At 45.4% G+C, this 274,105-nt stretch overlaps 10 protein-coding genes and 2 long non-coding RNA genes across 29 annotated transcripts in view; 8 read left to right on the forward strand and 4 right to left on the reverse strand.

The window, feature by feature from the left end:
- Nucleotides 1-12,223, reverse strand: part of MAP4K3 (mitogen-activated protein kinase kinase kinase kinase 3) — a 76,616-nt gene extending 64,393 nt beyond the window's left edge. For 5 of the 7 annotated variants that reach the window (XM_027664545.1, XM_027664549.1, XM_027664547.1 and 2 more), the window contains exons 1-3: nt 12,005-12,135; nt 3,228-3,285; nt 282-372 (exon numbers count right to left, since the gene is read on the reverse strand). In XM_027664545.1, coding sequence (XP_027520346.1) covers nt 282-372; nt 3,228-3,285; nt 12,005-12,115 — 260 coding nt within the window. In that variant the 5' untranslated portion in view covers nt 12,116-12,135. Of the gene's footprint in view, nt 1-281; nt 373-3,227; nt 3,286-12,004 lie in introns of those variants that run through there. The other 2 variants (XM_027664548.1, XM_027664550.1) reach the window with 2 other exon arrangements.
- Nucleotides 12,224-30,361: 18,138 nt separating this feature from the next.
- LOC113957283 lies at nt 30,362-32,510 on the forward strand. Of its 2 annotated transcripts, XR_003531113.1 has the most exons (4): nt 30,362-30,565; nt 30,925-31,247; nt 31,973-32,120; nt 32,409-32,510. It is a non-coding gene; the product is annotated as an uncharacterized LOC113957283 (long non-coding RNA). The 2 variants fall into 2 exon arrangements; XR_003531112.1 differs by lacking the exons at nt 30,362-30,565; nt 30,925-31,247 and having other exon boundaries at nt 31,623-32,120.
- Nucleotides 32,511-38,291: 5,781 nt separating this feature from the next.
- ACSS1 (acyl-CoA synthetase short chain family member 1) lies at nt 38,292-71,707 on the reverse strand. Of its 3 annotated transcripts, XM_027664600.1 has the most exons (15): nt 71,547-71,704; nt 71,337-71,354; nt 68,097-68,193; nt 60,668-60,867; nt 59,077-59,252; nt 56,434-56,586; nt 54,635-54,782; nt 54,197-54,334; nt 53,539-53,631; nt 46,763-46,875; nt 45,692-45,818; nt 43,895-44,022; nt 42,340-42,403; nt 41,660-41,778; nt 38,292-39,913 (listed from the first exon to the last, which is right to left on the reverse strand). In XM_027664600.1, exons 1-15 carry the CDS (start codon nt 71,629-71,631, stop codon nt 39,740-39,742), a joined length of 1,833 nt encoding a protein of 610 aa, XP_027520401.1. In that variant the 5' UTR covers nt 71,632-71,704; the 3' UTR covers nt 38,292-39,739. The 3 variants fall into 3 exon arrangements, with proteins under 3 accessions (XP_027520401.1, XP_027520400.1, XP_027520402.1); XM_027664599.1 differs by having other exon boundaries at nt 71,337-71,707; XM_027664601.1 differs by lacking the exons at nt 71,337-71,354; nt 71,547-71,704 and adding an exon at nt 70,504-70,648.
- Nucleotides 71,708-78,106: 6,399 nt separating this feature from the next.
- On the forward strand, nt 78,107-183,402 carry TTBK1 (tau tubulin kinase 1). 5 transcript variants are annotated; one of them, XM_027664568.1, is made up of 15 exons: nt 78,107-78,276; nt 93,377-93,535; nt 101,065-101,212; nt 113,828-113,901; nt 116,540-116,680; nt 117,937-118,041; nt 131,422-131,487; nt 133,139-133,231; nt 133,941-134,066; nt 138,512-138,666; nt 139,576-139,795; nt 144,392-144,567; nt 147,414-147,972; nt 177,932-179,523; nt 179,828-183,402. In XM_027664568.1, the coding sequence occupies exons 2-15, from the start codon at nt 93,428-93,430 to the stop codon at nt 180,252-180,254; spliced, it is 3,990 nt and encodes a 1,329-aa protein (XP_027520369.1). In that variant the 5' UTR covers nt 78,107-78,276; nt 93,377-93,427; the 3' UTR covers nt 180,255-183,402. The 5 variants fall into 5 exon arrangements, with proteins under 5 accessions (XP_027520369.1, XP_027520368.1, XP_027520370.1 ...); XM_027664567.1 differs by lacking the exon at nt 78,107-78,276 and adding an exon at nt 78,574-78,659; XM_027664569.1 differs by lacking the exon at nt 78,107-78,276 and adding an exon at nt 93,133-93,244.
- Nucleotides 183,403-188,069: 4,667 nt separating this feature from the next.
- Nucleotides 188,070-191,704, reverse strand: LOC113957314. Its single transcript, XR_003531121.1, has 3 exons — nt 191,659-191,704; nt 191,345-191,489; nt 188,070-188,640 (listed from the first exon to the last, which is right to left on the reverse strand). It is a non-coding gene; the product is annotated as an uncharacterized LOC113957314 (long non-coding RNA).
- Nucleotides 191,705-193,694: 1,990 nt separating this feature from the next.
- Nucleotides 193,695-210,949, forward strand: SLC22A7 (solute carrier family 22 member 7). The gene is made up of 10 exons (XM_027664564.1): nt 193,695-194,196; nt 196,670-196,773; nt 201,186-201,340; nt 202,738-202,906; nt 205,897-206,014; nt 207,997-208,106; nt 208,194-208,408; nt 208,885-208,993; nt 210,381-210,587; nt 210,773-210,949. Exons 1-10 carry the CDS (start codon nt 193,819-193,821, stop codon nt 210,834-210,836), a joined length of 1,629 nt encoding a protein of 542 aa, XP_027520365.1. The 5' UTR covers nt 193,695-193,818; the 3' UTR covers nt 210,837-210,949.
- Nucleotides 210,950-211,612: 663 nt separating this feature from the next.
- On the forward strand, nt 211,613-227,619 carry TTL (tubulin tyrosine ligase). The gene is made up of 7 exons (XM_027664566.1): nt 211,613-211,983; nt 215,981-216,059; nt 217,752-217,984; nt 220,285-220,420; nt 220,513-220,782; nt 221,726-221,869; nt 223,711-227,619. The coding sequence occupies exons 1-7, from the start codon at nt 211,827-211,829 to the stop codon at nt 223,826-223,828; spliced, it is 1,137 nt and encodes a 378-aa protein (XP_027520367.1). The 5' UTR covers nt 211,613-211,826; the 3' UTR covers nt 223,829-227,619.
- A 567-nt stretch (nt 227,620-228,186) lies between these two features.
- Nucleotides 228,187-247,410, forward strand: POLR1B (RNA polymerase I subunit B). Its single transcript, XM_027664624.1, has 15 exons — nt 228,187-228,321; nt 228,396-228,563; nt 230,632-230,778; nt 231,606-231,738; nt 232,790-232,926; nt 234,519-234,742; nt 236,335-236,506; nt 238,480-238,651; nt 239,442-239,723; nt 240,294-240,427; nt 240,858-241,028; nt 241,643-241,799; nt 243,138-243,334; nt 243,729-243,982; nt 246,125-247,410. The coding sequence occupies exons 3-15, from the start codon at nt 230,659-230,661 to the stop codon at nt 247,002-247,004; spliced, it is 3,033 nt and encodes a 1,010-aa protein (XP_027520425.1). The 5' UTR covers nt 228,187-228,321; nt 228,396-228,563; nt 230,632-230,658; the 3' UTR covers nt 247,005-247,410.
- An 835-nt stretch (nt 247,411-248,245) lies between these two features.
- On the forward strand, nt 248,246-250,565 carry PTCRA (pre T cell antigen receptor alpha). Of its 4 annotated transcripts, XM_027664636.1 has the most exons (5): nt 248,246-248,370; nt 248,526-248,837; nt 249,079-249,120; nt 249,436-249,573; nt 250,328-250,565. In XM_027664636.1, exons 1-4 carry the CDS (start codon nt 248,319-248,321, stop codon nt 249,543-249,545), a joined length of 516 nt encoding a protein of 171 aa, XP_027520437.1. In that variant the 5' UTR covers nt 248,246-248,318; the 3' UTR covers nt 249,546-249,573; nt 250,328-250,565. The 4 variants fall into 4 exon arrangements, with proteins under 4 accessions (XP_027520437.1, XP_027520436.1, XP_027520435.1 ...); XM_027664634.1 differs by having other exon boundaries at nt 248,261-248,837; XM_027664635.1 differs by lacking the exons at nt 249,436-249,573; nt 250,328-250,565 and having other exon boundaries at nt 249,079-249,340.
- On the forward strand, nt 249,972-253,573 carry CNPY3 (canopy FGF signaling regulator 3). Of its 2 annotated transcripts, XM_027664629.1 has the most exons (7): nt 250,692-251,505; nt 251,617-251,672; nt 251,815-251,938; nt 252,060-252,156; nt 252,562-252,684; nt 252,856-252,973; nt 253,085-253,573. In XM_027664629.1, exons 1-7 carry the CDS (start codon nt 251,399-251,401, stop codon nt 253,291-253,293), a joined length of 834 nt encoding a protein of 277 aa, XP_027520430.1. In that variant the 5' UTR covers nt 250,692-251,398; the 3' UTR covers nt 253,294-253,573. The 2 variants fall into 2 exon arrangements, with proteins under 2 accessions (XP_027520429.1, XP_027520430.1); XM_027664628.1 differs by lacking the exons at nt 250,692-251,505; nt 251,617-251,672 and adding an exon at nt 249,972-250,116.
- Nucleotides 253,574-253,863: 290 nt separating this feature from the next.
- On the forward strand, nt 253,864-256,199 carry GNMT (glycine N-methyltransferase). The gene is made up of 6 exons (XM_027664632.1): nt 253,864-254,180; nt 254,341-254,468; nt 254,823-254,936; nt 255,413-255,555; nt 255,680-255,801; nt 255,893-256,199. Exons 1-6 carry the CDS (start codon nt 253,975-253,977, stop codon nt 256,062-256,064), a joined length of 885 nt encoding a protein of 294 aa, XP_027520433.1. The 5' UTR covers nt 253,864-253,974; the 3' UTR covers nt 256,065-256,199.
- A 1,357-nt stretch (nt 256,200-257,556) lies between these two features.
- PEX6 (peroxisomal biogenesis factor 6) overlaps nt 257,557-274,105 on the reverse strand; it is a gene marked incomplete at its 5' end in the record, with an annotated part of 34,682 nt that continues 18,133 nt past the window's right edge. Inside the window, 17 exons of the mRNA XM_027664615.1 lie at nt 257,557-258,186; nt 258,503-258,642; nt 260,085-260,162; nt 260,775-260,891; nt 262,218-262,326; nt 262,771-262,832; nt 262,926-263,131; nt 265,444-265,576; nt 265,682-265,758; nt 266,142-266,334; nt 266,922-267,130; nt 271,145-271,256; nt 271,341-271,477; nt 271,673-271,775; nt 272,835-272,918; nt 273,640-273,800; nt 273,877-274,102. Of these exons, the coding sequence (XP_027520416.1) occupies nt 258,050-258,186; nt 258,503-258,642; nt 260,085-260,162; nt 260,775-260,891; nt 262,218-262,326; nt 262,771-262,832; nt 262,926-263,131; nt 265,444-265,576; nt 265,682-265,758; nt 266,142-266,334; nt 266,922-267,130; nt 271,145-271,256; nt 271,341-271,477; nt 271,673-271,775; nt 272,835-272,918; nt 273,640-273,800; nt 273,877-274,102 (2,284 nt within the window). The remainder of the gene's footprint in view (nt 258,187-258,502; nt 258,643-260,084; nt 260,163-260,774; nt 260,892-262,217; nt 262,327-262,770; nt 262,833-262,925; nt 263,132-265,443; nt 265,577-265,681; nt 265,759-266,141; nt 266,335-266,921; nt 267,131-271,144; nt 271,257-271,340; nt 271,478-271,672; nt 271,776-272,834; nt 272,919-273,639; nt 273,801-273,876; nt 274,103-274,105) is intronic.

Genomic DNA, 274,105 nt, shown 5'->3' on the forward strand with positions numbered 1-274,105 from the left:
CTCTTCATACTTCTCCTTAATTTTCCACTTACATATTATAGGTGTCAACTCATTTGCAAGGAAACATGACTACGTGATCACTGAATGCTTTTGCAAAGAGAAAAATTATTTATAGACATACACTGTAATAAACAGAACAGATTTTAAGGTAAATGAAAAAAAATATAAAATTGGATAATACTTTTTTGGTAAATTGTGTTTTGCCTAAGTCACCTTTTAGACCTGTCCTTTACAAGGAGAGAGGCACACATTTTTAAGTGAGCAAAAGAAACAAACTGTACCTGAGATAGCTGCCAAAATAAGCAACAATGTTCGGATGTTTACAGTCTTTCATCATAATGATTTCCTGCTGCACAACAGCAAAATCTTCTCCTGAAAAGCAGAAGGACGAGTACTTTCATTGGCCTCGGTTATACTCACATCTTAACTCAACTTTCAGAACATGTTTATAAAACAAACATTCTGAGTAATTAAGACTATCTGCAATTTTCATAGATCTATAAATTAGCTGTAAATCAGTATTTACTAGCAATAAGTAACTATATTCTCCTGGGACAGATGGACCTCATGTCTGTTGACACCCGTTATAATATTGCCCATAGCTCTTTCTAAAGTCCTTATTCTCCCTGAGACCCCCCTGTGTGCATCTGCATATGCCCTGCCAATAGCCTGGGTTCTTAAAAACAACAAAACTTTGCTATTTTTGGCCATATGCCCAATACCCATTAGCTCATCTTCCTGAGCAAAAAAACCCAGTCTCTAGTAGGCTGCTGCTGCAACTTTTCAGCAGACTCAGCGAGAATGTAAATTTATGGCCTGTGCATAACTTACACCCAGATAAAACACTGACATAGGTGCAGCATTTACCTGTCTCACTATTTGGTACCATGGCTGTCCTGGTCGTTCTATAGAAGTTTCTTACTGGATGTGTATATTGAGAAAATCATGTATGAAACTGAAAACACAACTGAGACGATTTTATTTTGGTGGTGTTATTTCATATGTAACTTAAAGAAGGCAAGAAAACCATCAAAAGTAAGAGAATGATGGTAACAGATATTTAACAATCTTCCTTATTTTAATTTTTTTTTAAATAAATGCATGTCACGTGTTCTTTGTAGTTCAGTCTCTTACACTGGGACTCCTCTGAAATTTCTTTAGCCATAAGGGCAAATTAGAGCTAGTCTGGTATGTTATTTTGAAATAAGTTCTTCTGAAGTTTCTTTAGTTAGACACATATAGTAGACAAAATCCAACTCATTTTTACCAGCCTCAAGGCCTTTATCGGTGGAACAAGCCTGGAGGCCTAAAATAACCATTTAACTCCATGAATAACTCGAGACACTTAAACAAGTTGAAAAAACAGGAACATTCAAAGTCTGTTACAATTCTCCTTTTAGCACTTTCTATAGTGCACCTGAGCATAACTTAAACTGGAAACCAAAGTGATTGTCTAAAAACCTGAATACAGACACTAAGCTCCTATGTATCTTCACAGTCCAAAAATCAATTCTCAAATATGACTGTTAATAAATTTCAAAAGAAAAACAATAAATTCCAACAGAACTGGTCAATCTATGACCTAAGAAAATATGTTTTAAGTTTCTCCCAGTATATTAACATACCCATGACCTATCAACTGGGTTATTTATAACCAGAAAGGTGATGTTCCTGTGTATTTTATTTAACTGATAGCAAATTTCAAATCCTAAGCTGAAAGTTAACATCTATGTGTATTGTTGATGGCTTGCTATGTCCTGGCTAGACTTTTAAACACACAGACACTAAAGAACAGAGAAATTATTTTCACATACAGACAGGTATCTCTGTGAAAGGATGTGATTCCCTCAGTACTTGACCAGTGTTTTCATTGCATTCAAAATGAAAGCAGCATAAAGCCTTGACACTCTCCCCCAGTCTGCAAAACTTCCAAAGTAAGCCAGTGCCATGGTTCTAGAACGTGGTCACTGCCTGTCTGAAGTTCTCAGTCAAGCCTCCATCACAACCGACAGTGTCAACTACAGAGAGAAACCAAGCTTAGTGAGCAAACAGAGGCAGCTACAGCACGTTCTCTGTGCACCACTCAGGTGTCCAAAGGCTGCCAAAAATATTTAACTGCAAGGAGCCAGTTGTTCACCCCCTCACCACAGCATGAGGGCAAATTACCCCACTGCAGCACACCCCTGGGCTCTGCCCACAGCTCAGGGAATGCACACAGTATGATTCTCATGCTCGGCTTAGCTGGACTGATAACCCATGTCAGGCAAAGCCAAGGACTCCAGCAAATGGGAACTGACACAAAAAAACAAAGAAGGAGAACTAGACAAGAGCATCTGAGACCACACTCTTCAGTTTGAGTAATAGAGGTGTGATGAATATACACTTTTTGAGCCACCTAATAACAAACATAGTGTCCGTACTGAACTTTTAAATGTGCATGCACTGCAAAAACACTTCTAATCAATTCCAGAATTTTAAGAAAAGGGAAAAAAACTGTACCTTCTTTCCCTTCTTGCCTACATACACCTTAAGGATCAAAACATGTAATTAAAATACCACACACACACACACACACAGAGTATTAAATCTGGAAATGGAACACTGAAAGTCAGAAGTTGAACAAAAAGTCTGGATATTTTACTCCCCAGATTACTGTCCTCCTGTTCAACATGCTTGTTATTAACAGAACAGCACTTCCAGGCTGAGAACTGATCGGGAGGGCACATGTACTTTGTGAAATCACAACAGAAGCAGAGTTCAAGCATAAATCTAGAAGACAGTGAAGTCCTAATCATAGTCTCCAAATTTCCGGAAATGTACTCAACTCCCAGATACTAATGTTCAGCTATTATTTCATCCTTCTTTTTATTTTTCTTCCTCTACCCTTTTTCCCCAATGAGTTTTTTTCTGCCTTGCTGTCTTGCACATTTCTTTTGTTCTAGAGGTTTTTGTACCACATGGATTAAAAACTTATTACTTAAGACAGAAAAACCCACAACTCTCACTGAAATTTCAATCAGCTTTCATTTTACTGTTCTTCAGTTACATTTTTCCTCTCACATCTTGCTTGCCATGATTGCTATTTTTTTAGAACAGTGTATTCCTACAGCAAAATGCAACAATTACTCCTTCTTTGAATAAGTGGACTACATTGATTTTGTATGATTGTTATCTTAAGCACAAAAATATTTAGTTTTTGTGGTGCATTACAATTAAGAGACACTTACCTGGTTCTAGTTTTATTACTTTAATTGCTGCTAGCTCACCCGTGTTGACATTTCGAGCCTATAAAAACAACAAAAAAAGGAATATTTAGAGAGCAGAACACAGCAACCAGCTCTGCATTCTCAGCTTGATGTTCTCTGACAACACGTAGTCAAAGAGCAGCTGAGAAACACAAGGGTTGAACAAAGAGAAACCACTTGTTGGGGAACACTAGACAGCAAATTTGTACTGAGAGCTGAAGCTTTAGTCTGCTCAGGAAATTACAATGCCACACAACACTCCTAAGTTATGCAAGTCCTTGACCATGCTGTGCTTCCGTATTAAAATCCATAAACAAACCAACCACTGAGAGACTGACTGGAAAGCAGGTCTGACACTCACGGGTCTCACAGCAGGCAACTGAGGCCCAAGGGGTATCAAGGGCTGTGCCCTGCAGTATGTGACCTCTTCCAAGACTCCCACCAGAGCAGTGTAACACTTCCTGAGGATTTCACTACATGCCCCTTGGTCCTTACTCTCTGCCAGTAACAGCATCTTCTCCTTGATGCAAGGGTGCAAAAAGGCAAGCCAGCAACTAAGGAGTTAGGAAGTATTCCCCTCAAAGCGTTTCCCTTGGATATAAAGCAGCTCTGAGGCCAACTGCAGCAGCAATGACTCAGGATCTTCACTGCATTTTGTACGGGGCTCTGTCCTGCTAAGGCCTCCTTTTCTACTGAGCAACCAAGGAAGTTATATTTTTAAAAAGCTATTAAGAAGCAACATAAATTATTATAATTATGATTTCCCTTCTACAACTGTTGCATTTGACTTCTAATTGAAAACCGAGAAGCCATTTGCCCTGTGCTTGCAGATACTTCTGTGGCCCTGCACCCAGCCATGAGGAGCAGGCAGCAGAGCTGCTTCCCAGCACTCAAGCAGCAGCTCCTGAAGGACGCCCAGTTACAGCCTCTTCTCTCCCCAAGGGAGGCTTGTTACCCGTAGCTGCACTGTGCTGGACCACCTCTGCACAGAATGCCATGCCCCCTCTAGCCCTTACACAGGGCACACAGGGGGACACCAGGTCTGCTTTTCCAAAGGCCAGAATTACAGAACTTACAGATGTAGCTTTTAAGCTGCTAATGGTTTCATTTAAGTCATTTTAGGAACTCAAGAACTCACACCCTTTACTGACTGGCCATGAGACTCACCAAACACCTTTAAGGTACTGATTCTTTACATGGCAGCTTGAGACGTTGTTGTGGAACCACAAATAGAAGGAAAAATACCCCTAAGACTATAAAAAGTAACCAAATAAATGCAGTGAGTATTCCTGTGTTTAGAGATCTACTCAGCTCATTCCTAGCACAGCTGATCTCAAACCTCTCACTATTCTTTGGTGCAGCAATGCTTTGCTGCAATACTGGGAAGTACCAGAATTTCCAATAATTTGCAGGCTGAGGGTTAGTGATAGATTCTGAGACCAATGAGAATACTGTAAAAGCCAAAGAGTAGTCCCAACCTGATTGACGGCGGAAAAAACAGTTAAAAAATAAATTTTGTCTGGCAGCCTTCCCTGTAAGTCATAATTTGCCCACCCCACCGATGGCAGCAATGTCTCCATTAATCATTGGTGGAAAAAAGACATTAAGAAAAGGAATTCCTTTTATCTGTACCAGAGAATCAAGGCAACACATACGAAAGTGGCACCATTGAAGCATGAGCTAGGATTTTTACTCCTCATTTCTTTTCTGAACACATAGCATGAAACAAACACACAGGCAAAATGTTCATGAATCAAACAAACATCAGAATTTTTTAACCTCCGAGATAAACAAGAAAAACTACCGAAACCTTAACAAAGACCTGTGATCCTCAGGGAGTCTTGTTAATACTTACAGTCTTGCTTCAGGGCAACTTGTACTAATAAGATAATCAATGAGACACAACTGTAGCGGATACAAATGGAGAGATCCTGATCTTACACATCCTGAGCACAGCTGCAACATGCAAGTCAGGATGGAAAAATTTCACAGGCCTCAGGGACATTGCCACGAATTTTTTTGTTTTTATTTACTTTTAACAATACTGTATCCAACTGTCAGTAATTTGTTTCTGTGACTATGGCTCCATAGGTCACTACGTTCTGTGGCAAAAAAAGCAAGATAGAAGGTGAGTATGAGTTAGTGACAATTTCAATCTAAATTTGATTAAAGCATGTAAGATACTCATCACAAGTCTTACGTGGTGGTGGTGCTCAAAAGAAACTATCAGTAGCAGACAGGCAAATCTATAGATACATCAGAAGCAGGACACGTACAATGCCAACCAAAGAAACAGTCCAAGCAGCTGGCAGCCTTGTCAAATCTGCACTCCCCAACACCTCAGGGCTGATTCAGCACCCTCCCATTGCAAAGGAAGTTCATCTTCAACGTCATGTTTTCAAAAACTCTTCAAAGTGTCGTCAAGGAAGAAAAATTGTTGTGTCTTTTCACCTTCAGATTAAGCATTTCTTTATTTCTTCAAGCACCAGCAGCAGTGGGACTCTTTGGTCAGCTGGTGATTCTCTGGATCAGTATCTGCTTGAGCTTATGAAAGCCAAAGAGGAGGAACAAAACCTGATTTAATGCAGGTCACCAACACTAGGCTACCCACTGCTTCAGGGCGTAGATTAAGAATACAGGACTCCAAGTCAAGAATCCGATTAAATTATAACTTTGCGTCCTGTTCCATTTGTGTTATCAGCACTGAAGGTGTTGTCAAGAGCAGGAATATGAATGGCCTTTGTTAATCTGAGTATATAAAAATATTATGCTAATTGTAGGCACACAAGGGTTCCTTGTAAAGGCTAAGAATGAGAATGAGGTGCCTGTGACAGGTTTTACTAGATCTCAAATACCTTTGAAATCATCAGTTGTGAAACAATTACTCATCTGAGCTCACACGAATGAGTGACTGAGAATGACTGAAGTACATCGGGTTTTCAACACCTCTTGGAGTTGGCTCCAACTCTGAATTTGAGGGTGCTTGCGTACATACCACACAGCACCTCAGGATGTGGAAGATGCTGCCTTGGGTTTTTATATAGGAAAAATCACACCAATCGTTTATGGGGTTTGAGACTGGAGAATCAATAAGTAGCAGGTGGATGAAGAACAATTTCAAACAAGTACTTTTGAGCCTAAAAACGCAATCAAAATTTTGAAGAGGCTCACATAAGAAAACCCATATTCATTTTTTGCTTCCACTTGCACTGTAAGTGCTCTAACTCCCAGCCTTTGTGATACTGAGGTTTACAGCATCCATCCCTGTTTCCAGGAGCAGGACCCTTCAACCACTTCCTTCAAATGCATATTTCACTATCTCAATGGGAATGCATTACCCAGGCTTTCTAGAGGCAAAGATTAGCCCACAATGCCTGCATCTACATGCAGGTACTTTATTAAATGTGTAGACCATTTATATACAACGTGTGCTCTAAAAAATGACAGAAGAATCCTAATTCTATCAGCAGCTGAAAGAACTATACTCTTCCAGAGATCTAGATTGCCATCTGGGGAGAAGTTTCAAAAATTCTACCAACTGTGAAGTCAACTGAAGAGGCACTGCACAATTAAACAGGAAATAATTACTAGTATCTCTGTAACAACAGCAGAATGACAGATAAAAATGTTATATAAAAAACTGCCACCAAGTAGAAATAAAAGCTAAAAAAAAAGTCAGGCTTTATTGTAACTCTATTTGCAAAAATTAATTAACAAAAATGCTTCAGAATCGTAAAGACCTTACTAATCTGAAATGGAGAACCAAAGAGCAACGGAGTGAGGCAGTACTCTGATGTGCTCTAACTGGGAAAAACCAGTCAGGCAAAAGATGTGCAAATGGTGTGTGCCTGAGCAGGAGAGGAAAGAAAAAGAGGAGGAAGGATAGTATTTAGCACTGCCCCTGATATATTCCACTTCATAAGAAGCAGACATCTGTGCAGCTGAACAAGTAGAGATGTAAAATCCGAGGAGACAAATCTCTTGACAAGTTTATAACTGTCCTTCAAAGGGAAACTGATAATATAAAGCATATAATGCTTCAACAAAAACTAAGTCAAAAAGCAAAGTAAGACAGCAACAACAAGGGTTTCTGGTTTTGACCACTTCCTGTGTGAACTGTTGAACAAAATGATTTCTAAACAAGTTACTACTTCATGGGATAACTGGTTCCAGGGTACAAACAGGTTTCCTGAGCCTGATTAGCTCTGCTCTTCAGGAAAACACACCCAAGCAACTCCCCAGTCCTCTTGCTTCCAGCCCTACACTCCTTCTCTTCAGCCTCTCTCAAACCCTCAGAACTCCCCTGCCTAAAAATAGTTAGCTTCCAACATTCTGGTAGAAAGTGCAATACCACAACACAGCAGAGTGATAGTTTTAGAAAGCAAAGCTTTGATAAAGCTGATGTTAAACAAAAGGATCTGAAACTAAGAAAAACAAAAATCTCTGTGCAAGGCACAGACTATTGGTTAAGGAAACCACAGTCCCAGAAAGTAGGCCTTGTAGTACTTATTCAGTGTAGTAAAAATGGGATGGCAAAACATCCACCTCCCTCTCTGTCTACCTGACAAGTTTCAAAAGCCAATTAACGCTGAATAGACAGAGCCTTCAAAACAGATATTTACTCCTAACAAAGTCATAAAAAGCTTCAAAAGCTGTAATGTCAATCAGGAAGAAAGGAAGACCAAAACGTCTATCAAAAAGCACACAACTGAAAGGCACAGCTTCAATATTTCAGAAGCAGCAAACTGCAGAAGAATCACCTCTGGATCACTCCAGGAAAGAGGACCAAGGGCACACACATGCAGAGAAGAGATTTGTGTCTAGGACGCTGCAAAATAGAAGTTCATTAAGATTCAGGTTCATCTGACCTGGACACGTTCTCTTCCAGCAACACACAGAAGCTCTATCAGCAACCAGACACTCTGAAACACGGATGGCAGCAGAAAGCAGTAACAGTCACCAGGTGTTTCCCAGACATACCCACAGAATCTTAAGTTTTCATCATGAAGCAGTTGAGCTGGTGGGTACATGACTTCCCTCACCAAAACCAACTTTCCTGCCAAAGGGCTGGGAAATGGAAAAATCAGGCTTTTCTTTTTTAAAAATAAGACCCCAAGCAAAGTGCAACCCACTGAGTTCTGTGTCTTCATTTGTTATCTGGTCGAAGTCATAAATGCCAACAAGAACTGAAATAAGGCAGACGTGGTATAACCCTTGCAGGAACAACAATCTCACTAATTATCACAGCTGTCTGAATTTCATTAAAGGGGAAAGTAAAAGAAGAGCCTTTCTTTTAGTAAGGTGCTGAATATCTTTGGAAGGGTCCACCCGCACAAGATGAATGACCTCTGAGATGGCAAATAAAGTTCAACCTTTATTAAACCAAAGCAATATCTTTTTTTTCAAGATATGCTGTGATATAAATTTACCACATGAACAAAAGCAGTGGACCTACAATCACTTCCAAACTCTGTGCAATTGTTACCAAAACCAAAGGTATTGGAACGGGGACAAAGAGGAAACATCATAATATGGTGCCTGTCAGAAAACCCTGTGCAGCACTTGTAATCCAAAAGAATGTCACAACTTACAGAGAGCTTGGAACTAAGAATGGCAACTTTTAAGAGACAGAAAAGCCTTCTTAAATGAGAGAAGGATAAATGCAGAACAAACAAAATTAAGCAGCTACCTCACTAAAGTCTAGGAATATTTCCTGCAATGGAGCACGACTGGACAGTATCCCTGTTTCACAGCCAATAAATCATAACTCTTCTTTCACACTTCGGTGACCACCTTTCACAATTAAATTCTTTGGAACAGTGAAATACAGAAGCACAAAAGACAAAAATGACCTGCACAGCAATATAATTAAAGGGATACATGAAGAACTAAGCAATTCAGATAACACTTCACCTCCTACAACGAATTTGCACCAGTGCTAATTAGAATATATACATACTGTTGACTGTGAATATTTGATAGAGAGCTAATGGCATGAAACAAGTTATCCATTACCTTTCTTGTGATAAATCAATTATCATTTGCTCCAAGGCTCTCTGAAAGCTGAACTTCGGTGGGAGTGCAGATAATTGTAAAAATATTGGCTCGAGCCAAAAATCCCACACTGGTATGTGAGTGTAAGAGCAGGACTCAGGGCAGCAAGATTGTATCCATCTGACCCAAACCCTCCTTTTCTTCCAATCTCTGCAGCTCAGTCCACACCACCAGCTCTTATGTCAAATTCAATAAGCTTCAGAATAGAGACTCTGCTTCCCTTCTTTTTAATAATTAATTTTTTTAAAAACAAAACAAACATTGAAACCATGTCCTGTTATAGCTCGGTTCAACTAAAACGGAGTAAGGGAAGTAGATGCCAGTCTGGTCTGCATTCAGCTCCTCAATGCTTTGCCAGGAAAGCAGGTTACAGAAGAGTCAGTATTTAGCAAGACTGTCAGCTTATTAGCAATAATCCCTATCTGCTAACAGCAGAAACACCTCCCTTCACAGCTCTCCCTGCTAAGGGGGGAAAACCACAAATTACAGCCTGAAGATACCCAAGTATGTCGAGTGCTTGGAAGCACTCTGCTGAAATCCCACCACTGATGAGCTCCATCATCTCATGGCTGATTTCAACTTCACACAATTATTTCATCAACCACAAAGTTCACCTACAGGTGACAGGATGAAGGCAAATGAAAGAAGCTTTACAAAACCTCAAATACAAGATAAAGCCTAAGTTCACATGTGGATGACAGTTCAGACTATATTACTACTTCTTTGCCACATTAAAAGTAACCAGCTTTCATTGTTATTTTTGGGCTACTTTCATGCTCCACCTTGAAGACACCCTGGGCAAGACCTTGCCTCAAAATGAAACAGGCAATAATCCACACAGGAAAAAAGTACCTCTCATTTTCCCTACACTGTCCACAACCTAATCAGAAAGCACTTACCTCCCATCTAGAAGAAATAATTATAATACCAGCCTAGTGTGTCCTGGTATATCACCTAGTCCTGGTATATCATCACCTATCTCGGCTGCCACAGGCAGATTGCAAACATTAACAAATCCACTCTGAGGGGGGGGAGAGAACTTCTGTGCCTCAAAGGAAGAAGAACCACAAGCAGTGCCAAACACTGGCCACTCATAGAGCACCAAACTGAAGGCTACTGCAATGTAAGTATGATAATCATCAAGAAAACCTTCACAAATCTTAACAGGCTTCAGATACACATTCAGATACATATTGCATATGTAAGTGTATTGCAGACTCTATGGTTAGACGTAACACCCTTAAAGTTAAACCATAAAGATTTGGTTAATTCATATCCATCAAAATCACATAGAGAGCACGGAAAAAATCTGATTGACAAGGTATCAGACAATGTCACAGTTAAAAACTGCACAGAAAGAGACACGCACATAAAGGCACACAGAAGAACAGTTTGCAGAAAAACAAAAACCCAGAGCACAAGGCAAGTAGGCTTGGACAAGTAAAACATCAGCACAGTACACAAACACACCAAGAGAGCTGGCAAGGTGGGGCAAGCAACACAAAACCCCCTTTCAATTAAACAATTAATAAAGCAGGGTGTTAGCGCAGTAACAAGAGGATTTAGTCTGAAACTTCCATAACATTTAAGCGAAATGAGATTAAACGAAAATCACCCCAACCCAAACAAGACTTCATTCTAGGCACATTCACCTGGAGTGAAAGGCAGCACCAGCACCAGTTCTGTGCACCTCAAATCGTGGAATGGCTCTACACGTTTCCCTACAGTCCTGCCTACCAGCACAAGTATCCTTAGACACACGTGTACACCCACTGATGACAAAAACAGGCCAGAAGACGCTTGGAAAGCACACGGTTCAAGCAATGCTTCCACCAGGCTGCACATGACAAACTTCCCTCTGCTCCAAGAGCAGTCAGGAGCAGGTAACAACCAGGGTCATCCTACCCCAGGGAGAGACTGTCACATCCCAACAGGCAAGGGTTCAACTGGATACACAAATAAGAACATACACTGCAAAGTGGGGAAAAATGTCAAAGTACATTATAAAGTCCCCTAAACCCCAAGCTTGTGTTCAGCTACTTTTGCCTTAGCTTTGATTTTCCTACGTTTGCTTAAGTTAGGACAGAACCCTGAAAGACTGACCCTAACCACACCAGTTTGCCCTCGGACCGCCCAGCCTCACGTTTCACACTGACACAAGCACAACACAACCGGTATCGCACCCAAGATAGCGGCGGGAGCAGCAGCCGGGACGGAGGGCCCTGTTCGCCCTCGGGCACACGACTTCAAGTGGCATTTGGGGCTGGAACCGAGCGAGCAAACTTCCCACACCCCTGCGGCCCCCGGCCCCCTCCGGAAGGTACCAGACCCCCAAGCTCCGCCCGAGCCGGCACCAGCAGCAGCGGCCAGGGCCGGCACACAGGAGCAGCGGCCAGAGCGGCTGCGGGGCGGCTCCAGGGCCGCCGGAACAGCGCCAGTCCCGCACACACCCGCATCTGCCCGGCTGGGACGCGGCCGGGCGGGGGCAGCGGCGGCCGGGCCGGGGTGTGGGGCAGACCCCGACGGGGGGGGGCGGCCTCGCTGCCCTGGGGAGGGCCAGGGGACGCCGCTGCGCGACGGAACTCCCCCCTCCCCAGATTTTGAAGGAGGAGGCCGGCCAGGCTGCGTGACAGCGGAACCCGCCGCAGTGGGGACAGAGGGGGACAGAGGCGATCCCCCCCGCCGGGCCGCGGCGCTGCGCCCACCTTGTAGACGTCGCCGTAGGTGCCGCTGCCGATGCGTTGGATGAGCTCGAAGTCCTCCTGAGGGTTGCGCCGGGACAGGTCGCACACCCTCCCGCCCCCGCCGCCGCTCATGGTGCCGTCGGACGCCCCGCTCGGCCGCGACCCCCCGGGCCCGGGGCCGGGGGAGGAGGCGCGGAGCGAACGCGACGACACCGAGCGCTCACCGCCCCCCCGCCGCCCGCCCCGACAACATGGCGCCCGCCGCCGCACCGCGCACGCGCGGGACAGCGCCCGCCCCCTCCACCCCTCCCTTCTCCGGAGACACCCCCGCGCCTGCGCGCCAGGAGCAGGGCCAGGTGGGACGTTCTGCGCGTGCGCGGGGCCCGCGAGGGCATCGCCGGCGGGGGGAGCGGGGCCGCGGGTTCGGGACCGGCCGGCGCTGACCTCGGCCCGGGAAACCAGCACATCCTCCCCCAGGGCAGCGCCGCCTTCCTCCGCAGCCGCGGTCCTGGGATGGGAGCCGCGGTCCGTGTGCAGACCCCGCGGGCGCAGCGCCGAGGACCCGCCAATGCCCCAGACCCCGTACCCGCTGCCGGAGCCCAGGGACACCGCGGTGCTGTCCCCGTGCACCAGGGACCCACCGCCTCCCTGGCCCTGGTGTCCATCCCCGGCTCTCCAGCTTGGGACGCGGCGTTTGCCCGCGCCTGGGTGCGTGGGAGCCCAGGGCTCCACGTCCCGGTGCACAAAACTGGGAAGCCACTTGTGAAGTAAGATCCAACACGCAGGTGTACCCCTGAAATGCCAGGCAGGGTAAGGATTGCAGGAAAACTTGTTTCCAGAGTCGTGAACGCTGGACTTAAAAGAACATTAATCCTATTCAAACACTAGGCCTGAGGAAAGATGCGCCCCCTGCTCTTCTCAGGACTTGTATAATTTCTGGGCCCCCCTCTGCAGGGCTTCCACGTGTCTGCGGACTTACCTTTTTCTCGTGTCAAGGAGCGTTTCTCTTGAATGCAGGAGGAGAAAACATCTAAAACTCTCTCTGGGGAAAGACACGTCTTCTAGGCAGGAAAACTTTCTTAAGCGAAAAGCCCTAATATCCTTGAAGTAAAATATTCCGGAAAGGGTCTTCTACCCTTACACCACAGTAATCCTAGCAGTGTCCAGTTGCCCACACCCTCCAGTGGTGGATCCTATGGGAAATCCTGGGGCCCTTGCTGGCTCCTGGGAGGTGTCTGCCTTTCCCCAGTGGGACATGGGAAGCACACATTATGGATGTCCCCACATCTGCACTGTGCTGTGCATCTGCCAGTCCCCTGCACACTGGCACAGCCTCTGCACACCCATCCAATGCACTCTGGTTGGGCAACATCTTCCTCTCATCTGTGGGACAGCTTCCTCTTATTTCGTAACTTTCTGGAGCATTGTGCACACCCCCATGAGATGCAGCGTGTGCCCTCTCTCGTCTTATACTAATGCTACCAGTGTATAGACTTTCAGTCCCACCTTGCACACAGGTTTCCAGCACAGAGGAGGCATGTGGGTTCCTGCTCCATCCCCGTCTGTGCTCCCCACCCTCTCTGTACAGGGAACAAGCACCAGTCAGCTGTGGGAACCCTTCTCTCCAGATGCACGGCTCCTGAAGTTATGTGGTGAGTGGGTCCTGGAGCACTTCTTGGGCTCTGTGCCAGTGAACCAGCCACAGCTTTTCCCGCCTCATTTCTGCTGCCAGTGACTGATGGGTGAAACAAACAGAGTGGGGTGAGGGGGGAGCTCTGGGCACGAAAATGCACCATCTGCTTGCTGCCCCTGCCAGCATGCCAAAGATGTTGTTGTGGAGTCTTTCCTCTCCCCTGAGAAGGAAAGAGGGGAGCATTGGCACATTGTCCTGTATTGGGACAGGGGGCTGGGCATTGCCCCATTTCAATGCGTGATTATCAGAGCAGAAAAGGAGTTGAGGAGCTTGAGCTCTGGGAGGGGATGCCTGTGAAATTGCATGTTGTTGGTCGGTGTGTTTGTCCCTCCACGCACCCTGGGCCATGCATTCCTGTCCTTGGCTTTGTTTTTATGACCTTTGCTCTCACAAGCAAAATGGTCTCAAACCTGCCAGATTCAGATTGAGATTCAGGCGTCAGTAATGTTTTCTGGCACGTGACTGAGGTTTTTGGGGCGTACTTTGCTGCTTTCTGCTGTGGAAGCACCGGCACAGGCAACAGGCACAGATTAGCTGGATAGAGTTCCTACAGATGCTCCAAGAGCCAATCCAGGGGGACTGGGCTCTGTGACAAGTTTAGGAGTAGCAGCAGCTCTGAGTGAGTTATAGAAGGAAATGCCAGAGAATTAGAGCTGTTCGGAAAGGCTAACAGACATCCTGCTGGGGAGAGCCGATAACCTTGTTGTCCTACTGCTCTTGCCTCTTCATTTCTATCTCATTAGAGGGGAACTGGGTTATAGTTGTTCCCATATTATGTTCTTGCCAGGTTCTGCTTTGATAGAAATGGTTATGAATGAAGCAAGCAGGATTTTTTTCCCCCTTAAATCTTGCTTTCTATCCATGGCATCTGCCCACTCATCCTCTGCTCTTCTAAAAACACCCTGGGAACGTCTGTGTCCCTTCTCTTTGGTAAGGAGAGAGACAGATGGAGCTGTGAGATGTGCCTTCCACTACCTTCAGAAACAGGTCAGATCAAATTAGTGTCAGGCATAATTTGCTTTCCCAAAGCCTTGAGAAGACTTCTCTTGCTTTCTTTTTTTTCCTCCTATTCCTTAGCCATGGCTATGGTAGGACAGTCAAGCCATATGCTGCAAAGAGGCAGACTGGGCTCCTCTTCAACACCGCTCAGGAAGGTCAAATTAATTCAATAAAACTGCATTTGGGTGTTAAACGTTGTTGTAAGAGTTCAGTCAATGCCAACTACTTTAAGAGTTCTGGTTCCTTCAGGGATCACAAGCCCCAGCTGCAGTCAGTGACACCCCACAGGAACAAAAAATATCCTGCTGAGGCTGAATACCTTGTTGTTTCCAGCTGTGCTTATGACATCCTGTTGCTAAGGTTCCTGTTGCTGCTGCTACTTAGATCCAAAATGCCACTTTGTGCTCTACAACCCTAAATCCTGGCCACTGCTTGAAGTGGGAGCTCTGGTTCTTCAGCCACCACGTGTTGGCAGACTGCACATGGCTCCAGGTGACACCAATGGAATTTGTCACAGTTGGAGACCTCTTCCCACCTCTCTGGCATCTTTCTGTGCCAGACTAAATGGCAAGGTGCTGCATATGCTGGCGCTGTGGAGGGAAGGTGGCCTGTCCCTTTCACTTACGGGATTGGAGCTGCTGTGAGAGGGAAGGTGTCCTTACAGGTGCCTGTTTGAGCCAGGTGGGATCAGACATGGAGGCAGAAAAGTTCTTTCCGGAATGCTGAAGGCTGCCTTGGTCAAGGTAAGGACTGCACTTTTTGTCAGTCCCAGGGCAGGTTGGTTGTGCCCCAAAAGAAGTGTATGAAGGAAAGAATAAATTTAGAGGGCCCGGTTGGCTCCAGATGTGGGAGGTCCACGTACACAAGCCCTATACTGCTATACTCCTGATATCCAGAGGAAAGCCTCACACTTTCAGGAGTGACTCTAAGACTGTAATAAAGCAACAGTACAGCCTGGACATTTTTCCCCTCCCCTCAAACATGAGGCTTTTAGGTTGTACTTCACAGAAAAAAAGAAAATAAAACTTTCCAGTGTGATGTCAACAACTGAAGACTTGGCTTCTATGCTCTCTTCCACTTTTAACAGTTCCCCAAAGAAGCTGTCCGTTCCCCAGCCCCTCTTGACTTCAGACAGCATCTCCTTGGTACCACTTCCTTGCAGCATCTCATGTCTGCTCCTGTCTGTTCTGGAACAGCTTTTTGCTGTTTGCTTCCCATTCAGCTGAGCAAGCTCAGCTCCACCTTCTGAAGCACCCAGTACCCTTGCTCAAGGAGGGACACCCACGCAGGATGAGACCCTTTGCACTGTATGCCTGGTTTATTTGTAAGCAGCTGCACAGCCTTTTAAGAGCCTTTTAGAGGAGCCACCTCTATGGTATCACACTGAAGACCAACGTGCCAGCAGTGACAGCTCATGCTGGCATTTGCTCTGCAAAGAACACGGAAGGCAAAAATGGCTTTTTTTAGCTAACTGGTGCCCCAGGGCAGCAATGGCTGCAGGGGCAAGGGAGGGCACATCTCCGTGGCATTTGCCAGATGGTGCCCCTTTGGGGATACCAGTTGGTGGTGCAGCATGTGGCAACTGGAATCCAGCCAGATCCCTGCACCACTTTTTCCTTTCTTTGTTAACCCTGCTCCACTCTTGCAAAAACAAAGCCTGCGTGAGGTCTACCCTGACTCCTGCCTCCTTCCCTCTCTGCTGCAAGTTCCATATTTCAGCCAGCACTGCCACTGACCAGCACAGGCTGCATGAGGGAAGTTAGCAATAGCCAGTTTCCAGCAGTTAGAATTCCTGCCCATGATTTTGCATTAGTCGGAGCATTGTTTCTTCTGCTTCAGCACAGGCTTTTTCTAGGAAGGATTTTCTTGGAGGAGAAGCATGAGCATACTCAGAGGTATATGAGTATGAGAGGAAACACACAGATAGTCTTTGTCCAGAAGCCCAGTAGCAAGCATTTCCCTGTTTTTACATCTCTGTGGAAATACTCATATATGTCTTTCAGAGAGAAGCAGTATCCTTTTGGAAGGGGCAAGGGGGAGGGAAGAAATCAGGCTCCCATGTAATAAATAATGTTTTATGAGTGCTGCTGGCCATTGGTGCATTGGCCATTGGTGCATTGGCCGTTGGTGCTGGTGGATCCAGGACATGAGTACTGCAAGAAGCTGAGTAGAGCTGATTGCTCAGAGAAGAAAGAGTGGGCATGAGCTGAGCAGATAGTAAAAGGATGGGGACCAGGAGGGCAGGTGACAGGGACTAGCTGCAGGGGGTAATTCCTAGCACTGGGAGGGAAGACTGGTGCTGGGTTTGGTTATGTGGTGTGGGAGTGCCTCTTTCTCTCCATCTGGTGTGGCTCAGAGAGGCACTGCTGTCAGGTACCACTTTTCCCAGCCAGTACACTTGCACAACCATCCCTTCAACCTGATGAAGATGATGATCCACCAGGATGAATGGTGTCTGCTTCTGTCTCAGTTTAATGAGACTGAAGTGTTTCGCTAAGGAGGATGAGTTACAAGGAAGACCAAGCTCCTCCCTCTAAGCAACTAAATCCAAAAATAAGAGGCTCCAATTGAGGAAATATGGAGAAAGAAAAGATAACAGCCCTTTAGTAAAGGATATATGTGTATAGGCAGAACAACAAAAGAACACAAAAACAACTAAACACTAATCCTGTACCCAAAGTCCCCCTTCAAGAAAACCCCAGTTCAGTACTTTCTGCCTTTTGGCGCAATTCTAGCCAGGGCCAGCAGGGGGCGCTGTTGGATCACTGGCGGAGCAGAGCCTGCAGTTTCTCTCTGGTGGCCGGCAGGGGGCGCTGTTGGGCTCTGGCGGTCGCCGCGTGAGGGCCCCGGAGCGCGGGAGGAGCCGAAATGGAGATTCCCCCACACCGAGAAGGGGAAGGGGAAAAGGGGGTTCCTCCTATGGACTCACATTGTCGGCAGCTGGCTCTGGCTGGGATTCCCCCCCCCCCTTCATCGATGGGTACAAGCTACTGCCAGCATGGGAAAGGAGGAGGGAAGGGGCAGCCTCTTCCCTCAAAGGTTCCTCCACAGATGGCCCTGGCTTCTCTGATAAAATCCAAGCAGGTCCGAGCCATGGGCAGAACAGGGCACTGGAGAAGAGAGGCAGACCGGGGCCAAAGGCAGCCAGATGAGTTTCAAAATCTAACAAAATGAGTTTTGGAGCCCCTCCACACACACATACTTTCCCTGAGTCAGGGCAAAGGTAAAGTGAGGATGCCGTTTCCCAAGGAGAAAAAAACCAACTTACCTCCCACCCACAATCTTCTGAGGTCCATTAGCTTGGAATGTGAGGCTGCCGCCAGTTCTTTTGTGTGTGTGAATCACTCTAGCCAAAAAACCACCCTGCCCCTCCCTTGTTCAACAACTTACTTTCATGGTGGTGCAGGGGGGAAAAGAATTTCAAGCTTTTTTTTCTAGAACAAGTAAACCTATGGCTTGTTCGTGACTTCATAGGTGTTCAGCATGGCCTGTCCCTCCCTGGTAAGGCCTGTGGCTCAAGCTGTCCCTTTCTTATGAAAAATGCAGCAATGAGACACTAGTTTGCAGAGGAGGGGGCTGAGGATGCACCTCACTTTTACTTGCAGGATGCTACAGTCAGCCCAGGGAAGTGAGTACACCATGCACAAGGGGCTTTAGACTTGTTGAATGTAATCTGCTCTTCGATACCTTTCACAGGCAGATCACCCTTCCCCTTGCCTCTCCAAGGGTCTGCAGATTCCAGCTTGAAAACCCACATTCTGATTTCACTGGGAAAGGTCCAGCAGGAGCCCTGTCAGAAACTGAGAGCAGAAGCCATGTGCGAAACAATGATGGCAGAACCTGTCTGCGTGGAAACTCCCCAGAATTTAGAAACTGGAGCATTTCTGTCCATCAAAACGACTTTAAATTTAAACTCTACAAGGAAATAGAGAACAAAGAGTGTATCACTGCACAAAACCATGCTGCACCCACATCCTGAAGGTCATATGGCTGAAGCCGTATGATTATATGGTTCAAGTGATAGTGGGAAGTTTATAGTACAACTACAAAACTGCTAATTTGTAACAGTGTTGCTACAGCATCGCTTTCTACTTACAGGGACACACTCATAGGTCTGGGGTTACTCCTACTGTAGGTCTGCCTGGCATGGGCCAGCTGCCCTTATGGCTATTTCTAGGTGTCCCTCCACTTCCTCCTGCTTGTTTGGGCAACATACACTCTTAATTTCTTGTGTTTGGTGGAAACAGACTTGAGAAGGATCACGGCTGGATTCCTGGGCATGGCTGCAGCTGCTGTTCTTTGCAGGTGCATTTTGGCCATGGTCAACTTCTTTTGGGAGCAAAGCCTCACCCAGCACGTTGCTCTTCCTGACCGTGGTGGTTTGTTTCTCCCACCGCTCCTCTGGGCCACTACACAATCTCAGGAATTCCCATTAGGCTTTGGCCTTTGTGTAATGAGTTGGACTGTCAACGTCTCTCAGACCATGCCAGGATGGTAAATGTGGCAAATGTGGGAGCTGCACTGACTCTACCAGGAGCTCCTGCTCGGCCACCAGAGAGCAACTGCAGGCTCTGCTCCACCAGTGATCCAACAGCGCCCCCTGCTGGCCCTGGCTAGAATTGCGCCAAAAGGCAGAAAGTACTGAACTGGGTTTTTCTTGAAGGGGGACTTTGGGTACAGGATTAGTGTTTAGTTGTTTTTGTGTTCTTTTGTTGTTCTGCCTATACACATATATCCTTTACTAAAGGGCTGTTATCTTTTCTTTCTCCATATTTCCTCAATTGGAGCCTCTTATTTTTGGATTTACAGTTGCTTAGAGGGAGGAGCTTGATCTTCCTCATAACTCATCCTCCTTAGCAAAACACTTCAATCTCATTAAACTGAGACAGTCAGATACAGAACATAAAACTGAGAAGAGAAGGGAGATATGAGAGAAGGTTGGTTGAAGGACAAAGCTATGGGAGAAGAAAGAAGGGGAGGTGAGAGTGAAGGTTGGTGGAACACAAGAGTATTGCCTTAAAGCAATAACCATCAATTAAAAGACAGCAGGAAAAGTCAGTGCTAAATTAGGCTAAGAATCACAACCATACCAAGCAGAATAAAACCCAAAAGATCAATTAATTGATCTGGGAACAATCAATATGCCGAGAAGTAATGGTAGGAGAAACCAGCATCAGCACTAAGCACAGCTGTGTGGCCAGCCTTCCCTGTGTTTCTGTGCTTCACTTTGCCACTGAGCACAGAGCAGTGTTTTTTAGCAAACAGTAGGTTCTGTTGGAGTCATCTCATACCTGTTTATGTGCTTGTCTTTCCATACACAGATCAACACAGAAATACTCCCTCCAGATAGTTTATACCTCTAATACAACATCAAGAAGTTTTATCTTGTTCTACCTTGGGTGAAGGGCACACATAGCCACAGGTGACACTAAACTGGGAGGGGGGCTACCCTAAGGAATGGCAGAGCTTCTGCCCAGAGGGGCCCCAGTCAACTTGAGAAGTAGCACCTTGTGGTGTTCAAGGAGGAGATGAGCAGAGCCCTGCACAAGGGATGACAAAACTCTGCTCATTCAGCTAGGCTGGAATATTCAAGCAGGGTGACAGCCTTTCTGAGAAGGACTTGGGGTTTCACCAGACAACGGGCCAACCATTATCCAGAAGTATGTTACTATCACAGATAAGATAAATGGGCTGCACTAAAAGCCACACCAGAGCCATAAGAGTGATTTCTACTCACTCTGTTCAGAGCTGGTGAGGCCTTACCAGGATTCATCTCCAGTGTTATGTCTCCAGTTCAGGAGAGGAGCCAGCTGAGACTAGAAATGGTTAGAGGCCTGGAGCACAGAACCTCTGAGGCAAGAGAGCTGGATTTGGGTAGTCTGGTGAAAAGGAGGCAGAGGAGGCATCTACCAGGAGCCTGTGACTGCTGGGAAGGCAGTGACAGACATGATTAAAAAACTCCTGCAGCATCAGGCAATGCAATGAGGGACGACACAACCACAGATTGCAGCTTGAGTGGCTCACACATGAGGAAAGCTTCTCCCCCAGGAAGGTGGTGTCCCCTGGGACATGTACCCAGAGAAGCAGGGATCTTCATCCTTGGTGGTTTCTTGCACAGTGCTCCTAATTTCCAGTAACAGAGACCTTCTGTGTTTGTATATGAGAGCCCCAGTGGATGTGATGTAGCATTGACAATAGGCCTGCTCCAACAGGAAAGCTGAGGGCCACCACAAGCCCCTTTCCACAGGCATGACAACTGCACTGGAAAGAGACCTCAGCATTGTGTAATGTTGTGGAAGGTCCACAATTAGTTCTCAACAATTTCAAGTTTTAGTCTCTTGAAATACAATTAGCCTTATGATTAAAGTCTCTTCCCTTACCCATTCAAAGCACCTTGCCAGAATCAAGAAAAAACAAACAAACAAAAGAAAGAAACAAAACCCCCAAACAGCCCAAACCCCGAACACACCACTAATTGTATTTCCATACTAATCACAATGCACGAGTCCATCTGAGCTTGCCAAGTTGCAGATGCTTGTCCAAAATAGCATCTGAAAGAAATCTGTAGTCATTTTCTATAAAAATACTTCACTGTCAACAGCAATGGGAAAGCCTTGAATTAGACTACTCCACCTCTTAGCCCACAAATACCTTTTTTACAGACTAAAAGAACTGCTAAGAACTCTCTCTTTTTGGTAGAATTTTTCCATTTGTTTCTTTGCTGGTAGACATGATCCTTAATTGTTCATCCACTGGGCAAGTTTTTCTGTCTTTTTGCTAGAAATAAGTCTCTTCACCTGAAAAAGCTAAAGCACATGCAAATGCTGCAAAGAATTAACACAGAAAACAGTTTATTTTTCACTCCAGGAGATCTCAATAACGACATTTCAAACTCTTCAGAAATAAGCTTTAAAGTAATGCTGCAAGGCACATGAAAAAAAATACATCCAGATCTCAAAAAGAGATGGAAACTTCTTCAGACAAAATATGCTTCTAAAAATATTGCTGAAGGTGAAAATCCATTTACATTTAATATTACCACATTTGTTTTTGCAGTTAGAATCATAGAATCATTTAGTTTGGAAGGGAGCTATAAGATCATCCAGCCCAACCACTAACCTAACACTGCCAAGTCCACTGCTAAAACACATCCCTAAGTGCTACATCTATACATCTTTTAAAAACCTCCATGGATGGTGACTCAATGACTTCCTTGGGCTGCCTGTTTCAGTGCTTGACAAGCCTTTTGAGGAAGTCTTTCTCTCCCAAAGAAACTCCTCTCAATATCAACAGGCTTTGACTAAACAAAGATTTGAGAACTCTTGTCTCACCTCGTGTCGTCATTACAATATTTTATAATAAAGAGGTCTGAAACATTAATAGGCATCTTCCACCTCTCCTAAAAAATAGGGAGAGAAAGGCAGTACCTTAGGACATCCAAAGAAAGTGAGGTGAGCTAACAAATAGTATAGGATTTGTTCTGATCAGCAGGGTTCCACCGGATCACTGCCATACTGCTTTTCAAGTGTGTCAGGATTTTAAGTTCACTTCAGCACAGTGCAAGAAAGCCACCAATTCCCAGCAGTAGAGATCTTCCTATATCTGTATATGAAAGCATCCATCTTTTCAGAGGTGCCACCTGGCACCAGAGACTCAAAATGTGTCTGTCTGCCTCTGAGAAAGGATTCTTCAATGCCATTCTCCAAAGAGGAAGAATTCCCACCAACATTCAGGGCTTTTGCAGTGGCAGTTTCACCTGTGCCATCAGGAAATGGCATTAGGAGAGTGATTTTCAGCACACTTGATAATGCCATCTGTGCACTTAGGGAGATCTTGGCTCAGCAACAATACAATAGTCCTCCAACACGAATAGTCTGGCAACTGCAGGAAAAATAAAGGTAAGGTGTTCATCGCGCTTGGCATTCATTTTTCTGTGCAGAACTCAACACCGCTGACACTTCAGATGCCAATTGCAATTAATAAAGCACCTAAACATGTCAAGCGTCACGGCTCAACTCAGTGACCCATATCTCCAAATGCAATTTAGATTCCCTAACTTTATAACTTCCTAAATGGGATAAGTGGGCCCTAACCTAATTCCCAAACATTTCTAACCTTCAGGAGTTCTTTTCATCAGGTTAGCAAAGAATATGGATCCAGTTTTTTCTCTCTTGGTATTCTTCCAAGGATTGAAGGCAATATCACTTTCAAACCCCATTTTTGGTTTGCATGAACCTCCCACCAGTCTGCAAAAGAACAGAATCCCAGGGCAGAAAGAACTTCTCAGGTTGAAAAGGCAATTTTGAAGCTAGTTTTTCCCTTCAGAAAATTTAAAAGATCTGTCCTTTCCTTGTTTCACTGATCTTTAACAGCTTTCAAACTCGGGAAAGAGAGGAAAATTAACCATTGTTTGTAATCCATATTTCCAGGAAAGAGAGGAAAATTAACCATTGTTTGCAATCCATTTTTCTTGGTGTATGAGGAAGCATTACACTTGGCTTTGGCTTTGAAAGAGGGGAAAAAAAAAGACTACCCTGGCTCAGTTCACAGCAAGTGGATTGAACAGTCTTACTGGTGGTGCTCTCATGGTAATGTTCCCTTCCTCATCTCTACCTGCCCAACAGAGCAAATAGGACCAGAAGACAAGGACAGCCAAAGGGAGGGATGATCAGTGTACACTGATGTCAGGTTCTCGTGCTGTCCTGTGGAGCTACCTCACTGTCATCATTTTCCCACCACATTCCTGCACTGGGTGAGTGAGATCAACACTAGCTGAAGACCAATCCTACAGAAAGGGCTTGTTTTCAGCCAAGAGATTTAATAAAAGAGCAGATGGTTTGAAATGCCCATTTGAAGCAGCTCGGGACTAGCTTGGCTCAACTATGCCACAAAATGGCAGGATGAGAGCTGAAAGGAAACATCTAAAAGCAGACCAATATATGCTAACAAATTTTCTGGTCTGAGATCCTTCCCACCAAGTCAGGCTGGTGAAAGCTTGGTGGTGAATCTGAAAGGAAGGTCTATGATTTTAGACAAGTAGACCTCAACTGAGAAAGTTTATTGCTTTATTTGCCTGGCCATGCTTTAAGCTTGTCTAGGTCTTCCTCTCCTCTTTCTTCTTTCTGTCACTATCGTGCCTTGTAAAGAATATTTTCACTGTGACCCACACAACAAGCTCATTCTTTGTCAGCTTGTGCTGCCATCTGCACTTCCACAGCTTACAAGACAAGCCACAACAACCTCTAAGGGACAAGTAAAGGACTCAGACTTCCACAACCTGCACAGGATCAGAGTACAGAGATGAAGAATGTTTGGAATAGAGCAAACCCAAAGCTGACTGAAAGCTTTGGATCATCATGACATTTACACTAAATCCTAAGCATGTCAAAGGCCACTTTTACCTCTCCATTTCCTGGACAATATCTGGTGTATAAGCTGTGTGTCTTTTGAGATTTTCAACTTCCTCCCAACAGAATATCTGAAATCACAGAGTCAAAGTTTTCTGAAGGCAATGGCAATGCTGCAAAATAGAGGCATGTCTTTACCTCTGACTATCTGAAAAATGAACAGCAGCTATGCCCCCGTTCACCTTACAAAACCACCTGCCAGCTCTTTCATGGGTTATGCAGCCAAATTCATGCTCCAGTCCTTATCCTCATGAACAGCACTACAAAGCCACCAATCCAATGCAGACTGGAAAGTGAAACATGCATGAGAGCATGGTTTACTTTGCAGATTGGTGCTGTAAGATTAAGACTCCCCTAACAGTGCACCACATGGTTGTAAATTCATTATGCTTCTCAACACATAGCACATCTTTGCAAGCAAATTGCAAAAGAAGAGCTAATCTTACAAGCACTTCACTTAGCGCAAATGTTCATATACACACATACAAATGGCAAGGAACCACATGTTAAATTCCTCTTCATCCCCTTTTTCTCCCCCCAAGAATCAGGTTACAGCCAGAATCACTTGGATTCTGTCAGACCTAATGTCTTTGAAGCATTTTTCTGGAGTTTCCGCATCCTGGGAACAGTCAATTCTCTTTACAATGGTGCAGCACTGCACCTTTGTGATGATGAAGACCTGTCACATATCAGGCTGTGGTGGTCTGAGCATAGCCAGCATGTGAAAGGGCAAGATCATGGGTTCTCCGTCCCCCAGGGTTCTCAAAACTGACTGGAGAAGGCTCTAAGCAACCCAGTGCAACTTTGGAGTTAGCCCCACTCCCAGCAGATGACAGGACTAAAGACCTCCAGCAGTTTCTTCTCACCTAAACCCTGCTGTGATTCTATGCCGGCTTCTCCAGAACTATCTAGAGATGTTTCTTGGACCATCCTTGGACCAACACTTGCAGAACAACATTTTCATCTACAAATGGAAGGGCAAATAATCTACAGCTCATCTCAAAACATGCAAAAATAACAGCTTCTGATGACTGACAGAGACACCAACTATTTGTTTCATGTTAGAAAAGCTTGACATTAAAGCAACTTCCATTATCCTAGAAGCCAAGGCCAATCACACCTTTTAAGTAAGAATTAAAGCTACATATATTGTTATTAATTAGAAAAAATATTTCTTACCGTTCCTGTAAAAAAATAAATATTGCAAGGTAACAAAAAATAAATATGTATACTTCATCACCCATATGCAGGGGAAAACACCCAGCTTTTATCTGTCATGAATTTCCTGTAGGACTAATTTAGACTCAGGCTTTGAGGTCCAGAATAAGTTCATAAAATTATTAACTTCTCCCCAGACTAGCTCATGAACTAAGAGCAAACAGATTCTCTCTTCCAGGAAAAATGCATTGTCATTTAAAATACTCCTACACCAACATAGCAACAATTCAACACTGAGCTTTATGAGCTCAGTGGGCACATTTGAGTTACAAGCAACATTTTATCAGGATTTCCCTGGGCTATGTTGCTGTTAGACAGAAAAAACCCTCTCACATGGCATGTACTCTTTGTGTTACTCACAAGTTTGCCATTAAGGCCTAAGATGAACTGAAAGCCTCCATCAAGACAGTCTGAGATTAATTAAACCCCATGAAAGATAAGACGCGAACTGGGATTACATATCCCACTATGCCTAGCCCTAGATCTAACCACTTTACCAGAGTATCTCACTGAGAACTACAAGCACGAACTCTTAAAATTGTAAATTTGGGTGCCCCAAACTCATATAGAGGAGCCTATTCTCAAATTCCTAACCCCTAATCCACCCAACCATCCCTCACCAAGACAGACTCTACATTGCCATCACCCACTCTCCTTAGATCATAACGGTGAAAATAAGAGCCTCCACTTAGTACAGACAATAGAAACAACCCTTGTCATGGAAGAGATTTGTATCATTAGGGAAAGGTGAAACAGTAATGAAAACCCCAAGCAATAAAGAGCAAAGATAAAACACTTGTACCTCTTGCATCATGATTAACAACAACAACAAAGTAAAATTACTTTGATCTTGCTATCTCAAAACCCAAAAGAGCTGTTTACAAGCAACTATCACTGAGTGAACCCATCTCTATTGCAAAAGAATGGAATGAGTGGGTGAAAAGCAGATCGGTCTGGGTGACAGAGTGAACTGTCTAAGTTCTCCCTTAATTTTCCTCCACAGACATTCAATCTAGCCACCACGTAACTCAAGTTACACACACATGTAACTCCCTCTCATGCCAGCAGCCGGGAGATGGGAATGTGCTCAGTAAGTTTTTGAAAACAAATGTTGAAGTGCATGCACATCTTTAAGAAGAAATGGCAAACACCAGTGTGGGAAGAGCTGTTTTTTCCCCCTCGTCCTGCCCTGCTTAGTGTTAGACACAGAATTCCTATCTGCACTGATTTGCAGCTGGTGTTTTAAAATGTACCGAAGGGGAATGGGAGAGTTTAATTCCTCAGCCTCTATACTAGGAGATGCTACTGCTGTCCCAGTTTAATCTGTTGCCCCACAAGGTCGTTAAAATATCATTTGGAGCCCTCATCTTTCAGCAATGTATAACTTCAGCTGAATGACCAATGATAACTTCAGCTTATTTACATGCTGAGTTTTATGTGAATTTGATTTTGAAGTAACTGGTTTGAATGCAAACAAGCCTACGAACTAAAATAAAGCTTTTGCTTAAAATTAAGTAGTGCTTTTATTTTTTCCAATTTATGATGATGTCTGATAAAAAATGACATCGATTCATCTTATTAAGTACAGATGCAAGTTGGCAGATACAGATTCCTTTTGTGTCTGTTGTTGTGGGTTGAGCGTTACAAGCTTGTGTATGGTGCTTCTCTTAGCTTGCCTGGGAATTTCAAGGAAAGGAAGTCTCTCCATTTCTCCCTTCTCTTCTGCTTCTCTTTACGCAAAAGTTGAGAGATCCACTTCAGCCCGAGACATGTTTGTTCTTTGCTCTGCCTTATGACAGCTCCTTTGCTCTTATGTCCAGCAAGATGGGCAAAGCTAATGCATTACCTCTTTTTGTGCCTGCATTCTGGGACTGGAAAAATAAAAATTGATTTTAAGTGTAAAAATACAGAATTAACACTTGATTTGCCTATATTTTATAGCATTTCCCCCCAAAGCTTCTCTTAGAAGTCAATACCAAACAAAAATTTAGTGTAATCATGGGATACAGCCGATGGGGTACTGCACAGGAAATAAATGTTGTGTTAATTTGATTTAATGGGAACAAGACTCTAGTGGAAATGGGATGCATGACTAAAGTAACAGTAGTGATAATTTTGCTTACAGAAAGTTATTTGCCATGAGTAGTAAGAATGTTTCCTTAAATTACATTTGCCATAGCTCACAAAAACCTTTCCAGAAGCACACTTTTTGCCTCCTGTGGAGTGAAAGCTGTTTTGAGTGTAAAACCTCTCCAATGTGTGGATGAAGAGCATACTGCACTGTCTGTACATAACTGTTTTCTGCTGGGGAAGTTCTCTAATATTAGAAGGAAATACTTTGAGAGTGCTTTTACGTTTTTGATATTTTGGAAAATCCTAACCAGTGGTTTTTTAAGTCTGAAAAGCTTTTTTCAAAAAAATCTGTTCTTTTTGTATATAAAAATGTAAGCAATAACAATTATGGGAAAAATATGTCATGCCCCATCATGGGAATAGGGATACCTTTTGAAGAAAAAACAGAACTTGCCAAACTGGATTGGTACTCCAGCTGCTTTTTTGGAGGGGGATGTGTGTAGTTGTCATATTCCCATTAAGTCACCATACCATCCAGCTTTCTCATCAGAACACCATTCAGTGATGTAGACAAATGTTTCAGGTAATTTTCCTTTTGTACCTCGAGGAAGTTTGTTCCTCTGCATCTGAACAGGTATAGGGAAAGACACAATCCGTTTGTGGTCACAGGCAGAGTGTCTTTTCCACTTTTGCATATCAAGTTGCAGATGCTTGGTGGAGCAGGTTATTTACAGGCTGACTGTTACTGTATACTGTCGGCTCTACATGTTCACAAGGAACAGCTCTCCTTGCTGTTGGAAAAGCACATTTTTCCACTGCAACCATTTCTTTCTTTGCTTACCCTCTGCATAAAGGATTGCAAGAGGGCAATGGTTCAAGGAGCCCATGTACTCTTCAGCTCCTTCCTCACCCTCAGCTGAAGAAAGGAAAGCTACCCATGCAGCTTTAAAAAGGCACTGAAAGAGAGTAGATTTACATTAGATATTAGGGAAAAAATTCTTTACTGACAGTGGTGAGGCACTGGAACAGGTTGCCCAGAGAATTTGTGGATGCCTTATCCCTGGGAGCATTCATGGCCAAGGTGAATGGAGTTCTGAGCAACCTGGTTTAGTGAAAGGTGTCCCTGCCTATGGCAGGGGGATTGGAACTAGATAATCTTTAAGGTCCCTTCCAACCCAAAACATTCAATGATTCCATGATTCTATATAACATTTACCATTCTCCATCTCTGGCAAAAAGAGAAACCTGACGAAGTTTTCCATTCCAGTCTTGCAGACAGCAGCCTGCAAGACTGTTGTCCTGGTTTAATGAGACAGAAGTCTTTGCTGAGGAGGGCAAGTTATGAGGAAGACTAAACTCCTCCCTCTGAGCAGTTGTAAATCCGAAATTAAGAGGCTCCAGTCGAGAAAATGTGGAGAAAGAAAAAATAACAGCCCTTTATTAAGGAATATATACGTATAGGTAACACAACAAAAGAAAAAAAACCCCACGATAATCCCGCTCCCAAATTACCACCAAACCCAGTTCAGGCGCAATCCTAACCACGGCCGGCAGGGGGCGCTGTTGGACCCCGGAGGGCGGGGGCTGCGGTTGCTCTCTGTGGCCGGCAGGGGGCGCTGTTGGGCTCTGGCGCGAGGGAGGAGCCGGACGGGAAGGGGGGGATTCCTCCTGTGGGATCGCGCTGTCAAAGGCTCTGGCTGAAACTCCCTCTCCTTGTCAAGGGGTGCAAGCTGCCGCCCGGCACGGAGAAGGAGGAAGTGAGGGGAAGAGCAGCCTTTCCCCTCAGAAATTCCTCTGCAGATGGTACCGGCTTCTCCCATGAAATCCGAGGCAAGTCCGGGCCGTGGGCAGAACGGGGCGTGAGGGAACGGAGGCGAACCGGGGGCCAAAGGCAGCCGGATGACTTGGCCGAAAACAAAATGAACCCCGGAGCTCTTTCTCTACAAACACACCCTCCCTGAGTAAGAGCAAAAGTAAAGTGCCGCCTCCCGAAGGAAAAAAGACCCCTCACCTGCCCCTACAGTCTTCTGAAGACATCAGCTTGGAACGTGGGACTGTCAGCCAGTCCTGTGTGTGTCTCAGTCCGGTCATCTTCTCCCCCCTCCCTCGCTCAACACCTTTCTTTCACAGTGGTAAAGGGAAAAAATGCCAAGCAGGGTTTTTTTTTTTTTTTTCTTTAAAACAAGATAACCTATGACAACTGTCAGAGGATGAAAAGAGATGATATCAGTGACACGATTTACATTTTCTACTTCAAAATCGAACACTCCATTCGTGTAAACTCTCCCGCAGCGGTCAGGGAATTCTTCCCATTGAAATGCTTCATCTCACCCAATGAAGAAAGAAACCCACAAAGCAGCACTTTGATTCATTTATTTATTATTTTATAGATATTCCACAGACTACTGATTTATCGCTTATTTCCAAGCCAGCCTCGCGCGCGGAGCGGCGGCTCCTCCGTTGGGCTCGCGGGGGGAGCCGGACGGGCGGCCGCGCGCTCCGGCGGCGGCGCAGCAGCAGCAGCGACTCTCCCGATCGGGTTTCCGCTCGCGCTCGGCTTTCCACTCGCTCTCCCTCTCGGTCTCGCACTCCCTCCCTTCCCTTCCCCTCCCCTCCGCTCCGTCTCTCCGCCTTTCCCGCCCTCTCCCGGCACGGCTCGTCCCGCCGCCCCTCGCCGGGGCCATCCCTTCGCCGGGGCCATCCCCTCGCCGCCCGTGCCCGGCCCGCCGCGGTCTCGCCTCCGCGGGGTTTTCGCCCTACGGGCTGTGGGCTGCTGGGCGGGACGCCGCAGGAGCACCGTCTTTTGGCTCCGCCTGGCCCGGGTCCTGGCCCGGCCCCGGCTGCGGCTCCTCCCGGAGCTGCTCCCGCGGCCCCGCCCGGGGTCGCTCCGTCGCCGCTCCCGGCCAGCCCCGCTGCCGCCCAGATCCCGCCGCCTCCTTTGCGGTCTCCCCGGCCCGAGCTCCGCCGCTCGGCAGCTCGGCCGCCGGCCCCGAGCCGCCCGTGTCCGGTGCAGCAGATCGGGAAGCAGAGCCCCGGGAGGTTGGGGCCCTCGGGCGGAACGCGGGGAGCGCAATGTCTCCCGCACGGCCGGAGAAGCATCCCCTGGAGCAGCTTTACCGGGAGGGCCCGCTGCTGGGGAGCGGCGGCTGCGGCAGCGTTTACTCGGGGACACGCCTCGCGGAAGGCGCCCCGGTAAGAGGCGGGGAGGGGTCGGAGGAGGGAGGAGGGCGGCGAGCTCAGCCCGGCGCTCCTTGGCTTGCAGGTGGCCATCGAACGCGTGTCTTGGGATCGCATCTGAGAGTGGGTCAGGCTGATGAATGAGTGGGGCCAGAGGAAGAAGCCGGGGCGTGCCGGACGGGGATGCAGCGAGGCCCGGGAGGGTGGAAGCTGAGACGCTGCTGGGGGAGCGGGCGACGGATCAGCGGGAGCCGCGGAGCATCCCGAGCTGGGGAAGGTCCAACAGCGGTGGAGCTGGGCAGGAGGCCAGCGGGGCATCGCCTGGGCCGGGAGTGGGCAGCATCCACCTGATGAGCTCTGCTTGTGTTCCATAGGAACACCAGAGTACAGCCCACCAGAGTGGATCCTCTTCCACTGCTACCGTGGCCATTCAACAACAATCTGGTCCCTGGGCATCCTGCTCTATGAGGTGGTCTGCAGGGACCTTTCTACAATGATGAGGACATTGTCCGGGGCCAGCTTTTCTTCCCATCCACATGTCTCATGGCATTAAGAAGCCAAGAAAAGCAGACGGTTTCCCTGTGACTGTAGCAGAGTAGGGAGCATAGCTGATGAGATGCTTCCGCCGGTGCTGGGGGAAATTGTGAAGGAAGTGGCTGAGCGCTCTCCATCATATTTGAGAAGTCTTGGCAGTCTGGTGAAGTTCCCACACACTGGAAAAGGGGAAACATCCCCCCTGCAGCTTAATGGCATCGTGGTCCTCCTGCAAACTGGGGCACAACTGTGGTGTCCCGGAACATGACATCAAGCTGGAGAATGTCCTCGTGGGATATGGGCACCAGTGGAGTGAAGCTGATTGGCTTTGTTTGCAGCACCTTCCTTGAGGACACACTCTGCAGCCAGATGAAAAAAGATGAAAGATGAAAAAAACCCGGTGGGGGCTGGGGGGATGCTCCCGGTCTAAGGCATTGAGGGCTCAGCCTGGCTGGGCACTAGAGGTTCCCTGCTTTGCTGGGGTTGAGGAGAGTGGGATTAATTTTTCAGCTGGCTGCCAAGTAGCTTTTTGGTGGGGGAGAGGGTGGATGTTATGGAATGGGAACCATGCCGGCTCCTGGCCTTGGTGACAGCCTGTACCAGCCACCCTGGCCCGGGCTGGGGAAGCCAGCCTGACAAAAACATGGCAAGGTGGCAGAGGACAGAGTTCTGCACCCATGTGCCAGCCGTTTTCATTTGCAGGCCCTTAAGGAAGGGCTGGGGCTGGGAAAGTCGGGGGTTTTCCCTGCCTATGGGGAGCTTTATTCCTTGCGTGGAGTAGTCAAACCTTCCCCAGCCCTGTGATACATTGATAACATTTTATGTTATTCTTATTTCCAAGTCTTGGTTTTAATTTACTTTCGTGCAACTGTTATTTGTTTTTTAAAGGAAGATTCTACCACGTGCCTGGACCAGACTGGGAAGTGCTGGGGCTGTGGAGTGGATCCACTGCCAGTGCTACCCTGGCCATGACCCTTCAAGACAGACAAGAACATCATCTGGGATCAGCTTCTCTTCCAGCAGTGGGCCTCTTGAGGTGGGTACCCAGCTTCATGGCATGGGTGGCAGAACGGGTTTTGGAAGATGGCAGTGGGCACACGAGCATTCTGCTCTTGCAGAATCAGCTGAGGAGGTTGATCTCCTGTAGTTAGCTGGAGGAGGTGGCTGGCACATCCTGCCATTCTGCTCTCCTCCAAAACAGAGAACGGACTGGGAGGTTTGGGCTCTGGGCACACCCAGTGGCATGGCGTGGGCACTGCGTAGTGGGACAGGGTGGACAGGAGCCTTCTCCCACTGTCTGTGGGTTTCTGGTTTCTCTCCCCAGGGGCCCAGCACCTCATCACATTGAAACAGCATCATCAGCCTGCAAATTTGGGAGGCAGGGGGCTGTTTATTTGCTGTCAAAAATAAACCTTTTTTTTTGTAATCAGAGTGTTTCTTTCATCCTTTTCCAAGCTTTTGGTCCCTGGGTAATCTTTTTGTGTCCTTGTTCACCTGCTTTATTGCCACTGGGAGGGGGTTAAGCAACCTGAAAAATGAAACAACAGCTCCTGTTTGAAACTGCAGCAGCCACTTGAGTGACCTCGAACTGCCACCCAGGCACTCATGCATTCAAAAGGCGAGAAGCTTGGAGGGATGGAGTTCTTGCCCCACTGCAAAAGCTGTGAGGAAATCAGAAGCAGCTCAAGCCCTGCCTAAAGTGTTTCATCTTCCTCCACTCCCAGAATGGGCAGGCAGAGCTGGGCTCCTGCAAGGTTCAAGTTTGAGTGCTTTATGCTCCCTGTCTCCCTGTGCTTCCTGACTGGAATAGGGCTGCTGAAGGAAGGAAGGGAATCTCAGGAGACAGGAGAGTCTTTTCTCCCCTCCCCTTTCTCTCCTCAGGAGCCCCTCTGAAAGGTACATGCCTACACTGGGTTTACATCTGACCCCTTCCCCTGCATGCCTTCAGTGGTGGGGATGGATTTTGTGGAACAGGCTCTGGCTGGGACTGGTGCTGGGGGAGCCAGCCCGACAAACACAAACACCCGTGGAGGGTAGCAGAGAGGGGGTTGCTGCCAATTCCTCAAGTTTTCCTTCAAAACTACTTTTTTACTATTTTTACTATTTCAGCACTTTCTCTGGGTCCCTTTGGGCGAGTAACCATCACAAACCCTCAAACCTTTCAGGTACTACCAAAGCAGAACTTTTTAATGCTCTTTTCTCCTTGTGATTGTATAATCTTGTAAAGACTCTGAAAGCAAACTGATGCCGTAGGCAAAAGATGGACACTGGAATCATACAGCAATTTCAGTATGTGTTTGTATCTGCTTATCTCAGCCTTCGGGTGAGCACAGCGAGGTCAAGCCCTGGCGCCCTCAAGGTGGCGCCAGGAAACCGCCAGGGCGGGAGAGGGAGTGACGGGAGGGAGAAGGTGGATTTCACTGGAGCTGCGGGCAAAATCTTCTCCGGGGGGACGTGAAGGCAGAGAGCCACTGGGGATCTCTGGGGCGCGGGTGGCAAATCCCTCGCTGGCTCCCGGAGCCGGTTTCAGGGCTGTGAGCTGGCAGAGGTGCCGAGCTCTGCTGTGGGAGCTTGTCCTCTCAAACTCTTGTGAGGCCATTGTACCAATTAACCCAAAAGCGAGCGTGACACCCATGCCCCTATCTCTGTCAGCCCTCAGGCTCCCAGAACATCACCTTTGCTCCTCTCTTGGCCTTCTGGGAAACACGACGTGCTGAGATTTTTTTGTCTTCTTTGCCTTGCCCCAGAGCAGCAGTGTTACAGAAAGGACCCTGGGTGTCAGTGCTGAGATCAGATCCACGGCTTTGTTAACTCTGCAAAAAACACTCTTTATCAAGAGCAGCTCAACAGACAAGGGCTCGCTGGAAGAGGGGACTGCCCCTGCTGTGCACTGCCAAGGAAATGGGAAAGGCTATTTGGCATCTTGCCTGGTAACAAAATATGTGGGCGTTCCACGGAGAGGTTCTAGGCCAGCAAAGGGAGGTATGGCCTTTTCTCTCTGGTCGGGTTGAATTCAGGCAAAAGGCTCAGCAGCTGCAAGAGAGCTTAGCAGCACAGTTCCCTTAAGACATCTGCTTTCCTGAACAACCAGCTTAGCCCAGAACCTTACTACTACTATTGCACAACCTCTTCTAACTCTGCCATGGGGCCGCTATCATTCCTGGGAGTGCAGAAGTCTGAGGCACAGAAAAGCAAAATGACATCCCCAAAGCCCTATAGGTAGAAAAACAAATTTAATTGAGTCTTCTGCATGACAGGTGCAGGATGAGCAGTAAAAAGCATTGGGTCTCTACTTTCCCAGCCTCAAGATATCGAAAAGCCAAAGTAAGCTTTTGTCACTGGAAATACAGGGAGTCCAACAGCTATAGAGGAATAGAAGCAAGAGTAAAAATGATCTGGCACAGCAGATTTTATTACAAATGTTTGTAGGCTGCTAATTTTTTCACAGCTGTGACCATTTCCACCCCAAAAGGTGGTTATGTCCCCAAATCCTTCTATCCAGGAAAAAACAGGGCTGGGCTTACTGCCATGAAAAATATGCTTCGCCTCTAGACTCAGCCAGAAGACAATTCTCTGTCCAGAACTGTTTTCAATGCGAAAAAGGATAACCTATTCCTGCTTAAAAACAGAAACTTGTTGCTGAAATAAATTTCTGTGGCTTTAACTGGCCACAGAGACAGCCCTTGTATATAATTGTGTTAGGCCAGAAAAGTCTCATTTTTACCAGTAAATTCTCAGTAAATAAATCAGGGTAGCTGCAGTATCAAGACACAAACTGAAGAGATGGATACCTGCTTTTCTGTCTAGACCTTTCTGTGACTTGCCAGAGGGTTGCAAGAGCTAAGAGTGGCATTGGAACCTTTCCAGAACCAGCTGCTGGAGGTAGCAGGAGAAGTGGGTAATGCGGTCCCTGCGTTACAGCTAAAGTGTTATCAATGTGGTATGCACCGAGTGAAACACAGTCTTCCTCACTTCTTAGTGAACCAGACACCCTGCAGAGGATGTGTTCCTGGCACTTACAAATGATCCATGCCACCTGCAAAGACATTTTTTCTCATGTGCTGTGCTCTGGAACAGCTATGCACTTCCTACACAACGCTGTTTCTCATGTTCCCCACACGCACCCTGTTCTCACTCCTTTTCACTTGTGCAAGGTATGCACGAAGCAAGGAGATTAGTAGTTGAACTATCCATATCAGCTAATGGTAATTTATTGTTCCCAATAATTGTTCTCTGTTTGGATCACACAGGAAAAAGTGTAGAGCAGTAGGACCTCAGGATTCACAAAAAACACGCAGCTTACTGACGCTGAAATGCTAGTTCTTCAACTTTGACTTGTTTTGCAGGGGCAGTTTTCTAATAAACTCATTTTCTGTGAGCAACTGTTTAGAGAAAAGAAGCAAAGCACACCAGCAATTTGGATCACAAGATGACTCACTCTGATCTCAAACTCCTTTGCCTTTCTCTGAAAGTTCAAAGAACTGAGAAAGTCACAGACTTCTTAGGTGATGGACGGCCCAACACCTATGATGCAAAGCCAACCCATCACATCTATTTCCTTCAATGAAAATATGAATACAGAGATCATTGAAGAAACTAGTTTTGGTCAAGGACAATAAATGTATTTCAAGCATGATTACAAGTAAACAAAATTCAATTAAAGACAACATTGGACTGGGGAAACAAAAGCAAGCACATTTGCCCTTTGCAATAAACTGCAACAGGTAAAATTGACTCTGGATCACTTTTGATGAAGCTAAAAAGGCAATCTGACAAATAACCCATACATCACTCATGGTCACATAAAGGTTTCATCAAGAATTCAACAACTCTGCTTTTCTAAATGAAGCAATTGTCCCCGAGTTTGTCCCACAATCCCACAGATATCTGTCTCCTTCACTGATTAGTGAAGATCAGCTCTTACGACTGCAGGTCTGGGGTCCTTGGCTAGCATTTCAAGCACTGAGGAAACCAGTGCTAGTTCTGTGGGCTGAATCCCTCCCTGAACCACAAGCCTGAGGAGGGGGGCATGAGACTGCAGCATGCAAAGTAGAAAGCACCGTCAGCACACACCAGCGCTGTTGTTTGTGAAAATGCAAAGCTCAACTCAGGCATACATGCAGTGAAGAGGAAACTGCCACATTTAACAGAGATCATGAGTAAAAAGAAGAAATGGGGACTCCTTTGGATGGAATATTTAATCTCTGGAAAGAAAATTTAAAATTTAAATTTTAATTTAATCTTTCTATGAGTAGCCTACCCAGTGAAGCCCAGTATCCTTCTTTTCGAAAATGCTAGTTCCAAGCCCTGCCTAGTTCTGTTTCTACCAGACTCAGGGTGCTATTATGTGAGCTGAGCATGGGCTGTTAGCTCCAAGACCCAATGCTGGTACACTTGCAGAAGTGCAGTTTTACCAGACTGAGGCTGCCCAGCACAAGCTGTGTCCACTGCAGAACACCATATTGGGCAGCACAACAGAACCACGTGCTCTCTGAATACCGAGGGGGTCTCTGAGCAGATGGACATCCCAAGGACCACAGCTCAGCTGTGGAAATGAGGCTTGGATGGAAAGGAACTCAAAGATCATCTAGTTACAATCCCCCTGCCATTGGCCAAAACACCTTTCACTAGACCAGACTGCTTCAAGACCCATCCAGCCTGCCCTTCAACACTTTAAATGATGGGGCATCTTCAACTCCCTGTCTGCACCATAGCTGGCACAGCTACGTATTTATTTGGGTTCTGCAGCTGCCTGGTCAGACTGTAACCTCCCTGGCAGACATGGTCCCTAAGTGCACGCAAGGTGGATGCAGGTGAGGGAGTGCACCTATCTCCTGTTTTCCCTCAGCAGAGGAACTGGATGACAAACGTCTCAATGCACCAAAGCACACTGCTCCTCACACAGCTAGTGTTTGTAAAACAGTTCAGATGAATCAAAGCATGTGTCTCTGACCACTGGGTCACACCTTGGCATGGAAATTTCAGGTCAACAAGGCAAGAAAATTCTATGTTCATAACATAGGAAATGCTTTCTTGACTAAAAGTGTGTAATCTTGTTCAGAAGTAATTTTTCTTCCTCCACACTGTATTTCAGACTGCATGGAGACAACTTGTTTAAACAAGGGAGTCTACCTTTTCTGTCAAATACATTTAACTCTTGTCTGCTTCCTACTTGAAAATCACTTAAGGGCATGGGTTGTGGGTTTTTTTTCTTTTGCAATGGCAATTAAGTAGTGTCTATCTCCTATCCAGTCAACTCTATCAAACCTTCTGATCTTCAACTTCCCAGAAAGTCCACAGGGTGTCTACTTACCTTACATAAAAATGGATTGCAGTCAGAAGGATGGGATATTTAACAAAGCATGGTATTCCCTACTGTATTACCCAGTCCCTAGAGACATTTAAAATAATTTTTTTAAAAAAGCAAATTCAACTAGTGTCCTTGAAGGAACTCTGGGATCTAAGACAACATACCTGTCTTCAAGAACACATCATCCTTCGAGCAGCCTGCTTCCCCATGTGGTAGCAGAATGTCTGCTGGCCAAAAAAACTGACCACTCCCTTCCCAGTCCTACCTGCCTTTCCTGCCTCCAGTTAGGTGCATAAATTGTCTTTCCAGTACAGAGTCCCACTGGAAGCATCAGTGTTGCTCATATTAAATTCAGGAATAAGTCACCCCTGTAAAACTAGGGCAAAAATTGGCAATTCTGCCAGTGCTGAGGGGGTTGGTAGGCTAAAACAAAGAGCTCCGTGAAACTAAGCAGACTGTCATCTCAGAAAGACAGAGGCAGAACTGCAAGGTTTGATGGAGTGGCCACAGCCACAGCACTGAAATGGTGGTTGGCAGCCTCTTGCCTTAGGGAGATCAAGATGGAGAAGTTCTGCCAGAGCCCTTGTGGCACACACTCCCAGGATCAGCACTGTGCATGCTATGCTGGTGTACACCTTGAGCTTTTGCATCAGGGAGAGAGGGAAGGGAGCCTCTACCATGCTTCTCTGATATGCTCTGTGGTCCCTCCAATCACCACGAACCCATCAGCCCGTTTAAACCTAATTTAGGAGTGGCGGAAATACCAAACACATTTGGCACCTACAGGTTTTTCCATGACCTTCAGTGGCATAGTAGAGGAACTAGCAAGTTCTTCTGAACAGCCCAAATATGGAGCGCTTCAACTGAGATGTGTTTATGATAAAACAAGTCCAGAAATAAAACACTGACTTTATTAGCTGCAATTCTGAAAGCATATGAAAAGACAGACTTTTCTTCCATGCTATTCTGAGGCTGCTGGTCTGGAATGCTAGTATCGCTTTCCAAAAGGCATCTAAAGAGGCACTTTTTTTTTTGTGGACTGTGCAGTTTGTGGGTACCCACATGGCACTTAACTCTTTGGAAAATCAGCATGGCAGTATGCAGAAGAGGCAGACGTGGTAGGGCCCACTTGAAACAATAAGACTTGTCATAACTTCCAACAGGAGAATGAACCTACCTCAGCCTGTCTTTGTTGGAGCAAACAAGATTACAAGGCATTTTGGAGTGGGCTAAAATAACTATTTCTTGGTCAGAAATTACAAAGCCTGGCAAGCCACAATGAACCCTCCAGCACAACTCCTTCAGCTTCAAACCTCACCTGAGCGCTTCAGGATTTAATTTCCCAGTGCTTCTCTCACAGACAGAGAACAAACAGCACCCCTTTTCATAGCAACTTCAAGAAACAAAGACACTTGCACAAATCACAGACTGGAAACAAAGATCTACCATTTGCAGACCACCACTACTAATATGCAGAAGTGAACCACGATGGACAACACTGAGTCATTGCTGATGAGAAAGAGGACAGTTATTTTATAAGGTCGGTTGGCGATCTCGATTTCTCAAGGCACAATAAGAACATGTGGCACCAAGTCTCTCCTACATAACTGGTAATGCGCTGAGGACATGTTGGAAGTCCAGTAGTAGGCTTTGTGGCTCAGCTTTGCAAGGGCATGTGCTAGTACTGGGTTTACCTAGGTGCAACACGAAGGGACACAGACTCACCATCTCTGGCAAATCCCAAGACACATGGTGGTAGGAACAAATTCATATGAGGAAAGCCAAAGGAGGTATTAGAATAACTGGGTAAAGTCAAGGAAGAATTATCAGATTAGCCATGTCCTTCTCATTTCTCCAATAATGCACATGAAACATCTCCTAGAATATGCAGCATTGCTGAAAAGGTACTACAGTTGCAGTGAAATACAGCTGCCTGAACTCAGATATCCAAGCTGAAGGAAAAATTGAAGAAATGTACTCCAGGTTTTCTTTTAAAACAGCAAGAACTATTGTATAAAAAACATTTCCCTGTACAGTAATATTACAATGAGAAACATTAACATCTGCATTTTTCTTCAGCTAGTATTAAATTTCATCATAGCTAATGGAAACCAGCAACGGCTGCTCTACAACAGCCCTAAAAGCAATGAAAAGGAGCTCACTGACTGTGTGAAAGTGCAGACTGGTCCTAGCCCTGTGCATCTCAAAGTATGTGGTGGAGTGGAAAATCTTGTTCCTCTAGAAGGAAACAGGTTTTAAAAAAACACAAAGAGAGAAGTATGTCATTTGCCTGGTTGTCTGAGACCTTCCACATTTCTGAAGGAGACAGATCCCAGGGATGCCTGTTATGAGGAACTCTTCTCCTTGTATTTCTGGTAAGCATCCAATATTTCCTTAACAACACTTGGATCATCAAGTGTGGTGACATCTCCCATATTGTTTGATTGTTCAGTGACTACTTTCCTCAGCAGCCTTCTCATGATCTTCCCTGATCGGGTTTTAGGGAGACGTTTCACCACCTGCAAAGAAGGGAAAAGACACACCTGTAATAGAACCTAAGTCCTGCTGGAAACTACAAGGAAATTTGGCTGAACTGTCCTAAGCATGGCACACTATTTCATGGCCACAGCTCCTTTGAGGCTCCTGGGAAAAATACCATTGATCACACTAGTTTATGTCCAAGGAAAGAAGTGTAACTAGCATCAATTCCTCATGCTATAAATTTTAATTCTTACTTTCAGTGGACTTTGTTCCCCATTGCCATGTATGTCCAGGCTGGATGCTGCAGAACACACAGCTCTTTCGGGAATCAGATCCTGAATAAGCTGTTAACTATTGAAAACTCAGGCACTAATGGTGACACAGATCTCAACACCTTACCAGAGCACACAGATATATGTATTCCCCTTTACAGGGCAGGAATATAAAGCATACAATTCTGCGCACCAGCTACAGGGTCTCCTACTCAGGGGATAACTCCTGTCTGCTGATGTTTTTCTCTGCCTGGTTATATCTGTCAGCCTACACACCTTCCTTCATAATCAGAACAATGTTAAATGCCTTGGCTACGCCTCGTGCACTGGACTTAGTAGCAGATTCAAAGGCTTTAGCATAAATCTGAACCTGGTGAAGAGTTCTCAGGCACTGAACAGAGACACTAGCAGGTCTCATATTTTACTACATGATCAGGCCAGTAGGCCACAAAACTCTAAAGCATTAACTAACATGCAAAGTAAGAGTTACAGGACTTCTCTGCAGGACTACCCTAAACACAGGGAAACAGAGGCATTTCCTTACAACCATGCAAGTTCTAGAAGCTTCTCCAATCCACTGATGGTACATTGGACTGTACCCCATGAGCCACCCTTGCCTGCTCCTGTTATATTCTTTCCTGTGCCTTGGTGTCCACCTTACAAGCATGTGGCTAAAGCAGAACCCCTCAAAGAAGTGGTGTCACTGCCTCCAAGCAGAATGAAAAGGATGCAGGCAGGCCTTGGGGGACAGCTAAGAGGCAGCTTTGTAAACTCTCCCCTACCACACAAAGGGAGCTGCTGAGAGATGAGGAGGCTTGAAACTGAGCCTGGAGCTTATCAGTGCTTCCAGTGCCAGGCTGAACAGCTTCCTGTTATCCAACAGAAAACAGCCAGTGCTTTGAGATCTGAGGCTGATGCTAATTATCAATGCAAACTAGCTGGGTAGTGGGAAGTGTCACTGCCTCTCAGTGACACTGAAGGTTGTGGCGTTTGGTTCATTGCACAGGGCCACAGAGAGCAGTGCTGCATTGCTTCAGCTGAGGGAGAGAGCTGCACAGAGCAGCAACACTGCTGCACGGTGAACAGGGACATCAAGCGCATACTGAAACACATGGTAGCCCTGGAGTTTTCCTCTGCAAGAGCTCCCCAAGCATAGTGCTCTCAACACTCTCTGTGCATACCATTTAAGGGGTTGTTCAGCACTCCAGGAGTGCTCTAACAAGGGAAGCTCTAACACACAGTCTTTACCATCCCCACTGAGAAGCTGCTCTCAGGCTGAAGCAGCTGTGAAATCCTAGCCACCTCTAGGTCACTGCCAATACTCAGGCATGGAGAAAACAGCACAGGCAGACCACTGCACCTGTCCTCCCCTCCCTAGGATCCCTCCAGCTAGTTCTGTTTTCCTGCTTCTTTGTCCTGCCAGAAAACTGCAGCAGCACTGCAGGCAGGAAGGTAAGGCTTGCTCAGTGTGACCATTCCTGTTCCTTGTACCAGTTTCAGTCTCCCACTCACCAGAATGTGGTCAGGCACAGCATATTTTGCTATCTTGGAAGCCACTATGGTTTTGAGCTCTTCTTTGACACGGTCTACGTGAGCCACCTGCTCCTTTAGCACTACGAAAGCAAAGGCACCTGGAAGACAAATGAGCAGAAGTCACACACCTCACATTAGATACTGGGTGGCAAGACCAGAGATGCTCATTTGAATGCCAAGGCAGGTTTCAAACCATTCCTATGCACAAAGTAGGGACTGACAAGAAAACCACAGATCCTGTTTACAAAAGTGAGTCAGACCCCAACCCTCAAATGATGGCCCAAGCCTTTTCTTGGCATCTCTGGATCAGACTGATCTCAGTGACAACGACAAGTCAACAAAAGTATCATTGTGATCAAGAGCTGGCCAACACAAATCAGCTATTTCCCATTCTGTTCAAAGGACATCTCTAAGCACAGTCCTTTAAAAGGAAGCTCTACCATATACATAAACACTATGTGCTCAAACAGTTTAGGGAATAATATCTGCACCCAGTTTAGGAAATTTTTCATGGCTGTCTTTGCCTCTTGGGGCTGAAATATGAGTCAGGCTAAGGACAACTGCCCTCCCATTCCCTAAGCATCTCCTAACAAACACTTAGGTTAGAATTTAAGGGAAGTGTATGCAGATGTTGTTTCAGGACACTGCTTTTCACATACCTTCTCCTTTGATCTTATGTGGATACCCAATCACAGCTGTCTCAGGGACCTCAGGGTGATCAGCCTTCACAAAAAGTGAAAAAAAATACACAGATCATAAAGTCCTACAGAGTTTGCTCCAGTAGCTGTAGGAATAAAACATCTTGCCATACCTTGCTCTCCCCTTGACAGATCCTGCTGAAAGCACAACAGGAAAACTGGATGCTGACTTTCTACTGCATAGCCATGTATCAGGGAGTAGCCCTGTACTAGCCCAGCTTTTATACACACAAATACTCTTACATCCACTGCTAAGGCCACTGCACATCAAACTGAATTTGCAACAGCTGGAAACCTGCTTTCTCCTTCTTCGTGTGTGACTCTGGTCCCAGGTGGTGACTATCCACAGCGAAATCACAAGCAAAAGCAGTTTCTGCAATGCTCAGTGCTACAGGAAACTGTGGACAGCAGAGCAAAATTGAAGCTGCCAACATCACAGTCCACATTTTACTGGTGTTTATAAGTGCCCAAAGTCTATCACAAGGCAGAAATCAGACTGCTTCACCCTCCCAGAAGAGAGAAAGTTGCTTTGCAATTGCATTTTTATTCTTATGCTACACTGCAATGATTTCTTCTATTGCACTTAAGGGTTCATGTTAACGTTCTTCTACAGTAAGACGACAGTTTGGGTGCACAGACCAGAAGAAATCACAAAGCTGAATCTCACATCAAAGAATGGATTATGTTATCTTAAATTAGATTAAAATATGAAAGGAAACATCATACAGCAATCTAAGCATACAAATATATTTGCATATACACATGCATACACATCCATACATTGTGAGAGGAACTGGATCCTATAGCTGTGATCAGAAACCCACACAGACAAAAGAATTACTTTTGGAGTAGGAGAAAGTAGAATCTGGTGTTCCATGCAAACACAGCTCAGGTTTATCAGATGTTACATTTAAGTGACATTTGCAGGCAACACACATAATATAGAAATAAATATTTAGGTCAAGCTTTAAAGATAAATGCTCTGAGGACTTTTTGTTTTCAATTCTCTAAGCTAATATTATTTTCTCTCAAAATGACAGGTAAGTTTTGCAGCTGACATAAATCAAGGTTGCTTTATGTTTAACACTTCTGAATTCTCGGGCATATTCAGCTAATTTGGATGAGCAAGAACCACAGGTTTGGGAAGGAGAAGTCAGCTGTTAGCAGAGGAGAAGGAACAAATGGGAGAGAGATTTCTGGAGGGTCCATCAGCATCCAAAACAACTGCAACAGTACAACACCACTGAGAGGAAACACAGCCCTGACAGTTCGACTGCAGGGACTGCTCACAGTGTGACTCCTGTCTCACTTGCTCATTTGTTGTCCCCTAAATAAAAGGGAGCTGTTTCCTCTTGCACACTTGCTATGCTTTGTCCATCAAGCTGTGTGTATGCAGGGGCAGGGGTTTGAAGGCAAGAGACCTTGAATTTGTTTAAATTCACAAAGCTGCTTTGAAAGGGTCACTGTACCCCACAGATATGCCCTGTCAAGGGACCTCTACCTGCTTGGAACTTACCATTGCATCTTCTATCTCTGCTGTTCCAAGCCTGTGCCCACTGATGTTAATGACATCATCCATGCGCCCTGTTATCTGGTAATAGCCTTGCTTGGTCCTGTAAGCACCATCCCCTGTGAAGTAGTAACCTACAGCAAAGACACATAGGTAGTCAGCAGCAGGAAGTGTGCCAGCCTATTGTTTTGGGCTCTGGTGCAGAACAGGCTATGCTCCAGGACAGCAAGTAGGGCAGGTTGGATCGTGCAGCTCACAGGCCCTCCTAAGCTTACAGCAGTGTGACCTGCTTCACACCATTTCCCACTTCCATCTGCCATCCCTGACCTTAGTCTGCTCTACCTGGTCTGTGCTGGCTCCTATAAGCACCTGAATAGCACCAAGACAGTGGATCTCAGATCTCTGCCAAGATGGACAAAAATCACTGTAGGCAATCAGCAGCAACATGTGGCTGATAGTAAAACCAAGTCCAGCAACACAACACAGTGATGCATAGTTGGATTTACAGAACCAAGGCTCTCTGATCTCCCTAGGCTTTATATGCCTACAGCTGCACAGCAACTGTGTGCTCAGGCCTGGTACATACAGCACTAAGTTAAAACCACTTCTAATGCCATTTGCCATCATGCCACAGGTGATTTGTCAAACTCAGGTCTGCTGCTAGCTACACGTCAGGACTCATAGAAAACTACAAATGCTCAGCTGAAAGGGAGCAGTTCTGTTACATTTTGTACATGGGAACACTGCCAGTGTTTTTAATAATTTACACTGGGATGGATGAAAAGCCATTTTTCCTCCTGGCTAACAAAGATTCAGATTCCAGATAAGAGTCCCTCTCCAGCATATAAGCGTAGAATAAACACTGTTATTAGATTAGCTAAAAATAAAATCCAAACCCACCCCATGATAAACCTGGTGTTCAGAGGGTCTAAAACATTTGATGGAAACTGAAAAAGACCCAGCATTTCCTGGAAACTCCAGTGTCACTGAGGACACATCTGGATTGTGTTGGCTTTTCACCAAAGCTATGTCTGCATCTGAATTGTTCCAGTGACACATCTGAGCAGCAGCAAGTAGCTAGTGCTGTGAAATCTGAAGGTGATTCTTGCAAGATGTGTTACTGGCCAATTCATGGATTTTCAGTCATGTCATCTGCCCTTCCAGATCAATTAAACAACCGTCTACTAAATATCAACAAGACATCAGATGCAAATATGTATTGAGCAATATGGGACTATGGGATCATTCAATTTCTTGTACCAATTTCCCATTTTCTTGTACCAATTTCTTGTACCAATCCAGCCCATTTTGTACAATTTTCAGGATTGTCTCTCTAGTTATTGCCTACCCCTTTTGAATCCCTTTCAGTTGTTCTCCTGAGTGAAGACAGTGGTCTTTCTTGTTCAATCTCCTAAAAAAAAAGTTTCCCTGCCACTTCTAATTACTTCCAGATGCAACTTGACCACATTTCAAAAATGCAGCCTGTGACAGCAGGTGTGAGATTGTGATGCAGGAGGTATTTTCCCATCAAATATGCCTATTTCCAAGTGGGACACAAAGCTCCAAAGAAAAGTACTTGGACTTCAAAGCTTGGGCATTAAAGTTTTCTAAAAAATGCATGCCCTTTTGACAGCTATAAAGGTCAACACTACCTAAAATCATCAGTGCATGCTTGCAACATGTGACACATACCCCAAGCCACCATGATCTGGATAGTACAGAAATATGAGAAAGTACTGGTGAAAATATTCAGTGTGCTTATACTGCAGTGCAAACTGCCTTCGCCCTTGGCAGTTTCCTTACCTGGGTAGGCTCTGAAATAGACATCAACAAATCGCTGGTGATCTCCATAGATTGTTCTCGCCATGCCAGGCCACGGCTGGGCAATGCAGAGCGCACCGGACACGTCATTGCCCTCTATAACCTTTCCCTGCAGGTTTGAGCACAGAAAGGATGATCAGGTGAACAAAATAGGAACAGTAAGGGCTTCTGTGTCATTGATCTGGCAAGAGTCACCCTGTTGCTCAATGCAGACTGCCAGTGTAAGGCCACAGATGGAGAAAATTAATCCACTCATGGAGCTGTTATGCATTGCACTGTCTGTATCGTGCCTTCCTCACCCCTTGAGGCCAGCAGCACAACAGATAAGACTAAAAGAAAAGTTAGTCTTGTGATTTTCCACAGGGCAATTCCAGCAAAGATGTGCCAAGCAGCCAGAGGATGCCTGGGATGAGGCTAGCTGAGAAATACCTGGACCTCTGCCTTCCACTTTCACTTTTGGTAATTGCCACGTTCCGTTACCAAACCGTATGTGGAAGAAAACACATGCTTTATTATTTAACAGAGCTCTGGAGTGCAGATGGGGATCATCCACACAGCTTCACAGACTAGCACCAGTTTTCTCACAGACATGCAGGGCCTCATGCCTTGCATTTCCTTTGGAAAACTCCAGCGGTCCCGTTGGCTGTTCCAGTCTTGCCACGTCACTGCACTGCACGCACTGCTCCAACTGTTCAGCTCCGTGGTTCCCAGGAGCTGTGAGTCCTCTGATTTCTCTCATAAATGGAGGCAGCATCTCTTAACTGGAAGTAGTGCAAGACCATAAAAGTGGTGCTGAAAATGTAAACAACTCTTCTAGACATTTGCTGAGATCTTGCAATGCCCAGCTGCCAAATCTGTATGGACAAATCTGTATGGACAAATCTGTATGGACAAATCTGTATGCTCTCTCTCTATAAATTGCTCATCTATTCTACCATTTTAATGGAGAAACAAGCATCCTTCTGGATCCTGTTCCTTTGCCATCTGAAAGGTGATTAAGGCAGAAACACATACCAGCTTCTCTTTTGGGCACCCAGCACAGCTTCAACTCACATTCTCATCCATCAGCACAGGCACAATCCCAAAGAAAGGTCTCATAGCCATAGCTGGAACGATCTCAGCTTTCTCCTCTGAAGGCCGTGGGGCAATGCAGATGCCACCAGTTTCTGGAAGACCAATGATATACAAATGAACCAAATATATATAGTCCATCCAATGCTGGATGAAAGCAAATTCCAGCTCTTCTTAGGTCGAGAAGCAAACAGAGAAGCAACTTTGCAAGCAAAAGCCACTTGGAAGGAATTACGCAACACCAAGAAGCACAGCAATCTGGAAGCAGCACAACCCTGCAGTGAGCTGTAACTCACCCAGCCCCATTTCCTACACCAGAAGTGATTTTACAGGGACAGCATAAGCACGTCAGGGGATTTATCTCCCACTGGTGCTTCTACAGCTGTCTAAGGTTAGCATGAAAAGCATTTCAGAAGTCTGAATTACTATTATTACAGAGTAGGAGATTAGCCCATCCCTTACACTTAAGTTGAGCTTATCTTCTAGTCAAAATTGAACCTTTCAATCACCCTTTTTCATTCCTGCTGGGATGAACATTAAATCAGATCCCAACCTTAGTGAGATCTTTTCTATTCTAAAACTAATTCAGAAACACAAGAGAGAAACAAAACCACAGAAGGCTTTTAAAAATACAGCTCAATAAATAAAGGTATGTTCTGCCACATGAAGAGTGCATTCCTCTACCAGCTTTGCTGAGGTTGTGAAAATTGAAACCAGGGGTTGGAAAGGCTGAATTTGACCCCAAACTTGGATCCAGCTGCCCTGATGTAGATATGAGGAAGGTTCTCTGAGGGTCTCTAAACTTTAGACATGCAGCAAATAGTTTCACATATGGCTTATGCATAGAATTATTCCTCATTTCACTGAGAGGCATGCATCCACTTCATGTTTCTGTTTATTTTGAAAAGAGGCACTTGTATTTTTTCAGGAAAAAGCACGGCAGACACCTGCTGTTCTCTGTTTGTACAGAAAAAAACTGCATCAGAACAGGAACCTTGATTAAACTGAAGGTTGCTCTTCCTAAGCTAGTACTGATCCCGAATACAACACTGCAAGCTATGCTTCAACATGGGGTTTGCCATATCCTACACATCCTGCAGCCAGCTGCACATAAAGTCACGTTCCAAAGGGATCTGTAAGGTAGCAAGGGTGCTTTAAAAATTATCTGCAAGGTGAAGACCTATTTTAAATTGTTCTAAAAGTACTAGTTTTAGCCACTGACATATGACAGCTATCAAGGCTTCTAGGTCCTACCCTGTTCTTATGAAGCCTGTCTCTTCAGAGGCAGAGCTGGTAGAGAAATGCCATGCTTCCACATCACCTGTGCCCACACTGTGAACACAGTGCCAATCCACCTGGACTTCAGGCAAGGCCAGCAGAGTCTGAGCAGGAGATGGGGTGCATTCAAACAGACCACTGATAAATCCCACCTGGTAGCAGAGTGGAGCATGTGCTGTCTGCCACCACAGATAGACTGGACTGACCACTTGGGGGTTTCAGAAGCACCAGCCCAGTCTAAACTGCTGTAAGATCATGCCAACAACAAAAGCTTGGTTCTGTATGTTAGAGAGTCTCTTGATTCTGTAGAACTTGAAGTCAGTAACAATAAGGTTGAATGCTTGTGGATCAGACTCAGGGGAAAGGCCAACAAGGCTGACATCCTGGTGGGAATCTATAACAGACCACCCAACCAGGATGATGAGGGTGAGGATTTATTCTCTAAGAAGCTGGCAGATGTCTCAAAATTGCCATCCCTTGTTCTCGTGGGTGACTTTAACCTGCCAGATGTCTGCTGGGAACTTCACACAGTGGAGAAGAGGCAGCCTAGGATATTCCTAGAGTGTATGGAAGATAATTTCCTGCTCCGGCTGGTAAATGAGCCTACCAGGGGTGGGGCCCCGCTAGACCTGCTGTTCTCAAACAGAGAGGGGCTGGTGGGAGATGTGGTGGTCAGAGGCCATCTGGGGCACAGTGACCATGAAATTATAGAGTTTTCAGTACTCAGGGATGCAAGGAGGGCATCAATAAAACCTCCATGCTGGACTTCCAGAGGAAAGATTTTGGCCTATTCAGAAGACTGGTTCAGAGTGTACCCTGGGAAACAACTCTTCAAAACAAAGGGGTCCAGGAGAGATGGACATGTTTCAAGAAGGAAGTCTTGAAAGCACAGGAGTAGGCTGTCCCAGTCTGCCAAAAGGCAAGCCAGCAGGGAAGATGACTGATCTGGTTGAACAGGGAGATTTTGAAAGAAATTAGGGTAAAAAAGAGAGCTTACTGACTATGGAAAAAAGGGCTGGCTACTCATGAAGAGTTTAGGAATATAGTTTGGTCATGTAGAAAGAAAATTAGAGAGACAGAGGCACAATTTGAACTTAATCTTTCCATTCTGTGAAGGATAACAAAAAGTCCTTCCACAAATACATCAATAGCAAAAGGAGGGGCAAGGAAAACCTCCATTCTTTATTGGATATTGGGAATATAGTTATATTATAGTTATATTGGGCGGGAATATAGTTATCAAAGATGAGGAAAAGGCTGAGGTATTTAACACCTTCTTTACCTCAGTTTTCAACAGTAAGACAGGTTGTCCTCAGGACAGCTGGCTTCTGGAGCTTGTAGAAAGAGATAAGAATCTGAATAGCCCTTCTGTAATCCAGGAGGAAACAGTTAGTGACCTGCTGAGCCACAAGTCTATGGGACCGGATGGGATCCACCCAAGGGTGGTGGGGAGCTGGCAGAAGAGCTTGCCAAGCTGATCTCCATCATTTACCAACAGTCCTGGCTCACTGGGGAGGTCCCACATGATGGGAAGTTGGCAAATGTTACGCCCATCCACAAAAAGGGCTGCAAGGATGACCCGGGAAACTACAGGCCTGTCAGCCTGACCTCAGTGCCTGGCAAGGTTATGGAGCAGACTATCCTAAGTGCAATCACACAACACCTACAGGATGGACAAGGGACCAGACCCAGCCAGTACGGGTTTAGCAAGGGCAGGTCCTGTCTAACCAACCTGATCTCCTTTTATGATCAGGTGACCCGCCTGGTGGATGAGGGGAAGGCTGTGGATGTGTCTATCTGGACTTCAGCAAAGCCTTTGACACCATCTCCCACAGCACACTCCTGGAAAAGCTGGCAGCTCACGGCTTGGACAGTGGCACTTTGTGCTGGGTTAGGAACTGGCTGGAGGGCTGGGCCCAGAGAGTGGTGGTGAACGGTGCTGCATCCAGTTGTCAGCCGGTCACTGGTGGTGTCCTCCAGGGATCAGTGTTGGGCCCAGTCCTGTTCCATATCTTTATTGATGATTTAGATGAGGGGATTGAGTGAACCATTAGAAAATTTGCGGATGAAGCTAAGTTGGGAGGGAGTGTCAAGGCAGGAGGGCTCTGCAGAGGGACCTGGACAGACTGGAGAGTTGGGCTGATTCCAACGGGATGAGGTTCAACAAGGCCAAGGGCCGGGTCCTGCACTTTGGCCACAACAACCCCCTGCAGCGCTACAGGCTGGCACAGAGTGGCTGGAGAGCAGCCAGGCAGAAAGGGACCTGGGAGTTTGGATTGACAGGAAGCTGAACATGAGCCAACAGTGTGCCCAGGTGGCCAAGAAGGCCAATGGCATCCTGGCCTGTATCAGGAACACTGTGGCCAACAGGTCCAGGGAAGTGATTCTTCCCCTGTACTCAGCACTGGTGAGGCCACAGCTCGAGTGCTGTGTCCAGTTCTGGGGCCCTCAGTTCAGGAAGGATATTGAGGTGCTGGAGCAGGTCCAGAGAAGACCAACAAGGCTGGTGAAGGGACTGCAGCACAGGTCCTATGAGGAGAGGCTGAGGGAGCTGGGGTTGTTCAGCCTGGAGAAGAGGAGGCGCAGAGGAGACCTCATCACTCTCTACAACTCCCTGAAAAGAGGTTGTAGCCAGGTGGGGGTTGGTCTCTTCTCCCAGGCAACTATCAGTAAGACAAGAGGGCATGGTCTCAAGCTGTGCCAGGGGAGGTTTAGGTTAGACATTAGGAAGAAATTCTTTACAGAGAGGGTAATCAGGCATTGGAATGGGCTGCCCAGGGAGGTGGTGGATTCTCCATCCCTGGAGGTTTTTAAGATGAGACTGGATGTGGCACTTAGCGGTCTAGTAACCATGGCAGTAGTGGATCAAAGGCTGGACTTGATGATCTCAGAGGCCCCTTCCGACCCAGCTGATTCTATGATTCTATTTTATGATTCTATGATTCTATGATTTGAGGGCCTATTCAGAGGTGTCTTTCAAAACCAGCTTTTGTTCATGGCTGTATTTTTTTATAAAACCAGTGACAAAAGCGAAAACACCTACTGTCTCTTCTGCACTGTAAAGAACTACACCTAAAACTCAAACACAGCTCTGATTCTGTTTTATTACTGTCAATCACAACACAGCACTAACATGTTAACAATAAGAGCCAGAGGAATTATTCATCTGTCTCATCTGCACACACTACACTATTTAAATTGCTTCTCATAACTGCTATCTCACTCATTTGCTCATTCAAAGACTTTCAAGCGGATTCTTGAATCACCATTAGCTGATCTATATGCCTACCAGGCTTTCTTAGCTGGCAACAGGTTGCTGCTTCAGAGAACATCATAGTGTAGAAGACACTGCATAGAGCAGCACAATTAACACGATACACTGATGATGTATCTGACAGGTGACACTGCAGGACCACAACTACCATCCATCAAACTGTTCCCATGATCTCTTTCCACACTCATTTTAACTTCAAATGGCATACATAATCTTTCCAAGATTAATTTGGTTTCCTTTTTATTAAAAGCATCAACTGTGGAGCACGATTGATTCTACTTTCAAACAAAATCAATTTCATGAATATTCATCATTACATTATGCTTCCAGGAGCTGGTAAATGTTTACCTGAAAAACTATGCCTGGTTCAAGGTAAGACCAAGCAGTCTGCACTAACAGACTGTCCAGTGAATATTTTTTAACCTCTCACCTGATACTTGTTGCTCCAAAACCCCAGGAAAAATAGAGTTAAATACAAGATCTAACCCTGTACTTTGAAGGAAACAAGACACAGCACGCACACTGCATGCTCCAGTTAACAAACAAACCAAAAAATGTTAGGGCAAAAATGGATTCTTCTCAACTACATCAATGTACAGTAATCAACTGCTTCTCTATGGTGTTTTCTTTCAGAGCAGTGATGAGGAAAGCACATGATGAGGAAAGACCTAGCCAATAATCCTTCCTTCTGCTGAGCAGTTAGGGACCAAGATGATTTAAGAGATCATCAATTGAAGTATATAGTAGTTAACGTTGCTGCTCTGAATTCTGAGGTGGTTTTATTTCAAAACTGAAAATAAAAGAGAGGCTGCAAGTCTGTCTGGATTAAATGGAACTTCGTTGTGTGCCAGAAGAAAATTCATCACATTGAGACAGAGAGCCTGCTAGCAGGAATAAGGATGAAATCAGGAGCAGCTTGACTGGAAAGGGAATGAATATTCTGCTCAATGGCAGTTTCAGAGTAGGGATGACTATTTTTCAGCAGAGGCAGAATGCCAGCAGCTGTGCTGCTGTCTCCATGGCAAATTGGATCTCACAATTTGAGAAGGACATATTGCAAGACACCTTTAGCAACTCCTGAATGCTGGTGCCCAGAAAAGACTGGGTACTGAGGAAGGAGCTGGGAAGGGGCTGCAGGACTCCAGCAAGTGGAAAGCCCCACCAGGCAACACAAACCAAGCTGGAGTACAGCACATAGCCTCTCTCCTCTGCTGGCCAGTGAGACCAGGAGGCAGAGACTAGCTCTGCTCCAACTGGGCTGGGATCTACGACAGCCAGTCACTCTGTCCAGCAGGTTGTAGCCTTAACTGATACACAGAGGTAGGTCAAGCATGTTACCAAAACAGAAGTGCATCCTTTTTGAAGCATCAAAGGTTCAGGGCCAAAGCAACTACAGCATACCAGTTCACTCTCTGGAGAAGGTGCCCCCCAGCAGCCCTGCTGGGTGACAGCCACTGTGTTCTAGCCACCTGATGGGCAGCCAGCAAACCTCCACTCACTCCTTTCCAATATGCTTGAGTAGTTGCACAAGGCCCCTTTGACTACACAGCTCAGTTTTCTATCCTCCTCTGACCATTCCCAGGAAGGAAAACAAAGCACACCTAAGCACAGATACGGTGTTTTAAATGCCTTTGCATGACAAGACCATAACAGGGTCAGTACAGTTGGAATAGGGCCCAGCCCTGGGACGTGTGTGTTGCGTCGGCGCAGGCCCGGACAGCCTCGGGCGCTGGGGCCCAGCCCCAGGCGTGGAAAGGAGCGAGAGAATGGGAGCATCGCCTGTGCGGATAGTGCCATCGTGGGAGATGAGAGGTGAGCCCCGGAACACACAGAAGAGAAGGACAACTCTAAACCCGGGCAGATGGAGCTCGTCAGCCCTGTAAGGGCTGACTACTGCCAGCTTTGCCCAGAAATTCAATCTCTGCCTCATGTTTCTAGCACCAATTGGTATTTTCCAGCATTCGAAATATCAAGGAATGTTTAGAGGGGAAAGGAAAACCAAAACTTCAACATTGCTATTGTTTTTATATGTTGTTACATTGCTATTATGTGCTGAAACTCCCCAATGACTATCAAAAGCTGATCAAAATGCCAGAAAGGCTTTTTTGAAAGACTTGTTGGATCAAACTGAAATGTATTAACGCTTCTCTAACCACCACCAACCTGCTGATGATCAGGGTGCCCACTCCCCAGGGATGCCTTTTACCTGTCTGCCACCACGTGTCCACGAGGGTGCAGCGTCCTTCTCCCACCACCTGGTAGAACCACTGCCAAGCTTCCTTGTTGATGGGCTCTCCCACTAGACCAAAACAAGAAAGTGGCCTGAGACTCAGGAAGTTGCAGGCAGTTAATTCTCCCTCTTGGTGCACAACAAGCTGAATGCATGATCTCCAAGGAGAATGCTTACAGCATTTTTGCTGGGATGCATAAAGGACTCATGTAACTGAGAACTTTTTCCAGGAAGACCAAGAGGCAAGTAAAGAATATCACTTAAAGTTACTAATCAATGTAGGTCATGTTTAAGAACCTCCTGAATTGTAAAGGAAATTATGCAGGAAAATGCTGCTGGGCCCAGCTATGTCAGTAAAATTCAAAGTGAGGTAATTTACCATTGGATACATCTTTTTAGCAAAGAATGTGATCCTGCAAACTAAGCTAGGAAACAGGCAGTCACACAGATTCAATGGCCCCAAAGTTAGTTTGCTGCTTTTTCTGATGAGAAAATATTTGAAAAGCCAGACAGAGCCTGCTTTATCATCTTCTTTTTAACCATATCCCATGTGGTCAGCTGAACTTCTCTGGCCCCTTTATTTCACCAGCTAGAACCTCTTGCCTTTTTCAGATGAAGATTCTACGTCCCTTACCTGAACCCAAAGTCTTCAAAGAAGATCTGTCATACTTCTTCACCCACTCCTCTCCATAATTCAGCAGTAAGCGTATAGCCGTAGGTGCTGCATAAAACTGATTAATTTTCAACCTTTGTACCACCTCCCAGTAACGACCTGGAAAATCGCAAACAGGCTTTTTATCCATCTAGCACTGACATACCCCTACAAATGCTCAGCTGAAAGGGTAACAGGCAAAGATGAAGCTGTGACTACTGTGAGTACAGAGCAAAAGCAATAACAATTTCACCCCCCACCCCCCTCCCGGATGCACAGATGTTCCTGAGTGTTGTAGACACATGTTCCAAAGAAATGGAGCTTACCTCTCCTGAGTGGGCAGGTCATGCTGGATAGGTTTCTAAACCTCCTTTGTCACATTGCCATGTCCAGCCAAACCTTTTCCCATCACTTCCTCACCTGGGTCAGGGTACAGTGGAGTGCTTTCAAAGAGGACAGAGGTGGCTCCATTGCAGAGTGGTCCATACACAACATAGCTATGTCCTGTGATCCAGCCAATGTCAGCCACACAGCCAAAAACATCGCCTTGCTGGTAGTCAAATACATACTGCAAAGATAAATGTAAGGTCAGCTGACTTTCTGTTGGTAGGTGCAAAGAGCTTAAAGGTAAGGTGCTGGACTGGACATCCAAATGGGAGAGAGTGCACAGGGCAAGTGGAGCCAAGCATGCAGGACACAGCAGCACAAAGACCAATCCACAGTGAGGAAGCAAGTCAGAGGGACCAGTACCAGGACTTATTGGCTTCTGTCTACTTTTTCAAAAATACATAAAGCATGGCTATACCAGCAGCTGATCAGCTGGAACAACAAAGCTATAACCAAAGCCCAGAGCCCTGGATACCTAAGCTTGCCTAATCCAGGCAGTGCACGTTGGAGAGCTGACTCTGAGTCTCAGGGAAACTGCAGACTTCAGGGTCTCAGACCCCTCACCAATATCAACAGATTTCCATGAGAGAGCTGGAGGAACTGACAGGTGCCCATAAAACATCTTCTGAGAAATATTCTTAGCTGCTCAGCTTCTCTATATCAGTGCATTGCTTTCCAGATGCTACCCTCTCCCAGCTCATCAAATTCAAGATAAAGATCTTGAAGATCTCATTATCTCGTCTTGGTTATGGAAAACACTTCACACTGTAAACCTAACTAACACCTCAACTGTATGGTGAAGAGATCCTGACTCACACAGCAAAGTCGGCTTTATGGATTAGAACTAAAAGAAAAACTCATGAGTGTGTGAAAAGAGTGTCATATGTGAGTGTGCAAAGGTCACAGAGATCACACAGGTCAGCTGATCCCTCTACCTAGGATAACCAGTTCTCAACTTACTTTTCCAGGTGCCTTTTCTTCTCAGGCACTCTGCAGGTGGAGAAAATGCCCCAGAGTGCAGGATCTGTCTTCAGGACTAAGAAAGAGATGCCTTGGAGATTACGCTGTCACTTAAAAAAGCTGATGTAACAAATGCCCTTCATATGCAGAGAAGTCTGACACTTGAACATTTAAATCTTCTAAAAATTCAACTGTGTCAGCTTAAAGAAAGAAAACCTCCACCTGAACTGCTGTGATTACAAACAGGGTGATACCACTAAAGTCAGATGAAGATTTTTCCCTAGAGTCTTCTCCTCATTTCACTGTTGCCTTTTCATATGCAGAGCTCAGACCAGAAGCATCAAAAAGAAGTGCCTTGACTCTTTTCTTTTTCAAGAGAAAGGAGGTTAAAACATTTTGCCTAGATCACCCAGAAAAGCAGTGCAGAGGTGCAACCACTAGAGTAGACATGCAATTTTTGTTCTTCAGACAAGTGCTATGCAAAGAGGTTGTTTTAGGAAATAAAAAAGGCTAGCACCCCACTGCAAAATACTACAGTAATATCCACATTACCAATGCCAGTAAGATACTTATCAGGATCTTCTCAGCTGCAAATTCTGGGCAGCCAACGCTGGCACATTTCAAATGCAAAAGCAGCATTGCAATTTCCTTCCTTTCATAAGCCTAAGGTTCAGGTTTGCATAATATCCTATTCCCCAGGAACAAATCCTGAAGATTAATTACACAGTTTCAGGTATTTTTCAGTTTGTTTACACCCAGTAAGCCAATTGGGCAGCAAACAGAGAACACAGCACTCCTCAACAATCCAAGTCTCTCTCGTTAGCACAGTTGGAAGGTAAGTGAACTTTTCCCAGAGGATGCATCTGAGTTACCTTGTGCGTGAGAGCAGCGTACAGCAGGTATCCAGCCTGGGTGTGAACGATTCCTTTGGGTTTCCCAGTGCTGCCTGAGGTATACAGCATGAAAAGCATGTCTTCACTGTCCATGCTCTCCGGAGTACATACAGAAGCTGCCTTGGTCATCTCCTGAGGAATAAAAGGTAGTAATGACAGAAAGATTTAGCTATATGGAGCCAACCATTACTCCCTCTGTAAGCATGTCAGCAGTGTTCAGAGACAAGAACCACCACTGCTGTTGTCCCCTCACAAATGTCCATGGATACATCATGGGTTATATGGGCTCACTGTGGATGCATAGTGTGTAACCTTTCCACCAGCACCTTTGCTAGGCACAAAAGTCAAGAAGAACTGGCCAGATAAAATAACACTTCAGGAAAAAAATAGTGTGTCATAGCTGCTTACATTTCAAGCCTTTGCAAGCTGCTGGTAGAAAACCAAAGTGTGACTGCAAACATGAAACACACTTGACAGCAGCAGCAAGGTTGACTGGGTACATTTAGGACCTTTCTTTTCCTCTTAAAACTGCAGTGCTACAGTTAAACTGTGCATGCATTTCCCTTCCCTGGCCCCAGCAGTGGATGATTGTCCTGTCCATCTGATCCTCAAATTCTAATTTCTTCTACCCAGGAGGAGAGTGCTTTACTCTCCTGCAAACTTTTGGTCTAGCTTGTGTGCTCAGTCCAACAGAGGAAGGGGAAATAATGTGCTTTGAAAGAGGTACTTGTGCTCACTGGACATTTTAGCAGTAGAGGGCTTGTCTACCCAGGCTGTAGATTTTTCAGGATGAGACTGAACATTTTTCTTATCCATGTACAAACTTGCAATAATCAGTGTGTGTTCCAAATGCTCAACATATGGCTGTAAAAAACCCACAGCTTCCTTGTGTCTCTTGAGCCCTGTACTGTACTAGATGAATGATTCCTGCAAGGGTTATTAGGTGGCTCCTTGTAGGAATTTCTAGGTACTGCCTTTTTACGAGTATACACTGTAAACATACTGTATTTACAAGTGAATACTACTATCGGCAGGTCCAGTCTGACAAAAAAAGCTTAATAAAATATAGCTGATAGTCTGGTGTTACTCTTAGCCTCAGAGTTATTCAGTCTGACAAACAAAGCTTAATAAAATGTAGCTCACAGTAGGTGTAATTCTTAGCCTCTGAGTTACAGCATTGCTGCTCATGTCAGGTATTTATTGCGTCATTTCTGTACTGCCAATTCGGGCTGACTTGCCAGTTTTTGAAACAAAGATGGAGTCCTCATATGCTCCATTATAACATGAGCTTAAATTTTGCAGTAAGGCATTGCACAAGAGCTGGAAAGCACAAGTGCTGTAAAGATCAGTAACGACAGAGTTAACAGCATTAACTGTTTCATTCTTGTTTCGTTTCAGACCCTACAACTGACAATGTACTGAGCTCAGCTCTTGGATCACTAAAGCACCTCAGGCTGTTGGCAGACTAAGGAAAATAATCAAAATGTCCTTTGTGGAGTAGGGAGTAAGACAATTTCTGAATAAAACCTGCTTTCTCTGTTTAACTTAGAGTAGTAGTTGCTCCTATCTCATGTGACCAGCACAGACCCTTGAGCAATTATCTGGCCTGCAGATGGATGATTTCCAGGCATTATTAGAACGAATAGTTTCTGTTAACTGCTGCTGGAAAACTGATACAACTACTTCTACTAAACACATAAAAATAACAGCTGCTTTCTTTGCCAGGAAGCACAGGTTCTAAATATTCCCAAGCCATCACTGTCCTCCCATTGTGGAGCAACACTGTTCGCAGGCTGTATTAAGCCTCTCTAGTAACTTGATTATTTCTGCACTGCCTTTCAACAGTGCCCATGCAAACCATAAGAGAGTGTCTGAACACAGTATAACAACAACAGCAACAATGGTCTCAGTGCCCTCTGGGTCGCAGGAAACACTCATTCCTTAAATCTCAGCACTGTCTGCAAGATTACTAAAATGGAGCAGCATAATCCCTGCCTGTGCTGATATAAACCAGATGTGGATTGAGCTGCTTCGACTCACAGTCCTAACAGACTGTAATATGGGCAATCCCTTTGAGGATGAAGATCCAGATGATATAAGAAGCAGAACTCAAGTCCAAAAGGCACAGATGGAGAGAAAGATTATCCTAGCCAACATTCAGGCCTAAAAGAAGTTATCCGGAGCGCCAGCGAGTGCCTGTGGCAGCACAGGAGGAGCAGCACACACTGAAAACCTGCTCCAGAGGCAGCATAAAGGCCAGACATCACTGTCAGGCTGGAACAGCTACACTAGAGTGCCAAGCTGCTTCATAGGCTTTTAAGCTCAGCACACACAACGCAAGGAAACTGCCATGGAGACTGCCTCATCTTTCCCGGCTGCCAATTCCTAGTGCAGCCCACAGCAGATCAAAGATCAAAGCCAAATACCACAGTGTGGATGATCTACACATTCAAGAAGAGTGTTACACGTGTTCTGAACAGCCCCGCATCAGGTTTCTCAGAGAGGCCTGTGGCAGCTGGTCCCTACATTTATTAGTTCACCATATTTCTCTTCCCAGGCACAGTAAACATCACATACTTCAAGAAACATCAGGAATACAGGCAAGGTTTACCAACAACATACCTCTTCAAGGGGAATATCACAGTCACCCATCCGGACTTTGTTATCTGTCCTCTGAGCCACAAAGACATGTTTGATGCTTGGACAGTTCTTCACAGCTTCATCCACAGTCCTCTTCAGCTCTGTGATTCGGCCTCCCCTGACTCCCTGGTTGTAGGTGATAACTGCTTTGCATCCAGCTAAGAAGAAAAAGAATTAGCAGACATACCAGCCTGCCTTTCAGGCTAGTGTGCACACCCTACTTTCATTACTTTTGGGGATGATGTACAGGACAACATGTGTGTCAAATACTTGGAATCATTATCAATTAAAACCAGTCAGTGTCACTGATGAAAAAACTTTAAAACCTGAGACACACATAGATTAGGGGCAGCTGGAACCTCCATAGGTTATCTAGTCCATCTCCCCCACCCCAAGACAAGGTCCATTCCAGCTAAAACACTTCTGACAACTATCTGTTCTGTCTTCCTAAAATGCTCTAATGGCATCTATTCTACCCTCTCCCCACCAGTCCACTCTAATGCCTATCATGAGTATGAGAAAGTCTTTCCCAACATCTACCCTAAGTCTCCCTCACTGTAATTTAAATCCTCAGTTCCTGCCTAGCAAAGCTGACATGCAGAGCAGCTTCCTCCCAGTTACCTGTGTTACAATGAATGATATTGCTTTAGGCTGACAGCTCACACTGAAACCAAGGCAAGACTTCCTATGATCTGTGTGAACAAGCACCTTTGCCCCTCTCTCTGAGGCTCCAGGTAAGCATCCATTACAAACTGACATGGACAGCACAAAGCTCAGCAGCCTCTTGAAGGTGTCACCCTGCTCTGAGATACCTGCAGCCTTATGAAACTCCTCTGTACTACCCGGAAGCCACAGCACACAGCAGCAATCTGGCAGAACACTTCAAATTGCACCACTAAACGTTATTACAGAGCTGTAGCTGTAGAGAAATGGCTCTTTAGTCCATCACCTCCACACAAGTGGCCAAATATGAGGGATATGTATTTGCTCTCTATAGATTAACTCCACTAAAAAGAGGAAAAGCCATGAAAATTTCTGTAAGACTTTTTCCCTCAGACTAGCCATAAAGAAAGTGATGTGACTGCTATGGGACATGAGCCACTTGCTATTTAGCTCTTCTGTCACTACTTTAAGCATTACTTTTTACCTAATCACACAAGTGCTGAGGGCTGAGAACAGCTCTGTCTGCTGGTACAAGGGCTCACAGAGCAGATGCAGGCTGCCAACACTTCCAGGATCATACATAAATCACAGGATTACTATTGGGAATGCAGAATTAGTACTGTGCAAGAGTATCAAAGAAACACTGCAATTACACTGCAAAAGAACAAAGCAGGCCCCATCCCTAAGCTCTGGTTTTCCTTCCAGCTTCATTGCTGGCTGGCAGTAACCCAGTGCACACTGAATGTTAAGCAATTTATAAAGTATTTTAAGGCCAGAGGATACTACATCTCTCCCTAAGGAAAAGGCTCTTCAATGCACTCTACGGAGGAGAGTAAACTCAACAGAGAATTGGGATATGTCTTGGACCACTGTCCCAGAGGAGTTTGTTACCCAGTCTGCATCTACTTACAGTCCACGATTCTCCCAGCCAAGGACTCTGCGCTGAATCCGGCAAAGACCACACTGTGAACAGCACCAATTCTGGCACAAGCCAGCATGGATGCCACCGACAAGGGAGACACGGGCATATAGATGGCCACCTTGTCCCCTTTCTGTATCCCGTATTTCTTCAGGGTGTTGGCAAGACGGCAAGTCAGATCCAGAAGTTCCCTGCAGGCACAGAAGCAACACTGTCATGTGACCACACAACCTGTTTTACACGGGGGAACAAAGAAAAGATGAACTTTTCTTTGTGTATGAGTGAGGTATCACATCACCTCTGGATCTCATCTCAGCAGTACTGGGCACATCAGATTTTGCATTTTAAAGAATGGTGGCCTGGGGCATGGTGAGAGTCAGACTGCTCCTGCCACTTCGGTGAGGAGAAAAAAGGGCAGAGAGCGGTGCTGGCTGCAGAAGGATGAGTGAGAGAGAGACGCAGGCGTTGCCTGGAGCTGCCAGGCTGTGATGTGGGTAGAGCAGCCAGCAAGCCAGCGGCTGACCTGCTGCCTCCAGAAGTCAGTGTCCATTTTAGCCATCCTTGATACCTTTTTTACCCACGAGGCTCAGTCAGAAGCTACTGGGAACAAATGTGGGATAAACACAAGGTGAAATGGAAGCGTTGCCTAAAGACTCTCAGAACTTTTTAAGTTGGGCAGTTGCTGGAAGTGCTCCGAAACTGGTAGATACTCTTTAAATTGCAAGGGTAAACAATGCATTTGCATGCATAAGGAAGAAAAGAAGTCCTGAGACATCAGTGTGAGGGGCAGATTTTACAAGACTTTCATCAAAGCTGGATCACCTGCAGCCCAACTTCCTCTGTTGTCACTTAACCCTGCCATGGCACAGAGCACAACAGCCTTGCAGAACAGAAGCACTGCTCCGAATAAAACTGCAGCCACTTTTGCACAGAGAAACTCGGGAACACCAAGAACAGGAACAAAGGCTCTTTTCATGGGGCTCACCCCTGCAACAAGCTGTCTTAACAGCAAAAACGTTCCTCTAAGGAATGAAAAAGCAGTTTGTGGGCAAAGGCTTGCACGTACACTTATTCTGCACAGGGGATAAGATGACTGCAGGTACACCTGGGTCCAAGATGCTGTCATGAACTGAACAGCTCTGTATGCCTCCAGTGGAAAGGCTTCAGGAACAAGAGCTACTGTACCAGGTGAGGAGTGGTCTCATGCCAAAGGAGGTGACCCTAGGAAGGGCAGCAGAACAGTCCTTCTGTACGAATCATCAGCTCAGAGGAGACCGGCAGAGTCCGCCCGGAATGAAAATTGTCCTCTGGGTTCACAAACTCCCTGAGTACTGAGGCCCAGAGGACAGAGATATCTTCTACTCCCTAGGAAACTCATCTTACACCTGTCACCTGTGAACCCTTAGGGGCTGTAAGCTATGCCCACAGGAACCCCCATAACTGTTAATAAAGAAATTAGTTTTGGCAGTTTGCATTCCATAATGAGCTGTAAAGCATGAATCTATATCTTATGTGTCCTCTTCTCACGGAACCGACCATAGCTGTGAAAAAACAAAGAAACAAAACCAATTTTCAGCTGGTGGCTAAGCTGCAAATAAAATGAAAAGTTGTTCCTTGCTCATCAAAAATTGTTTTGTTTCTTTTTTTAAACCATTGCAAGCTGGAAATAGGGAAAGCCCAAGAGCTCCTCTTAGGAAATGTCATATCAAAACTTGGCATCTTCCATAGGATAAAACTCCATCTGCACTGTGAGGGCATGAAGAAACACAGTCATTGAGAAAGTATGACGATAGATGCAGTGATGGCTGGAGGGACACCACTTCCCTCCCATCTTTTAGAAGACAAGGAAAACGAGCCTCAAATCCAAGGCACAGCACCTCATATTATTTATTTTAATACTATTCCCGTAGGATCAAGTAAATAGTCCATTTCTGGACAGGCACTCAGAGAAGTGGCCAGACATGCTCAAGTGCCTGTTCTCTGGCAGTAGCTGGCAACAGCTGCCACTGCAGAGAGACCACAATCCTGCAGAAATCGGGTATGGAGTGGCTGCACCACAGACTGAATTTCCCCCTAATCCCTTATGGTTAGAGATCAGCCTAAACTCTAAAGCGCAACATTCAATTACCTCTTCCCAAGCCCCTCGTGATCATGCATGTTCCTACTGTCTACATAAGTGCACAGTCTGTTAGATTTATTATTTTGCTTACTCTTACTGAGTTCATGAACTCTGTGCAATTATGATTTCCCACCCCATGTTTGGTTTGGTGCCTTGTCCTAAAAGGTCCCATTTTCTGGCCTGGAATTTATCTGAGGCTGCATTAGAGAAAAATCTCAATGTGGATATATAGTAAAGAGTCAAAACAAAACTAAACTGCTCAACTGCAGAGTGCAGGAAGTGAAACAAGCTCCAGGCAGGCAGTTGTCAGAAAGTAAAATAAAAACTACTTATCTGCAATGGAAAACACTTGAGTGCTTTCAGAGCTGCAGCCTCTTTCTCCCGAGCAAAAATGCCAGAGTATCTCTGGCTACGATGTGTTTTCTGAGCAACTGCATGGCTCACTTGCTTATTCAGGACTCAGTGACCATGATGGCAAAAGCTCTTACTGTTTTTTATGATTAACTCAAATTGAACATTGGCTTTATGAGAGTGTATGAGCAAGTTAACAGACAATACACAGCAGTCTTTACCCACAGATCTATTCACTTTGCCTTCTCTGTACTCTGAAATGCCAAGATAGGAAGGCCTTGAAGGTCCCTTGGCAGTGCAGCACATGGGGGAATAGGCACAAAGGGTGAAGCCAAGAACTCCAACAAAGAAATCCACTAGTCCCTGAGCATCAGGTGTGTCTTCTGGCTCCTGCAGCAGCAACTCAGGCTTCCCCTCCAGTTCAAGAAAGGGAGTTAGCAGAAATGCTGTGTCAGGAATCCTTCCCTTGACTCCTTCAAACACACTTTGCTATCTAACAGACAGGCAATTAGTACATGCCAGCATGTTACACATTGCCAGTTCTTAACCCAGACACATCTTGGGAAGGAACAAGCACCCTGCAGAGTTGCTGCCCCACAGAACTGTGCAGCATTTGAGACAAATGCCCAGCCTTCCTGCAGACATCCTGAACCCAAGGCAAGGGGAAACCCCTTGCAACCTTTTTCAGGTGAGAAAGTGAAAAATCCATGAACTGCCTTGAACAGGGAAAGCCGAAAGCCTGGGCAGGATTTACTTGCAACTTCAACTTAAGAAACCAGTACTGCAAAGATGGAAAAGAGTTTGCTGTCAATGGTTACGTACCAGCATGGCTTCCAACTGCAGTATTCACTGTGATCTCTCATACAAGTGCAACTATTTCAGCTCAGGTTGAGGAATCCATTCGCTTTTTAAAGGCATAACTGTCATGTGGATCATGAAGATGTCCAACTCCTTCTGTTCCACCTACCTAAGACCCTAATTTCTGGCCCTTCAGTTTTCCTCTCCCTACTTTCTATTTTGCATCTTGAACATTCCCTCTGGCCACAACATTTGCTGCACCAGAGTGAACTCCTTTGTAAATTAAAACCCTTCTGTTGAGACCCAGTTTTCAACCCTTTTGAAAAATATTTTAGCTAATGCATACTGCTGTCCACTTCACACAGCTCCCATTGATTTTGCAATGGTAGCATATACTGGCTCACAGGTGGATAAACTGTAGAGACCTAGGTAAACTAGGGAACACCAGAGAGAATAAATAACCCCATGTCAGACAGGCGGAGGTCTGGCATAACTTTAGCTTCTGTCTTTAACATTCCCACTTGTTGAACTTTAGGAGGCTGCAACACAACAGCTCCAGCCACCAGTTCTGCCTGCTTATATAAGGCACAGTCCCCTTTAAAACCCAGGCTCAGCAACGCACTGGGGAATTCCTCTGCAAGGTTTCAAAGCCCCTGGGCCCTGACAATATCCACCAAGAAGGACAAAACACTCCCAGTCTGGCTGGACCCTTCTGCCAATAAATTCAGCTCTCAGTTCATAGCAGCACAGTCCTGCTGCTTAGCCACTTCCCTACCACTGGGGTTTTGGTGGTTTAGCCTCCGGAGAGCCAGACATCTTGACAACTGATTGGCATGCTTTGTCCTCACTTTGCTGACTGCAGCCACCAAATCCCAGGAGGGTTGTATTCCCTGTTGTCACAAAGCAGTAAAAAAGCAAGTCTTCTGCCTTCACATTCAAAATTGGAGATAATTTGAAAGTTAACTAAATTTCCACTTTATAGAAATGAAATCCAGAAGGAGGAAAAAGCAAGAGGGGCCAGGGAATTTTTTTTCCTGAAAGGCTTGAGTTGCATCAGCTAGAGAGACTGGACAAAACTCAGCAGTGAAAAAGATCATCACAACTGAGCTTGTAAGGGCAGCACTCATGCTAAAATGAAATGTTTCACCTATGGCTTTGTGTACTTTTGGCAATCAGGAGATGTTTGGATTCTTCTCTGAGCACAGCGCACTTGAACTCTGCTGCACAAGTACAACTCACCTTGCTGACAAGTGTGCACAGGGATGTAGGCTGATTCATGGCACAGCCCAGCTGCTCTTTGCCCACTGCAACTAAGGCAGTTAGTGGGGCAGCAGAGGCAAATGGAGGCTCTTATTTCTTCCAAAGATGACCAAGTTGGGACAGCACTTTCCAGTGCAGCTGTGTTTCTTGACAATGCACAGAGGAGGTCCCACTGATGGAGGCTTTCCCCTTCCTCAGGGAGAAGAGAGCCTGTTCCAGCCCTTTTCCTGTATAGCCACGTTCTTCCTTTGCAGGCTGTGATGGGAACAGGGCCAGCACTCAGCTGTTTTCTTGCCCCTGACAACTACCCAGAGAAGGGAGAGCATCCATGCCAGCAGCTGCACCTTTCCTTGTGTCACACAGGGCTTATCTATAAGTAGAAGCAGCTCAAAGCAGCAGGCTTTGCAAAGCAGATAATGTAAAAAAAATGGTGCCTTGCACTCCTCTGCATGTAAGCCCTGGACAGCACTCTCCCAGCTGAGGTTCCATGACCTTACTCAAAGCTGGTCCGTAAGCAGTGCCCAAATTAAAGGCTTTAACTTCCTAGAGTGCTACTGTAACACTACTATCCCATTAACAGCACATTCAGATCCTAAGGAAAGGAGCCTATCTCCTCTGCCAAAGACAGATGTCCAGCATCCCTCTCATTTCCTCTTTACGCTGAGGCTGGTGTGCAGAGACCACCCTGCTACAGAAGCCTCACAGAGGGACTACTCCACCAGCAACTCAACTTCTGGGCCATCTCCTTCTCTCATATGCTTTTCCTCACAAAATTCCTAGCTCAAATAAAGCACTACTGCAAAAAGTTTTCAACTAAGCTCAGCAGCAAAGGGAGGTAAGTGCCAACACACCTTGGAGAAACCTTACTGCACCATTTAAAACCTGGACAATGCAGCTCAATGATCACAGAAAATGCAAAATTTTTTACTCTCTTCTTGTGTACATATCCATACAGCATCACTGTTCTCAACAATACTATTCCTGGCTTAATGAGATAAGCAGAGAACCAAGTGACCTGTTTTATCGAGTGGTAGGACCAAAGTCTCTCGAGAAACCGAAATGCAGTCACATCTCACCCAGAGTATCAGGAAGAAACAGGAACATGGCTCTCAAACACAGGAAGAAGTTTGAAAACAGAAGTTGTCAACTTGTCTTTCACTTGGATGTTCTACTCTCTGGTACTAGTTACTGTATCTTTGTAACACTGCACAAAGGGGTTTAGACATGGGTTACTTGTCTTCACATTTTCAGGCTGAAAATATACTTTCTTCCAAATGCGTTTTATCGTGGCCAGGAAAAAATCCAGTTCTGTTGCTGTTAAGAAAGGCCTTTCTATATCTCCAGAGATCCCAAGAAGATGGTTTGAGTGACTGGAGCAGCTCAGCCCATTTCAAGTAGCACAGCCCAAGGGAGAGGCTAGAGTTGCCTTGAAGGAGGCTGTGCTATCTGTTGGGCTGCTCTCCTTATCTGAGCACAGCTTTCACCTCTGAACCACCCCAAGTTTGCATGCCTGATGCATAAGGAGAGAGGTAAAAGTACATATACCTGGGAGAAAAACATATCGTACATAAACAATTAAAGGGAAAAACCTTTGGTCCTTTTTTTACCATCAGAATGGCAAAAGCAAGACTCGAAGCATTTAGCCAAGATACCCAGTTCGTTACAACACATTTATATCATAGCATGCCTAAACATTCTCTCAAATAACAATACCAAGATTAAAACCAATGCACTCTTTCAATGCAGCTTTATATCAGGTAGTGTTTATTTCTGTTGCATGAAGCACTAACCTCTCATAATTATTTGTACAGCCACTCCTTCCTGCTGACTAGCTTCTTCACTCCAATGAATTATGCTTCCAGGTGCTTTAATAAAGTCTGGAGGTAAACCAGACCACCAGAACCTATTCAGACTCAAGGACCTCTAGGAGTCCCAACAAGCTCCAGAAAACATTCTTTAAAAGTCTGATGCCAGGACTTTCTACGTCTCCTTTGCTTTCTGAACCAGGACATCACACACCTGGCTCCCTGAGATTCAGCAGATCAAACTTTTGGCTCCTTAAAACATGCTCTGAGAAACATACATTCTGGGAAAGCTTTAATTCTCAGTAGAGAGAGACAGATGACGTAAAAGGCATTTTTGTAGGCAGGACTGTCTCCTAAATGAGGCCACATAGCAAGGAGAAGAGAAATATGCTTGAAAACTGCCATATTCTAACAAACCCTACAATCTATAGCAGCAATTGCAAGTCAGTGTCACTCAGAGCAGCTCAAGGTTGCTCTAAACTGCACTAAGGATGGAGAAGAGGAACATGGGGAGCTTAAAATCCCCTCCAGCCAGGGCTCAGTATCATGCTCTTGACCATCAACACGTTTGCACCAAGTCATTTGCTGCTGTGCTGAAACCAAAAGCTGCTCACAGAAATTTTCCCATGAACACCTCTAACAAGCAAAACTGGCAGGTTTTTTTCCAGCAATAGTTAAAAAAACCCCAAGCCTTTCTCTTCTAAAAGCCCCCACATAGAGAAAGAGGGAACCTACAGGATGGCCTGACCAGCATCATCACCAGATGATGTGCTAGATCTCAGTCTGAAATTTTCAGTAGCTGCCACTAACTTACATCCACTGTACCTCTGACCCTGTACTACATACAGGTGTCTAAAATCAGGGAACCCTCCCCACGAAGAACCCAAAGGAAGAATATAATTTCTCAGTGGCAACACGGCTTCGTTTTTCAGGAGCTATTTCATCATGATACAACAACCTCAAATGCTGTGGTCCCATGTCCTATGTGCTGGGAGTACCTTGGAAGAAAGCAGAGTTTCACAAAGGTCCCACTTCCCACTCCCCCACACTGCCAGGCGTCATAAAGCATCTTGAGAAGGTGCCATACCTGTAAGTGACGTGCACTGCAGTGCCAGGCTCATCTCTCTCCCAAATCAAAGCCACTCTGTTCGGAGACTTTTCAACGTGTTGATCCAAGCAATTTACTGTAAAAAAACCCAAAGGTTTAAACAAAGCCTGATCACATGCAAGGTGCTCTGTAAACTTAACTTAGTCAAGAGTAACAGCAAGCTAGTGCAAGAAGAAACATCAGTTGTTAGCTCAGTAGGCACACATTCATGTAAAACAGCATTTGCAGCTCTAGTAAAGCTGTACAACAAATACTACACTTAATTGGCACAGCTGCCTTAGAGATGGCAACCCCATGAGAGGCCATCGCTGATTCAGCTCAGCTTAGCTCCACTGGCTAAGCTTAAGCCAGCCCAAGTCTTCCGTCTGCTCCCAGTAGCACAAAGACAAGACACCCTTCTGATGTTTGTGCTCCCCAGAGCAGCATTTCACTACATAAATATGACAGACTGTCTTCCCCAGCTTTCACGTTTAGCACTGCACCATTTGGATTTTCTAATAAACCTCAGGTGAAACATTTTTTTCCAGGGTATAAGAGAAGAGCTGAATCGCAGCTAAATGAAAATATCTAAAACTGTAGGATCTAGGGCAAACTCTGAGTACAAGCATCTACAAATTACCAGACACCTGAGAAAGATTAACATGTTTCAAGCTACGTACTACACCTATTAAAATGCAAAGACATAAAATTGCCTTTTAAAGGCACATCTCTCCCCCTCAACAACTAGAGGTAGAGGACTTAGGGAGAGCAATCAACCTGAAGAAATTTAGAGAATCCACACAAGAAATCCGTCTGCACGTTCAGTAGCAAGTTGCTTGATGGTTAGAGAGCATCCTTGTAAAGTATTAATTCCAAGCCTATATGATACTTGCTTATTGCATTGTAATCTTTCAAAGGCAGTTACTTTATTTCAATAGATAACTACTAAAAAGCAGTCAGGGACACTGCCACATAATTCAGAGAAAACTCTTCTAAAAATTGCTGAGTTTCAGACCATATTTCCTGGAAATATTAATACTGGTCGGAAAGGATTTCATTTTTCCAGATAAATTAAGTGCCACAAAAGCTGTGTACTGCAGCCAGGGAGTCAGCTTTGGCTTTTTTGTAATCGCACCACCACATGGAGGGTAGGAATGAGCCCATAAAGGTGCACAGAGAAAGAAATCTCTCAGAATTCAACACATTTCATTACAAGTCCAAGTGTCAACCTCAGAAATTTGCAAATGCATTCTTCTGCCACTTAAAGTCTTTTATTTTTAATGTAAAATCCTGCAGCAATACTGTAAAGGAGATAAAGCAACTTCTTAACCCATCCTACTACAAGAGGACGAAAGCTCCAGTGGGCAATGCTTTAAGCAGTTACACACTGGTTTCCTCTACTCCCCATCCATAGCTAATTGGATCTGATGCAGCTTGGTTCACAACACACTGCAACTCCCACCACCAAGCTCCTTGCAGCAACACCCTCACATATTGCACCACACTACAGTAAATCACATTAAGGGGTATTCATTGCCCAAGCAGCATTTCTTACTCGTAAGCAGCCACACTGGCCTTCAGAAGGAATTTCTGCTGCAGAAATCCCCAGCTGAGCCAAGTGAGAGCTTTAGCTCTGTGCTCAGTAAGAACCAGCAGGTGAACCAGAGCCAAATGCTATTATTTGCTTCCTGATCTTAGGCTTACAAGAACCTTTTGCTCATTTTACAAAATAGAATTTAGTGGCCTTCCCCTCACTATTATATCCTTGTGGTTTTTCCATATGTTGCTTCCTTGACAACACTCAGAAACAATTCATTTCAATAAGACATGCTCCCAAGACGGTGTTCTGGCTGGAAATGCAGTAGTTTGCCAGATTATTCTCCTGCCCAGGAGTTACAGTGCAATAAATCCAGAAGCACTGAAGCTCACAGGTCCCCCAAATCCTATCGCAAGGTCCCTCCAAAAAGGTATCAGATGACTTGGTTGCACATGGTTCAGCTGTGCTGGGAGGTGGGCACACAAGATGTTCTGGACTGTTACCATGTTTCTGTAGCCAGTGTTTAAACTGAGACAAAGGCAGTCTCCTAACAGTCACTTGGCTGTGCCCGAGTACCATCTTCATCATGCTTGAAAAGAAAACCAGGAATAGCAAACCTGTTTAATCCTGTGCATCTGTTTCAAAGGTCTATGATTTCTTTTTACATGTGCAAAGAAAACTATGTGGCATTTAGTGCCTGCTGAAGAACTAGACCCAAGCCATGATCTAAAATCTGCATTTCAGAGATCCGACATAGGATCCAGAAGAGGGTGTTGATCCCACTCCACAGAGGAAAGAAACAGATCTCTGTAAGTCTCTGCTCAGACAAGACCTTTCTTTCAAGAGGAATTAATGAAGACAAAAGCCTGCCTAAAATCCTCTGACTGCTGGGTGCCAGAAGCAGGGCTGTACACACATCTCCATAAACTTGGGATCCACTGCTGGGAATCATCTCCTGGGAGGAGATGCTCCCATATGTTCTGGAAGACCTGAGGAGGGTTTCCTCTTTTACTGTGAAAAAAAGGTGTCCAGAGATGTCACCGTTACTGCACTACTGAACCGGTAGTGCTGATTCAAGCACTCTCACAGGAACGGGAAATGAAGGTCAGAAACGAACGTCCCTGTTAAAAGACTTCACCACTGAGTTGTACCCTAGGTGGGACTGGGGCTCATTCCCACTGGGCATGGCCACGGTACAGAAGAGACTTCAAGTCAGATACGGCCAGGATGAAAGTCAAGGGCAGTGAGGACAGTCATGGAGAATTTTACTCTTGCTTCACATTAAGTGGTGAAGTCGGAAGAAAATAACAAGATCCTCGTTCTAAAGAATAAAACCCTTGCTACTTCTGCCTCAAAATACTGGGATTCGCACCATTCGCCACCTGTGGATCATCTTAAGCCACCACGGGAAGCCGAAGCCGGCACAGCCGAACCTGGGGCATTTCTGCCGGCACGGCAACAGGGGTGCGGCCGGACCTCCGCCGACCGGAGGGCAAGAGGCTTAACCGGGTTTAATCCCGGCTTCGGATTTTCTCCCCGCTTCCAGCATTTCGCAACTCCCTGCTGGTTTCTTCCCAGCGCTGCCCAACCGAACTCCTCGTCTTCCCCCCCAGAAGAGGGGCGCTGGCGAACCCCGGCCCTTGGGACGGCTCCCGGGCAGCCCGACGGCGGCAGCGGGCGGTGCCGCGGGGCGGACGCCTTACCCGAGACGTTGAGGCGGCCCCCGAGGAACCAGCGGGCTGTGCCGGCGGGCCGGCCGGGCTGGCAGGCCGTGTGGAAAGGGCTGTCCCAGCGCAGCCACCCCTGCGCCAAGTCCGCCCAGAACCCGGCGGGGTCGCGGGCCGCCTGCTCCTGCCAGGCCCTGTACCCTCCGGGTGGCAGCGCACCGGGAGCTCCCGCCTCGCTGCAGCGGCGCCGGGCCGCGACCAGGACCCGTCCCAGAGGGTGCGGGGGGCTGAGGGTGCGCAGCGCCCGCGCTCGGGCGGCCGCCAGCGCCATGGGCTCAGCCCTGCGCCGCCGTCGGGGCCGCGCCGCGCCCGGCACCGGAACAGCCCCGGCCCGCCGGGAGGGGCGCGAGACCGCCTGAGGGGAGGGGCTGCCCCGGCCGGGCGGCCCTCGGAGCGCCTCACCCGGGAACACCCGCACCGCCGGACACCCCGCACTCTGGGACACCCGCACCGCCAGAGACCCCGCACTGCCGGGAGTGCCCTGCACCCGGGGACACCCCGCACCGCCGGACACCCCGCACCGCCGGACACCCCGCACTGCCGGACACCCCGCACCTGGGGACACCCCGCACCCGGGGACACCTTGTAGGCACATGGGCCCTCATACACCACCAAACACACGGCTGTCACACTCCTGCCCCCTCTTTGCTCAAAATGAGGTGACTCTTAAGTGGGTTCACTTTTTGCTTGGCAGCCCTGCGAGCACCGTCGTTACCACAACGTGGAACTCCTAGTTTTGGTTATCATTCCTTCCTCCATATTAGCGTAAGGACCAGGTTTAACCCGTATTTTGTGATGGAAACCCTCAACAATGAGTAGCGAGGTTTTAGAGCAGGTAACACAGAGCTTATTCTCTCTGCATAGCAGGGACATGCCCTTTGCTGGCTTGAAGAAGCTAATTCTTTTAGGCAGTTTGGTCCAGTCTCCCAGTATGGAGTTTGAAAACTCCTATTAGAGGGGCAAGGTCTGGGCATCCTTTAGAAGTGCCAAACCTCCTGAGCACCAACTCTGCTCACTCCCAGAGTTTGGGTAGACAAAACATGTCATCTTCAAGATTAAAAACTTGAAATTACTCTATATGCCACAAAGCTTTTTCTGGCAGTGGTAGAGACAAATAGTGTTTTCTATGACTGTTTCCCCCCCCGTTCTAGAAATATCTAGATACTTTACCAGGTATAATACAGATTTTATCAGGATTTGTATTTCTGGCACTTCTACACTTTTCATCTGTGTTTTATACGTAACAAACAAGAATAAATGCACTCTTCCTCGTAAAGCTGGCATTAGCGCATTGCTTCTGAAGTTCGATATTCCTTCCTTGTGTTTTGAACACCAGTTTGGCTTTCCGCAAGCCTTAAGTTCCAAGCAGCAGCACGTGTGCCACCTGGTGCCAGACAGGAGCATGGAGAGCACTTCAGCTCTCACTTCGTTTGCCTAAGGATTACTCAAAAGTTTTCTGTCAAAAACGACTTACAGGCAAATCCCACTCCTTTCAGGATTTCAGAGGAAAGCTTTTCACAAAACAAGCGAGTTGTCGAAAAAATAAAGCATGAATTTAAATTCTTTGGCCTTAAACCCTAGCTGCTTCATTTGCAGACCTTGAAATCCTCTGGGAATGGTGCCCTTCTCTGGTTTTCTTCCACATAAGGCTGATTTTCCTTTTCCACTACCAAGTTTTATTTTGCTGATGATTCACCATAACATCCCCGACCCTCAAATTTTGACTTTTTCCTCAAAGCAAGCCATGGCCAGCAGCAACACAAATCCAGCCTGGAGGCCACCTGATCACCCCTTTCAGCTGGGATGCTGAGCAGAACAAGCACAACCCCAAATCTCCTTTCTTGTCTCCAAAAGAGCTGAGGAGAGGGGAAAAGCATCCTTGAGATTTTGCAATGCCTACTTATCCTAGCTATGGCTTTCTGGCAGTGAAAGCTGGCATCAGGCTGTTGACTTTTTTTGAGAACCAAAGAGTGCTACAGCAGTTCTCATTCTTAAGTTTGTAGCTTGAGCATGCCAGGAAAGGCTGGTGCTGGATAAAACACAGGTTATAGAATTGCTTCCTGTGCTCATTGTGTCTACATTCTTAGGGCCCTCCTGGCATTATGGAGTCCGAACATCAATGGTGGTGGTACCAGCTCTGGAGAAGTCCAGTTACTGTTATCTGAAAATGCCACCTGCTACAGCAGCTCCCAAAGGCTTGTGGCTGCCAGGGCAGAAGTCATTCCCTGCTGCAGCCAGGTCCCCTGGCACAATCTCCCAGACCAGCCAGGCAACCCCACTGCCCTGTAAAACATTTTTAGCAGATAACAGGGTCACCTGCTGAATAGCTGCAGCTATTGTATTAAGGGTTTTCTGTGCTGGTATCATGGCAGGCACTGATGAACAAAGTTAGTAGTGTTTTGAGTAGGGGGTGAGTTTGGCTACCAACTATCTGTGGGCTCATGTTGCATTTATCCCACACAACACCTCTTGCACTCTCTGGTATGACAGTCTGGAGAGCACCAGCCCTGTGCCACTGGGCAGAGAGAGAATTTCAGGGATTTCTGCTTGTGCCCCTCTGCCAGGCACAGCTATGGGCATGCACACTGATGCTCTCTGACCATTTTGCTTTGCCTTTCTATATTTTTAATCAATTTCTCTCTATTTGACAAGAGTTATGTTTCTCAATTGCTCATCCCCCTATTTTTCCCTTAATGACTTAAAAAGAATAAAAAGGTAATGAAATCCATGACTGCCACTTGGTAATCACTGTTGTGGTCCTAATTGTTCTTTCCAGTAGTCTTCCCACATGGTATGCACACAGTTGATATCTGACTCCACAAAGAAAGTCAGGGTCAGGCAAAAACACCACTATAGAGCTATGTACACAGAGGTCTGTGTTAGAAATCCTCCCAAGTCACAATTAACCAAGATTTTAATAAAATCTTTTGATCATTTTTAGCTACATTTGTGCCTGAAGATGAAATTGGACGTGTTCCCATGTTCCAGCAGGTTTCTGAACCCATTAAGCTCCATCTGCATAAGAGAAGATTCAGAGGGAGGAAAACCAGGGATGAAATAAAGCTAAAATGCAGTTGTTCGGGTATGACTTTAACTCAGTGGCACAGATCAGCATGGAGCTTGGGTCCAAAGCAGCAGGAACCAGAGCAGGTTTGAAGGAGGAGAGTACTTGAACTAGTCTGGTATGTGAATGTTTGCCAGATCTGCTCACGTCTGGCCAACTCTAACATTATTGCACCATCTAGAAAACATCTAACTCACAAGATTGAGCATTGTTTCCCTTAAACTGTCTTCAAGGTTTGCATTTGCTGTACACAGTATAAACAACACTTAAAAGTGTTAAAAAATAATGAACAAAAATGCCTTTCTTCCCCAAGAATGTTTCAAGATGCACGCTATAAATTCATGATAGAGTTGGTGGAGACCCAGTGCTCAGCTGAGCACAGAGGCAGATGCAGCACGTGGTGCCTCTCAGGACCAAGGTGCAGAACCAGCCCTGTGCCAAGAAGCAGGAGAGTGCAAGTACCTGCAGCAAGTACCAGCAAGGTCTGGCTGCAGTGCATGGCACAGGGCATGGCTGCCACACACACAGTGGTGCTGCATGGTGCAGGAGCACCCCGCAGTGTTGGTCACAGAGGTGTCTGATGCTACTCCAGCCTGTCTGCCCAGAATCCACAGACATCATTTCATGTTTAACAACAGAGAACTGATGCCTGAGTGGCACTGCTTAGAGCCCAATACCTAGAGCAGTGTTGGCCTCCTTCTCCTCAGGAGACTCCTTGCCACCAATGGGATGATATGGTGGTCAGTAGCAAGAGATCATTGCTTTTGCTGAATATGCTTCCCTGCTAATGTTTATAGTCTCCATTGTACCTTTCATTTGTCTGGTCAGGCCATCAGCTGTCCCATTTGCAACAGTCTTCTGCTCAAGTTTGGATTTCAAACCAAGGGGATTCAGTGCTGTTGCTGATACTGATCAACCCTGAACTTCCCTCCCCATTGGCTCCTGCACCAGAAGTCTGCACTGGTTTTGCTATGTGCTTTGTTCCAAAAAGTCCTTGTTGATGAATCATCACATTACACTGGCTTCCTCTTGGGCAATACTTGGGCTGCCCAACCTGAGGGTGGACTGAAGGCTCCAGCATCAAACCTTTCCATCCCCTCCAGCTTGGTACTGACGTTCTGGGCTCAGTGTTCACATATGTCAGAGACCCTCTCATGGAGGGCTGGTGGAAACGATTGAAGAGGTTAGGAAACCTCCAGTTATCACTTGACCTTCACTTCAGCTCATAAACTGGCATTGCCTTCTCATTTCAATTAAGATCAGAGACACAGGTTGCAACATAAATGTGATTGAAAGAAAAAACACTTTCCAAGGAGAGGGGTGGAGGGACACAGGTAGCGTAGAGTGAAGTCTCTTCACCCCTGGAGGTCTTCCAAACAGGCCTGGACAAGTCCCTGTCCTAATTCTGAAGTTAGCTCTGCCACCAAGGCAAGGCTTTCTCCAGCCAGGGCCTAGGTAGATGCAGTGGTGGCAGAAAGGTTCAACCAAAAGCTCAAGTCACAGGCAAGTTTGTGGTGATGAGAGAGGTGTGAGATCAAGCCAAGCAGTCAATTAGTGGATCAGGTCCAGTGATGGTAGCCTGGCTCAGACACTTAGTGATTCCTAGACAGAGCTATAATGACAAGACAGTTTCAAGATCAATCCAGGATGTCTATCCACAGGTCCAGATCCATGGACAGGTACAGATATGGCTGAGCTGGAGATCAGTACAGCATTTCTCAGGCAGGGACTGAAGACTAAAGTGAAATGGAGCTCATGAGCCCACTGGGTAGGGTGTGGGCAGAGCTCTTGGTGAGGCTGGTAGGGGCCATTAAGGCTTATTAGTGCCCTCAGGACCATGATAATCTCTTTCAATCCAACTCTGCTACTGGGTGTGTTCTTGGTGCTCCATCAGCATAGAGGTCTGAAGGGCACCAAGAAGCATGTAAGATGGCCTTTTGGGGAAGACAGCTCCTGTAACTCCTTTTGTTTTGCCTGCTTCCCTTGCTTCTCAAACCCAGGAGCATGAGCCAGTGCTTGGGAATACAAGTGATGGGGTCTTGACTTGCAGCACAAGGAGCTCACATGGCAACTGCCAATTATCTCTCAATCATACACCTGGAGTGACAGGCACCTGGGCATGAGGGTGCAGCTGCCAGTGAAGGGTTGTGTTACACCCTGGGACCTGGAGGATGAGCTGCTACGGGGTGGAGACCATGGAGAACATCATGGGGCCCTGGTAGCCCTGTTCTCCCAGGTCTGAGTGGCTGGGGTTGGCCATAGTTGTGGTGGATCTGCCTTTGCTCAAGCACGCCCACAGATATGTCAATCTTAACCACATATCCCCTCGGTTACCACCCTGGCCACAAGGGACTGCTTTGGTGGGGGGAAGAGTCCTGGCTAGAAGATATGTCCTACAAGGTACTGGGGAGCACTGCAGCCCTGTGGAAGCTGGTGTGACATCTCATGCATGAGATCAGATGGGAACTTTCATCTGCGGATCACCATCGGGTTGGATCACTCTGGTGGGGGCAGGGAAAAAACACTGCTATGTTGCAAGTCTTCAGAGAGGGGCTAGGAGCAGTGTCCCTTGCAGTGTGTTTTGTGCATGGGCAGTGCACATCCACAATTTGGGGCATAGGTATGAGGTCCAGTTGGGCATATAGATGATTTGCCATGCACATATGGCTTGAAAGGGAATAAGAAAGCACAGCCATGCACAGGGCACAGCATATGCTTCAAGTACACCATGAGTGGCAGTGAGCTGGAGCATGGAGAATGGCACATCTCTGGAGCAGGGTGCACCTCTGGAGCTGTGCATCTCAAGGTGGGGGAACAGGGATAGGAATACTGCTCGGCTGCATGCAGGGAGAGGCTCACTTGTGGGAGCCATTTCTCTGTGTGGTGCAGTTTTGGTAGCAGTACTGCTGGACCCAGCTGTGAGCTGCTGGGCCTGTTCCCAGCCCTGGTAGGGCAAGGTCTGGCCCAGTGCAGATGGGGAACACTGCTGATCCTGATGGTGCAGTGTCCGGGCCAATGCTGGTAGTGCTGGTCCTGGTCCCAGTACTGTGTCCAGCCCAGACCATGGTGGTCCTGCTATTTGTGATGCACTGTAGTGCACCAGTCCCTTGCTGGCCCTGGCCTCAGAGCACTGGGGTAAAAAACTGCAGACCAGCGCTGCTAGGGCTGACTCCACGAGTCTCAGTGCAATGCAGTCCAGCCCCAGGGAGATATGCTGACTCTGGTCTTGGTCCCAAAAGTGCAGTCACCCGGCCCTGTGCAGACAGTGCCAGTGCTGGTCCCAGTCCCCAGGCAGTGCAGTGTCCAGGGGCACGCTGGTGATGCCAGTGCTGATCCCAGCAGTGCAGAGATGAGCACTAGTCTTCGTCCCGGCAGGGCCCGTTATCTCGCCGGCGGTGCCGGTGCCGTTCCTGATTCTAGGGCGGGGCAGCGCCGTGCCGGTCCCGTTCCCGGTCCCAGGGCTGGGCACAGCCCCGTACCACAGCGGTGCGCTGCCCAGCACCCGGCGTCCAGGCGCGCTGCAGTGCCCAGCCCCTTGTGCCGCCAGCGCCGTGCCCGGTGCCGGCTGCCGGAGGCGGCGGGGCGGGCCCGGGGCGGGCCCGGCCGGGCGGGGGCGGCCCGCGGGTGATGTCAGGCTGATGCTGTCGGTGCGGCGCGCGGTGCATTGTGGGCGAATCCCGCCGCCCGCCGCGGCTCCGAGGGGGAGGATGCGCCCGGGGCCGGCCCGTCCCACAGCCGCAGCCGCAGCGCACCGGGCCGGCGGCACCGCGCCCGACGAGCCGCACTGAGGGGCGCGGGGCATGGGCTGCCTGCGCCGGCCGCAGCGGAAGGCGCCGGCGGCGGCGGGGCCAGGTGAGCCGGGCCGAGCCGGGCCGCAGCAGGCACGGGCGTGGGGAAGAGGGAGGGAGGGCCCGTCCCGCCGGCGGCCGGGGAGCTGCGGGGCCGAGACCGCACCGGGCCGGGCCGCGCCGCGGCTGCGCGCGGGGCACTGTGGGAGATGTAGTTCATCGCCCCACCCGGCGTCTCCTGGCAAACAGAGAGGGTCCCGCATGCGGGACTCGCGTTCCCAGCGTGCCCGCGGAGCGGGCCAGAAGCGGAGTGACGGGCCGGTGCCGCCAATGAGAAGGCGGGCAGGGCGGGGCGAACCATCTGTCGAGAGGGGCAGTGTGCCGGCAGCTGCAGTGCAGGGGCGGACGTGGCCACCTCCTCGGCGGGGGGAGGCGGGATGGCCCGAGGTGAGGGCAGGGCGGGGTCCGGGGCGGTGGCCGCCCCTCACCGCTGTCCCTCACTGCCGTCCCTCACCGCTGTCCCTCACCGCCGCCCCCTGCCCGGGTCAGAGGTCCCGCGGTGCCCGTGGGTCCCACGGTGGGGGCGGGCCGTGGCCTCGCTGTGCCGTGCGGGGCCGGAGCGGGGGCGCCCCGCGCACTGAGAGGCTCTGCCGGGGGGAGCGGCCCCGCCGGATGGTGCCGGGCGGGGGTCGACTTCGAGGGCACCCGCGGCCTTCTGCCGGGCCGGGCTCCAGGGAAACCCACGGAGGATGTCAGCGACCTCGGGAGGGGGGGGGGCCACGTGCCGCCCGAGGCTTGGCACAGCATCCTTCCCGGGGCCACCGGGTGCCTGTTCAGCTGCGTGTGGAAAGCCAGACCGTTCCGTAGAGGTCTCTGGGGACGGAGCGTTTCCATCGCGTTACGCTGGGATAACTCCCTGGTGCTCAGGGTTGAGGCAGGAGGATGAGTTTCTTCTCTCTCGCGGTGCTCTTGTGTGTAATCTCCGTGTCTCCTGCAGCTTTGGGGCTCGAAGGCTCCTGCCATTGTGTCCTTACTGCTCGTGGTGCCCAAGTTGGCATTGCTGAATGTGTCCCTAGTCATTCTGCTTTCCCTGCATTCTGGGAGAGGAGGTATCCGGTAGCCTGCGTCGGACCCACTGAGAACTCTCAAGATGAACACCATGACCTTGAAGCGCATCTTGTATTTAACCGGGAACCAGAATGCTGTGTGAAGCGATGGAGTGACATTGCCGCTCCGACAGTGTTGCTGAGCTATTTGCATGCCAAATTCAAGGCCCACTGTGGTTTCTGGGGGGGGGTAGGGACTTCCAAACCTGTTGGTATCATGTTTCTGAACAGTCCAAACCAGCTCTGTATTAATATGCTTTTCCTATTTTTTTGAATTTCCTTAGGCTTGCAAGGAGGGAGTACAGACAATTTGATTGATAGAAGGAAAAGCTTTCTAATTTTACCATTTCATGTGGATTTCTTTACATTCCTTTTACTGTCTCTGAAAATGCTGCCTTTTAGCAACAAACTTCTCTGAGTCACAACAGAGATTTTGAGCCCAAGGACCTCATGTTGTGTGTGCAACAGGATGTGCTAGAGCTCCCACAGCATTAATGCTTGTAAGTGCTGTGCCTGTAGAGGTGCTCTGACTAAAGAGCATCAGGACTGTCTCACTAGTAGTTACTCACCACATTTCAGTGTGTCACCTTCTTTTGAGACCCGCTCTCAGTATACGAGAGGTAGAATAGGAACAACGTGTTAATGTTTTGGCTTTTTTTCCTTTGTGTGCCAGTGATCATCCAGCTCATAAGGAGCATCCTCATGCTGATGTATGTGGGATTAGAAATTTTGGAGATGCAATGCTCATGGATGGTGTATGTGGTGTCCACTGCTGGTACTTTTCTATTCTGTGTGCTTTTATGTGCTTTATGATAATCTCATTCCTTAAAGAATAGGCAAAATTCCTCTTCTCTGACTGGCAAAGAAAAACACTGGAATTCCCTTGTAGGACACTTTTATCAGGGATCAGTCTTGGGGACACCTGCCTAGCCTTTTTTTCTTGGAATAGTCATCAAGAGGAAAGTCAGATCCCCATCAATGCTCTTGGTCCTCCAGAAAGGAGTGTCTGTGGTGTTAAGAAATCTATTTCATCAGCCTGCAGGGTTGATGCTAATGAAGTGGTGCTGGTGGCCGATGTGTGAATTTCCTTCCTCTTTCCTCTCAACTCCAACCCCGATGTTTATTAGTGAAGGCAAGTGTATCTCTACACTGTAAAAGGCAGCGCAGAGCTCTTCTCCAGTGGAAGCAATTGTTACATGTGCAGGGCCCAGAAAAACACTTTGGGAATGGCTCTTTGTCCCGGGGAGCTCCCAGATGAGATTTGTTTGCCGGAGCTCCACAGTGACCTTTCAGTAACATCGATTCACTCTGGAAACAGAGCAGGGGACAGAAAATAGGGCCATATAGGGCAATAAGGGCTTTTAAAGTCCTCAAGGGCTTTGTAAACTGTTCCCTCGTTTTTAAGGGTGTGTTGGCTTTCTTGGTATCTTCCACTTTGAACACTGGAAGGCACAGCCCAATATTTGCTGGAGGGATTGTAGAAGCACTTGCTAAAAGGCTGTTTTAGCTCTGCTAGTTTACTGAACAAGATACAGAATGGACATGACTAGTGCTTCCCTCCTTCTGTCAAAAATAACCAAAAAGTGGGTATTCCTCTGAAACTTTATGAAATCCCCTTACATGACATCGTGGGACACTGTCCAATTGGAATACATGTTATGATTGCTTTGGGAGGGAGGAATAAGGAAGACCAGATATGAGGCCTCCCTCCCTAGGGCAGAAAAAGAATGGGAGAATCTGTTGAATATTTATTGAAGCACTAAGGAGGAGAGGTGGGAGGTGAGGGAAATGGGATTTTTACACATGTGTCTGAACCCCAGTTGAGATTCCCTTGCCTGTAGGAGTCTCCCCAGCCACAAACTGGACAGTGGCAGACCTTCTTGTTCTTCAGGCCAGCTCTTGGTCTTCTCCCCAACAGTGCCCACATACAGCCTGTGTATCACACGGTTGAGACCCATGACACATATCCCAGAAAATATGGAAAATAATAAAGCAATAACAATGTGACTTGGAACTCAATGTGTCAATAGTTTTTTTCACATAACCTCTTCTGGTTTTTTGGAGACCGGCAAATACAGCAATAGACTTGATGGGGAAAAATAAAACTGCTACAGTAGCTTTTTTCATCTGTTTCACAATCTCTTAATCCCTTTTTGGTCTTACCCAGTTCTGCACTGTTTTCCATTAGGCCTTCTCCACTACTCCAGAGCTGCATACATGGGAAAGGATCTTTTCTGTAGCTGAGAAGGAAAATGTTGACAGCGTGATGGACTGCAGATCTAATCAAATAAGCTGTGTTTGGAAACGCTTTCCTTTTGGTGTCAGGCTGCGTCATCTTTAATTTGGTGAACAATATGAAAGGAACAAACTGCGGATCATGGGCTGACACGAGCCGGATAGGTACAATGGGGAGCAGAGAGAATGCCTGTGGGTGCAGCTTTCCTCTTTGAAGAAATGGGGCATCCTAGCCTTATGAAAGAGATCTAGTGTCAGCCACAACAGATGGAAGTGGACTCCTCACTGTCTGTGCAACAGTGGATGTTCTGAGGCTCGAGGTCAGCCCGGAGGGAGGCTGTGTTGAAAGTTTCAGTGGCCTACTGGCTGGGTCTGAAAACACTGCAGAAGGATAAGGAGACATTGATGTCTAGTGAAAAGGTTTTGATTATAGGATCATAGATTCAACTGCTCAGGCCAAAACTCTGGATTGCTCCAGTCCTTTCCCTACCAGTGGCCAAGAGATGATGCTTAAGGAAAGGCTAAGAAGACACGTACAGCATGTTTGCCCTAGTTACACCCTTCTTGGTGTTGCAGTCTGCAGTTTTTCAGCCTTTTTATTTGTTGGCCTGAATAATTTTCTATGTACACAAGCTGTGTCATTCCACTGGTAACAGCACTGTTGAGAAGCCTAGCTCTGCACTCCTGTGTGTTTTCCTCTCTTTTAGCTACTTATTAGTTCTAGAGAAACTTTATATTAATCATGGGACATCTTAATTTTCAAGCCCTTTGTTTTCATACCACACACCTGTCCAAAAACATTGTTATTAGTGAGATGGACATATCTATGTGCTTGTTGAGTCTTCCTAGAAGCACTTAGCCTTTTCTTATAGGTCTGTAAATCAGGACTTCTCCCCTCTGCCAGCCACTCAGTTTACTTTTTAATTTTCAGTTTTCTGTTGTGGAAGACTCTGATTTTCCAGATCCTCTGCAGAGGTCTTTAAAATAAACAGCAAGCAAAAATCCTTGGCATCTTCTTTCTTATCTTTTATCTAATCAATCTTTCTTGTCTGTCCATTATGGGCAGGTTTTTAGATTGACTAACCAGGAACCTGAAGTTGTGGTTTGTAAGATTTGTCAGGGAAGGAATGTAGGTGATGTGGTGTAACAGTGCTATCATTGATTCTCAGTTTTTATTCATTAGTGTCTAAAATGTGACTTTTGGTTTTGTTGTTGTTTTTTGCTTTTAGTAAAGTTTGAAGTACCTAAAGCATGCCTTCTTAAAGGTACCCTACCTTGGTCTGAAAAGAGCAAGAGATCTAGAATTCACCATCTCCCTTGTTCTAGGTCCTGTCCTTAAAGAAAACACTCATGAATAACTAATTTGCAGTTGTCAGGCTGCAGCTTCTGGCAGAAGATGAGCTAGAATGGCAGAGCCCTTCAGTTTCTTAAATTTTCATCATAGGGAAATACTTCTACACTGCATTCCCTGCCTTTTCAGTGTTTCTTTTGGCTAAGATACATTCATTTTAAAGAGTTTAGTTTTCAGGTGGCTGGAAGACACCTTTCAGCCTTTTTCTGAGCTCCATGATTTTTAGTGACCATGAGGCATGGATGCTGGCCCCTTATTGGGCTTTACTGTCTCTCACCAGTAGACAAGGACAAAATTGCCTTGCTTTTTTTTCTGCTTCTCTCTGCAGCAATGCTCTGCTCTGTATGCATGACCTGTATGACTTATTCATAGATGTCTGAACATGAGTTTGGTTGTATTAAGAAGCTTTTTGTTGAAGATGCACTTTTTCCTTCTGTTGTTCTTCATGCCCATAAAGAATCAGGAGTGGTTGCTTCTCAAGCAGAGATGAGGTTTATGGGGCTTTGTCTATTAAGCTAACAGGACAAAAAAGAAAATGTAAAAGGTGGAAATGCAAAGGGCAGGTAGTCAAGTAGTTTCTCACTCTTGTGACAGTTGATCTGAGGGAAATGACAGGAGGCATTTGGTTTCTAGGGCTCAGGGCTATCTGGCATGTGTAGGTCCTGAAGCATATTTTCAAATCTGGTGGCAACTCAGAAGCTGGTATTTCTAGTGTGCTTGTTGCTTCTTTTGCAAAACAGATTTTCTTTAACCTTGCTACCTGTGTTTCTGATTGGGATGAAATTATATATGTTTTTCCCCCCTCCAAACATCCCAGGCTGGACTTGAACCAGTAATTGTTCTATCTGTGGAGTATTTATTATTAGAAGCATCCAGCAGTAGCCAACTTACTCTGGCAAGCTGAGGACAGAATGCACAATTACTCACTGCAGGTTGAGATAGGTTTGAAAAATTGCTATGACCATTGGCCAACAAAATTTAGTTTTCCACTACTTTATTACAGTTATGAGTTGAAAATTATTTTCACATTGAAATACGGCATAAGATTTATTATGTTTTTTCAAAGAAACAAATTCTGAGCATATGTGTTCCGTAATATGTAAAAACCTGGCATAACACTGTCAAATTAAGTATCAAAGCACAAATATGGTTTATTACAATGGATCTATCCTGAAGAGCACATTTTAAAGTTTTGTTGGGAGTTTTTTTGGGATGTTTTTTGTTTGCTTATTTACTCTGGGGGATTTTGTTGCTTGATAGATTTTTTTTTTCCATGACACAACAAACTGGTGTAAAATCTAATTGCGGAATGAGAGGACACATACCGAGGTCATAGAACTGCTTAACTCAACAGATAAAAAAACTTATGGAGGGGAAGTGATTATTTGCATGTTCTGGGAGTGTGTAAGCGGATACTGACTGTTGTGAACATCATTGACACATGTGGAAATGGCTTATATAGAGGCAGTCCAGACTAGCTTGTAGAACTCTCCCATAATCTTAGTAACACCCCTTCTCCTTGAAAACTGAATCACACAATGGTACAGAAAGAAATTAAACAGACCATGCTTGCATTTACAAGAGTTTTTCTAGGATGTTCTGGCATAGAGAGAAGCAGGTGAAGGCCATTATCTGTCTTGATATTATTGTTCTTTTTCTTAATATTGTCTTTAAATATTAACTACAAAGGGAACAAATTCCTCTAGAAAGTAGATTGTCAAATAACAATGAAATTTGAACTTCCTATCTAAAACCAAGTTTTATGCCTCTGGGAACTTTTGTCTTTGAGAAAAAAAGCTCAGGGAACCATTGAGTATGGTTGAGAATGCACTGGGATTTCCCAAGGGTAGAAGAAAAAGCAAACCAGATGTGGTGGTATCACCTTTTGGCAAGTCATCAGTGTTGAGGAACACACCTAGTGCAGGCATTTTGTTCTGTAGCTGCAGTGCGAGCTGCAGGCTGTACCTGGCGTGAGGGGAAATGACAGGAGCCCCCGGCAAGGGGCCGTGGATTGGCATCAACCCTTTGCCTGACAAAGGGCACGGGGACTGGCTGTGCCAGCCAGGGGGTGGCTGGTCACCCAGAGACTGACTCTGCAGGAGCCAGTGAACAGCAAGAGACTAAATATCACCATTGAAACAGGTGCACAGACTATGATGGTACAGTATCCCAGGGATTCCTTTGTTGGAGGTCCTTCCTCAGAGGCCCCAGCTTGAGCTGTTGTGGCATCGCTGCACCAAGAGTTTTCAAAGGAAAATAAGTTAACATCTATATGGACTCTTGGTATGCCTTCGGACTACCAAAAGCAAGAGTCTTATGGAAAGAATGGGGATTTTTAACGTTAGCAAGGGAAGAGAGTATGTAATGGAGAGGAAATATGCAATTTGCTAGAATTGCAGTTACCTGCAGAAATTGCTGTAATGCATTGTCCAGCCCACACCAGAGGCACTACAGGAGTCAGTAGAAATTGCCCTTGGTGGTGCAGCTGCAAATGCTGCAGCCAGGCAGCCTCTGGGACAATGTGCTGTTGTGGCTCTGGCAGTGACCAGAGGGAATGGACAAATTTGACAGACTGCAGGACTGTGTATGAGAAGGACTGCTCAACTGAAGAAACAAGACAGTGGGAAAAGTTGGAAGCAGCCCAAAATGATGATGGAATAGGGACAATTGGGTGAAAACTGATTCTGCCCAAGAAATATTTAATAACTGTAGCTTGGTGGTTTCATGATAAAGCCAACGGGAGGGACAGAGGCAATAGCTAACCAAATACAAAAGGTATGGGTGGCTTCAGGAATTTATGCAGCACCATAAAAAGAATCACAAACTCTCTTTGGAAGGCGTTTAGCTGTGCCAGGGACATACAACCCAGTGAAGTCCAGCTTATTGGATAGATGTGAATGCTTGACACAGTATGTTTTATATATGCAGAAAGGGTTCAAAAAGCAGGGTAAGTATGGTCAGTGGTATCAAACCACACCACCTGAAACACAGGTACATGGTATGCAGCCTGAAAGTGAAGTGTTAATTAAGGCATTCTCTTGAAAATCCAAATTAGAACCTAAATGGGAAGGGCCATGTACTCTTTTACTGTGCTCCTAGTTTGCTGTTAAAGATGTAGGTAAGGAAAATTGAATACACCATTCTCACATCAAACGAGTAGTGATGATCAACCAGTCGATAAATGACTGACGTCTGAGAATCCTTCATGATTTTCTGTTGGGACTAATTTAAGTATTTGTGCATGGGAATCTATAACCTTGTACTCTGCCCTTAGGCAATCTTGTTAGTTTTAATTCTGTTAAGTTTGTTACTTGTAATAATGTAGAAGGGCAGTGGTTAAATGCCTCAAAAGTTTTTCCTTTTTCCTCTCACTATATTGGTAGATATGCTTAATTAAAAGAAAGGGAGGACTGTTGAGGAACACAACAAAACAAGTAGCTGGTGTGCAGCTTCAGTGTGAGCTGCAGATTGTGCCCAGGGTGGAGGTAAATGTCTGGAGCCCCAAGCTCCAAATTGGTGCCGACCCTTTGCCAAACAAAGGGCAGCACTGGGTGGCTGGTTCATCTAGAAACTCTGTAGAATTCAGATAAGACATGACAAGACCTCAGACCAAATATCACCATTGACCAAAAGGGCATGAAGAACACAAGAGGAACACAGCCTGTAAGGGTACAAAAGCCCAGTGGTGTGAGTGGCCAGAGTGGCTCCTGAATGGTCAGACAGGAAAGTTTCCTTAGCCAGCTGTCTGCAAACTAAAAAAGGGTGAGACTGAAGATCAGAGAATGAAACTGTAGAAATGCAAGCGGCAGAGGAAGGTTGGACCTGGTCCCCTGACCATGCTCCAACTAGGGGGAAGAGTTCCTTACAAAAATGGGAAAATGGTTACAGAAGGGCTGTAGAGGGATGTTTTGAGTGACTAACAGTTGGCATGATTTGTCATGTTTTTGTCAGTCCCAGGAAATCTCTTCTGTGTAATAACAAACAGTCTCTGCTGTGATCAGCACTGGGCTTGAAAACTGAAAAAAAATTTGTCCCATTTAGTCTTATTTAGTCTGATACAACATATCAGTGCAGCAAGTGGCAGTTGCCCCACTTATGCTAGTTTTTGTTATGAAAGTGCTTGGTAATATGAAGTCTGTATGGCAAATCTGTGGCGTGAATTTTCCCAGCAAAGTCTTCCAGAATTTGAATCAAATTGCCAAATCTCTAATCAGGAACTTACTGTTATGTTTCTAAACTCTAAATAGCTTTTGGACAAGTTTATTTAATCCTTTTTAGTTATGGTGACTGCATGTATCATAAAATGTTTTGAATAGGTACGATGAGCACCGTTTTCTCTGGAATGGAGGTTTAAAATTATTGATTTCAGGCTGTGGGCTTTTTGATAACCTAATATAATAGGTTATAACAAGACCATTGAGCAACAGATGTTATCAGTTTGCTGTATGCCTGAGTTTTTTCAAGATAAAATACTGTTCTCCAAGGAAGGTTACTGTTGACCTTAGCTATGAAAAGTGACTTGAAATGACCATGTTTGATGAAAGATGAATAACAGGCTTCTCACAAAAGCACCCTTTGGAGAGAAGGGAGAGGACTTGCTTGAGAGGGACATTTTGCATTACCTAAGGATCAATTGGTCCAGGATTGGTACGCTTTGGTCCAGGATCAGGTAATGAAAACCTACCTCTGTGTGGTCTTTCTGGTGGTGTCAGGTGTAGATTGAGTCTGATATCATAAGTATAACCTCTGTTTAGTTTTAGCTGTTATTCAGATGCATTTGTTTTGGCTACCAGCAGACTAATCAAGCTTTGCAAGTAGTGATCTATATTGATTTTGCAGGTACATATACTTAAGCTGCAGTTAAATGTTTATTGTAAGCAAACCATAATATTTGCCTGTTAAATCAGTGGAGGTTAAGTTGGTTATGATATTAGAAGGATTTCCTTATGTTGCATTTCATGTTCTGCTTGTTTCAAAACTTGGAGCAACTCCGTGAAAGATATTGGTGGAAGGTAATAGTCTTTACTCTCAAATTTTCCTGCCTCCCTTTTTTTTACCTTTACTGCTGAGATGTATTTGGAGAGGATTAGGATCACGTGAACTGCTGGTAGTGTAGGTGTGCTTATCTGGTGTGCATTCCTAATGATTTGTTGTCACAATTAGCTGTGCTGTTTCTCCCTGTAGATAGGTGGGTTTGGCACAGAAATTACTGGTGTGTCTGACTGCTCTGTAATGTATGTGAATCTCTGGCAGTATGTTATTGTGTTTTTGGGGAATTTGTTTTCCTCAGGTCCTATGCTGTTACTTTCGCTGTGCAGGCAATAATACATTCAGCTGGCTGTGCAACTGGCTAGTCATAATAATGCTGTCAAGGTGCATCCGTTATCATATTTAATGTATTTTATATATGTTCTGTTCAGTGCAGCCTCGTGTTAGCACAGAATCTGGACCTGTCCTGATTGCAGCTTTTTTTTTGTTTTTGTTTTTCCTACATCACTCCTTAATGGTCATAAACCTTTCAAAGATGAAAAACAGTCCCAGCATCTTGCAAGAAAACACTTTCAGGTGTTTTGTTTTTTACAGAAATGAAATGCTGTTAATAGCAAGCCCAGAATTTCTAAGGCTGATTGCCTTTGCATAGCTATGAGAAGAATATGTCACAGAGGAGACTTCAAGGTGCAGCTGCTAGGAGTTGAGCCTGCTCTCTAAGCAGGGTCTGCTACAGCAGGGGCAGGCAATGAAGGAAGATATGTGTCTTCAAGCAACAATTCAGAATCTTACAAGTTCTTGTTGTCAGAGCTACCCTAACACTGTATGAGTTGTTTTTCATTGCTGTTTCAAGTTCAGCAGGAGATACGGTATATTCCAGGGCTGAGGGGCTGTTAGTCCAGTGCACATTATTTGTTTTAATCAACTTCTTTCCTGTACTGTCATATGCATTCCTACCCTAATGACAGAATGCTAGTGCATGGTACAACTTATTTATACAAAGATTTAAGGGTTTTTTTGCTTGCTTCAATGTGAGTGATTTCATATTTATAGTTGATATTGTGCGTTAGAGCAGATGACATTGGAAAAGCAGTGAGGGACCCTGGGTACATGCACTTATTGCTGCCATTAACTAAGCCCCAGTGCTGCTGAGTAGTGGCACTTGGAAACTCCAGTGTTTTTTTTTCCTTACTTCTAAGCACTCTCAATTCTACTTGTTATGTTCTCATCTTATTCATCACCCCATCTGTTTCGTTTTGGCTTAATGCCAGCAAAGTTCATGTTGGGAACACCTAAATTATGCTTAAATTCTATTTACAACTATTTTTTTGTGGTTTCTTCCACACAGGTATTGGACAGGGAGATTGATATGATTTCTAGACTGCAGTTTACTGGGGTTACTTCTTTTGGTTTTGCAGATGTCCAGTTTGTCTCACCCAAAAAAGCTGTAGTTTTCATCAACTTCCTATAGCACCATTGGGATCTGCTCTTAGGGTGGATCATGCTCCTAAGGTGGTTATGGTGGGTTATGGGTTACAGCTGTCTAAGTAAATTCCGCTTGTTCTGATGATTCTAATTTGTAGACTTTCAGAGGTAAGGATGTGTCCTGAAATAAAGTGAGATATTGTAACTCCTCCACAGTGAGATTAATTCATTAAGATTATCCAGGACCTTTAGTTAGGTGGTGAGAGACAGACTTCCATAGCTTTGTTCTGCTTTTAAATAACCACCTCACATCTGATGAGTTTTCAACTTGATGTTTGTGTGAGTTTGGCTGTATTTTGAGCACTCCTCAAGACTGAAGTAAGCTAACGTAGGAAAGATCTCATGTATTAATTAGGAATTTCCACAGGGCATGCTTGTTGTTTCTAATTTTAGTTTTAAAAGTGCTGTAATCCTGTAAAATTAGGAAATATTTTTTTCCAATAAAGCTGTTTAAAATTTTGCTTGCATGAAAGAAAACCTTGTGAGATAGGTAATTAGGTTATGTGTATTTACTTTTTGGTCTCTGACCTCCTTGAAGGGATAAAAAAGACATATGTATTGTATATACACTCCTTCTGCTGAAAGTACCTCGTCAAAACACAAGCCTGACCGTTCTGAGTCATACCACAGGTCCATCTAAGGCCGGTATCCTGACCTAAGTTGGCCAAGAATGGATATCTAAGACAGAGAATAAGAGCAGGGAAAGCATATAAAGTGACTCCTCAGAATGCTCTTACAACCTTCAGTGAATTGGTGAACATGGTTTTTTGGATTTTTTTATTGTATAGGCCAAGACTAAATTTATAAAACTGTAAAGATTCTCCCTAATTGGCTCAGAGAGAGAGCAGTATGCAAGAGCTGATTTCACACTTCTTCATGCTGAGGTTGGCCAGGAGAAAGGATTTGGTCCTGCTGTTGTCACGGTTTCTTTCTCACAACCGCTTTCATTTCTGCTTCACTTGCTATTTCTAGGAAGGCAGTTTTACAGTGTCTTAGAGTTGCTCAACTCTCTTGCATGTCTTCATGGGACAGGAATGCAAAAATTTCTTGACATCCTGTGCTTTTGCTACAGGAAAAGGCAATCTGAAAGTTCTTGTTTTCACAGTCGCTATATTTTAAATTATGTCTCTTTGCATTCAGTGGTTGACACATTTTAAAGGTAAGAAGAGTGGTGCAGATATGTAAAAGTTCATATGCTTTGGTCCAGCTTTGCTGAATTTGAAGAGAGATATAATCCTTCCATCTCTCCTCTAGTTCCCTGTAACACCACTTAACATTTAATATGTAGAAATGATGCTCTCTGCCATGTATTCTGGAAGAGAGGTAGTGCCTTATCATTCCCCCACTGACCATCCCTTGCCACTTCCCTTCTATTGGCAAATTCAACTCTAACACAGAGCTGGCTACAGGCTCTGATGCCGGTCAAACAATATTTACACTATATTTTATTGATTTGAAAGGCATTACAATAATGCATAAATTAAAAGCACAATTTAAATATACTGATGGTTTCCACACAAAGGTGACTTCATCCCTTCTTTTGCCCTTTCTTAGTGATGCTTCTGGAGTTTTAGGTTAATGTGTTACACCTTGCTATGGATGTAGGTAATGCTTCAGTGTTGCTCTGGTAAACCCTTTGCCTGTAGGTCTGGGCATGTTTCTGCAGTATTAGTACTGCCTCAGGAACAAGTTTTGATTCATGCTGCTTTGTGCTGCTACTGTGATGTAAAACAGCTTGAAATTCGTCTTGGGCTGTAATTAAATTGGCATTTTGTTTGGCTGCATCACTCTGGCTATACCAGAGCATATCTGCAAACTTAGTTCTGTAATTCCACATTGCCAAATGGCTGCTATTCATGGTACTGCCTGGGAAAATTCTGTTCTGTTTCAAAGCCAGTGAAGATACATGTTATCCTGTTAAATAACAATCATGTTATCTTTGTACACATATATTAAAACATTGGTAAAGGAAACTGGAATAGTGCACCAGGGAAAGCAGTTGAACCTTGCCTAGCTTTGAGTGCTCGTGGACTTTCATGCTCTGTCTCTTCTCTAAAATTATTCCTTGGGATTACTTTCCACCCCAAGTCGCTAGACTGGATTTCTTATTATGCACATGCATCCCTAAAGTGATGTGAAGAGACCTTCAAGGTTAGGGAGGGGATACTTGCCTCTGTGCCTTTGTGTTAATATTGGGAGTTTTTATGTTTTTATAATGTTGAAAGTTTGGGGCAGTCTATAATTAAATTACTTTTCTTTAAATACCAGATGAAAAGCCAGCCTTAGAGGAGATTTTTGCAGGGATTCTCTCTTCTGTGCATCCTGCAGTGATGTGCAGAAAGGTCGGGTGCACAGTGTATGCAGAGCACACTGCTAGCTTAGGGAAGATCATTTCAGATGTTCTGGTGAACATAAAAGAGCCTGGGAATGGTATTTGACTTGGTCATTAGGAAGAAGAAGCACAAATTTTGTGCTGCCAAACACAGCATGTATTTTCTCTTTCCAGTTTCTTATTTCAATACCTGGTGATTGAAAGGGCAGCTGCCCCACACAGATGCAGGACTCTTTCACTGAGAATTTGGAACATTTTGCACTACCTTTCTTCTGAATTTCTTTAATATTCAGATTTTTCCTATTTCTCCTATATAATTTTGATTATCCTTTAGCAGATGTTGGATTTCATGAACATTTCTCAGCAGCCCTTTTACTGAGTTAGTCTGCTGCTATTTTTTTCCATGTAGTTATCTTCTATATCTAGAATGAAATCTTCTTTTGTGAAGATTTGTATAAGATCTCTTTGAGATCTTTTGTTCATGTTTTGTTTGATCATTGTTTATGTCTTTGCACTTCTGTCTGCTGCTTCCTTTTGCATACTACATGCTGGTCACTTTCTAGCTTTCCCTCTGAGTCCTTTTATTGTAGGGAATGAGTTCTTTTCTCTACTTGAGCTCAAAATTACCTGGTGACTTTTTCAATTTTTTTAGGCCCAAAGAAGTGTAAGGGTTGAATGACCAGCTTTAGTACTTTTTTAAAATTTGGTATTTCTGTTGTTAATCTAATTTAAGTCTGCAACCAGAGTGCTACAGTAACACTCATTTTTAGGAAGGAAGATATTTCCTATTTTGGGGGAAGGACAATAGAATTGCCAAGATCTATGCTTAGTAAAAGATCCAGCCTACTTCTAAAGCCAGTAAAATATCTTTATTAGTCCTTTTTCAATTCATTTTCTTCCCAGGAAAGCAGAGTTAATGTGTTTTGGAAAGTCATTTTTATAGAAGATACATAACCAAAAAACTTAAAAGAAAATTAATTTCAGCATAGGCTAGCTGGAGCTCCATATAAAAGCAGGAAAAAAGGGCATGAGGTAGGAGAGAAACACCGTAGGCACAAGTTATTTCTCTGTATTTTAATTTGATCATCTTTAGCACCATGTGTATGCTATGAGGAGGACTAATATATACGTGGCTTCAGCTTTTTCTAACAATCCCCATCTTCTATGCTTGGCTGTTCATTACAGTAATGTGTCTGTAATCCTGGCTCTGTAAAGGCCTTCTACCCTATTCAGATGCTTTTAGGCTTATTGAATGCAATACCTGGCAAACCTTTCCGATTTGTGTTGGATGTCATCCAATGAAAACCATAAAAACTGCCCAGGTAGCAGCTGCTCTGCTAAAGCAAGACCTTTTTGCCTGGTAGCAATAACAGCCCTTGCAGCATTTTGGTATTAGGTTCTCTAAGCATTGTTGACTGTCAGGCCCAAGAGCACTGGACTGCTGATAACTGTCACCCTTTTAGTGTGTGCTGCTGACTTGAAGCATAGTTGTGTCTGTCAGCTTGGGCGTGGAGTGAGCTCAGGTGTTTGCAAGGTGAGTTCGCTTTCTTTCCTGAGACTGGTTCTCTTTCAGTAATATGCAAAACCTGTGGAAATGTAGCATGTACTTATATTGTGACCTCTAATAATTTTGTCATTTGTTCCCCCTACCCCTTTTTTTCCCCAGATAAATGGCTCATTTAAATTGGGAGCTACTGAAATACTCTCTGGCTGGCAAATGCAGTGCCTAGCAGCAGTCATCAAGGACGAACCAAACATGAGTGGTGGAGGGGAACAGGTCGACATTCTTCCGGCCAATTACGTGGTCAAAGATCGTTGGAAAGTGGTGAGTAGCTCCAGCTTTGTGCTTCCTTAATGGCTCAAACAGACCTCCTCCTCCTCCTGTAGTAGTACAGTAACTTGTCTACTTAATCCTGGCCTCTGGCAAGCAACAGTGGAGTGGTATGATTCGACATGTTAGCAAGATACTGCAAGAAGGTTGATATCACTCTAGTGGTTTTTAGACTGTCTGATATTTTCAGAACACTAAACTTGCCAAGGATTTTTAGGTAGGATTGAACTGTTGCAGCAGGCTGAGTAATTTTGTAGTGAGAACTTAGATTTTGAGTTACTGTGCCAAAGAATACTGCAGACAAGTCTATAAATAAAATGCATTACAATAAAATAATGTAAGTCCAAATGTGTAGGGTCGGAATGTCAGCTACTTCAAAAGTCAGAAATTCCATGATTAACTAGCTGGTACAACATCTGTGTAAATTTATTAGGATACTTTTAAAAATTATATTGTTGTTAAGAGTTTTATTTCTTCATGGGACAACTGTCTATCTGTTGTGCAAGCTGGATGGGCTTGGCTTTTAAGGCGCTGAAAAAAAATTTAAATCCCATGTGTGCCATTGTCTCCATTTTTAACCTGGAATACCAGCACTGCCTGAATCCCTAATCTCACAGCAGAAGCCTCGCTACTTTGAAGTACAAGGGATTTGTAGTAGTAGCACTAAGTTGTTCTCTGTGCTGACTAGCTGTGGTACAGTGGCCCTGTGAGTTTTGCAGTGGAATGTGAAGAGCAGAGGACTAAAAAAATTCAGGACTCTGAATTCACTTCAGTTCCAGGCTGTGGATAGGTTATTTTCACCAGCCTACATTGGACAGTACACTATCCTTTCATTAGACTTAATGTAGTTGACCTGCACAGTTCAACCTTGCTCTGTTCTTTTTGCTCTCCCATTTCCTGCCTCTCTTCACTTTGCTTCCTGCTTTCTCCACAGCCTTCACTTTTCTGTCTGACCTATTCCTGAACAGCCTATTTATATTTAAGCAATTCAAACTGCTCTTCATTGTCCTTGCTTCTTGAGAGGAGATGGAGAATCTCAATTTTCTCTGTGATTAGACACCAAAATGGAGACAACCTCTATCCCCATACCAAAGCTTTCTGGCAAAGCTTTCTTGCTGTACTCTTGCAGCTCTAGTCTGGAGCACATATACTCATTTTAGAAGGATGATACCTGTGCGGGTGAACTGACATATAGAACTTGAAACATGCTCTGTGCTTACCAACATCTCAGAAAATACAGGTTGCAACTTTTGTCTGTCCCTCCCTGCACAAATGGAAATTTCCCCAGAGCCTACAATTTGGTCAGATTGGTTCACGTTTTTTGCAAAGCTGAATTTAGACACTCTCCTGATGCCTTTGCTTTAAGAGCATGCTGGCAAACACTCATTCTTCCTCAACATGAGGAAGAACTTCTTTACACTGAGGAAGGCAGAGCACTGAACAGGCTGCCCAGGGAAGTTGTGGAGTCTCCCTCTCTAGACGCCTTCAAAACCCACCTGGACACATTCCTGTGTAACCTGCTCTAAATGACCCTGCCTTGGCAGGGGGGTTGGACTAAGTGATCTCCAGAGGTCTCTTCCAACCCTAACAATTCTGTGATTCTGTGATTCTCTGTTTTCCTTTACCCTAGCTAGCTTTGGCTTGTACCATTGCCTATTCATCAAACTTTGAGTTTCTCCTTCATAGACAGATGTGCTAAAACTTGTGTAAATGATGGCAGTATTTTTGAAACTCGGTCTAAACAAAGTAACTTTGTTCTTGGAAACAGCAGAACACTTAAAAGCACCAAAAGCTACAAGTAATGTCTAAAATATGCTAAGTTATGCTCACAGGGGAACATTTCATACTAATTTTAAAGTTGGTAGAGGCCCTAAATGTGGGGTTCAGTGCTTCACTGTTGCCTGAATCTGTGACTGGGGACATCTAGAAGGCCTACCCACTAATTCTGCCTTAGAAAAGATAAAAATGTGTAGCTGTATTGTCAATAACTATATCAAACTAGAGGAATAGCCTTTTATGTTTTGTAGTATTGGCTCACAGTAGCCTTCAATACTGCAGTAAGGTCATTGCCCCACTTGAAGGCTCTGAGAAATGACATGCCTTGCTAAAGGCTGTAAATAGCAATGAGAAATTCTTATTACCATCTCTGAGTAGAGCTGGGAATTTGGCCTTGTGCTAGCTGAGCTGAGCACTGTCAACCTTCATTGAACAGTCATTCCCACCCCCAAAGAAGTGCAAGGTGCACATTCCTTTTAGGCAGGCCTTCTGTGCTGTCCCCTTGCTGTGCTTGATGTTAGTGTGGGACCAGTCAGAACCACAAGCTGTGTGGGGCTCGAAGTAATCTGGAAAAGCTATGAAAATACCTCTTTTGGCCCAAGGAAAGGGATAGGGTAGGATCAAGCGACAGAAGAAAAAGGGATTGCACCTTAAAGTGAGCATACAGCTGTAACATTGCATCATAGACCTCTCTAAATCTAACCCACAGTGTGCAAGCTGTATGGTCCAAGCTTTGCTGGGGGTGATGGATCCTGCTGAAGTAGGTGTGTGGCATATTTATGTGGTGCTGGGGTGCAGCTGCCAGAAGGTTTTTTGTGTAATTTGTCCTCCCATTGTGATTGTCTCTGACTGGGCATCTGCTTGAACCTTGTACCCCTTAGTACTGATATACTCCCAGTATTGAGCCAATTTCTAATTTTAGTTTGGTGTAATGTATTCGTTGAATTCCTTTCCTCCTCTCTTCCTATATGCTGGTTGACAAAGCTTTGACAAATGAAGATGTTAATTCTCTGCAGTTGGCCTCTTGGTTGTTCATTTTCCTGTCACTTGAAGTCAGTAAAATTTGGCTGTCTGACAGCAGTAAGATTTTTGTTCTTATTTATGAAAAAAGACATGGACAAGCAGTGCTTATGGTTTTTATCAAAACTTTTGGACTTAGAAGAAGTATTCTTTTGAGTCATCATTTGTTACTTGCAGATATTTTTGATGCTTTCACTGGATGAAATTTAGACAGTACTGGGACCACACGACTTTTACTGAGTCCCGGAGGGTGACTTGATCCACATGTGCCCTGAATGGTGTGAAGAGCTTTGTTCAGGGGAGGGAACAAAGACGAACATAACTTGTGATTGCTTTGAACTAGGGATAAATGTGGATGCCTTAAAGCTGAATTGATGTATCTCTTTGTTTCACCTAAATGCTTTTTATTGGGGATTCACAACTGAGACTTATTAGCAAGACAGAGTTGGCAGCTTCTGCACTGAGCTTTGAATATAAGTGTTGACTCATGTACATGTTCTTTTGCTAGGTGCAATCTATGCTTTGTTTTCTTTAAGGTTTCTGAGGTTCTTGAACTGAAGCTCTCCTGTTTACTTTGGAAACCTTGCTGGAAGTCTCACACACTTTTGTGAACTCTTTACTTTGTCTGGCTCACAAGGGCCATTTATGATTCCAAGAGGGAATTTGGGACAAGGAATGTTCTTTTTTCAGTCTTGGGGCCTGTTTTGGTCTCACTCTGAATTGCTTTAAGTGGGCTTTGAGAGGTTTTCAGATGTTTTAGAATGTGGCTGGTTGGCTTCTTGATTACCTTCTCAGTTCATGGCTCAGTCACATGCCTGTTATACATGAGTTCATTTCCCTGGAGATCAGATCCAGTCCTTTTGAGCAAGTTGAGTGGACTCTTGAGAGTTTGATGAATGTAGGTCAACTCAACTCGTCCTCACCTGTTAAGGCAGATGAGGCCTTCTAGCCTTTTCAGAATCAAGGAGCCTATTGAGTTGGGCTACAGGAGTTGCAGGCTTGACTATGCAAGTGCTCCTAAAAGGCAGTAACAGTAGTCATTGTTTGACCTTATCAAACATTTGAAGCCTATGGATTTGAAGCCTTGACCCTGGCTGAGTTCACTATAGATCACTGGCTTTTTGTTTGGTCCTTTGCTTTAGGTTCAGAGCACATATTCTTGTTCCTTGACCCTGCCACTGATCCTGAGACTGAACCACTCCTGCCTTGGTTATCCTGGGAAGGTCTGGTCTTTATGTAATATCCTTGGAAGGCAGACTTTGTTTAGAGCAGTGGTGTCATATATGCTTCTGAAATAAAAGATTAAATTTGTAATTCAAGGCTATTTTTGGTTGGAGTTGTGTGTTGCCTTGGTTTTTTGAACTGTCTCTCTGAGAATACTGATTTCTGCTTAGTGAGAAGGCTGTGTGTTGTTGTTGTTGGATTTTTATAGGCTCTGGAGGATTGTGCTACTAGAGGCTTTTTCAGGATAAATCCAAAATATTTCATAATATTTAAAGGAGACTTCAAAGGGAGCCATCTGTGTCCTGTGTAACTACTGATTGTCTATGTGCGAGTCCAAACCTGTGTTTGATCAGATGAACTGTTCACTTGACCTCACAGCCTGTAATGGAAACCTGGCCACTCGACTCATGCACAAGGGCTTGTGCATTTAGGTAGAATGAGTCCTGCTGTTTTTGTCAGCCTGTATCCCAGTCTTAACAGTAAATGGGCTGGTGGAAGGTAGGAAACAATGAGAACAGAATATTCCTGGGGCAGTGAGGCTTAACATAGGCTGATGACTCGTGATTGCAACTTAGGTCATTCTAGTTAGATGTTTCATTCTCTTTTTTGACTTTGTGTTTGTGGTATCATTATTGGTTTTGGGTTTTTTGAGTGGTATATTCCCATCTCTTCTCTGTGTCCAGCAGAAGGCTGTGCTGTGTTCACCTTAGTGATCTCCCACAGAATACCCAAGCAATGAGGAAGTGCTTGTGTCATAAACCCCTGACCTCAGCCAAGACCTTGAGTTGCAACAACTTCCTTTGCAACAAAGAAAAGGAAGTGGCTGCTGGTGGCCTCTGGATGTTGCTGAAAAATGAAGAAGGATGGCAGTGCTGGTAATGTTGAATAGAACCATTTGATGTGCTGGGAAAAGTATGCCTGAGAATAATTTCCATGAGAGGGTAAAAAAGGACGCGAGGAAGCAAAGGCAGCTTTGACAGCATTCCATTGGCTGGAATGTGTGTATAAAATCAGTTTGCTGATTCAGCAGAAGCTCCAATCTTGATCTGGTATCATCTCACATTTGTTTCTCCATAGACTTTTACGTTTCTTCCGATTAGGCTGTTTTCCCAGGTGTGCAGTCTCAATATTGTACTTTTCTTCCTGAACCTGCTTCTCTGATGCACACATTCTTTTGCTTTTTCGGAGGTAGTAGTCCTAGTCTGTCCTTAGTTTTTCCAGACTCCTGATCATTCTTTTACTCCTGAAATGAATGACTTCTAACTCAGTGAGAGCCTCTAGCAGCAAGGTGTTCAATATTTTCATTGTATGTGACTAGACCTTCCTACAGATCCTGATAGTGCCACTATCCTAATCATATTACTGTGTTGTTCCATTTATATTGTAGTACTTTTGCATTTTGACAACTGTGTTGGACATCAGAGCTGTCCCTTTTAGGGCCAATGAATGGAAAAAGATCATTATGTGTGTCTATGCTGGCTCAGCAATTTTTCTCCCCAGATCCATTTCTTGAATTATGTACCCACTGAGATGTTTGGGTAGCCTGTATTTCTTCTCCATCCCAGCTATGCTGTGCTGTATTTATTACTGTTGACTTTTGCTTGTTATGTTACCCATGTTCCAACTGAGAGTTTTTCAGTCTTTCTCAAAGTCCTTCCAGATCCCAACTAAACTTTTTGCCTTCTGTAGCTTTTCACTGTCCCTTTCCCATTCTCTTGTGCCATTAATACATCAGGCAACAGAACATCTTGTGTACTGAATCCTGAGGTATTAGCTGGCATACTGTTGCTTTGCCAAATGTAGTATTGTTTCGATAGAAAGATTTTTAATAGCCAGCTAACTTAGTGTGAATTTCCAAGTAGAAATAGGGCTGCACTGTAATTATTTATGAATAATATGTGGTGACCTAGTTATTGGGCTGTATGCATATGCCTTTTTAGCCCAGTGGAAGGTTGTGAGGAAAAATGTCAAAAAGAAGAATGACTCTGGATAGCAGCTTTTGTAGGGTTATCAAGAAATAGCTTCAGGGACGATAGCCAGGCTCTTAATACAGAAAATATTTCCTTCTTCATGTGGAACTGTTTTTCTTGACCTGCAAGCCAGAAAAGCAAATGATTTTGGGTCACCTTAGGAAGAAAAAACCCTTCCCTGGGTAGGCAGGACCCTTTGTTCAGCAAACTGGACAGAGGCACAGAACAGGCCTTCTGTGGTACAGAAGACACTAATATATCATCTAAACCTCATTAAACATTATGTAAGATCCATGTTTGTGTGACTGAAACGTCTTTTTCTCTTGAAGTGTTATTGCTGCTGTTGGAAAGAAGCAGCACTCAGGGCTTCCAGAGCAGTTGCTAACACAGAGGGAACACAAAATGCTGAAGGGAAGGGCTGCAGCTAGGTTCAGTGAACAAGTGCTAAGCAGATCAAGGGAACCCTGATCTATCTTTGCTGTAAACTTGAATTTCTTCCTGGGCAGCACAGTATGCTTTAAATGTATCCAAGAGAAACAAATATAAAATAATTTTCCTGGCACTTACACATTGACACTTGCAACACATTAGAAGTCTGTCTTATACATGCTCATATATAAATATATGCACATATGCTGTCAAGTCTCAGCAGAAGGAGGATCAAGGAATCACCTTCCAGGAAAGGCAGAGGATCCTGATTTGCTCTCTTGAGTGGGAGGCTACTCTAGAACAGGCAGATGATCTATCTCTAGTAGGTACATATCAAATATGCTGGAACTTAGACTTCTTTAGCTTTGAGTTTGTCAGCTGAAATAGTGAAATCCTATTGTGAAACAGTCTTTAATTTTGCTCAGAGATACAAAAAGCATAATTTTGTTGGGCTTCAAACTAAAAATTAAATAAATAGAGCAAGAGAATAAGAAACAATGAAGCTCTACGGGTGGCTTTTATGCAACTGTTTTGAGGTAATGCAGTTGACAGTTCACTGAAATGTGACAATGAAGCAACTTCACTGTCAGAGAAGGTCAAGTATCTTCTAAAATATTCCTGTGGATGTTTTGTTCTGTGTTTAAAATCCTTTGAATGACATGTAAACTTCATTTAACTTATTTCTTAGTTCCAACTACCATGGTTATGTTTTACTGCAGAAATGTATTTGTTGAGAGGGAATGACAGTTTTTATCTAACATGGTGTGAATAGTGATTCTGCTACATCCTTGAAATGTCTTTCCTTGAATTTTGGCAGGAACATTATAGAGATAATAGGCATTATCCTTTGCTTTTAAATGTATCACATGTCATTAGTTGCTAGGCTTGTTCTTTGTTGTTACAGCAAAGAATTTATACATAGCACAGTCAAGTGGGTAGCTGGACTTTTGCCTAGCTGTGCAGTGAAGGGATTCAGCCACAGCACAGATTGGGAACTGAGCTGGTTCTCTCTACACAGTTAAGAAGCTAGTGCCTGGCTTTGTGGGAGCCAGTTTGATGTTCTCTGTCATGTACATTGTACCAAATCTCTTTGTACTTTTCTAGTTGAAGAAGATTGGTGGTGGTGGCTTTGGGGAGATCTATGAGGCGATGGATTTGCTGACCCGTGAGAATGTGGCCTTGAAGGTAGAATCAGCCCAGCAGCCCAAGCAAGTTCTCAAGATGGAAGTGGCTGTCCTGAAAAAGCTGCAAGGTAAGGCAGAAAGGCCTTTGGAAGGCTAAGTTACTGTGCATGTTAACAACTAGAATCTGAAGTTGCAAATGGTTTTTATAATTTTCTCTTCAGCTTTCATCTATATGTAATGTTATGTTAAGTCATTCAAGCTCACTCCAGTCAGTTCCAACAACAGGGACTACTTTTGTCTGCCAGGCTATAAGAACAATGAGTAGACTTCAACTGCATTACTAGTACACTGGTCTCTGCAATCTAGTGATACTGATTAGAAAATAAGAAATAGAGGAAGCAGCATCTAACTAGGAAATGAGGTTAGCTGATTGCCTCACAGAGGACCAGGAGCACTCTAAGCGTGATGGAGTCTCCAAGGAAAATGGTTGACTAGTAGATGAGTGCAAAAAGTGGATAAGACAAAGTATAGGGAAACTGACAATTAGCTAATTTTTCATTAGCTCACTGTTTTGAGGGCAAAGTGTAAAGTGATGTGTCTATTCTTAATTTTTCCTAACATAACTTTATGTTGGTTTGGATGTGGAAGTTAGCCTTGGGGCCATCAATTTCTATAGCTGAACCTGGCAAAGCTTATAAGCAGATTTCAAACTGACTGGGAAGCAGCAAAATGGGAGCCTTCCTTGGCTCATATCCAGCCCTGCTGCCATTGAAGATACTACACTGAAGAAGGACTTGCTTTATATCAGGGTGCTGTTTTCTGTTTGGTGAGATGAAACTATAATAAATAGGGCTAAAAGTTAAAACTTCATTTGCTGATCTTTAAAGTCTAGGGTGAAAGAAACCAGCCAGTATCCCAAAGGCTCTTGCAATTGTGATGAGATGCATTTTAACACCAAAGGGTGCAAGGGAGCTGTCTTGCTGGAGTTGTTCCTTGGCTGAAGGAAGAGTAAAGGGGTCTTCTACTAAAAACTGATTGCTATGGGAGGATGTAAACAAGGAATTTCCCAATCTACCTTTGAGGGACTGAGAACTGCTGTTTGCTGAAGTGCATTTTGCATAATTTCCTTGTTAAGGCAAGGCCAGCTATAGACAGGAACAGTTTCTATGTTGTAGTATAATATGCTTCTGAAGTTCCTTTTTGCAGGGTTCCCACTTGGTCTGAGGAATCCCCTTCTGTTGAAGCAGGGAGGAGGAACCCTATCACTAGGGCTCATGCTTCAGAGATAGTGTTGTGGCCTTATGTTTGTGTCTATACCTCTTCTCTTGTACAAAATCTCCAGAGATATGATTGAATTAGAGGGTGAGACTGTTGCAGGTCTTGTGAGACGGGTTACTTAATATTTGTGACAGATTGCCTCTAGGTAAAAGTCACTGAATTATTTTTGAAGGTCAAATTGTTTTCCACATTTCAGATCATCTAAGAGGAGGACTGATAGATAGGCCTCTTTTTAATACACTGTGTTGTAATAGATGCAGCTGATCTGTGTAAAGGAGAAATCAACCCAGGTCATTAGAGGAATCTTGCTGTTGATATATGAAAGGCTTGGATACACAAGCTCCCAAAGAACAGCAAAGCAGGTGTTTGAGGTCTGAAAACAGTGGAGTGAGGGCAAGCCAAGGCAGTGATTGAGATTTTTTTAATTTGGTTGTACACTTGGAATGCTCTGAATTGAGTTGAAGGTATGACTGTGCAGAATGATAGATATTATGGTGCCAAGAGATAATGCTATCATGCTAGTTAGTGTCAATATGTATTATAGCCAGGGCAGAGAATGCTTGAAAAGTGTGACCTGAAATCACCAAGTGAGGACTAGCATCAGAAACCATGCAAGGCATTGACTAATACATGTGTACTGCCAGTGTTTATTTCTGGAAAATAGTTGAGAATACCAAATGCTTGAAAAAACACCCACATTTGTACACAGCATGATGCTGTAATTGGGAAGAGGGAGTGGTGGTGTGTGGAATTAGGACAAGTCCCCTGGCAAAGCAGTTAGTAAATATTAAGGGACAGAAAAGACCAAAGAAGCAGATTTGGCTACGCATCACCTATCCTGCATTTAAGAATGACACATTACTTAAACCATATTCTTACAAATCAAGCTGTTCTGTGAAGAATCTAGCTTTTTTTGGGTTCAAGGTTAATCCCCAAATGGTTTACAGAAATAAATGATAAAGTTAAAATAAGAAATTGGGTTGAGAGCGTTGGGAATCGTGTATTGTGTATGTTTTCACTGAGTGTTGCAAAGAGGTGAGAAACATTTCAGAAAGGGAGATGCTTCCTTTATCCAACAGTTGGTGGATGGGGGAAGTTGGTGGTATTACCACAGGTGATATAGTCATTTCATGGGTTTCTAGATGAAAAGCAAGGGAACAGTGTTGTCTAAAATTCCTCTGTATTTCTCTAGTAGAACTGAACATTGCAGTCCCTCTTAAATAGTAACCTTTATTGTTTTCTATTTAGGTGTCACAGCAACCTTAAAGAGCTGCTGCTCTTTTCAGAGCTTGTAATCAGTCTAGCAAGTTGCTAGAGCTTGGCAGAGTTTGGGATAGAGATGATTGGCCATTAGCCCATACTGCAGACCTACCTCAGGACCTGGTTTGGGTACAGCCTGACTTGTCAGTGCGGTAGCTCCTGATCGGTGTGGAGTGCAGGCTGTTGCCAACAGTTAGGCTTTCTGGGACACTTTGTGGAATAGCCACATAAGGAACACAGGTGCAGGTAGGCCCCTCATAGTGTCCTGTCTGCACTAGCAGTCCACACAGAAAAACTGGGGAACTAAGCAGATAATGACTCCTGAAGAGAATCTCTATTCCTTCTAATAAACGCTGTGTGTAGTTTTCTGCTCTGAGGGTGGTCAAATGCTGGCACAGGTTACCTAGAGAGATGGTTGTGTCTCTGTCCTTGGAGATATTGAAAACTCACCTGCATGTGGCCCTGGACAAGATGCTCTAGCTGTCTCTGCTTGGACAAGGGGGTGGGCTAGATGATCTCAAGAGGTCCCTTCCAAAACAAATGATTCTGAGATACTTGTGCTTGGCCATGTGAGATCACGTGTAGTCATGTGATCTTAAATGTCTCTTAAATGCTCTGTAGTGTCATTCTGTTCTGCTCATACTTGATTTGATTTTTCTAGCTGTATGTTGCTTTTTCTTTCAGTGTTTAGATATTATTATGTTTCCCAAAGGCAAAATTCTTTCTGACTTGCACTGTTAATTGCAAGGATCACAGGTCATCTTCTGGCTAAAATTCCAAATCTGTTTACTGTCTTGAGTGTGGGAAACATCAGCAATGGTGCCCTTTTATGCTTTGGGTAAAACACAATTGAGAAGTCAGCTTAGAAAGTTTCTTGCTCAAGCATCTGATGAGCTGAAGTTTTCAGTTGTCCTGTTGTGCCTTTACCCAAGAAGTTTTTAGCAAAGCTTTTGTCTTTTTCTTGTGTTCCATGGACTGTGTTAGTCAAATCAAAAGCTTTTGGTCCCACACAGTTGCTGTAGAATATTTCCTTGTTCAGGCTGGACTTGCACTCTCTCTGGTGCTACTCTATCTGGCCAATTCTAATCAGAGCACCACAAGATGGCATTTTTATTTTCATCCTTGTCAAGCACTGTTTGGCTTACGTTTGTCTTCTGACAGGGGCTTGGCACTGTTGAATCAAAGCTGTTTTCTCTGTGTTGGTGAGCTTGCTCGGGGAACAGGGAAGTTGCATTCTCTTTGGTGCCATTAGGAATGTTGAACTCAGTATCACAATGTGTACTACTGTCCTTGCTGCTGAAGGAGGCCTGCACCCTCCCCAGCACCTGATTGTACTGATATCCTCATTGCAACACAAGCAGATGGGATCACCCATGATGCCAGGCCCCTTCCATGAAAACAAGTCTTTCTTTCCAAATCTTCACCACGTGGTGGCATTAAGGCAACTACAGCTTATGAACTTGGATCTCTCTTTTACTTGAGATTGCACCATGTGTTTACCCGCTGTCTGCTGTAGGTGAAGTCCTCTGCCGTTTATCAACAGCAGCCTGAGCAACCCTTTTGGCCTAACTACAGGAGTTGCTTGTCACTGCTGTCAGACATGGTTATCTTTGGCCTATCTGTCCCTTCTGTGGGTGGAATATGCAGGACTAAGTTTACCTGGAGGATCAGAAAATATTCCTTCCTTGAAGAAGGCTGCTCTGCAGTTCCCAGCTACCAGGTGTCGTGAAGAGTCCAAGGAACCACATTAGAGAATAGACTTTTGCAGTCATAGGTCCTTATATACATGCAAGTATGGAAATTATGGGAAAAATTAATGGTGGAAAGCACTAAGAAATGTGTGCCTGTAGTTGGTAAGCGTAGGGATAATAAAGTAAAAACAGGAAAAAAGAAAAGATATATTGGGGATTTTACACTATAAACTTCATGTATTTGGGAAATTTTGCTTTGGGTTAGTTTTAGTCTGTCCCCCTGTCTGAGGCACCATTTGTTGGTTTGCTTTAGGATTTGGAGACTATTTGGTGTACACTTGAAATGAAACTTCTGGGTCCATTTGCTCAGAAAACCTTACATGACCCAAAGCCACTCTTCGAACGCTGGCACACGGTAGTTTTGATGATTGAAGGCAGTATGGGGACTTGCTGTAAAACCTCATTGCTCTTATAAACTAGGACTCTGAGGTTCCTGTTCTCTGGAATCATGAGGAGAAAAAATGGGATGATTTCCTATGATTGAACATATGGAAGGAAGAGTACTGTCACTTCTAGATGAACAGATGTTTTTCCATCCCTTCAATGCTTTGCTAACCCTTTGAAATACTGATTTATTCTATTTCCTTTGAAATAGAAATGGACAGAAACCTACTCTCTCTGTGACTTTTTTCCTCACCCTGGGTTTGCTGTGGAGCAACATTCAGCTAGCCAAGGAGCATCTGTGGAGTACTATCTGGACTGAGTTTCCCATCTATGACATCTTTGAGGTTAATCAAAACGTCACATCTCTGTTAGAACAGCACTGGCATAGTTTTGCGATGCTTGGCTTGGGCTGTCTCAGTCTGCTTTTCTAATAGCAGCCTTAACTGCAGAAATTGTAAACCAGTATCCCTGATTAAATCCAGTGGGCTGCTGCAGAGAGGGGTATGAGGAAGCTATCTTACGTGCCAAACCAGGTATTGTGTCCTCTCTAGTTGCTCAGCTCAGGCTGTGTGAGGCTCAGAAGCAGATGCTTTGAATTCAAAAATATTTTCCCTGTCCTTACCTACTTCTTGATAGGTCTCTCTGGGAGCACTCTGGGGGCTTGTAATACCAGGACAGTGCAGCACATTCTATGCCTTCTGGTCCACAGGCTCTCCAAAATACGGATGTAGCCACAGCATTTGTTTTCCTATGCTAGGATTCTCTTTGGAGAAGCCTGGCAGATTGTAATTTAAAATGGCCCAATTATTCTGGTGCTGTGCACTGTTTTCAGTTCATCTGCAGTGGCAGTGTTGCCCTGGTGTGAGGCTACAAGGCCCCATATACTTGCTTTTGACCTCGCTCAGCAGCCAGATATTGCTGAGCTCTCTTCAGTGTGTTGTTTTCTTTCTAAATGCCTTCTTTTCAGTATAACCAATCTCATTGCGTAGGGCTCTGATTATTTTTATCCTGCAGTGCAGAGATCTTCTGCATATTGAGTAGCTGTGCAAGATGCAGCCTGGTCACAGGCACTGTAGCTTTTGAGTACCTGATTTTATTACAGCAGATAGTGAAACAAGTCGGTGTTGCTTGTTCCCTCTTTATTGCCAGGGGTTGGACAGGTAGGAGTTTCCTAGCAAAATAATGGAAGAAAAAGGATCTTGCTTGTTTTTTCTTATTTGCCAGTCCTAGGTTTTTTTCTTTCTTTTTGCATATGTGAGAGTTTTGTGTTAAAGTGGTGCCTTTAACCCTCTGTAATTCAGTTTCTATTACTTTTTATGGACACGGTTTATATGTTTCTACAGTCTTTTGCTAGATTGATGTAACCAAGATATCTGTAAAGACTACAAAGCAGAGTAAATTACCCTTAGCAGGCATTTAGGCTATCACAGGATGGCAGATTCAAGATGTAGCCTGGTCCTCTGTACCCAGCACTGCATTTTTCCATGTGGAAGAGTGTTTGAATAATATGTGGCATTCGGGCCACATGTTTTCTGTGTCAACCATGGTAGTATGGGATGGGGGAAGGTCATGGGATGGATGAAAAAGGATTTAAAGCACACTTTTTTGGGGGCTATGTTGAATTCTTGCTCCTGCACTATTGTCCCTTTACCTGTGTGGGATCTATCATCAGTTACTCATCTTAAAGTTGTTAGTGGTCTTGGGAAACAACTGGAGGAAATTATGCCATGCAAGGTCAGGCAGTTTTACCTTTTACCATTTGATTGGAAGATGATGACCAGCCTTTTAGGTTTTGCATCCATTAGTTCATTCATTTATTACAGAAGCACTAGCAAGGTTAACCCAATTGATTAAATTCTAGCTGATTACTATTGAATAATGTAGTTATTTAAGCCTCACTTCCAGATAGAATTTATTTTCTTTCATGTTAAAAACTCCTTTGTCCAGCTGAGTTGACAAGTCCCTGAAGTCAGCTTGTTTGTCTGGCCAGAGATGAAACTTGCTAACTCCAAAGGAAAAGAACTGTATGCGAGTCAGCTTTGCCAAGCTACAGACACCATTTCCAAGTAAAGTTAGAAGATGATTAAAATAACTCACATTTCACTTTCTAGTCCTGCTGGATCTTTTTCTTTACAGTATTTGTGCAGAAGTGGATTCAATATCCCCACAATACAAAATTTGTGATAAGCTGACACTGACATTGACAGGAAAATAAAGAAGAGAATACTGTAAAATGTGTATTATAATGTAGAGAATTGAGAAACAGCTGCAGCTTTCCAAATGCCAGTGAGAGCAATTTTATAGCTACATGTCCACAGCTATATAATAGTGACTCCAGCAGTACCAAGTTATGTCACTAAGCACTTGGGCTCTTTCTAGGCAGTTATCTGTGGGGTTGAGCTTCTGGATCGCTGTGCCATGGTGGTTATTTTTGGCCAACAGTATTCCCCTGATTTTGATATTTCATGTATTACCTGAATAAAACAAAACTTGATTGATGATTCTGGAATTCAGCTGCATTTATGATTAGAGAGGTCAGAGGTTGCTGCTAATGTGAGAGGCAAGCCTTAAAAAAAAAGTGAATGCGACACAAATAGATCCAGAGGAAAATTTTGGCTGGCAGGGGGGATCTTTGGTCTTTAGTACAACCTCCTGCTCCAAGCAGAAAAGAAATAGATCTGGTCGCTCTGGACTTTTTCTGGTGAAGTTTTGGATAATCTCCAAAGATGGAGATCCTACAGGCTCTCTGGGTCCCTGTTCCAGGGTTTGACCACCCTCATGGGGGAAAAAGAAATCACACCTAGTGGAAACTTCCTATGTTGCAGCTCATGTCCAGTGCCTCTCTGTGTGCCTCTGTTCTGGGTTAAATTCACCTGGCAACTAAGTACCTCAGAGGTGCTTGCTCACCACTCCCCTGCTTCGGTGGGATGGGGAGGAGAAGTGGAAAAATGTAAAACCTGTGGGGTGACATGGGAGCAGTTTACTAATTGAAATATAGCAATAATAGTAGTAGTGGAAAGAGAGATAACAAAAGAAAAAGAGGAATAAAACCCAAGAAAAACAAGAGATGCACCACCTTCTGACCAATGCCCAGCCCATTCCCAAGCAGCAATATGTGACTCCTGGCCAACTCCCTCCAGTTTATATACTGGACATGACATTCTGTGGTATGGAACATACCTTTGGCCTGTCCGGGTCAGCTGTCTCGTCTGTGCTCCCTCCTGCCTTGTGCATCAGAGCAGGGACACTGAAAAGTTCTGGACTTAGGGTAGGCACTACTGAGCAACATCCAAAACATCCCTGTGTTATCAACATTATTCTCATCCTAAATACAAAAGCACTGCACCAGCTACTAGGAATGAAATGAACTCTATCCCAGCTGACACCAGGACAGCCTCTGAGAAAAAGTCAGACTCCATCTTATCAGCACTCTTCTGTTTGGTGGCTCCAACCAGCAGATGGTTTCCTTTCTATTGCCTTCCTAAAGGCTGAACAAACCCAATGCTCTGATACTTTTTGTTAATATTACATTCTCCTTTCCCTGCCACCATCCTGGTGGGCACTGCTGAATTCCTGCTGTTATGTCGGTGTTGGTCTTGTGCAGGAGAAAATGCAGGAAGTGGTAAGGTAACAGTAATGAGTAACAATTGCACTGAGATTTATGATAATCCATGCAGTAGAAGTTACTGTAGTGTTTTGGATGGACTGTTAGGAATGAGACAGCTAATCACTGGAAATGAATCACAAAATTTTAGCATAAAATAAAAAGATTAAAATTTTTAATTCCTTTGTAGAGAAGAGCGGTTACTGCTTGTCTGCAGGTGAAAACACAGGAAATATGGAGTCTGTAAAAAAAAAAAAACCAACTTCAAATTGCAATGATAATGTCACATATTTCTTTCCTAGTATTTATTTTATTAGTTTCATTGCTATATTGAAAATACGTGAAGAATATCTAAGAACTTAAAGGAGTAGAAGATTGGAATGCATATTGGTGTCCAGCAGTTTAAAATTCATCCATGTGAAAAAATAGACTCAAAAAAGGATCATAATTTAGTTTTCTTAAGTTCTGTGTAATGAAAGTTTTTCATGTAATGAAAGTTTTAAAGTATTAAAATGGGACTTTTAATCATATCTCTACAAGGTGATGAGTATCTATCATAGGGTGGAAGGGTTTTCCAAATACTTGAAGTTATTTTTATACATGAGAACATAATTATCAACTGTAATTTTTAAGTTTCTTCAGAACAAGGATAGTGAAGATCATTTCGGTGACTGAAATATTTGTAATTTTTACCCAATATTATGTGGGAGATTATTATGTTCACTGTAGTTAAAAGACAGCTGTAGAAAGAATATTTTCCTATGGCTGAACATTAAAATTTTGCCTTAACTAAATGCCTGTGAAACAAAACACTCTGAAACTTTTCTCAAGTCAGCATCAGGCGGACTTATTCCTCCAGTGTTAGTTAACAGGACAAAACTCTTTATAATCTGTTGCTCTGTTCTTTACTTTGTTGGAAGATATTTGTACGGTTTAAGAAATAAACAAATACAGATATAGAGCATATTTTCTGTGGTATAGCTTCTTATCCTCTGTAATATCAGGGTGGCTGTTGAGCATAATAGTCTAGCAAAGGAGCAAGTGTCATCTAGCAGTTAGTGCAGTAAAATAGTTATGAGGCTTCCCATACTAGGCATACGTTGAAAAAACTTTTTTTTCACCCTTTTCTCTCTTTTCTGGGTTAAAATATGCTTTGATGCTCTCTGTGCTATGATCTCCATGCTTGAAGAGGGCGTGTATGAGAAGAGGGGGCTATTTCCTGCTGCCTTAAAGGGAGATATGACAGTTCCATCATCCTGGCTGCACAGGAGGTTATTAACACGATTGTTCTTGTGCGCTTCAGTGTTCTGATCAGCCTCAGGACTGATCTGCAGGAATCCCTAAGTCACACCTGACTGTCAGCCTCCATCTGCTACTTCAGCATGGCATGAACTGTTCCAAGAGAGCAAACAGTTGTAATCTGCTGCCTCCTTTAGATGAAAGATGGGTAAAAGCTTCCAGAATCCAAAGGGTTTGATGCTGTAAGCATTTATCCCATCCATATGACCAGCTGCCTCTATATGCACGACTTCTAAATATGGCCTGCTTTCTCTACACTTTGTTATATTCTTTTTATTTCATGCAGAAATTGGCACAGTTTTCCCTCACCTCCTTTCTTCTTATTTTCCTGGTGTTGGTTGTGTTGCAGAATAGTGCATGGGAGAGCTGTTCCAGAGAGAGCCTGAATTCCCAAGACCAACAGGTCAGATCTGAGCCCATTTTAGTCTGGAAAGGAGGATTCAGTATAAAATCAAGTCAGTTTGGGATGCAGGTCATCCAGAACTGTCAGTCAATTAATCATTTTCAAAAATTATAGTAAGTGGAAACATGTTGCCATCCTAAACATGCAAACAATTCTCAAAGATAATAAACTAAAAACTTAAATGCTTTTTCTTTTGGTAAAATTGTGTGATCTAGAAAACAATAGTACTATGGAGGAAACTGATTAGAAAAACATAGAACAAACCCACAAAAAACCAAAACCAAAAGGTCTCAGAAATACACTTGAAATCACAAGAGGAAGTATCAAATTAGCAAGGATGTGTATTGTGTCATATAATTGGACACTATCATTTCTGTTTTGCTGAAATTAGTGATTTAGATGGCCAGGTTCTACCTGTCAGAGGTGGTGTTGTCTGTAGTTTTACAGCAATAAAAAGCACATGGTGTCCTGCCTATCAGTGCTCTGCAGTCATCTGAAACAATAAAAGGGTGTAAAAAAATTACTATTTTACCCTTTTTACCACACAATAGCTTGCACTGTAACTAGAAACAGTTATCGTTTTGGCTGATGCCTCAATATCCATCTCCTGGTGCTCTGAAAGGCAAACAAAGCCAAGTGGGACTCACAGTGTCTGTAAGTAAGCCAGGCTGGTCTGTGCAAATCTGAGAATCATGTCTGGGTTGAGTGTGGGCTTGCACTGACCTGCCCATCCTGCCTGAAACCTGTGTAGATGGCCAGTTTGCTGAAGCACAGTAGTAACATGAACTCCTAAAGAAATATAACTCATTCTTTCTGAGGTTATTCAGATATGTTTACTTTGTAGCCACAAATCTGGCTTGGAGGGTCACATCAGCAAGCAGCATATTGGGACCCACGGCAGGAAGATATGTGGGATAGTTGAGTCTTGGAAATGCCCAGGGCAGGAATTGTGGTATTTCCACACAGTGTCTCAAGGAGTTCCCTCAGAAAACCAAAAACCCGTATGACAAAATCAACACTGAATTCACAATGAAGGTACCAGTAGTAGGAAACCAGTGGCACCCAGTACCCATGGGCACACACAGGCCATGGGCTTGTTATGTGAGAAACGAGGATCAGGGAAGAGCATGCAGGCTGCCCTGACACATACTGAAGAGGGTACTCTCCTAATCTCTCAATATCTTTTCCTGAAATATGGTGGTTTGTGATGTTCCTTGATGGTTTCAGCATGGTCTTGCACATGCAGTCCTGAAACTGGATAATGTCCATGCCAGAGACATGAAGGCTCTGCAAACACTTAACCTTCCTGCTCATCTAACCAGATGTTGGTGGATATTAGGATTGGTTGGTTTGTTTGTTTTAAGCCTGTTCTTCTGAAGGGATTAAGGAGTAGCTGGAGTCTCTGTCCCTCCAGTTTTGGTTGCCAGCAGCTCTGTTATCTCCCTGTGGTAGCAGAGAGAGTGTGGGTGTTCTGTTGTGGGATGCTGGTGGGCCCTGGAGGGCAGAATCTTGATGCTCTTACCAGGATTCCTGGGATGAAGCTCCATATTCCACTGCTGTATCTATTACTCTGGTCAAAGCTCTGGTTCTCGTGTGAGAAAGCTGCTTCTTTGTCTCCTGCTGCCCTCCATATCCCTATTCTGTCATATCTTGCTGTCCCCAGCAGCTTCTGATGCCCCAGACCTATGGTGCAATGACAGCAATAGCAGGGCCCTGAGGGCAGTGCAGTTACTGATTACTGTAGGTGTTCATGTTTTTCCTTTTTTTATTTTAAATTGGGAAATATCAAACAATAAGCTTTGGTTTAAAAATCACCATTGCTCAAGTGCTACAGAGACATATAGGGCAAAGCTATGCAGTGATTCTCACCCCCTTCCCTGCTTGGAAACCTCACCAGGAACCAAGTGTTCACCATTGTGGTGTGCATCAACTTTTGCTCTGTTATCAGTAGTCTGCTTTTAGGGGAACACATGCCTCATATTTCCCCTTCTGATAATCCAGAGAGCAAACCATCACAAATCCATTACAGGTCAGGGTCTGAAACCACAGCCTCTGCTCCCTCCTTGAGGACTAGCTGCGTATTGTGAGGTGGCTGATTTAGTTTGATTTTGCCTGAATAGATGTAGTATGTACTTCTAACACCATGCCAGAACTTGACACAGAATTACTTATATTATTTCCTTCTGTTGTTATGGAATTGGATTTTTTCCATGGGCATCTTTCTTTTCCAGATGTCTCTGACTATTAAAATCAGGGTTTGTCCACGTTGAAGTAACATTAGATTAGCTGTTTCAGGGTAAGCAGTGCTAATAGGCAGGTGTAGTGGTGGTGTGTACAAGTCAACATTTACTGAATAAAGCTGAGCTGTGCTACCAGTGAACCTGTGAAACCACGTGGTCATGTGTGTTACCCACACTTTAGTTCAGGGATGGTGGTAGCTGTGGTGTTGTTGCGTATGCGTGGTAGTGGTATAAACTGGAGTTTGTCACACTCTCACTTGTGGCCTGTGTCAGTCTGAGGATTTGAGGAACCCTGACACTGATTTCCACTCATGGCCATGTCACAGGCAGCTTTCTTGTTGAATGTCAGTATTCTACTGAGCTATGAGACTGGGAAGGAGAAACATAATCAGTCTGTTCTGCAAAACTCCTTGTGTGATACCACTTTATGGTTACCGGACCTGGGTCAGAAACCATTTTTCTAAAAATCATGATCACAGGGTTGTTGTCTTAGTTCCATTCTGTATGTTTCTGGTTTTTTTCAGGGAAGGATCATGTTTGCAGATTTATTGGCTGTGGAAGAAACGAAAAATTCAATTATGTGGTTATGCAGCTTCAGGTGAGTTCTGTTCTTCCCCTCTCCCTTCTGTCCCATAGAGATGGCATCACAGCGAAGGATTTGCAATGAGAGAATAAGGCCAAACACCGGTCTAAAGACTTTGTTGTACACAGAAAAAGAGTGGAATGGGAGACAAGGAGAAGGGGTGGTGTTGCTGTGACATCCATCAGAATGGCTCCAGTTGACAAGATGTACTAAAATATTTCGTAGCTCTGCTTTTCTATTTGAGATGGCTTTCTGACAACTTTCTGGGAAAAGCAGTCCATTCAGAATGCTCACAGGAGCAACCCAGAGTATTGTGCAGCAGTGGCAGCTGTTTGAAATATTTCCTGCTGAGCACTGTGATGCAGCATTCAAAATACGTGTCTTGTATCAGAGCACTGAGTGCGGTGAGAGCCAGTGGTGTCACACGAACAGCACAGTTTCTCTATGAAAGGCCATGATCTCTGTCTCCCCTGTCTCTCCCAAGAACAGCAGTACCTTGGCTTTTGCTGTGGAAGTGTTTACTCCTGCTTGAACACTGCTGATATAAAATCAGTATGGGTGAATACTTGGGTAACTACCACATGGTGACTCTACTGCTAGATAGTAGAGAAAGTAAAACAGATACCAGCAGACCCCAGTACTTCTTTAAAATAAACTTCCAATTTTTTTGAAGTATAGTTCTGCTTTGCAAGGCATATAAAACTCATAAAAGCACTAAATTCCTGGTGCTTGGGTTTGTCTTTTATGCATCATTGGCATCCCAACTGCAGTTATGGATAGAAAAAGTCCTTTTGCTCTCTAAACAATCCTGGCCATTAGTACTGCTGCAGTGTGAGTGCGAATATGATTCTTGAAAGGGCTAATCTGGAGCTCATGGAAGAAAAAGGTTTCTAACCCCCCAGTCCTGTCCTTAATAAGCATGATGAAGGGGACTTTACCTTGGCAAAAAACTTCTCTGCATGAATTCTTTTACTTTCTAATGTAGCTGAGCACGTAGAGTAGATAGAGCTAAAAATAATTTCATTGCTTGCAAATGAAGACATTGATACATAAAGCATTAGCTAGTTTTGCACTCTTACCCTTCAGGCTAAAATTCTTCTTCAGCTTCAAGGCCTGCTGAGACCTGGTTTGTTGTGTGTCCCTCTGACTGCTGTGTACTGCAGTTCTCCCTTTCTTTTCAGTCATTGAGACTGAGGCTTCCACTCTAAGCTTTGCAATTCCCTGCATCTGCTCTATTTCATAGCCAGCCTGATGGTGTTTATTTGGAAAATAATGCTCATTTTCTGTCTTTTCCTGGTAGTTGTATTGGATATTCACATGCCTTGGGTTGTTTCTGGAGAGCAGATGTCTAAGACCATCTCGCATAAACCAGCTGGGGAAATTTATGGCACATTTCAGTGTGCAGCTCTGAAAAAAATCTTCCTTGCTTTCTATGTTACCATTGGTTAAGAGAGCTGGTCTCCAGGGAACAGCTTTACAGTGGAAAGATCTGTTGTCAATTCAATAACCTGGATGTTTCAGGATAGCAATGACAAAACTCTGCTGGCTCTAGTAAACTGTCACAGAAATTTAAGAAGTTAAGCACTAAAGAAGTGACTTAGTCTTATTTCGTTCACGTTAAGGAGCAAACCTGGGCCAGCTGCTGTGGCTTGGTTGTACCTATTAGCTGACCTGTGTCAGGTTGTTCAAGAGTCCAGAGCCCTGAAGTGAAACATGGGTCAAACCACTTTGAGAGACTAGTGCTTCAAGAGCCAATTGCAGTTAGCACCTTAATGTCTCTAAATAACTTGAGAACTGGAAATGGAGGGATGAATAGATGGCATTTCACTGCTTTGAAGAGCAATCTGTGTTTTCTCATCAGATGTTTGGAATCTTTTATATATATTCTGTTGGGAATTTTGTTTGAACTCATCTATTATCACTAGAACACTGGGATTTTTCTTGCATTTACACTGTCCTTTTTTCCTTTTTTTTTTCTTTTGCTGGATTGTCTTCATTTCCATGCATAGCTGGTAGCCTTTTTGGTTTTCCCTAGAAATTTATTTAAGTGGAGGTAAATTAGCAATTTCTTTTAATAAGTATAAAGTCTCTGGAAAAATCCTCCTCTCCTGATTTTGGGTATGATTCTCTTCATAAGACAACTTTCCCCATTGTGATGTTGCCATAACAATGCTGGCTTGAGCTTGGACCAGACAGTGTGTGCTAGGGAGTTTCTGATGAAACTGCTTCTGTGAGCTGTAATAGATAGTGGCTTCATGCCTTGCTTACCAAATTTGTACTGCTTTAATCTTTAAAAGGCTCAGGGAACAGTCAAAGGTTGTTCTTAAATCAGCTTCTGCATAGTCTGAGTTTAACAATAAGGAGATGCTGGTCTCACGCAGTCTGAGGCACTGCTGTCCATGCCATGCCTATTTCACAAATAGTACATCAGCTGATTCCCCAAGATAACCGTCTGGTATGTACTTATCAGCAAATACATCACTTAAAAGATAAAATGAAGTACTGGAAGATCTTATACAAGAAATAAAGCAGATGTAAGGTGAGCACCTGACTGAGTAGCATATCTGCTTTTTTGGGGTTGCATGTTAGCACTTGAAGCTGTGAAATGCTGTGTTTTCATGTGATGGTTTAGGTATTTTATTGATTGTTTCAGGGCCGAAATCTTGCAGATCTCAGAAGGAGTCAGCCTCGAGGGACGTTCACGCTGAGCACAACGCTGCGATTAGGCAAACAGATTCTAGAATCAATAGAAGCCATTCACTCTGTGGGATTCCTGCATCGTGACATCAAGCCTGTATGTTGTTTTGAAAATTTTCCTTTTGGTTGTATGTCTGTTCTGCTTGAGTCAATAAAGACAGTCTGAGTATGGGCAGATCTCAGCAGATACATTTAGGTCTCCTTGCACACTGCCACTGACACATTTGCTATTTTCTATAAATACAAAATAGTAATATAGTATTGTGCTTCCTTTAAGTGCATAGCAAACTAGCTTGTATTGGCAGAGGCTGCTCCATGGTGGGTTGGTAGCTGTCAGTCATACTTGTACCACTCAATATCCTGTGATGAAGCAATCTAGTTCTGAATAGTCATTTGGAGCCCAACGAATTATTACTGTTAAAGGAGTTCAGAAAGGAAGTCTTGCTCTGTGACTTGAATAAATGCTATTTCATGCATTTGACATAGCTAAATCATCCTCTTAATCCTTTCTGAGCAATTGCCAGAAAATTGAAGCACAGTTTCTAGTGTCAGAAACACACTCACGGTGTTGGTCATCTGCCTAAGTGAAGGACACTAATTCCAAGTTTCTCTGTAGAAGCCAGTCCTTTTCCTACAGCTCTTCACTGCTTGACCTCAACAATTCTTGCTACACCATACCCAAGACTGCCTTCCTTCCAGCAGACTCATTTGCTCCTTTTAAAATCAGCTGCTTTTAAATGATCAAATTCAGCTGAAAATCAGTCACTGATGTGATTGGCCACAAATCCTTTAGCAGCCATCCATTATGGTAAAGGATAGAACTTAAGGATGGAGGTTAAAAAAAGGAGCTGCTCCATATGCTTGTATTGGTTTATTTACTAAGAAGCAAACCCAGTGGTTTTTAGATGCCTGAATATTCAGATAGATTCAGGCAATGCAATACTGTGGATGATGATTCTGGGAGTTAGGGCAGAATAATGCATGCTAGAAGCTGAACCATGAACAGAAGTATTTGTCTACAGTAACTCCAGACTGTTATGCAAGTGATGGAGCTCTCACTGCAGAGCTAGTGGTGTTAAGTGTAGCTCTTTCTCAGAGCAGCTGAAACTTAGCAAAGCTAACATGAATTTTAGTTATTTTGAGACTCCACAGACTCTTATCTGCAAAGTGAACTTCTTAACAAGGCGACGATTCTCTAATCGTGATTTTTAAGGTGCATCTTAAAATTAATCTCTTTGACTTGTTTTCATCAGAGGCATGTGGAGCTATATGACAAAGTTTTGTTAACAAATGGCCAGTCTTACCGAAGTTGCTGGTATTAATTTGATTTTTTTTCTTTCCTTCTTTGTCTAGTCCAATTTTGCCATGGGCCGTTTACCTTCAACATACAGAAAGTGCTACATGTTAGACTTTGGTCTGGCCCGTCAGTATACCAACACCACTGGGGAAGTCCGGCCAGTAAGTAAATTTCAAGGAATTTTTTTCCATTTCTGCAACTGATTAGGCATGGAAAGGTTTTGTGGTTCTATTTGTTTTGTGGTTGTTAAGTTTGGTCATTATATTTGGACTGCATTTTCTGCAAGGTGAGAAGCAGCAGGTGATTTCAGCTGAGTTGAGGATCTAAGAAGGGATGCCTGCTTTTGTCTTAAGAGGGATGTGGCTTTTTTTTTTTTTCTTTTATTTCATTTAGGATGATCAGGTTTGCCACAGGCTTGCAATACTTACTGAGTAAAATATGGACTGACAAAGAGAGTGAGCCCTATGCTGGCCATGTAACTTATGTAGCCCCAGGGGACTGGTCTAGTCCAGTTCTCTGTGTTCTGGGGAAATAGGTTGGTGTATTCTTAAAACTTTTTATAAAAAAAGTGTTAGAAGTTAAAGGCTGACCTGATCTCTGAGGCTGAGCTTACTGTAAATTGCAGCCTCTATGCTGTTCTCACCCTTGCCTGGTTTTGATTTTGTATGTATTGCCCCTGTCCAGATTTCCTAGCAGGAGTATTTCAGTGTGCCTGCTTGGAGTGAAGGTAAGGGCAGGGAGCATAACTTGTGCCATGTAACATGGGTGTTATCATTAGTCCTTTTACCAGCACTGTGTCATCTGGTGTCACTCATAAAAATATGTAAAGCTTCAAGATGGTCTAGGTATCTGTCAGAGAATTCCTAGATTTCTTTCAGAACACAGTGCAAGCAGAGAGGCTCAAACAATCTCTGTTTATCATCCTGGACTTATACCTTTTGGTCTGCATACCTTTTCCACCTGCAAGATAATTGTTATTCTGGAAAATGTTGACAATGTGTGAGCTAAATACAGAGGCTCTGTAGTGTAGGGGATGGTTGGCAGTGGGAAGAAAGCAAAGGAGCAGATTTTGTGTCTTTAGTAGATGAACATACCTGGGGGATTTTTCTTTTATTTTCTTTTCAGTTGGACCGTGCAAGCGTTTATGTTTTACCTGTAGATGGGAGCAGCTCCAAGGGTTGTGCCTGCATCTTATCCTTAAAAAGACACACACTATGTACTACTGGTCTTCCATGTCAGTGCTGTTTAGTTTGGGGATAACCCTTCTCCATATTGCCCTTTACAAAATGTAGCCCCACTCCTTCCCTTTTTCTGCAGTCAGAATTCAAGCCCATTATGTATTAAAACTGGCATTTGGTTTTCTGCAAAATGTCTTAATTGCTTCAGTGAAACAGCTATGGTTTATGTCTGTATTTCAAGTCCATTGTTTGAATACTGTTCTTTCTTTACAATTAAAGAAACTAATTTTTTCAGATGTATCTTCTTTTGAATCCTCTATTTTTTTTTCCTTTCTCACTCTAATTTAAAATTACTTCACTTTTGTTTTCCTCCCAGGCCCTGTTTTTGGAAACAACTCTACATCCAGCTTTGGCATTTTCCAGGGCAAAAGATTCTTTATCAGTGTCTTGCAAACTGTGTCCTGCTTGGGTTGGTGTGGGTGAGGGGGGGGCTTTGTCAAAATGCAGGACTTGGAGAAGGTTGTTTGTAATTCTGGTCAATTTGGTCGTTGTTACTTGCTTGCCACAGATGGATCTCATAGAAGGGTGAATGACATATAATCTTTTCCTAAAAAGATACATGCAATCCCCAGAGTGTTGGGGGTATGCTCTACCGAAAGGGGTAAAATGTCTCAGTTTGTTTGGGATGTAGGAGGATCTTACAGGGTACAGTCTCATATATCTGATATACTTATTCTCCCATGCCACACTTCAGGAGGTGGGGCTTTTTGACAGAAATGATACAATAAAACCCACATAAATATTCACTTCAATGCCATTTAACTTTATAAAATAGTCACCAGGCTGTTTAGTCCTTTTGTGTCCCTGCTGCCTGCAGACCAAGACGTTTGTCTAGAGTAGCAGATTGTGATTGCTGCCCAAGTAATGCACTGAGGATTAGGAAGGAGATGAAGCTGAAGGGTGGTATGAAGGCAAGTGAAATGAGAAGTTTTTTGTGGGGTTTTTGTGTTTGTTTGGTTGTTTTTTTAAAATATAAATTATTTCACCAAAGAGATTATTTCAATCCAGTAAAGTAGATTCTTCTTTCTCCATTCTCTTTCTGTTCCTTTATCCGTGAAAAATACAATTTCCAGAGTTATAACATGATCGTTTATAACAATAGCCTAGTTTTTTGGGGATTTGGTTCTGAGGTACAATACACAACATAGGTGAGGGAAGGGGCTCACTTTCTTATTGTCTGAAAGCATGTCTCAATTTTGCTTTCAGTCATATTCAATTATTAACAGACATTTTCTGCTCAAGTAGGTTCTATGCAGTTTCTTACAGTTTCAGAAGCATTGTCATACTTTATGAATAGTTCCATAAAAACTATTAGCTGTTTTCATATCCTCTGAAATTCATAGCCTCAGTCTTACTTATCACCTTTTCAGAAAGACTCTGAATTACTTTCTGATCATGAGCCAGGCCTCTAGCATTTGTTTTTTGAGTTTGGGGATTTTTTTAACTTATGACTTGCCTTACAATTTTTGGTCACTTTTCTATTTTGAAAATGGGAAAAGATAGTGATTCTGTGGAGCAAAATCCTCTAGAAATCTGTGCTGGCACTGGTTTTCTGTATTTATTTTAGGTGCAATTAACTGATGCCAAACAGCATTAATTCTTGTTTTAATGTAAAGGCAAAAAGCTGTTTAGTAGACAGATAGCATAGTCTGTCCCTAAAAAGGTCTCATTCTGATTTTCTAGAGATTGATTAAAGCTTACTACTCTGCATGGTCTTCATTGAGCATTAGTTTCTCCATCCTCAGCTGTTACCAGTCTGGCTTCCCAGGCCTTCTTTTAAGGGCTATCACAGTAGCTTTTACCTAGACAGCTGTTATTCTACTGAGCTTCTGACAAGTACTGTTATACTATTGTATCACTGTGCACTACAGTGGTGTTGATTTGTATGTTGGTAGAGAGGACAGCTACTTGACAGTTCAACTTGATTGCTCAGCATTTATGAAGTTATGGGCCACTTGGTGAAATTAAATCCAAATTTATTCTGAATCTGAATTTATCCTGTGCTTCTAGGAAAACAAAACTGATCTACCTTATGTGGGATGCTAATATTAGCACAAATGCTACTCCTTGGAGAAAAGCTATTGCCGCACAGATTTGCTTTCATGGGAACGGTCTCAGCCTCTACCACTTGCCCATTGCCAGATGTTGCAAAGTCTCCTGGATAAGTCTGTAGAAACTTACATTGCTCTATAAAGACAGAAGATGGTTGGGGCCAGAAGGTATGTAAGGAAGCATCAGCAACATTTTTTCCCTCTGTTAGCAATCAGGGAAGCTCAGCTGTTCTCGACAGTCTCCTTGGTTGATATTTCGCTGTGAGTTGTGGAAGTCAGTCTTTGATAGTTACTCCTTTGGACACACAGAGCAGATGTGCAGCAGTCATGCAGCCATTTGGTGCCCATTGTGTGCTGGGAACTGCTTAGGGTCTGGCTGAAGGCTGTTACTTTGCCTACCGTGAGCGTTTCTGGCATTTGGATCAGAGTCAACATGCTGGCTAGCAAAGGGGACTCTGGCTATTGTGAAAAATGGGACAGACTGCTAATGCAAAAAAAAACCCCTAATCTTTCCAGTGGGTTTTCTTTTCAAACGCTTGCAAGGACAAATAAATGAAGGAAAAGACAGGCAACTTGCCAAAACTGCTAGAGGAGATGCTGATTTCTTTACTGCTCTTCCTTTGCCCTCCAAGCCCCATTCTCTCCTGTTTAGAAGATGGCAAATTGTGATTAAGATCTGTCATCTGTATTCAGCAGGGTCTGTTTGACCTGAAATTTTTCATTTTTTTGAGGGAACACTGTCAGTGATAAATTCACACAGTATTCCTGGTCCATTAAGCTTGGACCATCTTTTGGTGTTCAAGACTTGTATATTTTCTGACAAAAGACAATGGAAAAATTACTTAGTTACAATAAATAGGGCCATGTCCAGGGCTGTGAGTCTCCTGACATCCCTTTTCTAGGGAATATGTCTTAATTTTGTGCACAGCTGTAAAGCTTCAATGAGAGGGATTCCAATATGCCTGCTCCCATTCTGGCTGTGGCTTAAATACATGGTGTTTGTGGTATTCTGCTGTCAAGTAAGAACACAGAAACTCCTGTAGGAGAGGAAGTTTTCGAACCTTAGACTTCGAAACGTTGGGTGAGTGATCTAATGCTGGAGAGAGGAATCACACACAGATTCACAGAACAGGTAAAGCTGGAAGAGAGCACAGTGGGTCATCTCTTTAGACAGGGTCATCCTAGAGCACATTACACAGGATTGCGTCCAGATGGTTCTTGAATATCTCCAGTGAGGGAGACTCCACAATCTCTCAAGACAATCTGTTCCAGCGCTTGGTCCACCTGCACAGTAAGGAAGCTCTTCCTCATATTCAGCTGGAATTTCAGGTGCATCGGTTTCTGCCCTTTGCCTCCTGTCCTTGCTCGGTACCACCGAGAAGAGCCTGGCTCCATCCTCTTGACACCCTCCCCTCAGATACTGATATCTTTTAAAAATTAATATTTCACATGCCAGAGTAAACACTACATGTATCCTACCTGTAGGATATCCAGAATTGTCTTCTTTAGGACTGGAGGGAGGTTACCAGAGATGAATAGAGCCAGGGATGCTATTATTATGGTCCATATGGAATAGGATGATGAAAACTACACAACCTTTTTTAGTGCCTTTATACAAATCTAGATGAGATAACAGTTGATGATGTGTAAGATACCAACCATCCAGTTTCAAAGAGGGTAGATCTAATCAGTATTTAGAAGACAGTAATGACAAACTTGCGTGAAGAGGGATTGAAAAGATTGTGTTTATAACATGCACAAGAAGATGAATGAAAGGAATTTTATGAAAGTCTGTAAAATACTAGTTAATACATTAATAGTAGTTAATAGCTTATGGATGCAGGGGATGCTCTTCTGAGAAACAAGTCTAGTTTTCTCTTCCTGATTTCTTCCCATTCCCTTACTCCCCTCTGCCCCATAAAGTCCATTTTGTGGAGAATCCCAAGACCTTCCATAACAAATTTGATACCACAGGATGCAGAGATCTTTTTCTAGGGATTTAGCTATTATTTCCCCTAGATGCAACCTTCTTCCATGGTTCAGACAGAGACATGAGCAATCTTATTCATTCTGATGTCCTGGTTGTATGACTCACCTTTGCCATGAAAGCAGTGTAAGCAGTCAGTGTCAATGCACATCTTAGGACAATAGAACGGAGCAACTGGGGAATGAATTGAAAAAACTGTGGGTTTTTTTTTTAATTTGCAGAAGTAGCTTTTATAGAAAGCACACAAGTTAAATTTTTCATCTTGCATTGATTTTTATAGCAAAGAGCTGGACTAGCAAATGTCTTTGATATCGAGAGCTAAGGCTGAGAAGAATATTTGAACTTGAAGGGGGAAATAAACATAAACCTTGCTATGCAAATGATGAACAACGTATGCTTATATAATGGAGATGTTCTGAGTCACAAAGGTCTTCTGTAGGAAGGTCAGGTTTTGGACAATTCCTTGATCATTACTGGTCTTTGCTTGGGTCTGCTAGTTTTGTCACTGACATGCAGTACAGAAAGCATTATACCTTTCCTCTGTCTGTGACACCCTGCCTTCAGAAATGTGTTCCCTGTGGCTCCACATATATTCATTGAAAATGTTCAAGGCTTTAGCAGCTTGATGTTAATTATTTGATAATAGAGGAGAGGCTATTTTTTTCTTGAAGTCTCTCTCCCATTGCAGGATATGGCACTGGAATGTTCTGCTCAGCAAGCACTTTATTTTAGCTTAGTCAGCTGCAGCTGATTAGATCTCGATCTCCTCGTGGCTCAGACTGCACTGCAGTAGTTTTCAGTACCTTGCTGAAGAGACTGTACATGTGCGAGGGCGGATCTGTGAGTCAGTGGGCAGAGAGAAGATGTTGTAGGCAGGACAGTGCATAGCCTGTTTAGAAGAGCATGAGGGAGGCTGCAGAAATGTGATGGCTAATTGAGAAAAAGGGTATTTATTTTCAAAATGTCTGTGCATAGTGTATAAAATAAACTTACCTGCAGCGAGCAAGGTATTAGAAGAAGAGATTATGATATATTTTTCTACTAGGTAGTTTTCCCCCCACTGGAAAATGAGACAAAGGATAGTAACTTCTACATCCTGATACCCCAAATATTCAAACATAGAAGCCCAGTAGTTTTATACTTACTTTGTACTTGAAATATATATAAATCCATAGTATTATGTAGGAGATGAATGTTTTACAGTAGAATAACAGATTTATGGAGCTGTAGTACTATATTAGCTTGGAAGGGGATATAATTTTTGTCTCAAACTTTGTGTTAGAAAAAGATAGTCACAGGAAAGGCTGAAAGCACAGCATAGTCACATTTGTTCACAGAGAGATGAAAAGGAAAAAGAATGGACCTCAGTCTTAAAAAATATTGCACATTTAATATATTATAAAAATGCAGTTTCTGTGGGAATGGATTAGTTATAAAAAGGATCAACATGAAAATTTTGTTAAGGTTCTCGTTACTTTCATTGTTGGAGTAGCAAATTTGAACTTGAGAAGGGAGATCATGTTCTGGTTTAAAACATCACAGCTACAGAAAGCAAGTGCAGTGGAAATTAGATGTATGAAAAGCAGACTAGCTGATGGATTTGAAAATCTTTTAGCATGCAGGGATTTTTGTATCCTGTTACAACTACCTACTTCTCTGCTTTCCTCTCCTGGAAGCCCTGGTTCAGTGAGGGTGACCTCAGATCATCTACCTGAGGTTATTGTTGGTTTTATTTTACGTAGCACTCTCTAGTTAGAGCTCTTGTGCTAAAGAAGTGAGGAAAAAGGAAGGACAACTCGGGCTCAAATCCTATATATGCCTACAGGGGACTTAGATCCCATTTTCCATTTCTGAGTGCCTTTACTGCCAAGCTGGGGGGGGTGGGGGTGTTACATTTCATCTGAATGTGTCATTCCTTCTGGTCGATGCCATTCCACAGGAAGCTCTGATTATTCTTCCCAATGGAGAACACAGAGAGGAACTTTAAAACTATTACTGTGGCTGGTGGTGAGGAAACAGGGGCTTTGCTCCCTGGGCATGGGAATGTTGAGTTGGATTGCAGGTCAAGTCTCCTCTCCATCAGATAAGTGCTGCCAGGTCATACACTTGCCCTCTCTTGGTAATAATTATTCAGTTATTCTGGACAAAAGATATCCTTTCTAACCTGTATGTTCGTAAACTTGCATCTCAAAGGACCCTGTGGCTTAGGGATGAGGGTGTACTCTGGAAGGAGGGAGGTGTGATTTTCACATCTATTCAAGGGATGGGGAGATTTAAACTTAAGTCTGCTGCATGTCAGTGATTGCCACAACTGTCTTTTGTCTTCTTCATTTTGATAGGAAAGGACCATCATCTCCATCTGACTCCAGGAAAGCTTTAGGAGCTGTAAATCCCAAATGAGATGTGACTAACACTCTACAATGGTCTCCAAAGCATTTCCATTTCAGCAATTCCCCTGTCCTGTGACAGCACATTAAAAATTTATCTTTCTTACTTAGCACTCCCCATGCTTTCTGTGGAGATATTCTGTGCTACTGATTCCCCTATGGGACCTTGCATGTAAGAAAGAAGTGCAGTTCTGAGGCCAAAATTCTCTTGTTAAAAATCATGATAACTGAATAATAGGATTACAACTGAAATAAGCTTTTTATTGAAATAAAAAAAAAAGCTCATTCTTATCCTTGTTTCTAATGTGATAAAGGCATTCTTATCCTCAGCACAAATTCAGGTGCAGGAATTGCGTGATGAGTGGTTGGTGCATACTATTTAGAAAGACAAAATTATCTTTGTCTTTAGTTATGCTAAAATCCATTGGAAGTTTTGAACTCTCCTAAAGTAAAATAGGAACTGTGGCATTTTAACTCATCTCCTTAGGGTCTTTTGCTTTGGAAAGAATAGTAGGAGACTTAAATAGCTTTCTCAAAACTAAATTTCATGCAAAATTTATGGAATTGTTAGAATTTGCAGATTTTTAGGAAAGAGGAATAGTAAGACTCAAATAGGAACCTCCATTGTGTCGATTGCTTTTGTTTAGTTGATTTCTGTTGGAATACATATCTGTCAGCTGAGGTCTTTCCTCAGTTCACTGAATTGAGTTTTAAGGTTATATAATATATTATAATATTACCTCTTGCCTCTGATCAGGATGGCCCTCAGATTCCATACTGTGCCATTCTCAGATAGAATGACAGCTCATGTGACCTACAAGCAGCACTGACTTTCATCCTGCTCTTTCTCAAACCCCCATTCTGCATCCCCCCACAGACAGTGGAGACCCTGCTGTTTCTAGGTGGAGCACTGCAGAAGTCATCAGGGAAGGGAACATGCCTGAACTTGGCAGCTGTGAAGCCTGTAAAGTTGACAAGCCAGTGATTGTATGGATATTGATGGTGAGAAAGCAAGGTGGTGGTTGCAGAAAAAAACCTAATACCTTGGGTGAGAATCCATGACAATTCAAATGGGGAAGGGGACATAGCTGTTCAGTTTTAGAAACCTGTGCACTAACATTAGAACTTGCTCTAGATGAAAAGGGCAAGAGATAAAAAAGAGCAAATCCCCTTGCTGGTTTTTAGATCAGTTTGTTTGGGGGAGGAAGGGGAGGTGTGTACATCAGATATTTTTAGAAAGGAAAATCACGGTAGAACCATACAGCTAACCTGCAAAGGCTTGTATGCATTTCTGATCTCACCTTTGTTTTGACGCTATTAGGTGTGATATGTGAGCAGGGGGAAGGTAGTCTCTAGAGGGACCCCTCTCACCACTTACAGGGCGCTCACAAACCACACAGGCTCACTCAATGCTTGGTGTCTAAATTCAACTAAATACGGTGTGGGCCAACAGCCCTGGGAAGGGTGCTGGGAGATGACAAGAGCTAAACAAGATGCAGGTTTCTGTTGGGATACAATATTGAATTGTTTTTTAATTAATTTCTGTTTTGTTTTGTTTTGTTTTTTCTCATTTTGTTGTTTTTTTATCATGTTTTTCTTTGGGTTTCTCTCTGTTTTACAGTTCTTTTGGGCTCTTCTTTTGAGGCTGTGTTTGATGCGTTGGCTTCCCATCCGCTGCTCGTAACCATCTCTGCTATGAGTTGTGAGTGAGCCATCACCATGCTTCTGGGTTTTCATTTTGTTTTGTGCTTTTGTTATATACGGAAGTCCAAATTACACCTTGTTTTCCTTTTTTTCCTCATGATATGCTTGTTTTTCAGCAGGATCGTGACAGCTACCTAAATGTGGTGCAAAGGCCTAGAACAATTGGGATTCTGTCTGAGGGGCTGGCAGATATTTGGGTGGTACCAGAGACTGTGATTTTGTCACTTCTGTGGTTTCAGAGGCAAGGGGAGGGGAATTCTCTCATCTTACATTTCTGGGTCCAGCTTCCTCTGTTCATTTCTGACTCCCCATTGTGATAAAATATGTTTCTATCATTAATAATTCTACAAAGTGGTGCTGTTTAAATTAGCAAATCAAAACACATATAAGAAGTGCAGATTTTGTTCCCAACAGAAGAGGTGGAGATGCGTGTCCCTGCATTTCCCCCGTGAGCCTAACTGGAGAAGCAGAAGATTCCTAGAAGTCACAGAGATTCTTCCTTTTCATTCAGTTAAAACTTTCTGTCACTTTTCCTGCTTATCACAACCTTTCCAACAAGTTATTTCAATCCAAGATGTATCTCCAAATGCCTTCCATGATCTGTGGCATTTTCTCTCTCCCCTTACCACCTTCTCGTCGATCTGTGCTAACTTTCTTTTCATGTTCTTACTGCTGAAAATCCTTTTCCTGGTTCCAGGAGAGATGAGTTAATGATTCTAGATGACAGCAGTCTTGCCAGGGGCAAAGGTGGTGGATCTCATGAGGTGTTTGCACAGGCTTCCAGAAAGTAGCAGAAGAACCAGTGGTCATGTTCCATGAGAGTACCACGGTTTTAAGAAACAGCAGAAGGAAAGTACTGGCATACAAATACAAGTTTTTGGGAAGGAAGTTGAAAACTGGGACATTCAGAATATCAGTCTAGGGACCAGTGAGGCGAAAGGAAAAATTCTAATCTCTATGAATGAACATGGTATAAGGAGCTGGGGTTCAGATTAGTAAGGAAATACAAGCACTCCTCAAATAAAGGGAGTGTACTGGAAAGACAGACTTCATATGAATCACAAGGGAGACACTGTTGGCACTTGAAATACAAATGATGATGAGTGTTTGACCTGGAGAATGATGAAAAGCTGATGGGTGGAAAAGAGCACAGCTTGGAACAGTGCATCCACTTCATATAGGATTTTGTTACCTAGTTCTTTCTTTGTGAGGTAGTCTACATTGCTAATGTAGTGAAAGGAACACAGAGTATAGTTTTTGCTCTGTGGTAGTGATCTAAGACATTCTCCCAAGCTAAAACTCGTTTTAAATCAAGCTTCTAATGTAATATACTTCATATCTGTGACATCTCCCCAACAGCACTGTGTAATAAAGTACTTCAGCTTTGTGGTAGACACAGCATGAATGCGAGAAGATATATACTTTATAACATTTTTGATAGTAATACTAATGAGTAAAAAAATAAAAATAAATCATGCATAGTTGAAAATTGTATTTCAACTTGCTACCTTATCATATATTCATCATTTTTGGGATTCAAATCAGTTGAGTTTTATAGGATGCCATGGTCTGAAACTCCTAACTGTAACAATTTCTATTATGTGTCAAATGTGGATTGGTCTGGACAACAAGGATGTTTTATCCAGGCTCTTTTCCACCACTGGACAATGTTGTGGTGGGATGAAATTTATTAACTGGAAGAAATGAAGTGTGTAAAGAAATCATCTGGAAAATTAATCTTGGTGAATTCAGAACAAAAGTCAATAACAGTATACAGCATGTGCTACAACAAATGCTCAGGCAGGAGCTGTTTGGGTGAAAAACAAGGTATCTCCACAGCCTGGGAAATATTTGATTGAAGTGATTAGTGACACAGTCAAAAGGTATGACTAATTACCTTATGACTGGCAGAGCAATCAAACATGGTTACAAGAGGTGCAGCCTTTATGAGAAAAAGATGCTGTTACACAGTTAGCATCTACCTGTTTTGTTCAAAGGACTCTAAAGGTCCTGTCAAAGCAATTGCAAAGTCTTACTTAGTTGCAGTACCCTTCACTGGGGTACTACATGAAAGAGGACTAGAGAGAGAGAGCCCTTAGGGTTCAGCAGCAGGACTGGCTTGGGGAGCACCCAGTCATGTTGGCTGTGGGACAGATGCACAGTTAAAAAATGGCTGGGCTTTTGGTTTGGAAACTGCCTAGCATTGGTTTCAGAACAGATCTAATTAAAGACTACAAAGATAGCCTGTCTGCCAGAAATAGTAAGTATTGATCTAAAATGATTTTCAGAGACATTGCCAACTGTACTGAAACCAGCACACGTGGTATTTGCTTCAGGACATACACAGTTGAAGACACTGAAATCAGGAAAGAACATGAAAGACAACTTCCATGGACTGCAAACATTGAATAATATTTGTTGTGAAAACATTATGGATTTCATGTTAGAATTGTTCACAACACACTCTTTCATGTCTCATGAAAAGTTTCAAAGCACCCTAGCTTCCATTCATAATAGAAAAGAGGAATGTCCTCTTGCTTTTGAGTATGTAGAGAAAATTTATGGTGACAACTGGTTCAACAGATGTATTCCAGTGACCAGTATTCTGCTTTTCGGAACTCACATCAGTGAATTCACTGGAATTCTGAAAATATTTTGCAGTCATTTGTCAGTGAAAATCCTAAATTGCATGCTCTGAGAGAAATGAGGTAGAGGAACAGCAATACAATATCTCTGCTATTACCTGCTGCTAAATAAGTATCTTATAGCTCAGGCTGGTGTACTGCAAGATTAAATGCTGCATTAAGTGCATGGGATGTGCATAGAGGTTCTCCTTGTGGAGTATTTGATTAGTGTAAAGGAGTTGTAAGATAGACTTGCAGCTTTTTTTGCATGGAGTCACTGTAACTTAAGAGCTGCATTGTACACCATACAGGTGTACATGTTCATGGCATGGTGTTGATGAACTTGCTTAACAAACATTTGAAGTTTTATTCTTTCTGAGAATGTTTAAATTCAGAGCAACTTCCCTGTACCCAAAAGGAAGCAACTGAATTGTACGTATTTAAAGTGGCAGAAGGGTGCCCTGGAACAAAAGTACAGAGTTTTAGGCGCAGTTTTGAAAGCATAGGCACAGCTTAAAGAACAAACCTGAATCAACTGACCTGCATGGGACAAGTTACTCAATTAGACTTGTTATTAATGTGCTCAATTTTCTTAGGATCTTCATTATGAGTATGTTTAGTTTTTTGCCCAAGCTTAGCCTTAAGACGCAAGAAGTGTGGGCCTGAACCTGGTTTTGCCACAAGAAATTTGAAAGCACTCTGTTAACTCGCATTAACTCTGGTGCTTCTAGTTCAACTGAAAGGATTTGGTGGATATCATTATTTAAATGCAAGTTTTTCAGAACAATGGCATCTTCATTAAGTGAACTCACATGGATAATGTTCTTTTGTGGAGGCAGCAGTAGAAAGAGTTTGAAGAGCTGCTCAGCTCTTGAAAGAGAAAAAGGCTCCAGGTTAGAGGAATAGTCACTGGAATGCCATTCCACAGCCACTGTATTGAGCCTTCACTTTCCAAATACAGGAAATGGAGAATCAGAGAAAGAGAAAATAAAGATACATGGTCTAAGATATACTGGGAAGAATCTGGAAAAAAGTAAGAACTCTGGAAGTCAGAGGTTCTTAATTTGTTGAAGTCTTGCAGAAGATGTCGACAAGCATTGTCAGTAAATGTGTATGGTCATCTGCCTTGTATCAGAGTAGGCGATTCCTGTTCTCATCCTGACCAGGCTGTCTTCAGGCTTTGCTTAGCTCATGTTATTCATGACTCAGTTTTGCATTTGCGCTTCTTTACTAGCTTTTCCTTTGACCTGGAGTTTAAAAAGGAAAATATGATCCTGGATAATGTTCTTATCTCTATGCCTAGACTATTACTGTTCTAACATATCACTGTAACCACCTTGCCTTCTCTGTAAAATAATCTTTTCTAGAAATGCAGAATTGGAGACTGCTGTCTGTTTAACTGGCTGCTAGAGCACAAGAAGGCAGTAAGAGCTTTGTATCTCTTGGGTATATATGAAATAACAGTATAGACAAGAAGTTCTCAGGAGTTAACTGTGCAGGGGATTTAGTCATCTGCTCTGTCTCTGAGATTTTCTCTTGTCTCCCTTCAGCCCCGCAATGTTGCTGGTTTTCGAGGAACGGTCCGCTATGCCTCTGTGAATGCACACAAAAACCGAGTGAGTATTTTTGGGTTATAAGGAGCTGAGAGTAAGATTATTTCCCCTCAGAAACCTGTTTTCAGGAGCAGGGGAGTAAGAGGCATGAGTTTTGGTTTGTTACCTACAGAAGTTAGTGTATCAGATGATTTCCATTAGGTGGTTAAGGTTGTAAAATGAAAATTATGATTCTGTTATTGGATCCTCTCTAGTTGGCAGCCTTAATAATTGTAATTATTGCATTATCAGACACTTTTTAAGGGCAAACCCCCCACACACTTAAGGGGAAATCTGGGTAAGTGCCAGGCTGCTTGCTGCTAGTTTCTAGCAGAACTCAGCTGGAAATTAGCAAGTGCCAGGTCCTAAAATCCATTCTTCACCTGTAATTTTTAATATTAATGTCGTGCTGTCAGTTGAAGAGCCACCTAGTTAGGGCTAGGTTATTTTTCCTTGAAAAGAGCCATTATTTACATAGTGTCTGGCCTGTTTCATTCTAAACACTTCCGGAAGTCTCATTCAACATTCTTCTCAAAACGCTCCTCTGTCCTATTTCGGTGATGTTCCTTTGCAGATGGTAAACATTAAGTTTGGACAATGCTCTCAGGCCTATGGTGTGATTCTTGGGGTGTCCTGTGCAAGGTCAGGAGTTGGGCTCAATGATCCTAATGGGTCCCTTCCAACTCACCATATTATATGATTTTATGATTCTAAGTTATGCTAAGTGCTTGCCAGATGGAAACTATCAGTCCTCCTGCATTACCTCCAGGTTTCTGGCTTTTCTTGTGCTGAGTCTGTAGAACGACCTGTGACATATAAGGAAGTGTCAGGTTCTTTTAAGGAGGGAAGTTATTGTCTGCAAAATGTGGAAAGTGTGATGTGGGGAGGACAGTTGAATGCCATCATAAGTTCTCTGTTTCCTGGGAGACACTGAGAAACCTGAAGTATAATTTTTGGAAGAGCTGAATAGTGCCAGCTGCAGCTGGTATCAGCTGAATGTATATTTAGACACAAAAATTGCTGTATAATGCAGGCTATTCTGAGAAATCATGTTCTAGACATTGGATGTTGAGCACCAAAAATGAATTTGTATGCTTTGGCAATTTCAGCCTTAACCTCCATGTTTCAATTTCCCATTCACTAGCCCAGGAGGAGAGTGGTATATGGAAGTGTTATAAATCTGTAAATTGTTGTGATGCATGATGGCAAGTGTTTTGCAAAAGCCCTTGAGCAAATATTGTCTTGTGAAAAGAGTTTGAATGATATTTAAGCTTAGAAATAATAATAAAAATATGTCCTACACAAATTTTGGAATTTTTTTCTTAATCTAGGTTATTCCACATCCATTAATAAGTATTTCACTCCCATGGAATATTCAGTGAGGGACAGTCCTATGGAAAACTTGTGATTTCTTGTATATATAAAAAACCCTTTGCTAATATATTCACAAAAATGAAAACAAATGAGGTTATTTAGGTGACTGTATTGACGTTGCCAAGTTTAATAAAAGCTTGGGTTTGTGTCTTTAGTCTTTAATTTGACTTCTTTAGTCACTGAATGGGAAGTATGACTTCTCTTCCTGCCTTTTAAATGAGGCAACTCATCTGGAAAGCACACCTGGACTACTGAGCAGCGTGGAACTTTGCTCCTCAGTCTTAGTCTTTCTTTTCTTCAGGAGATGGGTAGACATGATGACCTGTGGTCCCTCTTTTACATGTTGGTGGAGTTTGCGGTTGGTCAACTTCCATGGCGAAAGATCAAAGATAAGGTAGGAAACTTAGTGTCTGTGCTTAAGAGAGGGTGTTCCATAATAATTTTAATTATTATGACTCTCTATTATTTGTCCTGCAGCTCTGTGCAGCTTTTTTCTAAAGTAAAGCCAGAATCTTCTTTTCATCAGATCTTGCTGCAAGATGCTAACCTGCTTTTCTGATGCACAGAGTGGGCTTCTCTTATTTGGAGTAGTTAGACTTTATTTTAATGCACATTGTTAATCATATTTGATCAAGTGATGCTTACTTTGTTCTTGCAAAGCAAAAAATAAAATGGAAAGACTGTTTGACAAATTAAAAAGAGCCTTTAGAAAGACAGGAGGATAATGCTTTGCTGTGCCAAACAAGCCAAATGGGATTTGAAATCAGAAAGTTAGACAGAATAAAGCTAGCTGTTCATGATGTCTTGGAAATACTTTTTACTAGAGAATAAAATCCCTGGAAAGAAGTAGATTGCCTGTGCAGAAGGCTCTGCTAAAGGGACTCTGGGGAGCGTTTCTAACTCCGGATTCCCCTTTGACTTCTGCCTGCAGTAATCAACCTTCTTGTGCTTGGGACAGCAAACAGAAGAAGTGTATAGACACTGTGCTGGAAGAGACTGTGTTCCAGTAATAAGACTAGGTGATATTGCAGGAGAGATAAGTCTGTATTAATGTGAAGCAATAGAAGAGATTCTTGGCTCTGAGATTATTTTTTTTTCCCCAGGAGCAAGTTGGCATGATAAAAGAAAAGTATGAACACCGAATGCTGCTAAAACACATGCCTTCAGAGTTCCACCTTTTTCTGGATCACATTGCAAGCCTAGACTACTTCACCAAGCCAGACTATCAGGTGGGAGCCTTTCTTTGCTGCCAGTGTGGTGCATGGCACTGCAGATTGACGTTTGGATTTTTTGAAGATTTCCATACATGTGTTTATATCTGGCTGAGAAATACCTTTCCTAGGACCAGGAGAAAAAGGCTGAACTGTACAGCTCTCCAAAATCTCAAATGTTTTTTCGTCTCCTTCCACCACCCTGTCCAAAATAATCCTGTATTCCACACCAAAAACCTCTTCCCAAACAACACAGTACTTCTGGCTTTAATTAAAACACAAAAATTTTGAGGTGCTCCAAATGTGACAGAATTCTAGTGCAACTTGCCAAGATCTGCAAAGAACCTATACCAGCGGCTCAACCGTGCCCACCAACCCCTTTGTTTTCTTGCAGACTCGTATGGGCCTTGGCCATTATTATCTATTTCTTTAATATTTATCTAACATATGGATTTTCCTCCCATTCAGTGTTTGCTATCAGCATGTATATGATCAGTTATGGTAGCTCAACTAACACAGTATAACTGGAGCAACTTGATTCTGTGTCACTTTTTTTTTATCACGGTGGTTTTCTCTGTACCTTAAGACAGAGTGATGGAAACAACATTTTATTAGCAAATCTGTGCCTGCTTCTGTTGACAGTGCATCAAATGAGTGGGAAAGTGGTAGGAGGGTGTTCCAGCAAACTCTCTCCAGCAGTGCTTTTATGATTTAGCCATGTACGTATTGTAGCGTAGCAACACACATTTTTAAAAAATTAAAAAGAAAAAAAAGGCAAATACTTTCCAGATAGTGCAATGGAAAAGTAACATTTGCCACTAAGATGAAGAGCTGTAGAGGGATGGAGGTGGACTGAGAAGATGCAGAGGGAGCTGGATTTGTTTGGCCTGGAAAAGAGAAGTCAAAGAGGGGATCTGATTCCTGTCTTTTGCTGCCTCAAGGACAGTTGTGGGGAGAATAGAGGCAGCAAGGGAAGTTGTGACTAAATCTAGGGGAAAAAATGAGAATGTGGGTTTTTAAATATGAAACAGATACCTAGAGAAGCTGTGGAATTTCCATTCTTGGGATTTCCAAAGATTGACTGGATGAGGAATCTGATCTGCATTTTCAGTAGCTCTGGTTTGAGCAGGTGGTTGGATTAAAGGTTTCAGAATCTCTTTTTTAACCTACATCCTCCTATATTCTATTCCAGTTTAAAATAATTGTGTCGTAATGGTACTGAAAAGCCATCCTTGAGATGGAAATGGAGGGAGATGTTCTCAGACAGTTCTAGGGTAGTACAAATCACAAACAGCTCTTTTACAGTAGGAGATTTGACTGAAGCTGTGAATTGCCTCTTTGCCTTCAGTTTCCTGCAGTTGCAGCTTGGGCAAGAAGCCTCCAAAAGGAAATTCCCCACAAAATTCTCCAGCTTGCCACTTAAAGTGATTCTTCTAGCTTGACTTGGAGACCTATTCCAGACAGGAAATTCTCCAAAGAGCTCAGTTCCAGAGATGTCTTTATGTTGATTTATCTGGATGTATTTAATCTTTCACAAGGAGGCAATTCACAGCTTCAGTCAAATACGCTAAAGGGGTCCTGTAAGAAAGATGGGAACAGATGTTTTAGCAGGGCCTGTTTCAGTAAGACAAGGGGTAATGTTTTTAAACTGAAGGAGGGTAGATTTAAACTAGATATGAAGAAGAAATTCTTCACTATGAGGATAATGAAACACTGGAACAGGTAGAGGTTGTAGATGACCCATCTCTGGAAACAATTGAAGACAGGCTGGAAGGGGCTCTGAGCAACCTGGTCTAGTTGAAGATGTCCTTGTCTGTGGTAGGGGGCTTGGACTAGATGACCTTTAAAGGTCCCTTCCAACCCAAACCATTCTACGATTCTAACTTATCCAATCTCTGTCTGTGTTCAGCATCCACCATGTGACAGGGCGGCACCACAGCTTAAGTTCTTGTTGTGAGAAGAACTGCTTTCTTCTGTTTGTTCTACATTTGCCACCTGCCAGCCTGATTTAATGCCCCTTACATCTTGGTCATGACTGTGAACTGGTGCCTTGCTTCTTTCTCACTCTCAGCCACAGAATCCTGAGCACCTGGGACTGTTATGTGCAGTTTTCCAGCCCACTTTTCTCCTTGTAAGGTTTTGACCTTTCATCAGAAGTATAAAGGTTTCAGAGAAAGCTGAGAAGACTCAATAAGTCCATGGAATAGCTTGAGAATAATGGCAGATTAGGACACTAGTATCCTTCAGCCTGTGAAGAAGGCTGTAAAATCCCTAATGGCCTTCAAAGTCAAATGCAAGAGTTACAGAATAAGTTATAGCAGAAAGTATCAAAAGTTGTTTTGACTGAGTGGGTCCTTGATGGCATGAAGGAACACTAAGAATAAGACAGCTGAACTTCTAATTTTAGCATGTGGTTTCTTACTTCAGACTGCTTCAGTATCAAAGGAATGGAAGGTGGCAGAAGCAGTACTAATTTTTAAATAGCTTCAGAAGATCCCAGTCCCTGACACTGACATGTCCATTGCAAAGAATCAGAAACTGTGATAAGACTGGGATTAGTGGACATATGGGTGAGGATGATTTAGTGAACAGAAGCCAGTAGGGCTTTTATAAGGGCATCTGTCTACAAATGTGTGGACTTCTTTGAGGATGTGGGGATATTAATTTTGGAAAGACATTTGACAGTAGCAGTCAAAGCATTGCCAAGGTAGCAGTCAGAAGAATCCTAAGAATAATTAGAGTAGCATTAGAGGGTAAACAGAAAATATCCTTGTATTACCATGTAGATTTGTGTGAAGCATACTCTTAAATACTGTCTGCAGTTCCATTCCTGCATATCAAAAAGGATATCTTCAGATCAGAGAAGATGTAGAGAAGGGTAGCAAGGAGGCTCAAGATGGATTCAGATATGGAAAGACTAATTAGATAGGACAGTACACTTTGAAAAAAAAGAAGAGTACTGACATGTGCATGACATCTTTAAAATCAAAGGCAGAATGGCAAGAAGTGAATGGCAAATTATTGTATTCTGCTTCTTCTGATATGAAAATAAGAAACTGTCAAATAAAATTAGCAGGATGCAAGTTGGAATGAGTAAGGAAGGTAGTTCACATAACTGGTGTGTTCTTCGCCAGAAGATAGGTATAGTCTGAAAGTTTATGTATTCGGTAAGTAATTAGGCAGATTAATGCCCATTTCCATCTGGGTGAGAGGGGAAATGGCATTGTTGTGACAGGAGGCTAACAAGCAGAAACACAATCCTATTGTATTTAACTGTCACACCAGTAAAATCTCTTTCAAGACAAAGAAGCTGGTACCACTATCACGTCATGTTCACAGTGGAGAGGCGTTACATGTGCCTTGGTCTGACCAACAGTCTACTGTGGAAATTCTTTTAATCAAATGTTGTGTCACTCCAGGAGTGGAGCACCTAATTCTAGGGTTCTAGGAAACAAAAAGGAGGAAAAAGATGGCTCATCTGAAAGCTGCAAATAGACATTTTACTGCAGTTTGGTGGAAGGTAGTAGGAAGTGGCAGGCTGTCTTGTCCTTCCGATCATGCTGATAAAGAGAACTGGAATATAAGTACAAATAGAGTGTTTGTTCATGGTAATTTTTATTCATAACTTAGTGCTAATTCTATGCCATAAGCCAAATGTATTTGCCACCACACTCTTTCTCTCTGTAGACTTTAGGCTGAATCCTGTCAGTTCTGCATTATTTAGCTAAATAATTTTATTAGAAATATAAGACCTCACAGCTCTGTTGGTCTATAGCATCCAGTTTCCCTTTGACAGCAGAACATCAGATTTCTCTGGGTAATGCATTGCTGCATGGAACACTATTGATAGTAGTTTCATTCTCTCTTAAAGAATATCAGTTCTTAGACAGCAACAAGCATAAAGCGCATCAGCATGAGCATTTGTACCTGCCATCTTATAAAGAAAATTGTATCATCTCTTTTACAGTTTTATTTTCTTATGCACCAAATGTGTCAGGCCACTCTGTGCATAAGCATAATGTAGGGCTCCTGACCAAGCATTTGAGCCAGACACTGCAATGAATTTACAGGACTGCATATTCCTGTTGTATTTATTTCTTCTGGCAGTCCTTGGACTACATATCAAATGTACTGTTCTGCACATGTCTCATCCACAGGAAAGTTGAGCTGAAGTTATGGATTTAGATTTGGAGTAACAAGGCAACTGCAAGATTTCATCAAATCAGTGCCAAAATGTTGCAAGCATTTCTTTCATAGTTTTGAAGAAATTTCATTTACTGAGCCAAAACCAGCCTAAGAAACAATCATTACCATTTTATTACATTATATTTCATTTCATAGTACTTTTTTTAGGCAAACTGGAGATTATAAACTGCACTTAGTCTTCGTGTGCATACTTCAGATTTTTGGTGAGAGCCACCCTCAACTACTTAACATAAATTGTTCTTGTAAATCTATTCCAGCTAATCATGTCCGTTTTTGAGAACAGCATGAAAGAAAGAGGCATCACTGAAAATGAAGCCTTTGACTGGGAGAAAGCTGGTACAGATATTTTGTTGTCCACTAGCACCTCAACTCCACCACAGCAAAACACCAGGCAAACAGCAGCCATGTTTGGGTGAGTGTTGCAGTTGTGCCAGTCAGACTGTGGTCAACAAGCTCAGTAATAAGTTCGTTTTTCTAAAGATTTCAAGACCATTATGATCCTTGGAAGTTGGGGCCTCATGGCAGCCACCACTTGATTTGACTTCATATATTAACATATGTCTAAGGTGGTGGAACCCAGTTTCAGGTCCTTGTTGTCTTGAAAATGCATTTTCTACTGGGGGTGAGTGTGTGGGTTGGAGTCACATTAAGGGATGTCTGGAGACCTCTGAGCAGGATCAGCGGAGCTTGTATATCGTGCATATTATATGGCATACATGCCTGGAGCTTCTGTGAGAGCACCTGCTTTGAGGTGGGTTTGTGATTGACAGTGAGCTGAGTACAGCTGAGTGCATGTACTGGTCACATCTCTAACACAGCTCCTAAGCCTTTACAGAGTGTTTCATGTGCTGGTGCAAAGTACACAGAGATTGATGCTCAGAGGTGGAGGTGAGTCCAAACTAAAAATGATAAGGTTTGGTTCACTGGTCTGTCTAGGTGCTTTTGAGGGGGCTGGCATTGGGGGACAACAATAATTCCTAGTAGTATTACACAAAATAAAAGCTATAAGGCCTATTAAGCCTCATTTGCTTGTGCAAGGGGGGAAGTTTCTTCTAAGCTCAATACTGTGTGATGGGCACTTCTGAAGAAGCTTTCAGCCTGTGTATCAAGGGTCCCAAGATGCTTCCGCTGGTACAACCCACTGTCTTTGTGACTTTACGTTAGATGTTCTGATTCAGGCTGTCATATCTGGGATAAAGGTGGTCTGCCTGTTTTTCAACCTGGTCATACCCTAAAAGCTGCTAAGAAGATCCTGTGGGGCAGTGTGATAGGCCTCCTTCTTTATATACTGATAATTTGTATCATCTTGTCTCTTCCATAGGGTGGTTAATGTCACTCCAGTACCTGGGGACTTACTTCGTGAGAACACTGAGGATGTCCTACAGGGTGAACATCTGAGTGATCAAGAGAATGCTCCTCCCATCCTGTCAGGCCGGCCAGTGGAAGGTCTTGGTCAGACTCCAAACACCGCTTTCAATGAGGGTGAAGTTTGGGAAGAGACAGATGTGAATCGCAACAAACTCAGGATCAGCATCAGCAAAGTAAAGAACATTTCCTGATCTCCTGTGGCTGTTGGATTTAGGGCAATGGTTCCATAGACTACTAGAAGCCACTCAGATCCACTGATGTAACATGCTACATAGTGCAGGCCAAAAAGCACTGAGGAGTTTCCTTGTGGAAAGAGGAAATGGCAAACAATTTTTTCACAGAGTAAAAGGCGTTGGGATTAATTTGGATCTTTATGCAAGTGACATTTTGGAGGCCACTAATGCTGAAGTGAATCTTTCTTACAATCATATAATTATCTAGGATTTTGATACTTCAAGCAAGGGAATTCTAGTCCTTGCATAGCTGATACAATATCAGAAATACCTCAAACTTATAAGCCAAAAGTTTATTGTGTCCCAACCTCTTGTGTAAATAAATTTAATCAGAGATGTCTTCATAAACTGTATTTTTCTGTATCTTGAATCATCACTGATTTCTCTCTTCCTTTTTTTTAACTTTCCTTTCTACGGGTAGGACAATCTATAAGGAGCATCTAATGATGGTTTCACCCCTGTGAAGAGTGAGAGAAACCATCACTTTATATTCTCATATTTCTGCATTCCAAAATCGTATTACACTTTTTAGCTTGCATGAAGTGTATACTTCAGTTGATTTTCCTCATAATCTCTAAGATGTTTCTTAGTCCTTTCATTTAAATCTTACTTAATTTCTTGGAGGCATCCCCACTGAATGATGATACTATAGTAAATGTTAAGTATAAGGATCTACCAGTTAGTTTATTTATTAGATCAGCTTACATATTGTAAGTAAGTTAGTATTTGTGGCAGGACATCAGATACATATATAATCTGTTAGCAGAGAAGTGTTCATCAGTCTTAAAGTGTTGTCAGGGCATACTGGATTCATGTCACAAACCTGTCTTTAATGGACATTTGTGGACTAGCATGTTAAATCTGTCAGTCTTCTGGGTCTGACTAGAATTCACTTCAGTCTCTACCAGTAAAAAGTTAGTCCTTATTTCAGCAATGTAGATATCTTTGCAATCCTTAGTCTTATTAGAAAAAACATTATGCATGGACAAGAAATAATCTTATCTAACTTGCTTAAAATTCTCCAATGTAAATAATTTGGATCAACATGTTATATGTGTGGAATGTTAGCAGCAGCATCCCCCAACACTGGGAATTATGAACCAACTTCAAATCACTTCTTTGTCTCGCGCTGGTAACTGTGTGCATTCCCAGAAGTTTTCATTTGAAGGCACATGAAATAAGAAAAGCCTGGTAGAGAGGGACAGCAACATACAGAAAAAACCTGGTAACTTCTGTGTATTTTTCTGTTCCTTTTAACCACCAGGTGCCTTGATACTTTCAGTCAGACTGAGATGTGCACAGGGGAGTCCTAAATGTCCTTTCTGTGTGCTAGTTCTATGTCATGTCTTAGGTACCCAGTGCTGTCATTCACAAGCCCTATCATAAAAGCAGCTAGAGGCAGGAGAGGTTTCTACAAGATCCACAGCATAACCAGGTGACTCTCCCACCAGGGAATATGCTATTTGTTGTCAGATTACTGGCAAAGGAGCTTACAGAGTTGGTCAGCATGGCAATGAGCACTTCAACTCTGATAAGTCTGTGCTACACAGCAGTCTATGCAGTAGACCTCAGGGTATCATGCTCTCCAAAGCTTTCTCTCCCTGGGGGGTGTTAGCTGTAGTCTGACTCTTGGCCTGCCTTGCTTTGCCAGATCTATTATCTTTAGTCTGAGTGTTTTTTTATTTAAGTAACAGTCACCATATGAAGAAAAAAAGGATGCTGCAGATTTGATATCTAAGGGCACATCTTCACCTCTGCTTGTAATCTGAGGCATCCCTTGTGTCTTTCAGAACCACAAGGGCAGCTGGTGCGTTGAACACCCTTCTGCTGTTCACAGCTTCACCGTCCTTCATCTTTCAGTCTTGTAGCACTAGAAGTAACTGTCTCTCCTTGTCTTGCTCTTTGCATTTAGGTGATGAGTGGATCTTGCCATGTTTTTTCTTCCTAATAATTCTCTAAGGTCATCCTTATTTCTTTGTTCACACAATTCTGGTCTCCTTCTGTCCCACTTCTCCCATTTCTGTGCTAAGGACAGGGCTTACTGTCGCTGTTCTCCCACACCATCCCCCAATTCTCTGCTCTTGGATCTTACCAAGTTGCCTGCTACCCGACAGTTACATCAGCACTTTTCTCGTTTCACCAATGCATTTGACCTTCCTTTGTCACTAACCGTCTCCTGACCATGAATGAATTACAGATTAAATCATTATCATCTATTCTGCTTTTCCTCTAATGCCTGGAAGTTCTCCTCCACTCTTCCTAGCTGCAAAGGCTCTTTAGTTATGCATTCCAAACCCAGCCTGAGTGGTTTAGGTCTGTTAATCTATGGACACTGACTGACTTGCTGTGTACTCATTGCACGCACAAAGGCAACTGTCTTGAGCAGCAGCATTTGACTGAGAAGCTGCTTATGTTCAGAGCCTCTAGCATTAATAGAGGACAAGTGAATGTAGGGCATGCAGCAGAGAAGGATAAGCACTCTCCGCACTGGGAACTTGCACTGGCACCTCCATACACATTCCCACACAGAGGCAGTGTGTGGTAGCTGATGTTGCGTGGCTGGCAACACAGCAGTATTTGAATGCAAATCCTAGACTGCTGCTGTAGCCCTTGGACCCTTCTGCCTCTATGCTTTTGCCTGAGCAGGCCCTCTCTTTCAAGGGGAATCAACACTCTGGAAGGCAGAAGGCAGCTGTGTTAGTCACCTACTTCTGCTTCCTTGTCTGCTGCTAAATTAAAAAAAAATCAAATTCACTAAGACCGTATGAAAAAGGAAATATGTACGGATGTGAGGAAATATGTACATGTCTATGAGCATGTTCAGGTTCTTGCATGACCTTGAGTCTGTGGAAAGTTCTTACAGATGTGATTGAATGTATGTCCTGGAGGACTTTGTTTAGAGTAGCATGATTTAAATAAACAAAGAAAGAAAACACAAACAAAACCCCCAAACTACCCTGGTAATTAGGAGATGGCTTAGTCATGTCAAGTTCTTCAGATGTAAAAGTTTGTATGTTGCAATTGTATGAATTGATAGATGCAGGTTAACCAAGATGGGCATGACTCACAGCTGAAGTATGAAGAATAGATTTATTCCATCATTGCAGAGACATACATACACTGCTAAGTCCAAAGTTAGCAGGGGCAAAAGCGCCAGCCCAGCTGGGCTTTGCTGTGCATATTAAAGGCCTGATGCATATGCAAATTCATCAACAGGCTCTGGTTTTACAATTCTAAACTCTCTTATCTCCATTCCCTCCAAGCCTGTGGGAAAGAGTGCTTTTAAGTATTTAGCAACATTCTGTTATCTTCTTTGAGAGAATTCCATTTCTTTCATCAGACAGAAAACAACCCAAAGGAAACACGTGTGAAAATTCCCACACTGAAAAATTATTCTTAGCATCAGAGAATAATCTAGGTTGGAGAAGACCTCTGAAATGATTGAGTCCAACCCTATGACCTAACACCACCTTGTCAACTAGACCATGGCACTAAGTACCACATCCAGGCTTTTCTTAAACACTTCTAGGGGCAGTGACTCCACCACCTCCCTGGGCAGCCCATTCCACTGCCCAATAGCTCTTTCTGTGAAGAATTTCTTCCTAATATCCAACCTAAACCTCCCCTGGTGCAGCTTAAGACTGTGTCCTCTTGTCCTATTGCTGGTTGCCTGGGAGAAGAGACCAACCCCTACCTGGCTACGACCTCCTTTCAGGTAGTTGTAGAGAGTGATGAGGTCTCCCCTGAGCCTCCTCTTTTCCAGGTTGAACAACCTTAGCTCCCTTAGCTGCTTCTCATAGGACTTGTTCTCCAGACCCTTCACCAGCCTCATTGCCCTTCTTTGGACCTGCTCCAGCCCCTCAATGTCCTTCCTGAATTGAGGGGCCCAGAACTGGATACAGTACTTGAGGTGTGGCCTCACCAGCGCTGAGTACAGGGGAAGAATCACTTCCCTGGACCTGTTGGCCACACTGTTCCTGATACAGGCCAGGATGCCATTGGCCTTCTTGGCCACCTGGGCACACTGCTGGCTCATGTTCAGCCTGCTGTCAAGCACTACCCCCGGGTCCCTTTCTGCCTTCCCAGCTGCAGGGTTATCTTGAGCGGAAACAACTAAAAGTAGCACTATCTCCTCGCCAAATCTTACATTTTCAACCCTTCCTCCCCACACAATATAATGTGTGGACTCTGCGTAGATGAACGCTGGCAAACAAGAACTCTTAGACATCTTGGATAAGCAGTTAGTTTGTGTATGCAGTAGGTTAACCCATGGTAACTCCTTTGGATCAACTATTCAGGGTAATTGAAATGCAAAGGCTACTGTAAAGACATTTAAATATTTGAATTTATTTAAGACCTGCACCTTATTTGAATACTTGGTAATTGCCAGGGCATAGAGACCCTTGCATTCCTTCAGAAATTGCTTGTGTAGATTGTGAAAATGCAGCTGAAACTGTATCCTCAAAGAAAGCACTGAGCAACAGTGATGGATGGGATTGGTCAGATTTTTAAGTTCTTTGTGTTTACCCACTACAGACTCAGTGCATGGTGGAAGAGGAGCAGAGAAACGGTGTCTGCCCCAGTTCCCCTGTCCGAGTGCCTCCGGAGTCCCCCACCGCACAAGTACGCTCCCTCAGATACCGCCGTGTGAACAGCCCGGAGTCAGAACGCCTCTCCACTGCTGATGGCAAAGGGGATCCACATGAAAGAAGGTTTGTTCACCCTCTGTAGCCTCCTGCTGTTTCTAGCAGTGTTTTGATGATTGACCACTGAGACCAACCTAATTGTTAGATCAGCAGGCACTGTAAGTTTATTTCTGGGTGGAGGAGTTCATCAACTTTATAATCTTTCTGATGAGATGTAAACTCATGTCTCTTAATAAGGAGAGTTAGTGGGAATGATGGGTTGGTCTCTTCTCCTGAGCAATCAGCAGTAGGACAAGAGGGCATGGCCTTAAGCTGCGCCAGGGGAGGTTTGGGTTAGACATTAGAAAGAAATTCTTTACAGAGAGGGTAATCAGCCATTGGAATGGGCTGCCCAGGGAAGTGGTGGATTCTCCGTCCCTGGAGGTTTTTAAGATGAGGCTGGACGTGGCACTTAGTGCCATGTCTAGCAACTGTGGTGGTAGTGGATCAAGGGTTGGACTTGATGATCTCAGAGGTCCTTTCCAACCCGTCTGATTCTATGATTATATGATTCTATGATTCCAGTCCTGTCCCTGGATGGGAAGAACTCCACAGGTGGAAGGAGGGACATTTTTCAAAGGAAAAGCAAAGCATCAAATCAGAGATAAAGTGACAGTCAGAAAACTTTTGACTGACCTGAGGTGGGAGGGAAGGATGAATCTTCTTAAGATACATACATGTAGGGGTGCATGTATTCTGGGAGTTAACTGGCAGATCCTGATCTGGTGGGTTTCATTGTTTTATTATTTTTCCTTATTTTTCATCAATAGGAGTAGTAGTATTCACTTTTCAGCATACAGCATTGTGCTCATTTGCATGTCAAAAGTACACTTTGCATCTTGATTTTGAGGTATTAGGAATACTTTCTCTCAGATCCACAGCAAAGAAATAAACAAAAAAACCCCAAGATTAATAAAAAATAATGAAAAGAAGCTTTTTAAACTATTGTGTGTTGGAGAACATATTTACAAAACATAAGCCCTTGGTACTGGTAATGCCCTTCACATCTGTTTTCTGCTTCTGATTGAAATTCAGGGCATGAACTGTGGGTGTAGGATGTGGTGAAATGGCCCCTCTAAAAGAGGTAAGGGAGAGACAGGCCTTCTTCTCTGAGAAAATCTGACAGACTTCAGTCAAGAAGAACAGTCACAAGGAGAAGGTAGCTGGAAACGAAGTAGGATGTAAAGGAACTAGAGAGAGGAAGAGGCCCAAGCACTACCCCCAGTGTATTTGGCAGTGTTTTATTCTGAGTGGCTGGGGTAATCTAATGCTTTTCTGTAGTTTAGAAAAGACTGTTTGTGTTGCTATTAATAATTTAGGGTGTGAATAACTTGCTATCTGTTTGTTTTCTTCTTGCTCAGACTTTAAAATAGGAAGGGAAACAAGGCAATAAAAAGTCAGCAACACTAGTCCTGTATATTCACTAAATGCCTCTAACTCCTTACTTTCTTTCTTCCTCTCTTCCTTGTCTACTCAACATCATGCTAAATGCATCCCTTTCTCCTGTCTTCTTTCTTCAGCTTCTGGTTTTAAAATCAGTATCTTTTTTCATCTTCCAAGTAGCCTGCACCAAGTATGGTGCAAATACAATCCCATTCTGCCCCACAATCTCTCTTTATTCTGTTTTCATCCTTTTGCAACACAGATTTGATTCCCAACTTTGGCAAATTCTTTTGGCTTTCTGGAGTATATTATTCTTCTCAAGGTGTCTCTCCTCTGCTGGGGAATGGATGAAGACGTTGGCTAAATTCAGAGTTTTATTTTTTCAGCAACAGCTCTTTAAAATCCAGTTCTTCATACACACAGTACAGGCCATTTTTCATTCTTAGTTTGCATACTTAAGTGGTCCTTCTTCACAACAATATATTTTTAAGACTATAACAAGTACAGCCTTTCAGATCCATCACATGGCTTTTGCTGAGATCTTTGTTTTTACTCACAACTTTTATCCACATCAACCTTTGGTTCACCTCTTTCTCTACTTCCCCTTTCTTCATCAAAAACTGAAAGGCTTTCCCAGAAGAATCTGCAAGATGATCCTTTTTTAAATCACTTGTAAAACACACTGCAGATGTCCAAAAATCTGAGCAGCAGACACTTTGGCTTTGTGCAACAAGCTGCTTGCCTCTGAGATAGGTGGAAAAGCAAAGTAAGAGGCAGATGCAGGCCAAATGAGAAACCTGGATCATAACACTGTGGAGCAGAAAGACAGGAGTGCCACTGGCTTCTCCAGCTGAGATGCTGTCGGAGCTATTGAAGCACAAGGAGCTTCCAGAGCCTTTTTGAAAGGTATTTCTGCATGGCTGCAGAAGCTGCTGCTATTTAGACTGTGAGCCTAACATTATACTACCCGTTGTAAAAGGATACTTGCCATATTTACTTTGTGCTGCTTCAGAATATGTTGGGGTTATCTGTGTGTAATGGGATGAAAGATTCTTGCTGTCTTCAAAGAACTTGTGTGGCCGCCTTAGAGGCCTCAGTGGCCAACACAGAGAGAGCACAGTGAAGCTGGTTACAGGAGCCCAGGAGAGACACTAGTTAGTCAGACAGTAGATTTAGGATTTAGGGGTGTTTTGGTTTTGGTTTGATTTTTTTTCACGAGCCAGTAAAACTTAGGGGAAAGGTGTTGTTGGGGGAAAATGGCTTTGATTCTGTCTAGGAGGAAAAGAGATGCTGAATTGACTGTTATACTGAAGCACTTTAGGGAACATCTTTATGCCATTGTAGGTTCTAGAGAAATATTTTTGCTTAAGCCTGTCTTTCTGAAGCGTACCAAGAAATGAGTGAGAAGGACTATACGGGTTTTCTCTTATCATCCCTGTCTTTAACCACAAACCTGATGTATTTTTAATGGCTTCATGTTCTGTCTCTAGATCTCGAATGGATATACCTGGCTCTCCATCACGGCTTGTATGCTCCTCCCAGCCAGCCCAGATGCTGTCCATTGATACTGGCCAGGCTGACCGGCAGGCGAGTGGTAGGATGGATGTGTCTGCTTCGGTGGAACACGAAGCCCTCAGCAACGCTTTCCGCTCAGTGCCACTTGCAGAAGAGGAGGACTTTGATAGCAAGGAGTGGGTTATCATTGATAAGGAGACAGAACTGAAGGACTTTCACCCAGGTGCTGAGCCAAGCACCTCTGGAACCACGGATGAGGAGCCTGAGGAACTAAGGCCTATTGAAGATGGTGAAGAGAGAAGGCGCTTGGGGGCCGATGCTGCAGTCAGGCCGAAGACGCATGATGGGCGAAGTCGGGGTATGCAACCTGTGACTGAGGAGGACAGTTCCCACAGACATGAAGGACCTTCTCAAACAGTATCTGACAGTAGACATGAACAGCAGACAGGAAGTCCAACCCACTCCCCCTTACATTCAGCACCAGCTCTCCGACAAAGGAGACGAGAATCTGAACCTACTGGTCCTCAGAGACAGGTAAGATCCCTGGGTCTGTACCTTGTTGCCTAGCATAGCATCATCTTAGGAAACCTCAGCTGTGCTGGAGAAGTCTTCGATTCCAAGCATGATTGCTCTTGTGAAACTCTTCTGACAGTGCTTGCAAATGTTGTGAACACCTTAGAAGTGCTCCCTATAGCTATAGTGACATAGTCCACTTCTGAGGACACACTGTTATGGAGATCTTTCAGCCATTTTGGCACAGGAACAAGAGGAGAGCGCAGTTGTGATTGTGGGTGTCTTTAGTCAGTTCTCTTATGCTTTCCCACAGTGTTTTGTTAATAACTGCTTAGTTGTATGGAAGTGTTGCTAGCAAATCTTCTCCACGTAGTTTCTCAGCAGCAACAGCAGTGTATGGCAAGAAAATGCCCTCTAATCTAATTACGTATCAGCACAGACCTGCAGCAAAGCAAATCATAAAATAACTCCCTGAAATTAAACTTTCTTTTAAATACCTGATATAAAGCTCAGAGTAACCAGCACACACATCCCATCAGCCTTACTTCAGTGAGAGGCATTGTTGTTACCATGTATTTAGTCACAGAAATGTTCTTTACCTACTGTGTTTTTTCCAGATAGTTGTAGAGGGCTTTTTTTCTTTCAGTTTTGCTTTTTTCCTGTGATCCTCTAATGCTATAAAGAAGTTCAGTTTTTGGTGGGAGGTAATTTATTAGATTATCTGGAAAAATATGATACACTGTTAGGCTCAGAGTTCCTCTGTCATATCTAATCTTCGTTTCTCAGAAGAAGGCTGTCTCAGAGTGCTCAGTGCAAGAGACAATCAAATTGTTCTCCTGAAAGCTTTTTGTATTTAAATGTTAATGAAGATCTCTCATGCACGTTGGATCCATATGCACAGCAAAGAGCAGGCGAGTTTTGGGTAATGTACACAGTTATACCCTGCTATGACAGACATTTGTACAGTCTGCTTGTTCCTCTCTGGAAGATGGTAACTCCATTTCCCCTTCCCTCTTGAGCTTTTTCTCCAAGGAAGTGTTCACTGGACTGGAGCATGTTAAAAGAACATACTTCCATTCAGGTCTTGCCCAGTTTCTTCTCCTCTCTGGATCCTTGAGAGGTACAAGGGAAAAAGGACTGTTAGTTTTGGCAGCAAAATGGGAATGATAAAAGAATCTATGTAAAAAGAATCAAAGCAAATCCTTGCCTGCCAGGCAAGGTGTTGTTTGCTAAGGTGTATCAGGCTGCAGCACTTACAGGAAGGGTAGAAATGCTGACAGCAGACCCTAGTGGGACTGTCCTGCTGAGCATGGAATAGAAGCTGAACATGCTTCTCATGGAGACTGCATCCAGTTGCAAGGTTCCTAAATGGAGGTGTTTGCTGTATAAAGCCAATATGTTGAATGCTCCAGATATCTCGAGATTACATGAGGCAAGATTGGCAGAGTTGGAAAGGTCTGTGTCTGAATTTTTTCTGTGTGTACACTTACTGGGTTGGTCAGTGCAGGATCTGCAAGATGCAATGAACATGGTAAGAGCCAGCTGATAAGAATCAGCTGTAAAAAACATCAGGGACACTTCACTGACATATTTATTGTGACTAAAGAAGGCCAGAGATGCCTTCTTGGCCATAGCATGTACACCCCTGTGTGAAATGACTGAGGGAGTTGGGTATGGGGCAGTACAAAGGCTGCTTATCACTACACAGTGATACTTAACAAGCAGGCAAGAAAGGTAAATCAATGGGATTGTGGGTGATTACTGCTAATATATTAGACAGGCTTTGTTCTCCAGCTGACTGGATTTTTTTGTTCCTATGCTCTGAAATACCCTCTATTTACTCCTTGGCCTAGCTTTGTGCATACAGACCAACACTGGACTTCTTTGGCTGACTGGGATTTAATTATTCTTCCTTTGATGTCTGGATCCTTCAGTTGCCTCTATACACACAGCTTTGAAGTGATATTCATATTTTTCCATTTGCTGTCACAAAACCAATTGCTAACTCTCAAAGGAAAAATGACTTGGTGCCTAAAGGAAAGCAGAAGCCTGTTCTCCTTAGGTACGGCAAATAAGGAGGGACACTAACAAGAAGTTGACCAAGGATTTAACTAGTGAAGATACTGATGGCCTTGTTAGCAATGACACATTTCCTGTAGCTCAGGCTTGGGCTTCCCTGGATTTGATTGAAGCTGGGATTAGGCTCTGTGTATGTATGTGTGCGTGCATGTTAGTAAATCTTCCTTATCTTTGCAACTGAGCCTTTAGGATAGATAAAAATTTCACTAAATGCAAAACTACTGTGATTGATGTCATAGGCTTTGTTGTACCGATTTGTGACCTCATTTTGGTGTCCCAAAAACCGGTGATCATCCATTGGTGTCAATGGAGTACCAACTGAGAGCAATTGGGTAATCCCTGTTCTAATGTTTTTTCTGTTTCTCCGTTACCTGACCTCCATATATGAGCCGTTACTGGCAGAAAGTCAGTGACTTCTGGATTGTCATAGAATCACAACATGCCTGAGACTGGAAGGGACCTCTAGAGATCACCTAGTCCCACCCTGTGCTCCAGGATGGATCACCTAGAGCAAGTTGCTCAGGACAGTGTCCAATCAGAAAGCTCTGAGGACGGAGACTCCACAACATCTCTGGGCAACCTGTTCCAGTGTTCAATCACAGTTATGATAAAAAACTTTTTCTTATGTTTAAGTGGAATTTCTTGTATTTCAATTTATGTCCATTTCTTCTTGTTCTTTCACTGGACACCATTAAGAAGAGTGTGGATCCATCTTCTTTTTCCCATCAGGTATTTATAAATGTTGGTAAGAACCCCCCCTGATCCTTCTCTTCTCCAGAATAAAAGGTCCCAGCTCTCACAGCCTTTCCTCAAGTGAAAGGTCTCCCAATCCCTTCATCATCTTTGTGACTCTTCTCTGGACTACCTCCAGTATGTCCATGTTTCTCTTATACTGGGTATCTCAGAACTGGAACACAGCACTCCAGGTGCTGAGTAGAGGGGAAGGACCATGTCACCCATCCTGCTGGCAGCACTCCTAATGCATCCTGGGAGGCTTTGGGGTCTTTCTGCCACAAAGGCACCTTGCTGGCTTGTGTCCAGCTTAGAGGCCACCAGGACCTCCAGGTACTTCTCTGTCAAACTCCTTTCCAAATAGGTGACCCCCAGCATGTTCTGTTCCTTCTCACACACAGGACTTTGCAATCCCCTTTGTCGAACTTAGTGATTTTGCCCATTTCACCAGCCTATCCAGGCACCTCTGAATGTCAGCACAACCTCTGGTGTGTCAGCCCCTCCTCCCAATATTGTATCACCTGTGAATCTGCTGAAGGTACACTCTGTCCCATCATCCAGGTCATTGATGAAGTTGTTAAACAGTGATGGCTGCCTTATCTGCCCATGGTTACACCGCTAGTGACCGGCCTCCAGCTGGAGGTTTTTCTCTAAACATTTTGAGGCCAGGAGCTCAGCCAGTTTTCAGTCCGACTCACTGTCTACTTATCTAGCCTATATTTCATCATTTTGTCTGTATGAGAGGTGGTGCTGTCCTCGTGAAACTCTGTGGGTGTAAGAGGGAGCATAATATGATCAGATGCTGCTGCTAGGAAAGTCAAGTACAGAGGAGGCTCAGAATAGCCTGGGGGAATTTCTGACCCAAATATTCTCACATATTAGATACCTCCCAGTTTCAGATAACAAGAAGATGGCTGCAGTGGAGCATAGATCTCATGGGAAGTCCTAGTATAGAGGAAGAACAGGTCTGTCATGAAACTATGTCCTATTCAGGCCTAACAGAGCTCTTAGGATTTGCTTTAAGGTATGCATTTCAGGGATGTACTAATAAGTCTCTGCTTATTTTTATGCACTAATGTACATATAAAGCTATAGAAATAGATTAAAAATGACTGGAAAAAAGGATTGAACCTCCACTTCTGCTTACATATCAATCCCGACACAGGGTTGCACTTACTGTTGGAAATAATTTAAATCCACACCTCATAATCTAATTTAAAAATCTGTCAAGTTCTTAAACATGCTGAGTAAATTCACTGATACTTGGCAGAGATGGCAACTTACTGCTGCCTTCTGCATTAAAGAGAATTACAAATGTTCTTAAATTTATGAGTTTTAGAAATTAATTCTGACCATAGTTCTGTGCTCATTGGTGTTTCTTGACTTTGTCTCCTCTGCTGCTAGTGCAGTTGGCATTGTAAAAAATGTTTTGAGATTTACCTGCCTAAAACATGCCTGTCCAAATGATGTCACATGTACAAACCAAAAGAAAAGCAAGAAGTGAAAGTGGGAGATGATATTAACTTTTCTTTACCTATTTTTGGATATATTCTGCAGAGTTCAGAGAGCATTTTTCTTTTCTCTCTTACAGTCCTTATCTCCCAGAGCCAAGAGTTTATCTTTTAAAAAAGGTCCCAATGTGAAGAGGCATTGATGTTTTTCCTCACCAGCTCAGCTGTGTAATTAGAATCACTCTTCAAAAACATCTCACTTGTTCTCCCCCAGCCAGCCTTTCACAGCCAGGAGAATGCCACAAGCAGACTTAGTTAAAGATGTCCATGTCTCAAGCCTGAGAAAGCAGCAGCTGTACAGCTTTTGAGTTCTTCCCAGCTATAGATCACAGCGGGTGTCTTTGCTGAGAGATCATACATAGATGCTGAGCATGAAGACCTCGGTTGGTAATTCTGACAGGCAGTCAGAAGCACATTGCCCAGCCAGGCAGGGGATGATGCTGTTCTCTTCCTCCATTGATTTGAGCTGGTGATGACTGTTCCTCAGAAAGGGACACAGAGACACAGGAGAGGGCTGCCTCACAATAAGGAGAGGGCTCCAGCATTTTGGGTGAGCTGTACTGCCTCTCTGGTTCATGTTGTGTAGAACCGTGGGCTGCCCCAGGTCTGTTACCTGGAGGAACTCTGATTTACACTGAGGACTGAAAGCGAGCAGGACTTTCTTTAGGTTATATTTTTTTGAAGCCCAGTGGCCTCTGTGGCCCCAGACCCTGGAGCAGTGATGAGGGAAATCCTTGTCACTCCCAGGGTGCCTAGACAGTAGGAGAAGAGGACATAAACAACTTCACTGGCTCTGAGGCAGAAAGAAGAAAAGCTGGGGTGAAATAATTGAGCAGTGGGTAGAAGCAAAACACAACAGAGTCTCAGGGTTAAAACCCTGGGCAGAAGAGGTAGGTTGAGGGAAGAAGATGGTAGGAAAAATGAGATATGAAATGGTGCTATGTGTCTTATTTTCCTTTCCCTTCTACAGCATTGTCTATGGGCTGCTCTAAGGGGACCTGAGGGGTGATTTCTCTGTGAGAAATGGACATTTGCAGAAGAGGGGAAGACTCATTGTTCCTTGCTTAGTGTAATTCCTATTGAGCTGCGTTTGGTGCTTGTTGTAGATTATGTGATTCTTTGACATTCAACTCCTCCAGCTTCCCTTCATGAGAAGAGAAGCTTGTCAGCTGACGGAGAAGGATGAATGTAGAGTTGGCCTCTTAGACTCTTTAGATTCAGGGTCCCTATCCATCCATGTTTCGGAATAAAGGATCAGCAAAAGGGTGATAGTAGAAGTAATGTTCACCTCTGCTCTTTATCTATCTATCTATCTATCTATCTATCTATCTATCTATCTACAGGTAATAGCAATCAAAACCTTAAGCTCAGCAGAAATTCCTAATTACATTTTATATCTGTAAAATATGCTGAGCTCTACCAACATCACATTTTCCTGAGACTTCACATGCGAGGTGTCATACTGCTCCTGTCCAAACAGAGCAGAATAGGCCTGTTGGAATGTGGTCCAACCTGATTACTACAAGGGGACAAAAGGGAGCAGCGCTTTCATCATTGACTGTGTAACTTAAGCATTACAGCATCAATGAAAAAAAGTGGCATGTCTGTAACCTCAGCTTCAACCCAGAGGCAACAAAACCAAAGTGCACTTGCTGATGGGGTGTTATAATTTGTTCCTTCATGGCCTGGGCAAGGTCCTTGGTCTTGTGCTGTAAAGGAAGTCTATCCAGGGTAGCTGGTAGCTTTTGATCTGAGAAATCTTTACCATGTTGGGATGATGTATACCCTAGAAATCATACAATATGATGAACCCAAACATGGAGCAAAAACTAAGAATAAAAATTCCAGTATGCTTAGTTGTGCAGCTTGCAAACACCCAGGGCTAAATTTCTGCACCATCTATGCAAAAAGAGATGCTTGTCTTTATGAGAAATTAATTCTGCTGTCCGGATTTTATGTGACATGCAGTACATTTAGGACTGTGAATAATTGCTTTTCACATTTAATACCCACCATGAACTGAGTAGCTCTCAGGTGCTTATGAAAATATCTGTCTCAAAGCACTGCAAAGATATTGAAGGTGACAGGAAAGAGATGAGACTGGATGACATTCAGCTCTTTTTCTAGTGCAAGGTCAACATCTCCAGTAAGGTATGGAGAGCAGTTTTGTCTTAAGGAAAATACAATATTGCATTTTCACATTTCCCAATTACATTTTGAAACCTGTGGAGACTTCCTGAAAAGAAATGCAGCACAAGGAAGGGAATGGATTTGAAAGGAAAAATGAGATTCTGAAAAAAATGATCTGGTATTGGAAACTGAGGTTGCTGACCCCTGTGAAAGTGCTAGTTTCATAACAGAGGTAGAAAGAGGAGGAAGGGCTTAGCATTTTCAAGGTGAAGAATCTGAAGTTGTTCCCATAATACTTCTCTCTTCCAGTCAGTGTGTAAAGGGAAGGTAGGGACTGCGATCTCAATCTGACACAAGTTGTCTGTCCTCTGTGCGTGTACTTCCTCCCTCTCCTGGCTATCCCCGGATCACAGAAGCAGAAAAGGGACCTAAGAGTGCATCTTCTCATGTCCTCCTGTGGCTTTGTGTTTCAAATTTCACACTGAAAGGAGAACTATACTCTGCCTGCCTTTCCAGCTGCTGTCTGTGCTCTGCTTACCAGAACTGGAAGCATTAACACTCCCCCTGCAGGTACTCAATATGAAAGTGTATCAGGAGGCCGTCAGTGTAAGTGTGAGAAAAGTGTACTAAAAGCCCCCAAAGTTGCCTTTGCAAATCCCTGGAGCGAGTTTTAATGAGACTTGTTGAAATAGCCCCTGAGAATCCCTCGCTTTTAAATACACAGAATCATTTTAGCACGAGGTGTTTCACCTTTTCTTGTACACATGGTTTCCAAATGTGTTCAGAGTGTGAGTGTTACCTATATGCAAAATGTATGAATAGCCTAATGACATGCCAAGATGAGCAATGCCAGTGGAACAGAGGGGTGAGGCATGTGGCCCGAAGAGCCAGAGGAGGGGACTGACGTAGCAGAGCTTGACACTGCTGGTGTCGCTCATGTCCGTGTGTGGCTGGGGAGAGCATGGCAGGCCCCCTGTAATGGCAGGTTTCCATGGTGCTCATAGCATCCCTGGGAATTGATAGACACAGAGCAGTAAGTAAGGCCCTGTGTAGAGCAAAAGCATTTTTCATCCACCGGCGAAGATGTCTGCAGCATGCGCATCACAAACCAGGGGCGAGTCAAGTCTTTGCCTGACACCTTTTCCTCCACTCTTCTTGGTCTTTTTCAGTTGGAGGAGGACAGGCCTTCTCAGCACTCCCTCCCGAGGTACAGCCCCCTGAGAAGACTGGCGTCCTCCGTTTTCTCCTCCTCAACCCTGGAGACAGAACACTACCCTCACGTTGGTGGCACTTTCATACAGCGCAGCCGTTCAGCGGAGAGCAGCCCCGTGCGCATGCCCCACCGCAGGCACATGCCCCTCACGGCAGGAAACCACAGACTCATGCCTTCCGTCCTCCGCATTTCCAGGTCCCAGCTCCAGCAGGTGTGGGCCCGCTTCACACACAAAACATAGCCTGTTCAGGGAAGCAGCAGCCTCCATAATGCAATAATAGATCCCACCTGCCCACAATGTGTCACCACTTAATGCAATATTGAATCCCAGACAACACTGGCCTAAGGTACTGTAACTTCCAAAGCCCCTGCAACCAGACCCCACAGAGACTGAAAACATCTGCCTTTCTAAACCTCCCAGCAGCCTGGGCGAGGCCGAAGCCTCGGCAGCAAGGCCGAAGATGAGAACGCGGATGGTGAACGTGTGATGTGTGAAAGAGATGGATGTCAGGGCTCATCTGAAACGCTCGCTCGCGGGTCCTGCAGCCTTGGGGTAGGAAGTGCAGGGCTGCCTCACTGAACACATGCAATCAAGCAACAAACATTGTCAAATTATGACTGAACTGGAGAGACCGTTACCTTCCTTGGCAAATTGGTTCAAGCATCTTTGTTGGTGTCTTACTGGGCTGAATCTGTAAGCAGTTTTACTCCATCTAGATATAGGTAGACTCCCACTGAAAGCTCACCTGAGGCAGGACCTCAGGTTTGTCCCTCTTGTGGAGTTACGATCATGTATCTCTTTATTGTTTTGGCTTTGGAAATCCCCTTGTTTTTGTTGACATTTGGTTTCCATACAGTCACCACACACTTCTGTCTCTCTGGCTTTGCCTCTGTTACATGGCAATGGAACTGTGTGTCTGCTCTCCACTCCTAAGCTGCTCTAAATTTTCCTGCCTTCTCCTAGAGGCGCTGACTGTCAAGAGTTGGTTAGCAAGGATTTTCTTACTGATCTGGCTGTATATTACACTGTTTCTAAATTCCAGAAGTTTTAGACACCTGCGGCTTTTCAGTGGCAGAGCAGTCCTGCTCCTTGGCCTTTCTTGGAAATGCCCGTGGTAACACATCTCACTTGAGAAATAAAGTGGCCTCAGCTCTTGGTATACTGAGACCCCGGAGTCCTTGCCTAAAACTGACTTGAATTCCAGAGGAAAAGGGAGACCAAAGTTAATTTAAATTGTCATAAGTATACTTATTTCCTGTACTCGTAGAAATATATTGCCCTTCTCAGTGGAGCTGCAGTGTAAAACGCCAGATTGTGTGAAGACCTTCTGTAATTAAGTGATTGTAGTAACTATCTTCTATTGGCATGAGCCTTTGGTCCAGTCTTCTGGGAAAAGAGGCATTATGGATTTTAAGGTTGAAGGAGAAGGGCTCACTGCTAGTGCTCAGGGCTTTAGGAAAGTGCAAGTTAACACACCCTTTTTGAGAAGATTCAACACCATTATGACCAGTCTCTTCCCACCAGTCATTCTTGACTCAGTGACATCAATTTCCTTTGATTTGCCACAAGACCACGTGTGAACAGGACAATTTACTGCTCAACCAAAGTTTTTATCTGCATTTTGTTCATCAGTTTTGTTTTTAAAAAAGGGACTGGGCATTGCCAGGAATACTTTGGCTGAATTAACCAGTAGCCTAATCCTATTTGACAGTTCTCTTGTCAAGATACCAGAAAGAGCAAGGCTTTACTCTTCTCAAAGTAAGATGAGAAGGGATGATTTCCTTAAGTAGACTCTTCTCTGATATTTATTTCCAGTAGACAGTTGAATAGAACAACAGATTCTGGAGGAAATGGAATTTGTGAAAGAAGTAGACTTAAACTCAGTAACTCTTAATAATTTTTGTTCATAGCCTCCAAAACAGTGATGTTCACTTTTCAGGGTCAATTTTAGGAATGTAAATTACTCTTGTTCTATTTTTAAAGAAAAATCAAACAATTTTTAGTTTTGCCAGTGAGAGAAGGGAACAAACAGGATAACTGGGTGTTTATAAAATCCAACCCTTTTATTCAGACAAAACCAATGACTAGCTCCATACATAAAATTCAAAGGTCAGTAATCTACCTAATGCTACTCATCATGGTTATATATAGAACTGCTCTTCTAAGTTCAAAAGTCTGATTGATAAAGATGGTTTATTTATATAGACTTCAAGTAAAACTTTCTACCAGTTAAAATTATTAATAAATTGAAAGCCAACTAACCAAACAAAATATGTTTAATATGTTGCTATCTCTTACAAGAGGGGGCTGTTTCTCATTAGGATTCCTGAGCCCTTAGCTCAGCACTATTCCACACCTTTAGTGGCTGTCAAGAAGAAAAGAGAAATCACAGGTTTGTAGTGACAGAAGGTGGGTGGTTTGATAAAATACTACTGACAGGCCAGCTCTGCAGAAGGATCTGGATTGCTTGATAAATTGCTTGCACTGAAAGTAATGTTTGCATTCACCTAGGGGCAAGGTCATGTTTTGAGTACAAAGAATATAGGTCACATGTACAGAATGGGAGAAACTGTGCCCTGGGAGGTGCTGTCTCCCAGAATGAGGTGGAAGTTAGGTGCAGTAATTAGCTGCATCTAAGTTCTCATTATGCTGCTACAACAAAGAAGAATAAATACATTTTTCTTTTATGTAGCAGCAGGAAAATGAAGATGTGAGATCTTTTGTAGTGGTGAGATCACTACTTGACATCATATTCAAGTCTTCTCTGTAAATTTTTGTAAAAGAAAAACCTAAAAGAGGAGAAGTGATACAAGAATGTTTGATTCTGTAAAACCTACCTTGTAGAATGAGCTGAAAGAAATGCAGTCTGTCATTAAAGACAACACTAAAAAGTGACATGATTGCTGTTAGGTCTACCTCTGCCTGAAGAGAGCAAGACAGGCAAAGATATTGGTATTAGTGCTGGAAGGTAAAGTAGCAGAGGTAAAACTAGAAACAAGATGCTCATTTTAAAGACATAGGTGTGTAGAAAACCACTGAAATACATTATTAAAAGACACTGAATTCTCTGCTGTTCAGACTCTGTAAGGTGGGATATTGGTTTCTAAACCAGTCCTGTTAAATTGTCAAATTTGGGCTTTATACCAGAGTAACTGGACATGTTACTGTTGCCTGGTTTTTATGGGAAGTCTTATTTCACGATCAATATGTCTTTTCCAACTTAATTCTGAACAAACTAATTGGTGATAATGGCTGGAATCCAGATGTTAAAGTAGTATGCTAAGAGTATAAAAAATAGTAAGTTTGCAATTTTTTTTAACATCTTCATTCTAGTGCTGTAATAATTACCATGCTGAGGAACAGTTGGCAAATTAAATAAATGTGAAAATAGCTCTTTTTTATATATATGGAAATGTAATAAATTAATATTGAAACTAGTTGCAGTGCAATTCTAAAAACACTTCTGTAGATTACATTTATATTGCATTTATTTACTGTGTTTCATTTATAATGACTGCAATTATAAATGTAAATATGTCCAAAATTGGTTGACAAAAACCCCCACAGCTAGAAAGCTCAAGCAGTCATTTTGCATTGGGGGCTGCACTTTCATGGTCAAGTTAGGGGAACAGAAGTGTCAGTTCTCCAAGAGATCCCCCCTGCCCTTTCAGCCCTTTTTGTTGTGCAAGTGTTTGTGTGGCCGCACAGACCTGCACAGGGAAAAGGACAGTTGTTTTCAGTTTTTGTTCATTTCCTGCTTTGGTTCCCTGTCCATTTGCACAACTGCAAGCCAAGGTCAGCAGGGAGAAAAAAACAAACAAACAAACAACTAATAGAAGGCCGTTGGCATGAAAAGTGATCATGGGGTATGGGCTGAAAAGTTAGTTGCCCTAGTTATTTGTCCTTTTATGTTTGACAGGATTTTTTAAAAATTCTTCAACTGGGATAAACCAATGTAAATCAATACTAGTAAAATAAAATTCCTTTTTGGCATCAGATTCTTAGAGAAATTGTGTTCACCAGAAGGGTCCAAGAACAGTGTTTACATCCTTAGAGATACTCTTCTTTTTACTTCCCATTGTACGTAGCACTTGTTCTTCTCAGAATCCAAATTCAAAATGAGCATTTGCCACTCCATCACAGAGATCATGAGCATCAGGACAGATAGCTGTTGCTAGGATCTCATGATCTACTTAAACAAGCAAATGTTCATCACTTGCAGTTACATACAAAAGCCATTTTTTTATATCTTGGCCTCTTGTCTCCTTTCACTTTCTTTCTATGCAGAATGGGAGATGTTTCCAATTTATTAGTCTCTCCCCAGCTGCCTGCTGTCAAATGCTTGGGTTAAGCAGCATGAATTGGGTAAATGTAGTTACACCAGCAAGCATTCACTTTCAGTGGAGGTTTTAGTGGTAGGGGGTTGACTGAAAATGAGTTACACTGACACAGGTATACCCATGTTGAGAGAATCCCTGGTGTGAGCCTAACTTTGCCATTCCCATACCTTTCTACTAGTGCTGGGGGGCAGGCATGTGAAAGAGTTACGGTGCATCACCTCTGTTTAAAGTATCTTCTGTCAGAGTTATGATAGAAAGTAAGATAGAAATGCCCCATAAAACAGCCATATGGGTGATATAATCCCATCCTTATGCTACCTCTTCATGTTGAAGTTGCTGTTGTTCTTCCACTCCTTCTCTGTGTTGTGTGTCTGAACCTGGACATTGTGGCGGTCAAGGCTGCTGCAGGACTGTTATTCTGAAAGGGGCAAACTCATTCAAAAGTTGTATTTGTTGAGCTAAATATCTTTGTGGCTCCTAGAGAGCTCCAACCTGGATGATGCTTTCCTTGCTTCATGACAGATTTTGACTCCAAGACTTTTCTTTCAGCTCTTTTCCTGTAGTTTTTGTGGTGATTCTTCAAGTGTGTAGGAAGCTGCTTTAGCTACCTCTCAGTTACTAAGTACTCAACTGAGGGCAAGAGTTTGGGTGCACCTTCTCCTTTCTGGTGCTGAGAGGCAGCAGGCACCGCCTGAGCTAGGAAGGATGTTGGCAGCTGACACCTCCCCTGCCCGGGATGAAGAAGCTGTACTTGGACAGTTGGCCTCCAGGCTGGACTGAGATAAGGCAGCCTGTCTCCTCTAGGATCTCATGCATTTCCCTGTAACCAGGGAAATTGCTGAGCAGCTGCCACCCAGCCTATGTTTAAATCTGAATCTGAATGCAAGAACAACAGCAGTTGGCTCTAGCCCCAGGCTGCTGGTAGACTTCACATACAACACAATGATGAGACAGAACCCCCTTATCTTCACCTAACTGCTGAGAAGCTCTGTTGGATCTAGTTGCCTCTTTGTTCTCCTTTGCCTATCCCAACTCTTCCCCATATGACAGTCTCTTTGCTCCATCCTGGTTGCCTGTGTCCCACTCCACACATTCAACTGCCCCGTGGTTTACTTCCATTGCCATTAATGGAATCTCATCCCTCACATTCTCATTGCATCCTTGGGTACCTGCACTACCTCCTGCCTTTGCCATTCCCAAGAATCTGCAAAACATGCCTCCTGCACCAGTTTCCTATGCGTTCCACAGCTCACAGTGCACTATACAGTCCCTGTATCACTTTGATCAACCAAGAGGCCTTCCCTCCCCCTGATTTCCTTGGAGGAAAAAAAAAAAAAAAAAAAGGTACATTTTGGCACTTGGAGAAGTCTCAGATCTACATGGAATCTGTGTGAGGATTGCATTGTTTAAAGGCAGCTTGATTTCAAAGATGATAATGGAAGATACCTTCCATTTTCAGGACAGCTTCACAAATTTCAAATCCTGGAATCCTTAGTACTTAGGAAACTCCCCCAAATTATTGTCTGCATCAGCAGCTAAATTTAGACAACTAGCAATGCTCTTTACCTTAAGACACAGGTATCATCTGTATTTGCAAACCATGTAAATAGCTGGTTAAACACCACTTCTATCGTTACGAGCACATCTCTAAGTTCCATTTAAATTGGTCCTGATCTCTGTGAGTGAGAAAATGTCTTGACTCCAGATGCAAATTGTACAAGTTCTTCCAGATGGATGTTTTCTAAACTGGCAAAATTGGCTGTCCCCATTTTCCAGCCTGGGAGTTGGGGTAGTGTGGAGAATCCAAATAGAAATAGAGTATTTAAAAACAACCAGGACAGGGCAATTGTAAGTGCGACAAAGCTGACACTTTTTTCATTAACTGTAAACTTTAACACACCGGTGTTTCCTCATGTTCCCTGTCTTAATCTGGAGGTATCACAGAATGGTGGATTGTTTTCTTGAGGATTGGTATATTCTTCACTTTGGCACATATAATGACTGTTCTTTCCTTATCAAGCGTGTGCCACTGCCATTAGGCCACCAAAGTATCTCATTGTTTTAAACAAACTCCTTGTTTCTTCTACAGTTCCATTTGGCACTTAGCTCTCCCCAGCTGCTTCTGTGGCAGTCAGGCCCAAGTGTTATACAAGAAGGCAGTGTGCCTTTTAAAACCAGTCAACAATCTTTTTTCCTTTGTGATACATCTTTTAGATAGAGGACCTCTGGAAAGAGGCCTATCATTTCAAAATGATCAGCCATAATAAGCGAAGGTGCTTCCCTAGCCTGCTCACAGGGCAAAGAAGTTGAGTGGCACTTCAGTAGTTGGGCTGTTTCTTTTCCAAGGGGTGCTCTAAAGCCAGTGAACATACACCTTCTCTTCTAACTCACATAGGCTGTGAGCACTTTGAGATGAGAAACAAAACAAGTGTCATTCACAACATTTCTCTGCTCCGTGCTTCAAACATTTCTTCCAAAGATTTCACTTTGGAGTGTTTAACTACCTCATCTGTCTTTTGTTTCAGTAGCATCACCAGGCTTTGGTACCATCTTTATCACTGGTACACTGCCCCAAAGTGTGCAGCCTCTTCTGAGTGTCTCGATGATTTGTTTTGTACTAGAAGCCTTCTGCAGTCAGATGGGAAACCAGAGCAAACACCTCAATTTAGCCTTTTCAGAGTTTATTCAGAAACAACACTTATAGTCATGGTACTCCTACCTTCCTATGGCCTCTTAACCCAAAAGATCACCAAGTGCTTTATTTTTCCCGTGAGTCACTTCTCTGCTATTGACATGCAGGATTTCTGGAAGAAGCCAGCAGCAAATAAAGCCTTTTCAGAACATGTCAGGATGAAGCCAGACATGAGAGTTTGATTGCACAGAGGGAATTTCAGGAGGCAGAATATTTTTTCATGATCTGTAAGTTGTCAGAACGGGAGGTGGGACCTATATACCAAATACAACGAATATCATTGAGACATTTCTTTGACTGCAAATTACCAGGAACTTCACTTGCTCTCTTGTGTAAAAATGCACTATTTGAATCTGGTGCTGTGATCCGTTGTAAATAAATTAAGGCAAGAAAAGATAACCATTGCTAGTTTAGTCCTCTGTTGTAAAATAGCTTAACAATTGGATGCACTATGAGACTGAAGACTGGAAATCATGGAAAGATATGTTCAGTCCTTTTCCTGTTTTCTAATATACTTCCTTGTCACACCTCCATCAATCTTCCATGATGTGTATATGTGGAACTTTTAAGTGCTTGACAGTGGCACACAAGATTATTCTTGAAAATATAAAATTTTCTACTGCTTTTCTGGAGGGATTGGTGACAGATACCGACCATGTTTGTCCAGTGGGTCTAGCATCTCTTCCTTAGGCTACATGGAGTCTCTGTGGTATCCAGTCACATTTGTATTACAGCCACATAATACTGCGTCAATGACCTAATTTAGTTTTATTGTAAACTGCTGGGTTAGATGAATGACACGTTTCATTAATGGTTGTCATTAGAGATTTATTCATGACACTATCAGAACTCTACCTGGAGCTGAGACCGTTTTGCCACTTTCACATTGAATAAGGGCTCTTTTATCCCAATCTATTCAAAAGAGAAGCTTTTATTTTTATTTTTCCTTTTCTTGTTTGCCTTTGGTGACAAATGGGAAAGAACAATTTATAGACAGCTCTTATATATTTGTCTAGCTCTACTTGGCAGTAACAGATGGGCTGCAAGAGGCTAGCTGAAAAAAACTAAAATTGCATTTCATAGCAGACAAGGTCTGAAGCCTTTAAAATTATGGATAATTTGCAAATCCCTAAAATCCTGTTAGTGTTTATTGTGAATAAAGTGCCCCAGATATTTCTCAGCTGGAGAACATGGGGTACCCTTCTTCTTGAGCTGCTTCCCCTGTAGTTGCCAGCCCTCCCCAGAGTGACTGGAGGAGATGACAATTTCTGGAGAGGCTGACCAAAGTAAGCCAGATGTGCTTCCTGATTTCACTATTGTCCCCAGGGTGGTGTTGTGTTGCTTTTTGCCAGATCTTCCATTTCTGATTGTATGTCTGTTTGTATGTGTGCACGACCTGCACATGGAGTGTGAATGACCACGTGTGGTCCTGCCTTACAGAAGTGTTTCTGTGCCAGTAATGGGCCACTTTGCACACACCCAAATGCTCAAAAGTCAAAAAGTTGCAAAGAACAAATCTCAACCAGTTACAGAAAGTATCCTTACGATGTCTGGTTCAGGTGGCACACCTGGCCTCCTTTGCATGTTTCAGGTCTGATTTCAGCAACCTGGCCCAGCCCAGTTCTCTTAATTCAGTGTGTTGTGACACACATACATGTCTCTCTTTTTGCTGTAAACTGGTGGCAGAGTATTCTGGCAATAAGAACAGTGCTGCCACTTGGGACATAATTTATAGTATGCAAACACCTATTTTGGGTAATATTAAAACATGAAATAAAATATGTAAAAGCTGATCATTGCAGTACTACCTTCCTTTTTGTTGCATTTTTATACCACGTGTTTTGTGTTCGGGTCGCTATAACACACAGACCTGCATTGGCAGTTCCAGGGGACAGCGCAAAGATTAATTTCTGGGAAATGTTTCTAAGTATTATTTGCTATATTGCAACTTCTTTGTATCACACCTGCCATTGAAACAATGATGTTATGATGAATGTACATTTTGAACAAGCTGCTAACTGTGTAACCTGGGGATTGGAAGCAATCCTCATTTTACATTCACTTGCATGTCTTATAGTGTTTGAAAAGAAAATGGCTTTATGTTTGGAGGTTTTATTTTTTCATATGCAAAGTGTTTCAAGTGAGTTACCTCATCTAGTGCACTCGCCTCGTAAGAATCCCCAGGGCTTCCTCCAACAACTCCAACAAGTTTCTCAGTTTAATTATGAGTGCAATTAGTTATTTGGCAACATGAAACACAGTAATGGCAAATTTCCTCTGAAGAAGTCAGATAAGGAGGATTTCTGTGGGACTTTTGCCCCTTCAGCTTGGTCCTTCCTAAAGAAAACCTGCCAGATCAGGTTCTTATTCAGCACCGCTAATTTCTGGTTATTTTTATGACTAAGGAAGATGTTTAGCTTTCAGAATATTCTTCTTCTTTCTTGCTGCTATTAAGTTGCCTTTTCAGTTAGGGACTAGAATAATTTTTGAATCGTCATTTCCTTCCACTTTGCTCACCATTTCCAGTGTCTCTTATGAGTGATAAAAATGAGGTGGCCCCTCTGTCTGCTCAGACAGGGAGATCTGTGTTGACAGTTGCTGGAGACACTGGTGGATGCAGAGGGGGGAAGCTAAGTGGCAGGCACACCACCTTTACAGAGCTTTTGCTTCCATCCAAGACGCTAGGAAAACTGGCACAAACCTAACATACGAAAGCACAAACAGGGAGGAGCAGAGCACTTATCCAGCACAGGACTGGACTGTCCTATTCACCTTGGTAAAAAGAATGAAGAAAAAGGCTGTGGAGCATTTGATGGTAAGATGCTGGAAAGAGGAACATCTCTGACGTTTATGGTGCTGATTCTTGGAACACGGAGATCCTGCAAGCAAGCGTGGCAGCTCTAAGACTCCTGCTACTTTTACCTGATCTGATGCTGATTTGAAAAAAGAGCTGCTTCAGAAACTCAGATTCTAGATTTTTTCCACTCACTGTTGTCAATCCTACCAGATCTCCCAGTCCCAATTAAGTTTAGTCTGTGTTGGCAGAGGATAATGTCACTTCCAGGATATGCTAAGGTCCTGATAGTATCCAAATAAAAACTGTTACAGGGAAGACTGGACTACAGCTCTTGCTGTCTGTGTGCCATCTGCATCTCTCAGGACTAAGGCCTCTTCCCATTCCCAATGGAACAATCAACATTGTGTTGGGAACTTGATTTCTGCTTCTCAGACTTTCCAGCTCCCATGAAGAATCTCAGGGACCAGCATATCCTTCCTTTGCATTACCTTGTGTCACGTTAGACTTCTGTTGCTGCTAAGCAGGAGAGTCCAAACCATATTTAACCAACTGCTACTCAAGTAGGAGGTAAATGTGGGTTTCTGTGGTCATTGCTACTGAGAGGAGGCAAAAGTCGTAGGTCACCTGTTGTGCTTCCTGGTTTGCTTGAGAAACTTCATCTGCTGAGACTTGAGTTAGCTTGAAGCAGTGGATCTCAGTACAGTCCCCTTCAGCTGTGTCTCCAGCATTAAGAGGGACAGCAGAAGGGATTCATCAAGTTGCCAGAAGTCCTCACAGATTGCTAGGGACAGAAGGTTTGCAGAAGCTGTGGAAGTTTGTCTCAGGGGGAAGGCAGCAGGGAGATGGAGGGGACGCAGCCTGCTGTAGCTTTAAAGCAGTACTGCGTAGGGATCCACTTAGAAGGATATAGTTGACTAAAGGGATCTGACGCTTGTTTTCCTTGAGTCTTTTTATTCTTCTGGTATCTAATCCCTTTAGAGCCTAAGGTCAACCCCTTTTTGTACTGCAATAACACTGTAATATATGCTTGCACTAATTCTTCTGGTACACCAAGCATGCAAGACAAATTTAAAGCTTTTTTTTTCAGAAGAAAAAGACTGTATTATTGTGTATATAGAAATACTGAGAGAGAATTTGAATTCTGTCTCCTGTATAAAAGCATGCATTGATTACCTGTATGTAGATCATGCTGTAAATGCTGCAGAGTACTGTAAAATCCTACACTTGAAATCACAATGAACAGGCAATGTCATCAAAAACAAATGAAACAGAAGCTGTGCAATGGTTTTCGTGCCTTTTTTAAATCCATGTATGTTAATCCAGACAATCGGAAAAAAAAAAGAAAAAAAAGAGAAAGAAAAAAAAACAAACAAAAAAAGCTTGTATACTACTAAAACCTTATTAAAGAATCAAAGGCAGCACCTTGTTGATGACTGTTTCTTTGTTTACTTGTTGGCTTTCTTTGGTGATGGCTGCATTTTTTGTTTCCTTTCTTGCTTTGTTTTTCTACTCCCTTTGCTTCCCAGCCCTGGGAAGGTGTCCCCTGCTCATCCTTGGGTACATTGGAGCACTGGGCAGGGAGATGAAGGAGATCTGATAGAACTGTGAGAGTTTTGTTACTTTTAATGAATGTGATCACTAAAAACTTGCAGTTAAGACAGATCTGGGAATTGAAACAAAATTCTGTGACTGTTAGGGATGTATTTCATATACTTTGGGAAGGCCGCAGTATGAGTTTAATTTACATAAATTTAGGCTGGTACTAGAATCCATATCACAGCCACAGATTACAACTAGCCCCAATTTATGTAAATCTTTAGAGCTCTGGCTTGATGGTTACCACCATCCAAACTGCGTAAACTTTAGCTAGTACAATACAATGCCTACAAACACATCAGAGCCTGTTTATCATGTTTCTCTTGGTTTCTTACACTGGACATCTTCTCCTGGCAGGCAGCATGGTGTGCAAATGTCATGGGTTGAGGTGACTGGGTTTTGACCTCCTTGACCTCCGGCCAAGGTCAACCCACAACAGCATAGGGTGGGTGGATGGCTGTTACCCGTCAGACATTTGACAAGCTGTTTCAGATCATCTGAACTTCCAGCCCCTCCACCGCCCAAAACCCTAGGGAGATGGATGCAAAATTATGGCTGACCTGCAAGTAATGTGCTCCTGCCTGGGCTGCTCAGTGCATCCAGCCACGCTTGCCTTTCATCCTGACTTCTGTTTGAAAGCTGCCTCTGCTGTAGAGCGGCGTATGGTTCAACCCCATTTGCTTTTGGCCTGTCAGGGATCAAGCTAGAAGAGGAAATGCAGCAACAGACCCTGTCTGCTTTGGTGTGAAGTACATAGTTACTAAATCAGTGTTTCTGTGAACCTGGCTGGAGAGGGAGGCTGCAGGCAGTAGGTGCATGCAAAGGCTCTGGTACCTGTGGAAAGGATGGTGGAAACTTTCCGCATGCAGAAGAATCATAAGACCCCAGCTCCTCAAAGACAGAGAGAAGTTTGTGCAGGCAGGTGATGGTCTGGGAGGAAGAGCTAGGATTAGTCTGTGGTCTCTGACTTGGGTTGTACAGTTTATGAGTCCCTTTCTTCTCCTGGGAATTGTATGGAGGGTCAGGCAGGATTCTTCTGAGTTTTGTTTAGCAAGGTCCAAAGCGTGTCTTCTCCATGCTTCAAATTGTGTTTTGGTTTGCCCCTGTGAGGCTGCTGGTATGTGGCAGATGTGTGGGTCTGTCAAGAAGAAGTGTGCAGTGATGCCATGTCTGAGACATGGTCTGAAAGAGTAGATAGAAGTGCAGCATTTCCTGGATTTATGTTAGGTAAATATTGTGATTTTTTTTCCTGTACCTGGTTAATTTTTGCTTACAAGAGGTGGGACAGAAAAAAATGCCAAATTCTACAGTATAAAGGGAAGTTGACTAGGCTCACATGGGAAACTGTTGCCTTTGCCCCAAATTGGTGCAGAGCTGCTTGGGAGAGCAGGCTTTTCTGGAGGACACTGAGCCCACTCTGTACCATGTGTTCCATTAAGCATATAGAAATTTGACAGAAAATAAACCCCCTTGTGTTCCAGCTGGTCCTCACAGATCAAGTGGCTGGGTGTGGCTGGGCCTAATTTCTGACTATTACCAATTCAGCACTGTGACTCTGGCTGAGCTCAACAAGAACTTCCATGAGCACAGATTCACAAATAATGTGGTGTTGACACAATAGGTGTGATTGTGTTGAGTAAGAACTTGATCACAAGTTCACAGATAACTACAGATTGCAGATTCACAAGCAACGCAGTTTACTAGTACTATATGTCTGGCCAAGTTCAATAAGAGTTTCCATGATTCAGATTCATAAATAGTGTGGTTCATTGAAGCAACAGGAAAGCATGTTCAGGATTGCAGGTTATAGATGCACTTACTACAGAGTGTGAATATGTGTCATGACAGAAGTTATAGTGACAGACGTGTGAGAGTGATATACATAAATGTATATTACTGGGTCTTCTCCAACACAGTTGGAGGCACAAAGCTCACCTAAATGCATCCCTTCATGGGAGGAGGAGAGACACAGTCTGTCGACCAAGCAAGCAGAGGTGTTTTCCCTGCTCTTCTTTTTCCTTCTTTTGCTCTTCTTCACCCTGAAACCCCCTTTCTTTTAGACAATAATTTTGGCCCTTCCCAAAGGAGTGGAACAATCACATGTCATAGGTTGGATTTTGGCAACCGTCGTCATATGTGTAAGGCATGTCCTCTTTTCTCTTCATTTGCATTCTAAGGAGTGTGAAAATTAATATGAAAATAAGGCTTCATGAGGGTCTTGGTTACTTTTGATCAGAATTTAAAGTTGATAAAAACAGTAAAATAATCACTTTGGTCCTCCTCCACCCATTGAAGCAGCAGTAAGGGCTTCCTGACCTTTGCCAGACCATCTTTGAACACATCCTGACCAGATTTGTAACACAACTTGTTATGGACAGTGAAGTGTGGCTGATGGCTGGTACAGAGGTGCAGATGCTTTCCTGTGCCTCACTGAAACAACGTTGGGCTATGAGGCCACCACTTCATCGCAGAAAACATTCTGTTGCTTGGCCTTGCTCGAGCCAGGTGCAAGGTCAGTGACGGGGCCCAGCTCACGTTTTGTCAGCCAGCATCATCAATTTGTCACTGACCATTTATCACATTATTCACCCTGTGGTCACAGTTATGCAAACAACACCTATAATATTATCTCACATTGAGGGACATCACGAGCTGTGTGTTTCTCTTTCTTGATCATAGGGGACATCATAAGTTCATTTAACTTCATATAATTGACTTTTGGGGTATCTCTCTAGGGAGATTCCTTGTCCTCCTCTTCCACATTTTTTATTTCCATCCACACAAATCTTATGCATACCTGACAGATAACCTGGGTTATTGTTGATCACATATATGATAATAATGCACAAAATACAATAAGTGCAACAAAGATTAATAACAAAGATTGTGATAAGCTTTGTAGCCAGCCAATAAACAAAAATCCTAACCTAACAAGAAGCTTGTTTAACCATTTGTTTTCCATACTACTTCTAAGATCTCTACTTGCTTTTGCATACTTCATGTGATCTAGTTGGTTATAAAGATCTTTAGTTACATTTGGTATGTGAATGCAGCAGGTGTCATTAGACAAACTCAAATATCCACACACTCCATTTTCAGGAAATAGTAAAAGTTTAACATTAGTCTGTTTTGCACAGCAATTTTTGATGTTGCCTGTAATTGTACCTTTGAACCTTCCTTCAGTCCCACGTGAGTTGCATTAGTCAGTGCTTTGATTTGTCCAGTAAGATTATATAACATCATTCCATCTTGGAATGCCATCAACTGGAGTTCCGACAAATACAACCTAATCTGAGAGTCCAATCTCTGAATTTCAGTTTTGTTGGAGTTTCAGTTATAAACTTTCCAATTATGATATTTCAGGCTGTTCAAGTGAGAAAGATTAAAATTTGTGTACCGATATCAACCTCTATGGGAACATCTGGTAACCCAATTGTTCCTTCCCAATTAATGCTCCAGTTGGTAGGTCACGTATAATACCAGACACCACAGTGTGGCACTCCCTATACCCTTGGAATACGCATTCCTCATGGTGTATTAGTACACGTGTCCTGGGGAGGAGGATGAATCACATAAATTGTTTCACTATTAGTCCCAAATTTTAATGATGGCTTAGTGATGTTGCAATTTCATATAGTTGTATTATTGTTGATCCACTTTAAAATATATTTTCCTTCCTCAGTTCCCCAAGTCAGATTTCTGTGTTTTTTCCACAACATCTCCCAAGTTTTGGTCAAATCCATAGTTAATATTTCCAAAGGTACTGGTGAGTTGGCATACTGAGGAAAAGATAAACATGCAGTGATTTGACTAACATTTTATGTTTATCCAAAAGCTTGGATTAACTGCAGCATAAAATTGGAAACAAGACCTGACCCTCCATCTAGTAAGAATAACAGTACTTCATCTACATTATAATTGGAATTTCGGTTTCCAAATTTATCATGAAATCAAGAAGCATATGTACTATCACCAAAAACTACCACCTCGTAGGCACTCTGGCTCTGTATATGGCGGTTCTTCACTCTACATGCAGTTCATCCAGATACAATTCTCCTGCTAAGGCAAAAAGTGGACAAATGCCAGAAAGGTTAGGTTAAATTCAGGGTATAATCCACCTGGTACTGATCCGATATATTTTTTCTGAACTACCTCTTGCTTCCCAGGCATAAGGAGTTTTCAGGGTTGTTAATACCATTGTCACTGTCCCAGTTTGAGGCATTTTAACTGACAGAGGCTGGTCAGCATAGAAGCCAGTAGGTTGTTCCCCCAGCTTTCTTTCTGCATCAAAGCAGAGCCAAAGAAGGCCTTAATTTTCAGACAACCATTTCCACTCCATCTATTATATAACTGATAGATGGCAGTAGACAGTCACAGATGCCACAGATGCCATCCAGGCTCACGGGTTTTAAAAAATCACTTAACTAACCCATTGGAGTGTTCAACAAGACCATTAGCCTGGGGATATTATGGAATGCAAAATACCCATTGGGTTCCATCCTCTTTGGACCAAGCTTGAAATACCATGGCTGTGAAATGTAAGCCTTTGCCACTCTGAATTTCACCTGGGAGGGGAAATGTGCTGAACCATTCTTTCATAATTCCATTGATACCTCCCAGATAGATAAACCACTGTAGGTTTATGAGCAGTGCCTGCAGGTGACACTGTACCCTTATGAACTGCATCTAGGAGATGGGAAGGTCCCCTCATAATCACACTCTGTCCTCTTTTTATCTGTTCCACCTTTTTCACCACTTGCACCAGGGACAGCAAACCCTTTTCAAGATCAGAGTGTCTCATTTTGGTGTTACTGAAAGAGTGGGAGCTTAACTCCAGTGGTATGTCCAGCTCTTCTGGCCCTTTTGCCATAGATTTCCTGGAGAGCCATGCTCACTGAATCCCCATTCTCTGTGAATAAGGTTGGTTGGATGTAGGGAACCGAGCTGCTGGCACAACCTCAGTTCTTTTATTAACAATTCTAATATATTCACATGCTGTTCACAGAATCACAGAATATGCCAAGTTGGAAGGGACCCACAAGGATCATTAAGTCCAATCCTTAGCTCTGCACAGGACCCTCCCAAAGAGCCACACCTTGTGCCTGAGAGTATCATCCAAACGCTTCTTGAACTCTGTCAGGCTTGGTGCTGTGACCACTTCCCTGGGGAGCCTGTTCCAGCACCTAACCACCCTCTGGGTGAAGACCCTTTTTCTAATATCCAACCTAAACCTCTCCTGACACAGCTTCAGGCCATTCCTTCAGGTCCTGTCACTGGTCACCACAGAGATCAGTGCCTGCCCCTCCTCTTCCCCTCATGAGGAAGTTGTAAACTCCATTGAGCTCTCTCCTCAGTCCCCTCTTCTCCAGGCTGAACAGACCAAGTGACCTCAGCTGCTCCTCATACAGCTTCCACTCAAGGCCCCTCACCATCTTCATTGCCCTCCTTCAGACACTCTAATAGCTTAGTATCTTTCTTATATTGCAGTGACCAAAACTGCACACAATATTCAAAGTGAGGCCGCCCCAGTGCAGAGCAGAGCAGGACAATCACCTCACTCGACCAGCTGGCAATGCTTTGCCTGATGGTTGGCCCTGGTTGGCCCTCTTGGCTGCCAGGGCACCGCTAACTCGTGTTCAACTTGCTGTCAGCCAGGACCCCCAGGTCCCTTTCCACAGCGCTGCTTTCCAGCAACTCATTCCCCAGTCTGTATGTACATCTGGGGTTGCCCCATCCCACATGATGAATCTGGCACTTCCCGTTGTTGAACTTCATGTGGTTGGTGATTACCCATTTATCAAGGTCTCTCTGCAGGGCCTCCCTGCCTTCAAGGGAGTCAACAGCTCCTCCCAGTTTTGTGTCATCTGCAGACTTGCACAGGATTCCTTCCAGTCCTGTGTCCAAGTAATTTATGAAGATGTTGAAGAGCACAGGGCTCGAGATGGGTCCCTGTGGAACCCCACTAGTGACAGGTCTCCAGTCTGATGTTACCCCGTTCACTATTACCCTCTGTGCTTGACCCATCAGCCAATTGCTCACCCACCACATGATGTGTTTATCCAGCTGTGGGCTGGACATTTTGTCCAGAAGGATCCTGTGAGAGACAGTATCAAAAGCTTTACTGAAATCCAAAAAGATGGTGTCCACTGGCTTCCCTGGATCAACTAGGTGGGTTGTCATAAAAGGAAATCAGGTTTGATAAGCAGGACTTTCCTCTCACGAAGCCGTGCTGGCTGTGACCAATGACTGCATTGTCCTTCAGGTGTTTTTAAATACCTCCCAGAATAATTTTCTCCATAACTTTACCAGGCACTGAAGTGAGACTGACAGCCCTGTAGTTTCCAGGGTCTTCCTTCTCGCCCTTCTTGAAAATCAGGACATAGTTTGCCAGCTTCCAGTCAGCTGGGACCTCTCTGGATTTGCAAGGCCACTCAAAAATCATCAAGAGAGCTTTTACAATGATATCAGACAGCTCTTTGAGGATTCTTGGATGAATCCCATCACACTCCATAGTTTTGTAGGGATCCAGCTGGAGCAGCAGATCCCACACAATTTCATGGTTGACTGGGAGTTGATCGTTATTGCAGTCATGGTCCTGCAGCTCAGAGCACTGAGACCCCCTCGTTCTGTCATCTGTGTTGAAGATAGAGGTAAAGAAAGTGTTAAACACCTCTGCCTTGTCTCTGTCCCTGTTTGTGAGGTGACCATCCCCATCCTGTAACAGGCCGACGATATTTCTATAACTGCCTCTTGCCCTTAATATATTTGAAAAAACTCCTTTGTTGTTCCCTACATTTTTCTGACCAGCTTCAACTCCAGTTGGCTGCACAATCTTTCTCCCTACAGTGACAAGCAGCATCTCCATATTCCTCTCATGTCACTTGACCTTGCTTCCACCGGGCATACGCCTTCCTTTTTGCCTTATTTCCAAGAGAAGATCCCTGCTCAAGCCAAGCTGGCCTTCTGCCTCGCCTGCTTGACTTCTGACATTTGGGAATTGCCTGTTCCTGTGCCCTAAGGAGGTGATGTTTAAAAAGTGACCAGCACTGAGGGACCATAGCATGTGCAGAAACATTTTTCCAGGAGACCTTACTTACTAATTCTCTGAGCAACCTGAATTCTGTTCTCATGTCTGGAGTTGAGGTTTTGCTGGCACTTTCCCTCCTGTTGGTAGAGATTTTAAACTTGATCACTTTGTGGTCACTGTGACCGAGGCAGCCACCAATTTCCACTTTGCTCAAGAGATCCCCTCTGTTGACAAGCAGCAGATCAAGGAGGGCATTTTTCTGAATCAGCTCCCTTAGGACCTGTTCCATGAAGTTGTCATCCAGGTATTTTAGGAATCTTCTGTACCAGCTGTGTGGTGGTCCCAGTTAATTTCTGGCAAATTGAAATCCCTCGTAAGGACAACGGCAGTTGTCTAAGTGTCCCTTAGTTCCTCAAAGAATAATTTGTCAGTGTCATCATCCTTGCTGGGAGGTCTATAGCAGACTCCCATGACGACATCAGCCTTATTTGTTTGCCCCTTGATTCTTACCCAGAGTCTCTCAACTGTGCCATCGCCAGCTGTGAGCTCCACACCCTTGAACTGTCTGATGAAGGGAGATGCCAGACTCTTCTCAGGGGTGTGCAGTGAAAGGTTGAGATGCAAAAATGAGTTGCATTAAAGAAAAGTTAGATATAGGAATTAATATATTAAAACCCTCACCCCTTTAACCATGAAGAGCCTCAAATGCTAGGAGGGGGTCCCAGAGAGGTTGTGGTATCTCCATCCTTGGAGATACTCAAAACTCTGCCGGACATGGCCCATCGCAGCCAGGTCTAAGTTGGTCCTGCTTTGAGGGGTGATTGGAGCAGAGACCTCCAGAGATTCCTTATACCTTTTTTATTCTACAACTTTAAGATCCAGGCTAAGCCTCTCCACTCCCAGTCTTCTGACATCTTCCCTCAGTTCTCCCCATCAGAACAGCATAGCAGAAAAGTTTTTCTCTGGCCTTTAGGGAATAGTCCTAGGGCAATTGAGTATACTTTAGTACAAAAGACACATAATAACTGTCAAGACAGGACCCAAGTTTCTCTAGTGAGGTGTTCAAACTGGGAACACCTTGTTAAGCAGAGTGACCACTTGCAGCAGGCTGCTGATCACATTAACTCAACAGTGAAGACAGCGTCAGACTCTGATGCCTTAGGACAGTCTCCCTTCTTAACAGCTTCAGGTGATGATAGTAGTGAAGATAAGAAAATATGTGTTACAATAATACTTGGTTCAACAAAGTTTCTTTTAGTTGGATATTTGTGCTCTTTGGACTTTCTCCATGGTGCATTTAGAGTGGCAAAGCAGCCACTGTCTCAAGCTCCTTTAAGGAATGCATTCTGGCAATTTTGGGGTACTGCATGCAACAGTTAAGCAGTCCAAGTCTCCCAAAGGTAGGCAGAAGCCAAGCAATCACTGCTGTGTTTAGGGTGCTGTGTCCATGCAGGAAAAATAGAAAATACATGGAGAAATTTAAATGACAGATAGAAAGGCAGTCCATTTGCTAAATACTGCAAGGAATTTGTAGAAGTGGTAGTACATGGAGGTTAGAAAAGTATCTACAACATGACTCAACAACAGCAAAGGGGCACTAGAGCACAAGAAATAAAAAGCCATTATTTTTTCTTACAGCAACATCCTGCTGTCCATGTCATATCTTATTGCTTAGTGCAGGTCTCATCTCAGAAAAGCTTCTGATGTCTTGCAAGGGAAGGAGCTATTGAGGAAAGAGGGGCTGCTGGAGACAGAGCTGGTGGTGGGACAAGACTGCAGGGCACAGAAACCGAATCTCTGGCCTATATAGGATGTGCATTGCAGGACTGGATTCAGTTCACCTTGACCACAAAGCAGATGAGATCACACAAGCTAAGGGCTGGGAGGAGATTCGAAGGTTTAGATAGGAGCGTACTTCAATATGCAAAGAGAAAGCAGCAATCATCCATCTGCATCATCAACCACAGCATCTAGAAAATGGGATGCCATTGAGCAGCAGAGGAACCGTTGTTGGGGTTGTGAAACTCATTCCAATGGGAAGCTCAGCACAAGGCAAGGTCAGGTCCCAGTCCCACTGTGGGAGTTTGTTTGTTCAGGATCTATTTCTTGGGAAAACCAAACCCAGCCAATAGACAGAATCCAATCTTAGGCTATTTAATGGACTAATTTCCAAGAAATGGCTGAGGGAAGAAGCCAAGTGGATAACTTCCTTTGCAAGGGATGGTAAGTGCCTCAAAGTTCCACATGTGTCATCCTGATACAGAAGGTAGAGTAGTCAGTGAAAACTGAAATTAGGCTAATACAGGGCCATCTTCAGGGACAGGCTTCAGCTTTAATGAAAGAAGAGAAGCAGCTTTGGACTCCATAGATATTGCCAAATCCAGCCTGTGTTTTAATTTATAAGATATAAAAAGAAATATTAACTGGATAACAACTTAACACCATGCAGAACATCTCAATGCTGCCCACCAGTCTATTTGAAATGTTCCTGTTGTACATGAGCATAAAAATCTCACATTTTTCAGGCATAATAGTAGGGCAGTTGCTCAGCATGGAATAACATGCAGATTTTTGGCACAATTTGAAATTGTGCCATTGGACTGAAAAGCCACTGAGGGCTTTTTCTTCCCCCTGGAGACAAAAAGATCTGTTCCCATAGCTGGGTGAAAGTGGGAGGTGTGGCAGCTCTGGAGTTCTCATAGTTAAGTGGGTGCTTGTTTAGTTGTTAGGCTTGTGTATCCTAAATATCCTCTGATGCTGTCAAATGCCACTTGAAAACGCAGATGTTTAGAGTCCATCTGTTCATGATTAAATCTTTTCAAGGGTAACATGTAATGCATTATTGACCAGTTGAGTTAATGGAGAGGTTACAGTTTTCCAGCCCTAATAGAAGCATAATCTAAATTATTTGTTTTTAAATCCATTCTGCGGAGTGGTGCTGATGTGATTTCCATTTACAACCAATTGTTAATTAGGCCAAGCTTCAGTGGGCATTCCCTATTTATTTTGTCCTTTGGTCTTGTTTGGTCAAATGTGTGCATGTGTGTGTGAACTGTTATTTTTCTGCAGTGTCGTTTGCAGCCATTTCACAGCCTGTTCCTGGAACCTTACAGGCAGTCTCTCTGCCACAGACTGGAAAAAGACTGCCCCCACCACCTATCCTGTCCACCCTTTGCTTCTCATGGTTGGACACGCTAGAGTCTGATAATGACACTTTATGTGCCAGCTTTCATGACTTGCTGATGATTTTAGTGAACACAGAACCCTGTAGAAGACAGAAAGAGGAGTTGCTGGAGGGATGTAGGAGCAGAAGAGGAGATGGATAGTGCAGCAGCAGAATGCAGTAACACTACAAGCATTACTGCCCCAGGAACAATGGTGGATGGCAATGGAAAGTGATAAGGAAGTTAGGAGTGCCTCTAGCCCAGAGGTGCCTCTTGAGTTCACTATGGCCTTGGGCATAAAAGAGAGTTGCTGAGTGGTTCCAGTAAAGGAGTGAATATGTAGATATATAAATACTGAAATAAATGTAGAAATACTGAAGAAGATTGGGAAATGTAAAAAAATCCTGAAGAATTGCTTGAAAACAGTTCTATTTGGTCCAGGTTCAAGACCGCTAACAAATGAACTTCTCTGGCACATTTTTTTGCCTTCATTGGTAAGTAACTGTGAATCTCTGCTTTTTAAGTTTTGTATGAATCAAATGATGGAGTGACCACTGCTCAGGCATGTATTTTGGAAGAGTGGTGGGCTAGATACTTTCCACAGATTCTTCCCACTGCTGTTTATCCTGATGTCTTCTGTGTCAACGTTGTGTCTGAATACTAACTAACTCTCTTTTGTCACATCTGTCTTCTTGCAGGCATATATGCTGAAGTCGTTTGAAATGAATGGCCTGCCCAAGGTAGTCCCTTTAAGTTTGCCTTATCAAGACTTCAGAAAAGACATGTCAGACTACTGGGAAAAGCCTAAGGTATCCCAGCGGATAAAGAAAGTTGATTTTTCAAATATTGTCTTGACTGCTCCTTGCAAACCTCTGGAACCTTATCTGGAAATTAATGGAAAAGAGGAGGAGGAAGAAGACGAGGAAGACTACGAGGAGGAGGAAGATGAGGAGGATGAAGGGGAGGAGGGAAGCAATGAGATTGACATGCACAGTGGTTCCAGCAGTGACCTGAGTCAAAAAAGCACAGAGCGCAGCCAGGAGTGTGCACCATCCACACTCCTGGCTGATGACCAGAAGGGATCGAAGGGTCGAGCATCCACTGCTGACGGGGATGTGGAGCTGGAGGAAGGCTCAAAAACACTAGTGCTGTTTTCACCAGGTGATCTGAAAAAGTCTCCTGTGGCCACAGACATAGCTCCAGAAGTTGATCTGGGCACTCTTGCTGCACTGACACCTCAGAGCGAGCGGCCTCAGCCTATGGGTAGCCAACTGGATGTATCTGAGCCAGGGACCCTGTCCTCAGTCCTTAAATCTGAACCAAAGCCTCCCGTGGCAGTGGCTACAGCTTCCTCCCCCTTTACCAAAGTTGAGCGCACATTTGTTCATATTGCTGAAAAGACCCACTTAAATGTCATGTCTTCCAGCAGCCAGCTGATGCGGCATGAGGAGTACTGCCCTCCGGGACAGTTTGAGGAAGTAATTATTGAAGAAGAGCTGGAGGACAACCTGGTGCTGGTAGAGAATGGAAGCATACATTCGGGGCTAGAAGGGGCAGAGACTGAGAGCTGTGCACTTTCAGCTAATCACATTGAAACCACCTCAGAGACAGTGGGGGAGCAGCTGGCCCTTCCCAACGGCATAGCAAAGCCTCCTGAGGACAAGCAGAAGCTCTCCAGCAAAGTGGTGCTCTCGCTGGATTTGGAAGAGCCTGGTAAGGTGGTTACAAGGGAGACTGGCCTTGAGAAGCCAGCATCAGTAGCAGGACACCTTAAGCGAGAAGAGACCCTTCTTGACACACCACAGCAGGGCCCCAGGAGGCTGCTGGGCTCCAGGTATAGAAGTCGGATACCCATTTTGTTCTCTGAGGAAGACACCGGCTCAGATCTTTCAACTTCACTCTCAGCCAAAGAAAGGCTTTATAAGAGGGCAAAGCAACCTGACTTGGCTCGCCTGGTGATGGAGAAGAGACAGAACCGCCTCATCCGGCTGGCCTCTGGGGCCTCCTCCTCAGCCTCCTCCAGCGACGAGAGACGGCGAGCCTCAGAAACCCTGTCAGCCACTGGTTCTGAGGAGGACACCCATGACTCTGATGATTCCATCCCAAGGAAGGGAGGGAAGAAGGCTGCGCTCCTGGGGAAAGAAGAAAGACCCATAAGCACAAAGAGCAGAATTCCTCGTCCCGTCACACCAGTGAAAACACCACTGGAGGCAGCAAGGTCAGAGATCTCCGTGGCTGTTGCAATTGCAGGGCTGTGCAACTCCCCGCAGGATGCAGCTGCTGTCTGCAGGTAAGATCAAAACGGTGAGAAATGTGAAGTGTTGGGCTTTTTGAGGAGACAGAGCCATGGCTCTGCTCTTCTCCCATGACTTCACCCTTCACTCAGCTTGAATGCATGGTCCATCCTTGTTTCCTACTGTCATTTCAGCTCAGCGGTGAGTGTAATTTTCACCTCTCTGTCTTCTTTTTTTGAAGCCTCTCTTCACTTGCCCTGGCTTTCCTTCCACAAACTCTTTCACTTGGTCTGATCCTGCTAAAAGCAGATGCCCCTTGCAGAAACTCCCCTTCATCCTCCCTCTTTTCTTCCCATGCAGGCTTCAGACACAGAGACCAGCTGGAGGTGTCCCAAATGAATGCCGAATAACGCAGGTACAAAGCCGGCTTCCTTCTTCACCAAGTTCTACTTCTCTTCCTCCACGGAGCAGCTCACGGAGGTCCAGCGGTGCATCCCCTCGGAGCCCTGTCCTTCCTTCAAGGAACCCCAGTACGTCCCCCAGAAGCCAGCTGCCACCTCGGAGGGAAAGTCCTTCTCCCTGCCGACAGCATAAGCCAGGGACTGCTCCTCAGCGAGTTCCTCCTTCCCCCCGACCTCAGCCCTCAGTTCAGGCTCAGGGGCCAACAGGAGATTCCCTGCCATCTCCTAGCATGGCCAAAAAACGACAAAGAGGAAAAACCCAGACTCAGAGTCCAGCAACCAAAGGAAAGCAGATGTCCCTGGAAAGTAAGGCAGCTGCCAGATAATGATCTTCTTCTGCGAGCCCAACACACTGGGTAACTTCTGAATATAGTATACACTTGAGATGCTGCAGCACAGCCTTCCATGCTGGACCCACGAGTGTATAGCGGTAGCTGTACTTCAATGCTTCACTCACACTCTCACTCCACACTGCAATCAGCTCCCACGGGCCTGACAGCCTCTGAGCCACGGAGCCTTCTTCAAGGGAGACATCCAGCCCACAGCTCACGCTTGCTAGCGCACAGCACCAAACAGTGACCCCAGGCAGCCTGCCCAGTGCCTGGCCCTCCTCCCTCCCCAGGGATTCCCCTCTCTCTGTTAGCAATACCAGTCTCCAACACCGCCCCCAGCTGTGGAAAGAGGAGCAGAGGAGAAGAGAGCAAGGCCTGCTAAAGAGGAAGGCTCCTGTCCTTCAGGCAGCTCCCTCCTTTCTCCTTGCTGGGAAAACACCAGGCTTGGGCGCTGCCATCTACCTGAATGTTGGCTCACCTCCTGCCATCTCTGTTAGCAGGGGATTGCCTCCAGCTTAGCCAAGAGGGGGGGATGTGTCCTTGTGTGCTGAGAGAAGAGAAGCAGCAAAGTGGAGGGGGCTCTTCTTTCCAGAGATCTCTCTACAGTTGGGCATTGGGAGACAGGCAGTTCTTGCTGGATGCTCCTACCTGCTCCAATATGTCCCACAGAGGATGCCATCTGGCACTGCTGCTCAGTTGACACTGCTGCTGTTTCAGCAGACACTTGTGTGGTGGGTACTCAGGTGGAAGTAGAGATGTATTGGCAGCTTGCTGGGAAATCAAGAGGTCTTGCTAATTAATGTAGAAGGGAGCACACTGCAGCCACTTCTGTCTCAAACACCAGACTGTGATCTGTGGACACCACATCTCCCAACAAGGGTGGTCCCTCTGGCGCTGAGTGTGGTTGGTGCCACAGACCTGTATTCCACCAAACACAGCTCCATCGTGAAGATGTGAATAGTCACTGGATGCCTTTAGCTTTGGTGCCCCTTGCACCTAAATTTCTTGTGTTTTATTGTCACGCTCTTGGTGTTTGTGAATTTTGGCACTGTGGTTGAAAGTTCCCCTACGTGGCAGAGTGGGAAGTTATTATCCTGTAGTATACCCAAAAGATGCTGCTTTGCAAGGAGAGGTTTGCTGGCACGCTGTGAATACCCTGTGCATTTCTATCCAAGAGTATAGTGGGTTGAGTGGCAGAGGTCAGGTTTCTGTCTTTTTCTTGGTGCTCAACTCTGCCACATGTTGTGTCAGCACTAACAGCGTGAACATAAAAGCAAGGACTGTGCTCTTCAAGTAGTATTATCAGAGCAGAAGCTTAGCACTCAGCTAGAACTAAATCATTCAACTTTTTAGCCCCCAAACTAATTAGGAAGGCTTGAAAATAAAAGTGAGGAGGACCTGGACACATTTGAAGAGATCTTGAAGTAGACAAAATTTTTACCGCACCTCACATGAGAAAATAGTCCAGATCCAAATAGTTTAGGCTTCACACCATTGTCATGCCTAAAAGAGGCTCTGCATGAGGCAGAACAAAAACACAGCTGCTCTGTACACCTATTCTTGCAGCTGCAACTACCTGCAAATATTTTCTATTTGCAGACAACAAAGCCTGATGAAAGGAGTCTGGACAGTAATAACCTTGATTCATTTGGACATGAATGCAAGCAGTCACACTGATGGCTATTGAGTCCAAGAAATCCTGAAGTTGTTCATATCTATAGGATATTCCAGGAACTGTCCTGGAAAGGAGCATGAGAGCTGTGACAGGGTGGCTGAGAGAAAAGGATGCCCCTTGGACACCCGAACAGGGAAATGTCTAGAAACAGGACACAGGAGTTACCTCTTTATATGGCAGTTGCCAATGCTAAGAATTTGTTTCACCTAGTTCAAAATGTTTTCCAATGACATGGTTCATCCTGGTTGGGTAAACAGCAGAGCTTCCACTCTAAAAACACATGCCCTCATCTTTGCAGAGCAGCATTGGCAACCCAGAGGGAACTCAGGCTGTGGTTTGATGGACTGTGCAGATGTTGCTACCAAAAGCAACATCCCTCCAAATTCCAGCTGCCTCATTGCACTTCTACAACCTCACAATGGAGCAGTTATTTGTTAAAGTGGCTGGAAATGCTTATTCAGCATAAAGACAACAGCTCTGGTTTTCTGGTTTGGTTTTCATCTGGTTCAGTTCATCAGTCAGGTTCACCATTTGGTCACACAACAGAAGAAGGAGAGGACAGAGAGTGTGACCACTTCTAGTGGCACTATAATGTCATATGAGTTTGAAGTGTGGATCAGAATAGAACCTAAATATGTCCTGCAGGTTTAGAAACTAGAAAACAGAATAAACACAAACACAGATTCTTCTGAGAAACATAAATCATAATGGGACTCCTATTAATTTATCAGAGGGCTATTAATTTTAGTGTGTTCAGATGGTAAGACTTTGTCGTGAAGCCTTTACCAGATCTCCATCCAGGTCTTAGATGCACCTGCCAAAAATGACACCAAAAGAGCTTGGAAAGAAGACTACAGGACTATTAACAGGGTTAGCAAACCTGCCTCATCATGGGAAGCCAATAAAGCACAATCAAAGTATTTGTTCAAGAGAAAGTTTAAAGGAGAGTTTTTGGTGGCACACCTATACCCGTGTCAGGGAGGAAGCTCCAGGGCAGAGACAAGGTCAGGTTGGACAGGGACCTGAGTAGCCTGCTCTTGTGGAAGGTGTCCCTGCCCATGGGAGTGGGGTTGGAACCAGATGATTTTACAGTCTTTTCCAACCCAAACCATTCTAGGGTTCTATGATCTTCCATCTGGCACATGAAGGAGGGAGTAGCTGAGAACAGCAGAGGAAGAAATTGGGCAAGCTTTTAGTTGTGAAGCAATCCTCCAGTGAAACTTCTACAGAAATGTGGGGACTTTTTCTTACTAAAAGGTTTCTAAGCTTTATTCTAAGGGGTCTTTCTACCATGACCCAGCCACAAGTAGCAGGCAAGATGCTGATGACACCAAGGTATCATCTCCTTGTGGTGCAGTAGATTCCTGGTCCCACCAGGACTCGTGCCAAAGCTGTCATAGGCTGGAGAGGCATGAGACAAGTCCCACAGTTTTCAAAAAGCCAGAGAAAGATCAGCAGCACAAAAAATAACAGGGTGCAGCTGAACCCACAGAGATCTGGGACTAGCATTAGTCATCTCTCCTTGTGGTCATGCTACCAGACTCCCTGCCCCAGCACCTTCCTGCTTCCCAGCTGTCTCTGACATGGAGCGGAACAGAAGAGTGCATCAAAAGCATGGTGTCTCCAGGTCATGTCTTCTGGGGTGGTACCCCAGGGTACTCCCATCACTGGGGAGCAGCACACCCTGTTTGCAGGAGTTCACAGTCCTCTTGTTTGTCTCTCAAGAGACATTTTCCGGCAGGTAGATCAGCAGGGATACTCTCTGGTAGTACTACGGGGAAACAGCCCTCTAAAAGGGTTAACAACTCCTCTGGCTCCTCTCTTCTTCCACTGCCCTGCAGGGAAGTTGGAAGGGCACCTGCCATAGTTGGAGCAAACACAGGAGATCATGTCTGGGGACAAGAGGGAATGAAGCTGTGATGTTAGGGAGAAGTTTAGTGGTGGAGGAATGCCAGATGATTTAGTCTGGCCTCACAGAACAGCATGGGCTATCATATCCCAGAAAGGTGGGGAGGCAAGACCCTGCTGTTCTCTGCAATCAGTCCTGTGCAAACTCTGTCAAGCCTCGAGGACACATGGGACTGCTCAAATACTGCTGTTGGCGTGTAGCTGTGTCCTTGCTGCACTGCAGAGGAGAGAAGTTTGAAGAGAAGACAGAGCTGACCAGAGCATAGGAAATGTCTAGGAAGAATAAAAAAACACGTGTGGGGTCAGGGAAAGAGAAGCAGGTTTCCCAGAACTTTCCCATGTTTGTGAGAATTTCTAGAAACAGCCTCAAGCTACATGGTTCCCATCAGTGTCTTTGCTTCAGGGTCTGTCCTGGCCAGCTGCAGGTAATTGTGCCCATGTGTGTTTTGAGGGAACTCCTGGGACAAGCTACCACTGTGCCTACATCTGTGTGTGCATTGGCATGGGCAGTGGGAACAGACAGGTCTAGTTCAGGGGAGCTTTATGGGGTCCCATATGTGTTGGGACTATAAGTGTCTTTGGGACTGCCTGGTGTCATGCTGAGTCTTCACATTGCAGGGGTTTTGTCTGCCAGCCGAGAGAAGGTGGCACACTGGCTGGTAAAAAGAGTCAGTGGCTGTTGCCTGGTCAGGAGTTGATTGCAAAGAAACAGGGATACAGGGGGGATGTGCCAAGTGGCAAATCTGAGTTGTCAGCGCTAAGCCAGTGTGACAACAGATTGTATGAGCAGCAGAAGAAAAAGGACCAATGCCACCACTCAGACTAATACCGTGGAGAGGCTCAAATACACGGATGGATGGAGCTGCTTAACTGATTTGTCTGGTTGGCAGCATAAAAACACTTCTGCTTACCTTCGTGCAAAAGGTGTTTTGGTAACAGATGTCTCTGAGTCAGTTGTGCTTGGAATCTGTGAGGGGCAGGAGACTTTCTAAATAAAGAATATTATAATATATATGTTATTATAACAATATAATATAACTAGTGACCATTATATATAGTGGCTAAAGGTTAGAAAGGATCCTGCTATTTTCAAGGAAGTCTTCTGATACTGTGACTTCTAATGTGTGCAGGACTGACTGCTGTGTGCAGTGAATGTGGGTGTAGGAACAGGCTACCACCCTACCAAAGTGCATGTGAGCTGTGAGGCTCCACTTGCCTGAGCACGAACTAGGGCCAAAGCACCCCAGCTTGGGGGGTTGGCAGCTGTCATACTTGCCATGTGACCTGTAATAGCTCCCGGAATGACATACATCTCTGTGGGGCATGGATCAGGATCTGAAGTGTCACTGCTGCCCTTGACTAACACAAGCATTGAGAGTTTGGTGGTGAAACATTTCAATTGAATGCAAGTTGTATCAAGGCAAGAGAATCTTTCATGTTTCTCCTTTCCAACACAGAGGTGTTTTCTCAGTGTAGATCCTGCTCCAGTAGCAGCTCAGTGGTTCCTTAGTGCACTTCTTTCTTCTCTGTATAGTTTACTGACCCATGGCATGATCCCACAACTATTCTACATGTATAGGCAACAATGCTCACCTAAGGCCTTGCCCTACACATCAATCACCTGCAGTTAAATTAATCTTGTGAACACAGTAAAAGTCCCATTGTGGACATGATGAGTCTGGTATCAAATGAATTTCTTCTGGCTTAACTGAAACATGCCGGTGCTCTATCTGTTTTCCAGCTGCTCTTACAGCTCCATAAGAGGGAGAGAGCTTGGCCTCCTGTTCAGACCTTTCCTCTTGGGGTGCCTGCTTGTAACTGGGCTTCTGGGTGGAAGCCTGTGGGTTCACCCTGTGCTGGTTCCCGAGGTCCTCTGCAGAACCCCAAATAGTTGTTGTGCTCTTTGTTAGCCTGTTGCTGCACTCCAAGGGTCTGGGACTACGCTGACAGTGACAGCAGAGCCAACTGACGTTAAGACTTCACTATGAGCTTTGGCATTGGTATCTTTGCTAGGCCAGAGAATATCTGTTGTTGCCAGCCTGATGTGAGCTGTGATCCAGAGTACAGCCAAAATCCCATGAAATGACAGTGATTTGAACACCATCACTCTCCTGTCCCTTCATTCCTAATGTATCTCCTCTAGCAAATCTTGTCTTCAAAGTCACCATATACTCCCTGCAGGTCAGCCCCTCTCTGCTTGGGGGATTGAAGCCCTCTTGGATTCTGCAGAGCTTGAGGCAGACTTGACCACCAACCTATGCAGCATGCCCTGCATCATGCAGGCCAGTGCTCTTGGTCATAAGAGGAACATCCCTTTTATTTCTGGAGCTGCAAATGTCTGGAAAGCAGGTTTAAAGTAAATATCAATGCCCTCTGTGCTGAAAGGAGGAAGGGAGCTACCAAAGCAAATGCAGAACTGGGTTCCTGGTAGGGACCGAGATAATAACTGCTCCTGCTCTTAGCTCCTAAACCAGAGGGGCCTGCAGGTGTGAGACCTCTGCTTTGGTGAAGGTACTGCTGGACTGATATCAGCGTGGGGCTTCTCAGTTGCTGCTCTACCTCTGGCCTTGTTCATATTGCCCCTGCCTGGAGCACAGGAAGGTCTGACATGGGTCACTGGAAGAGGCAGGGGCTAACATTTACTCAGCACATGGGTAGGTGAGGCCAAGGTGCACGGCATGGGCTCTGGGACTATTGCCTGCAGAGGGGGGATGAGCTCTGCAGGACATGGAGGTTTAGTGGAGGAGTCCAGGCTCAGCCATGTGTGTGAAAAACAGTGTCAGCGACACTACTGTGCTCTGGGACCCGGGCTGCTTCTTCTCCAGACAGGAATTGGAGGTGGAAACACAGATAATTTTATATATCTCCTTTTAACACGATAGCATGTGATTCTACACTAGACATTGTATCTGGCACACCGATATTTTCCTTTGCCTCTGGCACACTCTGGAGACAGGACTTCTGCTCCTTGGTACTGCCTGCCTGGAAATGTGACTGGGTCCAAAGGCTAAGTCTCTCTACATATCTTCTTTGCATTCTTTAGGAAAGCAGCTGGAGAATGTTTACACTCTGCAAACAGAATGTAGGACTCCGACTGAGGAACCACAATCCGGTTCAACTGCATGGCAAATTTCTTGGCCATAAAATCTGGCATGCATCACAGAGGCCCTGTCTGTGTACAGATCCACCTGGCATTTGTCATAATTTCAGATTGCATCTTAAAGAAAAATAAATGATGATGCCATTTCTTGTTCATACCAGACACAGTTGTCATTAGATTTGTTATTAAAAGGGGATTCTCGATCATGCCATTAAAAGCCTGTCTACCTTTTCATTGGTGTCTTCTCCTATTTATTGGTGTTGCCACATGTGAAGCAGAAATACCACCTGAATTGCTGCCAGGGGACCTTGTCTACAATTGTGCTTGGGTTTCATTCCAGCTGTGTGGCAGCTCTGCCTCTCCTTCCTTCTCTGAAACCTCCTGCAGAGTTGTGCCAAGGTTGTCATAAAATCTCCTCACAAGGTGTGTTCTTTTTTTTCTACATCATGTCAACTCCGTTGGCTGTGACTAACCCCAAAACACTGCTGGCAAGGACCAAGCATTACATTGTTTCTATATGAGCACTGATGCAGCTTCTACGTGGTGCCTGTAAACAGGCCTGCAAAAGCTCAGAGCTGTGTGATTTGCTGGCAGCCTTTCCCTGTGTCACAGTGGTAAAAGTGGCTCTCTCTTCTCTAGGGCCTTCTGATCCATGCAAGCAGGCAAAATCAGAGGAACACCTCGGAGGAATGCACCAGAGTGGGCCTGTTGCTATTCATGCAAGACATGTTCCTGAACAATGAATCTTGTTCACAACCACACGTCAGGCAGCAGGCTCAGTCATCCAGTTCCAAAACAGCATCTTTCAGAGAGCAAAGCCTGCTTTTTTAACAAAATAAAACCAAACTAAAATAAAAATTTTAAAAGTAGCGTTTGTAGAGATGTTTACAGGACCCACATCTAGCTGGTCCATGCAGTCCAACTGGGACCTGCCTGGGGGATCTTCACTGAGCTCCAGAGCTGGTCAGGGACAGTGTTTCACATGACTAGTCTCTTGCTCTTCCGTTTTGTATGGTTTTCCCAATTTGAGCACCACTGGGATCATAACAATATCTCTCTGACCTTGTCTGTGCTGAGACCAACCAGCTGGGGCTGCAGTTGAACCTGCACATTAATATGCAGGAAGTGGAGCAGAAGCAAACCAGTAATGTGGCATGGTTTGACTTTTAATACTCTCTGACAATCTGACATGTCAGCTGAGGACAATGCTCTTACAACAGTCCTTTAACTGTGCAATTTCCCTCATGTCTATCGTGTGCAGACCACACGTAGTAGCAGTTTCTTATCTAGCTTTGGGAAGAGGTAGTTGAACAGGGAACACAGAAGCTATGAAGGATTGTTTTCATCAATTTTTAAGTTCACACCCTTTCACCACTGTCACTTGGGCACCTTTATTTGGCACGATGCAGGCAGGGTGAGATACAGCTTACAAGCTGTCCTTTGTGGCCTGGCACAGGTAGGACAGGGCTCAAACTCATTACTTGGCTAAAGATTCATAAACTCATGGCCACCTCGCAGGCACACAGCAGGTACACAATCTGCTGGCAAGTGGGTGTCAGTGTCCATGGCTCCCTGAAACAGCCTCATTCTATTGTTGCTCAGTTTCCATCTCATCTTCTCTGCTGCCTTTTTTTTTTTTTTTTGTCTGTGAATCCTCTTGCTCTTCAGTGTCACCATCTCAACAATGTTACCTTCGCCTGTGGAAAAACAATTTCAGTTGTGACTGAAATACCTATTTTAAACATTTGAGTTTATGGTAAAATACCTTAACTAGCATCATGGTCTAACACACAATATAAGTGCTTTTTCTGAGATTTCAGATTATAAGAAACCTAGAGGGTAAGAATATAATCTGTCCCAGTCAATGTGATTTTTTGGAAGCTGTCTTTGTTAGGTAAGTATGGTCGCTTTTTATTTTTACATTGATCATAGCTAATCATATACAGCAATTGACTAAGCATCCAAAAAACACTGATCCACAATTATAAACTGAGCTGCATAGTTCACAGGTGAGATCTGTCAAATAAGTTCTCCCTTGGAAAGGTGTTTCCTATGATGATAGGTTTTATTCTTTCTCCTATAGCCAAAAGAAAACACATTTGACTCTAGTGAAGAATCCAAAATCATAGAAAGAAACAATGGGACCAAGAAGCTCCTTAAAGTCTGTGTCAGTATCAGGCAGATGAAAATTAAAGCTGAGCAGCATAAACTGGGAAATTGAGAAATATTTCAGAACTTCATGGATTGGCTGCCAGCAGGAGGGTTTGCCAAGGGGCTTCATCACCACCCGTAGACAGTGAAATGGGACATTCTCTGGAATACATGTTTGTCAGATACAGGGTGCTGGGTACAATGTTGCCTGAGGCACTCTATCAAGTGAGAAGGTGAGTGGAGGAAGAAACTGAAACAGGCTGCTCTTACTGGAACAGTTCAACGAAATATGAAAAAGACAGGTTTTTAGGAGGAGGGGGTATCTTTACTTGGACCAGCTTTTGTTATTAGCTGGAAAAGCCAAAGAGACTGTTGGGCTCAGAGACCTTTCTTCTGCAATCACCTCAAGGTATTTCGAGATAAGAAAAGCCCCATTACAGAAAAGGCAAGCCACAAGAGAGCCTCAAACTGCAGGGGAAGCCTGTACTGCAAGGAAACATGGCTCACACTTGTCATTCCTACTCTTGCCTTCATCTACCTGTCAGCGGGTAACTGCGATGCACTCTCACAGTAGGGCCCAGGAGTCAGCTAGACCCCAGGATAGCTAGACCCAAGGATAGACCTCCAAGCCTGTAGCTTCGAGGAAACTGCTAAAATGTGTCAGGTTGCAGAGAGCACAAAGAGATGAAGAGACACTTACAGCATCTACACAGGTTTCATTATGTACAAAAAATCTCAAAGAGAAAATAATGCAAAGGAATCCAGCTATTTAAATTCACCAATTTGTATTTAAAACAATGAGGTAAAGCCTCAGATTTAAAATAACAAGCTAAAAGAGTCCAAACCCCTGTGTTATAGTGTCCACAGGCTCAAAGCATAATTCAGGCTGGAAGAGACCTCTGGAGGTCTCTAGTCAAAGCCCCAGCTCAGAGCAGGGTCAGTGCTGGGGTCCTACAGGGTTGCTCCCACTGGAGGAAGCTGCACCAGTGTCCCCAGCCTCAGAGGCACTGAGCACAACAGCAGGTCAGGAGTTCATCCTGCACTGAAAGCAAACCAGCCTAAACCTATTCCTAGGATCTGTCCCAGAGCTTCCATGGGGGATGCCTGTTAACTGCCCTTCACCTGCCACCCATGCAGCTTCTTGCTTATGACCCAGGACTTCATTTATGCTCAGGCCTGTGTTTCCTATCCCCATCTGAGCTGTGTTAGACATGTTCCTGTCTCCTGTCCTGGCTGCTGCACAGACCTAGGACCTACCTTGTAGTTTTGTCTCCAGTCCTTCTCCTGCTCCAGACCAGGCTCTCTGGAAGGACTCTGGTCCTGGTTCATCCTTTCCCTTTGTCTGGGGCTGTTGACTGATACTCTCCCTACCCAGCTCTGCCAGCCATGCTGAGACTCTGTGAGATTGTGGCCTGTTGGGGAGGGCATGCCCTGCTAGTTTCCCAACAGCACTGGTTAGTTCCATGAGATAGGGGAAGCGGTAGGAAGGGGCATTAGTCATGTCTGGAGGATCTGTCTAGGAAGCAGACAGCATACAAGCACTGGCTTAGGACCCATGATCCCACACAGCAAAAGAAATGGAAGTGGCTGATGTCCTTTCACTCTAAGGTAGGATCAGTGTTCACATTTATGATGGACAAGAAAACAAGCTTTGGCCAGGACCAGTTTACTTACAAAATAGTTTTCATTTGTTTGTGCAATCAAGTAAAATGGCTGCACACCAGGCTGCTGCAAGTAATGGGAAGTAGAGGAATCTGTTAATGTAGCACCAAGTCAGATTGGCATGAAGTCCCTTTGTTCTAATCCAAAACAAAGATCTTCAGGAGCCCCAGGACCTCTTTGTTGGCTGCACCTTTGCTTTCTCCAACAAAAACCTAGTGATTTGATTTCTACAAAATCTGGTGCACACACATCCTGCCAAGACCACCCGGACACTCTGCTGCAGCACAGTGCACCTTAGACTGACACTGCAGGCATCCTGTGCTGACTTTCCCAGCTTTGTAGGGTTTTCCTGTCTAAACTGCCTTTGTAAATAATAGAAAAAATGGAGACTGCTGTGTGTGTGTCACGTCTTCTTCCTGCAGGGCCTGCACTCAGCTGCAGTTAGAAAGGGACATTTCTACCCTCTGACAGTGAATCTAGCTCAGTGGCTCTGATGGACACATATTTTCATGGCATAACTTAAAGGGAAGGGAGGATTTTGAGATCTGCATCTTTCCTATAGGAGAAAATTATCATTTAAGCACCAACCTGCAAGAACTGATCAGATCTCCAGGTACTCTGCAGCAGTTGATACACCTGTGGAGTGGCTCCAATTGCTAAAGGAACAAGTCAGCTCCTTCTCTCCTTTCACCATCCAGGCTATTACAGCTCCATAGAAGGTGTTAGGAAATTACTGTTGGAAACAAAAAAGCTAAATTAGTCACCAAATAATTTAATAATCTACCCTCTCAATAAGTAGTTGGCATCCTGAAAAGGAGAAGAAAGAACTATTGCAAAAGAATACAGATGTGAAGTAAAAAGTAAATTTCTTTTTCCAGCAATATAATCTAAAGTCTGCTCACTCTCTCTGCTGCCACGCACGTTCAAGCAGTTTGAGTAAGGTCCTGCATCTACTTAACCGAGTGGGGCATAGTCGATCACAGCTTTTGCACACAGGTTGGTGATTAACTCAAGCTGCTGACTGGTTAAAGGAACACATTTTGATTAGAGAAATAAAGGAATGTACATTTTAAGCAGTTGCAGTATGAACAGTAGAGCCTCAGGACTTGCAGAGCAATGATCCGTATCCTCGTTTCTGATGGGGAGGCTGGAGCTGCTTTGCAGTTTAAATATGCAGCAGCATATCAATGAGAGTTTCTGTTCCTTGCTCTTAGAAGACCAGTGGTGAAGAAAAATAATTTGTCCTTTAGTTCAGCTTCAGGTTAAACTGTAACCCTGGAGCACAGCACTGAGAGGTGTCCCTGCTTCACTTCTGTGGTCTTCCTTCATGCTGGTCTCAGGATGAGCATGAAAATGGTTCATAGCAAAGACTGGAGCAGTACATTATTTAAGCATGGGTGAGCAGGAATGCTGCTGAAAAGAGGAAAGATCATCTAAGGACACAGCATGGTGGCCTTTCCCTTGTGAGCGTGACAGGCCACTCTTGGCAGCACATGGCAGCCAGCACCACTTCCACTTTACCTGTGCCAGTCTCTTGATGTGCCTGCATCCCAACACTAATGTCCCTGCTTTCCAGGTGGATGGTCAAACCGGAGTTGGTTTAAAGCAAAGCATGTCCCAGGGCAACAGCTTGGAGAAAGGTTCGGAATGACACATCAGTATCCACCAACATTCAAGACTGCAGGCTTAGTGGATGAGGGATAGTGCAGACTACTAGGAGAGGGGTACAGAGTGTGGAAAGGCAGTGGGAGATAACCTCTAGCAAGCTCTCAACAACACCGCTGTTGCTACCTCTTCACATACACCTCTGCAAAGGGGTTGTAGCCCTTAAAGGGTTCTGCCTCTGCTTGCTGTATGATGCACTGCCCCCTTAACTTGGGACACAACCATCTGGGATGTGTTGTCCCCAGGAGCTGCCCCATGGATCCACTCTGTCTAGAGCACTTGCTGCAAGGGAAGCGGGTCCATGTCTTCTACCTGGGTGGGGCGAGGGTGTTAAGGGACTTACTGGAAAGGGTCCTGCAGGGACCCCCAGCAGAGTAAGGGTAGAGCCCCTTCTCTCAGTGCTTTGTATTTAACTGCCCTAATCTCATCACCAGGTCCATGCAGTGCGGACAGCAGAGCCTGTGGCCCTGTCAGGGGCTGCACGTTCACACCTTTGGCTGTCACGTGGATCCTCACAGCACACCAGCACAGGGCTTGACCCTGTAGGAGGATGTCACAGCCCCCAATACGGCAAGTGCAGCCTCTCTGCATACTCATCAATTCCTTGCCTGTGTCCTGGGGAAACACTTCTCCAGGTGGAGAAAAGGACCTTGTAGGGAAACATTTTCACTTTTTCCATTCTTTGGAGGACACTGGTGAGCAGGTAGCCTTCACCTACAGCCCTTCCTTTTACCCCAAGATACCTTTGGGGTAAAAGAACTGGATGGATGAGTTTCGCATCCATCCAGAAACTCATCTCTCTTCCAGGTGCCATCTCAAGCCTCTCCACACTCCCTGCTCCAGCGTCATGACTTGACACAAACCATACTAAAACACACTTAGCTGATGCTCAGCAACCAGGCTTGGTGCCCCTGGGTGTCCCAACGCAGTGGGTCACCCCCGCTCTTCCAGAGGCCTGTTTTATGGTCCAGTGGGTCTGACTGGTTATCAGCTCACACTAGGCAGCATTTGTTGCAGTGCCTGGGATGCTGCATGGTACATTCCCACTAGAAATAAGAGTGCTCTCACAGCACTCTTCCCACAGCCTCCCTTCCTTTTGTAAATGTCCCTCTCAAAACCATGGCAGGAAGAAAGGACTTCAAAAAGAGAAGGGCCTTGTGCTGAATTTGTTTGAAATTGATGTATTGTGTGCACAGAGGATAAATTCTTTGGCTATACCCCAAATGGGGAGTTTCACTGTGACTTTTGATACCTTCCAGCAAGGTCTCAAAGTCCAATGAAGTGGCGGTATGAAAAGCCATGGGAAGCTGAGCTCCAAGAACAAAGGCTGCCTTTCAAGCCCTTGTTGCTTTTCCTTGGTATATAGCTGCTTTGAATGAGAAAACTCCACAGGAATTATGAAATTTGAGGATCTCTTGCTGGAAATTGGGGGCTTTGGCAGATTCCAGATTTTGATTTTGGTTATGCTTTGCCTCCCAAGAATCAACCTGCCCATGCATTTTCTGCTGCACAATTTTATTGCTGCTACCCCCTCTCATCACTGTGCAATTCCATACCAAGAGGCGTTTGTGAATCTCACCATGGAGGAAATTCTACTCATCAGTATCCCCCGGGAGTCCGACGGCACTTTCAGCTCTTGTGAGATGTTCTCACAGCCTCAGTTTCACCTGCTGCTCAACTCTTCTCTGCAATCAGAAAACAAATCCATCATCCAGCGCTGCCAGCATGGATGGGTCTATGACCACTCACAGTTGACCTCCACGATCTCCACCCAGGTAATGCCTGGCCTGTGATGCATCCAAAATTGAAATTAGATCAGTGCTTTGAGGAGCAGATGGACAGGTGTTTGCCGGGTGCACAGTATCATAAGGGAATCTGTCCATTTTAACCAGTGGACGTGAACTGTTTGGAGAATATGTCCTGGGAGGGGGAAGTTCTCTGAAGATCAGAGAAAACAACATTTATTATTATTATTATTATTATTTTGTACACATCTCATCTTGCTTAGATTGGTGCCAGCATTTCTTGTTATAATCATCTTAATTTCTCCAGGCAATTGAGAGATTCAGGAGCAGTGCAGGGGGAAGACACAGATATAGGATTTTCTCTGTGTGGACCCCATGGCATTGCACAGGATTGCACCCTGTCAGGGTTTCATAAGAGCCCATTACTTCCTTTCTTGGTTTTCCAAACACTTTTTAACTTCTATTCCTTTGGTAACCCCTCCTCACTGATCTTCACCTTCCTCCTCTTCTCCACAAGGTTGTGCTGCCTGTTTTCTCTTACCACCAATATCTCTTGCTGCCATATCAGATGTGCTCTCCAAGGGTCTCCCCTGGATATCAGGAAATGCAGCATGCTGGCCAGCCATAACCTTGAGCCTGCCCAAGGTCCCTGCCCATCAAATAGTCACCACTCACCTTCTGAAACACTTTTCCGGGTCTAACAATGATACCTCTGAGTGTTAATCCTATACTTTCCTTGAAAAATGGCCCAAATCACACCGGTCTTAGGAAGAGGAACAATTTGGTCGGGCAAAAGGAGCACAGTTGTGTTGGAACTGATAGTGCTGACCACCTCAGTGAGAGCAGGGAAAAGTGTTAGCCTAGAGCTGATGCCTCCTCCCCACTACCCAATCACTCCTGCTTTCATCAGGCATGGAGGTGAGGATCAGATGTGTACCAGGTCTGCACCTCTTTTCTGCAGTGCTTCAGGGAGAGAGATGTAAAGCAGTCATGGGGGAAAGGCAGAAGGAGGTACTCTGCAGCATGGAGCCTTGTGATGCTGCTCCCATTGTGCAGTGGGCTCAGGACCTGTTCAAGGGGCCAGGGCTTTCTCTGGACTCTTGCTTTTGTTGCAGGAAAGGTTGCTCAAGGTCTCGCTGGCCTTGTCAGAGAGGCTTCATGTCCGGGTTGATGATTAAATTAAGTTTTGCACATATAGGAAATTAACTCTGCAGCTTGGCTGCAGCATTCTGTAATGATTAGTGACATATGAAACTCCAAGAAAGTAAAGTTATGTTCATTAATTTAATTAGGATGAATGTCTAAACCAACTTCTTAGTAAGAAATCAATAAGCTAACATTAAAAGCAAGTATTTGTTCTCACTTCCCCTCTGCCCTCCTTCTCCCTGCACAGAAAACTTCAAAGGAAACTGGTCAGGGCAACAGAAAGTGGGTTATCAACACAACATTCCCTGATGTGGGCTGAGGCATGTGTTACAGCACCCTGCAGTGGGGCACCCTGCAAATGCCCATCTCACCAGGGCAGTCTCAGGGACATGACAGAAAGATCTGGGGGAGACATCGACCTGGGCAAGTATTGCAGGGATCAGGAAAAGAGAAAAGTTAAACTCTCCATGCATGGTACCCAGGAAAGTTTTCCGATATCTAACACTCTCCTGGGCTACCTTAAGCACAGCATCACCAGCTGGTCAAAAGACATGATTTTCTTGCTCCTCTCTGCACTGGTGCAGCCTCCCCTTTAGTCCTGTGTGCAGTTTTTGGCACCACAATAAAAAAAATATATTAAGCTACTTTAGAGCATCCAGAGGGCCAAGACAATAGTGAAGGGTCTGGAGGAGAGGGAGAAAGTAATTTATGAGGAGCAGATGATATCACTTGGTTTGTTCAGCCCAGAGAAGAGGAGACTGATGGGACACCTTAATTGTGGTCTTCAACATCCTCACAAGGCGAAGCGAAGGGGCAGGTACAGATCTCTTCACTTTCGCAACCAGTGACAGGGCTCAAGGAAATGGCATGAAACTGAGTCAGGGGAGGCTTAGGTTGGATATCAGGAAAAAGTTTTCACCCAGAGGGTGACTGGGCAGTGGAACAGGTTCCCCAGGGAAGCTGTCGCTGCACCAAACCTGTCTGAGTTCAAGAAGCATTTAGAAATGCTCTCAGGTACGTGGTTTGATTCTGGGAGTGTCCTGTGGAGGGCCAGGAATTGGACTTAATGATTCTGATGAGTCCCTTCCAACTCAGCATATTCTATGATTCTATGAAGTGTTTACAGGGAGAATGTCATAGTGACGATAGATAACGGTGACTTTTGTAAGATTCAACTTTACATTTTTCAGGATGCCAGCACTGTCCTATGTGTGGTTTAGCGCAGGATTCTACCCCTCAATCAGATGTGGTGGATACAAATTGTGAGACATGATGGCTGCCTGCTGCAGTGAAGGGGTGTGAAAAGGCAACAGAGACTGAACTGGGCACTAAGTATCTTTGTCGCCTTGTGTTTCAGTGGGACCTTGTGTGTGAGCAGCGTGGACTGAATCAGGCAACTGCAACCTTCTTCTTCATCGGCGTTACGATGGGGGCTGTGGTATTTGGATACCTCTCTGACAGGTTTGACCCCTTTCAGGCTGTTCCTCCAGGGCCTCAGTTTCATGACAAGAATTTCACAGATCTGTGACCTACAACTGGCAATCAGAGGGGCAGAGAATGGAGAAAAGAAAATTGTAAAGGAGAATCCAGCCTCTCACTTGAAAATGGGATTCAAGTCACACTACGAAGCAATGCAGGGGTAAATAATTAATGGATCAGAGGGTTACCAGTCCACCAGAGAAGCTCTGGCCTTGGTTAGGACTCAGATGCACTGCTGGCTGCAGTCAGCTTTGCTGCAGGAACAGTAAAAACAAAAAAAATCTAATATGCAAGACCATAGTCAGAAAAAAACTGTCTTAAAAGAGGAAAGATGGTTGAAACAAAGCTCAACAAAGAGGTTAAAGGGTTAACTCTTGCAAGTTATAGACAAATTGTCTAATGACAGCCGAGTGGCTCAGAGTAAATGCATGCCATAGCCCAAAAGAAGAGTCTCCAGCAAGGAAGACCTGATTCTCTCATTACTAAAGAATCAGGGTAAAGGAGATTCTTATAAGCAAAGAGGTATTCCTCAAGGAAGAGCTGAAGCAATGAGGAAAACAGGAACAAATCTCCTCTCTCTGGTCAAATGTTGGAATGTGACAATGTAGACCTGAAAGAAAATCCAAGTAATAACCTAGAAAAAGCATCAATTAAGAAATTCAATATTTTTGCAAACAGCAGAACCAGGAAACCCACCCGAGGATACATAGTCCAGGCACACAATTGGGATGTGCTATTCACCGTATGCTAGTCATGATTTAATAACTGGGTTTCCTGTGCAGGAAACTCCTTCCCTATTTCCTTTGTCTGGAAGCAAGTACGTATTAGTGTACAGCAAGTTACAAAATTACTGCAGAGGGGAACCAGCTTCACATAGTGCTCAAGATGGGAATTTTCACATCCCTGTCTTTGCACATGAGTATATATGTATACTGTTACAAGCATCCAAGACACCTAGTTGATCTTCAGACTATGTGTCTTGGCTTTGTATCTACAATAGTTTTATAGCACAGTTGGAGGAAGAGGAACTCAGAATCAAGAAAAGGAGCAGGACAAAATAATGCAGAAGAAAAGGTCTCTGTTAGTGCAAAATGAAAAATAATTTCTTTTACAAATGGATTGTGAGGGGAAAGAGCCAGTAGAAGAAGAAGACATGAAAGGACCAACTAGAAATAAAAAGACTATAGTGTGAGAGAGAAATGAGTTTGTGCTCACAGTGGGAAAATATGTAGGGGCAGGTGTTGGAGTTGGAACTTTGAAATAGGCTGACAGAAGAAGACCGAGATAAATTGCAGGAGCAGGGAGTGGTTATCCTAGAGCCTTACAGTACCTTTGAGATTGAAAAGCTGGAACAGTTGGCACTGTGTGACCTCCACAGCAGAGGGCTGGGATGGTATCACATCTGAAATCTGTTTTAAACTGGTCTCCAAATAACATCTCAGGAACTACATGCCAGGCAGTCTGACATCTGTCTGTACCAGGCAAACTGGGAGAAACCACTCTGAAAGATTGAGCCAGTGCCCCATGGGACACACTAGCGAAGAATCAGTTGGGTTTTTTTCAAAACATCCATGCCTTACAAATGTATCAGATTTCTTTGCTTGCACTAACAGGCATATCAGCAGAGGAGACTCCACCTACGGTATATCAAGAAGCCTCCTTACCAAAGGCTTCTTAGGAAATTGAGCCACCCTAGGATAAGAGGGAATGTCTCTGCATGACTAAATAATCAATTAAAAGCCAGGAAGGAGAAAGGAGATGTAAGTGACAAGGGAGGTTCCAGTTCTTGGATTTGTGTGCTTTTCAGCACATCTGTAAATAATCTGGAGAGAGAGCAAGTGGGGAGGTGATGTTGAGTGGTAGAGATGAGATCCAAGCGTGGAGAATTGTAGAAGGACTCTATGACTGGATGGGAGAATCAGAAGACAAAATTTCAGGGCAGATTAATCTAAAATAGAGAAAAAAATTTAACTTCTCATTTAAAAAGGAGGCTCTGAGCTGACCCTAGCTACTCAGTAGGAAGACTTAGCTGTTATGACAAACATAGTTTTCTCTAGGCAAACATCCACACAGCAATGAGTACTGCTGGGGAAGCAAGTGGAAAATCAAAAATCATTAGGAAAGGAATATAAAATTAATATCACTATTAAGAATATCACTATGCAGTAACATATAAATGCATGGTGGTCCCATATCTTGAATTCTGTGTGCAGATTTGATCTCCCTCCATGCCTCTTCCCCATCTCAAAAGGATACAGGAGAAATGGACAAAATTTGGAGAAGCTAACAGCAAAAGACAAAGTTATGGATGGCCTTCCAATTGGTCAGACAAGGACCCTTCAGTCTGCTCGAGTGGCAGCTAACAGAAGTTTCACAGTCAGTTGTGCCCTTGTGAGCAGACTGAAGAAGAGCTGAGGGTGCACCTGAGCTACATGGCCAGGGCCTGGAGGGCCTGTCAGGAAGTTCTTGCAGCCCATGTAATCACAGTGTGGGGGCAGCACACCCAGTAATTTGGCAGATCTGTTAAACATCAGAAGCCATGCTCCACATCTTCCCTATCACCTAAGTTGACTTCCCATTAGCAACCTTTCTTTTGTCTGATAGAGATGAGATCCTACTTTGTGCTAACAGCAAGGTAGAGATTTCATCTGTTGTTCCCCAGGGTGAAAATTGTCTGGTCCTGGCATTTTGCTACTGTTCAGGTTTGGTTTTTTCCTAAGCCTTGACAGATATTTGGATTTGAGAACATTTCTATTCACGAATTTTACCCTGGTAAACCCTCCAACAACCTTCACTGTGAACACATAGATGCAAAAATACATATTGTTTCTGTTCTTGTCTGCTTTTTTCTGAAGACTCCTCTTGTACCTTGTCCTTGTACTGAATTGGTTCTATGATGCCTTGGCAGAATTCCATATTGCTGGTTTTTTTATGAAAGTGGCTTTTTTATTAATTTTATGCCTGTGCAGTCTGCTCCTTTTATTGTATTTTCTAGTCTTTCAGAGGTTGTGCTTTCCTGCCACTCTCTTTGAAGTCAATTTTAACAGCATTATTTTTAGTAGCCTCCCTGTATCCTACAGTTCAATCCTGCCAGCTCGCCTTTGGTTTTCCTAGCAGGTGGTGTGTGTTTTCTGAGAGTCTAGTAATGTGTCCTTAAATAGTTGTCTTGAGTCCTGTGGGAAATCTCGTGGTTTTATATCCTTCTTGCTGCATTTTCAAGAAAAATAATCTAAAAAATGTATCTTCCTTCTTAGGCAGTTATCTCCTGGAAGCTGGATCTAGCTCTGGTGTGTTTCTGGGTGTATCCTGTTCTGATCCAGGGGCATTATGACGTCTTTTGCAAAAGGGTCTGTGCTTAAATTTCAAAGCAGTTACAGCAAACTTCCTGCACCCAAGACAGAAGTTGTTTTTTTCAGCAGTAGATTAATTACTCAACTGGTTATTTAATTATTGTGGCATTATGTCCCAGTACACTACTTTTTCCCCTGAAGCAATTTGTCTTGCCACCATCCTTCTCAGGTGGCCACTGAGAGAGCCCTAATGCCAGGATCAGAGTAGGATTTCAGTCCTTGTAAACTGAACATTACCTATTGACAGGCTTGATGTGCTACTCCACCTTGAACCTAAGCTTTCTTAACATACTATGCTGATGTACCTCAGGAGACTGACACCTTCTGCTCCATTTTGATTAGGTTGTGTAGAAATACATGCAGAAATATTTCCTTATGTGTGTGTCTGTGTATACACATGTGCATTTGTGTGTACTTGATTTTCTGTGTTTGTCCACACTCTCCATATAGGACTCTGGATGTGGTGTAAGATACAATGACTTCCAAAACTCTCGGGGAACAACCTCCTCAGAGACCCCTTAGGATATCAGGGCTACTTGCACATGTGGGCTGACAATTGGATTCCTTTGTTTTCCTTCCAACAAGCAGGTTCAAAATGTCATTACTCTCTCTCCTCCTTGAGAGTGGTGACAGTGGCTGGTCCTGAGTGAGCCATGGGAGAAGGACATGCTGAGCCAGTCATGGGGACAGCAATTGGAGGGAGCAGGGCATGCCAGCAGCAGGGGATTTTGAGCTGACATCACTGCTTTTGATGATGTTGTTAGCCAGGGGAGCCTGATTTGTTGTTCTGATCAGTGTTGCTCTTTCCACTGGAGAGCCCCATGCCCAAAGTTCATGGGGCAGTCTGGCCCTCTGAATGGGAGTGCATCACTCTCGCACCACCTATATCCAGAGCCATTTCCTCTTCTCCGGGATGTTGCATCTTGCACTCTTTGCACAGCGGGCAGTATTTTAATTTTCTCCTAAAATCCTGGTTTACCCACTTCAAACCATACTCCTGTGACAGGTTTCCAGCCATTGTAACCAAGGTTGTGCTTGTGGCAGGTTCGGACGGAAAACTATGCTCCTGCTGTCGCTTGTGTGCTCTCTTGTATTTGGAATGCTGAGCGCTGCCTCGGTCTCCTACAGCATGCTGGCCATCACACGGGCCCTCACTGGGTTGGCCCTGAGTGGTGTCTCCCTGATTGTATTGCCTTTAGGTAAGTATGTGGGGATTTGTGGGTGTCTGGTTGTACAGGAGGACTCCTGACAGGTAGTGGGTAGGACACCAGACAGGACGGAGTTAGTAGGAACAGGAGTCTGGAAACTGTGTGTGCAATTTCATTACAGGCAGCCAAAAGAACATCACTCTGAGAAGGATCCAAGAATTACAATTTTCTGTTTGCCTAATTAATACTTTAATCTAGACAAAATATAACCACTTCCATTGCTTGTTACTCAATTCCTGTTAAGCATCATCAGTAGTACAATAAAAGCTGTAGACCAAAGTATCTGCCCCTTTCCTTTGGTACAGAGTTCTCACCCTTCAAGTGCACATTTCTAAGACAATTCAGCAGCATTGCCCTGTCCTCAGCACAAGAAGAATGGTGTGTCATTTAGAGGGTATTTCTACTTCTCTAGTCTTGAGTTTCCATACAGTTTTCCTTAGTTCCCAATCTTTGTATTTTACAAAGAGAAGAAACACACACACACACACACACACACACACACACACACACAATCATACAGAGCTAGGCAAAACTGAAGCTGAAGAATTTAGACTATTATGTAATAAAAACAAGCTCCAAACTTCAGGGTACCCAATAGACTACTGGATGATTTTGTAGATATAGTTGGGACACACTGGGCAAGAGTCTTAGTACCCAAGAGCAAATTACAGATGCAGCAAAAATTTCCAAGATTTTTGCAGATCCAGAAAAAAATCAAGCTAAAATGGCTTCAATACTAGAAAAGTCCGTATAAGACCTGACAAGGACTGCTATATCTTTTGTTATTATAAAGGTTGATGCCTGCAAGACAAAGTAGAGCTTGGGAGGGACATTTTTGACTGTCAAAGGTTGTAGCAAGATGTCCAGGTCTTTGGAGGGAAAATGGCTTTTTTAGTTCACACACACAAACAAAGAGACCACCATCTGGCTTTACATGTGCATTAGTATTCACACTGGGTAGATTCCACGTGAGAGACAATTCATCTGGATATATTTCTTTAATCTGAAATAATGAGTGGGCAGAGAAATGGGAAACCATGCAAGCAAGACAGTTAGGAGGGAAAAAAATCTTTTTGACAAAGAAGACCATTTGAATGCTGTAGACAGGGATAAAAAAAGGTATCACCTAGAGTGTTTTTAGCACTGTTTCTTAATATATAACCAGTATTTATTTTTTTTAAAGGTTTGATTTTAGTTGCTTACAGCTTTAAGAGAGTTTAAGAATTGTGATTAACGTTTTAAATGTTCCAAATATTGGCCAAACAGTGGAACCTTGTGAAGGAGAAGACTAGGGATGTTATATTGCTTTGCACTTCTTAAAAAGCCCTGCAGACCCCTTCCTGGGGAACTCCTGCATGTCCCATCTAAACGCTGCCTCCCTCTTGCAGCGATGGAGTGGGTGGACATACAGCACCGCACCTTCACTGGGATCCTGAGTAGCATCTTCTGGAGCATTGGGAACATGCTGCTGGCCATGGTAGCATACTTGGTGCGGGAATGGCACTGGCTGTTAGTAGCTGTAACAGGACCTTGTCTTCTGAGCATTGTCTGCCTGTGGTGAGTGAAGTGACAGGGTGGCTGGTGGGGATGGGAGCAGGCTGTGATTTGTCTCCTCTGCTCTGTGAGCGTGGCAAACATCGGAACACTGATCCTAAGATTCACTCCAGCAACTTCAAGAGGAGCAGGACTCATCCGTGTCCTGTACTCGGATTGCCCACGCATGGCAGCTTTTGAAAACAGCAGAGCCTGGGTTTCATCTCTCCAACAAGGCCAGGAGCAAAGGTCACATCACAACTTTGGAGACAAGGAGGAGGCAGGACTGGGGCTGAGGCCAGGCATTTGGATGACAGGTTGCAGCACAAGGGAGCAGGATTTGGTGCTGCAAGCTCTGTCAAACGTGTCAGAGTAAAGAAAAGATATCTCAATAAGGGGAGGTAGGACGAGATCCCTGGCTTTAATCCTTAGCAAACTCAAGATAAATAATTTATCCATCCTCTGTCCTCACCTCACTGGGAAGGATACTTTTGGCACCAATTTTTCCATGAGAGCCAATGATACCTTCAGGCCAGGTCAGGTTCATTTACCTCTGTACTTCCCATGGTTTTTCTCAGCTGTGTAACCACTCAGATGGGCCAAATATACCTGCTTTCTGTGGGCTATTTCCCTCCTGTTGCATTATTTAAGACATATATGTCATGTCCTAAGGCTTAAAATGGGAGATGGTTCATTTAGTAGAAGAAGCATTGATTTTTTTTTATGTAGTAATATGAACTAGAATACAGAGTTCATTCACTGACAGTGTGATTGTCATATGAAGTGAATTGGATCAACTTAGCTGACAATTCAAAACAGTCCGTTGAATAAGCAGCTCCATTTCCTGGATGGAAAAAAAGGCTTGTGCTCAAATAAGCAAGCAGGTATTCCCACAACTGCCCTACTGAAAGCATTCGGCAACGAGGAGGTGAGTCTCCTTCACCTTAGGGTGGTTGTTTAGTTCCTTTTGGACAATGGCACAGTGCTGGATCACACTGCAGAAGTCACAGATGTGTCCCTCAGGGGGACGGGGAGCTCTCACTGGAAACCATGCAGAATAAGTTCTGATTGTTAGACACATGGGTCCAAAAATTATGTGCATAATCACTGAACAAAAAGAGTGATATCCAAATGCTGAAGTGCCTTTCAGCTGCTATCAAGGATGCTTCTGAAGACTATGGTTTGCTTGCTTACTGCATCTGTCCATCAGCATGAAGCACTAGATTAAATAGCTGCACAGATCTAGTACAAAAATCTCAAATAATCCTTACTAAAAATGGAATATAAACTGATGCTGTTGTTATTCAATGGCTAAAGAGAGATGGCTTTCTGGCAAAGAGTAACATTTGATCTTTCACTGATCAAGTCCAACACAACTAAAATATGTGTTCTGCTGACTTTTTTAGTTTGAGTTGTTTTGCTTGCTTTCTAGGACAACCAGACAAAAAAAATGAGTCCTTGGAAGTGCTTAAATTCACAGATACATTTGGACCCACCCTTTCCATGACAGCTGTTTGGTTTTTTTCTCTTACTGTATCTTTTACAGAGATTAGTTCTCCAACAAACTATACTGTAGTCTGATCAAACTTCAAACACCCAAAAGGCCAGTGACTGGCAGATAATTAAAACTCCCTGAAGTATGGAATTAAAATCTAATTTAGCACTCTGTAGATACTATTGACACAATGTCAGAACCCAGTGGAGACATTAGATAACCAAAAGACATAATATTACACCCTAGAGACAGTGGCAATGAGCACAAAATGCCATCTTTCCTTCTTTATATTTCCCAAGGTGCACTGGGTTCTAAGTTTGTGGGAAGGAGATGAAAACTTTCGACAAGACCAGTTCTGCAAATGTTTTTGTTCTGCATGTCATTTTCAGTTGCTGCTTGAATAGTGACAGCAGTTGTTCACTAGTTTTGTCGTAATCTGATTTAGGGCACATGAATCACGAATAGCTTACAGAGATCTGGTCTCAGACATTATAGTGGGAGACTCCAATGAGAGACTGACAACTGTGTGACCTCAGCAGACCTCAAATCCACAGTTCTTCAGGGTTGTAAATCTTCCCACTGGTTGCACAGAATGCTCAGCTGAAAGTCTCCATGAGAATGGCAGTTTATGGTTTTTATTTCTCTCCAGGGACAGATTTGGGTAACAGGAGATAGGTGTTGGCTGCTCTAGCAGGACTTGGACACTTTGGGCTATTTCACATGTCTGCTGGACCCTGACCACTATGGGCACCCACAAAACACCATGTCCCCCCTAAGCCACATGGGCTGCACTGTGGCCTGGGAAGCTCTGGGGCTTGTAGCCATGAATTGCAGGCAGATGAAAGATTAGAGAGAAGTCCAAGGAGAGGGAGTTGCAGATGCTAGTTTAAGACAAGTGCTGGATCTTTTGCTGGGGCAGAAAAATAAGAATCACAGGACTCCTACCCTACACAGGTCTGCTAAGCAGACCTCCCTGATTTGCTAATTAGCTCCATACAGTATAGCATCCCTGGTCACTCAGTGACTGACATGGGCACGTCACTGAGGGCTGCAACCTCAATGATTTAGACCCAGCTGACTGTCTTGTGCAGGTAGCTTTGATTATTGTGAAAAACAAGTAATTTAAGTAACTAACAAAGTAAGTACAGAGCTTACTACTTCATTGTAATTTTTAATATCTCACAATTTCAAAGTTTAAAAAGTCACAAAAAGCAAGGATGTGTAAACTCTCTGGGGCCAATTTTAATTGATAAAAGTTTGGAACTTCAAGCAGCTCAGAAAATTCAAGCTTTGATCAAAGATCACATGATTAAAATTTTGGCTAGACATACATCAGTTAGCAGACTGCACTTCTTTAGGGGTAGAAGAGCATATAGGTGTAAAAAGGGTGTCCCATTACTCTTACTCTCATGCACCATAGTTGCTATTTTCAGCTGAGGTTGAAGTCTCATAAAGATGCCAGAGCCATGAATGTGGGGTGGAAAACATGAAGGAACACTGTCTTCTCTCCTTGCATCAGGTGGGTCCCAGAGTCTGCCCGCTGGCTCATAGCCAAAGGCAAAGTGAAGCAAGCTCACAGGCATCTGCTTAGATGTGCAAGAACGAACAGAAGGAAAGATTTTGCTCTCTCACCAGAGGTAAGAAACTGAAGATCCAGACACATGTTCTTCCTTTCCCACTTTCTCTCTATATATTTTACTTCCATTTGATACCTGAAGCAATGCTCAGTCTGCAGTGTGTTCTGTGGGGCACTGTGGTCCACAGGGTGCCATGCTCCTTTTTTATTCTAGAAAGCAGCTACATTCACTCCTAAAGATAAAACAGCAGCCCAAATCCCATAAGACCAGAAATCCCTTTCATTAGGTGTAGTCTCTTTCCACTCATTATTGCCATGACAAGAGGCCTCAGTGGACTGGACACTGGACTAAATACACAGTGAGAGAGAAGGGCAGCCTGAGAAAATAAGGCAGAGGCATCACTCCCATAGCAGACAGAAGACTGTGCAGTTGCACAAGGAACTCGTCCAACTTAGTGTTTGCCTTCTTGGTCGCTGTAGTATTTGCCAAGTGTTGGTACAGTGCTGGAAGAAAGCAAACACACATTAATAGCATGTAGGTAGCATATTTTCTCTCACATTGCACTTGAGATACTTCATATACTATAATCCAAAAATGCAAAAGCTAGTTCACCTTAGGCTGTATTTAGTGTATATATGAAACTGGAAGATTGTCAGCAACGGTGCCACAGTGATCAATATGGATGTAAAGAACATTCAGCATAATCAAATTTTTCCCCTGGCTAAAACTTTGCTTTCAAGTCAGTCATGGTTCTGCCAGCACTTTTAAAGGGATGTGGCAAGGGTGAGGCATTGGGCAAAGTACGCATGCATCCACTGGTTTGAACCCATTTTTGCCTGTAAGGTGTAAAGAATGAAGTTGCTCAGTTAGATGTCTGAACAAATGAAGAGGAAGGAGAACCCTAACAAATGGACAGCATTTAATTTTTAAAAAGCAGTTTCTTAATATCTGTCAAAGAGGTGATTAGCCCTTCTGATTTATGACAGAAAAATGGTGTGGCCTGTGCAGCTCTGTGGCTGGGATTGAGTATTTATGCAAAAGCTTTGGCTGAGGCTTTGCTTTCTCTGAAGAGGATATTGATTTGAGGATATCTCCTTGAGGAGAGTTAGCAGACTCTCTCCTCAAGGTTTCCTGTGTTTCATAACCTTATCTGTTTTAACTGTCCTACCCTGCATTTGCTGATGATTTTTGGACATGGTGGAGTGAGGCTGAGAAGAATTCTCTCCCAGTAGTAGGTATCATTACTGTCTGAAGCCTCCTTTAGACTGCAATCTAATGACCAGCTGGCAGGGGCTGGCATGAAATTCTCCTGACCAAATGCAAATGCGGTTGTTTCCTCTGGAGTAAAATGACTCCATCATTTCCGTTGGAGATCTCCATTAAATACACAGTGAACCCATGGCAAAAGCTTAGGTATAGCTGCATTGCAGACCTGTGGTTGTGTGAATCTCTTGCATCTCAACCAGTGAGCACAACTTACCAACTCCAGTGGTACTTACTCCTCAATCAGTTGCCAAAAGCCTTTCTGAATAAGCACTCTCTTCTTCCTCATGGGCAGGGGTCACTTCTCTGTGCTTGACTTTTTTATGTATTCTGTATTTATATAAACAGATGTACAAATGATTAAATAAATGCACTCAGAAAATAAAGCATGCAGCTCACTGTTAGCTGCTGTCTGAGACCTCATAAAACAGCAGGCAGCCACATGGTGAATAGGGTGGAACTGACCAACATTGACCTTGCTAACACCATGATCTGTCATTTCTCTACAACCCTTTCTGCCACATGGGATATATAGGTAAGAGGGTAGAAGGGTCCATGAGAAGAAAAACAGGTCTAAAATCGTAGGCAATCTGTAAAGTTGTAGGAAGACATGCCTCTGACAATGTATGCTCACAGAATTGTTCTGCAATGGGAATGCATGGCAAATCCAAGGCAGAGCTGAAGCTGGGAAGGGCAAAATCCCCAGCCTGCCTAGGGTTTCATGTCTGGATTCTAAAAATACAGTAGCTGAGCTATTTCCTTCATTCCATCTCTCCCAGGCCCTGGCAAGGATGGCAACAGACAAAAAGCCATCAGGGAGTTACTTCTACATCAGCTTGTTCAAAACACCAGTCCTGCGGAAGATCTCTCTGTGTTCTGGGGTTGTGTGGTAAGCAGTATCACTTCACATGGGGGATTCATCCTGCATTTCCCCAGAGGGATTTCCCTAAGTCCCATCTCTACACACTCCTCACAGGTTTGGTGTTTCCTTCTCTTATTATGGCATGAGCATGAACCTGACTGGCTTTGGGCTCAACATCTATCTCTCCCAGTTTGTGTTTGGTGTCATTGAGATTCCAGCCAAGATGATCATGTACGTGCTGGTGAACCGAGTTGGACGGCGACAGAGTCAGGCGTGGACACTCATCCTGACTGGACTGTGCATAGGAGCCAACGTTGCCATTCCCAAGCGTGAGATGCTATATGCAGTACTTGCTAAAGGGGAGGTTTCCATTCTGTGTAGTGCTAGAGAAGGAAAACCATAGATCATGTTCACAGGCAATTCTGTATAGAAAAGTCCTCCACCTAAGGGGTGTCTATGAGTCAAGGTCACTAATACGGGCTAGCCCTAATATCTGGTGGCAACAGATGGTTTCCAGTCACTGTGAAGGGCCCAGTGATGGCAAGGTAAAGTGCCTATCTTAATTATAGATGTTGTACAATGGGAAATGTCAGGACCTATCCTTTCATCATTTCAGCTCCCATTTGGGCTAACAACAAACTGACAGATCCAGCCCTTGGAGACAGCAGCTCCAGGGCTATGAAGTTCCCTGTTTTGTCTGTGGGAGCATTGAACCCTCTCCCTTCTTACACATGAGGCCACAGGAAGCTTCTTCCTAGAGGCAGCTCTTTGACCATTGTCACATATGCCTTTTCTCTCCTGCTAGCCTTCACCTCCTTGCGTTCTGTAGTAGCCATAATGGGCAAAGGCTTCTCAGAAGCTGCGTTCACTACTGTCTTCTTGTACACCTCTGAGCTCTACCCTACCATACTGAGGTAAGAGATGCCACTCACCTGAATGCACACCCAGAGCCTCGGTGGGGTATTTGACACCAGCACAGCAGGATGTGCTGTTGGTCAGATTGGTCCCTTGCCTCTGGAAATAGCAGGTTCTAGGGATTACACATACTCACAAAAAAGGGGCAGAAAGCCACCTTTTCTTGTGGGTTATGTGTGGTTGGGTTATGTGTGGTTAGTTTATGTTGATAGGGAGACGAATGGAAAGGTGAGGAGTATTCTGTGGGGGAAAATTTTTGAACTCCGTAAGGCATCTGTGTTTAGTAAAATCTTACTTCCCTGTGATAATCTGTCAGCAACTGTTAAAAGACCCTGAAAATAGTAACTTAAAATATTAAGTTTTATAAGGAACACATGCTACCACATGTTTGAGAGTCTTTTGGACATCAGATGATATTAAAGCATGAATTAACTAGCCTTCCAGGAGGAAAAAAAGAATTTACTTGAAATGTATGGGTAACAGTAACAAAAAAACCCCAGATTTACTATCTGCATAGTCTGGGATTCAGCTGGACTGGTGGAAGGAACCACCTCACTGCTTTCTTTGTGAAAGTCTGAAAAAACCCTCATGAATAACAGCAGGCCTTGTAACTGACCTCACCTCTGTCCCTTCATGCCCAGAGTACCCTTCTTTGCCATTTAGTCCTTTAGCTTTCAATGGTCTGTTGCATGTGGCAAATGATCCATATTTAAACCAAACTTGTAACACTGATCTGCTACTTTTCATCTCAGATTGGTTTGTATTTTTCACTCAAAGACCTTGACAGAGACATAACTTGGTTCCTTCTGCAGTACTTGTTCTGTATATGCACAAACAAATCCCAGGATCCTTGTTATTGGTTTGAAATGCCACCCATACCCTCAAAATTAGGTCTTATTTTTGGTCTCTGCAGCAAGTTCTCCTGGGCTCATCACTACAACAGGACCAAAGGTGCTCACAGATATCTCTACTGTATGCCACCTGCCTAGAAATACCTGGGAAAAGATGGAACTTGGGTTTGCTTTCAGCAGGTCAGAGGACTTACTACTAGAAAATGCTCTCAGGGTTTTAGACATTTAAGGTGTAAATAACTTTACAGCAGATATTTTGAGTGTGGAACTGCAGCTTCTTTCTCATAATAGATATAAATCTATTTCTCACAGCAGCTACAGTTGCTCTCTGGGAAATACTATGATTGTAGGAAGATATGAAGAAAGAAGGAAAAATACCCTAGGAAAAAACTGTCTGAGGAAATACCTGGGGCAAAAAAAGTCTCAGTACTTAAAAGAAAAATGCAGGGGAAGGGGCAGAGTTCTGCACTTTTTCCCAAGATCTGATATGACAGAAGTACCCCTCTCTTTCTCATGGAGGTCTATACCTTTCCAGGCAGAATGGGATGGGGTACACCTCCTTTGTGGCACGCCTCGGCGGGGCTTTGGCCCCACTTGTGTTCCTGCTGGACGAGGTGTGGAGGTCTCTGCCAGAGGTGACGTACTGCAGTGTAGCAGTGTGCAGCGGTGCAGTGGCCTTTCTGCTCCCAGAGACGCTCAACATGTGCCTGCCTGAGGGTATTGAGGACGTCGAGAAGGAACAGTGAGTCAGCCCCATCCTGCCTTGCACATGGAGTCCCCTGAGGCAGAGGGGACATAACCTCTCTGTTGCCTGCGATTCCCTGTCTTTGGGTGGCAGCGGATGAAGGGACAGCCCGGCGGTGACCGGGCTGTCAGGCTTCCTGCTTTTCTGTCCATCAGCCCAAACACGCGGTTTTTTTCTTCCAGAGTAAAAGTGCCGCCAGAAACCACTGCTCCCGAGGGCATGCCACTACAGTCTCTGCTGAAGTGAGGCACGCCATGGGACAGCCACCATGGAGGACTGCACAACTGGCCCTTTCTTCACTTGCTATCTTTTCAGCAGCAGTTTATCACTCTGGTTTATCAAGATCCTTCTCGAACACAGTACGAGATGCAGTCTGATGAGCCCTGAGGAAACTGCCCCTTCCCTCCACCTCCCAGCTGTTCGTAGGGCTCAGGGCTGTGCCTGCCAGACCTCGCAGAGCCCCCTCCAGCTTCCGCCTCTGTCATTGCTGGTTTTCCCCTTCATCCCGAATTTCATGGGTATCCTGTTGCCTCCCGCCTGTCTGGGTCCCGCTGGAGGGCTGCCTGTCCTCTGCACACTGGCCGTTCCCCGGCTCCCAGAGGAGGTCCATACCCGTGGGGTGGTCACGGCAGCCCGTGTGTGCGGTCACGGCCAGCCCAGACCTGGCAGCGTCTCCGGTTGATGAGACCAAGGCTGGAGTCGCACCAGCCCTACAGGGCTATGGGACCACAGGGCAACCACCACCTGCCAGTGCTCATGGCCTGCAGCACGACCTGGAGCTGGGCTGCAGCCCCGGGACACGAGTGCACAGCACCGACACCACGGCTGGGTGTCCGAGCCCAGCGGCGGGGACCCGCACGGGGAGTGAATACATCCGACGGGCCCTGAGCACTGGAGGGCAGCGGGTGACAGGAGCAATCCCACCCGCAGGCACAGCGGAAAGCTGCGGGACCGGGCCAAGCGCCCGAGGCGCACGGCCCCGCCCCCACCGGCTCCGCGGCATCACGGGGCGGGGAGGAGCCGGAGCCGGAGGGTGGTTCTGGTTCCGGGTCAGTCCCCGCCCGGGAAGGCTCCTCGGGCGGTGCGCGGGGGCGGCGGTCCCGGCCATGCGGAGCCGGGACGGGCGGCGCCGGCCGCGCAGGGCCCTGCCTGGGCTGCGGCGGGGCCCCGTGAGCCGCCGGGGGTAGGGCGGGGTGCCCCCCTTCCCTTCCCCCCCCCAGCCCCCCGCCCATCGCCATGTACACCTTCGTGGTGCGGGACGAGGGCAGCAGCGTGTACGCCGAGGTGAGCCGGCTGCTGCTGGCCAGCGGGCAGTGGCGGCGCCTCCGCAGGGACAACCCCCGCTTCAACCTGATGCTGGGCGAGAGGAACCGGCTCCCCTTCGGCAGGCTGGGTAAGGGTCCCCCCACCGCGGCCGCCCCCGCCGGCAGCAGGGCCCGTCCTCCGCCTGTCGCCCTGCAGCCCGGGGCTGCCGCTGTCCCCTCCCCTCCCCGGTGAACCACCGCCGCAGGGCGGGGTCCTCGCCGCAGCCTCCGCTGCGTTCACGGGCAGGGCGCTCCCGGCAGAGACCCCGCGGTTTGGGAGGCGGTGCTCCCCGGCCCCCGGCACCGTCCCGTCGCCGTGACCGCGCGCGGGGCTCCCTGTCACCTGGGCTCGGTCACCGCCCTGGCCTCCGTCGCCCAAACAAAGGGCGGGCACCGAAGGGTCTCCGTGCAGCCGCCTCCCGACCCCCGGCATGTCTCTCTGCAGGCCCTGCTGGCGCCAGCCAGGACTCGAAGGATCCCCCTCCCAAGCTCCCGGAGAGTGGTTTCACGGGTATCCCGCAGAACACCCCCTGCCGAGCTTGAAGGGTGTGCTGTGGCGAAGCGGGGGCTTGGGAGGTGTTCAGGGATCACCCGAGGCCCCTCATCTGACATTTGGCAGACCTTAGGATCCCGGCCCCCCCGGGTGGAGCCCTGCTTCCCGGACTACCCTCCTTGTCCTGCAGCAACGCCCTTAGCACCGTTTGCACCATTGCAGGGGGCTTCAGGCACACAGCATGGGTTCTTGGGGGGTGCAGTGCTGCCAGTGGCATTCCCCTGCCTGGTGCTGGGCAGGGACATTGCGGTGCTGAGCTTACGTGTTATGGGGGTGTTTCTGGTGTTTGGGACAGGTGGGGAAACAGGTCTAAACCAGGCACACTCAAACCCTCACCCCAGAGTCGTGGCTGGTGGGGGTGTGCCTCTACAGGGCTTGGTGGCGGTGAGAGCACTAGTCTCTGCCTGGAGCAGGATGTTGGTAATTCCAGAGGCTCTTTGCGTTGTAGAGCTCCATGCCCCCCTGGCCCACCACCTTTTCCCCTGCTGCTTGACCCCCACTGTCACACTTGCCAATATGCTGGGCCCTGGAAGCTGCCCTGTGCAGGCTTGTCCCATGGCAGACAGGGCTGTCAGCAGAGCCACCCTGGCCCTCTGCCCCACTGGATGGTGCGGAGCCCAGGAGCAGGGAGGGGAAGTGCTATGGACTGCCCACAAGCAGGGAGAGCCAAGCCAGGCACTGGCAGTGTTGCAGGGTGTGGCGGGGAGCAGGGATGCACTGTCATCTTGGCCCTATTTTTTTTCTTCCTGGGGTGATTTTGCAGCACTGTTTCTGGCTGCAGTAATGTCAAAACAGGAGGAGCCCCCTCACTCCAGCAGCTCTGGGGCAGGACAGCTTTGCAGCCCCTTGCCTTGCAGTAGAGACCCAGCTCTGACTGCTCTTCCAGATTTGCAAGTCACCAGCTCCAGCACCTCTTCCCTTGTCTCTTCATGCATTTGTGAGTGGAAAGTCTCCATCACATGGCAATGCCATCTGGTCACCTTCCAGGATTGGGGTGTCTGCAGCAGGCAGGGAAACACTGAGAGAGGCTTAAGGAGTGAGGTTGCTCACAGGTGCTGACAGCAGGCACAGCAAGCAGACCTGTGCTTTAATGTGCCCAGCATGGAGAGCCCGTGAGCATCAGGCCTCATTGCAGAATGAGTACAGTTCTTTGATGTGAGTGGGCACACACAGCACATCAAGCCATGGTGGGCTTGCGGGCATCTCTTACTAACCCTTTCCATCCTTCAAAACTGTCCTGGGATGATGGAAGGACTTCAGTGAGCCCTTTAGCTTGTGTTGCCATAGGATGCCTGAAAACTCAAACCATTTCTCAGAGCCAAGACACATCTATAACCTGTGGAGAGGCACCGTGCTTTTGCAGTGTCTTTAAACCATCCTCCTATAGCAGGAACTGGTTGCCTGAAATCAATACATTCAGAGCAAAAATAACATGGTTATTTTGGTACATCTTCCAAAAAGCTGTATCTTCTCTGGTTCATCATCCTTAAGCTGTCTTCCCAAGCAACTGTTGCATCAAAACTGGTTTGGTTTTCCTAAGGGCTCTACTCAGTGGAAGCAGAATTAATTCAGGGAACTGTAGGGATTTGCATTACTCAGGGGCTCAGCTGGGTCACTGGGAGAGGGGTAGAAGTGGGGACTCTCAGCATGCACCGCTGCTGCTGTCCAGCTGCAGGGACCTCTGTTGCTCTCACTGATAACCTAATTCTTGGGGGATTGTGCTCTTAATCTGTGAGTGTCTGCATCTAGCAAAAAAAGCAGTTTGTGCTAAGGGGAGAGAAAGGAGGAAAAGGCTGCAGAGGCCTTATGTAGGAGAGGATGCTGGACTGTGCCCTGCTGGCCACAGGAGGATCACCAGTTTGGTCAGTGCCTTGGCAGCTTTGTAATTCTGCTAAATGCATGGTGCAGACCTCACAACATGCCCGAGAACATTTCCCTTCCTGCCTCGTGGTCTCTCTTTGCTGGCCACCAGACTCTACACTGCAGCCCACTGTTCCATGGTGATGCTCAGGAAACCAGTGAGGATGTGTGTCCCCAGGATAAACTGGAAACAAAAGAAAATTTGAGGTTTTTTACTATTTTCTTTCAGTAAATTAGTACCTGGCCATGCTACCTGCAGATTGAAGTGCCTGAAGTTACAGATCTTTTCTGCAGGATGGTTCTCAGCTATCTTGTATTTAAAGATTTGTGAATAAAAAACTGACCGAGGTCAGGGACATGACTTTGGGGTTGAAAATAGATATTCACACTCTGTGATCTTGCAGCTGCCTGGTCTTGTTTAGTCCAGGCCTTTTTTCCCAGGTAAACACCAAGGAGAATAATTAAAACTCTGAATCCTTTTTCAAGGTCACAATCCACTCCCACAAGCATTTTTTTTTTTTTTGAAAGAGGGTGCAGGTGGAAGTATCTCTCATGCTTGGGGGATCCCCCTTGTCCAAGGTCATTTCAAACCAGAGCAGTTTTCCATTGTGCTTTTCCCTATTGATGCTCTTGTCAGTTGATGTCACTGGTGACCCAGGTATTGCCTCAGGCATCACTTGCCTCTTGCACGTCATCCATGTTCATCTGCACTGGTTGTGTGGGAGAGGCTGTGTAGTGTTACCCTTCAGACACTTGCTGCCATTGTGTCCTTCCCAGAGAGCTTCCAGCTGAGCACAAGTGTTTGTGTGATGTGAGAAGGTGAAAGAAGGCAGGCTGTGATGTGGAGTCCAGCATTGGTAAGGAAGTACCCATCTGTTTGGCACTCTGTGGTATCTGTGTGGTACTGGTGAGGCAACAGCTGGATACAGGGACCGATTTGGCACTTCCCAGTGCAAGAAAGGCTTAAGACACCCTGGACTGACTCTAGCAGGGGCCATTGGGATAGTCAAGGGGACAAAGGATGGCAGCCAAGCATGGGGACAAGGACTTAGAGAAGCAGTACGATCTTCATCCTTAGAGATACTCAGACTTTGACTGAGAAAGAAGTTGGAGCAGAGACTCCCAGAGGTTCCTTCCCACCTCTGCTATCCAACAGGTCTTGCTGCAAACTGCTAGAGGGAAGGAAGATTCCAAATCTTTAAATGTTTCCCAGTGTTTTGTGATACCAGGTCCAAGAGGGAATTCTGTACGTGACAAAGAAAAGAGGCCTTTTGCTAAGATGTGATATCATGTGGTATCATGGTGTGCTTCCCTGCATCCTCCACTTGCATTTAACAGTATCTGAAATCTTAGTTTTTAAAAACTAGCAAAAGGAGAACATTTTTTGGTGGTGCTGCCAGTTCCCAATGTGAATTAGGAAATAATTATTTTCCTTTGCAATATGGATGTGTCAGATTAAAAACAAATGGGTAAATGCATGGTTTTTTGCAACTAAAAGAAGGAAACCACAGGAGCCAGTACCAGCTTACAACCTGTTTCTGTAATGCAGGGCAAGGAAACAACCTCCTTTTTTTTTTTTTTTTGTCCATACTGCATAGGTCCTTTGCACCAAGCAGCTGTTTTCCCTTTATTATTTGAGAAGTTTGTCTGACCTCTTTGTTTCCCTTTCTTAGGCCATGAACCTGGACTTGTGCAGCTGGTGAATTACTACAGGGGAGCAGACAAGCTGTGCCGCAAAGCATCTCTGGTGAAGTAAGAAATTCACTGACACATTACATGGGCTTGGCAGTTTTTCTTCTAACCCTTGTGGAGTGTTGGACCTGTTTGGGGGGTATTTCACAGAACAGCTGCCCTGGGAGTGTCCTACCATATGCTGTCTTCAGACTCCTGTGCTGGTCTCTAGAGCTATCTTTGTGCACAAAGGCATCTTTGTAACTTCAGGGGAAATGCCATTTCCATTGAGTTATATCTGCTTGAAACCAGAGAGTGTATTGAATCAGATTAGAACCAAATCAAAAGAAAAAGAAGCCCAAACATATCTGCTCTTTTTCCTTGTAGACATTTAATTAAAACCTACTGCTTTTATTCTCTGTTTCATACAGACATGAGACAGTAATATGCTTTTAGCTAATCAGATTTGTTGGTCAAACGAGTGCTTGGAGACATTTCCAGGAAGAGCTCTGGGAGTTATTTCTGCATGACCTGCCATGCCAGGGTCTCCTGGGGAACTATGGATGAGCTTTCATGGTAGATAACCCTCGTCTCTGTGCAAACTCTGCAGCCATTAGGGCATCTTCATGTCAGAGCTCTTGAGAGTTTGTGCTGCCTCTCACTGATGCAGTCCTGCATATTGCGTGCTGATCCAAGGCATCTCCTTCCCCTGCAAAGAACCTGTTTCCAATTGCTTCTTTGGCATTGGTAATGGTGTGTGTCAGAAAGTGGCAGAGTATTTTTTAAACTGGCAGAGTATTTTTAAGCACCCACGGCGCTCCTCAGGTGGATTTCTCTTTGGCCTGTTATATAGAGGCAGTGCTGAAAGCACTTGCACAGCTGTTTTTATCACCTGGAGCTTGGCTGAGCTTTCTAAATGCACAGATCAATGATGCATCAAGCTACTTATGAACCCAAAGACAAATGACATTCCTCAGGCTCCTGGGGTGTCACTAACTGACTGCCATTTCAACAGCACAAATGCACAAAGAGAGTCAGCGTGTCATGAGCTCTGCTTTTGGCCTCAAGCAAAGCACAGGTGTTCAGAAAGACAGGCAGCTCCCTTGACAGTGAAAGAAAACAGGCCTGGGCTCTGCTAACAGGAGTTCGCTGGCATCTCCAGACATTACTGGTAGAAGGGGTGTGCCAGAGAGATTGGAGACTGTGTGGTGCAAGGGGGATCCCAGATACCTTGGGATGTGAAACATGTAGCCATGTCCTTGCTTTCAATGGTCTTCATCCACAACTGGGACACCTGGTCAGATCTCAGTACGAATGAGATCAAGGACTAAGCACCAGCACAGAGAACGTTACTGCTCTGGCCTCCCTTTTGCCAGTTGTGATCACTGCATCCTTCCTGCCTCGATCCGTGTTAGCAAACACACCTCCTCAATTCCCTTGTGCAGAGATGATGCAGGGAATGCACCACAGGCTCTAGTTACATGGAAACTTCTCAGCTGTTAGTGTCATGGTATCAATAAAACGTTTAATGAAAGCCTGCAGGTTCTGGTTCAAAGAGTGGTGCTTGGCTGTGGGTTGGGGTTGCTGTGGTATCTTTAGGAAAACCATAATTTCAAGGGTCTAAGGAAAGTACGATAATTTAGCACAGACTATCTGAAAACTGCTATTCCTCATCAAGCAAAAAAACCCAGTTAATGATGATTTTTTTTCTTATTAAATGAGTCCATGCAGGTGGGAACACTGGAGATTAACAGCCTGTCTCTCTTCACCCAGGCTAATCAAGACAAGCCCTGAGCTATCAGAGTCTTGCACATGGTTCCCTGAATCGTACGTCATTTACCCAACAAACTTGAAGACCCCCGTGGCTCCAGCACAGAATGGAATTCACCATCTCATAAACAACACGAGAACAGATGAGCGGGAAGTCTTCTTGGCAGCTTACAACAGGCGGCAGGAAGGCAAAGAAGGCAACGTCTGGATTGCCAAGTCCTCAGCTGGTGCCAAAGGTTCATTCTCCAGCACCATGAGTTACTTCTTGTTATTCCTTACTCTTTACATGATCCATAGAGTCATGGGGTTTGGCTGAGCCAAGCTGATATCTAGTCTGTCTATGATGGGCTTCACCTACCAACCCTATGCCAGTCAAGCCAGCACAGGGCTCTCCTTTGTCTGCTTGGTGGCATGGGGCTCCTGACAAGCGTTGTCACGTGCACATGCTACCTAGAACATGCATGGCAGTGAAAGGGCCTCCATATTTCTACACGTGTGCCTCAAAGTATGGGAAAGTGCTGCAGGAAGAAGGCAGTAGGGACCAGGTGGGGGAAATGGGGAGAGCAGGAGCTGAGAGGGAGCAGAAGAGGGTATGGGGAGGAGGTCAGCAGGCAGGACAGCAGCCATCAAGGGCCAGGAGCGCAGCTCCCCATGCTGCAGCTAAGCCTGGCTTCACTTGGGTGGAAATCTTGCTTGTCTTTCAACCAAGCTCAGATGCCTGGTGCCAGTGGCCTACTGAGAAACTGAGCAGCCACGAGCTCAGTACATTGAAATTGCACCCAAGCCTGAAGGGAAGATACCAGAGCAAAGACAAGCAATGCAGTGTCTGTATGTCCCTTTAATTTGAATAGGGCAGTAGATACCCAAGTGATAATGTGTCCTTCCTTGTTCCAGGGTCATTACATCACTTGCTCTACAGAAATAATGAGCTATGAGGTAGCTGGACACAGCTGTAGTCGCAATGCTTTGATAACTATGTGCTGTCTGTTACTTACGGTGTTATCATGGGCACGTTATTAGAATGGCTTCATTTAAAAACTTACCTTGCCATGTGTGCAGCAGAGCCCAGTCTGGCCTTTTCAAAGGGAACAAGACCACTTGTATTACTCATATTTGCAGAGTCATTTTTCATGCAGCCTTGCAAAAAGAGAATGTGAAAGCCAAAGGTGGCTTCCAGTACTGGTCTGCTCTCTTGGCTGTTACCGAGAAGTATCAGAAGAGTATGCTTATTTTCATCAGGAATGAAGGAGAGATGACTCCTTTTGTTATGCCAGTGATAGAAAATGTTTCTGTGTGGTAAACTGTCTGGCAAAAAAGTCAATCTGAGTAATTGAAAAGGCCATTGCTGTGGTCTGCTCCAAGATGGGGAAGTTTACATTCTCCACATACTTGATGTTCAAGTGTGATCCCATCTTTTCTGCACTAAAGCAGAGTAGCTTTTTGTATTCATCAGTGTGCTGCTGCAAATTAAAGTGGAAAGCAGACTCTCATGTTAATCTTTTAGAGGGAAGTTTTAAGTGTCTGGGAATTATTTCTGATGAAGAAGAAAGTTTGTTGACGTTGATTACCAAGGCACATAGAGCTCAGGCACAGCCCCTGGCTTGGGACAGGTCTAGTGGAAGCTTGGTCATTCATCACTAACAGGAAAATTAAAGGTTTTGGATGCCCTGACTTAAAAGTTGAGATATTTCAGCTGTGGCTAGAGGTTTAGGTCTTTTCTTTGAGAGAAGGAACAGCTGCCCCACATAAGCTGCTTTGCTGCCTCACTGGATTGCTGACTAGGTGTACAGTTAAGCTAACCCCCCCTTGATTTGCCATCTGTCCAGTGCAGAATGGGTGCCTGATGATCTTCATACTGCAGGGGCTTTACTGGCTTACAGTGATATTTCTTCCCTTCTTTCTCCAGTGCACAGCCTGAAGTTGTGCCAGTACAAGTTTCTGCCTGGCTCTGCTGTGATCAGGGGACTAAAAAATCTTGCCCTCTGCATAAAGCATGGGTGAGAAAGATACTTTGGTGACAGGACTTCCTTTCAGTGGAGGATGCTGGGGTGAATGGGAGGTCAGTAGGGCTGAGAAGCTGTGACTCAGGTATGCAGAGCACGGAGCATTGAGAGTACCTGCAGGGCTGTGTTGGCAGTGACCTTCAGAAGTCACATCTAGGAGCATTTTCCATGGGATTATCCTATCAAACTGCCTGTGCTCCAAACCTGTATTATACCTTCAGTGCCCCCTTGAAATGTGGGGTTTTTTTGCACAGTATTTCCTCCAAAACACTCAGCACAAAATTAAGACTAAGTCATCGGGTTTAGTCCAAAAAGTTAACTAAATGTCTGAAGAATGGGCATAGTGCCAGAGAAGTATTAGACAACTTTAGCAGAGCTGGCTTATCCTTCGTGCCACCATGCCATCCATAGGTTCTTGCATGTTGCATGGCTTTTTGGGCAAATGAGCCATGGTCCACTTGGGGCCTAAAAATAAGCTCCAACAAAGGTAGAATGATCCTCTACCTAATTTTGTCTTCATCTTTCTGTGTCAGGAGAAGGGATCCTGATTTCTTCAGAGGCTACAGAGCTTCTGGACTTCATCGATGAGCAGGGACAAGTGCACGTGATTCAGAAATACCTGGAGAATCCTCTACTTTTAGAGCCAGGGCATCGCAAGTTTGACATCAGGTAACCTTCTCTGCTTTTGTAATACCGGTTTTCTTTTTCATGCTGTTTCTTTTTGAGCCACTGAGACTAGAGTTTGTTCTCTTGTCCTGCAGGAGCTGGGTTCTCGTGGATCATCAATATAATATCTACCTCTACAGAGAGGGTGTCCTGCGGACCTCTTCCGAACCATATAACAGTGCTAATTTCCAGGACAAAACCTGCCACTTGACCAATCACTGCATTCAGAAGGAATATTCCAAAAACTATGGGCGGTATGAGGAAGGGAATGAAATGTTCTTTGAGGAGTTCAACCAGTATCTGATGGATGCCCTGAACACAACGCTTGAGAATGGCATCTTACTGCAAATCAAACACATAATAAGGTAGCCAACTGCCTGCTCCTTAGGAAAACATAACCCTTCAGTGACAGGGAATGTGTACCGACAGCTGGGGAAGCAGCCAGTCCAAGAAGGGAAGGGTTTCAATTGCTTAAATTTAAAAGGCCATAAATAGCCCAGTGTCACTGCTCAAAGAAAAAGCACCTCCATAGGTACTGTTTCCTCAGTGGTATGTGTCAATGTATCTGCATTTTGCCAGCTGTGGCTGGAGAAGGATGGAGTGATAAGGGAAGACAGCAGGTCAAAAGACAGGGCTAGGAGAGGTTGGGATTAGAAAAGGTATAAGGTGCAAGAGGGGAAATGAAGCTGGAGTCGAGTCTGCGGGGTTCTGATGCTTCTCCCACCATCAGCAGGCAGCAGCACATGGCATTGGCCTTGGTCACCATACTCAGTCCACAGAGCCAGCTCCCTCCTAGGCACAGAAAGTGCCTACAGAGAGATATCAGAGATCATGGTGCTTTAGAGAATCCAGGTCTTGACAAAGCAATCCTTCATGAAGGAGTTTACTTTGCAAGTACCCCGTTGCTATTGATTGCACCAAAAAGACATGACAGAATCTTTGAGGGACTTGGAGGCAAATGAGCGTCCAGTGGCAGTTCCTTGGGGACCTGCTGCAACCCTTTGTGTCTCCAGGCTCTAATTGTGTGTCATGTTTTTCAGTTTGCCTGATACAGTAGTGAGGGAGGGTGCTGCTCTCCAGCTCTTCAGGAGTTAATTCAGGGGTGTCCCTGTGTGTATTTTCATGGTTGCAGGACCTCACTTGCAGGGACCTGGTTACCATGGCATGTATTGTATATAACTTGTAATTTGGGGCACTTTCAGGGCAATCCCTTTTACTTAACTGTACTATACACGTACCCTCAGAAGCTGCAGTGCAACAGGTGTCCACAGGGCTCTTAATGTTGAGTTTCTGTTTTTCCCTTCACAGAAGCTGCCTTATGTGTATAGAGCCTGCAATCAGCACAAAGCATCTTCACTACCAGAGCTTCCAGCTCTTTGGCTTTGACTTCATGGTGGATGAGGAGCTGAAGGTCTGGCTAATAGAAGTCAATGGGGCCCCAGCGTGTGCTCAGTGAGTAATCACTTCCCATAATACTCTTGTGATGCCACCATTCACATGAGGCACCCAAAACATGGCTATGTCTCCAAGTGAAAAAGGTGGAAGAAAGTGAATCAAACGGGAGTTTTTCAGGCTAACCCACACTGAACACTGGTCTAAGTGCCAGTCGATTTGGGTTCATTGCTCCTGTCTTTGTGTTTAGTATCCCCTGGCTTCTTTCCCATGTGAGATGGGGCACTAAGCTCAGTTTTTGAACAAATGGGTTTGAGTATAACTTGGGTCATTTTTATTACTATTGGGCTGAAGTTATGTTGAAGATTTAATGCTTTGGAGGTCAGATTGTTTCTCAGTCTCTCTTGTGGAGCCACTGAACACATAATAAATGAGTAGCATTAAGAGCAGCAGCTGGAAGTGAGTGACTAAATTTGCAGGCAGCAGGACTCCAGAGCACACAGTGGATGCTGCAGACATTGGGTCAAAGCTTTCACTAGCCACAGGGAGGCTGGGACAGCCAAACAGCCCTGGCCATGAACATCTTTGCATAGGCACAGTGGGAGGTGCTCTATTATGTGATTGAGACAACTGCAGGAGACTAGACATCTTTGCTAAATGAGCATCTGTATCATATAAAACCCCAGCAAAACAGAACAGGCTGTACATCAGTACACTAGAATTTGATCAGATTAGAAGTAGATTAGATTAAATTAGATTAGATCGCCACTCACAGTAGACAAAAAATACTGGTCAAACCTACCAGGCAGCCTGTTCAGCAGCCTTTTCAGGGATAGGGCTTGGGAAGCTTTCTTGGTGCAGGATGCCCTGTTCACCATGTGCACCGTGGTGCAATACTGCCTTGAACCTCCTTGTGTTGCTGTATGGGTAGAATTTGCCTATTGCTGGGTGGATTTGGATTGCAGCAGTGCCCTGTTTGTTTTTTGCCTCTATGGGCACTTGGAAGATACTGAAAGCAGCTGAGGTAGATTTTGGCTAATAGCCAAATTAGGCTTCTCTTCAAGGTTATTCTAGTTTATAGCACCCATATCACACAGTTCCCATTTAAAGAGAAAAAAATTAGCTGCTGAAAGCAATAACATTCCCAGGAGCTGAAAAAATATCTTGCTGTCATGTAGCCCCAAAGGCATGGAGTAAAGGACATTTTTAATCCTAGGAAAGGCAGCTTTGTAACTAAATATGTCCCATGTGCCAGCATGCTCAGAGAGGTTATACATGTATTTCCTTCAGCAGAAAATTAATCTATTGTTAACTCATCTCAAACACCTTGTCTCTCTTCTCCCTAACCCTGCTCTGTATGATCTGTGCCATGGTGAAACACATCCCTTGCTTCTGGGGGTCCTGTGAAGCCTCTGTACCTGGTCACAAGCTGATGTGAATAACTTCACCCTGGCACAGCATTTCATCAAACCATGAATGCATCAGAGCAGTTTGTCTGGGGCGCATCCCCATGTGAATGGGGTCTGGTGTAGTAAATCAGGACTCCCTGAGTTGGAAGGCTGAGAGGGTACTGAGATGTCTGCTCCCAGTCATCATGGATGTGGAGACTGCTCAGAAGCCTGTCCTGACAGTAAACATAGATAATGGGTTTTGTGGTCCCATCTGTCAGGGAGCAATATTGGGAATAGGATCACCACTGAAAAAGAAGATGGTTGCTGGTATAAGCAGGGAGGAGATGGAAGAGATGCTGCCTTCCTCCTGTTTGCCATCCTGCAGATCCTTGTAATGGGAGTAGGTTCATGTAGATCCTGCTAGGAAAATGCATGTCTACATAAAAATTGGCTGGGAGTCTGCTGGTTTGTTCTGCCTGAGTGTCTGATTCTGTCTCTCTCATCTCTTAGGAAGCTGTATGCAGAGCTCTGCCAAGGAATTGTGGATGTAGCCATTTCGAGTGTTTTCCCCCTCAATGACACTGGGCAGAAGATGAGCCAGTCATCATCGATCTTTATCAAGCTGTGATGACGTCAGGACTGCCACTGCTGTGAACAGGGAAAGACTGCATCCCTGGGGTCAGCACAGTTCGGTGGCCTATCTCAGTAACATGCCAAAAAGTGATAGAGACAGGCTTCTTATTTTCTTGGAAACCACAGGGAAAAACAACAAAACAGGCATCCACTCAAAGCTGTGATTAGCCAGAGCTGCTCAGATAACTCTGCCTGCATTCACCAAAATCCACTTTAGAAACAGCTTCTGTAACTTTGATATCTGGAACAAATCTCTCTGGGAGAACAACAAAATAACCTTAAAATGAAACCCCAACAGGGATACCATATATGCTCTATTAGCTCCTCCTTTTCTATAGAGAAAACATTGGGTTTTTTAAGGGAATCGAGCGAAGAGAACGATGAAGTTGTCCTCCTGCTGTGTTTGTTCTTTCCTCACCTATTGCATCATTAGTGCCTTAGCTCCGCTCCAAATAGGTGACTCCTTTCCTTTGTTCCTGCTCTGTTACATATAAAGGAGCAAGCTCTCTTGCATTGCAGGGTGCCTAAAACCAGGAACACCAAGAATTCAGTTTCCTTTGGTCATTTTCCAAACTGGTTGGCTGAACACCTAGGCAATGGCTGGCAAAAGGGTGCTGAACTGCAGGCGGTGAATTAACCCAAGGAAGGAAGGCAATTTTGTTTATTTATAGCTATCCCTTTTCCTACTGAGATTTGAATCAGTGTCTATCCCAGTCTGATCCAGTTTAATTCTGTTTAAAAGAGGTAGAGAGAGCCCCTGAGAGCTCACTTGCGGGCTGTAGGATTTCTACCATCACTTTTGTGCTGAGTGTTTCAAATAGCAGAAACCTGTGAATTTAGGTTCTTCTCTCAGCTTTCACCTTCATGATTTATTTGAGGCTTGAACCTGAAACCTTTCAACCCAAACGATTTTTATCCTGTTTGATCCAGCCAGTTTTTTTCTCCTCCATTTGACAAATATTGCAATCTTCTGCCATGAACACGGTCCACAACTTGATCTCAGCTAGGGGGAAAGTGGGTGAGCTTTTGTAGGCCAGGAGAAAGATTCCTGTTTGCCACACAACTGGGAAAGCAGGTTTTTCGGGGGGGAAGGAGAGTTTAAATTTCTTGAGGTCTCTGAATTTCAGAGCTAACATCTGCTTTGAGTATAACCTAAATCCCTGGCATATTGCCCACCCTGTGAAGTGTATCTGAATTTTCAGTGTGAGCCCAGCAGGTCCCTCCTAAGACAGAGCTCTTTGCAGAGCACGGTGGCACTTGTAGCAGCAGCAGCGAGCTTTGGTGGGGGTGTTGGGAGCTGTGTTTTGCTGCCTCTGGCGGGGAGAGATGGTTGGCACTGAAATTAACTGGTTCGTATTGCCCAAAACAAACAAACAAGAAGAGATTGTGGAGGTTACAAGCTGCCTGTATATAATGGGAAGTGAATCAAGCAATGGGATTTCTGCCTTCTTCAGAAGATCCTAGTGCTTTGGTGTACTCATCTCATGCCAGCAGACGATCCTGGCACCTTTCTGTAGGCAGGACTGAAGCATCCATGCCTCCTTGGAGTGATACATTTTATCATGCATTTTATCACAGGATGGACATTCGTTGCAACACACTCTGAATCTACAAGTGGCACTGTTTGACACAGGGCCACTCAAATCCAGGAGGGAACAGAGTGCTTAGCAAAACCCCGTGGAAGCATCGCAGAGAGGGCACATCCCGAAGAACCACACAAACACCTCTGAAGTTGTCAGCGCCCTGAAGCCAGCATGGATCTGCATCTGTAGAGTGCGTGGTGGATTCAGAGTGCACTGGTGCAGGCAGAGAAGTGACAGGGAGCAGGACCTATGTGAAAAGGGGGCTGCAGCTTGGTTCCCCTGCACTGCAGGTACTGGCAGGTGGCTTCACTTCTAGCGAGATGCTGAATGCCAGGTCTGGTCTCTGGATTTGGACCTCATGGGTGTTTGGAAGATGGACTGTGAATGCACTGCTCCATGAGATGGGAAGTGCTGGGTGATAAAGTAGGGAGAGGGGTGTGGGGGAAGGACTGGTTGGGTTTTTAGCACATGGGTGTAAAAATGTCACTGCAGTCCAGGTAAAATGTAGCGATAACATGTCAAGGTAAAATGTAGGCTGTTAAGGGCTGTTAATCAACTTGCAACGTTCAGCATGTCTCCATTGACATTTTCATGTTAGCTTATGTGAACTTAAGAATAATACCATCTTGCCCAGCAAACAGAAGATCTCACAGCAATTGGTCTCATCCAGGATGTGCCTGAGGTGACAGCTGGGCTCTCACAAGCTCTAGGGCAGATGAGCAGAGTCTGAAGTTAGACCAGAAAATGTTCCCCATTGCAATGAACTAGAAATGCTTGTTTTCTGGGGTGCTAGACCCATCCTTCTTTTCCCCTAAAAAGGGAAGGGGAAGTTAAATTATGATGATGAGTCACTCCCTTACTGCACAGTAACATGAGGTTCCTGGCTATGTAGCAGGATAAGAGAGAGAAAGCTGCCTGGATACAGGCAAAAGCAGTGGCCCCCACTGGAGCAGCTGGTACCACCAACAGGAGCAATGACTGGAGATCTTCTGCCTAATTCCAAGGCCTTTCCTTCCCCCTTTTTCATCCCGGATTGGTTGTGGCAGATCAACAGCTGGCCATTTTTGCTGTTCATCTGAAAGTGGGGCTTTGGCTTTGGCAGTGGAGTCATGGCTACAGGCAATGCAGTTATTCATACCCTGCCATTTAGGCTGGGCATGGGGGAGGTAGTGTTTTGGGAAACTTGAATCCTCCATTTGCTGAATTTTTCAGGAATAAGCAACAGCCTCTGGAGGAAAATGTGTGTATTTTCCACCTTCTCTCAGCGCTCCCCAAAGTAAAGCACAGAATGTAATTTATAAAGGACAGAGAGCACAGTGCCTAAGGTTTTGCCCAAAATACTAGCTATGAGGTGGAGTCGTAGAGGATGTGTGTGTGGCTGAGGCCTGAGCATTTGCAGCCATGGGTGCACCTTGCAAGTGATACTCACAAGCCCCTGTGAGACTTTTGTTTGTTTCTTTTTTAGGAATATACAACAATAAATGTTTTCTAGCTTATTTCAGCTAAAAGGTCAATAGAAAAGGTCTTACTCTCTTTCCTGAGCTTTCACCCAGGATGGTGCTGGGTTTCTAGAAGACATCTACCATATTGCAGAATGTCTCTAGTCCTAGATGTATCCCTTCATGTCATCCATGAAGGATTTCTGGCCCAGATGTTCTGGCTGTGTCTTCCAGCAGGGTCTGGTCCCGCTGGACTCTGGGTTTCAGATAACTCCGATGTGGCTTGTTGCATATAAGTTAGTCATTGTTACCATGCAACAGGTATTGTGTTTCTACTGAAATCTGATGGCTGGCCACAGTCTACAGAGAATGCTGGACAAGTCTAAGAAAGGCTCAGAAGCTGCTTTCGTCTAGGTGGCTGTGGCCAGTGCCCTTCAGGGCTGCTTGCATGTACCTGCTCCCAGCATTTGTTGTTCTCCACATGCAGCTCTCCCTCAGGAGAGCAATGCTGTGCCATGTGTAGGTTCATAAACATATTCCATTGACAGTGTCTGCTGTGGCAGCCCTGGGGAAACCCTGGTGTTGAGAGGATGGTGGGGTACATGGGGCGCTGCCAAGCTGGCTGCCTGCCAGGCTCTGGATCGTGTCCCCAGCTGCTCTCACGTCAGCATGTGCGTGTGAGGCTGGCAAGTGCCTGAGTTCGTGGATCTCCAATGACTCTATCCACATCTCTCCTAAACCATCATTAAAACATGCAAACCCCACAGCCTGCGGTGTTTCCTTGGGGCAGCGGGTCCCTGGAGAGTCATGTCCTGTGGGTGCATGTGGTGTGTTTCCCGGGAGTTGGCGCACCCCTCATCTCGAGGTGACAAAGGTGAGACAGCAGCGTGGCATGACCGAGCTGGCCTCACCTCCAGGGCTGTCCCAGCACCCGTGGGAGCTGGGGGGTGGGCAGGGGGATGCTCTTTGGGTCTCCAGGTGTGCGGAGGGGGCAGAGAGCAATGGAGGTGACGGGGTGTCAGGGCTTCCCATTCCCGGGGTGCGCGTGGCTGGGCGGCGGGGGGAACGCAGATTGCTGGCGAGCGGGTGCTGGGAGCGCCTGTTGGGAGGAACGCAGCTCCTGGAGACACGGCTGAGGGCGGGGGTCAGGCCCAGCCGTGCCCGCCCGGCAGCGCCCCTGACGCCGCCGAGAAGCTGCGCGAGCGGGGCGGGGCCCGCGCGCCTGTGCGCACGCGCGCTCCGCGCAGGGGGCGGTGCGATCCTCGCACGCGGCGGCCCGAGCTCGCGGCGGGATGTGGCACGCGCCGCTCCCCGGGCGGTTCCCTGAGGTGGCATTGGCGGGACCCGCGCGGGACCCGCACCGGCTGCGGCCGCCGGGGCGCGGGAGGGCCCGGCGCGACCTCACCACCGCCCACATCGAGTCCTTCAACTACGCCGTCAGCGAGGGCGTGTACCGCGCCGTGCAGGTTCGGGGGGCGGCGGGGGGCGGCTGGTCCGCGCCCTGCCCTGCCCCCGCCGCGCTGACCCAGTGCTGTTGCAGGATGTGCCCCCGGTGGAGTTCGCGCTGAAGGACAGCCGGGTGTTGCTGGCGCTGGTCGGCGTGTCCATCGCCCCGCCCGCCGTGCCTGCCGGGACGGTCTGCCAGGAGAGGAGGGTGTACCCCGCCGAGTGCCGCGGGCTCCGCAGCACCTACCGCGGCAGGATCACCGTAAGTGCCCGCGTCCCACCGCCCGCTCGCTCCGCACACGCGTGTCTCCGTCCGGCGGGGCGGGTCCCCGTCCCAGTCCCGCCCTGCACACGCGTGTCCCGGTCCCGCCCGCCCGTCCGGCGCAGGCGGGGAGCGCAGCCGGGTGAGCCCCGAGCACGCGTGTCCCCGTCCGGCGGGGCGGCCTCACGCCCCCGAGGGCGGAGCCGGTTGAGCCTTGTGCTGTCGTCAAAGGCCCCTTCCCGGTTCGCAGGTCCCACGGGGAAAGCACTGGGAGCGTTTCAGAGAGCGCTGCCCCGCGTGGGGTCTGGGGTGTTGATGATACGTGGGCGTGTTGATGTGCGGGCTCACCATACAAACTTCCGCACACGCCAAGCTTGTCGTGGTCCCGGCCCTGCTGCCCTTAGCCCATGTCACCCTAGCCAAGTTCTCCACGCTGTTGTCACATTTACCTTGCTAGCAGCCTGTCATCACGGAAGACCTTGGATGGAGACCCGTGTCATCCCAGGCTGATCATCCAGATCTTGTTTCTGCAGGAATCCAGGTTTCAAAAGCAGCGTTGCTCCCATACACAAGTCCAGACCTATAAATCTTCTTGTTCACATGTTCATCATTTTTCTGAATTGCTCTGAAATTTGCTTAGAGAGTAATCATGCCCAGCAGATATTTTCCTTTGCACTATGAAAAGATTTCACATTGCTGTTTTCTGTTAAAATTGTGTAATTGCGTCTGAGCTGATTGCTTACGTGAAGCACCTGGTACAAGGGAATGCTTGTTTGGAATCTTAGCTTTTTAGGTTTTTAATTTGTCCAGAACCTTACACCTTACATGCTAAAAGCCACTCTTAAGTGCAGTATCTTACCTGAACATGAAAATGGGGCAGTTGCAGGTTGTTCACAGCTGTATTCTCAGTGGATCTTAGATTTTCCTGAGCTAGAGATGCTTTTATCTTTCACCCCTGAATTATTTCCCATGTCTTTTGTTTCCATTGTCTACCTGTTTAATCATTTTGGGGATGTTTGGAGCAGTTGGACAGAACAGTTTGCTGTGCCTTGTATGAAAAGACATTGCTGTGTGCTGGGACAGGTTGGTCTCTCCCACTCTCTGCCTATACACAGCAGCAAGCAGTGAGTAATCATTCCCTGTTTCCACTGTGCTGCTTTAAGCATGTATCCCTCTCCTCAGTTTCATCCTGCAGTTCTTTCCTCCCCAAGATGAGAAGTGAGCCATAGTCTGCTGAGCAGCTGCTCATACTTAGACGGGAGCCACTTTATACCTGTAGTCATTGTTTAAGATACAGACTGGAACTGTGCAGCAGTCTGTCTGTAAGGCTGCACCGTGGATTTAAAGAGGCACAGTAACATTTCATTTCCCTTTCCTAGTAATTTCTAAGACTCAATTTACTCTCTTTAGCTGTTGCCAGGTGTTGAACCAATGTTCTTGTATTGCAGTGCCAGTGTTTCTTTCCTGCATGACAGTAGCTCTTTTAAAGCCTGTCACTTTGCATATAAAGTTAGGATTGTTTGCTCCCACAGTTCTTCTGCAGACCGACCCACTGCCAGATCTTGTTAATAAATTTTCTTTCCCATGCTTTTCTTTCTCACTTTTCAGATCACTCTTGAGCATGCTATGTGAAGAAGTCTTAAGAAAGGTCTCTGCAGGTTGTAGTGCGGATGTGCTTTACTGAGCACTTGCTGTTTTCTTCTTTTAACTGTTAACTTCTGAGGTTTCCTTTCCTGTCCCATGGCTGCCTTTTTTTACTTAGGCTGCTGTGTTGAAGAGTCTGAAAGGCAAAGTAGACAATACCAACCTTGTTTACTCACCTAGCAGCTTCCCTAGCTCTAGACTTGTATGATTTTCTTCTGTAAACCCATGTTGACTGTTTTCCAGAGTGTAATCTTTGTGCATGTGTCTACTAGTTCTGCTTTTTATTATTACTACCATTTTACGGTGATAGAAGTCTGCTAAACTGTGGTAGAAACCTATGGTTATATGAAATATACAATTAATATAGCAGAAAGTATTAAAAGGGCAACTTAATTTGGTTACTGTTCATGTTGTATCGTTTCAGGCTGACATCAGCTGGTCAGTAAATGGCATGCCACAAGGGACTATCAAACAGCCCTTAGGGTATATTCCAATCATGGTGAAGTCCAAATTGTGCAACCTCTATAGTCTTTCTCCACAAGAGCTCATGCAGCACCATGAGGAGGAAGAGGTAACGAGCATTTTGTGGATCAGGAAAATCTGTATTTCCTCTGAGCAGTCTGTCAGGCCAGCTTCTCTTCACAGGGCTTGAGCATTTATATTTTGTTTCAAGTTTGACGTGCTGTTTTCTCTGTATGAACCTTGATTATGGTGGTTCCATGAAGCAGCTTGAAAAATTTGCAGTCACGGCTGTTGTTGAATACAGGGATCTGTGCGGTGCCAATACCTCTCAACTGCTACCCAGCAACTGAGGGTGCTGTGAGGGGGCCTCTGTGGAGACAAAGATTTCTAGAACAGGCACTGAAAGACATTTTTGTTCCCAGTTGTCTTTTGCAACTTTTTCCTCGTGTCCCCAGTAGCATGTCAGCTGTCTGTAATTGCTGCTATTTAGTGCTCCATTTTGCACTCACGAAAGGAGTGATCAAACTACAAAAAAAAAATCAGAAGAATAAGCTTGTAGGTGACCAGATAGAGATGTTTTGCTCTGAAAATCCCTCTGGTTTATAAACTCAAAATGAGAACTTCAGAACATTTATTTTAAAAAATTAATGTTAGCTCTTCAAAGATGTTCAGTTGACCACAAGGGTTTTTGGGATGTTTTTCTTCCTCTAAGTTGTGGAACATGCATCCCTTTCCTTGCACTCTGTACTACATTTAGTCTGCATAAGTCATTAGTAAGGAGTGCAGCCTTTCCAAAAGCAGTGCTGAAACATGTCTTGCTATATGTTTCCTAGTTAAAACATGAAATGTTTGTTTTTACTGTATAATACAGGCATTTTTTTCTTTTACTTTCTTTTACTTTCTAAGGACATTAAAATATTTTTTTTCTCCTGCCAGGAAATGGGAGGCTACTTTATAATTAATGGCTTAGAAAAAGTTATTAGGATGCTGATTATGACCCGGCGAAATTTCCCTCTTGCAATGACAAGACACAAGTGGAAAAACAGAGGCCCTGGTTTCACAGAGTATGGTAAGCTGAACAGTTCCCTGCAGCATCCTGGTAATAACTACTTGAAGACAAACAGGAGTGACCATCTGTAGCTGAATTTTGGTAGTTTGTTTTGTTGTAGCTCTTGCATAGTGTTTATGTTTTTTACTACACATAAAAATAAAGGGCAAACAGTACAAGCATGAGGCAGGTGCTTGCCCTGTGGGAGCTGTTTGAGCTGCCCATGCAGAGTGAGGAGATTATAAGATTATATTCCAGGGCTTGCAGAGTGTGTCACCTTTTGTTACATGGAGGGTGCAGCTAAAACCCTGTCTTCAGTACAAGTCAGTGTAAGCCACTGAACTTGTTTCATTGATTTTGTTTATCTGTACTTTGGGGTGGCATATTTAATTTACATGAAGCAGAGTAACTAGGTTCTTGGCTGTCCCCTGCCTTTGGTATGTATACTCAGCAAAACCAGTTTAAAACAGAATTAAGCCAGAAAATTTTAAATATGATTTTAAACTTGGGTGTTACCAGCTGCTGATTTGACTGGACCGTGGTGCTTGAATATACACTGTAGTTCCACACTAGTTTATTTCAAGGAAGGCAGTGCTAGATTAAATGGTCCTTTTTGTTTTATTTTTCTTTGTCCTGCGGTGAATGGCATGGGACAGGACCAGGGAACACTGCTTCAGCACTGCCACCCAAACACAGAGATGTGAAAACGTGACCCAGAGTGCAATAAGGAAGAATACTTGTGTGTTGCTCTATCTTATAGCCAAAGGTTACAGACAGAATAATTGAGGCTTGGGTCTTTCTTTTCTTTAAAAGCTTTGTGTATCTTCCAAGCCTCTCAGCAAGTGTGCTGGCTGTTCTGAAACATCACCCTGCTCTGCTGAGAACTGAATTGAGGTGGTGTGTTTATTTGAACTGGCCCACTGATGCTGAAGTGAGTGATCTACCTTGTGTAGATTTACCTTGTCTCAGCCATCAAGTACCAATGTTTCTCCCATGAATTGTCTCATACCTGCTCAGACACGTCACAGTGATACAGCCAGTTTTGTACAGCTCACTCTTGTTGTTTTTGCAGGAGTAGTGATGCACTGTGTTAAGGATGAGCACACTGCAATAAATATGAACCTTCACTACTTGGAAAATGGCTGTGTCATGGTGAATTTCATTTTTCAGAAAGAGTTGTTCTTCCTCCCCTTGGGATTTGCTCTGAAGGTAAGCAGTGAATGCTTGTGCTTTTTATATTGAATAAATACAGAAGTTCTGCAAAGTACTTTTATTTTAAGTAATGAGAAGAAGCTAATTCCATTTTAAGTATTTTCAGTCCTCCTTCATATTCTGATTGGAAAACAGTAGTCCAAACTGAGTCTATGTCTGTATTGTAACACTCATCTGCGGCAGAGGAAGTGTCTGCAGGGGCAAGAGAGGAGGGGAGAGTCACACAAAGGTTTCATGGTTTTTTGCTAATAAATGGTCTGGATGGAGAGCTTGTGGAGAGTTTGCCACTTACTGTGACAGATCTCAGGAATCTTTTTAAAACAGAATGGCAGCTGAATGTTCAGTGAGTGAACAACATTAAAGTCAGGTTGTCCCATGTAAAAGTAAACCAGTGAACTGGCTTCCTTTTTTAAGAAGAAAAATAAAATGCTTTTTCTGGTTGGAACTGAAAGCAGTGAAGATCTGAAAGGATCTATTTGAGTACCTTTGATAGATGTAAACTGTTGTTTCAATAGCAGGCAGAAGTTTTCCTTGAGCCAAGACTTCTAAAATTCTTCCCTAAAAGCATGCTTTCTCTAGTAACACAGCCAGAGTACTGCAGCTGTGTATTTTATCTACAGCAGCAAAGCCTTAGAGCAAATCAGAGGCCTGTGACACTACATGATGGAAGCATCATGTAAAATGGCATCACTGAATTTGTATCTTCTTTCAACCTTCTTTCAACAAATTTTATCTTCATTTCAACAAAAGCGGCTCCACTGTGCTTCTGTTCTGGCTGTAATTCTGGTTTCTTCTTGCTGTATAATCTTCCCAGTGCTCTCTGTTGGACAAGAGGCAGCATGTGCTTTGGCTTCTTCCAAATTGTGTATATCATGATTACCAAGCACCAGAACTGAGCTTAAATTGTCCCCTTTTATAAAGAAATCTGCCTTAGTGTCTTTTTCATGTGGCCTTCAATTTTTCCTGAGCTTTTTGAACCCTACTTAAGAATGATGAACAAACTGTTTACTTAAAGATGAGGCACATTTGTCAGTAAATAGACAAGTCATTGGTGAAACGGCTTATTTGCTTAATCCTAATGTATAAAAACAAGTAGGAAACCATTATAAAAACAAGAATGTTGGATTTAAGTATGAGCTTTAGTATGTGAATGAAGTGCTGAAAATAAAGTGAATTGGTTCCAAGAGCCTTCATCAAAACGCTAAATTGCCCTTTTGTTCACATGAGAATAAATAGTGGCTTTAGGCAGAGGTGAGTTAAATTCATGTTTCTAAGTGAGCTTGTTCTGTAAAGATATTACCTAAACGAAAGAAGACCTTTAATTTAGAGTGTGCAAGTTTGGAGGTTTTATTTTTTTTCCTTAAATAACCACTCCTTGTATTGGGAATACTTGTGATCATTATCAGGGTATGAATATCCCCCACATTACTCTCTAAGCACCTCAACTCCACAGCATTTTTCAGTTTGCATTGTGGAAGGGCATTTCCAGAGAACTGAAACCCTAAATTATGGGGTGCCTTAGTTCTTCAGCTGTATTTTATAAACAGATGCTGTGACCTTATTTTTCTGATCTGATACACTTCTTTCAGGCATTAGTTAATTTTCCAGACTACCAGATTTTTGAAGAGCTGGTCAAAGGAAAGGAAGATGACACCTTTTTTGTGAACTGCGTTACCGAGATGATGAGAGCAGTGGTGGATGCGGGCTGTTTGACACAGCAAAATGTCCTCGAATACCTGGGAAAGAGCTTCAGAGTAAAACTCAACCTTCCTGAGTGGTACAGCAATGAACAGGCTGCAGATTTCATTTTGAGGTATCTATGTATGTGTGTAGGAGTGTGTGATGCAGTGTTACTGTATTGGATTTATAGGCAGATGTAAGAGTACTCTGCCATGTTACATTGCCCTTTATTTTGATTTTTCACATGTGTTTATAAAACAATAACCAGTGGCCAGTTTTTGATGGGGTTCCAGGATATTATGATGATCTGTATTTGTGGTGTTCAGAATTGTGTATTTTAATGGATCAACACAGGTATTCCCAAAATGGTTTCAGGAGAGGGTATCAGTTGTTATTTAGATGTAAGTGATGAAAAACATAAATATTGAGGAAGAGAAGGTTAAAGCTAGGTCTGTGACTGCTTGAGGTTCCATATGTTGAACAGAAATACTGCAGATTGTTATCAGTTTCACACAATCGCCTTCAGCTATGAATAATTTTTATCTTTTAAAATGGAATAAAATAGATGCTTTAAAATCTTACTTCTTCCATGAAATAAGTTAGAAAGCAATGGAAAAATTGCTTTTGAGACTGTCACTGTGACAGGTGTTCAACTAAATATTTTTCTGGTAAAGTAGGTGTTTGTTTTTTGAGAGTCTTTTTAGCACATGAAAAGGATCGTTTGGGATGCCCAAGTCCTTGAGTACTTGTAAATAGGTAAATTCTATTGGGTGATTTGTTTGTGTTTTGGTTTTTCCTGTGAGGTGTTTTTTTTTCCTCTGATATGGTCTGTACACCTTATTTGCCTCAGCTGAGGAAATGGAAGAGGAAGAACAGTGAAACCATGAATTGGGTTGTACCCTATGTATAATAAGACAGAACAGTAACTTACCTGGACAGAACCTGCTTTCCGAGTTTTGTCTTGCTTTGCAGTGAAGTTGTGAAGTGAAGGCTTTGGTCAAGGGCAATATCAATCAGAAGTGAAAAGCCAAAAAAAAAAATCCTATGAGTGCTGATGGAAGGCTGTTGCACTTGTGTCTTGGAGAGCAAGTGACCTTAAGTGTCTTGGAAAGCATTTGACTTGCTCTAGTGGGAATTAGGTGTGGCTTTCCTTTTTGTTTGTGCTAGAGTGTTGCTCAGCCGGCAGTTTTCCACCTGTGGGTTGATAGCAGTGGAGATCTGGCAGGACATTGGTAGCGTTAACAGAAATATTTTGTGGTTTACTACTAGTTTCCAGCTCAGGTTTGGGGTGGGGTGCATGTTTGTGGATGTGTGTGTGTGTATGATCGGTGTCATAGCTACTGTAAAATAACACAAACCTCGTTTGTTGGCTGGCCCCAAATCAAATAGCTGTTTACATAAACTGTATGCTTATAAGGATATCTAACATGAGAGCTTGTAAAATCAATCTTCCACAAGGTTCAGCTTCTTTTAAGGTATATCCTTGACAAAACTAGACCCTTAAAATGACAAGTTGATAATTTTTCAGCTCAGTTTCTGGGTTGTTGTTATTATTTGTATTATTATTTATTGGAATTTTCATTTCACAAAGGGCAACTGCAGAAGCATGTGCCTTGTTAGGCTTTTTATCCAAAAAAATCGGTTTATGATTATTTAGAAGAAACTTGAAAAACTGCTAGCATAAAGAGATGATGTTAGTTGTCCTCCTTCTTTGTCTTCCTTCAGCAAGTGTATCTGCATTCACCTGACAAATAGAACTGAAAAGTTCTACCTGCTCTGTATGATGACCCGGAAGCTGTATGCTTTTGCCAAAGGGGAATGCATGGAGGATAATCCAGATAGTATCATGAATCAAGAGGTTCTTACCCCAGGACAGCTTTTCCTTATGTTCTTAAAGGTAAGGTCTTAAAGGATTTATGCCTGTAAATGTAGCGGCCATCCAGTCCAGACCCCACAGTGACCATGGGGTCAGGAGAAGTGCAGGAGCCAGACTGAAGAGCAGGGAGCCTGGATATGCTGTGAAGGATGAGACAGTTCTGGATGTAATGTTATCAGGCAGCACAGTTGAGGAAGGCTTGGCTCTCTCTTGGGGTACTAAATATGCTGAAGAAAAGCCTATACAAAACCTGGAATAAAGAGCTTCATAGCATACCAGAGCAAATTAAAGCACCCCATTCAGGGTGGGGAGTCTGAGGAAGGAGGAATACTCATCCTTCTGGTGTTTGAAGAGTGTGTTGAAACAGCATTCTTATGTTGTATCGGTTGATATGGGAGTGGTTACGATCTGCCTTGTAGCATTGCTGCTTTTTCACATGGCAAATATGCAAGAAAATAACCAGCCCCAGCTTCCCTCACCTTTCAAAAGTGATGATTCGTGATGTTATCATTGCTCTCACATCTTTTAATTCTTTTATGGATCAGAAAGTTGATAGCATGCTTCTGACTTACACAATTAACTTATTACTATACAATTACTATACATACTTATTCCAATTCAATATGAATTCAGAGTATTTCTAGGGATACTTCATTTTAGGATGCAGTGAGGAAATCAGTCCTGTTCAGAAGCTTGATTATCCCATGAAGCTCATTGTGGAATAGCAGTTCTCATCCCCAGCTAAAGATACTTCCTTGAGTTATTAGATATCTGTACTTTAATCTTTCTTCTCCCCTTTAGCCCAAATTTTCTTTAGCATTGTTTTGTTGAAAGACTATTAAAACCTCTCTACTACTTGAATGGTTTGAAAGTGAGTTTGGGGAAACATTTTAGTGCTATATGGAACAACCACCTGGAACTAGAAAAAGTTGCTTTCCTGCCTAGCCCTGTCAGATCAGCAGGAGAGTGAGTTAACAGCCCCTTTTTTGAATTCAAAGATCCTAAGTAGTCTAAGTCATACCATGTACAGTGTATACAGCGGCTTTTCACCAAGAATTCAAAGCACTGATGGATCTCATGTATTTTTCCCAATTTCTTTGCTATCTACAATCACAGTAGTGATTAAATTACAGATAAAATAGAAATCCAGTCCACTATCTCTGATTGTCTCAGCAACATTTAAATATTGTATTCCCACGGCTTTCAATTTGTGTATCTAAACATTGTTTTGCTTTGTCACTGTATTTAGCAGAATTGTTCTTGTGGTCAGGTTATAGTACAGTTTCTTTTTCACATTTTGTTTGTGCTTTATGGAATTCTTTTATTGTACTGCATTTGCCAGACTCATTACTGTCGGACGAGAGAAGAGAGGGACGCTCAATATGAGAATCAGCAAACTTCGTTTATTGATCACTGCTAACAGCTTAATATATGCTTTATAATTAGCTCATACATATTGCAAAAGCTAAGCTCATTATTGGTTCTTGCTTAAATGTTGATTTCACTTTTATTCCCTTCTTTTGTTGACACTGGTGGCTCTCAGTTGCTTTTGTTTTGCTAATCACAACATCCTGTTTACCAGCCAACTAGCACGTACAAGGGCACTGTAGTCTTGCCATGGCCTTGCTATCTCAGATCTTCTCACAGGCCTAGACAGGCCGTGTTCTATACTCTAACAGCTCATCCATAGCTTTAGCTATATCCATATGTCCCTGTCTTGCTAGCCAGCCCTCTACACATCACCTGGATGGAAGTGATTACTAAGCTGTTGGGTGGGTGTCTTCCTTGCAGTTCTGTGTTGACATAGTACCATCAGCGTTTTGATAGAATGAAGTCAGTGTGGGAAATAAGGCTGGAAAACTGTCAGTTCCTTAAAAGTTGTCCATTCTGGCTGATTTCAGAGGACTTCTGTAGCTTGTGCAACTGAGGATGAAGTTCTAATATGAGCCTTTATTTTCCTGTTTTAAATTTAAATCTCTCCCTTTAAACTCTAGGAGAGGCTTGAAACCTGGTTGCAGTCTGTTAAGTTTGTTTTGGAGAAAAGAATGGAAAAAGCAGATATCAGCCTAAACACAGACAGCTTGGTGAAGGCATTCAGCCTGGCACCAGACTTCACCAAGCCATTTGAATATCTTCTTGCAACTGGCAATCTACGATCTAAAACCGGTAAATCTGCAGGCTTAGGAAGCCTTTTTTATTTTTTCCTATATTGACAGAATGAGGAACAGCATAAAACTGAGCTCTTAACTGCTTGTACACTGTAACTGAATTAGTGGAAGGGGTTTGAGGAAAGATACAGTTGAGGAAAAAGCAGGATTTCTCCTCAGGCATAGGCATTGTGCATGGTATAAAAACAGGTCAGTTATTAAAGCAAACTCTGTCCACATAAATAGTTGAAACAAAATTTAGCATTGTCTAATACAGCAACTGTATTTTGATTTGTTTCCCCAAAGGTTATTTCTTCTAACTTAGAAGGTGCAATGTAAGACAAAGAAGGGGCATTTGTTAACCAGAACTGCATCCTGAGTCATGTGAGCTTAAGTGGAAAGAAACTGCTTCACTAGTATATTTCAAATTTATCTAATGCTTCCCTGAAGTGTCTAGTATGACAGGGTTGTACTCTTGTAATGGAGTGCCACTAGAAAATGAAATTAGATTAAAAAAGGCTGCAGAATTTTGGTAAAATGTACCAGCTGCAAATTCCTGGTCGCTTCACTGGGAATTACTTTCATGTTTGTGAAAGGAACTGGATTTTAAGCAATAGCTTGGAATTTAAAGTCTCTAGGTCTCTCGTGGGTCACTTAGTTGTTGTGTTTACCTGTGCCTCTCTTGTTAGGATCCACAGTGAGCATCTTTAGGGCTTGTCAGTGAAAAATAAAAAACTGCCTTGTAATATCATACTGCATTTGTTAAAGCTGGATGATGTCCTGACAGATATCTCAACTTTGTTCCCAAGGCCTGGGCATGTTACAGGACAGTGGTCTCTGTGTGGTGGGGGACAAGCTGAATTTCATCCGCTACCTTTCCCACTTCCGCTGCATACACAGAGGGGCAGCGTTTTCCCAGATGAGAACTACAACTGTGCGCAAGCTGCTGCCCGAATCCTGGGGATTCCTGTGCCCTGTGGACACCCCAGATGGAGAACCCTGTGGTCTGATGAACCACATGACAGCTGTGTGTGAAATAGTGACAGAGATGGTGCCCGTGACAGACATTCCACCTTTGTTATGTTCCCTAGGTATGTTTTACTGGCTTGATCATTTAATTAAGTAGTCTTCCTTTTTACCTCACTGCCCTGCAAACACGTATCTGGGAAAGGTTCTCCACATAGCATCACAGCACACAGTTAAGAAGGTGAAATCAAGTTGAACCTGTACTTACTATGCTTTTGCTTAGTGGTAGGCCTGTCAACCTTTTGGAGAGTGTAAAGTTCAACATAAATGTCTCTTAGCTGTGTGCTGTAGAGTGAAGATCTTCATTGAAGCACAAGGAATTGCACAGTACAAGGTCTAAGAAACTGGACTAAGCAGGAGCTTTGTGATGTTCCTGGTGACTTGAATTGAACTGCAGCACACCTGTGATTGCCACGATAATGGGAATCCTTATTTCAATCGGAAAAATGGGAAGGAGAATGGCATTCTTAGTTGTGAATGTTTTGTATTTTCCAGTAAATACTCTACAGCTTTGTCCTGAATTTTTTGATGTCTCAGAAAGCTTTTTGGCGCAGATTGAGACTTTGTGCTGAAATAACTTCTGTGTTTTGTTTGCTCTTTTGGCTGTTCCTTCTGTCAACCTCCCCTTCTCACAGGTGTCACCCCCATTGATGCAACTCCAAGCAAGCCTTATGCAGAGTGCTACAGAGTCGTGTTGGATGGCTCTGTGGTGGGCTGGGTAGAGGGGGAGCTGGCTCCTGAGATTGCAGAAACCCTACGCCGTTTCAAGGTTGTTCTTGCTTTAAATGTTTCTTAGCTAAACATCCTCAATATGCAGTGGTCAAAAATAGATATGCTTGGAACTTTTTAGTCTTCCATGTATTTGTTTATTTTTTTTAATCTGACCCAATAAGTTATCTTTGGCTGTATATTGGTATTGGGGTGGGCCTTTCTGTTTTGCTTTTCTGTATCCATATGTTTCATCTCTTGGTTTATGAAGTCATAATTTTTAAACCAAACTATTTTTTCTTGGAAAAAAAAGATAGACATATTCTGTCCTTTTCTTGGTGGAGATTTTTCTAAAAGTATTTTTAAGGTCTTTTCTTGGTTTTTATTAGTGGCTGCACCTGTGATTGACATTTTCATAGTGTAATGTGCTGGATGCAGTTTAACTAAACCAGTGCTGGTTTGTGTTTCCAAATTGGTATTTCTTTGCTCAGATAACACAAGAGAAAAGATTTCCTGGACGGGCAGAAGTGGTCCTTATCCCAATGACAGGAAAACCCAGTCTGTATCCTGGATTGTTCATTTTTACTACCCCTTGCCGGATGGTGCGACCTGTCAGAAACCTGTTCTATGGAAAGAATGAATGGATTGGTACTCTGGAACAGGTCAGCTTTGCATATTTCCGTGTTACAGAGTTTTCTGGCATCAAAAATGGGTTTGGAAAATATTTGCAAAAGGAGATGAGGATGGGGCATAGGGAGCTTGTGTCAAAGGGCTAGAGTAGGTGGCAAAAGGGTTTTTGTCACCTTCTGCTAATTGGTTTCTGGTAAATGTCTTGGATGGACTGTAGAGATCTTTTTGAGATCTTGAAATTTGCTGTCAGTATTAATTTTGCAAAGCTTTAGAGGTTAAGGATTGCTGTCTTGTGTGTACTGTGCCACCTTGCGTTACATCGTGTTCTCCAAATTGCTCATGGGCAGCCACACAGGGGATTGCTGGGAAGCTTGCCAATTTGGAACATTTAATATGGGAGACAGAAAGGAGGGCAAGTTACTGCAGTTCTGTATTTCCAGTCGTTCTTTCCTTGCATCTAGTCTGTGATTGGTGATCGGTAGTTTAATAGCTGTCTGATTTTTCTTGCCTGCTAATACACTGAGGTGCAAACGACAACCACACCTAAAAATTAAATGGATAAAAAGCCATTGGAGACAGCTTTGTTTTGGTTCCTTCCCTTTAAAAGAAGGAAGTGAACAACCATTGTCCAATTCAATGCTTGCAGATCTTCATGAACGTGGCCTCGCTGGAGTCAGAGGTGGTGCCCGGAGTGACCACTCACCAGGAACTCTTCCCTCACAGCATTTTGAGCGTGGTGGCCAACCTCATTCCCTTCTCTGACCACAACCAAAGTCCACGAAACATGTACCAGTGTCAGATGGGTAAGTGCTATAGTACTCACTGCCACAAGTCTCTGGGCAAGGAAGAGGGTAGAAAAAAACCCTCTCACATGTCTATTCCAGTGTGTCTTCCCACATACCAAAATAACAGCTCTTCCCAGACATTGTTTCAGCATTAAGGTTGATGAACAGCCATTTTTTTCATAGCAAAGCAAATAAAGTCAAGTTAGTCATCTTAGCTGCCTTCCAGTGGGTAGTCCTAAGTTGTTGCACTCATGTTGCCTTCCTTAAGTCTTTAGTAAGTTTTGTGTAGTTTTTCTAGTTCTTAAACGTTTTCTTTGTTGTTGTTAATCATATGGAGAAGCGAAGAGTACTGCAGCAGCTGTTTGGTGATGTTAGTGTCTGACAGCTGTGCTGCCAACAGTCCTCCTGTCCCCACAGCTGATGGGTAACCTGCTTCTGACTGGTGCCTGCAGTAGGTGCTCTGCAGTACTTAGGGTGGGGTTTCCTTGTCACCTTTTCTCAGAGTGACAGCTGTCACAACACCGCAGCTGTTGAGAGGACATTTGCTGGGCATCTGTTGCAAGGGAGTAATACAGCACTGTGGCAGCAGAGTGGGGGTTTTCTGAAAACTACTTGACAAAGATTTAAATGGATTTATTTGGTTGTCTGAAAGAAGTTGGGGTAGGGTATGTAGCGGGGTTTCAATCAGCTGATTTGCGAGAAGCTTATTGAAAAAAGGCTAAGAGAAAGTGTGTGGGCAGGGGCTTGAGGAGAGCAGGTCTCATTTACCTCATTAACACCTCTAGTATATTGAATTTCTAACGCTAATATTAGAAAGATGTCCTTAAAACACAACCAGTTTCTCATACTTTCCTGAAAGTACCAATGTGATTATGTTTAAAACTCTTTCCTCGCCATTATATTTATATTGCAGGAGCAAATGCTTTTTGGCCTGGAAATATTGAACATGTGCCTCACTATGGGAAACCCTGGGGAGAAGACACAGACACACCCCTCAAAAAAACAAACCAAACCACAAACAAAAAAATATCCCCAACTAAGCAAAACCAAAACCACCACACCAACCATAGTGGGGATTTTGAAATTGCAGAAAATAAAACAAAATTAAAAATAGTCCTTATAAAATGCTATGAAAGGAATTGAGTATTGTGGTTCATAGAAAATTTATAGCTGGGCTTAGGGCAGTTACTAAATTCCAAGGGGTTTAAGATTGATAATCCCTCTAAAGTTTAAGTATTTCCACCTTTTTTCTTAACAAGATACATGGAGGATGAAATGTACATTAATTTTGAATTGATCCTGAATAAATACAAATTTCTTTCCTCCTCCTTTCCTCCTTTCCTACCTTCCTTCTAGGAAAGCAAACCATGGGGTTTCCAGTTTATAACTACAAGGATCGCTCAGATAACAAGCTGTACCACCTTCACACCCCCCAGAGCCCTCTGGTGCGGCCCAGCATGTATGACTATTATGGTATGGACAGCTACCCAGTCGGCACCAATTCAGTCGTAGCTGTCATCTCCTACAGCGGCTATGACATGGAAGATGCAATGGTAAGCTACCAAAAGGAGAAATCCTGCTGTTCTCTGAAAGAATTTGATGTGAGGGACTGGGAAGAAGGATGGTACCTAGCTGAGAAGACCCTGCTTTCTGCCTTTGCTAGTCCTCACACTTTTTGGGCAGATTCAGGAGCGCACTGGTTAAGTGTTGTTAGGGCAGGTAATGCTGGAGGTACTGGGAGTAGAGCAGAGCTCCTTTCTGCAAGACAGTGAGCTTCCAGCATTGAAAAATACTGGGGTTACAGGAGGCTTGAGCCTTTTGGTGACTTTCTGGGAGGCTTTGTTTAGGAAGGCAGTGTTCCATAATGATCTGATACTTACCTTGTAAATGCTTTCTTTTTTGAAGTTACTAGCAAGTCTTTAACAAGCCTTTGTTTCTTCTTTTTAGATTGTGAACAAATCTTCCTGGCAGAGAGGATTTGCTTTTGGAAGTGTTATCAAGATGGAGAGCATTGACCTTTCCCTTAAAGCCAGCAGGGCAGGCGATAATTTAGTATTTGGCATCAAGCCTGGTGATCCAAACATTATGGAGAAGCTGGATGCTGACGGACTGCCTTTTGTTGGGTCTATTCTACAGCCCGGAGACCCATTCTACAGCTTCATGAACCTCAACACAGGGGAGACCTTTACAGTGCACTATCCGTAAGTACAGCTTGTCTGTCCTGGCTCTGCTCACCAGGTGGTGAGAGCAGTTGGCCCTTTTTCTCCAGGTGTTCCCTTTTCTCCTGGTGTCCGTGTCTTGACAGAGACCATGAAGTTCATGCTGTAGACGACTCCCACTCATGCATCACATCTGTTCTCTAAGCCAATTTGTGCTGCAGAGCTGACTTATCCCAAGAGGAGTATCTGAGGCGGGTGAAAAGAAAGCACTTGCAAAGTGTTTTGCTGTCTCCCAAGGATTGCTGCTCTGCCTACGCCACAGTCGCTTTCTGTAGCTTTTTGTCGATTGATTTGCATAAGATGTTCTGTCTAAAAAAAAAACACAAAGAAACACCAAACAAAAAAAAACAAAACGAAGTTCCTGATCCCAGAGGCTTGCCAGAAAACCTTGTAAGAAAGTTGTTACAGGATTAGGGGTACAAAGAGCATTTTTATTAACATTACAGATTCTGCAGAATATTAAAATATGTCAACTATACCCCTCCCTCCCCCTGGAATATTCTGGGGATAAATTTTATAAGATTTTTGAACTTCAGTTGAAAGAAAGGAGGATGCTGGGGCTTTAATTAAAATCCTTTTAATTCTTTCAGGAAAGGAAAGCAAAAACGTTGACAAAACCTGACATATTTAAGTGCATCCTGCACTCCCAGTTGTCCATACAACTTCAGGTTGTCCATGTGTCCCTCTACATCACTGACAGAGTGGGGATAGTGCTGTGTAATTATTCACATTGTGAAGGCAAATTAGTTTGAGAAGCACTTGGCTGACACAGTAACTGGAATTACTGGGAAGGCCATTGTTTATTGCTCTGTAACAGATGCTGCCCTGGCTGCACTGGGGAGTCTGCTGTGGACTCATAGAATTAGTCAGTCTGGTCGTAGAGCAGGACTAAGAGACTTGGCACATTATCATGTGAAGGTCTGTAAGCTCAGCCTCGTCTTCTGGTTCTCCTACCCCACAGTCCAGCTCCCCAGCACTCATGCTAGCCTGGCCTTAGTTAAGATTCCTTATCCAGAGAGCCATTTTACCTCTGTAACATTCAGCTTTTGTTCATTCTCAATCCCGGTGAGGTAATTATTTAATTTTCTACAGAGAGATGAGGCTCCCAGCTTTCAGTCTTGGCTCCTGCTCCCAATTTGCCCCTTACGAGGGAGTTCTCTTTACTGTCCTAAGTGCCTCTTATGCTGCTAGATCGTAGGTATGGGCTTGGGAGGACAGAGCCTTTGACTTCAAAAGTTTGAACAAGCTTGGAAGAGGCTTATTGTGCTGGTTTTAGCTGGAGTAGAGTTAATTTTCTTCACAGTGGCTAGTATGGGACTGTGTTTTGGAAACTTAAAGCACAGTTTTCTCTATCTCTCTTTTTTTTTTTTTTTTTTTGTGGTGGCCTGTGCTGGTTGCATATGGACACAACAAAATAATAGCTTTGAAACAGGAGCTAAACTTGTGTACAGGCCTTCCACAAACACTGTGTTCATTAGGACTTCAGAGGAGAAAATTAGCCTTGTCTTGGGACAAAATGTATTCCTTAGCCATTGTCTCCAAAATAAGTGGAGAGTTTGGGCTGAAAGCTCTGTAACAACAATTAGCAGACACCCTGGAATATCAGGTTGAGGGCTCATCTGGAGAAGGAACAGCTCACACTTTGCCTTCCCTTTCTGATCTGAACTTTTGTCTCTGCTAAAGAACTGAACCCGATTCTTTATTTTGGTGTTCCATCAATATGGTGTCAATTTATTGGAGGTAGGAAGAGGGACGGGTGCCTTAACACAAAGGAAATGACTCTGGGATGCAGTTTCTCAGATACAAAGTGTGATACAGATGAACCAGGTTTAAATGATCTTTATTTCAAATCATGGGTGGCATGTGACCTACTGACCTGGAAGTGGTAGCTGAATGGCATTTGTGAGATGCCCTTATATTGCTTTCTTGCCCTAATTCTTACGCAGTCTGATTACCTTTGCCACTGCATAGTACTCTGAAGAATGGTCATAATTTCCCAGCTGTCCCAAGGCATTTTATAAGAACTATGAAGTGGTCAAGGTCTTTTGCTTAATTTTCCTTTCCTAGCTAAAAATCATTGATGTGCCTGACACCTTTGCTGTGATTGTTTTTCCGCCTACACAGGAATAAGGAAGTTGGCATTGTAGACAATGTCAGGTTATGCAGTAATGACCGTGGCACTGGGAAATTCAAGAAGGCTTGTATCACTGTGAGGGTTCCCCGAAATCCAACTGTTGGAGACAAATTTGCCAGCCGCCACGGACAGAAAGGTATCCTGAGCCAGCTCTGGCCAGTTGAGGATATGCCATTCACAGAGAATGGGATGGTTCCAGACATCCTCTTCAACCCTCATGGCTTTCCCTCCCGTATGACCATTGGAATGTTGATTGAGAGCATGGCGGGGAAGTCGGCAGCACTGCATGGTGTCTCCTATGATGCCACTCCCTTCACCTTCACAGAGAAGAAGTCTGCTTTGAAATACTTCGGTGAGACTTTAGTGAGCGCAGGTTATAACTTCTTTGGGACAGAAAAGATGTACAGCGGCATCAGCGGCCTGGAGCTGGAGGCAGAGATCTTTGTGGGAGTGGTGTACTATCAGCGCCTGCGCCACATGGTCTCGGACAAGTTCCAGGTGAGAACAACAGGGCCCCGAGATGCTGTCACCAACCAGCCTGTCAAGGGGAGGAATGTGGAAGGTGGGATTCGCTTTGGTGAGATGGAGCGGGATGCTCTGCTGGCTCATGGCACATCTTTCCTGCTGCAAGACCGCCTGTTCAACTGCTCCGATGGCTCCATTGCCTACGTGTGCACAAGCTGTGGCAGCATGACATCTCCTGTGCTGGAGAAACTGCCCCACTCCTCTGTGGCAAGCAGCAGGAGGTACTCCTGCTCAGTCTGCAGCGAGGTGGACTCGATTGAGGTTGTCCCTGTGCCCCATGTCTTCCGTTACTTTGTGGCAGAGTTGGCAGCCATGAACATAAAAACAAAGCTCAAGGTGGAGTAGCTTTGTCCTCAGCACGGCAATGCTGCTGCTTGGAGGAGGCACGTGTCATCCTGCCCTTGCCCCTGAGAGTTTCAAGTGTTATGTCAGTCAGTTCTCAGGTTCTTCAAATTTTTGCAAGATTAATTTGACATTTGTATTGAGATGGGGTGGTCACCAAGCTGTGTGGAGAGGAAACATGGCTCTGTTGAAGTTAATCTGCATTTTCTAAAGGCTCACTAACTATCAAAAAGTGGCGTATGGAAATCAAGCAATATGCTGCTCCCACTAGGCTCCTGGTTTGAGAGCGGTGGGGTTCTTTGTCCTTTAAGTGCTGGCTGAAGCTGCAGAGATGAAGAGGTCATAAAACAGCATGAAATGTGCATGCTGAAAATGACAAAAAAATAGTTATATTTTGTTTTTTGAAGAAGAATCCTTGAAAAACCTATGCCTTAATGATGGCTGTGTGTTAAAGTGATTGGACATGTTTTGTTTTGCTTTATTGTCATACATGTGCCTTAACCCACGAAGAAGAAGGCACAAAGTTCTGCTGCATGAAGCCACAGCCTTGACTGCAAGTAAGCACGGCTGCCCTGTCAGTTGTGTCCTGGGATTGTTTGGTGTGGCCAAGCCCAGCATCTGTCTTGGTGCAGCACCACAGTGCTGGGGTTGGGTGTTTTTTTTTTTTCTGGTTTGCTTGTCTCTGGCTGAAGCAGAAGAAAGCAGAGGCCTTTCCAGCCTGGCTCCGACCCTGAATCGCGCTGGTGCAGTGTGGACACCATGGGGCGGGAGCTCATCATGCCTCCCTCAGTGCACGGCAGCCGCTGCCCCACTGCCAGCCAGCCCTGTCCCAGGCGCCCTCCGTTCCCCTCCACCCCCCCCCCGCCGCAAGGCAGAGCTGGTCAAGAGTTCTTCGGTTCCTTTCTACATCACCTGCCGTCAGCGCCGTGCTGGGGCCGGGGGTGGTGCTCAGGGCCCGGCGGGGCCGGGGCGGCGCTCCCAGGGCTTGGTGGGCGGCGGCAGGCGGGAGGCGGTGGGGGTGTCCCCCGTGGGCGAGGCGCGGGGGCGTCTCACGCCCGGCGGCTCCTGCCCGCTCCGCACCATCCGCAGCACCTCGGCCAAGGAGGCGGCGGGCGGCGGGGCCGGGGCCGGGACCGGGACCCGCTCCATGGCGGCGTCGGGAAGGAGCGGTGGGGTGGGGCGGGGCGGGCCGTACCACCGGCGGGGGGCGGGGACGGTACTAACTGCGGCGGGGGGAACCAGCCCCGGCGAGGGGCGGCGCAGCTGGTGCCGCGGTTGGGGGCTGAGCCCTCGGCAGCCCCATGTGCCGGAGCCGCCATGGAGGTGCCCCGGGTGCTGCTGGCTGCCGCTCTGCTCCCGCTGCTGCCCCGTGAGTACCCTCCAAGTAGCCCCAGGACAGCCCCGGGGGCGGATGGGCCTGATGCCAACCAGCCTGTGTGTGAAGAATGAGCACCGCCGGGCTGGCAGCCGTGCTGGGTGGGATGTGTGAGGGATGCAGTACCCCTAAAACCCTGTCTCTCCCAGTTGGCAGGGCAGCCATGCCGCTGCCCACCCTGGCCCCACCACTGAGCATGGTGGTGGCCGGGCAGCGTCGGCGGCTGGTGGTCTGTGTGGTGAGCGACCTGGCCCCCAGCTCCGGCCACGCTGTCTGGATCTCCAGCGGGAATGGCAGCGTCCTGCCATCCTTTGCCTACGGGGCCTCTCAGGAGGATGGTGGCACCGTCTGCTCTGTCTCCCTCCTTTCCAACGACCTCCTGGCTGAGAGAGAACTCGCCTGCCATGTTGGGGCCAACAGGACCTCCCCGTCCCACAGCTCCAGCCCCATCCACATCACGGGTACGACCCTGCTGCCACCCCTTCTGCCTGCCTTGCCCACTGCTGCCCAACCTGTTGGATGCCCTGGTGGCCCCTGAGGAGGGGGGTGGCAGGGTCTCTGGGAGCAGGGAGCAGGTGTGAGGCCCTGTGGGCCGACGTTACTGCCTCGACTGGCAGGCACCGGAAGGGGTTTGTGGCCTGCCCTGCCGCACACCTGGCGCTGGGCTGCAGGCGCCTCCCCAGCTCCTCTTTCATCCCACAGGCAACGAGGAGGTGGCAGAGCTGTGTCCTGGTAGCACAGCTGGTGAGTCTCTGGCCCTACTGTGGTGGGAATGTCAGTTACCAGGGGGAAAACCCTGCTGGGCTCTTGGCAGGGGCTTGACTGCAGCTGTGTGGTGGTTGGGATGGGTTTTCCCAGTGTGAAGGCACTTGGTGGGAAGAATGGGGATGGTGGATTAGAGCCAGCCTGCCTCAGGGGCAGCATGAAGGTGACATGAGGTGACTATGGCACATGTAAGGCTCCCAAATCCCCCTGAACCTGGCCCTGTGGCAGGCCTGGAGAAGATATGGGGGCAGTGGGGTTTCTGTGGCAGGCGTCACCCCCGCCTTTCCATTGCAGTGTTCCCGGACCATGCCTTGGCAGCTCTGCTTTTGGCTGTTCGGGTGGTGCTGCTGAAGGTCATGCTCTCAGATGCCCTCCTCACCTCTATCCTCCTCGCCCAGAGCTGAGGGGTTGGCAGATGCCTACCTCTGAGGGGTAAGTCCTCCTGTTTTGGCCTAGGGGTGTGAAAGGCACCCAAAATACTGTGGAGACTGGAGAGGGAGGGAGAGACACAGTGTCATTTGGGGGGGTGCTGGGTGGGAATCTTGTGTTGGGGGGACAAGAGAGAGGGGCTGCCATGTTTCTGTGAGTGGCATGGCCCCGGAATTACCTGGAGAATGGCAAGGGAGCTCAAGGTACCTCGGGGGGAAGGTTCCCAGAATTCCAGAGCAGGGAGGGTCCCCGGGGGCGGCCGTTCGCATCGGGGCCACGTGGGCGCTCGGCGGGACCGCCCGGCGGGGCCGCGCGCCGCTGGGATAGGCGGGCGGGGATTGGTCGTGAGGGCCACGCGCGCCGCCGGGATTGGCCGGCGCGGCTCGGTCGCCATGGTTACCGGGTGGGGCGCGGCGGGAGCGCGCCCCGGAAGCGGAGCCATGGCGGCGGCGGTGGCGGGGGCAGCGCTGCTGCTGATGCTGATGGCGGCGGCGCTGGCGAGGGGCGACGACTCGGACTGGGTGCGGCTGCCCAGCAAGTGCGAGGGTAAGCAGGGAGCCGGGGGAATCGGCCGTCGCCGGCTGTCTGTTCGAGCCGGGGGTTTCTGGTGCGGGGCTGCGCCACTGCGGGGTGCCCCTCTGCCCGCCTCCTGCCCGCGGGCACCGGTGTCCCCGGTTCGTAGCTGGGGCTGCTCGTTTCTGCTGCTTACAGTTCGTCTCCGCGACGCTTCCTCCCTGAGCAGTTCCTTGGTTCACAGGCGGTCCGGGGCAGGTCGTGACGGACATTTGCTGTTTGCTGCGGCTTCCTCTGTCTTTGCTGTGTAGGGACATGTGGAGCTGGACGGCAAAGAGAAAATAAAGAAATATGGAGGTCTTTACAAAGCTTTCCCTTCTGAGGAAGTAGCTCTGGAGACACTGATGTCCGAGCTCCGTTGTGACACCTGCATCCTCAGAGAAGCATCAGAGCAAGCACTGACCACACTCTGCTCCTCTTCTGCCCAGGCTTGGAACCTGTGTCAGTGTGCAGCAATAGCTGCGGGCAGCACCTGGATAACTGGATCCAGCAGTGAGCACACCTGGCACGTGTGGAGACACTGCAGCAGGTATGGTGTGGAAAGGGACATCCTCAAGGCCTGAGTCCAGAGGGGCTGCAGGAATGAACGCTCATCCCACCTGAGAAATGGCTGCAGCCACCTCCAGCCCCTGGTGCCAGCAAAGATCGTGCAGGAGGTGCACACAGGGATTCTCAACACATGCATGGGAGCTCTGGAGAAGCCACCTTGCTTCCTGCCACAGGCAGGAAGAGATCCTGCCTTTGGCACAACCCTCTGCTCACATCATTGCCTGGGACAATGTCTCATTGCTGCCGCCAGACAACTCTTGCTGGGGCTTGGCCCTTCTCCTGAAGTGGGGCTTGAAGAAGAGATGGCTCCTAACAAACAGCAGAGGACAAAACTTTCTCCAGCTTCCTGCAATCCTAGTTTTGGGCAAGCGAGGGCCACACCATACCTGGCTTCCACCCCTCTGCATTTCCAGTTGTAAATGCCTGAGATATTTCTCCTGCTCTCTTTTTCTGTAGCTCTGTTGAACTCTTTTTACAGAAGAAATAAAGCTTTTTTTTAGTTCTATAAAAGAAACCATGCCCTGGGTTCTAAAGCTGTTGGTGCTGTGAGCTCTGCTGCGGTGTTGCTGGAGCTCATGGCCTCTCTGGCAGTGGCACAGTCCATAGCCAGCACCTTGTCCTGTCACCCAGCCCACTGGGCCCTGCCAGCTGCTTGGTCCCCAGCACAGTCCCTGTGTCCCCAGAGCACTGAGGGAACCATTACCACATGGGATGTTCTGTGGTCACGAGGAGAAACTACGACCCATGCTGGGACATGCACTGCGAAAAGATCCTGTCCTCTTCAAGAGGAAGAGAGCAGCTTGTGTTGTGGAGGTAGAAGCTTTGGGGGGAAACCTTCAGGCAGAACTGGCCCTGTCTGACTTCCCAGCTGTGCTGTAGTGGCTGGCTTACACTGAAGCATTGTTTTCGGTGTTCCTGTTTCAGGAGTTCTCCAGTGGAAGCAGTTGAGCAGTTCCTGGTTATTTCTTTGAGCAGCCAAGGTGTGTTTTGTGTTCACAGCAGATTTGGTGTGCCTGGCTCCTGGTGCTAGTTCCTGCTGCTGTCCCAGCAGTGTCCTGCTCTGTCCCACTGCCCATCAGAACAGTGACACCCCCTAACTTGCCTGTGCTCTCCTCCCTGCAGTGTGCAAGTACGTGGCTGTGGAGCTGAAATCTGCTTTTGAGGAGACTGGCAAGACCAAGGAGGTGATTGACACCAAGTATGGCTTCCTGGATGGGAAGGGCTCTGCTGTCAAGTACACCCAGTCGTAAGTAGGAGTGGGATGGGGGTCTCCTGCTGCTGTCGCTGCCTGTGGTCTGCAGAGCTGAGGGCTTTGAGAGGCTGTTCCTGGTGGGCCATGCTAAGCCTGAGCCCTCATCTTCATGCAGGGACATACGGTTAATCGAGGTGACAGAGAACATCTGCAAGCGGCTGTTGGATTACAACCTGCACAAGGAGAGGAGTGGCAGTAACAGATTCGCAAAGGTGAGGGCTGTCCTCCAGTTCCCTGCTCCCAAATGTCCCTTGCCCCATCCTGCACTGCCAGGGTGACAAATCCCATCCTCTGGATCCCCTGCCAGTGCCCAGCATCAGAGGCCATGCTGCCCCCCAAGTCAGGTATGGGGTGCTGTCCTTGGTGGCAGTGGGCAGGCCCCTGCCCTCGCCTGCATGGAGGGAACCAGAGGCTGTCTTCCTGTTGGTTTTGGAACCATGTTTGCAGACAGGGACGTGTTGCCACTTGAACTCCCTCCTGGTAATGCTGATGCCCCAGGGGCCTGACTTTGTCTGGCTTGCAGGTTCCTGGGCAGGGTTGTGTGGCTAATACTGGGAGGGGAGAGCGGGAGCCTGGCAGGAGGAGCACCACCTGACCAGGCAGCTCTGCTCCTTCAGGGCATGTCGGAGACGTTTGAGACCCTGCACAACCTGGTGCACAAGGGCGTCAAGGTGGTGATGGACATCCCCTATGAGCTGTGGAACGAGACCTCCGCTGAGGTGGCTGACCTCAAAAAGCAGGTACCCAGACCAGTGGGATTGGCCCTCAGTGGATTCTGTAACCTGGTGGGCTAGAGTAGAAGGGGAGAGAGTCTAAGGGTGCGCTACCGGAAGCAGGGTGTTAGCAGGACCTGCTGTCCTGGTCCTGCTGCACCAGCACGTGTCTGGAGCTGGGCTCTCCTCTCTGCCTAGTGTGATGTGTTGGTGGAGGAGTATGAAGATGTGATCGAGGACTGGTACAGGCATCACCAGACGGAGGATCTCTCCCAGTTTCTCTGTGCCAACCATGTGCTAAAAGGAAAGGATACAAGTAAGTCCTGGCTGCTGCCAGGGGCCATGCAGGAAGGGCAGGGGAACCTTGCCCAGGGCCCAGGGAACCTTGCCTCTCCCTCAGAGCCCACTCTGCCCCTCTCTTCCCCAGGCTGCCTGGCAGAGAAGTGGACTGGCAAGAAGGGTGACTTGGCAAGTGTGGAGGAGAAGCAGAGCAAAAAAAAGAGCGGGAAGAAGAAGAAAAAGGACCAGAAGGATGAGAGCGTGGGAGCTGCCAGCCTCCTGGACACAGGGGAGGCCCTGGAGGAGGGGGTTCAGGAGAAGGCTCCGCTCACCCACAGCCCAGCTGATGAGCTGTAGACACGGACCCCCAGCCCCCGCGGCTGCCTGCTCTGGGGTTTCAACCCGCTGTGCCTGTGGGTACCAAAGGAAAAGGGACTTGCAACCCGGGGGAGACCAGAGCGCCCAGTCCTGCCTTGTCAGCCTGGGTGCCATCCTGCGATTAGGTGTCACGGAGCCGCGGACCCAGCCCTGTTGTGCCTCCCTGCTGGGGGCTTCAGCTCCGGGAGGCCGCGAGTGCTGCCCCGGCGCCGGCTCTTCGCACCGAGCCGGGACTGTAAATAAAGACGTTTTCCCCAGAGCCGCCGCTGCCGGCCCTGCTTCGCCCGCGGTGCCGGGACGGGCGCAGATCCTGCTACGGGCGGGAGCAGCGGTGTCCGCGGGGGGTCCCGCGGGGCGGGCGGGCCCTGACCCTGCCGGGCCGAAGGTCGGGGCCGCGGGGGGGCGCCAGGCGAGCGGTGATTGGCAGGGCCGGGGGCGGGGATTGGCGGGGCTGCGGCGGGGGCGTGGTTTCGGGAGGGGCGCGGTCGGAACGGCGATTGGCGGGTGGGCGGGCGGGGGCGGACACGGCGGCGATTGGCGGGCGGGCGGGGGCGGACACGGCGGCGATTGGCGGGCGGGCGGGGGCGGGGTCTCGCGGCGCAGCGGGGCCGCGAGGGTCGCGTCGGTGTCCGGGTGCGTGTCGGTGTCGGCGTCGGCGGGATGGTGGACAGCGTGTACCGGACGCGGTCGCTGGGGGTGGCGGCGGAGGGGCTGCCGGACCAGTACGCAGACGGGCAGGCGGCCCGCGTGTGGCAGCTGTACATCGGGGACACGCGGAGTCGCACGGCCGAGTACCGCAGCTGGCTCCTGGCGCTGCTCCGCCAGCACCGCTGCCGCTCCGTCCTCGACGTGGCCTGCGGCACTGGGTGAGGCACCGCGCCCCGCGCCCGCCTGCCCTGCCGGGTGTCCCTCCCCGCTGCCCGGGGCTACCCGGGGCCTCGGTGCTCTCGGCCATCCCCAGTGTCCCCGTCCCTTGAAGCCCTCCCCGCCCCCTCAGCTCGGTCCTGCTGACAGCCGTGTCCCCAGGGTGGACTCCATCATGCTGCTCGAGGAGGGCTTCCAGGTGACCAGCGTCGACGCCAGCGACAAGATGCTCAAGTACGCGCTGAAGGAGCGCTGGGAGCGGCGCAAAGAGGAGCCCTTCGACCGATGGGGTGCGGGGACTGTGGGGACCGGGAGAGGCGTGGGGACACTGACATCCCACCCCGGCGCACGGAATTCTGCCCTGTGCCCCTCTCGTGTAGTGTCTCTGGCCCCTCGCAGTGCTCAGGGCCCTTGTCTGGGGTTGCTGCTGGACGGGTGGCCTTGTTGCAGGGTCAGGCAGGGACCTGCTGGTGCCAGCTGCTCGGCAAACCCAAGCCATGGTTCTTGCCTGCCTGGCTGCTGGCCACAGACTAGATCCAGCACCTGCAGGGGCCAGGGAAGGGCTAGGGGGTGCTGGGATGGGGTCTTGCAGGCAGGGGAGGCTGTTGCATGTCCCTTCCCTCATCCATTTCCCTGTGCTGCAGTCATTGAGGAGGCCAACTGGCTCACACTGGAGAAGGACCTGGAGAAACCAGGGGATGGATTTGATGCAGTCATCTGCCTCGGCAACTCCTTTGCACACCTGCCTGACTTCAAAGGTGAGTTGGAGGGAGGGGAGGGGGAGTACCTGTGCACGTGTGCACACCGTCTCCTGCAGGCTGAGAATGTGCCCTAACTCCTGCCATTGGCGGGACAGGGGATAACACACAGTGGAGCTGCTGTGTCATGGTGCATCTCCAGGGAGGCTGAGAACGTGCCCCAGTTCGTGACATGAGTGGGCTCATTGAGTTCCATGGTGGCGGTGGAGGAGGTGTGTGCATTTATGTCACAGCTCTGGCAAGGCTGGAGGCACACCCAGACTTTGCCACAAGTGGGGTGGTGGGTTCCCCATGTGAGGCTGAGAATGTGCCTGAGCTGATGCCATGGGTGGGGCTGTGGGTTCTCCAACCTGAGACTGGGGGGGAGATGGTAGGGGAAGGGGTATATGTGTGTGTCTACATGGGTAAGATGGGGCCTTATGGGCTGTGCCTTGGGGTACAGCCAGTGCCTGGAGACACCACCATTTCCTCCCCAGGGGACCAGAGTGACCACAAGCTGGCCCTGAGGAACATTGCCAGCATGGTGCGGCCCGGAGGTGTCCTGGTCATTGACCACCGCAACTATGATCACATCCTGGCCACGGGCTGTGCACCGCCTGGCAAGAACATCTACTACAAGGTGGGTGGCTGGCAGACCCTGCCCCATCCCAATCCCCTCTGCCCCAGCCCCATGGCCCTGGGTTGGGCAGGCAGCAGGACTGTGCTCAGGCTGGGGGCCACTGAGTCCTCCTGTGGTCTCCCAGAGTGACTTGACCAAGGACATCACCACCTCAGTGCTGCTGGTAAACAACAAGGCACACATGGTGACCCTGGACTACACGGTGCAGGTCCCCCCCACCGAGGCGGGGGCAGACCCGGAGCTGAGGTGAGAGGGGCTGCAGAGGTGGCTCCGCATGGGGGGTGGCTGGCACTGTGCCCCACTGTCCCCGGGCCTCACCAGCATTGCCTCCTTGCAGCAAGTTTCGGCTCTCATACTACCCACACCGGCTGGAGGCCTTCACAGCTCTGCTGAAAGGTGCCTTCCAAGGGAAGTGCCAGCACAGTGTCCTGGGCGACTTCCAGCCCTACACGCCGGGACAGGCTCATGTGCCCTGCTACTTCATCCACGTCGTGAAGAAGACAGGCTGAGGGGGCCATGGAGATGGGACTGTGGTGGCTGAGAGCTGCGAGCAGCTCTGGGGACAAGCAGGGGGTGGGGACATTGCTGAGAGCTGCCTGGGAGATGCTGCTCCTTAATTAAGAACACTTGTGAGAGCTACTGGAGATCATGGTCCGTGTGTCCCTGTACGGGCAGGGTATGGGGCAAGGGGGACAGCCACAGCCTGGGGGAAGCATGGGGTGGGTGCAGGTACAGTTTCACCTCCAAGCCCCCAGCTGCAGGTGCCAGCCATGCCTGTGGTGTGGGGTTTGGGGGGTCCTCTTGAAGTGGAGACAAGGGTGAGCTGGCTCCCAGGTGGTTACACATCCCTGCTGTGCCCACTGCAGAACTGCTCACAGGAGTGTGCTGCAACCTGTTTTCTCCCCTGCACCTCTCAACCAGTTGCTGACTTCTTTGCTTGACACCCCTCAGCCCCATCCTGGGGGTAACCACCACCCCCCCACACTGGGGCTCCCACATTAGAGCCTCCACCAGTGCTTTTGCTGTGGCTGCAGCTCCTTCCTTTTCACCCTGGGGAAGATGTGGTGCTCAGATCCAGTAGCACAGTGCAGTGCGGTCAGGGACAGCTCTGCCCAAACACGTTAAGCTGCCAGAGCTGGAGCAACAGGGCTCCAGGCATGCACCAGCTGCAGCTTCACACGTGGAATGCCACAAGCTGCTAGGGAGCCAGTCCTTTGTGGAGGAGCTCAGTGGGGAGCAGGCCTTCACAGCCACACCCCTTGGCCCAGGGATCCAGCTGCCAGCAGGCTCAGTGCCGACAGCAGCGGGGCAAAGCCCGGCACCAGCAACCCCTTGGGCTGGGGCACACATGGGCCCCTGGCTGGGCGTGAGGCTGCCCCGGGGCTGCACCAGCAGCTGCAGGGACCAGGCGGTGGCAGCTGCTGGCCAGCTGGTGGCCACAAGCAGCTCAAGTGCCATTTTTTTGGCACCCTTGGTAAAGGCTGGGAAGCCAGGCATACACACTGCTGCCATCAGCTGCTGTGAGGCTGCAGAGGGAGGTGAGACAGGACTTGCGGGGGGTCTGGGCCAACTGGTGCTCAGCACAAGTTAGTGCAGACGGGGCAGCTCCAGCCTGCTCCAGCCAAGGTTTGACTATTTCCAAGGCTGAAGCCCTCCCTTGCTCTGTGACAAGTTTTCCTCTTATCCACTGGGAATTTCTTTGCTGCCACTTGCCCCCCTTGCCTCATGTCCTGTCAGCCAGCACCTCCAGGAAGCACTGGGCTCCCTCTGCAGACGGAGCTCAGCTCCTAGCAAAGCAAGCCCCATTCCCTGAAACTCTCCTCATCTACCATGAGCTCCAGCCATTCTAGTGAAATGAGAGTGGTCCCAGTCCAGCTCGCAGATGTGCTCCCCACTCTATCTGCAGGACAGTGTAACATCCAGCCCACTCAGGGGCTTTCAGGGACCTTTCCAAGCCTACAGCCACCATCAGCAAGCAACAACTTGAGGTCAGGCAGTGAATACCTAGTGCTAAAACCTCTGTATTTTATTCAGAGACTACAGTAAGTCCAGGCCAGCTGGAGCAGCAGTGTGCTGCTGCCCTCCAGCCAGCACCCCTCACTGGGGAGGGGCTGACACCCCAACAAGCAGCTGCCTCCAGCCCTGCGCTTTGCTGACCAACTGGATGCAGTTTGTGTCTTGCTCCCCTACCAATGCCTTGTCACCCATGGAGACACTCCTACAATTGCCCACAACCGTGGGATTCAGCTTCCTCCCCAGGAGGAAGTCATCCATGCTCCCAGCAGCCACCATGCGCTGCACCAGATGTGAGGGACCCACCACCCTCCTGGCTGAGCAGTGCAGCATTTCTATCAGGCTTTGGCTCAGGAAACTGCACAGCCACTATTTCCACCCAAGCCCGAAAGAAGGGGGCCCAGGAGGCATCAGAGAAGAGCATGTGGGTGTCTTTTTGGGCCTGTTCTCATCACTCCTCTAGTCCCAGCTTTGCTGAGCATTAGCAGGCTGCAAACTTCTGCTGGATGAGTCTGTACCTGAGCAGCTCCTGCTCAGAGACTGATGGCTGCAACCTCGTAGCAGCCTGCAGAAAGTCTTCCATGGTCAGGATCAGAGCAGAGCTCTCGGTATCCAGCCCTGCATGAGAGAAAGAACAGGAAAGGGCTGAGAGACAAATGCAGGGGTGGCTGGCAAGATCCAACAGCCCCACTCTCCAGCCACCAGAGACTGCAATGAAAACCTGTCTCACTCCTTCCCCCTGAGGCCAACCACTGGAGGTGATAACCACATCTGTAGAAACTGCCTGCCAGCCAGTAACCCAGAGTCCAGCATTGTGGTTCCAAAGCTGACGAGGGTCTTCTCACACAGCCCTCACACAGCAGTGGTGACTCTCCGCTCTGCCCCTGTGCTGGGCTGCTCCAACACGTGGAACAAGTAAGGGCAGGGCTCCTACCTTCCTCAATCCATTCCACCTTGCGTTTGACAGCGCACATCATGGCGTCTGAGCACAGCGCATAGATGTCTGCTCCTGTCAGCTGAGCTGGGCATTTTTCTAGGATGGTGGTGAGATTCACAGAGGGATCCAGTTTAAACCTGCCAAGAGAGAAAAATGCAGGTGTAAAAGCCACATAAAAAACAGACCAGGAAAGCTGTGACAGCCAGTGTGACTGGGCAGGAAAAATCAGAGTACTCATGTTTAGCTGCTTCTGGACTGTGCTCTGCATGCTTAAAAAAAAATAAAAGTTTATTGGTTTTTTTCAACATAGTCACCTCTCAGAAATTTCCCTGCATCAAGGTCTTCTCTGCAGAACCAAAGGCAACTTTGAATCACAGCATCACAGCACAGCCTGGTCTGTCTGGGTTGGAAGGGACCTTAAATATCATCTGGTTCCAACCCCCCCGTCGTGGGCAGAGACACCTTCCACTAAATGAGGTTGCTACCAGCCCCATCCATCCCGGCCTTGAACACTTCCAAGGATGAGGCACCCAAAATTTGTCTGGGCCTCTCTGGTTGTGGGTACTTGTGACTGCTGTTAGCAGTCTTGGAGCCATGGTGCAGGATGAACTCTCTAGAACACCATCTGTTTATGCACTTGGTGCTTGACTTCTCACTTAGATAAATTAAGTGCTCTGCATGCCTGGGAACAGCCTACAGCCAGGGCTGCGTAAGAACATGTTTAATTACAGACAGTACAAACCACTGTAACACCAAACCATCCCATCAGAGCCATGCTGCAGACAGCGAGCCTCCTTCAGCATGACCAGCACACTGATAGTGGGCACAGCTGCCAAGACACATGGTGTGACAAGCTGCTCACCACCAGCCCACGCTCTTGCCTCTCCTACTAACTTATTGTCAGAGGCAGCAGCAATCACAGCTATCCATGACAGAGTCCCTGCAGAGGCAGAGTCACAGCCACTCATCAAGCTGTGGTGGGTGGTTCCTCTGCACTTAAATGCAGGGCTTGCCTCTTCTCCCTTAAGAAAAGCTCTCAAGAGCTCAGAGCAGCTGAGGAAGCAGGCAAACCCTGCTGCTCAACAAGATCCCACACAATCAGAGATTGGAAAGACACATGGAGCACATGCTGAATGCCCCTGAGCATCACAGAAGAGAGGCAGTGTGATGAATGGAGCTGCCTTCACCCTTGGATCTGCAAACAGCAGGGGAATTCTTGCAGGATGCAAATGGGAGCTTCCTGCCACGCAGCTGTACTGCAGTCTCATGGCACTGTTCAGATTTGGCTGAACTCCTCAAGAAGAGCATATGGGCACAGTGGCTGGAAAACTCTACTAACCACTCCACTTGGATAGCCAGGCTGAGCTGCTCCCATCTTGTAGGAAAACCAGTCCTAATTCTGCTTCTGGAAGTTCCTCTATTCTCTTCCCCTACCTGCTGGCTGTGGGTCAGTGACCGCAAATGCTGCCCAGGGCTCTGACATGAAGCCAAGCTGGAGAACACTAAGCATCAACCCCAGGAAGGCTGTGACCCATTGGAGGGTTGTAGAAGCCTGCTGGGAGAGCACAGGGTCACTCACTTCCTGGTGATGGCACTCAGCACCTGCAGCTGCAACTCCCGGTCTTCGTTTATGCCCACATAGACCAGCTTGTCAAACCTGTCAGACAAGAGAGGACAATCAAAAACAGGCCAAGGCAAACCTGCCTTGTGTTCAGCCCAGTGCACCAGCAACTGAAGGGTGGCCCCAAGACAGTCCTTTTGCTGCCAAGTTCATGGATGATACAAAGCCTGGGGAGAAGCAGTCAACATGCTGGAGAGCAGGGCTGCTCTCCAGAAGGACGGGCAGGCTGGAGAAATGGGCTGACAGGAACCTCGTAGGGTCCAACAACAGCTGATACACAGTTCTGCCCCAAGATTGGCAAGACACAGGCTTGAAGACCACCTGGGGGGCGATTCTGCAGAACAGGCCAAGGGGACCAATTCCTCCACCAGTCTGGTGTCACAGCAGGTCCCTTATTGCCCTGCTGTGCTGTTAGGGCAGTAAACCAGAGTGGTGGGGAGAACAGGCTGTGGTATCTTGTGCTGCTGCTACAGCCACAGGCACTGACCTCCTCTTGGCTTCCTATCTCCCTCATAAGCCAGGGCCAGGGACCTTTAGGAACAATCTCTGGAGAAGGAGCATGGTGGGGACACAGTCCATCCAGCTCATCCCTGCCTGAAGAGCTCTGGGAAACTACCCTGGAGCAAGGCTGGGTAGGATGTGACATACCTGCCTGGCCGGAGCAGAGCTGGGTCCAGGAGGTCAGGCCTGTTCGTGGCTCCAATGACAAACACATCTCTGGTGGAGTGAAGGCCATCAAGCTCTGCCAGGAGCTGTGAGACAACTCTGCAGGGAGCAAGACAGGATGCTCACAACTAGGCCTTGGCAAGTCACCCACTGTCTCCCTCAGCCACCAAGGCAAAGAGGAAGAAGCGAGTCCACTGGCAGGTCCATTTCTTGGACTTCAGCTTCTATTTCTCCTCCCTAAAGAGCCCTGACAAAGCTATCCAGAATTCTCTGACAGCAAGCATGTGGGTTCATTGCGTAGTGAGTCCAAACCCCTGGTACCCAGACAGTCCTTCAGGTCTGTGCTCAGCTCTGAACCCTTTCAGTATGGCCACACAAGCTTATACTTGCTATCTAATAGCATTGGCAACACAGACCAAACACAGACAGGCTTGTATGGTTGTGGCTAAAGTTTCCCACTCATATGTGCTGGCCAGTTCTAGCTGTCCTTGCAATGTGGTACTGCCTAGCAAGTCCAGCTGCCCAGCAGTCCATGCCAGGGACAGGCTGGCAGGCCAGCCATGCTGCCAAACAGTCACTGAATCACTGAATGGCTTGGGTTGGAAGGGACCCTAAAGATCAACTAGTTCCAATCCCCCCACCACGGGCAGGGACACCTTGCACTAGACCAGGTTGCTCAGGGCCCCATCCAACCTGGCTTTGAACACTTCCAATCCTCAGGTCAGTGAACACCACATGTTGCAGATCTAGTTCTGCAGCCACGGGGCTTAAACTGGTCTGGCAAACACGGTATTCCAGTGCTACAAAGGCCTCCTGGCACAGGGATATCTCCACCAGGTTCTGGGATCAATGAGCACCACACCCAGTCCATTCCAGAGCTGGTCATATTTGTGTGTGAAGCTGGATGCCAGGAGCACATGATGTCACTGGAAAATTCTGCAGAACCCCCCACGGACAAAGAGAAAGACTGGATGGGGACTACCAGCTCACCAGAAGAGGCTTGGGGGAAATAACCCTATTTCTGGCTATCTCTAAGCTGTATATACTTTGCTTCTACCAGAAGTAGCTGAAAGGTTTCCCACTGCACTGAAACAGGAGTTAATAGGAGGAGAGCACAGCAGGGGTGTGAAGGATGACCCTGGAGAGACCAAAGGGAGCACTTGGCAGCCACAAAAGCAGATGGAGGAGACTGTCTTAACCAAATGTTTGCACAACAAGATTGGGCAATTGGGAACCTAAAGCAATGCAAACAGCAGTACTAATGTTCAGAGAGAGGAAACAGGCCGTGCTCCCTTAAGGGAGCTGGGAGGGGAAAAAGTAGAGAAAGAGAGGTGGGATGGACTCTGCCTTGCAGAGCAATCTTATGCATCCCCCGCAGCTGAGACAGGTATGCTGCTCTCCCAAGGACACGTGATGCTCACTTACCTATCCATGACACCCCCTGAATCTCCGCTTCGCCCACGACTTGGGGCCAGGGAATCCAGTTCATCAAAGAAGATAATACAGGGAGCAGCTGCCCTGGCTCTGGCAAACACTGGAAGGAGACAGCACAAAAGGTGAAAAAGACCTGGAGGAGCAGTCAACAGCAACAGGACCTGCTACTCTCCCAGCAGGGAAGAGTTGTGGATGGAAACCTGATGCCCACTCTATCACCACCACCAACTGCTTCTGCCTGAGTGGCTCAGTAGAGCGGGGACAGGCAGCATCCAGAAGGATGGGCCCCGAGGCTCAGCTGTGTCTCTGAGAGGCTTCTGTCCTGTTGGGAACACCAGGGACAAGAGCAACAGGAGCAGAGAGCAGGAGAGCAAACAGCAGCGAGGCAGGGAATGGACCGGGTGTAGGAGACAGTTGGGTACATGCCCTTGCTGAGAGCTGTGGGTGGGAGTTGAGAAAAGGGGTTTAAGCACTATGTCCTTCCCTTCAGCACTACAGAAAAGCCCAGTCTTCCCACATGCAGAAGCAGAATGCATATCCTTACCATTGCGCACATTCTCTTCGCTTTGCCCGACATACATGTTGATGAGCTCTGGCCCTTTCACGCTGTGGGGCAGAGAGAAGAGGGAGCCAGTTAGAGGATGCCCATCCCCTGCCAGGAAAAGTCAGTCCTATTGTGTGACCCCCCTCGCTCTTCACCTAAGGAATGTCATGGTGCATGTTGTTGCCACAGCTTTTGCCAGCAAGGTCTTCCCTGTCCCTGGAGGCCCATACAGCAGCAGACCAGAGCGGCACAGACCCAGCGACAGCAGCTCTGGGTGCTCCAAAGGCAACTGGATAGTGTCCAGTATCTCCTTCTTCACCTCTTGTAGCCCACCAACATCCTGCCAGGACACCGAGGGGATCTGCCAAGAGAGGGAGAATCCTTGTCAGCACCTCTTCCTGAGCCCCGAGCATGCCTGGGCAGCTCTTGCTCCAGTATCCAGTATCCACATTTCTCCACTTCCGAGCTTTGCAATAAGGAAAACAAACTGCACACATGCCCAGCTGCACTCACAGTGTGCACCTCATCTCCAATCACACCTCATATCATCTGTCAGCAAAAATACCCTAGGGAAAGTATCCAGCAGGGTTGCCTGCAGCTTTGTGGGGGACAGTCCTGCTGCAGACAGCCCTTATGATGCATGAGGGAAGGTAAAAATCAAGAAAAAACAAAAAATTAAAAAAAAAAAAAGAAACCTGGACCTAGCAATTATGAGCTACTTGTGTTCAGGGCATCTTGCCCACCAAGGTAATGAGACTGTGCAAGGGCTTCACACCTTCCAGAGCGGCAGAATCTGGGCTGCCAGGACCTCTGTGATGTAAATGAGGATGTGAGAGACAGGCATCCTGTAGGACAGTGTACAGAACACTCGCTGCTTTGGAAAGGGGAGATGCAAGAGCAAAGTCCATGTATGCTGACAAGAAATAGATAGGGATAGGGTCAGCTGCAGACACGCAAGGGTCATGGCAAACAGAAGAAAGACAGCAAACCTGAGACGGGTAAGCCATGCCACTTTGGTTATTTTGTGCTGAGCAAAACAATCCTGGAGGATATTGCTGCTCTGCTCATGGCTTTAGAAATAGCTGGAATGCCACAGTCTGCATGACACATCCTCCTGAGAGGCAGAGCAGCTCTCCTGGGAACATGCAGAGAAAGCAAAGCCCCAGAACACCTCCTGCCAGCTGCTGGCTGGGTGGGGAACAGCTGCCAGCGCAAATGGGGAGTTTAAAAATAGGCTAGGGCAAAATTCTTTCCCCCTCAGCCAGTTTGGATCTCCATCCTTTGCTACTTGAGATTATGTTATCTCATGCTATTTCTCTAGCTGTCCAACAAATCCACCAGGAAAATCAGGTTAAACAAAACAAAGATTTCCAGAAAAGAAACCTTTTAAAGCAAAAGGTCACAGGCACTCCTTCTGCAGTGCCAATGAATGGAAGAGCTGCCCCCTCCTCTGCATTCTTTCTTATACTGCCTCGCTAGAAAGAGCTCTACAGACATCAGCACAGGAGCTGGAAAACTGGAGCAAGGTTGTTTTCAAGGGAGCATGCTGTAAGTCTAGGACATGTTGCAGACACTGCTAGCAACTGGAGGTTTGGAATTAGTGTCCTCTAGAAGGCTCAAGCTTTAACTGCAAACAAATATGTGAATAATCAGGAAATGCAAGCAGGGAACTGAAGGCAATGTATGTTGAGAGTATCCAGGTCTGATAATGGGCTTTCTGAAATGCAACCAATTATTAAGAAATCGATAAAGGAATGTAAAATACAAACAAAATTAGCTCCCATTCACACAGCTCACTGCTGTGTGAATTATGGTTATTTGCCTCACAGTGAACTTGGCAAACATGTCTAATCAGAGCTCACTTCAGTTTCTAGTAAATTTATGCTGGAGTAGCTCCTGGACAATGACATCAGGAAGGTGTTTTCTTGTTAGGGCAGACTGCAAGTGGGCAGTTGGGGAAGATGTCACAATAATTGCTCCAAGGCCAAGGTTTCCTGTCCTGTGCAGAGCTCAGTTGTTTGTACTCATGGGTGTGGAAAAGAGGTTCTGATCACTTTTCTTGGTCCTAATACCACATTACCCAGCAAAAACTGACACCCCAAATGCTGTTTCTCTGGGTGCCAAGCTGCCAGAAGTGGATCACACCCCTCCTGAGAAAGCTGACTCTGCTGGTTTTCTCAGATTCTCCGTGTCGCTTTACCTGAAGAACTCCCAAACTCTTCAAACTGCTTGGCTGTCAGAAAAGCCCATGCCAGTCCAAGCAACATCCAAGGCCAGGGATCAAGCCTAAGGCTTTTCACATGTGGAAAAACTCTCTCACCAGCCTGTGCCACAGCCTCTCAGTTCCCAGAGGCCAGGTGACTGGGGAGACCTCAGCAAGGCAGCCGGCCTGCAGCTGCCTTTGCCTCTTGCAAGGCTGAGCTGCACAGCTAGAACCCCTACGGCACCAGCCAACTGAGTGGTCTGCAATTAGTATGGCAAGGCCTTCCCTGCCAAATTCAAAGCCAAGAGCCAAAAGCACTAGTGGGGGAAAGCCCAGAGGGGACTGTTTCCCATTCAAAGCTGGGGGAATACATGGAAGGACACAGCAGGAAGCAACATACCAGCACACAGCCACCTTGAGCCAACAGCTTCTGCAGAACCAACCCACTTCCTGTGCCCCCAGCATCCTACCTTTGGGGCTCCCACTGCCTGTGAATGGGTGTCATGCAGCTGGTCCAGCGCAACACTAAAATCCTCCTCAAGCACTGGGAACCCAGCAGTGCAAAAATCTCTCTCCACTTCTTCACTCAGTCCGCCTGGAAAACTGGGGAAAGAAAAGGGAAGGACTCAGGCTCTGCCCCACTCCTGGCATTTTCGGGCTGGTTGCAGCCCCTGCCCTCCCCCACCTCCTCCCTCTTGTCTGTGCTACCTCAAGGCTTGGATGCGGGTACAAGCAGCTCGGCTGCTGTGGGACAACAAGGCACAGAAATCTCCCAGCACAAAGCCCTGTGAATGCAGAAACAAAGACCATCAGTTCAGCCACTGCTGAACCACAGCTCCATCTAGGCCATAAAAGGTGTATGGGGAAAAATTCTTTGCAGAGATGTTCTTTGAACCTCTGTACCCTGGTTAAAGGCTCTAGCTTCTTTTTTTTTCTATTAGCTCTGTCTTGTAGCCGAGCTGAACATCAGACAGCACCCCTGCAAATGGTGTGGAGCCCTTAGGCTCTAGAAATCTGCACTTAAAGCTGATGTCTGAGGACCAGGATTAACCACTGAAAAAGTTGACTGGGCTGTGGGAATTAGCCCCTTTCTCCAAGGCCAGGTGTGGGAGATGGGCCCAGCACTCCCAGCCTGCCCATCTCCACATGCTGCTGTGGTTTCACTCACGGCAGTCCTACGGGCCAGCTTGGATAGGCTCACTTCTTTGCCCAGAGACAGACTAGCAGTCAGCATGCTCAGCATCAACCTCCTCTGCTCTTCTGAAGGGGCTTCAATTTTCACCTCGTGAAGGAAAGCACTCTGCAAGTCTGTAGGAACATCCTGGGGCTTGCAGGTTGTGCCAATCACCAGGACAGGATGGCTGTTGAGAAAAGGGGGACAGTGTATGGTCTCAGCTCTGTGGAAGCTTCCCTGTTACACTGCCATCACGTATGCCAACTCACTGTCCAATGGCTAGGCCTTTTTCCAAGAAATACACACATACTGGCTGAAGTGTCTTGCAGCCACTCTCTTCCAGCTTGCCCTCGAACTGCTTTGTGAGCTCTGTCTCCAAGTTAAGGCCCTTCAAGTGACATCTTATATTTTCACTTGATGTCTGCCACCCTGCTACTTGTCATCAGCCTCAAGATTCTCCTGGAATCCAGCTCCCTTCTGGGGTCCCTGATACCCTTGGCATGTCTCACAGCAAACACGCCTGGTTTGCTCATCTGAACAACTCAGGAACCAGCTTCAGACAACAAAGCTTCCTGACTGCCTCTGCCATTAAGCTGGAAAAACAAGGGACTTCTGAAGTAAACAAAACGAGTCTGGGAAAGACTCCACTGGATTAAAAATAAAATGGGATACGTTAGCAATCAGTTACCTTGAGGTAACACTGACTGCTGCCCTAGGAATGGCAGAAGTAAACAACTACCTCAGATGCCCACAGCAAACATGCAGGGTCCATACCTCAGTGCTGGGTCTCTGTCCAGGAGCAGCTGCCTCAGAGTAGCAATGACCCTGGCATCCTCCCTCAGCCCATCTCGGTCTCTGCCAAGCACTTCGATGTCTTTCAGCAGGAGCACACACGGATGGTACTGCTGGGCCTGGGTGAAGGCCATCTGTACTTTCTCTTCTGTGGCTGCACTGGTATCACTGCACAAACTAACGCAATCAACCTGGGAGAGAGACCACACAACACAGCCTGCAGAAGTTGCAACATGGACAGCTGGAGGACCAAGGACAATGTTCACTGCCACAAAGCCTTCCATGGGCAATTCACAGGTCAAAGGAGATCTAAGTGGATATTTCCCAGAGAGACATTCAGGTCATATTGAAAATAGACACATTCAGGACTCTCTGGCATGGATAAATGGCTGTTTCTTGCTTCTCTGCAAGAGGTGGGGTGGACAGGAGAGTCTTATCTGAAAAAGGTGAGGCAAAGGGATCAGAGAAATCAATATGGTGGATGTCACGGCTCAGCAACCTTAGCTGGAAGGGATGGGAGAGCTGTGGAAGACAGGTGTCTTGGAGGAACAGTGCAAAGAGTAGAGAAAGAGACTCAGGAAACTGTTCAACATGTGATGCACAGGCTCAAAGTGCAAGAGGAAGGTAGAAGGTGAGGGTATGTGTCGGGGGGAAGTTATAGGTGGCTGGAAGCCCAGACACTGTTTACAAAGCAAACACTTCATAAAGTCATGCAAATGGAGAGGTGACTGGTGAGCCTTGAACAGCAGCCTGAACACTGCTGGAAACAGGCAGTGCTGCCTCCTGGTGCTGCAAGGTTGTGCAGGGAGAGCCAAACCATCTCTGGGATTCCCTGAGCCACATCCCCAAAAAGGATGCTTGGAGCAGGGAGAATAGCTCAAGAGCAGACATAAAGGTAAGGACAGGGACATAGAGCAGAGGAACTCCTGTGCTCCACATACTATAGAAAAAACCCAGGAGTTAGGGTCGTGGCAGGCCATATGGCAGCAGTATCTCTATGCAAGTACAGAAAGGCAGAGAGAAAGGACAAAAAACTGTTGATCAACAAGTGGTAGAGATTAGAGTGGGGAAGAATTACTGTGTCCTGGTAGGACAGCAGATCGAACAGTCAGAGAAAGGGAAGAGCAGGCAGAATGGTAGCATGAGCATTGCAGTCAGTGAGAAGGGGAGGGGAGAATGTAAAAGCTGGGATAGGAGAATAAAATGGACAGCAAATACCTCTAGCTTCAATAGTAAGTGTATTAGTCTTTAAAAGCAGCACACAAGGCCAAAACCAGAGTTGTTGCCTTGCACACACATCCCACTAGAACCTGAGGCCATCTGACAGGACAGGGCAGTGACAGAGTGCTCCCAAACACATCCTACACATGGATCTGAAGGTACTATGAGATCTCTGCAATCTTGTACTGGATCCCAAGAGCTATGGCACATCTGCAGAAAAGTCAGAGCTCAGGATCATGTCCAGATGAGCTGCACAGCAGCAGGCCAAGGTTGTATCCACCTCCTCCACTGACCAACTGTTACAGCTTTACTTGGATAGAAAAGAACAGGAAAAGAGTAATGTCAACGGGACCTAACTTCTAAATAGAAGAAGAAAACCCAAAAATTCAAAGTGCTTAGCTTGTTTTCTATGAGTTTACTCGAAAAATAGCCACCAAAAAAAAAAAAAGGAGCAAGCCTACAATTTCCTTCCACAAAAAAAAGCAACCTTCCAGCTCTATTCTTTCCATCTGTCCTCCTCTTCCACATAATTTCAGAAACTCTCCTAGAAAAGTCACCATGTGACTTCCAATCCTCTTACTTTTGCAAACATAACTCTACAGATTCAAGGAAATTAAAGCATTTGTGAGATATCCCCAGACTGTCAGAGTGAACAAAAGAGGCGTGCAGAAGGAAAATACCATTTTTAACACGTCTTGGTTCCCAGAACTTCCAGTGCTGGACAGAGACAGGTGCTAGACTTCATTTTGGCCATGGAGCTTACCCAGTACAGCCACAGCTGTAAGAACATGGGAAGGGCCGTACTGGTTCAGACCAAGAGTCCATTTAGCCCACTATTTTGTCTCCAAGCATCACCACATGGGGCTGCTTAGGAGTAAGATCACATATAATCCTCTCCCCTAAGTAGTCTTCCAGGCACCTACCATTCCCTTCAAAAGGGATTTTCCCAGCCAGATGTGGTTTTGTAACAGTAGATTTCTCCTCCAATTACTCTTACCTATACAAAGAACTATCTCCTTTAGCTTGCCTGTACCCATTAACTTCATCTGACAGCCCCAGGTCTCATGCTAGCAGAGAGAAAAGTGAAAACTTTCCACTCTCTGCTGACTGCTCAAGATCTTGTAAAAAACCTCTTTCAAAAAGATCTTGTAGAAGCCTCTATCAAACTCTCCCTAAATTCTTTATTTTTCAAGCTGAAGGGCTTATTCAGCTTTTCACCACACAGAAACTGGTGTAGACCCCTGATCTTCCACAGTGTCTTTCTCTGAATTTTTCCAGTTCAGTTTTATGCTTTTGTGAATGGGGACATCAGAACTGTGCATGATACTCAAGCTGTGGCAAGACATGGATCTGCACAGCAACAGCACCTACTCTCAAGTTTGTTTCCTAAAATGTGATCTGATTTTTGACATATATGGAGAGGAGAGCACAAGTTTTCATTAAGCCATTGACATAAACCCAAATTCTTGATATTGACAGTCAACTTGAAATATATAATTTTCTATATAAAACCAATTACAGGGAATTTTACCTGCCACTTCACTGCTCAGTCACTTTGTCTCATTAAAGTTCTCCTCTAGTACAAGAACAGTCTATCTTCCTTTTCTCTTATCTTTAATAACTTGTTAATAACTTAGTTACCAACAAACCATCACATCACTGTTCACCCCCTTTCCCAAGCCACTTCTGACCTCTCAGTGTAGATGCCTGCAGAGCTCTGCTTCTGATTGTGAAGGCTCACCAAATACTCCCATCCTGCTCCCAACCTTTAACAGCACTCAGATCTCTCCACTCCTCAATTTCCCAAAGAGCATTTTCAAAACCCAGGTAGACTGTGTTGGTCAAGTTACTTTCTGAAGGTTTACAGAATAGGCAGCAAAAACTTGTTGCAAAAACTACATATACTCTTCTCAAGTAGTGAAGTCATCCCAGAGTGTGCTAATTTGATCCTTCAATCTAACCAGCTACAGCTTTGTGCCCCTTGAAGAATGCTTCTTGTTTTCAGCAACTGCCCTTTCCCTGCTGTTCATCTGTTTTGTCTTCCATTCATTTTTCTCATGGCCCTCTCAATACAATCTGTGCAGTGGCCTCGTGTTGTGGCACAGTGTCCCTCATGTACCTCCACAGCAGAGGCAACATTTCCTTATCTTGTCTGATTCTTTCTTTCTAAAGAAACCTCATTTTGATGTCATTCCCCTTTCAGAACCAAGCACTGCTATGGAAAATTTGGGGGCTTTTTTGCTCTTGGCAGGGGTGGGGGGAGGGTGGTCAGTGTGAACACAGTTACAGGGCAGCTCATGTACAGGCTGAAAGATTTTGAACCAGGTCTGGCATACATGCTGAAGTGAAACCAAGGGCTGCTTTTACCAATGGCTGCTTTTTTTTTCTAGCCTTCCCACCCAGATAAAAAAGATCTCAGCATCATCTGTGCCTCACTTTCCAACGTGCATTTCGCCCAATCTATGCAGGGACAATTGAAAACAAACACCCAATGCCACTGCAATTCCTGCTCTCATCACATCTCCAATTCAACTCCAATTCTCCAATCTCAGTATATTTTAGTTCCTGCCACCCGCTAGGGTACAGTTTCAACTCAATGCCCTGTCAAATGACAGGATATCAGTCTGCTGAAACACAACTGCATATGGCAGTACTTGTAAAGTACATCAGCCTGACAGCAACAACAGCAACAGTCAGTGAAGAAAGGTACAAATGCATGCCCTGGACAAAAAAAATCTCTAAATTACTGATTCTGGAGCACTGCAGGATACACTCCAGAGGAAACATCTCTTTGTGCTTATGCTCAAGCTGCAAAGCTCAGCATACTCAGACTCCTTTTGTCTGTGTGTACACATGAAAGCAGCTCCTGGGTAGGCTCGTGCCATGGCTGCAGCAAGGGTGTTGGTATGTCTGACTTAAAGAACATTTCCATAACTCTCTGCATGTTGTAAATCCAGCCATCAACTGGCCACAGGAGGAATTACCTTGAAGATGTGGAGGTTGAGGCAGCTACACACAGCTCTGACAGCCATAAGTTTCCCGCTGCCGCTTGGCCCCGAGAGGAGAACGCTGGTGCTGCTGCTCAGAGCACTTACCCTGCAACAGACAGGGAGTTTTCCCAGTGGCCAGGGAACAGAGTCCCACCTCTTCCAGGGCTCATTAGAAGAAATTCTAACTCACCGACTGTTTAGGTGAGGACGAAGAGCATCACAGAGCTGCTTCACAACATCAGAAAGTCCAGCAGGAGACAAACTGCTCCAAAACTCATGGCTGCTATAGGCTGGGGCAGATGGGACAGCGCTGTTTGTTGAACCCACCTGTGAGAAAGGAAAAATAGCACTCTGTGGAACATCACCCAAGTAAAGACAGGTACCAAGCGACAAAGTCTGTCCTGAAATGCCATTTTTCAATGGCAGGAGACATAAGCCTCCCCAGGTACATTCATCATCCATAGTGCAGTCTCAGCCGCCTCATTTCCTGTACACCCTCCCTGCTCTCTACTAACATCTTACCAGATAAAGAGAAGTGTTCTGGGTGTCCACCAGGTAACCCTCAGACTGCTCGCCTTCCACCATGCCTAAAATCTTCTTCACTTTGAAATAAAGCTCTGGCCACCTAAGGGAAAAAACAAGCAGTCTAAATTGCTGAGTGAAGATCCTGAAGGCAAGAACAGTACAGTTGTCAAGAAGAAGACAGTTGAAAAGAATAGGTAAGCAGAGATACTCTGCCCTTCTCACAGAACCCACAAGGATACCTTATGGATCCTACTGGATCTGGCCAGACAGACCAACAGTACTGTCAACAAATACAGCTTCTGCTGGTGGCTTCAGTGCACAAGTACAGCTGTACTAATCTTATTGCATCTACCTAAGAGCTCAAGATATTCTCTTTTCTGCCATCACTTTCTTCATCACAACTCCACAGATTCATCTGCAGCGTATAAAATCTTACAGCTATGAAAGTCTTCTCTGCAGGCCACAGTCTAGGACTCATCCAAATACCGTGACAGCCTTACAAGCATCCTGCCCTGGACTGGAACTGAGTAGTATTGCTACATGACTCTGGTACATCCTGCATGAAGGGTCCAAGGCAATTCCTTGCACTGCACGCCTCAGTTAACTGTGCTAGTTCCCTCAGGGACACAGCTGAAGCATTTACATTAACATCGGCCAAATGTCACTTCGAGCACCTCTACTCTGATGCAAAGGTGACCTTCTCCCATTTAGCACAGAACCATTTCAAAGCCATATAAGCAAAACCAAGAAAGGCAGAACTGGTGGCAAACAGAAAGTTATTCTAACGTGAACTCTAAGGGCTTATATTCACATTTTGATGTTTGCCCGGCTTCCACTTAGCTTTCTTTTATGTGGCACTGACTGTCCTCAGGCCACCCCTTCCTCTTCACTCTTTATCCCCATCAGTTTCTCTACCTATTTTTCTCCTTTCTTCCCTTCATGACTATTTGAGTGAGCTAACAGAGGCTTCCCTCTTAGCTGCAGCCCTCCATAATACAACAAAAACACTTCCCTCTTCTCTGTAAATTAAGAGACAGATAAACACTAAACTCTAGGGACAGATCAGAATGGAATAAACTGTCTCAAGAGAGTCAATAGTGGAAAAGTATCTTTGCTCTTCTGGTACCATGTAGTAGAGCCACAGTTTGTTGACACCTACCTTAGGAACTTGTCTGCATTTGCTTCTATAAATTCAGTATTTCCAAATGTTGGAACACACAGGATGTCTCCCTCCTGGGCCAGCCTACAAAAAACCCCAGAGTTTCACTGGTGAAAGAGAGTAAATCCTTCTGGTTGTGTGTCTTCCCTGTCCTGTATCACACGTGTTTTTACAGAAAAGAATGTACCAGTTGATACCTACTCTCTCCTTGCCTGTAAATAAAGCTATCAATAGCCACTGAAAGATTTGGCATACACTGGATGAGAGCAGGCACACCCAGACTACTAAGGGGAGCCTTCTGGGAATGGTATAGAAGATGAACATCCTTAGAGTGTCTCATCCAGACAAAACATCCTCCTTATCCATGGAACAGCTGGGTATAATTCCAACAGATAGCCCTGACAGCCAAACAGATGATACTCGTGTGCAGGTGTCAGGAGAGAAGATGGCAACATATCCAGCTTCCTGACTACTCCATTCAAAGCTGAGAACCGAGATTACAAACATGGCCCAGAATGGAGGTTTGTGGGCAGCACTTGCAAGCCCTTGGACTGGATGGCAGATCACGAGGATACTTGAAGACGACTTCCGAAGGACAGGACAAGAGGTGTTGCATGCAAGTGGAACACACTCATTAGAAGACAGTTCAAGGTGATATCCTAAAACTACACAGCACCTGCACTGAGGATGCTGATGATGCACATCATCAGTGTGTGTCAGATCTGGGTGCCAAAAACACACAGCAAGAGTGTATCTCATGAGTATGCCGACAAGTAGACACACGTGTCCACCCCACAGAGCTCACCGGGGCATTTCGAAGTGCCTGTAGAGCACGCGGCTGTAGCCTCCCTGGGCGCAGTAGGCCGGCGAGCAGATGATCTCTAGGTGCAGCTCTTTGGCGAAAGGAGGCACGGAAAGCACAGACCGGCTGCCCTTCCCATCCGCCGCGCCGGTCCTTTCGTACCTCTGCAGAGGGGACGGGCCGAAGCGTGAGCCCCCGCTGCCGCCGGCCCGCTCCCCGGGGTGCCCGGCCCCGGCTCACCTGCAGGCGGAGGTGGGCGGCAGCAGCGGGGTCGCAGCCCAGGTTGAAGGCCAGGGCGGGGTCCAGCAGCGCGGCGCCGTCGGCCGGGCAGCGGCGGGCGGCCCGCGGGTACTCCCATGGCGGCGGTCGGGCCAGCAGCGCCGCCAGGTGCTCGCGGGCCGCCCCCTCGGCGCCCACCCGCACCCACTCGCCCTGGAACAGCCCCAGCGCCAGCAGCCCGCGCCGGCTC

The sequence above is a fragment of the Corapipo altera genome, unplaced genomic scaffold (genome assembly GCF_003945725.1).
Source record: "Corapipo altera isolate COAL_440 unplaced genomic scaffold, ASM394572v1 76, whole genome shotgun sequence".
NCBI classification, from domain to species: domain Eukaryota; kingdom Metazoa; phylum Chordata; class Aves; order Passeriformes; family Pipridae; genus Corapipo; species Corapipo altera.

What these genes read in the sequence shown, in the direction of transcription:
- PTCRA (XM_027664633.1), top strand. Translation starts at nt 248,447, where the DNA reads ATGAGCACCGCCGGGCTGGCAGCCGTGCTGGGTGGGATGTGTGAGGGA. An exon ending in CAGCCCCATCCACATCACGG is followed by an intron (nt 248,838 to 249,078) that starts GTACGACCCTGC and finishes TTCATCCCACAG; the next exon opens with GCAACGAGGAGGTGGCAGAG.
- CNPY3 (XM_027664629.1), top strand. Translation starts at nt 251,399, where the DNA reads ATGGGATGTTCTGTGGTCACGAGGAGAAACTACGACCCATGCTGGGAC. An exon ending in TATTTCTTTGAGCAGCCAAG is followed by an intron (nt 251,673 to 251,814) that starts GTGTGTTTTGTG and finishes TCCTCCCTGCAG; the next exon opens with TGTGCAAGTACGTGGCTGTG. An exon ending in GCTAAAAGGAAAGGATACAA is followed by an intron (nt 252,974 to 253,084) that starts GTAAGTCCTGGC and finishes TCTCTTCCCCAG; the next exon opens with GCTGCCTGGCAGAGAAGTGG.
- SLC22A7 (XM_027664564.1), top strand. Translation starts at nt 193,819, where the DNA reads ATGAAATTTGAGGATCTCTTGCTGGAAATTGGGGGCTTTGGCAGATTC. An exon ending in CCTGATTGTATTGCCTTTAG is followed by an intron (nt 201,341 to 202,737) that starts GTAAGTATGTGG and finishes TCCCTCTTGCAG; the next exon opens with CGATGGAGTGGGTGGACATA. An exon ending in GAGGACGTCGAGAAGGAACA is followed by an intron (nt 210,588 to 210,772) that starts GTGAGTCAGCCC and finishes TTTTTCTTCCAG; the next exon opens with AGTAAAAGTGCCGCCAGAAA.
- TTL (XM_027664566.1), top strand. Translation starts at nt 211,827, where the DNA reads ATGTACACCTTCGTGGTGCGGGACGAGGGCAGCAGCGTGTACGCCGAG. An exon ending in GCTCCCCTTCGGCAGGCTGG is followed by an intron (nt 211,984 to 215,980) that starts GTAAGGGTCCCC and finishes TCCCTTTCTTAG; the next exon opens with GCCATGAACCTGGACTTGTG. An exon ending in CGCAAAGCATCTCTGGTGAA is followed by an intron (nt 216,060 to 217,751) that starts GTAAGAAATTCA and finishes CTCTTCACCCAG; the next exon opens with GCTAATCAAGACAAGCCCTG.
- TTBK1 (XM_027664568.1), top strand. Translation starts at nt 93,428, where the DNA reads ATGCAGTGCCTAGCAGCAGTCATCAAGGACGAACCAAACATGAGTGGT. An exon ending in TCACCAAGCCAGACTATCAG is followed by an intron (nt 134,067 to 138,511) that starts GTGGGAGCCTTT and finishes AATCTATTCCAG; the next exon opens with CTAATCATGTCCGTTTTTGA. An exon ending in GATGCAGCTGCTGTCTGCAG is followed by an intron (nt 179,524 to 179,827) that starts GTAAGATCAAAA and finishes CTTCCCATGCAG; the next exon opens with GCTTCAGACACAGAGACCAG.
- GNMT (XM_027664632.1), top strand. Translation starts at nt 253,975, where the DNA reads ATGGTGGACAGCGTGTACCGGACGCGGTCGCTGGGGGTGGCGGCGGAG. An exon ending in GGAGCCCTTCGACCGATGGG is followed by an intron (nt 254,469 to 254,822) that starts GTGCGGGGACTG and finishes CCTGTGCTGCAG; the next exon opens with TCATTGAGGAGGCCAACTGG. An exon ending in GGGGCAGACCCGGAGCTGAG is followed by an intron (nt 255,802 to 255,892) that starts GTGAGAGGGGCT and finishes GCCTCCTTGCAG; the next exon opens with CAAGTTTCGGCTCTCATACT.
- POLR1B (XM_027664624.1), top strand. Translation starts at nt 230,659, where the DNA reads ATGCCACAAGGGACTATCAAACAGCCCTTAGGGTATATTCCAATCATG. An exon ending in CAATCTACGATCTAAAACCG is followed by an intron (nt 238,652 to 239,441) that starts GTAAATCTGCAG and finishes TTTGTTCCCAAG; the next exon opens with GCCTGGGCATGTTACAGGAC. An exon ending in ACCTTTACAGTGCACTATCC is followed by an intron (nt 243,983 to 246,124) that starts GTAAGTACAGCT and finishes CCGCCTACACAG; the next exon opens with GAATAAGGAAGTTGGCATTG.
- ACSS1 (XM_027664599.1), bottom strand. Translation starts at nt 71,631, where the DNA reads ATGGCGCTGGCGGCCGCCCGAGCGCGGGCGCTGCGCACCCTCAGCCCC. An exon ending in GGCTGGGAGAATCGTGGACT is followed by an intron (nt 59,253 to 60,667) that starts GTAAGTAGATGC and finishes TTTTCTTCTTAG; the next exon opens with CTGGATGCAAAGCAGTTATC. An exon ending in TTTGAAGACTTTGGGTTCAG is followed by an intron (nt 53,632 to 54,196) that starts GTAAGGGACGTA and finishes GTTTTGGTCTAG; the next exon opens with TGGGAGAGCCCATCAACAAG.